The 217,707-nt window shown below is 45.1% G+C and overlaps 8 protein-coding genes across 17 annotated transcripts; 4 read left to right on the top strand and 4 right to left on the bottom strand.

The window, feature by feature from the left end:
• Nucleotides 1-23,970: 23,970 nt before the first annotated feature.
• MIS12 (MIS12 kinetochore complex component) lies at nt 23,971-29,778 on the bottom strand. Of its 3 annotated transcripts, none has more exons than XM_075904398.2 (2): nt 29,624-29,778; nt 23,971-27,235 (listed from the first exon to the last, which is right to left on the bottom strand). In XM_075904398.2, the coding sequence occupies exon 2, from the start codon at nt 27,195-27,197 to the stop codon at nt 26,562-26,564; it is 636 nt and encodes a 211-aa protein (XP_075760513.1). In that variant the 5' UTR covers nt 27,198-27,235; nt 29,624-29,778; the 3' UTR covers nt 23,971-26,561. The 3 variants fall into 3 exon arrangements, with proteins under 3 accessions (XP_075760513.1, XP_006136134.1, XP_025033762.1); XM_006136072.5 differs by lacking the exon at nt 29,624-29,778 and adding an exon at nt 28,879-29,527; XM_025177977.3 differs by lacking the exon at nt 29,624-29,778 and adding an exon at nt 28,077-28,617.
• Nucleotides 29,779-29,903: 125 nt separating this feature from the next.
• Nucleotides 29,904-38,806, top strand: DERL2 (derlin 2). 4 transcript variants are annotated; one of them, XM_075904393.2, is made up of 7 exons: nt 29,905-30,062; nt 31,645-31,710; nt 33,898-33,971; nt 34,563-34,656; nt 35,614-35,809; nt 37,296-37,386; nt 37,670-38,806. In XM_075904393.2, exons 1-7 carry the CDS (start codon nt 29,970-29,972, stop codon nt 37,773-37,775), a joined length of 720 nt encoding a protein of 239 aa, XP_075760508.1. In that variant the 5' UTR covers nt 29,905-29,969; the 3' UTR covers nt 37,776-38,806. The 4 variants fall into 4 exon arrangements, with proteins under 4 accessions (XP_075760509.1, XP_075760508.1, XP_075760510.1 ...); XM_075904395.2 differs by having other exon boundaries at nt 29,955-30,005; XM_075904394.2 differs by lacking the exon at nt 33,898-33,971 and having other exon boundaries at nt 29,904-30,062; nt 34,534-34,656.
• A 5,984-nt stretch (nt 38,807-44,790) lies between these two features.
• Nucleotides 44,791-70,222, top strand: DHX33 (DEAH-box helicase 33). The gene is made up of 12 exons (XM_006136073.5): nt 44,791-45,059; nt 51,637-51,797; nt 54,493-54,720; nt 55,389-55,559; nt 57,084-57,269; nt 58,913-59,024; nt 59,755-59,914; nt 61,412-61,500; nt 62,538-62,665; nt 64,069-64,272; nt 65,765-65,851; nt 66,335-70,222. The coding sequence occupies exons 1-12, from the start codon at nt 44,882-44,884 to the stop codon at nt 66,641-66,643; spliced, it is 2,013 nt and encodes a 670-aa protein (XP_006136135.2). The 5' UTR covers nt 44,791-44,881; the 3' UTR covers nt 66,644-70,222.
• On the bottom strand, nt 69,707-76,904 carry LOC102447468 (uncharacterized). Its single transcript, XM_075904391.2, has 2 exons — nt 76,771-76,904; nt 69,707-76,487 (listed from the first exon to the last, which is right to left on the bottom strand). The coding sequence occupies exons 1-2, from the start codon at nt 76,869-76,871 to the stop codon at nt 74,858-74,860; spliced, it is 1,731 nt and encodes a 576-aa protein (XP_075760506.2). The 5' UTR covers nt 76,872-76,904; the 3' UTR covers nt 69,707-74,857.
• Nucleotides 76,905-76,998: 94 nt separating this feature from the next.
• Nucleotides 76,999-85,102, top strand: C1QBP (complement C1q binding protein). Its single transcript, XM_075904392.2, has 6 exons — nt 76,999-77,221; nt 78,276-78,426; nt 80,127-80,217; nt 81,413-81,508; nt 82,720-82,842; nt 84,662-85,102. The coding sequence occupies exons 1-6, from the start codon at nt 76,999-77,001 to the stop codon at nt 84,809-84,811; spliced, it is 834 nt and encodes a 277-aa protein (XP_075760507.2). The 3' UTR covers nt 84,812-85,102.
• Nucleotides 85,103-85,996: 894 nt separating this feature from the next.
• Nucleotides 85,997-91,502, bottom strand: RPAIN (RPA interacting protein). The gene is made up of 7 exons (XM_006136076.3): nt 91,345-91,502; nt 89,947-90,093; nt 89,217-89,280; nt 88,197-88,311; nt 87,529-87,592; nt 86,933-87,067; nt 85,997-86,221 (listed from the first exon to the last, which is right to left on the bottom strand). Exons 1-7 carry the CDS (start codon nt 91,420-91,422, stop codon nt 86,192-86,194), a joined length of 633 nt encoding a protein of 210 aa, XP_006136138.1. The 5' UTR covers nt 91,423-91,502; the 3' UTR covers nt 85,997-86,191.
• A 16-nt stretch (nt 91,503-91,518) lies between these two features.
• NUP88 (nucleoporin 88) lies at nt 91,519-113,034 on the top strand. Of its 2 annotated transcripts, XM_075904390.2 has the most exons (18): nt 91,519-91,781; nt 95,796-95,879; nt 96,323-96,492; nt 98,680-98,805; nt 98,946-99,032; nt 99,776-99,952; nt 101,351-101,537; nt 102,170-102,320; nt 103,506-103,604; nt 103,690-103,780; nt 105,306-105,407; nt 107,504-107,662; nt 107,918-108,043; nt 109,061-109,126; nt 109,349-109,429; nt 109,817-109,943; nt 110,183-110,301; nt 112,804-113,034. In XM_075904390.2, the coding sequence occupies exons 1-18, from the start codon at nt 91,551-91,553 to the stop codon at nt 112,865-112,867; spliced, it is 2,247 nt and encodes a 748-aa protein (XP_075760505.2). In that variant the 5' UTR covers nt 91,519-91,550; the 3' UTR covers nt 112,868-113,034. The 2 variants fall into 2 exon arrangements, with proteins under 2 accessions (XP_075760505.2, XP_089628166.1); XM_089772040.1 differs by lacking the exon at nt 95,796-95,879.
• Nucleotides 113,035-113,231: 197 nt separating this feature from the next.
• On the bottom strand, nt 113,232-205,199 carry RABEP1 (rabaptin, RAB GTPase binding effector protein 1). Of its 4 annotated transcripts, none has more exons than XM_075904383.2 (19): nt 205,027-205,199; nt 178,012-178,140; nt 168,835-169,038; nt 166,572-166,732; nt 152,001-152,120; nt 151,093-151,164; nt 144,765-144,900; nt 143,142-143,320; nt 141,404-141,529; nt 135,923-136,390; nt 133,748-133,852; nt 132,650-132,766; nt 129,375-129,473; nt 127,070-127,210; nt 126,345-126,534; nt 124,032-124,087; nt 122,811-122,909; nt 121,907-122,023; nt 113,232-116,779 (listed from the first exon to the last, which is right to left on the bottom strand). In XM_075904383.2, exons 1-19 carry the CDS (start codon nt 205,058-205,060, stop codon nt 116,678-116,680), a joined length of 2,655 nt encoding a protein of 884 aa, XP_075760498.1. In that variant the 5' UTR covers nt 205,061-205,199; the 3' UTR covers nt 113,232-116,677. The 4 variants fall into 4 exon arrangements, with proteins under 4 accessions (XP_075760498.1, XP_089628165.1, XP_075760500.1 ...); XM_089772039.1 differs by lacking the exon at nt 205,027-205,199 and adding an exon at nt 204,205-204,422; XM_075904385.2 differs by lacking the exon at nt 178,012-178,140.
• Nucleotides 205,200-217,707: the final 12,508 nt, after the last annotated feature.

Here is a 217,707-nt window from a genome sequence, read left to right as displayed (position 1 = left end):
ACACAGGTAGGTAATATTTAACTGGAAGCTGCAATGAATTGAATGACAATGGAATTATTTGAAGATGGGAACATAGTGTGAAGCAGTTATATAATGGTACTCCTTTTGGGCCTGTGTGATTAGTCCTATTTGGGGTCTTCTTTTTGTTAAGAGGATAAATGATTGATCCAAGTCAGGTATTTTTTCAGTCCAATCCTGTCTGTTTACAAAGAATAGAGACAAAGTCCTATTCTCCTGAAATAAACAGCAGCAGGCAGTTCTTTGAGTGCTTGTTCATGTCAATTCCAATCAGGTGTACATGTGCTATATACATGGTCATAAAGCTTATCCCTTAGCTCTGGGGCCTCCTGGAGTGGCACCATCATGGCACTGGATATTGGACTCTGTCGAACTGACCCCCACTTCAATTCCCTTTCACTGTCCATGACAGCTGTTGGAACAGCCAAAAAACCCACCAAACCTTCACTGATGTGGCCCCTGATTGAGAGGCAGAAAGACGCTCCTCACATTCCCCTTGCACACCAGAGCTTCGTGGAGCCCAGGCTAGTAGATTTTTGTGTGCTCCAGTCCCTCCGTAGGCATGGGCTTCCCAACACTAGGAGGGAAGCCCTGAGCCTTGGGAGCTGAATCAGGCCCCTGGATCTGAGGTTCCCCATCCCTACTATAGACTGATGGATTCCAATGTGTTCTACATGTTTCTTATATGATTCAGAGTTTCAGAGCCAACATACTTACTCACTCATGGCTAGATCATCACTAAACATCTCTAGGTTCAGAAAGGGAGGAGTGTAGATCTTCTTGTCTCCTACGTCACTAAGGCTGTGTCTAGACGTAGTCTTGGCATGATTTTGCGCAAATACTTTTAACAGAAAAACTTTTCTGTTAAAAGTATTTGCGCAAGAGAGCGTCTACATTGGCATGGATGCTTTTGCATAAAAGCATCCGTGCCAGTGTAGACACTCTCTTGCGCAAGAAAGCTCCAATGGCCATTTTAGCCATCGTGCTTTCTTGTGCAAGAAATTAACTTGCCTGTCTACATTGGCCCTCTTGCGCAAGAATACTTGCGCAAGAGGGCTTATCCCTGAGCGGGAGCATCAAAGTATTTGTGCAAGAACCACTGATTTTTGTACAGTACAAAGTCAGTGTTCTTGCGCAAATATTCGCGGCTAGTGTAAACAGGCGGCAAGATTTTGCGCAAAAGCGGCTGCTTTTGTGCAAAATCTTGCCAGTCTAGATGCACCCTATATGAAATCCTGTATCTGAAAATACATCTTAACCAACAGACTGAGCATACAAGATTATATTTAGTGTATTAAGGATGTTACTTTACCTCAGGCAAACCCAGCTTCCTAAAGTCATTTAAGGCTGTAGGTGCCTTGGTCAACAAAGGAACTCTTAACAAACAAAGAAAGCATCCTTCGCTATCTGCTCTTAGGAAGAGGTATGTCTGCTTATCTAGAGTGTTAACACACTCTTCACTATATTATCGGAATGCCTCACAAGACTTTAAATATCAAAATAGCAGTTCCTTTTATTTCCCCCCAGCAGGCCTGGGTAGGGAGGGGCAAAGGAGGTAGTTGCCCCAAGGCCCAGCCATTTGAAAGGGCCCAGGGTTCCTGGTTGCTGCTCCCACCACAGCATGCTCCAGGTGGCTCTCAGGACTGGCTAAGGTGGAGGAAGCAGGGGACAACATGAAGCTCAGCCTGGCTGCCTCTAACCATGCCCCTTCTGCCCAATGCCCCACACCTTCTGGGAGTGCAGAGCTCCTCCACCCCCACCTTGCCCAGAGGCGCAGCAAGTCTGTTAGCTTCACTGCCCCCCCAGGATGGGAGCTAATCCACAGTGCTACCAACGTCCATGATTTTATCACAAGTCTCACATCATTTGGTGTTTTCCTTAAAATCTGAAGACCTAGAATACTGTGATGTCATGAAAATCATGATTTTTGTTAAAAAAAACCCTTACCCTTCCCAGTTGCAGAGAAAAACTTGCAAAGTGCATCTTAATGCTTCGAAAGCAAAAAGGACTCAACATTTTAAATCTCATTATGTTTTAGCCACTCGTAGTAATTTTGGAGAGGGCTGACTCATGGTTTTCGGATGTTTGGCAACACTGCTAGAAGTTGTTTTTATGCATTAGGTCTTTTTTTTGAGGAAAAAATAGTGTGGGGAAATCAAGCCAAAGAAATGAGTATTTGCATCTAGTTCCTGTACTTCCCCAAGTGTAGGGATTGCTAGTCCCAAATCCTCAAAAGTATTTAGGCTATTGGAGATCCTGGGCCAGAGTGACCCAAAGCACTTTGCTTCTCATCTGCCCTTACATGTCATAAATGCTGAAAGCTGCCTCTGTGGAGAATAGTTCATTATCCATAGATAGGGGAAGAATTTAATAACTATCACTTAATTAACAAAACGTTTACAAACAAAGACTCAAATCTTTACTATAATCACAGTAACAATTCACAAAGGTAAAATCTGTGAATTAAAATGAGGAAACCTGAGGTAAAACCCTGAAGGGAATTTTCCAGTCTAGACTGAGAACTTACATCAGCAGAGCTAAACTTCTCAGGGACAAACCATACCACTGAGCGATGCCAACTGAAGCCCTATCAACCTAGCTACCACCTCGAGCGTAGGTGGAATACCTGTGCTGACAGGAGAACCCCTATTGTCAGAGTAAGTAGCATCTATCTACACCAAAGTGCAAAAGCAGCACCGCTGTATCGTTTTCAGTGTATCATACCCTGTGAACCCCCAGAAGGCAGATCAACCTGCCCACCACCCTCACTAGCAGTGCTAGACCTACTCAGTCAGTCTCAGTGGCAATGGCAACCCAGAACCCGACCCTGCGACAGGGCCGTCCTTAGGATTTATGGGACCCTACACGATATTATTAAACTGATGCCTCTGTGCCCAGTTGCAGCCTGGCACAGCAGGGAGGGAGGAGGAGGGAATGGTGTTTTGTAGCGATGCGATTTTATAATCTTCAAATGAGATCGTTTTTAAGCAAATGTGAAAATAAGGTCCTGTAAATTCAGAAACCGATAGTATGTACCTGGGGTTGGCAAATGCCTATTAATTGGCTTCATTGCCACTTGAATGGCTCTTTCCTAGGTTCAGTGTTCCGCTCTTAGGTCTGGCCGGCTTCGTCACTTTTAAGTAACTAGATGCTCTCTGGAGGAAGCAAAGCCACAGAACGAGGGATAGGAAGAGGAGGTGGGTAGACATTAAGACCCAGTATACAGATGCCCTATACAACTGTGTATTCTGCATATGAGTGAGGACAGCACTGTCCCAGGTGCCCAAGAAGGGTTCAGGGTCCTGGGCAACTTCACTCAGTGTCCAGGAATAGTGCCTGGAGCTACTCCTCCCCCTGCTACAGGCCCCGCTTCCACCCTGCCCCCTCTCCACTCCTTCCTCAAACCCTGCCTCTGCTCTGCCCCCTCCCTTGAGCAACGCAGCCCGGGGCATTACAGGGGGCCTGGCGTGGCAACAGCAGTGGTTGCCCCACTGACACGTGAGCGGCGGGAGCCGGAGTGGCCCGGTAGCCTGCTCCACCCTGCCATGCTACCCGCTGCACTCCACTTCTCCATGGCAGTAGGAAGCAGAGCGCCCTGGGAACTAGCTCGCTTCCACGGTGACGCTGAGTGCAGCAGACTGAAAGGACCATGCAGCACTGCAGAGCAGGCTGTCAGGCCGCTCTAGCTCCATGCGGTGAGTGGGGAGGGGGCAGATACCCCCATACTGTCACCTGGTGCCAAGTTCCCATAATCCCCTGGGTCTCTCCCGACCATACGGGATTCTGAAAGTCAGGCAGCTGCAAACAAGTGGCTGGCTTTCCGATATGCCAAGCACCCCTACTTCCTGCTAAAGCACTTGATTTTCCTCTAATTTTTAAATGTAATTGAGGACCACATTGTGTCAGGCAAATCCTGAATGCATTGTGAGCTCTGTGTATAACAAATGGAACACTTCAGCTTTAAGACAGTGATTAGTTATGGAGAAGGAAAAGAGAACTGAGGATGCAATAGTAGTACTAATAGTGATAGAAATGTAGCTGTGTTAGTCTGGTGTAGCTGAAACAAAAAACAGGACTATGTAGCACTTTAAAGACTAACAAGATGGTTTATAAATCTTTAAAGTGCTACATAGTCCTGTTGTTAGTACTAATAAATGTCTGTAACAATGTGGGGAAAGGCCAATAGTAGCCATAGGTCCCAAACAGGGGACTGACTCCAGCTCCTCCATTCCTAGGCTTTAAATACAATGCTGAGTGTCAGAGAAATATCATGACACTAACTAGGAAGACAGAGCACAACTAGTTCTAAAGGAAATCCATAGCATCAGCCTGAGGAATGGCAAGTAACCACTCTTTGAGGGCTTCACACTGCGATTTGCTGAGAAGGAACCTGCTGGGTTCCACTAATGTAGCAGCCAAGTGAAGAAGAAGGTAATTTCATTTGCCCTTTCCTCTGGACCTCTGCACTTTGCTACTAAAGTTCAGTGAGCTCCAATGTTAATCCCACCGGGAGTTGAAAAATGTCTTTGGAGCTCTTGTGCGTGACACCAGAGAAGCCAGACACATCACAGAACCAGCAATTTCACGGGGGGGGGGGGGGGGTGTTTCCAATCTATGCACTGTATAACTAACCTGGCTGGGGGTGGAGAATGAGTATATGATTAGAAACCCACTAAAGTAAGAGCTCTGCAGGGAAGTTTTCTTTGGGATTCCTTTCTAGCTGAGGGATGTTTATTGTGAGAGCAAGATGTAATGGAGAGAGATGCCACCATTACCTGTAATGAGTCCTGGCTAGAGCAGTATGGTAATTTGCACTAAGACACAGTGTCAAAAGGTGTCTTTCAGTAGTTTTAGAAAAACAAATATATAATCCTTTTCTGATTTTCAGTATGCTCTTGGCCTCAGAGATAGCAAGTATCAATGAGTGCCACTGGTTAATTAGTTTCGCTGTGTTAGTCTGTAAGGCTACGTCTACACTGCGCAGCTATTTCAAGATACCCTGCATCTGAACAAGCCACCCATTATTTCAGAATATTTTTCGAAATAACAGGCATGTTATTTCGGCATCCCTGTAATTCTGAGTAGATGCGCCAAATTTCAAAATAAGCTTTTTCTAAACAGAATTGAAATAAGATATGCAATTTACATAGCACAAATTGCGTCTCTTATTTCGAGTTTAGGGTGCTGTGTGAATGCACCCTAACTAAAAAAACCAATGAATAGTCCTGCAGCACCGTAGACACTAACCAAAAATGTAGATGGTATCATGAGCTTTCGTGGGCACAACCCACTTCTTCAGATGAAAGAAGTTATAGAATCATAGAGCTGGAAGAGACTCAGGAGGTCATCAAGTCCAACCCTCTGCCCAAAGTAGTTATGTTAGTTACTGGTTAATTATGCATTATGTAAAACAGTATTTCCCTTTTTCAGTCCTAAATTCTGAACTTTCAATGTAATTGTATCCACTTCTTGTATTATGAGGAGAGGGTAAATAGGAGCATATGATTTACCTTCACTAATCATTATGCTGTATGGCTACGTCTAGACTAGCATGATTTTCCGCAAATGCTTTTAACAGAAAAGTTTTTCTGTTAAAAGCATTTGCAGAAAAGAGCATCTAGATTGGCATGGACGCTTTTCTGCAAAAGCACTTTTTGCGGAAAAGTGTCCGTGCCAATCTAGATGCGGGTTTGCGCAAGAAAGCCCCGATCGCCATTTTCGCCATCAGGGCTTTTTGTGCAAAACAATACCCCGTTGTCTACACTGGCCCTCTTTCGCAAAAGCATTTGCACAAGATGGCTTTGGCCCGAACGGGAGCAGCATAGTATTTCCGCAAGAACACTGACAATCTTACATGAGATCGGCAGTGTTCTTGCGGAAATTCAAGCAGCCAATGTAGACAGCTGGCAAGTTTTTCTGCAAAAGCAGCTGCTTTTGCGGAAAAACTTGCCAGTCTAGGCGCAGTCTATATGTCTCAGTCATATTCCCCCATAGCTATGCTCTACCACCCTTGGCCAGAGATTTTTGGGTGACAGTGCTAGCCTGAAAAACCTGCCCTGTTCTCAGATGATGATCCTGCTGTACAATGACTGAAAGAAATGTAATATAAAGGGTTATAGGTGCAAAAAACGCAGGAGAATTAGGTTCAATTATTAATATGCCCGAGTGGCATCACATCAGGCTGAAACCGAAGCCCGACTCCCACCACCTAGGTTGATGCCTGAGCCCTACCACCCAGGCCTGAAGGCAAAACCCCACAGGGCATCCTGTGGCATATGGTAGGAAATTGCCTTGCTTTCTACTGCTACCCCGTAACACCGGCCCTGCTGAAGCCAATCGGTTTCAGCATATGCAGGAAAATTAACACGTTCTCTGGTCTTGTTGTTTCTTTTTAAAGCAGTGTGTCTAAATAGTGTGAGGTACAATGGCTTTTGGGTTTTGTATGCTTGCTGGTTTATTTTGGCAATGCCCATGAAACCCACTGGGAGGCTGTGGACTCCCAGTCGAGAACCCCAAGGCTGTGTCTAGACTGGCCAGATTTTCCAGAAAATCAGCCGCTTTCTGGAAAAACTTGCCAGCTGTCTACACTGGCCGCTTGAATTTCCGCAAAAGCACTGACTTCCTACTGTAAGAAATCAGTGCTTCTTGCGGAAATACTATGCTGCTCCCGTTCAGGCAAAAGTCCCTTTTGCACAAAGCTTTTGTGCAAAAGGGCTAATGTAGACAGCTCAGATTTGTTTTCCGCAAAAAAGCCCTGCTGGCAAAAATGGCGATTGGGGCTTTTTTGCGGAAAAGCGCGTCTGGATTGGCACGGACGCTTTTCCGCAAAAAGTGCTTTTGCGTAAAAGCGTCCGTGCCAATCTAGATGCTCTGTTCCGAATATGCTTTTAACGGAAAACTTTTCTGTTAAAAGCATTTCTGGAAAATCATGCCAATCTAGACGCAGCCTCTGTGTTCTTGTTGGGGTTTTTTTAAACAGTGTGTCTAAATAGTGTGAGGTACAATGGCTTTTGGGTTTTGTAAGCTTGCTGGTTTATTTTGGCAATGCCCCTGAAACCCGTTGGGAGGCTGCGCACTCCCAGTCGAGAACCCCTAGATTTCAGCCAGGAGAGAGTCGTGAATGTTCTACTGAGGGATTAAAGATACACAGCAGTGATCCCCTGACTGTTGCGAAGCATTCTCCCCTACCCAATAAATAAATAAATGCAGTATCATGGTGTGCTAGGTGGAAAGAGGTAGACACTCCAAGTAAAAGGTCGGACTGAGAAGTGCAAGTGAGATTCAAGTTCAATGCAGCTATAAAAGCTTGGGAAGTGATTGAAAAAGAATATGGCTGTGTTATTGATCACAGCTGCATGCATTACATGAGGAGATGCCTCCAGGCCTTCACCATCTAGTGCTGGTCAGGCTGGTGGCCACTTAAACCAGGGGTCTCAAACTCTTGGCCCATGGGCCATGCCTGGCTGGAGCAGTGCCACAATCCAGGCCTGGGAGTACTTGTGGGGTGGGGAAAGGTGGCTGTTCATTCCAGTCACCCAAGCCCCACCCCTTCCCATGGTGCCACCACAGTCCAATCCCCTCCCCCCATGTCATCCCATTCCTGAAGGATGCGGCTTCAGGGATTACCGGGGGCGGAGGAGACTACTACTGCTGCTCTGTGCCAAGGCCTCTCCAGTAATCCCCGAGGCCTTGTTCCTTGGGGGATGGGGTGCCATGGGGAAGTAGGGAGGGGGTGGTCAGGTAGGGCTTGAGCAACAGGACCAGATAATCCTTCCCCCCAGCCCACAGGTACTTCCAGGCCAGATTGTGCACCTAGTTTGGCTGGGGATGGCCTACAGCTGGGGAGTTTAGTACCCCTGACTTAAACTGTTAGTTTATGCAAATGTATTAAGCTTATACTACTTTGTTGTTCTTTTCCTGTTTGCGTATCCATCTTGTAATCCTAGAACTTGAGCTATCGGTGATATTTGTACAGTGCCTGGAATAATAGGGCTCTCTTCAGGGCCTCTAGGCATATCTGCAATGTGAATAATTAGAAGTTTTACTCAATGCTCATGTCTCAACTAATTAAAGATCACAGGGAAGGCCCTAGACTAAGCCAAATAGTTTTACTTTCTTCAGTTTTGTGAGCCACAGACTTTAATTTGTCAAAATGGGACTGAAACAGCCACCTTTTACTGAAGTCATTAAATAGAATACCACCCGTTATCTACTTTGTTAACCAACAGAGACTCATGCTGTACTGCCATGAGGTTCCCTCCATTCACAGCAGTTTCTGTGCCCCAGATTTAATGAGAATGCAAATAAGATTGTATTAACTTAATTAGTGAGCTATTTTACACTTATTAATCTTTAGCACAGCCCATTGCATAAAGAGATGCTTACACTCGGCTCTTCACACAAAGGAGTTAAAAGCTTCTGCTTCATTTAAAAAACAAAACAAAAAAACAAACCCTCCATCATTTACTCACGTCATGAAAATTGATGCGTTAATTCATTAAACTGTTTGATAAACAAAAATAATTCATGAAATCATTTGTTAGTTTAACCAAATAGACACACCAGAACAGAATGGGTCATGATTGCTAAACTGTATTTCCCAGAATGCTTCAGGCTTAGGACCAGGGTTTATAATTTCTTCCAAGGTATAAAAGAAGTAATTGGTGGGCATATTTCCACTATAAATTGTAAATAGTATGAAGAGGATACCTGAAGCTGGCAACTGTGTTCTAAGCTCACACTGGCCCTCCCATGGCACAAACAATGTGTCTTTGAACATCCTAAAAAGGTAAAACTTGACAATCAACACTGTGTGTGTGTGGGGGGGGGGGGGGTTGTACAGCTTAAAGGGGGCCTCTGAATTAATCCTCTTTTCCAGAGAGAGCTCTTTAACTTCTCTGATATTCATACATCCCTGAGACTGATCTTTTCAATATCTTTTTCCCCAAAATATGCATCCCAGAGCACTTCAAAGCAAAAATTTAAACAATTACTAGCCAGCAAAAAGGAGTGATGGAATTGCACATTTTACATACTCCATATATGCATATCACAAATTTCCTATATTTACTATCCCAGATGTTTTTGCTGCTTCATTTATGCAGCTATTAGACATTATTATTATAGCAAACCTTTAAATTCCAACACTGACTTTAGTGTGTGGAATCTATGCTACTTGGTAAGATAAATGCAGGCTTCAATGCCTCTCAGACTTAATTATTACTTACTGCAAGTGATCACATGTGAAGAATACTACTTTCTTGGACTGAATTTTAATTAAATTAGTGTTGCCAGCTTCAAACAATCAACAATCATGAGTCAGGTCTTCAAACAAAAAGGCAACCACAAAAACCTGTGATTTTTAAAAAAAAATATTTGGAGTTATTTTCATTTGCCTTTTGGATTCTGAATTGTTAGTGTTCGTGCTTTCAAGCTTTTTCTCTGTAATAAAGGCTCAAAATTGATTGATTTTATTTTTTAATGAAAGCTGATTTTCTGTTGTTTTCACAGTGGCTGCTGTACTTGTGGGAATTTAAAAAAAAAAAACACTAAATATTTCAAGAGCTGACAACACTAACAGCTTTTAGTGCTTTCTGCAGGGCTGGATTTATTACCATAGCACTCTTCTATTTCAATCCTGCAGCTGCTATAGTGTTCCTTCAGATAATGAATGGCTCTGTTATTTTCAGCTTGGTTAGATCCTTTTCAGAGATTTCAGCTATGATACATGTTTAGCTGTGATTTTGTTTACATGCTGAAAACTGTTCAAAAGATCTCATTAGACAAACTATTTTAAAAGGCTACCAGAGAGTAACCTGCTCCCTTTTTATTAAACCGCCATGAGTCAGACAACCAACTTCTGTGAATCCCTTCAGTAGCCACCAAAAACAGGATTCTGTATTTTATTTATATATATATATATATATATATATATATATATATATATATAAAATATTACATACAAAAGTCCAAGCAGTTATTTGTTCCTTGCATTTAATGCTACTTGAGTAGCACTGTGTGAAGTTGTTTCATTTATCACTTTTATTTTTTAAAGAATTTCCAGCAGAGCAGTAAACATGACCAATGCCCTTGGCCTGACTGCATTTCTTTGGTCATGTCAATTAATGTCCTGGTACTAATGCTATCTGAATCGACACTTTCTTCTAGTCTACTTCATGCTAAGCAGGTCTCAACTGGAGTATAATGTCTAGTTCTGGGTGCCATATTTCAGGAAAGATTAGGAGAAAGAGGGAAGACATGCAATGTAAGTACATAAAAGGTTGTTGCAAAGAGGAGGGAGAAAAATTGTTTGTTAATATCTGAGGATAGCCCAAGAAGCAGTGGGGTTAAATTGCAGGAAGAGCAGTTTAGGTTGGATGTTAGAAAAAAATTCTTAATAATCAGTATGGTTAAATATTGGAATAAATTGCCTAGGGAGTCTGTGGAATCTTCAATGTTGGAAATTTTTAAGAGCAGATAAGACAAAAATCTGTCAGGGATGGTCTGTTCTAGTCCAGTCCTCTGCACTCAGGTAAGATTAGTTATTATCTAGAAGATCTCTTAAGTTTCCTTCCAATGATAAGCTTCTATGAAAGTGTTTCCTTTTGTTATAATATGGTATATAGTTCAACTCTTGCCATATATATCCTTGGCCTATAGGCACTCAGCAAGTGATGGATTCCATAGAAAATAGGCAGGAGACGAAGGGTTAACCTGATTTAATAAAGCCAAAGTATTGACTACCAATCACCATGGTAACAAGAGCTGTTGGAGTTTAGAAGTGCAGTTTCCCCCACAGCTCATTTACACAGAGGTCTTATTTGACTGAATATATTAGTAGCAGCTGAATGGTGACATAGTGACTCGGTTGCATTTCAGAAGGTATTGCTTTTTTAACTGGTCTCAACAAAGTCCTTCGGCAACTCAAAAGTTGGAGCTGGGAGTCTGAATGGAATGTGGGATTGTGAGTCATTTACTGGCCTACCACTTGTCCCAATAGATAGTGTCTTGATCCACTGTTATTGTGACAACTAGAATAGTGATAGAAATGTAGCCGTGTTAGTCTGGTGTAGCTGAAACAAAAAACAGGATTATGTAGCACTGTGAGGGGGTGCACTCACCACCGTATCCCCCTGCCGTCTGTCTTCCGGAATTGGCTCCCTTGGCAGGTAGGGTGCCTTCTCTGGGGTGGTGTCTCCCCTCTTTACTCCCGGCTGCGGCGTCCTCTTCGCCACACTGCCCTCCGGCTGTGCCCAAGTCTGTCTCTGAGCCCCCCTTCCGGGGGTCAATGTTCCTCCATCGGGCCTTCTTTCAAGCCCTGCAGTCTGAGGATTTCCTGGCCAGAGCTCCCCTAGCCCTGCCTGGCCTCCCCAGCCCTGCCCTAGCTCCAGGGAGCCACCTCCTCCTCCCTCAGCAGCCAGGTTCTCACTGCTTCCTCCCCCAGCAGCAGCCCATTCTCTATTATAGCGCCCAGCTGGGCCCTAATGGGCTAGTACAGCCTCAGCTGGGCTAAACTCCCCAGCCCTGGTTCAGGCCAGGGTCTGCCCTTAAAGGGCCAGTGCAGGGCGAGTGCCCTGTCACAAGCACTTTAAAGACTAACAAGATGGTTTATTAGATGATGAGCTTTCGTGGGCCAGACCCACTTCCTCAGATCAAATAGTGGAAGAAAATAGTCACAACCATATATACCAAAGGATACAATTAAAAAAAAGAACACATATGAAAAGGACAAATCAAATTTCAGAACAGAAGGGTGATGCGGGGGGGGGGGGGGGAGGTAAATGTCTGTGAGCTAATGGTATTAGAGGTGATAATTGGGGAAGCTATCTTTGTAATGGGTAAGATAACTGGAGTCTTTGTTGAGACCCATGTGTAGAGTGTCGAATTTTAGCATGAATGGCAGTTCAGAGGATTCCCTTTCAAGTGCAGATTTAAAAGGCTTCTGAAGCAGGATGCAGGTAATTAAGTCATTGAGACAGTGTCCTTTCTGGTTGAAATGGCAAGAAACTGTTTTTTCTTTGTGATCCTGTCTAATATCTGTTTTGTGAGCATTGATCCTTTGGCGAAGTGTCTGAGACGTTTGTCCAATGTACAAAGCAGACGGACACTTTCGGCACATGATAGCATAAATTATATTTCTGGATGCGCAGGAATATGTATTCTTGATCTTATAACTCACTTGGTTAGGTCCAATAATGGTATCAGCAGAGTGAATATGTGGACAAAGCTGGCAACGGAGTTTGTTGCAAGGGAAGGTACCAGGGTTGGTATTAGTGTGGTATGTCCTGTGGTTGTTGGTAAGAATCATCTTGAGGTTAGGTGGTTGTCTATAGGAGACTATGGGTCTGTCTCCCAGAGCCTCTTGGAGTTTAGCATCCTGTTCCAGTATAGGCTGTAGTTTATTGATAATGTGTTGGACAGGTTTAAGTTGGGGGCTGTAGGTGATAACAAGTGGTGTTAGGTTGTGTAATCTGGGTGGAGAAGACATTTCCTATGATCATCACTAACCTCTAGGACACACAAACTTATGATCGATGGTTTGGTTTCTCACAGCTGAGCTGACAGCAATCCTAAACGATGGTACTTTCCTTTCAAAGTGTATTTAGCCTGTGAATAAGCATCCTATGTACTTGTCAGATTGCACCTTGCAGCAATTCCATACGGAACCCTATTTTCCTCAAGACTATCCCTCGAGTACCTTGAATCAAGAATACTGCTCTGCAGTGGTGTTGGAACCACTGTCACTGGATGTTCTAGGCAGATAAAATATAATATCCTTTTCAAGTTGGTCTTCTGTCTCACTCAGGTTCCAGATAGGGACCAGAGGGCCATCTCTCCACAGATACTATGGCAGTTGTAGAAGCTGCTCCTAGTGAACCCTAGAACAAATCCTACAAATTAGTGATGTTCCTTTAATGTTTATTGCCTCAGTAAAACAAATAAAGGGGGATTCAAATAATCTATAGATGTTCACTTTGATGCTGATGTAACTTCAGGAGTTGACACCACACTCCAGAGCAATATTTGTTTCTGGAAATGTTCTCTGAAGTGTTTTGCTGTCATTGGTTAGACTTTCATTTAAATCTTAACCTCTTGCTCTCAGCTTTTTGCTCTTCTAACTTGCACTCCATCTCCCACACAATTACTTTGAGAAGCTACACTTTTAAAATTAAGGTTAGGTCACCAACGAATTCTCCCTTCCATTCCTTTTTAATACAGTACAGAGTTGAAACTAATCAAGCTCTCACTGAAAGTCTAGAGCAAAACTATCATTCCATTCACTGGAAGTCAGAATTGGACCTCACTTTTTGCAATCTGTTGTGTTAAGAAGAGACATTACATTTGTTCAAAGCATGATGCTTTTGCAGGCAAAAAAGGCAACAGGATCCCTCTCTCCAGCAACCTTGAAGTTTTCATGGTAAAACACTGGTTGGTGGGAATAAGTAAGTAAGAAGACCAAAGAAACAAGCTTAACGTTAACCTGAGGATTTTTTTTCCTTCTATTAGGCTGGTAGAGGGTCACTTGCAAGGCTGATTCTGGAATATGTGGTGCTTTTTGTAACGTAGGAGGAAAGGAAAGAACAGGCTGTTTAATTTCAGGCTAGGAGGCCGAAGATTATGCTGTCATTGCATCTTTTTGATCTCATGGAAAAAAAATGACAAGGCATTTAAAGGCATTCAAACATTCAGTTCTCTTGTTTTACACGCCTATCTTCAGGCCTGTATGCGGGGGAGGAACAAACGCACCCTTACCCATGCTCCCCTAAGTAAACACGATGTTGAGGCTGCAAATTGCCCTAGCCTTCCTCCCCCATACTCTGGCCAGCTGGGGGAAGGCTGGGACTGATTTCCCTCACTTCCCCAGGAGTGAGGCCAGGGGCAGAACAAGTTTGCTGATGACTGAAGGCAGGGCTGGCCCACAACATTTTGGCATCTGAGGGGAGCTCAAATGACACCCCCCTCGCTTGGGCCGAAACTTTGAAAGGTCTCAGTTCTGCCTTCTTCCTCCAGCACAGCACTTCACCATCTCTGTGCATCTAGAGCAGAGGGAATACATATGCACCAGCAACAGACACAATTTTCTACACTCTGGGTCCTAGTGGCATTCCTCTTCTCCCCACCTGAGACGGCCACCTTGGTTTGCCTCATGGTAAGACCAGCCCTGACTGAAGGTATTTTTGGCATTTATTATAGTTTGCTAATCCTGCCTTATTACAGATACCCTGCTTTCTAGAAAAGTCTATTTAATATTTTGTTCCGCAGTAGTTAGAGACAATTAATTGGATTGTACCATTTGAGACATGGATGTACGTATACAGAAAAGAAGGCCTTCATATGGAAGAGTCTTACTGGCATAATTCTTAAGGAACAATAATTCATTATGGAGTTTAGGCTTTTGAAAGAGAGAGTAAGATTCCTATTGCTGCAGTAGCTTTTGGGGGGTCACTGGTACAATCCAGTCTCATACTTTCTGGTTAAGGTGCAGATGTGTGGTTTTTTTTTTTGGTTTTTTTTAAAAGCCTACATCTAGGTTTGGGGTTTTTTTTCAGTATGTAGGTCACCACATTTAACAGACCTCGTATAGACATGCAAGAGCCATGTAAGATACAAAGCACACACTATTTTATTCTCAAAGGTGCCAGAAGGTTTAAAACATTGATGATTAGCTACAGAATATGTTTCTTTGGAAACCTTGTGTTTGGACTGGTGTGTGTAATATGTGGAGTCTTTTTTGGGGGGGGCAGGTCAGTTGCAAAATTGTACTTCAGCTAGGGGTTCTGATAACGCAATCATAAATTATTCCAAAAGGGGGTTAGATGGTCTCAGAACCCTGAGAATTAATTACATTTTAGCAGCCTGTGTTCAATATAATATACCATGTCTAAGCTAGGTAGCACAGAATGGTTTCTTATGGGTGGTTTCAATAATTCAGGAACAGGTATCATTATATTTCCTAGTTGTCATAAGAAGCTTTTCCCAGTGGATTCTTTGTGCAGCTAGGCAAGTGAGAGATGACTTATTTCCATGGGAGCACTGCTCTGTCTTTACTTGAAGATGTACACAAACATCATTTCAGATCTTTCTAACTCTGCCTAAAGATTGGAGTATACAAGTTTTGGAATGCATGTAAGTGTGTGTGTTAGGCTAGGGGGGAGGGTTGTTGGTTTTTTTGTTTTATTAGCTTGTTTTTCTGTAAACTTCTTTAACCTCTCTGGTGACCTGTGATGAATACGGTTGTGCTCTTAAGGCAGAAACGTATTGGGTTCAGGTTGTGTAAGCTGGTAGAGCTCTACTGGACAAGAACTTGGCATAGCTATACAATTCTATTGTTAATTTACACCAGCTGGGGATCTGTCCCATAATGTTTACACTGGCAAATACAAGCAGTATTCCGGTCTCCCACAATATTTTTGCCAGCAAGTTAACAGAATGTGAATTGGATAAATGGACGGTAAGATGGCTAGAAGGCCAGGCCCAGAGGGTAGTGATCAATGGCTTGATGTCCGGACTGTGGTCAGTTTCTACCGGAGTGCCCCAAGGTTCAGTTCTCGGACAGGTTTTGTTCAATATTTTTAATGACCTGGCTGAGGGGATGGATTGCACGCTCAGCAAGTTTGCGGATGACACTAAGCTGGGGGAAAGGTAGATACGCTAGAGGGCAGAGATAGGGTCCAGAGTGACTTAAACAAAGTGGAGGATTGGGCCACAAGAAATCTGATGAGGTTCAACAAAGACAAGTGCAGAGTCCTGCACTTAGGACGGAAGAATCCCAAGCATAGTTACAAGCTGGGGACCAACCAGTTAAGTAGTAGTTCTGCAGAAAAGGACCTGGGTGTTATGAGTCAACAGTGTGCCCTTGTAGCCAAGAAGGCTAATGGCATATTAGGTTACATTAAGAGGAGCATTGCCAGCAGATCCAGAGATGTCATTATTCCCTTTTATTCAACTCTGGTGAGGCCACATCTGGAGTATTGTGTCCAGTTCTGGGCCCCCCACTACAAAAAGGATGTGGATGCATTGGAGAGGGTCCAGTGGAAGGCAACCAAAATGATTAGGGGGCTGGAGCATATGACCTACGGGGAGAGGCTGAGGGATTTGGGTCTGTTTAGTCTGTAGAAGCAAAGAGTGAGGGGGGATTTGAGAGCAGCCTTCAACTTCCTGAAGGGAGGTTCCAAAGTGGATGGAGAGAGGCTGTTCTCAGCAGTGACGGATGGCAGAGCAAGGAGCAATGGTCTCAAGTTGTGGTGGGAGAGGTCCAGGTTGGATATTAGAAAATACTATTTTACTAGGAGGGCAGTTAAGCATTGGAATGGGTTACCTTGGGAAGTAGTGGAGTCTCCCTCCCTAGAGGTGTTTAAGTCTCGGCTTGACAAAGCCCTGGCTGGGTTGATTTAGTTGGGATTGGTCCTGCCTAGAGCAGGGGGCTGGACTTGATGATCTTTTGAGGTCTCTTCCAGCTCTATGGTTCTATGATTCTATAAGAAGCTTGGTCACAAAAGGAAGAAATATTACAAGAAGGTATTCCCATGGACTCCAAAATGTGTTAATGTTAAGAGGTCTGCATCTAGATGGCAGATAAACACAATTAAATCAATCAGCCACATAAGAGGCAGAGGCAAATTTGAGATTAGTTGGTCAAAACCACATCTGAAGCCTCTAAAAGTCCTGACTTAGGCTACAACTATCAGGACACACCTCTGATTTAAGACGGACTTCGTTATTGTGATTATACACCAGCTGGAAGTGGTCCGCAGGCCAAATTTTGAGAAACACTTCTCAAGTGGAAGACTTTCAACCATAGTTTAGAAACAGACTTTAGTTAAACCTAAAATAGCATCTAGCTTAGATGACAGCTGTGTTACTAGCAGGATATCCTGATCTGATAGCTGTACAAGGAAAATTTAAATATAGACTTTATATATTTTTTCCCTATATTCAAATCTCAGATGGTTTGGTAACACCAGAGATTTGCAGGCCAGAACCCAGTTTGAGCTCTGGCAAAGAGAAAGCTTTTTAAAGTTGAAAGTTTCCTTTTAGAGCCTTTTGTAAACAAATTAAACTTCCTGCTGTTAACACTTTGGATTATAAGAGTTTTTAAAGAACAACTTGCTGGTAGCTATTTACATTCTGCTGCCTTCTTGCATTTCTTTGTTCAAATAATGCAACTAATGCATTTCACCTTGATTTTTGTGAAGTTTTTTGGCAGCAAGACAATGTTTGGAGACCAGCCACATCAAAGCAATGTTTTTGTTTTAAAAGACTGGGGGTTTTTTAATTAAAAATAAGTATGTGGAAACATGGCAATTGATCTTTAGAATTTTACAAAAGCTTTGATTTATAAATTAATTGTGCCACATAAGATTTTGCACATACTTTTAGAAGAATTTGCATGCCACCAACCTTAATAAAAGGCACTGGCATGCACACACAAGTCAAGTGGGCATTCCAGGACCTGCTTCTTATTTAGGACAGGCAGTGATAAAAGGGGTCATATTCAATAAGTTCTTGGTACTAAATTGCTATTGGGACAGCTTCACAGTGGCTACGTCTACACTGGCATGATTTTCCGAAAATGCTTTTAACGGAAAAGTTTTCCGTTAAAAGCATTTTTGGAAAAATTGCATCTAGACTGACAGGATGCTTTTCTGCAAAAACACTTTTTGCGGAAAAGCGTCCGTGGCCAATTTAGACGCGGTTTTCCGCAAAAAAGCCCCGATCGCCATTTTCGCGATCGGGGCTTTTTTGCGGAAAACAGTACTATGCTGTCTACACTGACCCTTTTGTGCAAAAGTCTTTCAGAAAAAGACTTTTGCCCAAACGGGAGCGGCATAGTATTTCCGGAAAAGCACTGATGATTTTACATAAGATCGTCAGTGCTTTTCCGGAAATTCAAGCGGCCAGTGTAGACAGCATAGGAATAATGGATCTTCCGGAAAAGGGCTTATTTTCCGGAAAATCGCGTCTACACTGGCGCTTTTCTCCGGCAAAAACCCCGAGCCGGAAAAAAGCGGCAGCCATGTCAATGCAAATGCCGTGGGGGATATTTAAATCCCCCGCGGATTTGCAATTCCGAAGTGTCTCATTAGCATCCCTTTTCCGGAAAGGGATGCCAATGTAGACACAGCCTATGTGTTTGTAGGTCAAGAAATGAGGCTTCACACTACATCTACATAATGATGTAGACTGTACAAATAATAAGTCACTGCCCCAAAGGGCTTACATTTTTCTAAGTCTATAGACTTTTTTAGAATGTATGGTATTTTAGAGATACATTAAAAACAGTGTCCCTGACCCAAAGAATTTAAAAGTTGATCCTTCAAAGGGATCCCCAGAGGTGAACCCTCATGCTCAACACAGATTTCCCCCTTGATTACAAGAGAACTACAAGCAGGCATAAGTGTCTGCTTGTGTATATCCCTTAACAGGATTTGGACTTAGCTTATACTTTGTAGGATAAGGGGTTAATATATATTGTTGATGAATGGAGAATGGAGGGCAAGAACCGAAGCCATAAGATCTGGCAGGAATTTTCTTTGATGTGATGTAGTTGCCATGTGACAAATGTAAAGAATATTTTTCTTCTAATGTTGAACAAAGAACTGTATTAAGATACAGGCAACATTTACCCCCTACAGCTACTATTTCACACTTTACTACAGAGTTTCTGTGCAGTACTTTTCCTCATTTGTTCCTCCTGTCTAGCTCTGTGCTGAACATTTAAAGAAACATTGTACACATCCTCTGAACACTTAGTAGATGCAATATTTGTTTTTATTACACAGAAATACTGTATCTACGTGGAACAGGAAGACTATGGTTTGTAGCTATAAGGAAGAAGAGATGTTCCCAGAAGCCGCACGTGGTAGATCATGCAAAAAGTAGTTAATGTCTAACTTCATGCAAATCTCTGGGTTTTGGTGCATGCACATTTTAGCTGTGGTAATGCTACTTGGAAAAATGAGGAGTCCTGGTGCACCTTAAAAATATATTTGGGCATAAATAAATGTATTTGGGTATAAACATTCGTGGGCTGGAACCTACTTTATCAGGTGCATGATAAAGTGGGTTCCAGCCCATGAAAGTTTATACTCAAATTTAAGTTAAGGTGCAACAGGACTCCTCATTGATTTTGCTGAGACAGATTATACATAGTGCATTTCTTGATCAGTCTACTGAATTCCTGGACATTTTCTCATTACATTCAGTAGAACCTCAGTATTATGAACACCTCAGGAATGGAAGTTCCTACCTCTGAACAAAATGTTATGGTTGTTCTTACAAAAATTTACAAAAACAATTGACTTAATACACCTTTGACACCACCTGTGCAGAAGAAAAATGCTGTTTTTAATTAAACTAATTGTTAGTTTAAATGAAACAAGCACAGAAACAGTTTCCTTACCTTGTCAAATATTTTTAAACAGTCCCTTTATTTTTAATACTTTCTCTTTAATATTGTACTGTACTAGCTTTATTTCTTTTATTTCCGTTTCTCTTGTTGCCTGATCATATAGCTCTGCTTCCAAATGAGTTGCATGATTGACCTGTCAGTTCATAATGTGGGTGTTTGTCACTGTGACCTTCTACTGTATATTTCTGATTAACAAGCCCATTCAGCCAAAGGAAAATATCCTCTCACTGATTACAAAAGAACTGATTTGTCTTGGGAGATATTCAACAATTCTTGGTGTGTATGAAAACAAATTAAATATTCAGTCTGTTGGATGTCAAAATATTCAGCAAAGTCTCTTGATGCCCCCTATTGGCCAAAATGTCTACTTGACTGAACGGGTGTAGTGGTTTGTTGTGCTCTTTGTTCAGCAGGCCAGGCAACTTGGTACAATCCCAGTCTGTCCCACTCTTCAATGACTAGACCCCCATTAGAATGACACATTACCAGCTTAATGAGACAATGGCAACATATGAAATCTACATTCCATTGATCCTCACTGCATATTCGATAAACTGTAGCTTAGAACATGGCTATATAGCAGGAGAAAGTCCAAAAAGGACATGATAGTTTTGAAAGAATGTATAGAACTCTGTTTGAAATGACCATGACAAATCCTACCACCCTATTTTAGGACACAACACTCTGCAAAACCGGAGTAATTAGCAAGGCTGGAGCCTCATTAGTTCCTTCTTTTAGATCAGGGTGGGGAAACTCAGGCATGGCGGCCCGATACGGCTCTTAGCTTGTCTGTATCTGGCCCCCGAGGCTCAGGGATCCCCCTAGTATTGGGGAAGCCCATGCTGGTGCTCCAGTCCCTCTGCCACTCCACCAGCGGGCTGGAGCACACAATCTACTATCCCTACTAGCCTGGGCACCCCTAGGCTCTGAGGGGAATGTGAGGAGTGTCTTTCTTCTCAATTGCCAGTGATCTTCCCCCCCCCCCCACTTGTGTGCAGCCCCTGACTGATTTTTCTGTGGGTCAGCAGTCCCCAACCCCAAAAAGGTTCCCTACCCCTGTTTTAGATTATTTCATTCTGGAGCTATTAACTCACCCCTGGCCATAACAGTTGCATAAAGCAGCTCAAAGGGACATTATTTACCCTATACTAAAATGTCTCCTGAATGCATATTTGTCTGTCGGGTTATAAAACCAATAGCTTTTTAAAGTGCATGTGTTTGAATAATCATTTATGGATGCACATGAAAACCCATTCATTATTCCTGTATTATTTTGCCTCTGGGAATATTACTGAAATATGAAAGCACCCACTGAGAGACTTATCACTTCTTGGAAAGGGATTAGCCTTGGCAAGTGCTGTCAGACAATATTCTACCCCCCACAGATAAAGGCTTCCATCCTTAAAATTGATTTCACGACAAATGTAGACAAGAAGTCAAGTTAAATAATTTAATAGCAGTTGAATCTAAGGAGTTGATAGCTCCAGGGGGTTTATGGCAAAAGTCACTTTTTGTTTCTTAGCTAAGACTACCTCCATATGCCATTCCGTTGTACTACTGATTTGTGATAGAGGCCAGCAAATCTCTAATTACAATTAGAGAGCAAGAAGCCAAAACAAAGGGGGAAAAGTTCTCCGTGTATTGAATCTCTTGGTGGTTGTGAGGACCCCTACCAGTTCAAAATGGTGGTTTATCCTTGTCCAAGCTAGTGAATTATTAATGTATGAAAGAAATACATTTTGTCCATAGAGACTTAATTCTATGTGAGAAACTACATCCATGCAATTTGTCATATAATGGAAATAAAGCTGTAGGCTTTGATGCAGTTGGTGAGCATACGATGGTCCTTGGTACTTAGCATGTTCATGCCACCATGTACAACACTCCTCCTGCATACTGTGCCTATTGTAGTCTGAGAATTCACATTGCCAATCGCTAAGGAGAGGTGACAGTAAAGCACTGTGCCCCATTGCATTTCTCTGGTAAGAAGGAGCTGGACGAAGTGCTCCGTTTCATGGGGAGGAGGCATGGCGCACAGCATGCTCCCACCAGCTCCTAGAGCAATCCTGCAGGCCAGTTCTGGCAGCCCCAGGCTGTGCTAAGCAGCAGGCCGGTTAAAGGGGCTGGCAGGGAGGGGGAGCATGCTATAGGTAGTGTGCACCCTCCCAGCCCGGCCCCTGGTGGTATGTCTGTGCCCCAGCCTGTGTTGCTCCTCTTTTACTTTGCTGCCTGGACATCAGTGCAAGGGACCCATCTGCCAGCCAGGTATCCCAGCTGTGACTGGGACTGCCCTAGACCAGCCCCAAGACCCCCATGAACCCTCCCCCCCCTCCCTACACACCAGGGTTCCCTCTAAGATTTCTCATTCATGAGCGGAGTGTTTTGTCTTGTGCACCGATATTGAGGTCACGTGTGCTTGTTGGGATGGGTGCCACCATGGCACCCACAAGCGCTGCTGCTCCCCGAAAGCCTCTCCCAGCACAGAGACCCCAGTCCGGCCCCTCCCTTGCTGGGATCCTGAGCCTCCTCCCAGGCAGCATCCCCCACTCGTGAGGAGGTGAGACTTGCTCGCCCACCCAAGGGAATGCTGCTTCCAGGGCTGCCTGCGTGCAGGGCAGGGGCTGCTCTAGGCTACTCCGCAGAGGGCTGGCTGAGAGTCCCTGCTTAGGGCAGAGGAAAGCTGCTGCCAGCCCACTGGGTTTGCAGGGAGTAAGGGATTGGGCAGAGACATGAGGAGATAGAGGGTGGGCGGAGCTGGCAGGGGACTGAAGGGGGCTCTAAGAGGGAGATGGCAGTGAGGGGGAAGACGGGTGCCAAGGGCCCTACCCTCCTGAGCAGCTGCACTGCAGCCCTGGTTTCCGCTCCGGCAGCTGCCTGCAACATGGCCTGCCCCAGGAGCAGCTGGGCAGCCACCGTGTATCCGTGGCCACAGCCCCAGCCCTGGGGAGTCAGGGACAGCAGAGCTGCCGGGCTGAGCCCACACTCCTCCACCAAGCCCACAATCACCAGCTAACCTTGCACTGGCACACAACTTTATTTTCCAAAAGATCCACGTCTAGATTGGCGCTTTTTTCTGGCAAAGCTCCGAGCTGGAAAAAAGCGGCAGCCATTTTTATGCAAATGAAGCAGGGGCGATTTAAATCCCCCGCTTCATTTGCAATTGTGATGTGTCTGAATTGCATCTTTTACAGAAAAGGGATGCAGTCTAGACACAGCCTAAGATTATAGCTCAGTTCTCAAACTGTGGGCAGAGACCCCAAAGTGGGTCACGATGAGCCCAGTTTAACAGGGTCACCAAATCGGGTGTTGTACTTGGTGGGGTTCAGAGACCAAGCCTCACCACCTGGGGCTGAAGGCAAAGCCTGAGGTTACATGCTCCCCACTCTGAGCAGAAGCCTGTGGGCTTCCACTCCTACCCCTCCCCCCCCACACACACATCAGACAGGGTGGTGGAACTTGGACTATGGAGCTCAGGCAGTTTGTCTTTGGTCCCTCTCTCCTGGGGTCATGTATTATTTGTTGTCAGAAGAGGGATACAGTGCAATGAAGTTAACTGTGCTTCTACCTTTTTTTAAATACATTGTTCTACTTAAAAGAAGGGTGCATTCCATAACCTTAGAAAACAGAGGGGAAAACTTCTCAGGACTATCTGAGATCACAATCTTATCGTAGTAAGGAGTTTGGATGACCCAATAAACCAACCACCTTTAGCAGGGTGAAACTCAATTTTTTTTGTTTAAATCTATTAGAACTTGTGCTTGTTCAAAATTCAAAACTATTGTCAGCGAGCTTAAAATCATAAAGAAAAATGCAATTTGGGTATGTGTTTTGCTTTTCTTATCCAGCTTGGATAACATGTATTTGGTGAATGGATTTAAACCCCACCATTACAGATTCTACACACATAATCATTTTATCCCCTCAGCACTATTCTTATCCTCAGCACTATTCATCATTATGTAACTCAAAACATCATCCTTGTTTAAGGAGGGAGCCATGCCTTGGGGAAATGCTATCATCACTAGCAATGAATAATAAACACGATCAGTGTCATGGGAGACAGACCTCTGGCCCCACATGGACTTTCTTTTTATTTCTTACCATAACCACCCCCCCCAACTCTTGTGCTTTAGCTCCTATTTATGGACCAGTAACTCTAAGGCTCAGACAGGAGCTTTTAATTGCACCCTGAAGAAATAATACAGGATCTGTATTCTTCATCTCCTGCCTTGTCAAACTGTCTGTATTACTGTACTTAGTACTGACACCCAAATGTTTACTTAATTTTACATTTAAATTAAGAATTTGTTTTTCCTGCTCTAGATTTCCAATTAACATGCACTGTTGTTCAGAATGAAAATGAAACTCCCTTGGGGCTGTCTGACAAAACAATATCTTAAGCAATAGTGTCCAACATGCTAGCCACATGGGGCTATTTGGCGGGTTGAGTGTAGCTAGTTCACTATAGTGGCTACTGCTTCAGAACTGGTTGGATAACACAGATCTAAAGATGTGTTGTAGTTATAACACAGAAAAACACATTAGCAATAAAGATTTTTTTAATGAGATTTTCTAGAGCAGCAATAGAAAAATGCATCACTATCTTATTACAAGTATCAGAGTAGCCACCATGTTAGTCTGAATCTGCAAGAACGAGAAGTCCTGTGGCACACTATCTTATGAGTTATTGGAATATTTACTTTTAAATCACTCTGAGTCGAAGAATATGGTAAAAGGATGCAAGTTTCACAAATTGACATGATTTGTTCAAAGTATAGGCAATAGCCTTTGCAATTTGAGGGGGGAAAAAGTTAGTGTGCTTTATTTATGAAAACCAGGTGAAGCTGCATCTTAAACATTAATCTTCTTATTCAGCATCTGTTCCTAATTTCCTAGCTATAGTTTAAACTGTAGCCATGCAGTAGCAGAGAAGCTTACTATATGTAAGAATGAGTGGTGGGGAAACTGATCCAGATTTTACTGATCAAAAAATGCAGAAAAATAAACATACAAAATGGGTCTTTAAGATACTTAAGTATAATTTCCATTAAAACAGATGTGGGCAATAATTTTCATGGGGGGAGGGGGGGCGTGGCGTGGTGGCCACTCCAAGAATTTTGGTAAGTGGTCACATACAGCTGTTTTCTATTATATTAATAGCAAGGGTGTGGGGTCTGGGACAGAGTTTGGGCATAGGAGGGAGTTCAAAGCAGGGGATTGGAGTGCAGGAGGGAGTATAAGGTATGGGAGGGTGTTTGAGTGCAGGAGGGGGTTCTGACCTGGGACAGAGATGTAGGAGAGGGTGCAGGGTTTGGTATGGAGTATGGATTCAGGAGGCAGTGCTGAACTGGGGCAGGAGGTTGGCGTGTGGAAAAGGGGTGAGAGATGCAGACTAGGCCCTGGCTGAGAGAGGCTTTCTATAGGTGACTCCTAGCTGGCACTGCCTGAACGCCATGGTGATCCCATGCCACTCAAAGCAGCTGGCAAATATGTCCCTATGCACCACTTGGGATGAAGAGGGGAAAGCTCCGTCCCTATCCCTGCAGCTCTTATTAGCTGAATTCCATGATAGACATGCTTGCTAGAAGCAGTCAGCAGCTTCTGGGAGCAGCATAGCCAGGGCTGTGTCAGGCAGCCTGAGCATCCCACTGCACTTGATGGCTTTTAGGGTCATGGTGGGTCAGCTCCAGCCTGCAGGTTGTGTTTTGCCAATCCCGGCATTAGCAAATGCTTAGGCATTATTTGATGTATGTTCACACAGACTAGAGTTCAACATCGAAAGTTGTCACTGGCCAAATTTTTAGATGTAGACACTGACTTTCGTTGCCCAAAGTAAGTTGCAAAATGTAATAATGGGCACACAATCAGTACAGACTTGACATTTTGACCTTCCTTTTCTTTGAACTTACTGAGTTGATCAAGAAATCTTCAGGTATTTGACAAATTTAACAGAACATACAGTTTCAGAATGCACTGAGAAAATATTTGGTCACTTCATGTATAATTTTTATTTAAGTAGCTCAAATTATATAGAAGTTCACATCTTTCAAGCAAGTATCCTTTAAAGTATGAAGTTTTGTGCTTGCAAATTTAAGCTTCTTTTTACTATACTAATATGCACATAAGCTTTGATCCAAAAGCCACTGACCTCAATGGAAAGAATCGCATTTATTTTATATGGGCTTGTTCCACAATCCATCAAAGTAAGCTTAATTCAAGGACTTCAAGACTTCACAAATATTAATCAGTCCTCGCAACATCCAAGTAAAGTAGGTGAACACCCATTGTATTATTGGGCAAACTTAATTTTGCTTAGCAAGAGTTGCACATTGTACAATGTTGTGCTGACACTAGGATATGCAAGAAAACTTCTAAAGCCGTTCAGAGTCTTAGTTATTCTTGCAGTAGCTCATATCTGTCTCTTACAACAAACAGCACTCTACAGTTGTGTACCTCTTGATCAATGCAAAACTATCCATTTGCAGAATGAGTAAAATCACCTACTACCAACAGGTTTGCGAATACTGACTGTGCGTCAAATGCTCCTACTAAAAATAGGAAACATCCCAGTCTGCTAACTTCATCAGAATATCAACCACAATTTTAAAATACTTGAAGTAATAGCTAACTTCTCCATCTTAGAAATCACTCACCAATGTCTAAATTATTTCCAACTCCAACATTATTAAATTTATTTCTCCTCAAGCCCTAAGTTTTACTATGTCACATTCTTATGTTTCTATATGGAATATTCCAATAATGATAACCCTTGACGTCCAAAAAATACCTTAATGTAGAATAGGTTAAAAGCACCTTAACCTCAAAGGTTGCTTAAATGTACTAATACAGAGAATTGAAGTAATGACAATGCACTTATTTTGCATCTGCACTGCTACCATTTGGATAATTAATTTAAACATTCCTAGGGGATATGGTTATTTTAAAGAAGTTTCTATGCGGTATTTATAGAATTCAGGAGGGGAAAATGGTTTCCCAGAATATTTACACACATCAGCTTTGTAAAAAACTGATAAGGCAAGGAAGAGGTGACAAAATCCTCAAAACCTTAAAATGCTTCTGGAGAAATCCTGAGAAATTGTCTTGTTTCTCTGTTACCCTTTCAGTATTTTATTTACACTACATGGAGATTACTTTTTGGCAATCTTTTGTTTTTCTTTTCAACTTCTTTTAGTATATCTTGCAATTTCTTAGAAGTTTGTGTCAAGAATGCAAAGCTCTCCTTTAAATTGCTAGTCCCGTGCTCTCTGCATATGTTCTCTAGCCCATCAAACCACTGGAGAATCTTCTCAAGTTCTGTCTGAACCACTTTCTGTTCTTCTAGCTCTGCTAAAAGTGCCTGTCTAGCAGACACTTCAACTTTGTATTGTTTCTGTAGTTGATCAATTTCACCTTGCAGCATTTGAAACTGTTCCTTACTGTAGGGGTACTGCTCCTGGACCTTGTCTTCAGGAAGTAAAACATTTTTAGGGATGTTTAACACCAACTGCAAAAGCACTTGTTCCATTTTGCCAAAGAGATGATCAAAGCGCTCCTTCATAAAGAGAAGAAATTTCTCTGTGCTCTTACGGATTTGGAATGGACTGATCTTAGAGTTAGGAAAGCCTTCTAGTTTCTTCAGAATGACTCTTTCCACAACCAGCATCATTTCAAACAAGTAGTCTTGAAATGCAATGTAGACCCTAAGCATACACGTCTGAGGGGTAAAACCAAAGAACTGAGCTTCATATGCCATAGGATTCACTGACATCTTGGCTAAAAGGCATCAACCAAAGACAATATGGAAATCTGTAAAGGGAAAAAGGAACATAAGTTTAAATCTGTATTTTGGAAAGGGTGAATTTTATTAGTATAGTATCAAGGGGTAGCTGTCTTAGCCAATCTTTAAGATGTACAGGACTCTTCATTGTTTTTGCAGAGACAAACAGATTTATTTGAGCATCAGCTTTTATGGGCAAAGACCCACTTTGTCTTTGCCCACAAAAGCTTATGCCCAAATCTTAGCCTTTAGGTGTCAAAGGACTCCTCCTTGTATTAGCACTATACTGCATTAACCTCATTTACAAAGAGCAGAGTTCAAATATGAATTTAGGAGAGTTAATTTGTCACTCTGACTCAGAGAAAACTACATCTTTATCTACCACCAGTGCTAACCATGTCATTAGGCTTGAGGAAGGATTCTGTATAATGTAAAAGGAAGCTTCTTTTATAGTTTATGAATGCACAAGTGATGAATTGTGTTAACACCTGCAGCACTCTCCAAACATATTACATCTTGCTATCAATAAGTTTATCTATATATTTTTAGAAATGTGCATCTGTTTGTCTGTGGGTCTGTTTGTTCAACAACTCCTCCTAAACGATAAGAACTAGGAGAACCAAATTTGGCGCACAGCTTCCTCTTCTCCTAACTTAAAACATGGTCAGGGTTTGGTAGTGCTAGGAAAATGGGAAGGGTGGGGAATGGGACTGTTTTCCAGGACACAGAAAGGGATGGGGTGGTGAGAAGGATGCAATATTCATAGTGGCCATGGGGGACAGCAAGTGAAAGGGAGAACTATGCTGCAGTAACCACTGCAGACAGCTGCACTACCAGGAGATTAGCCAGGGCAGCAGGGATGGGGCTCACCATTTTATGTGCCAACAGACTGGGTAATTGAGGCCCCTCTGCCTAGGAGACAGACTGGGGGTGAAGACTCTGAGCTGCAAGTGTCCCAACAGAAGTCTCTTCAGGCATTTGTTAACATGGTAGGACCAAGTCTGTCATGAGTGAGCTCCCCCTTTGAGCAGTTTATCAGCCTATTTCCCACTAACAGTCACAGCCCCTGCTGGCTACAAACCACCTCAAACCAGAAACAAGGTCACTGGTCAGACTTACAGGAGACGAGAGATCATGTTGGTTAAATGAGCTACAGTACTAGGTTTCTGGGGGAATTCACCACAGGCTGAGAGTGGATAATAGCAGGAGTGGGGGAGTCTCGGACAAAGCTTCTCCTTAGGGCTTCTCGCAGTGCTTACAAAGCAGGTCAGGATTAGGGATGTTAGCAAGTAGTCAAGCAGAGAATCAACTACTCATTTTCCCCCACCCTTGCTGCCTCTGTATAAGAACCATAGGAACCAGTGCTGGGGGGAGCCAAATGAAAAGCCAGTTCCCCCCCACCCAGCAAAATGCAGGACAATGTAGCACTTTAAAGACTAACAAGATGGTTTATTAGATGATGAGCTTTCGTGGGCCAGACCCACTTCCTCAGATCTGAGGAAGTGGGTCTGGCCCACGAAAGCTCATCATCTAATAAACCATCTTGTTAGTCTTTAAAGTGCTACATTGTCCTGCATTTTGCTTCAACTACCCCAGACTAACACGGCTACATTTCTATCACTATCCCACCCAGCACTGTCTCCATGGTGCACCTGCCCCTTCCCCCCCTTACCTGTATCAGAGGCAGCAGGGATGGGGGACAGGGGAGGCTGCCAGCAGCAAGCAACCCCTGTACGTGGCGGCCAGGCTTTTATTACATTTAAAATGCAGATCTGAAGCATGGGTGGCTCTGGGAACTATCCCCGATTGACTAACGGTGCAGTCCCTACAAGTTGTATGAACTACACGATTAGCCAGACACCCACCATTTAACATCCTTAGCCAGAATGGGTAAACTGAGGCACGGGGCATGCCCTAGATTAGGGATGTGAGCAACTCGTCGCATCGACTACTCCCGCCCGGCCCGGCCCTAGCTCTCTCTCAGAAGCACCGTCTCCCCAAGGAGGAGATGGGGGAGGGCGGCAGAGGGCCGGGACGGCTGCGTCCCAACTCGAGCCAGGCCTGGGGCCGCAGCTCCGCTCCCTGCGCGCGGCAAGAGGCGGGGGGCTGGGGGCCCGGGGAAAACGCGGCCCCGCCGCGAGCTGGGGCGGCCGAGTCCCGGCCCGGGCGCTACCCCCGCAGCGGCTCTGCCCTGTCAGTGGCGCACGAGCCTCCGAACCCCGGGGAAGGGGGGGGGGGGGGCCGGGCCCGAGCCCCGCCCCTCTCCGCCTGGTCCATACAAATTATAGCGACTGCCCGATGAACCAGCCGCCCCCAAGCCCGCGGGCGGGGCTGTTCGGGCCCGTAGGCCCCTGGGCGGGGTGGGGGTGGGTCCGGGTCCCGCCCCGGCGCAGGGGAGCCGCCCCGCGGCCTCTCACCGGGCGGACGGAGGCGCCGGAGCCCGCCCAGGCGCCGCGATGCCAGCAGCCGCTTCCCGCCTCATTCGAAGCCCTTCGCGTCACCGCTCAGCGCCCGCCTCCCCCAGCCAATCCGCGGAGCGCAGCGGGGGCGAGACCCTCCCCCCGCCGCCCAATCACAAAGCCCCTCTGAGCGCGAGCGCCCGGGAAGAAGCGTTTCTCCTCCCGTCCCACCGCGGTGAGGTAAAAGGAAGCGCGCCCGGGATTGGCCGGCTTCGGCGTCCGGGAGGCAGCGCGGATTGGCTGCGTGGCGTGCGTGGGGGGGGATGAGGCGCCGCGCAGGCGGAAGCGGAAGCGGAGCCGTAAGATGGCGTACCAGACCTTCCGGCAGGAGTACCTGCAGGTGCCGCCCGTTACCCGGGCGTACACCACCGCCTGCGTCCTCACCACCGCCGCTGTGGTGAGCTCGGGGCGCGGGGATAGCGGGGCGGGCGGCAGCCTCGGCCCCAGGCCCGCCCGCCCGGGAGGGAGGGACGAGGGCTAAGCCCTGCTCCGCCCTCCCCGTTCTGAGGCGTGGCCGGGCTCGCCTGCGCCCCGCCTTCCCGCTGGCTCTGAATCCCGGCGGCGGGGTCGGCCCGTGGCGAGGAGGGAGTCCTGCTTGGCCGGCCCCGCATCCTTCGAGGGGTGGGGAGACTTGATTGGGCCCTGGCGGTTGTCGCGCCTTTATTCGCTAGGCCGGGGGTTCCCAACCTTTCCCGTCCCCATATTCTCTGGGCTTTTAGTAAAACGTCCCGTCCCCCTGTTCAATATGAAAGGGCGAAAATTCTAGACGATAGAATCAACAGCTTTTTTCACTAACACTGCAGCTTTTGGAGTATTTAAATTAAGATCATTGTTATTAACCAAATATTCCCTGTACCCCCTTGACAAGCTTCTCGTACCCCCTGGGGATAGGTGTACCCCAGGTTGGGAACTCCTGCTCTAGAACATTTCTCAGCCTTTATAGATTATTCTACACCCTCAGATGTGTCTTGTGCCGTCCCCCCTCCCCCTGCCGTGCAAGTTCCACCCTGTGTAAAAAATGGCTTGTTTAGAAAAACAGAGATTAAAACCACAGCACAATAAATACTGAAGAAAAAAATTCTTATGCTGTGGGTCTGAAAACTTACTCTGCCCTGATTTCTGTAGTGCTTTTAATGTACGTCTGGTGTAAAAACTGGGCAGATACCTAGATTGTTGTGGTGGGTTTGGGGTCACTGACCCAAAGGAAAACATTATTTGGGGGATACACACAGGAGAAACAAAAGAGGAGGGAGGAAGTAATTGAGCTGGTCCACAGTTGAGAAGCAGGAGAGAAAATCCAGACATACCTCACTCATTCAGTTTGGGGTTCTAGGGCTGGATTAACTCTTCTGGAGACCTGGGGCTAGTAAACTTTCTGGGGGCCCTCAAGACTCCAGCATGGGGCCAAAGTGAGGGGTTTGGGAAGGCACTGTAGGGGAATGGAGTAGGGATGTGAATGGATAATCTGTAAGCATCACTATGAGATGCTTACTGATTATGGTTAACTAGCTGGGGAGGGACTGCTGCAGCCCTACAAATGCTCTGGGGAATGGATCATTTGATTACCTGTTCTGTTCTTATATAATCAAGGATAATACAGTCCTAGTAGTGCCCACAGGCTCAATCAAGATTATTCTGTTTCATGGCTCTACAGAGCCCTGCATGTGAAATGGAACTTCTACAGATCTCTGAATCAAAACCTCACTGTCTCTAGCTTTGCAAACATAAAATGGATCATAGCCACTAAACCAAAGAGTCTGAAATCTAAACAGGACTAAGATGTTCTAGGCAGAGAAGGGCAAATGTGACTATACAAGGAACACAAGGTTTTATATATTTGCTGAATTTAGGTTTTGCATATAATTTTTAAAATAGGGATAACATTAGATATTCATTTACTACTGACAAGTTGTGTATCTACAAGTGAATGAAGTGAACTTTAATGGTTTGATCCTGTTACATATTTTCTTTTATTTCAGCAATTAGAACTAATCACACCTTTTCAACTGTATTTTAATCCTGAATTAATATTTAAACACTTTCAAGTAAGTATATTTCTGAATGTTCACATTGTTCAAACAATAGCTAAAAAACTCTGTTTGCTTGCATACACATTTGTGGAGGTATCTTTCTTTTTAAATGTTTTCAGTCTGAGTTGCAAGGTAATTTCCATCCATTTTGCAGTGTGCATGTTTTGGGTAATGGAGTTCTGCTGTTTTATTTTGAGGGCATAATTTTAGATGCAGTACTGTAGGTAGTATTGTTGTATTAGCCACAGTGCTCATACTAAAGGGCTACATCTAGACTGGCCCCTTCTTTGGAAGAGGCATGCTAATTTCTAACTTTGGAATAGGGAAATCCGTGGGGGATTTAAATAAACATGGCCGCCGCTTTTTTCCGGCTTGGGGAAAAGCCGGAAAAGAGCGTCCAGACTGGCGTGATCCTCCAGAATAAAGCCCTTTTCCGGAGGATCTCTTATTCCTACTTGCAAAGTAGGGCTTTATTCCGGAGGATCGTGCCAGTCTGGATGCTCTTTTCTGGCTTTTCCCCAAGCCGGAAAATGCGGCGGCCATGTTTATTTAAATCCCGTGGGGGATATTTAAATCCCCCACGGATTTCCCTATTCCAAAGTTAGAAATTAGCATGCCTCTTCCGAAGAAGGGGCCAGTCTAGATGTAGCCAAGCAGTTAAAAGAAATGTGAGTCTGTGTCTCCATCTGTGAGATCTTTTGTTAAAGAACTCCTCCTAAATAGTAAGAGCTAGTACCATCAAATTTGATATTCAGCTTCCTCTCATCATAACTTAAAGCAAGGTAAGGGCTTAGTTGTGCCAGGACAATGGGATGTGCCTGGAGTTCAACAGCTTTCCATAAAATGGAAAGAGAAGTGTCTGATAAGAGGGAGACAGTTAGACTGTAGAATGATCATGGGGGCAGCAAGGGCCCAGAGATGGGCACCAGGACAGCTATAACCCCTTTGGGTCATCATGGAACAGGGATGGAGAATTTGTATGTCTGTTTGTCAGTGTCTCTGTCCTCCAGCTGAGGGACATGCACTCCTCTCACAGCTGTGCCCGCTGCAGCAGACAGAAACAGGCATTTCTCCCCTGGCTCCAAGCTGCTATGGTGAGAGATGGCTGGGGTTGTCCTCTTTCCCTGGGGCAGCCTACATAATGAACCTCTCATCCCCACCCCAGAACAATGATTTAAATGAAGAAAAACAAAACTTATTTAAGAACCTGAACAATACTAGGTAAATCTTCTAGTAAACTTGATAAAACTCTGGGCCCTCTTCAATGGATTATAAAAATTAGATTTCCAAAAGCTTTGCTGCTCTTTCTGCCTGCCAGCTCTTCTCAAGTGAATAGGCATCTAAAGGAGCAATGTTTCCTATCAAACTAAGGATTTCTTCTGAAAGATTGTTTCAAGGGGCCAAGATGCATCTGTCTGATTCGGATCAACTATTAAAACAATAACACAACCCAAAAAAATGCTTACTGCTTCTGAACTACAGCAGAACTGTCAAACTGTTCTTACTCCTACTCCAAATTGTTCTTACTCCTACTTCATGCATAATTACGTATTTAAATAATCATACTGACTTCCAACAGATTAAACTTTTTTGCATTATGTTTGACTACACATTGTACTTAAGGTAATGAAATATTGCTTAACTTTCTTAATGATTAACTATCTTGCTTCATTCCAAACCTGTAATTTCACTGTGGGGATAAATTTTGATATGCCTCACTTACCTAATCTCCAAACCCCATAATTGCCATAGAGGATTTCAACATTCTCTACAACATTGAAAGGCAGTGGTGTCATGATGTTTTATAAGACTAAGAATTTATCTTTTACAAAATATGCTACTTTATATTTACTAATATACTATTAAGTATTGCATTTAATAAAACCTAGACTGGTGTTAAGATGAACAAAATATTTGTTATAGTAAAGACAAAGTATACTGTGTCTTTGCTATACTTAAATGTTCCAAGTAAACAATGTGCTCCAAGTCTTGAATGGAAAGCGGTAAGGTTTGCTGAATGTTCGTGTTAGACCATTGAAAAAAATCATTAAATTGGCTTATTGCAATACTGAAAAACTCTTTTATAAAGTTTTTAGCTTGTATGGATTAAACAGTTTTTTGTACTCCCTAGGTAGAAAATTTAAATACTAGAGATGAATACCATTTATATTTAAGTTGTCTTCTCTATTCTCTTCTTGACAGGTATGGAGGTTGATAACAAACTACTTATTCTTTGGGCCAGTTGGATTTAATTTTTTATTTAATATGATTTTTTTGTATCCTTTATTACATGTGTTACCTCATCTCTTTGGAATGCAGAACTTACTGTGTGTCAGTGTTGTTTGTAGAAGGGTCTGATTTTGTACAACACTAGGAACTTAATCAAGTTCTATGCCACTGACTTTTGGCATGATGGAACTATTTGAGTGAAGTGTTGGCCTCATTTATAGCGATAAAAATTTTGCCACTGACTTCAGTGAAGCCAAGATTTCACCCTAATTACCTAATTCAGTAATTCTCTTTAGGTGAGTTTTGATTGTTTTAAATCTTGACTTAGAACACACACTGCTAGGAGTGAGAATTTATTCTTCAGTACCAGGTTTTTCTGCTGAGCTAGCCAGTAAGATTGTTAGTGGTTATGGGGTTTTTTGTGTGTGTGGTGTGAATAATTGTCCACTAAGTCAGAACTGGACTGAGGCCATCAAATTTACTTCATGCATTTTCAATACTTGTTTAATAATCTACTATAAAGATGTTTGGGAATTCTGTATGTAATATCTATGTGAAGACATGTAAAAAGCTTCTTTTTTTCTTAATCTTTCTGCTGAATGTGTTTAGCATCAAACTTTCCTGAGCTGCAACTTCAGATATCGTTACTGCCGAATGCTTGAGGAGGGGTCTTTCCGAGGTCGGACAGCAGATTTTGTATTTATGTTCCTTTTTGGTGGATTTTTAATGACTGTATCCTTTTTTTATTGCTGTAATACAGCTACCATGAATACAGAGAATACAAAGCCTGTGCTTCGCAAGTAAATGAATAAAAATAAATACTTTTTTGTATAATGAGGTCTGAATTACACTATACTAAGGAAGCTTCAAAACTTTCTGGATCTTGTGTTAACTATTTAATGTGAACTTGATCTTTTGAACTTAAATATTTGAATTAAGGCTAAAAAGATGAGATCCTAGACTGGAAAATGCCATTTAACTGTAGAAGGATATTATCATGGGGATTGAAGAAAATGTTATTGTCCAAATGATTTTACTCTCCCCAAATACATATTTATTTCATTTATATGATGCTATGTGTAAAATAGCTTCTGTAATAAACTTCTTATGCAAGTTGAACCTCTCTAGTCCAGCATTCTCTGGTTGTGCAACATCTGCATGATTTTAGTTAGTTGGATGTCCACTTATCATGGATGTGATCCAGTTTCCTATGGCCCCTTAAAGTTTGCTTAAAGCCATCAGTCCTGGTTATCAGTGTTCTGTGCTGTTATTTAGCTCTAATTTACCCCTAAATATCTTCTAAGAGCCCAGTAAGAAGTGGAAGTATAAGTGATGCTGATTTACAATATTGACCTTCCATGGTCTGGCAAATTCTCGTTTGGCACCAATCAGGTCCTTACGGTGCTGCACTAGAGAGGTTAAATCTGTAATATATTTGCAGCATGGTGTGTTTAAGGGGGATTAAACCATAGATGTCCATTTTGACTGAGGACATATTTTAATTGTTAGTGAATAACGGAAAACCATAGAATAAAAAAACAGGTGTGTGTATTTTTGTTGATGCCATGATTGGCCTCGAAAATTATTTTTTTTCTGCAACCCATAGATTCTCCTTTTCTCCACAGGCATGTTTTGTTTTTCTACAAGTTGATTATGTACACTGATATTTTCTTTAACTATTTGTGCCAGCTTTTTGGCTTGTTTGTGAACTTGGTTTTCTTGGGTCAGGCTTTTACAATAATGCTTGTGTATGTGTGGAGCCGCAGGAATCCCTATGTCCGTATGAACTTTTTTGGTCTTCTCATCTTCCAGGCCCCATTTTTGCCCTGGGTACTCATGGGCTTTTCATTACTATTGGGGAACTCCATCATTGTAGATCTTTTGGGTAAGAAGCTATTAAAAATGAAATTCTAAGACTTTTTGGCCATTCCATCATAAACGACTGGTTGGTGAATTCTCTGCCTAGTTGGTACCTCTTCCTTCAAAGAGAAAGGGATTATCAAGCCTGATTGGCTCTTTTATGACCTGATCAGTGCTCTGATGCACTACTAGAGAGGTAAGTAGATATCAGTAAGATTCCAAGGACAGGGTTGACTATGGTTTCAGGATTAGCCTGAATGGTTTAGATGATGGCTCTTTTAATTTACCTCTCTGGTGAGTCATGATCAGTTCCCCCTCTGTACTGCTTTCTCTGAGAGTCACTTCTACTCAGAGGTGTGTGCATTGGGAATCTTTAGTTTCCACACAGAGCGGTAATCTGTTGAACTGGATCCAATGGTATTTCAAAGGAAAGTGCTTTGACTGCCAGGACAAGGAATTTTGTCTCAGACCCAGTAGGCAGACTCACTGCACATATCTGAGCAGAAATTGGGTCATTCTTCTAGAGAAGAAGGTGAGTTAGTGCAGGCTTGACAGATGGTCTGGAATTGGCTTATTGCCTGAGCAATCGTAACACAGCCAATATTCTTCCTGGGATCTTACTATATAATTCTGTTCCAAAGACCACCTCTGCTTGTCTTGCTCAGTTTATCTTGATACATATCTGGCAAGTATTTAACTTTTTGACATTTCTGATATTTCAAATTTATTTTTAAGATTTGTTTTCCAGAGTGCTTTGAGCAACTGATACATTCTGTCTCCCTTTTGGGAAAGGAAACAGTCTCCACATGAGAGACTTTTGAAAAAGTTTTTGTTCTGAGGTAGGACCTTAGCTGAATAGAGAGTTTTATATTCTAAGAGATTAAGGTAACAAACCTTTAACCAAAAGAGTCAGCTCATTCAATTGATGTGTTTCTGTTACTCTCTTATGGCGGGGGGAGATATTAAAAGCATCAAGGAGATCTCATTATTTTTGTTCTGATCTAATTTTTTACATGCTCTGATTTACAGGATACTGTGTTCTACCATTTTTATTGATCTTGTACATAGTGGCATATTCTGTGCTGTAATGTCTCCAACTAGTGCCGTGGTTTGTTTCTGCATTACTTGGAAAGAGCCAGTTATAAGTGGCTGACTATGAGGACATGAGACTGACTTGTGTAAGGCAGCTTGTATTCTGACATTTTTGTCAGTACAAATGAAATCATACCATCAAACTGTTTAGACAGTTGATAGATGTTTCTTTGTATTTATGATGACTCACTGTGCTGTAGATCTTTTAGTATGGTGCTTGCTTCTAGTATTTTATATTGTGGTGAGTTTGAATTATGTTCCTTGAGTTCCTCTTAACATCATGCTATTTACAAAGGGTATCAAACACATAGTTTCTCTTTTTATTTTATGAAAAATCTAGTGGAATATTTTAAAGGTGGTATACTGGCAGTATTGAAAATCAGCAATTACACTTCAGATTTCCTCTCTGTTGATTCTAGGGATCGCAGTTGGACACATATATTTTTTCTTGGAGGATATCTTTCCTAATCAGCCTGGTGGTGGAAGGCTTCTGAGAACACCATCTCTTTTGTAAGTATTATCTTCCAGTTTGGCGCGCACAGACAAATGTGTCTGTACACTTTTAAACTCATTCAAAAACAAGTAAATTTGGAAATTTGAGACAGATAGCACTGAGTTCATCTTACTATTTCATGTAATCAGTTGCTGCAGTTATCACATGGATGTTACAGTTGCTAAAGAGGGGATTCAAGAGACTGACACTGTTCTAGACTGTATCTTCTACTGAGAATGTTGCATTGACTGCTTGCCTCAAGTGTGAACTGTGAATTTACATATAACTTCAACTTTTCAGGAAAGCAGTGTTTGATACACCAGAAGAAGATCCCAATTACAATCCGCTTCCTGAAGAGCGACCAGGAGGATTTGCGTGGGGTGAAGGTCAGCGCCTCGGAGGCTAATAAATGGCAGTGCTAATACCCAGACGCAACTAGAAGGAGCTCAACTGAAGTACCATATTGGGAATTCTTTTACTCCTTATTGCAGAAAGGACGTGTTACAGCTTTATGGTTCTGACTACAAGAAGCACTTTATGATATGTCAGTCTAAGTAATCCAAGACATTTCCAGGAGACTGCCAATGTCTCTACACCAGGGTTTTGTTGCATTGGTACTGAAAACATCATCTAGTGGAGTAAAAAAAAAAACAGCCCCCCCCACAAAAAACTGGAAACCATTTCCTGTTAACTTCAGCTAGCAAGACCATGCATACTTGTTTGGAAATGTTTCCAAAGGCATTTTTTTCCAAGTTCTTTGATGCAGGAAACTGTATGGGAAACTTTGAGGGACAAAATAAAACTTTGGTTTTAACTTTTTTTCCACTGGATAAAAAGCAGATGTGTGAGCTCTCTTACAGTGATTCGCTATTTTCGTTGTCCAAAGGCTGGTATGAAGCAAAATACACTAAATTTCCAAGCCCGTTTTCTTTTTGAGTCAGACAGGATTTTAATTTTGGATGGTACAAGTTTTGCCTTCTAATTTTGTGAAAATAGACTTCTGTAGTTACAGTATGAGCCTTATTATGAACCTAGTTTGCAGGCTGAGAATACATCTTGATCCAGATTATTTTGAATTGCACATGTGCAAATGTCCAGGTATGAAATTTCACTGACATGCTTATACATGCAGTAGCAAATGTAGTTCTGAAAAATGTAGCTTTTATTTTTTTTCAAATGGTTGGCAGATTATTCAGAATGCTGTGAAGATTTTCCCATATAATTTAAACTATTAGTTCTTAGACTGCTATAAGCAAAGCTCTGAGATAGTGAGTGAATAAAATGTCTTATGACTGCTGATTACCTTTTTGCATAATCTGTTGATTTGAGGGAAATGGAAGAAGAGATCAGGCTAGAGAAAGTTAATAGATGCATGCTACAAATATCAGAGTTCCCTGATGTGCTTTTTTTGGTGTTAATAAAAGGGACAGCTCTGGAGACATGGCACCAATCCTAGCTTTTCTCACCTGTGACCATGGAGAAGAGGGTTGCTAATGCTGTGTGCTAAATTCACTCCCTAAACTCTGCAGAGACTGCCCAACGGGAGGGTTTTAAGTGATATGGACATCTAGCCAAAAAGAATTGAAGTGACATCTGCTCATTTTACATAAGATATTGAACAGCTGCGACAGAATGGATTGGCTTTGTCACTTCTTACATGGATTGGATTGAATACTCTGTTTTGGTAGGGGCTGATGGTGAGTTGCAGAACTCAAGGGTCTCAACACATGGATCTCTGTGATCTTCCATCAACTAGTAACTGCCAGTAAAACTTTGTCTCAGGATAACATGAAACTGTAACAAATGGTAGGATATTACTATAATTACGAGTTTGAGACAGAAATTTCTGTCTAGAAAATGACTTGGCCTGTTTTAGGGATTTTAAGTGGTTAACCAGTGTGAGGCTACTCCATCTCTGTCAGAGCAGTCCTTGTCTGTGGCAAGCCCGGCCCAGGAGCGCTGCATGGGGTAAGGGGCCTACTCCAGCCCAGCCAGGTTGGAGCAGCTCCTCCCTCTGAACTGATTTAATAGGTTAATTGATTAAACTTAATGCTTAACTGGTTAACCAATTAAATGAGACTTCGCCTCCCTATTCGGGTTTTTTTTAACCCCACTTTTATCCTTTGGGAGGTAAGAAATTATTGTGGTCTAACTTTGGTCGGAGACTTTTTTTTTTTCCCAAGACTGCTTTTAGTAGTATTCTGTGGCAGTATTGAAAGACCAAGTAGCCTTTGGACTGTTTGTTTACTGGTAGAGATTGTTCTTCAATTAGAATTGCATTTCAGTTTTTATAGAGACTCTTGTGGACTGTTAGCAGGCAGGGTTTGTGCTTAAAGGACAGTTCTGTAGCTAGGACCAAAATCTGTCTGTAAAAGAAAGGTCTGTTTCTCATAGCTGTAACAAGAAGCATATGCATATATTCACAAGGATCAAGATCTAAGCTAGTCTACTGAAACTACTTGCTGTTTTCCAGTTTATTTACTGTACATTTGTACTGTAAAATCAAGTTTTGAAGAGCATATTAATAGAAGTGAGGTGCAAGAGGTGCCATTAAAAATAACATGCGGGGATGACACATCTATCTTGAAATATCTCATGATGTAGGTGTCTACATATGCATTCTAGTCTCTGTTTTGTATCTTTCCACATTTTAATACTTTCAGAAATTTGGACGGTTTTTGATTGAAGCCACTTATGTTGCTGGGAAGCAGCACCAGTTCCTTGATCTCCAGACTGTTTTATGCAGCTGGTGGGTGTTTCAGCACATTGAATTCTATCTCCTGCTACCAGGATCCCAGCATTCATTTAACATAAAGAGGCTAAGTACTGGCAAACTGCAGGCCAGATCAGTGGTGGCTGACAGGCCTACTGCTCCATTAAAGAAGATGATGTTGGAGTAAATCTGTTTGGGATATTGAGATGTGCCTGTCATAAAGAAATAGAAAATATAGGAAGAGACTGCTTGCCTGATTTATGCTGATAGACAGTTGCTGGCTTGCTATAATATAAAATGGCTTTCTTATGGCTTGTTGCTTCATAGCTCAGTTTAATTTGTTGCACTCTTTCTTATCATTTCTTTTAAATCTCTTTTAAGCTTATTTTATACCAATGTGAGGGAAGATGTAGATGCCCTTCTCTCCTTGCCATCCAGGATACATTCTGGGAAGGGGATTGTGGGTAAGGAAGCCATGCCATATCCCACTTGCACTGCAAGGCTTTTGGTCCTTGTTTATTCCAGACTATTATTCTGGGGGTTGTTGTTCTGCTGTTTCTTCCAGCATCTGCCTCTGCAATTCCCTAGGCTTTTGACTGCACTGGGACTTGTAGAACTGAGTAGCCTGGCTTCCCAGACTTCCCTCTCTGGGCTTAAATGGTCAATATTCCCTTTTGTAGTTATATAATAACTTACCCGTATACTTTAAATACATAAATCACATGTTGAATTAAAAATGGGAAGAAGACACATTGTGTCTTAGGTACTTATGTGACTTTAAACAACTCCTATTCTTTTAAATTTCACCTAAAATGGAACTACCACTACCACTTCTGAAGGTTATAGCGACTAATGATAGTGTTGAGAAATTGTGAACATCCATTTTTGACAGGACATACAGACACTTGAAGTGGCAGAAACATTTTATGGAGGTGATGTGTGGTTATTCAAGTACATATTTGGCAATGACACAAGTTAATAGACCTACTCTTGTGGGGAAAAATGTCATAGGGTTTTTAATGACTAAGCGAATACTCTTCCTGAAACACCATTTGTGCTACTGGTGAGAGTGGTGTGTGTCAAATTGCCAACCACACTTTGTATAGCATTCTTCTTTCCTTGATGGTCATTCAAGAAGGGTAGGTGGCTACGAGGAATGTTAATGGCTACTCTGTTAATCGGCTAACCAAGATGCGATTGCTTATCCATTACCATTCCTGGTTAACCACAGCAACCCCCCCTACCCGCATGCTCTGCATTTAAAACTCAGACTAGCAGGCTGGCTCAGTTCCAGCCTGCTAGTCCAAGTTTTAAATTAAGAGCGTGCAAGGGAGCAGTCTGCCACTCCACACTGCTGCCTCTGTATCGGAGCCATGGAGTGGCAGGTGGGAGCTGGGCTGTACAGGGAGTTGATTTTTAAACTGGCTCCCATCACAGACAGGCTCCTGCCTGCACTACTACCTCTGATACGGAGGCTGCACTGTGGGATGGCAGTGGTTCCCCAGGAGTGGGACTGGGAACACTTTGGCTGCTGGCCCTACCCCCAGTGGAGCACCCGAGTAACAGCTAAGAATTGTTGCAGTTATGCGATCAGAAATAGTTTAATATCCCTAGTGGCTATAGGTTATGGGTCAGAGACTGTGTATTCATAAAACGTTTGATAGGCCAGCTAAGTGCTTAACAAATGTACGAAGAATTTTGGTCAGAGTATCATAATCTAAAAACAAAACTGCTCATTCTTTGAACCAGTTGTCAAAGTTTAAATGAAGGAAAGCATTGTACTTCATAAATTGCGTACATAAAATATTTAGCAGCAGCAAGAAGCACTAAGAAAACACTTAGCCAAATTAGATTCCCAATAAATGGTAGTGATTTTATTTGTGACTCTAAAATGGTAGTTCTGGGTGAGATTTTCCAAACAAGTAAGCAAGACACAAGAAGTAATACTTCCATTCTGTTCCATGCTGATTAGAACTCTGCTAGTGTAATCTGTCCAATTCTGGAAAGATGTGGACAGATTGACAAAGGCTGGAGAAGAGCAACATAAAGGATTCAAGGGTTAGAAAACTTGACCTGTGAGGGAAGATGAAAAAATGGGGCTTAATCTGGAGAAGAGAAGGACGTGAGGAGGGATGTGACTAAGTAATACAAGGTTATTGCAAAGAAAAGGGAGAAAAACTGTTCTCATTGAACTCTAAGGATAGGCCAAGAAGAAATGGACTCAAATTGCAGGAAGGGTGGCTTTGGTTGGGCATTAAGAAAAGCTTGCTTTCAGGATAGTTAAACACTGGAATAAATTATCTAGGGAGGTTGGAGAATCTGTCATTGTCCAACCTGCTCTTAAAAATCTTCAAACACCTGTCAGGGATGGTTTTAGATAATATTTAGTCATGCCTTGGGCACGGGAACTGAATTGGAAGACCTCTCGAGTTCCCTTTCAATTCTATGGTGACTGCCTAATACTGGTGAAATCATGGGGAGAGAGGATAAGTAATTTGCTCATAAGTCATGTTATATATTTAAGCCTCCAATTGTGGTGTAGGACTTCAGAATTATTATGCTTACATTGCTACTTGTAAGAAAGTAATTCCACTGCACTGCACAAGATGATACTGCATGGAGCTATTTAACAGGGGGCTCTTATTTCCATTAGTCTAGGTGACCCTGTTAAATACACTGTCTTTTGCCCTCTTTCCTGTCTGGAGAAAGAGATGAAGGCGCAACTGAAATGTGAAAATTATCTATCAGAACAGAGAAAAGAAGTGTTAGCTGAAGGAGGTTTTGTCTCCTCCTGAGTACTTCTGATAGAACTGTTCCCAAAGAATGTACTCGGGTTGAAAATGGGCAAGTCAAATTTCAGGACTCTGGGGATGTTGCAGTTGGAACCAGAAATGGATGGAGTCAATTTTCCTTTGCTGACTTGTTTATTTACAAGGAAATGTACAAAGCCTTGCTTCTCCAAATGCAGGAGGGGGAAAAAAGGGTAATCTCTTACCTTACAGCTGTAAGTCTCTTTAACTAACACCAGACCCAAGAGCTCTCTCTAGTAGGGATGTCAAAGGTAAATTGGTAAGCATCACCCTAAACAGGTAATGTTTCCTGGTTCTGGTTAACCAGTAACCTGTGGGGGCCAGAGCAAACTCCCTGCCTGCCAAGGGCAGAGGTTCACCACAGACAGAGGTTGCTCCTGCATCTGGTGAAGCGTCTGTCTGTGGCGAGCCTAGGTATTTAAAAAAGATGTTTAAAGCCTATTTCTGTGCTACATGCTCATATTTTAATCCACTTTTCAGTGTATTGAATGTGGTGACCATGGACTGTCAAATGCCTTCAGTGGAGGGCGACCAGCAGAAACTCTAGATCTAAGAGCCATTTACAACTGCTTGGAGTATTTCTTTCATCTGTATCTCTCTGTGCTGTTCATTCTTTTCTAAGGAGTTTAGAGAAGGGGTGTGGATGGCCAACTGGTTAACTCATAAGCCTCACTCTTAATGAGTGAGGTTTACTGGTTCTGGATAACCCATGAAGACTGGGGCAGCCCCGTGCCTGCCTTGGGCAGGACCACTCTAGCCTGGGTGGAGTAAGCCCTGTTGGCAGTGGGAGTGGGAAAGGGACACTCCAGCCTGGACACATCTCTTTTCCTAGGTTAACTGGTTAAACATTAAGTTCAACCAGTTAACCAATTAAATGGGATTTTACATTCCTATTTCAGATCCTCTTCATTTTAACTCCTATGATTAGATCTTTGTCCTTTCCACCTATCCTATCCTGCCACTTTTTGTTCCTGACAGCTCTGATTTCCGAAGTGCCCCTTTTCCATCATCCTTTATATTGAAGGCTTGAGTATAGACTTCCCAGGGCTCTACCTCTGGGTAGTTATCTTTCTTGCATTCTTTAAAGGATTGAAGACAAGATGCTGAACAGCATGTGAATGTGCCTGTGGCAATAGGCTGAGTGAGTAGATGCCTTGTTATGGTGTGTAAATACATATCTTAGGGTATGTCTGCACTGCAACACTATTTTGAAATAACTAGCGCTATTCTGAAATAATTTAGTCTGTATCTACACAGTAGACAATTTTTTTGACATAGTGACAAAATACGGGCAAGCTGGAGGATGTCTTACTCTGACTCCTGTAACACTCATTGTGCGATGACTAAGGGAAGTTGGAGGAAAAGTGCCCTTTTTCGAAATAAGTGCTGTGTAGATGATCCCAGTTATGAAGTAAGATATGCAATTGACATAACGTAACTCAATGTGCGTGTCTTATTTCGAGTTAAGCCCTGCAGTGTAGATGCCCCCTTAGAGAAGGCTTAAAACCATTCCTCCAGGTAGGGCTTTATCAGTATAAAGCTGAGAGAGCAGTGGGGCAAACACCTTCAATGGTGTGGAGCAGGCACATGATTCCTTTGGGGGGGGGGGGGGGGGGAGTAAAATCACACCTTAACAAGAAGGAAGGGGTAGAATAAGTTGTCCATACATGACAACATTCTGGGGTGATTTTTTTAAAGACTCCCCCCTCCTTGTAACTGCGACACAAGCGTCACAATGGAAGCTCCGCCCTCTACTGCCTTCCATCGTTTTATGGACCGCCCCTACCCAGCGGGGCCTGCGGGGACTACAACTCCCAGCCTCCCCCGCTCCGAGCCCGCGGTGCACGCTGGGAGCTGTAGTCCCGCGGGCCGTCGCGCCGCCGGGCGGCAATCGCTGTGCGCGGCCGGCAGCTGGAGCACGTGGGCGGGGCGGGGCGGGGCGGCCGCGTGTTTCCCCGCCGCCCTGGGAGCTGGTCCCGGCCCGGGGCGATGCCGCAGGACGGCGCGCGGCCCCCGGCCAAGAGACTGAAGCTGGCGGCCCCGCCCGGCAGGGCCATGCTGCGGCCGCCGCCCGCCGGGGAGACCCAGCGCAGGGGCCTGCCCATCTTCCAGGCGCGGGGGCAGCTGCTCAGCCAGCTCCGGAGTCTGGACAGCGCCGTCCTCATCGGTGAGCGACCCTTCCCTCTGCCCCCGCCTTCCCCCGCTGGAGGGCCCCGGAGCAGTGCTCCTGCTGTCTTTTTACATCTGTGTGCGGAATAAATCTTACCTGCACCGGGGCACGGGCGGATGTGCACCACCCGCAGTAACACGTGATGCCCTCTGTGTGTGCTTTGCTAATCAGCTGGGTGGCATTTGAAGCGCTCCTGCCTGGTCACCCAAGCACTTAGCTTTCTTACAAGGAACAACTGTCCTGGACACCCCCCCCCCCCACACACACACACACACTGGAGGGCAGGGGAAGGGGGGAGTTTGCTACACCCCGTCAGCTGGGCTTTCCCACCTTTTTTTGTCTCCCAGGGCACACGCCATAGCCCATTCGCCTGACAGGAGGAGCTTTTCATTCCCCCTCCCCACTTGTGAGGTGCTCGTGGGATGACAGCCCTGTTTCCGCACTTGTAACGCCGACATGCAGAACCAAACCTGGGATTTCTGGAGCTTAGTGCATGAGTCTCGACATAGCTTGAGCTCAAAGCCAACTGGCTGTCGCTAAGCGTGTAGCGCGTACTCATTCTTTCTCTCCAAAAGTGGTCTAAGTGCCACTGCTTGGGACAGTGAACCACGCCCCCCGCCCAGCCCATACCGGGGCCACATGCCAGCTAGTCCTCTTCCTCCCAGGGCAGAGCTGTAGCTTATTCCTCCTCTGCCTGGGGTGGGGGAGGCTCATAGACAGGGCTTGAAAACGGCAGCGAATGCTGCTCGCTGGCCCCGCACTGCGCATGCGCAAGAGCCGCATTGCTTACATTGGTTACATATTGGTACTCTTCATAGTGCTGCTGGGAGCCGCAGAACCCTGGTGTCCCCACAGCAGCCCCAATTTTACGGTTAATAATTTTTTAAAAAAATTACATCCCTAGAGTTTAGTGCCACAGCTGTTGCTGAGACTGGGATAGTGATAGACTCCGGCTTGATCATATTTTAGATGTGTGTAGCAGAGAAGGACAGTGGTGAGGGCCCTAGCCTAGGACTTGAGAGTTCTGAATTCAATTTCCCAGCTCTGCCACAGACTTCCTATGTAACCTTGGGCTAATCACCTGCTTGCCCTGCCTCAGTATCCCCAACTGTAAAAATGGAGTAAATAGCACTGCTCAGCTTCATAGGAGTGTTTCAAGGATAATTACCCTGGAGATTGTGAGGTGCTCAGATACTGTCGTGGTGGAGTCATGTTAGTTAGATATAATCAAGTATTTGTAGTCTTTGTGGATTCCACAAGAAACTGACATGTCTCAATTAGGGATGTGGATGGATAACCGGTTACCCAGTGAGCTTCACCATTAATGGGTGACGCTTACTGGATAATGGTTAACGTTACCTGGGAGCAGCCCCCCACCTGTGGCCGAGTTGGCAGCCTTGCTGGGGTATGTGGAAGCAGCAGTGGGGTGGGAAAGGCTGCTGGCTCCCAACCCATGGAGGCTTATGGCCTGGGAGATGGTAGCCTTGCATGGGGGAAGTAGGGAGATGGGAGAGGGAGGCTGCCAGCTCCCTTCTGCCCTGTGCGAGGCTGCCAACTCCCAGCCTGCTTGGGCAGGGAGGCAGAAGCCCAGCATGGGGTCCGAAGCAGCTGAGCTGGAATAGCCTGATCTGCAGCACAGAGACCACTTTGCCTGGCTGTGGTGGCCGCTCCCCCCATAGAATTATAGAGCTGGAAGAGACCTCAGGAGGTCATCAAGTCCAGCCCCCCTGCCTAAGGCAGGACCAATCCCAACTAAATCAACCAGGGCTTTGTCAAGCTGGGACTTAAAAACCTCTAGGGATGGAGATTCCACCACCTCCCTAGGAAATCCATTCCAGTGCTTCCTCACCCTTCTAGGGAAATAGTTTTTCCTAATCTCCAACCTAGACCTCCCCCACTGTAACTTGAGACCATTGCTCCTTGTTCTACCATCCATCCCTCACTACTGAGAACAGCCTCTCTCCATCCTCTTTGGAACCTCCCTTCAGGAAGTCGAAGGCTGCTATCAAATCCCCCCTCACTCTTCTTCCCCCACCCCGACCTTGTTTAATCAGTTAACTGGTTACACATAACATTTAACTGGTTAACTAATTAAGCAGAATTTTAAATCCCTAGTCCAAATAAAAATTTCCCTAAAGTATTCATAACCCCAAACTTCTGCGCTGGGAAGTGAAGTGGAGTGTGTCATGGGCACGCCTGAGGCTGCAGTAGGTACGATCAGTGTTCCCTGCAAGCAGAGCTCTTTGGGGGTCACTCAAGAGAAATTCATATACCGCCCAGCTGATGAGCAAAGCACTCACAGCTAGGTTTTTTGTTTCTACTGTGGTGCACATTCACATATCCCTCAGTGCACATAAAATTTATTCCACACATGGATGGAAAAGACTAGAGGGCACATTGGGTATGAGGCCCTATTATACTGGACAGAGTAAATGATGGTTCTTGTCCCAGAGAGCTTCCAATCTTAATTCTTTTTTAATTGGAGAACCTTGTGAATGTATGATGTATATTGAAAATCTTTTTCTCAAATTGTTTGAATGTTAATAATTTAAAGTGCTGCTGGTAATTATGTACAGTGCTCTTTAATTAGATACAATTTGTTTATAATACATGGTACCTGACTTAGTTGCAAGGTTCTCAATTAAGACTTGCTGTGACTTAATTTTATGGGGAAAGCCAGGAAGTTTATTGCTGCTTTATATGCCTGCCTTAATCTCTTTCCTACTACTTAGAGTGTGGTTATCAATAAGAACATGAGAACGGCCATACTGGGTCAGACCAAAGGTCCATCCAGCCCAGTATCCTGTCTGCCGACAGTGGCCAATGCCAGGTGCCCCAGAGGGAGTGAATCGAACAGATAATGATGGACCGTTGGTCTGACCCGATATGGCTGTTCTTAGGTTCTTATGTTACCAACCTGGAAGGAATTGCAAGTGCTTTGGACAACAGGGTTAGAATTCAAAATGATGTTGACAAACTCGAGAAATAGTCTAAAATAAATACGATGAAATTTCAATTAGGACAAATGCAAAGTACAGTAAAACCTGTGTTATCCGGCACGCACGGGGATTAGGTTGTGCCGGTTTTCTGAAAAACGCACAGATATCTGGGGTGGGGGGAGCCATGCAGGGCCTACGGGGTGGGGGAGCGGTGCGGGGGCCAGGATGTGGCCTGCTGGGAGGGCCACGAGCCACGGGGTGGGGGGGGTCAGGATGCGGCCTGGTGAGAGGAGGTGGAATCCGGGGGGCAGCCTGTGGGGTGGAGGAAGCTGCGAGGGGGCTGACCTGCAGGGGAGGGCCACGAGCCACAGGAGTGCAGGGCTGCCGGGAGCCACAGGGGGCTGACCTGCCGGGGAGGAGGCCAGGAAGCACGGAGAGGGTGCAGCTGAGTGGCCACGAGCCGCAGGGGTGCCAGGGTGGATGCGGCCTGGCATCAAGCGGCCGTAGCGGCCGTTCTCCCCTCCCCCAGGTACATGCTGCATGCCCAGCTTAAAGCGCCAGTTTCCACCCCCTTTCCTCCCCCCCCCCCCCCCCAACCCTGACTCAGAAATTTTCTGGTTTCTAAAGTTTTCTGGCTAGTTAAGTGCCGGATAGCACAGGTTTTACTATACTACACTTAGGAATAATCAACTGCACAAATACAAAATGGGAAATAACTGCCCAGGAAGGAGCCCTGCAGGAAACTGGGTGTTACAGGGGATCACAAACTAAATATGAGCTAACAATGTAATACTGTTGCACACACAAAATTTTTTTAAAAAAGAGCAAACATCATTCTGGGATGTATTAGCAGAAATGTTGTGAGCAAAGCACAATTAGAGGTTCTTCGGCTCTACTTTGCTCTGATTAGGCCTCACCTGAAATACTGGGTCTAGTTCTGAGTGAGGGAAAGATATGGACAAATTGGAGAAAGTCCAGAGGAGAGCAACCAAAATTATTAAAGGTCTAGAAAACAAGACCTATGAGGAAAGATTGAACAAACCCAATTTTTTTTCAATCTGAAGAACCGTTACTTCTGAACTTCTTATCATTCTTCTTATTCCTCTTCCTTATTACTCTGACCCGGCTAAGTTCTGAGCCCAGTTGCATGTGTCAAAGTATAAACAAGAAAAGGAAAATAGTAGATGTGGTGGTTTAAGGACAGAAGACACATGATGTGAGCCCTACAGTATGTGCATTTCTAGTCACTGCGCGTCGTGAAGAATTATGTTCCATTAGAGTTTTTTCCGATAGAGTGGCACCATCTTCTTTATGGCCAGTAATTACATAGTAAGTGGATATGGGCTTTTCATGTCACTTTTCTGCTACTACACAGTCAGCTGCAATAAAAGTGGCAACCATCTCTTACTATCTAGGCATTTCACAGCTGTATGGACCAGTAACATAGGCCAGCCTTCATTAGAATAGTAACACTGCTGCAGTAGCACAGCTGACCAAAATAGATCTCTTCATGGTGACTTTGAAGTGATGGCATCTTCCTTCGGGAGTTTCTTGGGAATGGGGCAGGAGGTGGAAGTCTGTGTTTTCCAAGAGTCAGAAGAAGACAGTCCCTCCTTCCATGCACTTCTAACATGTTCACAGTCCTTTGTGAGGAGGAATCCTGTTTGTTGGCCATTAGAAAGCTGAAGAGTGACAAAAGGTTTTATTATTCTTCAAGTTGGAATTTAAAAGCATTTTTTTACAATATACAAAGAATAAAAAGATTCCTAAGAACTAGTAAAATTGAAGGGGAATGAAATAGTCATTCATGTCAGTTTCCTGTTCTCCGTTGCTCCCGAGACTTGAAATAATTCCAAATTCATGTTCTCTGAGACATTGTGCCTGAGGCCAACTTGTATCTGTCCCAAGCAATGAAAGGATTGTTTTTGTCAGTGCTGTCATAGGGCTAGCATTAGGGTTCTGCCGAGCCAGTAATTCAGCACTACTGTCTGTTTTTATCACTGGCCTATGGTACTGATCCATAAGACTGTGAAATGCCTATCGTAAGTGATGGTTGCCACTTTAATTGCAGCTGACTGTGTAGTGGCAGAATTGGAGGGGGGTGTTGGGAGAAAGGAATAGGGTTTTTTGGTAGCCCTCTGTGTGGTGCTGAAAGAACAGCTCCTGTCCACATGTCTCAGCTTTTCAGCCCAGTGTTCATGTTTGTTAAAGATGAACTGCAAGCTAGGGATGTGAAAGAATAACCGTGTAAATGGTTAACTGATAAGCCTGGGCTTAACGTTCACAGTTACATGCAGGCTCCCATCCCGTTCCTGGGGAGCCAGCTGCCACCACGTGTTGCTGCCTCTGTATACAAGGCAGCAACCTGGGGGTGGCAGCCAGTTTCCTGGTAGCAGGGCTGCAAGTGCGAGCTGGTGCACACTAGGAACCAGCTTAAAAGCTGGCTGCCAGCACGCCCCAGCTCTCAGGGAGTCGACTGCCACCCCACACTGCAAGTAACTGTGTAACCACTGAGATTTTCATTAGTTACATGTTTATCCAATTACCTGATTTTTAACATCCCTACTGCAAGCAAAATGAAAATCCCAAAAAAGTACCCCAGAAGCACTCCCCTAAAAACTATTAACCAGGATGGGTTGGAATGATGTCTCGAGCCTCTGTTGGTCTGGAAATGGATGACAGGGGAGGGTTCACATGAGGATTATCTCTATTCCCTCTCGGGCATCTGGCATTGGCTACTGTCAGCAGACAGGATACTGGGCTGGATGGAATTTTGGTCTGACCCAGTGTGTCCATTGTTACGTTAAAAATGATTAATTGGGGGCACAAGCCAATGAATATTTGCAACTCCAAACGTAGAGAGGAATCGTTTAGTGTGGCAGGTGGACACACAACTAGACATAGTGGGGTAAAATTAAGACAGGAAATTCCTAGGCTGAATATCGGAGAATATTGACACCGCAAGCTGCGAGTAGTCACCTGTAGCGAATTGTAGAAGCTCTGTTGCCAGAACTTTTTAAGACAAATCTACCTACTGTAGGAGAGACGGACTGAATGGGTCTTTTCAGTCTCTTACTCCCATGATTTTATAGGGAGTCAGGCCACACACTACTGTCATATATACTGAAAAGAAACCATTTCCCTTGAGTGTAATGAACTCTGCGCTCCATCAGGGGCTTCCTAGGAAGGTGCCGTCCATCCAGGTCAGAGTGCAGTGGGCTGCTGTGCAGCTGGGGGAACCCCAAAAGGAAGAATGGTCAGCTTAGTGCTGTGCTGAATGTTCCTGGAAGCACTTCTGTAGTGACCCAGGCTCTGCCTTGATTTACTTGCAGTTTGCCTTTACGAGCCAGTACCAGCAGCCAGCCATGTGGAATGAGAAGAGTGTTCTCGAGGGAAGCGGGGTATCCGGTGGTTAGAACTCTGGTGCTTGGGTTCTGTTCTGGCTCTGCCACTGCAGCGCCCTGAGCCGGCTAAATCATCCTACTTGGTTCTTCCTCAGCTTTCCCATTGGCCAAATGGCACCAACACCTGCCTCACGGAGGGATGAGAGTTAACTACCAGATAAAATGGCTTGGGAGCCTCTCACTGGAGACGCTCCAGCAGTAACAGCTGCCTGTTCGTTTGTTGCTCTCTAGGGGAAACAGGCTCAGGGAAGACCACTCAGATCCCGCAGTACCTCTACGAAGCAGGAATCGGCCGCCAAGGCATCATTGCGGTGACCCAGCCTCGTCGGGTAGCTGCTATCTCCTTAGCCACCAGAGTCTCCAATGAGAAGAAAACCGAGCTGGGGAAACTGGTATGTCACGAGACCTCACGGAAAGCGGTTGAGATGGGTGGTGGTGTTGGGTAGGGGAGGACAGCAGGTGGTCCAAAGAATTGTGTGGAGCCTAGAACCACGAGGCTCTACATTTAATAGTATACAAAATAAAAACGCTGCCTCACATCCAGCCCAATGGCTGAGCGCTCCCCTCACCCCGCTGTGGCTTTTCTCTTACCATATGGCGGCCAACTATGATGCTTTTATTTTTTTTAATTGCTAGCTAATGACTAAAAAATCTGAGAGCCCTATCCCCTTGTTTCAGCACTGATACAGGTGATTGCAACAAGCTAGGGCAGTGGTTCCCAAACTTTTTGGCATCATGCCCCCTTTTTGATTTTTGAGAGACCCTCATGTGCCCCCCCCTCCCTCCCCTGGCCCAAAAAAAATAGCAGCCAAACTCGTTGAGCAAAAAAAAGGAACTGACCGGGGCTGAAAAACAAAAATAGCAGCAAAACTTGTGGGGGGATTAATGAGGAAGGGGGTAAAGGGGAAGGGCTGGGTTGCTTCGCGCCCCCCCCCCCCCCCCCCCGGCATTTCTTCACACCCCCGAGTTTGGGAACCCATGAGTTAGGGCATGCTGGGGTGACAAGCAAAGCTGAGACTCTTGGGAACTTCCTGAAGCTGCTGTGTGTGGAAGAGGGAGAATGGAAAAAATACCTGGAAGAGCTGCCCTTTGACAGAGTGTTTCAGGAATAGACAGTGGCTTCCAGCAGGGGGCGGTGTTGATGTGGTCTGTGTTTACTGATTGTTTAAACGTGAACAGAAGGGTATTCATGGCTGTTTTGTTATTCTGAGGGTCAAACATTTGGGTTTGGGGTGGCTTTTTAGCACTACTCAAATCTTTTTGATTTCTCTCATGCGCTTAGTGTATCACCTCATTCGGCAGTTTAAAAATTAAACTGGTGTGTATCAAATTCCTAATGAAGTTATTGCAATCTGCATCTAAATGGATTATTCCCCTCTCCTCCTTCCTTCTACTCAAGTTTGTTTTAAAGCACTGCTTGACTTTTCTTGCTGCTCTTTCTGCACCATAGTTGTGACCCTTTGCTTTTTGCAAGGTTGACAGAGCACAAACCAGGCAACCTTCACTCTTCCTGGGATTAGGCTCAGCACCTGTATAATGTGCCCTACGGCCTTTGGCTATGAGTGCTCCACACTGCTAAGTCGCCATTAATTGAAGAGAAGCAGTTTATAATAATCCACATATAGCCCACTGGATGATATTCAAGGACAGGAATCCGCTCTGCGAGGGGAGCTAGTTTTTAAACTGGCTTCCGTCGCGGACCAGCTTCTGCCTGGCACCCCGTACTGCTGCCTCTGATATCGAGTGTCAGGGGGCTGCTCAGGAGTGGGGCCAGAGCGCACTGGATGCCGGCTCCGCCCCCGGGGACTATAGAATAGTCGACTAACCGATAAGAGGTTATGTGACTATTCAGCTAACTGATACTTCACATCCCTAGCTCTCACTCTGTCTTAATTTCTAGTGTGTATGAATTAAGGATGTAAAAATGTGTTAAAAAATGTAACCGCTAAAAATCCTAGCGGTTACATGGGTACACGCGCTGCGGGCTTATTTAAGCTTTATACTGCAGAGCCCGCAGCAAAGCCATCTCTCTGGGATCAGGATCAGGGCTGCAACTGGCTCTGCTCCCGGGGAGCCAGTGTGTAACCTGTGGCAAGGGGAGGATTGCCGGGTCCGCCACAGACAGAGGCTGCTCCTGTTAATGGGTAGCAGGTTTAAAACTAATAGAAGAAACAGCGGCGAGGGGTCCTGTGGCACCTTATAGACTAACCGAAGTGTTGGAGCATAAGCTTTCGTGGGCAAAGACCCACTTCGTCAGATGCATGCATGCAGATAGATAGAAGAAAGTTCTTCTTCACACAGCGTGTGGTCAACCTGTGGAACTCCTTGCCAGAGGAGGCTGTGAAGGCTAGGACTAGAACGGAGTTTAAAGAGAAACTAGATAATTTCATGGAGGTTAGGTCCATGGGATAGAAATGGTGTCCCTGGCCTCTGTTTGTCAGAGGCTGGAGAGGGATGGCAGGAGACAAATCGCTTGTTCATTGTCTTCGGTCCACCCTCTCTGGGGCACCTGGTGTTGGCCACTGTCGGCAGACAGGCTACTGGGCTAGATGGACCTTCGGTCTGACCCAGTACGGCCGTTCTTATGTTCTGTGGGTCTGGAGCAGCCCACTGTCCAGGGTGGGGGGAGACTGCTCCAGCCCCTACCGGTTAACCGGAACCGGTAAGCCTCACCTGTTAAGGTTAACCGCGTAACCTTTGACATCCCTCTTAGGAACGCTAACAAATTATGATCTGGTCCACTGGCTTCTGGGAAAGGAGGTGATGCCTTGTGTGTTTATTATGTTACAGGGAATGCTTCAGGTTTCCTTAGGGTTGAAGATCCTCTTGTCAGTGCCAGCAAATAGTGATTATGAGATGTTGGCAGCTCTCTTGGGGGAAGGTTAGAACCGTAGATCTTGTGACCCACAGAAAATAAATCCATGCAGTCTCCTTACATGGCACGCGCCGTTCTAAATGGCTATGGCGAAGGGGTGGCTGTCATGATAGTCTGGATGCTTTGGGCTCCTTTCGTATGAATCACAGCTGCTGCAAATGGAAGTGATTTGGTGTCCAGGCCTTGTCCTGCGTGACTGTCTGTTTCCTCAGGTCGGCTACACCGTGCGCTTTGAAGACCTCAGCTCCGAAGAGACGCGAATCAAATTCCTGACAGACGGGATGCTCCTCCGCGAAGCCATCGGTGACCCCCTGCTGCGCAAATACAGCGTCATCATTCTGGACGAAGCTCACGAGAGGACGATCCACACAGACGTGCTCTTTGGGGTGGTGAAAGCGGCGCTCAGGAAACGGAAGGATTTGGGCAAATTCCCGCTCAAAGTGAGCGCAGATTTCCCCACCCTGCCCCTGGGCAGAATGCAATATGTTGATGGGGGGTGGGGGTTCGTCACACCTCTAAGGTCAGTGAATCTGTTCAACGGGAGATGGCATGCATGGGAAGCTGGCTCCTGCCCCCCCCCACCCCACACACTGTGCTGCGTCCCATAGAGGCAGCAACATGGGGGGGTGAGAGGAGGCAGCTCCATGGGTGCTGGTGCTCTGGGGGAGTTGGCTTTGAAGCTCGCTACCCGTGAGCACCGGCTCCCAATCCCTCCCCTCTCCCACTGCCTCTGATGGTGGGGTCCTTGGCCTGGTTGACTTTTCTAGCTTGAACACATTCCCCTCCTTGAAAGCCATTTCTTATGTTCTAGCCAGGCAAGGTGGCTGTGTTCTGTAAATGCCTGGATACCTTTAAGCGTGCTTCTCCCTCACGCCGTAATGCGTGGGGTGATGGGTGTATCACACCGGCTGGGGTGTCGCATGCAGTGGGAGTGGGGGGCTATAGACCGGAGGGTCTGGAGGAAAGAAACAAACGTGGCTTTCTTCTGCACTGAGTCTCCTCCTCCTCCTTTGCTGGTTTGGACGGTCGTCCTGCCCATCGAAGGGGGCTGCCTTGCGTTGTGTGTAAGAGTCCCATTGCCAGCCCCTGCCTTGCTGCTGTTTTGTAGGTGGTGATCATGTCAGCGACTATGGATGTGGACCAGTTCTCTCAGTACTTCAACAGAGCCCCAGTCCTCTACCTAGAAGGCCGGCAACACCCAATCCAGATCTTTTACACCAAACAGCCTCAGAGCGATTACCTCCAAGCAGCACTGGTGTCCGTCTTCCAAATCCATCAGGTACCGCCGGCGTGTTAGGAGCTAGCGTTGCTTCTGGGGTGCTGCAGTTGGATATCTCCGCTGACGTCCTTCTGCCTCTGTGCATCCAAGTAGCAGCCTCTTTATCATGCTCATGAGCATTGAGAATTCTTTTAGTACCCTGCCCCCGAAGTCTCAATGAGCCGTATTAATGTGAGACTTTTGCTAGATTCACGATCTGTGCAGCTTGTATGGTTAGTAGAACTCTAGGGCTGTTCTGTAAAGTGTTGTAGCCTCATGTCTAGCTTTCCTACTTCAGCGCAGGCCAGCTGGCTCTATAGTCTTTTACAATCTATTTCTCAAGTACATGATGCTGACAGTGCAGCTGAGTGAGATGAGGACTCCCGCTACTGGAAAATATTACACTCTGGAGAGTAACTTATTCGCACCCCCTTACTTACAGAATCGCGTAATCCACGAAGAGCAGCAACATGGGAAAATGCCACTTGTCGATGATGAGCAATTGCCTCCCAACTGTAGTTAAGATACACGATCGAGAAAATGGAAATCTAATGAACTAAAAGCGCGTCAATATTTTATGATTAGCGCTAAGTGTTTCAACAAGACCCTGCCGGATGGTTCGTCTTGAGTTTTGCCTGCAGGGCTCATCTTCGGAAATCTCTCCAACATATCTCCTCCCCCGGAGCCCATGGTGACTCGCTGCTTTTGACGCAGTCTGTCTGTGGTGGCTGTTTCGGGTGTTAGTTTATTTAACACCCCACACCCGCTGCTAGGAAAATCCTCACTGCTTCTGTTCTGGTAGGAATCGAACTCTAGTCTGGGGCGAAAGGAGCCTCTGTTTGTTAGAAGGTGCAGATGGTTACCTTGATGGTGCTTGATCGTTACCTGTTCGGTTCATTCCCTCTGGGGCACCTGGCATTGGCCACTGTCGGCAGACAAGGTACTGGGGTGGATGGACTGTTGGTCTGATCCAGTATGGCCGCTCTTATGTTCTTATGGGCAGGGCTCGACAAACTATAGAATCTACTTGCCTGTGGCGAGAAGATTTCAGCCGTGCGCCCCGTTTACCGCAATGCGGCTCTTGGGCATGCGCAGTGCGGGGCTGGCGAGCGGCTTTCGCTGCCGTTTGTCGAGCCCTGCTTATGAGACTCCTTAGCAGAGTATGCAGCTCGCTTTCCTAACCGTCCTTCAGCTTTTCATGTGGTTACTGACTAGCGGCCCTGCCAAAGGCAGGCTGGCTTGCTGTGCGGCTGCCCTGCCACGCTGCTGAACAAAGCAGAGACATGACTTTCTCTGTCTCTTTTTTTGGTTCCCTCCATCCTGTTGACAAGCCGAGTCCTACAGAGTGTTGACCCCCTCCTGTCCGAGGGAGTCCAGCGGGGACAGTGTTCAGCGCCTTGCTTAGCGGGCCCATGCCCAGCTGTGCTCCCCAGCGGCTCCATCTCGTCCGCTGTTGGTCGGAGAGCTGAGAGCTGCTGTTTTATTTCCGCGTGAGTCGTTTCTCCCACTAGTTTACGCTGGTTTCTGGTTCCCTTCCCCCTCAAGGAGGCACCTTCTTCTCAGGACATCCTGGTGTTTCTGACTGGCCAGGAGGAGATCGAAGCGATGACCAAAACCTGCCGCGACATTGCCAAGCACCTTCCCGACGGCTGCCCCCAGATGGCGGTGATGCCCCTCTATGCTTCGCTGCCCTACTCGCAGCAGCTCCGCGTCTTTCAGCCTGCCCCCAAGGTAAGCCAGGCGGGAGGGAAGAACAGCTCCGGGGGAGCAGATGCAGCCACAGCACGGTTCATTTCCCTGCACGGGACGGGTTGTACATCTTGTAGGTTCGGTGTTAAAAAGGTTAACCGGTTAAAGCTAGAGCGTAACCAGCTAACCATTTTAGCTGGGAGATCCTTCTGCCCAGCCTGCTGGTCCCTCTACCTGGGGCTGCTCCGACCTGGTGTGCCTGGCCACCGCGAGAGTTTGCCAACGAGAACCAGTTAACTGGTTAACCAGCAAGCCTCCCGTTTATCGGTGCTTACTGGTTAACTCATTAATGTCCCTAGATAAAAGCAATCCTGACTTATAACCAGGGCTCGCCAAGCCACGGCAAGCCCTGCTCGCCAGCCGCGCTGTCTAGCGCTCTGTGCGTGTGCAGATCATTCTGCGCATGCGCAGATCGCCCGAACCCGGCTCTTCCGGGTTGTAATCTACTTGCCACGGGCGAGTAGATTACATAGTTTGTTGAGCCCTGCTTATAACCATGGTTGACTACTGCCTGGGGACATGTTTTCAGTGTGATAGATGGGGTGTCATCTCTGAGTCTCATCATCATTCGCATCAACATGGGAATAGTTGCATGGATCTGGAAAAGGTAGCGCATTGGGGGTCCATAGGCTGAGCAGTGAGATGCAGAACCTGTGCGGTGTGTTCAGTAAGGATCCTTGTGGACTAAGAGCCCCATCAGAAGAAGCACCATTGCAGCTGGCTTGCCTCACTGGGCTGCCTTCAGGGGATCCTGAAGGACGTGTCAGACTTGGCAGGGTTGTGTGGATGTGCACGGAGGAGCATTGCTTCAGCCTGTGCTGTTCCTAGCCAGTGGATAAGCAGGAACTCAGGTCTTTAGGGATCCTAATCTCAGGCCTTTCACCAGAAGCAAAACCAAAAAAGTGTAAAGGCTCCACTGCAAACAGCCTTTTGGGGTCTGTGTTTCGTTGGAGTAGTAAATATGAGGGTGTGTTTGATTTGTCTAGTTGTTTTATTGTAAAGTTCTTGTCATCTGGGAATCTGCCCTGTAGCTCGAGTTTTCATTTAGCCACCCAAGCTCGTCATGCTCTGAAGCACTGTAAGTCAAAGCACACCAGTAAGGATTTGTGAATCTTGGGACACCGAGGGTACGTCTGCCCTACACTGCGGGCTACCGTCGAGTTCAGCGACGCAACTTCTGCTAAGTTATTTGCGTAGCTGAAATCAAAATAGCTTAATTTTGGTGCTGTCTACACAACAGGAAGTTGTGCACGTGTAAAATGAGGGTTACAGGAGTCGGAATAAGAAATCCTCCAGCTTGACAGTATTTCAAAATAACATCAGTTATTCCGAAATAACGCTGCTGTGTAGACATTCCCTGAGGTAGGAAAATGGGAACTGGGACTTCTGCAAGTGTGGCCTACTGGTAACAGCCCTGTACTGCCACTTGGGATATTCTGAGTTCTAATCCTGGCTCTGCCACTTGTCTGTTGATGACCTTGGGCAAAGACACGGCTGCCTCAGTTTCACCATCAGTAAAATGGGGATAATGAAACTGGTCTTCTTTGCAAAGCTCTTTGAGAGGTACTGGTGCAAAGTGTTTGATCATGGCCAGCAGATGTTATTTTGCGTGTTCTTCCTTCTAGGGCTATCGCAAAGTGATCCTTTCAACCAACATTGCGGAAACCTCCATCACCATTGCAGGAATAAAATACGTTGTGGACACAGGCATGGTGAAAGCAAAGAAGTACAGCCCCGGTGAGGACTTGAGACGAGTGAGAAGGAAATAATTTTTAATTCTTGTGAAGTTTGTTGAGGCACTAAACTAGCAGCTGATTTAAACCTCTCCTCTGTCCTAGTCTTCAACATGTCCTGTTTCAGGGAAGGGAGGGGGGGTGTCAAAATTGAACATGCTTTCTTCCTCGGTGCCCATCTGATTCTGGGCTAGGGTGTAGACCGGGCCATCCATTTGTGGGGGGAGTCAGTTAAGTGTGGAATTCTACAGGGTCTACTGGGATATGTCTACATTACAGTTTAAAAATTTGCAGCTTGCCCATGCCAGCTGGCTTGGGCTGTGGGGCTGTTTAGTGCAGTGTAGATGTCTGGGCTGGCTGGAGCCCCCTGCAAGGTGGAAGGATCCGAGAACATCTACAGCCCAATTAAACAGCCTCTGAGCCCGAGTCAGTTGACATGGGCCAGCCAGAGATGTCTGGGTGCAGTGTAAACTTACCCCTGGCACTGTGAAATGCCACCAAGTGGACGCAGCACCACATAGTTGTATTCAGGTCTCGTGTGCTAAGCAGGCCAGGCCTGGTTAGCATTGGATGGGAGACCGCTGTATAGTGGTGGTGTTTCGGTAGATGGTGCTCTCTTTCTTCCCCCATTCCTCCGGATCCGTGCTCAGCCACTGTGCGAATTGGCGTGCGCTGTGTTTTCGAAGCCCAGCGTGCACGACTGTTTGCTGACACGGACGCACTTCCTTTCCCAGAGAGTGGCCTGGAGGTGTTAGCTGTGCAGCGGGTGTCGAAGGCCCAGGCCTGGCAGCGTACGGGACGAGCGGGACGAGAGGACAGTGGCGTCTGTTACCGGCTCTACACGGAGGATGAGTTCGAGAAGTTTGATAAAATGACGATACCAGAGATCCAGAGGTGAGGTCATACTCCACTTCCCCGGACACATACAGCCCGGCCTGCCCTCAGCCAGACCCTGTGACGGAGCCAGAAGGGGAGGTTCGGAGGGGAGTGCCGTGACTGGATCTGGAGCCCCTTTAGCAGCCTGGGCCGAGGAAAGGCGGTCAGAGCCTGGAGGCAGAACGGTGTCTCGGCTGGCTTCCTGTTGTGGCTAATTCCGTTTTCACAGCTTCATCATCATCAACAACCCAGCTTAACGCCTGCTGATGTCTGATGCCTCCCTCGCTATTTCCTTCCATCTTGCCCTGTCCGGTGCGGAGTGGCTTCGTTTCTGTAGACTAACTCGGCACCAATCTACTCTATTTCACAACTTTGCTGTGTTTAATGACGGTGGGGCCTGGAGCTGTCAGAGCTCAGGCTTTTGCTCTGTCTCCACCAGCAGCCCCGTAGCCAGGAGCAGGGTGTCAGAAACAGGGCGAGCAGGGTCTGCGTGTTTGGCTTTTTCTCCCCCTCCCACCCGCCTGCCCTTTTCAGCTTGCACCGTCCCATCTCACGTGGCATAACTGGCAGCAGGCTGGGGAGGCGCCGGGGGATAGTGGAAGCGACTTGCTTCCCCTTCTGTTTCCTCGCTCAGCCCTCGGGGCGGGGGCTCCCTTGGGGTCTCAGACTCCCAGCACTTCTGTACCAAGAACCATCTGTGGAGGGAGAAGTTCAGGGCAGTGTCCAGCTTCCAGGGCCACCTTGGTCGTTGCCCTTTGGTCCTTTGCATGAGGCCTCTTTCCCCTATTGTGCCTTTGCCCTGTTGCTGACAAAAGTGAATGTGGAAAGCAGGAGTCTCAGGCCCCGGGCCTGTGGGCCATCCGCCGCCGGAGAGATTGTGCAATGCGACCCGGCCGTGCCTCCTGACTCCCCCCGGAGGAGCGGTGCACTCGCCCGGTGCACTCTGCCTCCCGCAGCTCCTGTCGCCACAGGGAGCGTGGGAGTGTACGACTGCTGCGGCCACACTGCACCAGGGCCCCTCCCCCGGTGATCCCCGAAGCCGCATCCTCAGGAGACGGGGGGCCATGTGGGAGAGTGGGCGGGGCAGTGGTGGGAAGGGGCAGGGCTTGGGAACTGGTAACAGACACGCTCCCAACCCCACCTGCCAGGAGTCCTGGGCCGGATTGCGCAATCGCTCCAGCTGGAGATGGCCCACGGGCCAGGAGTCTGAGACGTCTGGGGGTAAAGCCTCCCTCTTTCCTCTGCTCTGTGGCTGGAGGTGCTGCTGGAAGAAGTAGCTGATCTGCAGGGGTGCTGAGGCCAGGGGGAAGGGTGAAAGATTTGGCTCTGCATCTCTGGCAGTGCCCGGCTTCCCTTTGGAGCTAGGAACGTTTCTTCTTTAATGCCCACAGCCTCCCCAGCTCAGGACGACGGGGCACCGGACCCTTCCTCGGCGTGCAGGGTTTCAGAGGTGCCCGTCGAGCAGGCCTGACCGACTTGCCTCAGTAGGGACTGGTGATTTCTCTCCCTGTGCAGGTGTAACCTGGCCAGCGTGATGCTCCAGCTCCTGGCGCTGAGAATTCCCAACGTTCTCACCTTTGACTTTATGTCCAAGCCATCCCCCGGTAAGCGGCACAGAGGCAGCGTTGGGAGGAATGGGTAACAGGTCTCTGAGGATTTATCGGAAAAAAAATGTGGACTGAACCAATAAGGAAGAGTGGGGGAGCCTGTCCGCTAAGGAGCATAACACTTCTGTATTGCTGCAACCTCCCACTAGGGGTCTTGCCACCTGCAGAGCAGTCCTGTCCATACGACAAATTGGGGGCGCCTACTTCAACCGGGAGGGACTGAGGGTTATGGGGGCCACTAACCACATACGTGGCAGGAACTGGAGTGGCCCAGCAGCCTTCTCCATTTCTCCCTGCCACCCTCTCCCGGCCTGCTGTGCGCGGGGTCTTGGCGTTAGCAGGAAGCAGAGCGCCCTGCCCCAGGCTCTCTGGTTCCCACCACGGCGGAGTAGTGAGGTGCAGTGGACGGGGAGGGCACTGCAAACGGGGTGGAGCTGCCAGGCTACTCCGGCTCCCGCCACCTGTATGTGAATGGTGGGGAGGGAAACCCTACCATTGCTGCGCCAACCCCCCCCCCAGTCCTCTGGGCCATAGGGAGTAAGCCGGTGGGGCTGCCTGGGGCACTGGGTGGGGTGAGATTACCACAGGCTCTGTGCTCCCCGCGGGACAGCCCTGGCCACGTGGGTGGACCAGGTTCCTTTAAGTGCTCACTAATATGAAAGCAGCACCTTGAGGGCAGGGAATTGGACTTCCCCAGTCGAATGAGGGGATAGAAGTCGGCTCGGGGTGCAAGGAAACTGGAGAAATCTTGAGGGGAGGCTTCTAGAGAAGGAGAGCGGCCTACAGAGTCCTGGCAGGGCTGCCGCCCAGGGGTTGGCATGGCACCTTGCTTTGCTTCAGTGTAGAGTGTACTTGGTGAGTGGGGTGTCCGTGGAACGTGCCCTGGAGACTCAAGCAGTGCCAGGCTGCTGCCCTTCCCTTTGACCCAGAGACACTGTCTGGGATGGAGCTGGGGGGCGGAGGGAAAGTCTTTTGCTCCTCTGCTGATATTGCCAGCCCTGGCGCCAACTGGCTGTCCCATTCTGTCTTGATAGATGCCATTCGCGCAGCCATTGAGCAACTGGATCTGCTGGGGGCGGTGGACCGGAAGGAGGCTCAGGTGATGCTGACCCCGCTGGGACGGAAGATGGCAGCGTTTCCTCTGGAACCCAAGTTCTCTAAGGTACAAGCGCTAGGCAGTGAGCTTTCCGCTGTTAGCAAGATCTGGTTTCCATACAGATACTGTTACCGTGATACGTCTGTAACTGCCCACATGTGAAGTAGGGATGTAATAGAGCAGTCAATTAACTGATACGCAAAAGCTTATAGGTTAATGCTATAGACTCCACGCATTTCCCTCCTCCCCCTGCCCCTTTCCAGTACGTTTTCTAGAAGGCTGGCCAGCAGCTCGGCTCAGTGCCAGGTCCGGGACTTACCCCTGCTGCAGCTCTGCGTTTAAAATGTGTTAGGAACCAGGCAGGCAGCCTGGCTCAGTTCCAGCTCACACCGGATCGGAGAGCTCAGACCTCCCTGGACAGGCAGCCGGCCCGCGAGGGGAGCTGCCTTTTAAACTGGCTTCTCTCGCGGATCAGCTCCTGCTTGGCATTCCATACTGCTGCCTCTGATAGAGAGGCAGCAGCATGGAGTGGCAGAGGGCTCCTCAGGAGTGGGGCCGGAGCACACTGGCCCCACCTCCTGGGACTATAGAATAGTCGAGTAACCGATAAGAATTCACATGGTTAATCGACTGTTCAGTTAACCGATATTTAACATCCCTAGTGTGAAGAGAGAGAGCGCGCACCTCTTTTGGGCCTGACTCTGCAGGTTCTGTGAGTTTGGCTGCTGCTGTGCAATAGTTGTGGAACTTGGCCCTGAGGAGATGCAGCCTCCAGGGTGCTGAAAATCCTAGTGGATTATAGGCACCGTTTTTCTTTACAGAAGCTGGATTGTCCCTGTCACATCCTGCTCATGGAGCGTGTGCTTTATAATCCTGTTGATGTCAGTCATTTCCCGTTGGTACTCAAGTGAGGCTCGCGGGATTGTCATTCACCTCTAGTGCTTCTTGTTGTTCTCCTCCATTCCTGTAGCTCACCACTTGATTTTAAGGCGGCAAGTTAGAGTTAAAACCAAAGTTTCCAAAAGAGCTGCTCTCGTCTCCCTTTCAATACTCATATAAATGAGCATGTTATGTTGAAACTCCCTTAAAATAATCAGCCCTCCCCAATAGTGTGTGTATATCGGTGGGCCTAAATAATAGACATGAGTGAGTCAAGGTTTGTGAGTAGTTTAGCTCATTCAAATGAGAACAACTTAAAGAATAACCGTTAATGATGGCTATTACCAGTGCCTCCGTGGTACTGCCCTGGCATGAGGATGGACTAGTTGTATCCCTAGAACATCTCTTCCCGCTGTCTTCTGTCATTTTAAGAATAAGCCTGGAGTTCCCATCTCTTTATGTCTGTTCCTATTGAGCCAGGTGTTACCATTTGTGTGTTAGACTCTTTTAAAGTTTACACTGCCCATCAGGATTACTGTGCTGTCCACGGGTGAAACCTATAAAAGCCACTCTTGCTCTGTGCTTGGCAGACTATCCTCCTGTCCCCCAAGTTCCACTGCACGGAGGAGATCCTGACCATCGTGTCCCTGCTCTCGGTGGACAGCATCCTCTACAACCCCCCGTCCCGGCGGGATGAAGTGCAGTCTGTCCGGAAGAAGTTCATCTCCAGCGAGGGAGATCACCTCACTCTGCTCAACGTGTACCGAGCCTTCAGAAATGTCAGCGGCAATAAGGTGGGTGGGACTGTCTGGAGACCCCTTTGGGGCCGTGATGTCTCTCCATGTTATCTGCACTTTGCTTTGTATCCGAATGCCTTGTAATCAGTCTGTGTATCCTCGCTATGCTTCTGTGGGGGTGGCAAAGGGGTAACCTCATTTTATAGGCAGAATACGTGATTTGATGAAGATCATGTAGGAAATCCACAGCAGAGCTGGGAAGCGAACCCACGTCTTCCCCAGTTCCAATCTAGCACCCTAAGTTCAGGGCTGATCTTTCCTCCCTTGTACTGTTCCAGTGGGGTAGGATTGTACACCAGGAAATGCCTGGCAATGCGCTTTCCCGCCTCCGCACTCGTTACAAAGGGATTGAGCCTTTCTGCAAATGTTGTAAATGGGATTTGGGTTTATTCCACAACTCAAATTCTCCAGTCTGATCCCTAAGGCTGTGTCTACACTGGCGCGATTTTGCCGTGTGTTCTTGCGCAAGTAAACTGATGTTCTACTGTATGAACTCAGGGCTTCTTGCGCAAGAACTATGATGCTCCCGCTCAGGAACAAGCCCTTTTGCGCAACTGTTCTTGCGCAAGAGGCCAGTGCAGACAGGCTACATGAATTTCTTGCGCAAGGAAGCCCGATGGTTAAAATGGCCATCAGAGCTTTCTTGCGCAAGAGAGCGTCTACACTGGCAAGGATGCTCTTGCGCAAAAGCACATGCCAGTGTAGACACTCTCTTGCACAACTACTTTAATGCAAGAACTCTTGCGCTAAAGAGTTTTTGCGCAAGATTATGCCAGTGTAGACGTAGCCTATATGAGTAGTGGAGCAGCCTGGGCTGCCTAGCGTTTCTTTCCTCCTCAGGGCTCCCAGTGCAATTTAGAAACTTGATGCTTCTAGGAATCACTATTGCTACCTCTGGGAAGGGCGCGCAGAAGCTGTTCCATGGCACATGGCGAGCCCACGTTGCAGATTAGGAGAGTGGGTGAGGAAATTTGCATCTAAGTGGAACAGGAGGGAATTTAGGTAGGTTGAGTGTAACTATCTAGACTGGGAATCTGGCTAAAACTTGCACTGCTCTTTTGAATGGGTTTGTGATAGGGATGTAACCTGTTAACTGTGGCTGGGCTGGAGCAGACCTCTGTGGTGCAGTGGGCCTGGCCGGAGCAGGGCCCTGTCCTCAGTGCAGTGTGGCAGGCCAGGCTGGAGCAGCCCTGCACCGCAAACGGGGCAGGGGGTGCTCCTGTCAAGTTGAGCCCATTGCGCTATGCTACAGACGGTGTGTGGGGGGGAAAGTGGGGGGACACTCCAGCCCAACCAGGTTGGAGTGGCCTCTTGCCTGCAGGATCCTGGTTAACCAGTCAAATATAATGTTTAATCAGATAACTGATTAAACAGGATTTTAAATCCCTAGTATGTGATTCAGGGACTCCATTGTACATCCCACCCAAAGACAATATCTTTAACATCCCTGATAAGTCAGTTGTTCTAACTTTCACTTACTCTGCTGCAGGAATGGTGCAGAGAGAACTTTGTGAACAACAGGAACATGATGCTGGTGTCGGAGGTCAGAGCTCAGCTCAGGGATATTTGCCTAAAGGTAACTAGTTGCTGTAAAATTCTCCAGTTGTCTTGTCATCCCCAGAATGGCTTCCTGGTACCAGGCCCTAGCAGAGGGAAACACTCTGCCATCAGTTTCTGGTTTGAATATGGTGGGACTGTAACTAACTCCCCTAAAGAGCAGTGTGGATCTGTCTCTGGGCAGCATCCCACAGACTCGTAGTGCAACTGCCCACTTGAATTGCCATTGAACTGGAATTCCCATTTCTTCTGAGCTTTCAGTTGTGCCATGTTTGCATTTCTACCATGCACACCAGAAGGGATGCCAGGAAGCGATGTGTGATGTGGGCTTCCATGTTGTGCTTGAAGCCACCTGTTTCCACTCTTACTTGCACTGCATGGTGATTGCAAGGCTTTTCCAGGCTTGTGTTAAGAGACTTGATGTTAGTCGGGTGTGTGGTTCTGAGCTGCAGGGCACCACACCCACAAGGTTGCCGTTTCTCTTTCTCTCATTACTAACTAGCTATCATTACCGATTGAGTCCTCCCGATCGGACACAGGGAATATCCGCCGCTGCCTGGCTCACAGCCTCTTCATGAACACTGCAGAGTTGCAGCCCGATGGCACCTATGCCACCGTAGACTCCAACCAGCTCGTGGCAATCCATCCCTCTTCTGTCCTCTTCCACTGCAAGCCAGCCTGCGTCACTTACAACGAGCTGCTTCACACCAACAAGTGCTACATGAGAGACCTGTGTGTGGTGGATGCAGATTGGCTGTATGATGCTGCACCCGACTACTTCCGTAGAAAGCTAAGAGCAGCCAAGAACTGACCTGCTCTGTGTGCCACCGCACGAACCCTGGGAGATTTCTAGGGTTTTTTGTAATGAATGTACAGGAACAATAGTGCTTTGCCTTGCCAATCAGGTAGGGCTGTACAGGAAATGGCTTCTTCACAAGAGCCATACCTCATGCACTGTTGGACTGGCTTAGAACAATCATCCTTTATTACAGTTAATAAATAAAAGGGCAACATCACACATGAACATAGTGTATATATTAACATGTGCAGGTTGGGGTGGTGGTCTTGGAGTCCAATTTTTAAAACTAATGGAAATATATCGGGGTTGTGTATGAACAAATGAGATCCCACGGGGACCCTTTTGAGCAGAGCAGGAATTTTTTGACAATTGCCCTTGTCTCCTTTGCAGGCTTTATCGGCAAAAAGTTTTAAATCTTTGTGTATAGTTGTATTAACAGGACAAAACTACCTTTTTTAAATGTACATTTTTTGGAGGGAGGTGCTAATGAATTTTACCTCGTCCGACATCTTTCTGCCTGATGTTACTTTCACCTATTTGACCCATCTGAAAGCAGGAAAGGTTTATCTGAATTGACAGCTCTTCATCGCCTGTACCTGTTTGTAAGCCCAACCTTGTAGTGCTGATAGCGGTGCAGTGGCATGGCGAGAGATGATCAGTCACCTCTGTCGTTTGCTAGCGGAGGGACTGCAGGCATCTCTTTCAAATGCTTCCTTCGTTTGTAATTGCTGCACCATCAGCCCAGCAGTGTCTCTCTCATCCCGTTGGTTTTCATGTAGTTGTGTAGCAAACCAGCTGCCATGCAGGTAAAATGCTTCTGGGACTGCCCCCGTTCAGCCACACCAAAGTGCCAATATTCCCATGGAATGCTGGCCCTTCACCACAGCTGTGGACGTCGGCATTGGCAGGTTAGTTCTAAGCTGCTAGGCGACCCTTGTACATCTCCACACTGCACTTCTTGCCGATAGACACAGAATCTGAAGCCAGTTGGCCGTCGCAACGCCAAACTAGGGAAAGCAATGGATTGACATTTGGACCGCCTACATCTGTAGCGCTCGGTTGTTTACAGCAGTAATGTGTGGCTTTGGCTTCAAGAGCTAGTGCTGAGAATTGTCTCTCAAGCAAGAGAAGTTGATGTCGGTTTAAGTGGTCTTGCCTGGTGGTTGCAGTTGCCCAATAGTAGTACATAATGTGCACATGCACTGCAGCAGTAAAGGAATGCTGGGCTCGCGGCCAGGATAGAGTTCAATGCAAGAAGATTTTTAATCCACTGTGGAGCTTTTCTAAGTAGTATGTGTTAAAGAACTTAGGTAACATTTCTGCTGTGAGTTGGAGTTTGTTTTTTTTAAATTGGCAACATGCTGGGGTCTAAGTCTTGCTTGGGCAGGTGTGGCTAGTCACATGTTCCAGGCAATTCATAACTAAGTAATCCATAGAAAAGTCATAACTACAGATGATAAACCAGATACTTACAACTGAAATGGTTAAAGTAGCTAGGTATGAAGCTCTCAGGCTCTTTACATGGCAGACTGTCTGCTGAATCAGCAAAAACCAGTGTCCTCTGCACTTGCTTTTCAGCATTCCCACAAAGCACAAATCTTTAATGAAATCTTTGCTTTTTACTTAGGAAACCAGGCACACATTGTTGGGCTTTATCACAGACTGTTTAGTGATGTTGAGTTGGGCAGCGATCTATTATGTATCGCCTCTCTCCAAATGCCACAGTAATTACTTGACTGTATAACCAGCTATCTTCTGAGTACAGTCTTTTCCTGTACATTGTGATTGAGAAACATTGTTATTCCTCACTATATCTGTGAGAGAGGGGATGGGATTCAGACTGCTAACTTTTGTGCTCTGCCAGCTCAAATTGTTGTGCCAATCTTTGCCTGAAGAGGGTTTCTTTACCATAGTAGCCAAACCAGAAGCAAAGACTTTGTTCCAGACTGAATCCAGAAATCTGGCAGGAAAGAAATTGCCATCCAACATACTGTCCTACACACATATGTTTGTGTTTCCTCTTTGGCCAGGTTAGAACTTCCAAGTTCACTACTTGGAGGCAGCAGATCACATGTCTTATCCTTTGCAATAGTTCATCCGTTTCTTTTGCAGCAAACTTTACAGAAAAAAAAGATGATGTAATTGAGAGTCAGACTTCCTCAAAGACTCTTTAATCATCGTATAATTATTTTCTCTCTGTTTTACACCAGTATTTTTCTGCTTTTTTGGGGGTTGTTTTGCCCTTCATTAGACCTTTGTAGGACGGCAACATTGGCTAGGAACATTTCATCTGTCTTTGGCATTTTGGGCTTCCTCCCGCATTATAGCATCTAGTGGTCAGATGCTTCACTGTAGAAAAATGGCAATAAGAACCAATCTTATTTTTAATCCTGTGTTTTATACAGGAACTAAGGCAGGTTCAGCCAGTCTAACTGCTTGATTGTCCAAATATTATTTGCCTCTTAATGTCTTGAATAAGTGGAATGGACTGTTCTATATTGTCCATAAGGTAAGGTACAGAGAAAAATTATAAGTTTTAAAAATTAAATCCTTTTGAGTATTTCTAAAACAACTTCTCTGGGAGAGGTATCTTCTCAGTTCAACAGAAATCTCTTTGCACAATTTGAGTTGTTCAGTTTTATGATGAGTTGAATTAAAGCAGATTTCTAAAAGGGGAAGATGGGAAACTTTTATCAGTTAATGTGATTAGTTAACATGAGCTACTCTGGGATATCCCAGTTTGACTAAAATGGTGTTTAGTCCACTCTTGTATTTTTCAAACATCCATTTTACTTTGTTTTTTAATCTTTTAATGGTGCTGCTCAGGGATAGAATCATATTGGAAAACTCATTCTTCTTCTGAACAGAGAAGGTGCTGACTTCACTGTGCAACCGTCAGGGAGAAGTTATGCTTCCTGTCTTGATTTTCCCCCCCCCCTGGTTAAATGCCTCACAGTTACTCAGTATATTGCAGTATGCCTTCTCTTCAGACCAGTATTATTCTGACTACCCTGGTCCTCACCCAGTGAAAGCTCTGATAAATACCTCTTTTAAATCTGAGTTAACACTCTCCTCTAAATCTGCAAATCACTGACTCCTAGGATCAGCATCACTGTAAGTAGATGGATTTATAGCATAGAATGCCAAGAATATCTTTCCTTCTGTTTCCAGAAATAATGAAGTGTATCATTCTATTTCCGGAGAGAGTGACGCTGAATTTTTACAGGGATCTAGAGAAAATGTATAAATATAGCCATTGGTTGTGCCTCTCTCACTGTACCCATGCTGGTAAGAAACATGATGAGGGGTTAGGGCAAAGTTGCTGCCCTTCTGTGCACGACCAGCTGCCATTCTGCATTTGAACAGTATGTTATTACTTCAGTTGTTATACAAACTGCAGGGAATTATCAAAGCACTGTATGTAATTGTTCCTGTGTTTATACAAAAACTCTGCAGCTGTAGGGGAAAGTGGAATAAAAGCACACTTTGTTTAGAAGCTTGTTTAATATGTTGGGGGGAAGGGAGATCCATTCAGAAGCAACTAATTTGTACATTTGACTTTCCCATAATAAAGAGATGGCTAAACTCCAAGGTTAAGTAGTTGTTGCCTTATTTTCTATACATAGCTTAGGCTTTGAAATGAGCAAGCTAAGTGGCTATTAAAAGTACATGGTATGTTTATGTACAAATTCTAATTTTACATAGTGATTTTCTTTGTACTTTGGGCTCTTGTAACATGATGTTTTATTCTAAGTGGGCAGATCCCCATTGTCGGTCCTTTTATAATTAATATTAGTAAATTAGTACTAAGTTTTTTTTCTGTCTAATTTTAAATTTAGGGAGACTTGCAAAAATGAATGAAAAGTCAAATGCAGCTATCTTACAAAGGGTGGGAGATTGTATTTACAATACTTTTATTATAGCCTGTGAGGTTTCATTGGCCTCTGTACAATTTTTAAACTAGATTTCTGTAAGGCTTAAAACAATCAGTCTCGAGGAAAATTGTAAATACTGATGTCTTGATCATTTGGACTCGCCATCCTACTCCCAGATGCAGTTTTTTTTAGAGATTCTTGGGTTCATAAAAATAATAAGATTTAGCATCTCTGCGGAAAGAAGAATATGGAAACCCGAAGAGTGAGACATCAGCAGCTGCTCCCCTCATGCAGTGTCATAAGTTGCACAGGAAAAATGTTACACAACAAAGGTGGCCTCCAACTGTTCTCTAGCAAAATGCTGGCTTCTGTTGCCAGTTCTGCAACCGAAGTGGCCAAATAACTTCTCTGTACTGTAGGATCTCCCCCTGCAAAATGGGAATAATTATAGTTCTCTTCCTTTAACTTTTTTTTTTTTTAGATCGATGAATGAAAATTGCTACTGAAGGGTTACGTCTTTATTATGGTGTTTCCAAATGTATCTACCTTTTCATTATGGGAAACGTTTTCATTATGGGAAAACAAGCAGTTCAGTGATACCTTAAAGCAGTGGTCTCCAATCTTTTTAAGTGTGAGATCACTTTTTGAATTTAAATGGAATCCAGGATCTACCTCAAACTCAAACACTGTTGCCCTGCCTCCTTCCCACCACTTCTCCAAGGCCCCGCCCCTGCTCACTCCATCCTCTCTCCCTTCCCCATCCTCACTCACTTTTAGCAGACTGAGGCCAGAGGACTAGGATGTGGGGGGGGGAGGGGGAATGTGGACTCTGATCTTGAGCTAAAAGATTTGAAGTGTGGGAGGGGGTTCTGAGCTGAGCCAGGGAGCTAAGGTGCAGGAGAGGGTTCAGGGTGCTGGCTCTGGGAGGGAGTTTGGGTGCAGGGGGACTCAGGGCTAGGGCAGTGGTTTGGGGTGCAGGAGGAGTTCAGGAGGTGGGATAGGATTTGGAATGCAGGCTCCAGGTGAGCACCACATACCACATGTGGCTTCTGGGTGGTGGTGCAGGGGACTAAGGCAGGCTCACTCTTACCCTGGCCCTGCACCACTCCCAAAAGCAGCCAGCAAATGCTCTCCATCTCTGTCCCCACCTCTGCTCTGTGGAGATGGGATACAGGGTGGAAGGAGGTGCATCCTGACATCAGCAACCCCTTCACTTCTTCCTGTGCCCCACACAGCAAGCAAGAGCCTCCTGGGGCTAGGGGGAGGCAGCTCCAAGGCAGAGGGCAGGAGCAACAGGGCAGTGCTTAGAGGGGCAAATGAAGTGCCAGCATTTGACAGCCTCTTGGCCAAACCTGTCAGGATCAGCTGTCAAAGGCTCCAAGATCTACCAGTAGATCCTGATCCACTGCCTTAAAGACTAACCATTGTATTATGGCATAAGCTTTCGTGAGTGTCCACTGATTAAAGGAGTTGAAACTCACGAAAGGCAATGCTATAATAAAAGTCTTCAAGGTGCCACTGGAGTCCTTGTTGTTTTTGCTGAAGCAACTACCTCTGAAACCTATCCTTCTGGAAGTGAGACACTCAATAGGTGAGACACTCAAAAGCCCCTTGAGCAAAATGGCAGCTCATGAAGTATGCAAATGCAGCATAGCAATATTCACCGCTTCGTCTCCTTTTCATATTTTCTTGCGCAAGACAGCGCAGTATAGATGTAGCCTAAGTGAAGCATTCACACTACCAAGCCCGTTATTCCACAATTGCGGGCTGCAGACTTCAAACCCTGTAGTGCTTTTCACGAGGAGTACCACTAGTTCCAACTTTGTACGTCCAAGATAACAGTAGTGCAGACATTCTGGTGTCACTAATTGGCCTCTGGGAGGCCTCCTGCAGCTGATCACGCCAGCCACGCTTGGCGAACCCACTGCTCTCCCCTCCTGCGGCGCTCATCCTGGAATTGATGTCATGTCCCACGTGATCAGCTTTGTGAGCCCTGTGCAAGTGACCAGCACATGGAGACATGAGTGCCCCCACTGTCCTCGCTGACATCGTGATGGTTGCCAGCACTTCTGCTCCCATGGCCCCCACTGCCCAGGGATGCAGAAGAGCTCCAGCCTGAAGTGCTAAGGAGATCCTGAATCTCACTGAGTAGGGCGGGGGGGAGGAGGGGGCGTTCAACCTCCATGAACTCTGCACAATGCAGGCAAATGCCAACATCTATGGTAGGATTGTCTCCAGCTTCTTGGCCAAAGGCCACACCAAGAACCTGCAGCAGTGCAGGTTCAAAATCAAACAGCTGTGCCAGTCCTACCAGAAGGCCAGGGAGCAGAGCAGCTGTTCTGGGGCAGCACCTGCCACTGTTACAACCAGTTGGATGTCATTCTGGGAGGGGAGTCGGTTACCTCCACCGCCGTGGTCCAGTCTGGCCTAGACATGCCTGGCATCAGCCTGCAGGTGGGCAGGGTGATGGAGGAGGATGCCAGCAAGGCAACAATGCCTGAGAGCTAGGAGCTGCTCCTCGCTTTGGAGCCGGTCCGCCCCTTCCAGGATGTTTCCCAGGCTTCTGACAACCCTGGGGAGGGCACTTCTGGTGAGTTTTCTAACTTTAGCTGCAAGTGAGGGTCAGGCAAAGGGCTGCATGCTCCTCTCTGTTACTCACTCTGGCTGTGTCTACACTGGCATGAATTTCCAGAACCGCTTAAAACGGAATACTATTCCGTTTTCAGTTTTTCCGGAAAAGGAGCGTCTACATTGGCAGGCTGCTTTTCTGGAAAAGCCCCTTTTCCGGAAAAGCGTCTGTGGCCAATGTAGATGCGCTTTTCCGGAAAAGACTACTGGGCTGTCTACACTGGCCCTTTTCCGGAACAGTGTTCCGGAATAAGGACTTATGCCCGAGCGGGAGCAGAATAGTTTTTCCGGAATAGCGGCTGATTTTGTACAGTAGAGCATCGTTGCTTTTCCGGAAGTTCAAGGGCCAGTGTAGACAGCTCGCAGCTTATTCCGGAAAAGTGGCTGATTTTCCGGAATTAGTGGCCCAGTGTAGACACAGCCTCCGAGGGTTGCAGAACAGCTTGTTCACATGTCTGTAGATGGCGTGTCAGGCTGGAGCACTCATTGCCACAACGCTGTCACACAGGAACCCTTTGATCCTTCTCACACGGTTCCCATAGAGGCCTGCCTTATTCCAGCCTCCGTGGTAGGACACCTTCCTACACTAAGCCACCAGGAAGCAGTCTGGGGTCATGGAACCACATAGCAGTGTAGCACGCTGCCCTGATTCATGCCCGCACACAGTCAGCATTCGCTCCAAAGCAAGCACAGTGATGCAGGGAAGACTGATGATATGCATAGGAACCTGCTGGAAGGAAGAAGAGGAGGGGAACCCATTAGCACTTTCTGCCACTCATACACACTTCCCCTCTCCTTCCAGCAGGCATTGATAGAAATTCTCACCGCAGGATGCCACGAGTGCCAGACCCAGCATGTGCAGGACACAGTAGGAAGCTGAGCCGCCCCCCGGCATGGTCCTGGCCTGGTGGGCACCTTACCATGCCTACTTATCTCCAGTCTCTGTGTTTGTGATGCTCCCCTGGGATGTCTGTGCACCTGCTGGAAAGTGCCTGCTTTAGAAGCAAATTATGGCCTTGCTCAAAACACAGTGCTGTTGTCTGAACTGAGACCTTCAGTGTTGGCTCAGTGATTAGGGCTAGGCTTCATACAAAGCGTTTCCTGTGAAGACTGCCCTTGTAAATTCACAGCAGGACAGCTGTGAGCTGGGCATGTCCCTAACTTCCTGCTGCATCTATCCACCTGACCAGGATCTGCAGATGAATAAGAACATGGGACATGCTCATGAGGGAGCAGCTGGTCTGCCTGCAGTCCCTCATGCAGGAAGTCAAGGCAGAGTACCTGGAGCAGGTTACTGAGAGGAGCGGCAGGCTGACCAGGAGACAGAGGCCACATGGGAGCAGCTGGTACACCAGCGTAACATATTCTCTACCCTCACAGCAGTGCTGGAGCATGTAGCAGCATGCATGGATTGGGCCACCAGCCACATCCCACCTGCTCGATGGCCACCCCTGCAAGGGTCTCCAGGGATTGCTGGGACCCCAAAACACAAGGCATGGGGCCCTCTAGGCCACCTGGAGGCAAACACCAGTCCCAGCCCTGGCCCCCATTACAGGTTCTTTCTCCATTCCCTTCCCTGTTGTATGTCCACTGAATAAAGACTCCTGTTTGTTAATCAATGATCTCTTTATTGTTTGCTCTGCCAAGGAGGGCAGGAGAACAGAGAGACGGGGGATCTCTCTCTCTCTCTCACACACGCACACAGAATGCAGGGTGGAGAGTCTCACAACTGGTCTTGCATAAAACTGTCTTTCAAGGCGTCTCTGATGAACAATGCCCCTTGCTGTGCTCTCCTTGTGGCACTGGTGTCTGGTTGCTCAAACTCCCGAGCTAGGCGTTCTGCCTCAGCCCCCCATGCTGGAAGAAAAGTCTCCCCCTTGTTTTCACACAGGTTATGGAGCACACAACATGCCGCCACCACGAAGGGCATGTTGAGCTCGCTGATGTCCAGGCGGGTGAGGAGACTCCTGAACCTCCCCTTTAAACGCCCAAATGCACATTTCACCACCATTCTACACCTTCTCAGCCTGTTATTGAACTCCTCCTTGCTGGCATCCAGGCGGCCTGTGTAGGGCTTCATGAGCCAGGGGAGCAAAGGGTAGGCTGCATCTCCCAGGATCATAATGGGCATTTCCAACTCTCCGACCTTGATTGCCCTATGGGGGAAAAAAGTGCCAGCACGCATCTTACTGAAGAGGGATGAGCTCTGCAAGATGCGTGTGTTATGCGCCTTTCCCGACCATCCAACGTTGATGTCAGTGAAGCGTCCCTTGTGATCCACAAGTGCCTGCAGCACCATGGAACAGTACCCTTTTTGGTTGATGTAGTTTGAGGCATGGTCGTCAGAGGCCACAATGGGGATGTGTGTTCCGTCTATGACCCCCCCACAATTGGGGAAGCCCATGTCGGCAAAACCATCCAAGATGTTGTCTATGTTGCCCAGAGTTACAAACCTCTGTAGCAGGATGTGGTTGATGGCCTTGGCTACTTGTAGGAGCACAGCCCTGACTCTGGATTTCCCCACCCCGAATTGATTCCCGACTGAGCGGTAGCTGTCTGATGTAGCTAGCTTCCAGAGGGCAATGGCCACGCGTTTCTGCACGGGGATGGCAGGTCTCACTCGGGTATTCAGGTGCCTGAGGGCAGGGTCAAGCCACTCGCAGAGTTCGAGGAAGGTGGCCTTGCGCATGCGGAAGTTTTGCAGCCACTGCTGATCATCCCATCCCTGCATGACAACGTGATCCCACCAGTCTGTGCTTGACTCCCTCCGCCAGAAGCGATGTTCCATTGTGTCGAGGGGAGTCAGAGGCATGTACAGAAGCAGGAGTGCCAACACTTCGCTAACCATGGCTTCTGGGCCATGCTGGACCTCCTCCTCTTCCTGCTGGAGCAACGTGCGGGCATTGTCGAAGTACTGCTCCATGAGGCGCAGCATTGAAGCCATGAGCGTGGCACTGCTTTGCAGCTGCTCTGGCTCCATGGTCGCAGGGCTGTGGTGCCAGTGTGGGAACCCAGGGCACAACAAGACAGGTGCCCACCGTGTCCCTTCCCTGTCGCACAACAGGGGAGTAATGGGGATGCAAGAATGGAGAGGAGCCTCTGAAAGCCCAAGTCGACACCAGACGGATCCGCTCCCCAGAGTTCCTCCGGGGGCGCCGAGGCCGAGGCCGGCTCTGAACGTGGACACGTCACCTCCGGGAAACTTCGATTCGCGCCTGATGCGGGGACACGGCTCCACAGCAGGTGCCCAGCGCGCGAGGTCAGTGAATTCGAATGGATCCCGCAGGGACCAGCGGCTCCGGCGGTGCGGGGGGGGGGGGGGCACGTTGCAGGGCTGCAATCCCCCGGCGCGGCTGCAAGGCACGAATCGAGGCAGCGGTTAGTTCTCGAGCCGGCAGGCCCCGGGCCAACTGCCGCCCGCCCGCGGCTTCCGAACCGCCCCTCCGATCGGTTTGCGCGCGACGGTTACTGGGCGGGGCCGGGAGGGGCGCGCGACGGTTACTGGGCGGGGCCGAGAGGGGCGCGCGACGGTTACTGGGCGGGGCCTGCTTCGCGCCGAGATCGGCCTGCGGGAAGAGGGTCCCCTGGCCCGGCCTTAGAGCGGGGGCGCCAGCGGCAATGGGGGGGGGGCCTTACCACGCGAGCTCGGTGGAGGCGGGGACGCGACTCCTTGTACGGCTCAAGGGCGGCCCGCGGCTGCCGCTGCCCGAGACCTGAAGAGGCAGAAGCCCCCTCATCGAACCACTTCCGGGCGACCGCGTGCACTTCCGGGCGACAGCTTCCGCTTCCGGGCCAGGGGCCGCCCCGTGTCCTCTGCTCCCGCACGTGCCCCGCGCCTCACTCGGCCTCGCTCTCCCGCCAAGGATGCTGCTGGCCCGGGCCCTCCGCGCCGCCGCCGCCCTCCGCCCGCTGCCCCAGCGCCTCCTGCCCTCCGCGCTGCTGCGGCCCGCCACCGCCCGCCCCTTCACCCGCAGCCTCTGGCTGCTCAGCGCCGACCCCGCCGGGACGCAGCGGCCCGGCCTCCTGCGGCCCCCGCGAGCCTCCCCCGCCGGCCTGTCCTGCGGCTGCGGCGGCCTCCACACCGAGGGTAATGGGGGGTGGAAGGAGGCAGGGCGGGGGCAGGGAGCCCTGGACGCAGAGCGGGTTTCCGAGGCGCGGGGCTGGGGCCGGCGGGTCACCCGCGAGGGGCCCAGACGTGCGCGCTGCGCCTGAGCCGCGCTCGGCTCCTCGGCCTGGATTCGCGGCGGCTTCCCTGGCTGTGACCGGCTCCGCTCAGCGCTTGGTGATTCCCCTCCGGGGGCGGGAGGGGATGCTGCGCTCGGGCAGCTGCGGGGCAGAGCCTGCTGTGTCTCCATCGTCTCCTGGCTCCTGCCATGGGAGGGGTCTGGCTAGCACAGCAGGGGGAGTTGGAGCTGAGGCAGTTTCTGCTCCTAATTTTGCCACTGACAAAATGGGCGGCCTTGGGCAAGTTTCTCAACCTTTCTATTATGTGCATCGCTGCACTCCTCCACCCCTCTTAACGAGGGATGTGTAAGGTTAACTGGTCACCTGATGAACCAGTAAAAGCATCACCTTAAATGCAAATCCTGAAGCCTGAGATCTGGGCTTCTGAAGAAGACTGCAGAGCAGCGTGGATCTGCATAACTTGAGAGGGGTTGATGCCATCCAACTTCTTGTGCTCACTTCATTCATAAGTTAGGTGCTGTTTCCCTCCTATATTGTACCTGTAACAGTACTTGCATATATTGAAAGAAGAGCTTTTTAATAATGTCTTTTAGTAATCACTCCTTACCTAAGCCTTCATCCAGAACTTCAGAACCTTTGGCAAATCAAGGGCTCTTACATGTCCTCTCTCTGTAATCAACATAATTCTTTGCCCTCAACAGTATAGTGCTTTTCAGCTGAACATGAACAAACACTTTATGAACAAGTAGGCCTTCTAATATCAGTATAAAGTCTGTGGTCTTACCTCACCATTTTATACCCAGATAAGCTGAGGTACACACAAGCTATTTGGTCAAGTACGTAGCTCAACTAGAAATAGAATCTTGAGGCTTAACTTTACTTTCTCATCTAACCACTAGGGAACAATGTTTCTAACTCAGGTGTATTAATGTCTTTGTCTTTTTTATTCCTTGAAGGGGACAAAGCATTTGCACAGTTTCTGACAGATGAAATTAAAGAGGAGAAGAAGATCCAGAAACATAAATCCCTGCCCAAGATGTCTGGAGGGTGGGAGCTAGAAGTGCATGGCACCGAGGCTAAACTGGTGCGGAAAATAGCTGGTGAGAGGTAAGTGTGAGATGGGTTTTTTGCTTAATTGATATTTGATCTTTTCAGTGAACATAAAGGACTTGGTAAAAATTGCAGCCAGCATGTTTTGTCCAGGATTGAGGTTAATGAAAAGCTATTAACTTAGTGCTGTTTCTCATTGTCAGCTCTGCTGTCATTCAGGGCCAGTACAGATAACAGAAGCTTTGTAGTCAATTTATTTTTCTATACTGTAGCACTGTGGTCACCAACAGGTCGATCGCAATCTACTGGTCGCTCGCGAGGCCTCAACCAGTCGCTCGCGAGGCGTCCTGTCTGCCCTGCCCCCATTTCCCTCCCACCCCCGAGAAGCCCCACTACTTACCTCAAGTGAAAATGGAGGTAGTGTCGGCTTCCCGGGAATGGACAGAAGTCCTGCAGCTTAGCGCCACTTCCGGCGATTCCAGAAGTGCACTAGCTGCTCTGCCGGGTGTTCTGTGGGAGGGAGCATTGGCTCCCTGCACTGCACAGGAGAGGTGAGTCAGCCCCATGGGAAGCGCGCAGGGGGTTGGCCCCCGGGCAGGTGTGCGCGCAGGGCTTCCCTGGGCGGGGGGGTTGGCGCCGGGGCAAGCGCGCACGGGGTTTCCCTGCGCCGGGGGGTTGTCCCCCTGGGCAAGGTGTGCCCGCGCGGGGCTTCCCTGCGCGGGGGGGGGGGGGGGGAGCGGTCGGCCCCGGGGCAGGCACGCGTGGGGCTTCCCTGCGCGGGGGCGGGGGAATCGGCACCGGGGCAGGCGTGCACGCGGGGCTTTCCTGGGCGGGGGGGGGAGGGGGGGTTGGCGCCGGGGCAGGCACACACTGGTTTCCCTGGGGGTGGGGGGTAGAATCCTGGGAGGAGGGAGATGCAGGGGACTCTCTGTCTCCACTCCCCAGCCACAGAACGCTGTCCCCACTCACCTGGCCCCAGCCACAGAACGCTGTCCCCACTCCCCGAACTCTGTCCCCACTGGCACCCTGTCCCCAGCTGCAGAAACCTGTCTTCTTCCCTCCCAGCACCTTGTTCCCTTTCCCCTGCCCCCAGCCACAGAACTCTGTCCCCACAAAAATGTATAATTATAAATGCTTCATTTTAGATTTAAATAGCATGAATAAAAAACAGACCATTTATTTCATAACTATAAACATGTGATTTTAATTGTATGTATCGCATAATTTAAAAATAAACTGTTTATCAGAGTGTGTAAGTAAGGGCTGGGGATAGCAAGTGATGGACAGGAGGAGAATAGAGAGGGCGGGCTTTCAAGGAAGGGGCGGGGTGGTAGATCTTCGCCTGTTCTGAGATTTTAAAAAGTGATCTTGGGTGTAAAAAGGTTGGAGACCACTGCTGTAGCACAATGGGGTATACTTTGCCATTGTATCTTGCCTTTGTCTTCTAAGGATTCATGGCCATTTTACCTTGGGGGGAAACAGGAAACATGAATTTAACCTAGTAAACTAAGAATACATTCGTTCATAAATACAAGGAATTTATGTGTTTTAAACTTAGTACAGTTTATCTTTGAGAGTAGCACACCATGCAAAGTGCTTGGAAATTCAGTGAAGTGCATACTGTACTTCAGACCCCATTAGTCATATCAGCAATGTCAGCAACTGAAATTTGGTGAGCTGGAATAGAGCTGTGACTTTCGGTTGTTCAACTAGCTGGCCTTTCTCTGGTATTTAATCTCATCCTTGTTGTGTTGAAGGATTACCGTTACATTCAACACTAACAACAGCATTCCACCAACGTTTGATGAAGAACCACAAGAAGGACAAAAACCTGACGAACAGGAGGAGGTAAATTTACAGCCTTTATGTACCCTTTGCGCAGCCCCTGAAAATTGCATCCCTTTAATGCATCTGTAACTGGACATCCAAAATCGCTACTCCCTGAGGGCTTGTCTACACTATGCGATTAATTTGAATTTACTGAATTCAAGTTCTGGGCATCCAGTGGTGAGAGGTCGAGGACCCATGTCCCCACAGCAGAGGAAGAAAGACACTCTTGTCTGGCATAAAATGTGCCATTCAAAAGGATCCTTTGTAGCTAAAAGCAAAGGAAACTAAGATGTTCAAACTTGTGGCTGCCTTTACAACTTACTGGAAGGAAGTATAGTTAAAAAATTGTATTGTTATATTCACATCCCTTGATCTTTTAAAGTGAGCAATGTGACGGTTTGAGGCAAAAGTTTGCTTTGCTATGAACGCTGTTAGACATTCAAGGAGTCTGTAATGTCTAAAAATTAGTGATGCTAAGAAATGGGTAATTTGTTAATCATGTAGTCGATAAAAATTTTGTTGACTACACGATTAGTAGATAAGGGATAGCACTGCTATCACTCAGTCCTAGCTCCTGCGGCAGCAGGGGTTGATGCTGGGTTCCGGCACGAGGCAGGACTGAGCCAGCCTGCCCGTGCGCTGGCTCAAAAATTTAGTTGCGGGGCAGGGGAGGGTTGCGTGTCGTTGATGATGATAATTGATAAGCACCTGCTTATTGGTTAATTGTCCAGTCGAGTACACTATTACATCCCTACTAAAAACATGTTTGAAGTTTGTAGTAGTAGACTTGTGCTGCTTACTTTCCTCTAGGGATATTAAAATTAATCAACTAATCGAATAGTTGATGGAATTCCCATTGATTATTTGATTAGTCAGTAAGGGCGCTTCTGCTTTGAAATGCAGCAAGAGCCTGCCTGGCTGTTGCTACATTTCAAAGGTGGAATGCCACTACTGTACCACTGCCCCCTCCCACGGAGCTGGGGGAAACCGGCTTTTAAGATGGCTCCCCCCACCATTGCCGCCCTCCCCCCTCCACTCATCTGTTGCTGCCTCTTGCAAGGGAGGGATGCAACTAGTTGACTAATGTGTCAACTATCTGATAAGCTTTTGCTTAGTCGTTTACATCCCTGCTTTCCACTATTACTCTTGCACTATGAGATAACTAGCATAGATGGAGCCCAAGGCTAATATGATCTTCTCTTACTTTTCACAGCCTGAACTTACATCAACTCCTAACTTTGTTGTGGAAGTATCAAAAGATGACCCCAAACAGACTCTTGTGCTTGACTGCCACTATCCTGAGGATGAGGTAGATATTATAATTGGAGGAAGTGAACTGCTGAAAATTATGGGTTGAGTGGGACAATGCATTGTGATTTTGTGTCCATTATCCACCTGGCTGTTGCAAGATCTTGTTATTGCTTCGGTTGTACAAAATATACCAGCTTCTATAATCTGTAGGGAGTCCTACTATCTGTTCAGTGCAGCACAGTAAAAGGCTTTGTTTGCAGAGCCAGGAACTTCTCCACTCATCTGATCTTGCTTCCTTATTTATAGCTGCTTGCTTTCCTTTGAGCTAGTTTCAGCTGAAAAGAGTAGGCAGAAGTGAGTGAGCAGGGATTGTTAGCAGTGTACCACAACTTGAAAGATACAGCAATTTAAAACTGAGAAAAGAAAACAGACTTGTGGAATTCATTGTCACTACATGTCATTGAGACCCAGAGTGAAATTCCAAAATAATGTAGACATTCTGTTGAGAACATTGTAGTTGCATTTGACTTTTGAAAGAAAACCCTTAATAAAAATCCTTAGATGGGCTTCCTGGTATGTAAGTCGTACTCTAGTTGAGAACATTTAAGGGGAAACTTTTTCTTGGATTATTCCAGAATTGTCCATTAGAAGATTTTGTACATCTTCTCCTGAAGCAATTGGTACTGGCCCCTATCAGAGACAGGATAATGGGCCATGAAGAATGGTAGATTTATGTGGTTGTGTGCTTACATGTAAGTGTCCTTACCACATGTACACAGGAGGAGGAGAACTGGGACCGCCTCAGTATGAGGCTTAGTGAGCAGAAACTGCAGGGCTACGTTGAGACTGCAGGCTTCTTGTGTAAGAATTATTTTCTGCAAGAGTTCTGGCGGAAGAGTGTTCACACTGCCATGTGCTTTTGTGCAAGAGCGTCCATGGCAATGTGGATGCTCTCTTGTGCAAGAAAGCTCTGATGGCCATTTTAGTCATGGGGGTTTCTTGTGCAAGAAGCCCTCTGTTCCGACACTGTACTGTAAATTTACTTGCGCAAGAACGCGCATGCAGCTTAGACGCTCTGCAAGTTTTTGCGCAAGAACTGCTGTTCTGCAAGAAGCCTGCAGTGCAGACATAGCCCAAGTGTATACAGCTCTACCCTGTGGCAGTCATATGGTGTTTGGGGCACCATAGCTTCTGCCAGATGAACATAATGGTTGCAGATGCTCTCCAGTTAAGGTAGTTCTTCCTCACAACTCTCCTTTCTTGTCTCAGATTGGACATGGGGAAGAAGAGGAGAGTGACATTTTCTCAATTCGGGAGGTCAGCTTTCAACCCACTGGAGAATCAGACTGGAAGGACACCAACTACACTCTCAACACAGACTCCCTTGACTGGGTAGGTTCAGTACGCTAGACTGCATAGAGCTTAGCTCAACTTGTCCTGTGTGATTTTTCTCTGTAGACATTGATGTAATCACCAGGCATTCTGGTCTGGGATCACTTCTTGATGAGGCACTCTCATTGAGAAGTAGGGTCCTGTGGTTAGGGTGTTGTTTAGGACTTGGTATTCCCTACTCTGCCCCAGGCTTCCTGTGCAACTTTAGGCAACTCTCACCTCAGTTTCCCACCTGTAAAATGGGGATAACACTGCTGTCCCTTATGAGGTGCTGTGAAGATGTGAGATGCTCAGATATTACGGTGACGGAGGCCATATACATACCTAACATAAAATAAAGTCCCTGAGAGGTCTGAAAGCTGATCAGTAGGACGGAGCTCTGCACCAGTGTCTGATCAAGTGTCAGTGACATTATCCCAATTGCATGAAAATGTGGCCGATTTAAAGTACAGTTGGCAGATGAATACATTTTTCTGTCTGTGTGTAATGACACACATGTGCATAATAAAATGTATTTACCAAAAACCTCACCAGGCACCTGCTGATACTCTCTAGCTGCCCATGATTTGACTGGAAATTCATGTTGGAAGGGTTAGTACATGCAAATCCTTTCCCACCTGTATCTGAGTGGCTCACTGGTTGGAACAGTACTAATGATCAGGGCTTGCCGAACCGCGGCGAGCCCCCCTCGCCAGCCGCGCTGTCCAGCGATCTGCACATGCGCAGATCGCTGGAACCTGGCTCTTCCGGGTTACAAGCTACTCGCCCATGGCGAGTAGATTGTTTAACTTGTCGAACCCTGCTAATGATAATGCCATAGGCTAAGCTGCTGTTGGTGTGTTTTTTTTTTTTTTTTTTTTTTTAAATAAAGAAACATGCACAATGCATGGGCAAAGGAAGCTCTTCTAGCACTTACTGTTTAGCACAAAATGTATTCTTTGGGGTGGAATTATCACACATCTACTTGAAACTCTAAAAATACGTGAATAGGAGAAAATGCAAAGGAATCTTAATTGAACAGGTCTATACCACTGGTATCAATTGTCTGTCCATACTGCCCAGACAATGTTGAAAAAAGCTTGTCTGAACTTCATTTGAGAGAGACTCTTGAGTGGCATACTAGCTTACAGTGGCATTAGACTCTCTCAGTATTACAGTGGGGTGCAGTTTAAAAAATAGAAGTATGTGGTCCTTAGAGTAGTGTTTCCCAATTTTATTTGGCTATGGAACTCCTAGGGTTGCCTTAAAAAAAAAAAAAAAAAACAGCCCTGCCACAAAAAAGACTTTAAGAGGGAGCAGGGGAGTGCCGGCTTCTCGCGGAACCCTGGGGTTCTGCGGAGCACCAATTGGGAAACACTGCCTTAGGGTACGTCTAGACTACATGCCTCTGTCGCCAGAGGCATGTAGATTAGGCTACCAGACATAGGAAAATGAAGCGGCGATTTAAATAATCGCCGCTTCATTTAAATTTACATGGCTGATGCGCTGAGCTGACAAACAGCTGATCAGCTGTTTGTCAGCTCAGCGCGGCAGCCATGTAAACTTAAATGAAGCGGCGATTATTTAAATCGCCGCTTCATTTTCCTATGTGTGGTAGCCTAATCTACATGCCTCTGGCGACAGAGGCATGTAGTCTAGACGTACCCTTAGAGGAATCCTTCACCATTCGTGGTCTTAGTTCAGGGGTACTGTGAGGAAGGGAGAGGGTTCTTTCCAGTTTGGGAAAAGGCTCATTTCTTCCCAATGGAAAGTGAAATGTAAAAGCATTTAAAAGAAGGCTTATTGATAATAATTCTGTGTTTCAATAATTATCTTGCAGGCTCTGTATGACCACTTAATGGATTTCTTGGCTGACCGAGGAATAGACAACACATTTGCTGATGAGTTAATTGAGCTCAGCACTGCATTGGAGCACCAGGAGTACATTAGATTCCTTGAAGACCTTAAAAGCTTTGTCAAATGTCAGTAGATTAGGAAACTAAGTCAAAGCTTACAGATGTGGATCTCTTGTAGCAGTGCTCTTACCAGCAGCTGTCACCACCAGTAAGTTTAAAACTTCAAGGTGGGGTGAATACATCATGGAAAACAAAATGATTCTGTAACTTGTCAATAATTGCATTTCAGATTTAATTTATGTTGCAGCCTGGATTTATGTTTTATGTAATTCTCATGCCTCCTGCCAATTTGGGTATTTTTGTATAATTAAGAAATACAATACAGTGACACACACAATAAAATCTGCTCAAGTAAAAAAAAAAAACTTTCTGCTTTACTATTGCCGATTAAGTACTGTAAATTGGTCAAATACTTAGACATTACAGATGTTTCTGAAGGTTATGGCGAAATGAGTTTTAAAATGTATAGATTATGTATGGTTGTATAAAGATATAAGACTGTTTAATTAGTTTGCCTTAACACAGAGGGTGATTAGAGGCAGGAAAGGAAGCATATTATTTCTAGATGAACAGTTCAAATCTTATCCAGACAGATTCTGTGTTGAGCTCTATCACCTTATAGGATTTGGTTTCTCAGTCCCCTTCCTACTGATATCTGCACGATGAATCTGGCCGAGTTGTGTACAGTGAAGATGCTGCTCCCTTGCGCTAGTTCTTCACTTTTGGCTATTGAGCATCTATTTGATTGCACCCTTGAAAGGAAAGTCTGATTACATGACCCAGATTAAATTAAATGATACAGTAGAGCCCCAACTCCATTCAAATTACTCCCCTATTTAGTCAAAAGGAAGTGATGTTTAAATAAATCCCTGCATGCTAGTCTCAGCCTGTGTCTGACTCGAGCTTACAATTAAGGATGCTAGTTGGAGTTGATATGTATCAAAGCCTTTTTCCTCTAAATAAGGTTTGGGGTTCAGCTGCCCCAGCAGAGGTGGGGCATTATATCAGTGAAAGGGAAGAATTTAGTGTAATTTTTAAGAAGTGCTAGTTTGTTCTTGGTGAATGCTGACATGTTACAGCTAAAGTTTGCCACTATCAATCGCCTACTTTATGTGCAGCTACAGAAGCTGAGACGGGCAGAACCCCGCTGTATTCTTTCTGTAAAACAGGAAAAGGGAAAAGCCAAAAAGGCAGTAGTAAGTTATTAGAAAGCTTGTGGCTGAATTCAAGATTCTGGAGAGGCTTGCCTTACAAACAGCTGCTTATCTGAAATATTTATTTAGCTATCAAAGTGCAGTTTAAGTCAATATTGCTTGATACCCAGTATTAAAGTACAAAACCATTACAATTAAATATAAAAAGCATGTACAGGATGCCATCTGAGTTGCTTAGAGGCTGAAGGAAGAATCCTACTAGTGCATTCTTTCCATACAGAAATCCCAGCAGCGCTGTAGTTATAGGAGGACTGTCCAAGAGTCACAGACCTTTAGAAAAGAAAGTGTCCAGTCACTTACAGGTATACACAATACAACAACACTGGAACAAGGTCAATCTTCATGGGTACTAATGCTAAGAGACACCTACCACTAAGCTTTTAGGTTGGGCCATGCAAAGGGAGAAAAAAGGACTATACTACATCTAAGGGTTATGTTGATTTCAGCTCAGTACTTAGGACTTGTATAAACAAGCTTTCAGTGCACTTAAATCAAAACAGCTTCACTGCTTGTTACTGAAAAGGATCTGGAGGATTTAAGGTTTCTCTTTCAGTGTCTGCAACCCACAATGCACTGTGCTAGTGCAGGAGACCCAGAAAGTAAAAATACAGATGAGCCTCACCTGGGGAAGAGAAGGCAACTAGAAAAGAGTAAAGAAAAAGTAACTTTGGCTTTGATTTTATTAATGGCAATTTTATTCTATATAGATAATTGCTTAGCCCAATAGCTCTGTTTGTGTTACACAAAATAGGAACACATACTGTATCTCAGTGTAAAGACAAGTAGCCAAATTAAAAAATCGAATCTTACTGTCATGTTCCTCTCAGAAATGCTGTGTTTTTGCTTCCCAAAAGGTGTACATTTGTGGGGATAGAGGAGAAAGCAGTACAACCTTTTAAGTTGAGTAATTTATGTGGTTTTACCCACTACATGGAGAAGCACACATGAATGCGGATGTTTCCCTTGACAGTTTAGACTCACCGGACAGCTCATGAAAAGATTGGCTTCTCCATCCATTCCACTAGTGATGGAGAACTCAGGATTGTGAAGACACTGATGACCATGTTCTGTTACACTGTCTTCTAGAAGTGACCGGAGCTTCTGTTCTGTCATACCCTGAGACAGAAATAGATGAAGAAACTCATCTTGTGTTTTTAAAGAGGATTTTCTGAGCAGTAGTTTTGCAGCAAGTTTACCTAACTCTCAGAACTAGCATTTCTGACTACACAGCTCATATGGTAGATTATTTACTTCAGATGCAAGCTTTCCCTACATGGGGTTTTCTCAGGTGTGTTTTTTTTTAACATGATGCTTAGATGAGTGAGATTACATAGGGCCATATCTGCTCCCACTCCCCTGCTGCTTAGTTTTACAACCATTCCATTCAGCATGCTTCTAGGATGGGCTCTACAAACCACAGTTTGAAAACAGCTCTGTTGAGCCACCTTTCCATTAAGCACGTGCAAGAGGACCAAGACGGGGGGCATGAAAACATGAATGACAGACATCAGCAACATTTGAAAGAAGGGCAACTTTGCCCAGAACTAAGGAACTACAACACTTCAGGTAGAGTTTACCTGTGTGCTGATGTATAATCCACACTGGCATAAAACCAAGTGACTTGTCACAGTCAGATGATTCCTAGAAACAGAACAAAGCATGAGTTAGACACCCCTAAAGGAGAAGAGAACATTGAATTCTATCAGGCCTGAAATTAGATGTTAGAAGCATCTCCCACAGGATTTGTGCCTCTTGAACAGTTGTTACAATCAAACCCTTACTAGAGAAAGAGGTCTGATTTTTTTCCTCAAGGAAGAGGCCAAACTGTCTCCAGACAGAGGATGGCTATCATCTCAATGCAGAATCCCCTGTACTACTTATGGATATTTTTATCTTCAGAATCTCTTATAGCAAGCTTTAAGAGAGGCATAAAGCTGCAGTGTACAAATCACACTTTGCACAAAACATAAGGGAGCTGCTCGTCTTACAGAATATTGCTGTTAAAAAGCGTATTGAGTTCCACAGCGGGCTGCATACCAGTGTTAAGTGAAGAGATCCATAAACCTCTTATTACAGCAAGAATGAATGAAGCCAGATTTCATCAGCCAATCAACAGTTGCTAGAAATGAATGCATTAAAATGTTTAGGCTTTGAGAACATCATTACATACTTGGCTGAATTCAGAAGGTCTACTGGAGGGTAAGGTAGTTAACATACAGCATGTAGTGATAGGAACCCGTCTCACCTTTTACACACTGGACAGGTAATCTTGCTGCCTGTGTCCAAGCCGTCAAGGATTGCATTGAAGCACTCCTGGTCAAACTGTAGACTCCGTTCATACTCTTGTATGGTCAACTGCTCTGTTCAAGCCCAGAAAACAAAAACCAGCTGTCACTGGCTACTGGCTTAAGACACTTGTCAAGATAAAATTGTTATGGCTATTCAGAGAGCTGGATTTGAGAAATACTGGGTTTGTCAGTATTTCTAACTTGTTTTTCTTTAGGGAATTCTGACTTAATTTTTTACTCATGATGCCCACTGAAAAGAGGATGCTAACCTAATTCTGCCCATTATATCTTCCATTTAAAGATCTCAAAGTAGTTTACAAGCATTAATCAACCGCACCTTATATCTCCCTATCTTATAGATGGGGAAACATGGATTGTGATTTGGCCAAGGTCAAAGAGTGTCTAAGCCTGAAGCTTCTGGATCCCAGTCCTATGATCAGATTATTTCAGAGGATACAAGAGAGGATGTGTGTGCAATCAGGATTGTCATGTGGTCAAGGATTCCTCATGGGAAAGTCAAATTAGGGTGAGACAGCCATAAATCAAATACTTTATATATTATCAGGGTTCAGGAACTCTTATTTCATATCAGAGATAACCTTCACATTTTCTATTCTTAATGGAAATACTGGAGCATTTTTGAAAATTTGCTTATCCAGCAATTGGCCTTCCAACCCTTCAGAAGGAAGCTAAAACTCATGTCCTTTGTTGGCACTTTCCACATCCCATGATTTAATTCCCAATTATTTGGTAGCATTGCTTTGTTACATCTCCAATCACAACCAGCCACCTGCCAGGATCCCAAAGCATCTGAGATCATAGACTTTTAAAAAGAATCTTTTGGAAGCATGAGATTTCTGAGCCAAGAAGAAAGTCCGGCTTCAAATAAATGGATGACAAGGATTTCAGGAAGGTTAAAAATGACTCAGGGTAGGTCTATTAACAGGTCAAGATGTAATTTTTTTTTGAAAATTTACCTTGCAAAATTAACTCTTGCTGGATTTCCTCCAGTACTGCTTGTTCATCAGGGTCCTCCCACACCTGAAATGTACATCAATCAGTATTCCTCTCTTTAGGCAAGTGGGGGACGGGGGGCATTATTTCATAGCACCAACAGGACAGTATTGTTTTGAAATACACAAACAATCCAGTGTAATCAAACACATGACTGTGCTGACTTTGCAATGACAGTTTCCTGAATTTGCATCATTTGTTTGCAGTTAGCAAGCAGAGGTTTCCAGACTCCTTTGACCAGTTTCCTCTCCTCTGTGAAACAGCTGTTTGTGCATGGACAAGGTAGCAAATTCTGCCCCCTCTCCCTGTTAAGGTCAAACCTCAGCATTTTATCCCCATGCCAAGAAACTACTAGACAAATAACACTAATCTTTCAAAATCAGGCACAAAAACCATCACCCAAAAGTCACAAGAATCTCATGGTTGAGGATAAAAACAGCAAGCAGTTAACTCCGGTCATCTGAAGAAGTGGACTGTGCCCACGAAAGCTCATAATACCATCTATGTGTTTTGTTAGTCTATAAAGTCCTACCAGACCATTTGCTTGCTGTTTTTTTCTGTAACAGACTCTCTCAGCTACCCCCTGAAGCTCCTGAATGGTTGAGGATGGAGATGCAGTTTGTAACATTGGTAGGCAGGGAAGCTGTGTAGAGGGCAGATCTGAGATGATGTGCAAGAATCCAGCACACTGACCTGAGACAGCGCCTGCAAGGCCTGCCACTCCTCCTCCATCACTTCCTGCACCAGAGCACCCCTGGCATTGCAATGCACATTCTCCCCAGCCTGGCGATATCGATCCAGCAGCTTGGCACGACTGTTTTTAAGTCTCTCCACACAGCGCTTTGAGAAAAGAGAAAATAAATGATGCAGGATACATTAGCATCATGTCTTTTCTTTCGGCTGGACTACAGGGCAGCCAGATGCTGCGATTTTATAGCTCACGGACATAACTGAAGAAAACGGAACAATTATAGGATTGTAATACCAACATGGTTTGGGGAAGCCCCACCAGCCAGCTGGACGGAACCAGAGACCTAGTCAGGCTCCTAGACCATTAGCAGACAGGACTACAGGAGACCAAGAGCAATTCAATTTGGCTGGGCAGATGGGATCCCAGTTCTCCAGGCAGAAGGTAAGATGGGGGAAAAGGTCTGTATTTTCTACCCAGTCTCTAACATATAGGGACCAAATTTGTATGGTATTTTACTATATTCACCCTCACATGTGTTCAGATACATACTTGGCTGGCAATTCTTTGGCTTCTTCTGGCTAGACATTATTTGTTTTGCCATCAGCCAGCTGTATATATTCTCCCCCCCCCCCCCCCGCCCGCCCGCCCCTTTAATAATCTGCAGTTGGTGGTAAGGGTGTAGGAGAACTGAGATTAAATCAGAGCCTCACAATATTTATTTCTCAAAGTTGTCCTACCGGCTAGAAAAACCTAGGAAACTTATTTTGGAACCCTACAGAGCTTCAGGAGATTTGAGCAGCCAGCTGACCAGAATAGCTCCCTTCCCACCCCACTGCCACTAAGACACACAGGTTAACATGCAACTCTTCCTTCTGTATAATTTTCAGGGTGCCATTGAAATTAAGCATTGACCAACTCATATCTGTTTGAAAATGGTGTTAGGGAGACATAATGTGTAAGCTTTGGCCTGGGTAGCTAGACCACTTGGATTCGATTCCTACACTTGATAGAAGCCCTGTTTCTCTGTCTGAAGGATGGTGCAACGCGTACTTAACAGGAATGCCATTAATAGCTTAACAGGTCTCCCCACCCACTTCCCAGCCGGTGAGCACAGCAATCCTGCCACCGGGCTCGCTCCTGCCAGCAGTAGCTGGCAAAACAGGGGGCCATGCCAAGTGGACCCCCCCTTGTACTGCCCCCAGCCCCCGGCAGACAGGGGGACCCGGTGTTAGCGGGGCACCCCTGATGTTTGAGGCTTGAGCGCAGGCAGGTGCCTCCTGCCCCATTTTGCCCGCTCGCTGCTACCCAGGGGGCTGGAGGGTCCAGCGGCGGGGAAATCGTTACAATGTATCCAGGGCCCGAACGCCGGGCTCCCCCGCGTTCTACGGGGCGGCGCTCACCCGGCGGTAGGTCTCCTTCCAGGGCGGGGCTGCGGGCCCCTTGTAGAGAGCGCGGCGCTGCTGCCCCGGCGCCTCCATGCCGCCAGCCTGGCCGCGGGGCGCGCTGGGACTTGTAGTCCCGCGCGGGGCGCGCTGGGAGCGGTAGTTCCGAGGCGCCCGGCGCGCTGATTGGCTGGCGGCGGCCGGCGCTGTTCCGGGGTGGCGCGATGGCGGCGGAGGACCCGGCGGGCGAGTGGCGGGCGGCGCTGCCCCACCACGCCGTGCTGTGCCGGCTGCGCGAGCGGGGCGCCCCCGGGCCCGACCCCGGGCCCGCCCGCAGCCTGCTCTTCGGGCTGGGCGCGGACCTGTTCCTGTGGGAGGCGGAGCGCGGCGCCTTCTTCACCCTCAGCCTGCGGGGCCTGAGCGGCGGGGGGGCCGCGGGGCTGGGCCGGTACCAGGTACCGGGGGGGTCTGAGGGGCGGGGGGCCGCGGGGCTGGGCCGGTACCAGGTACCGGGGGGGTCTGAGGGGCGGGGGGCCGCGGGGCTGGGCCGGTACCAGGTACCGGGGGGGTCTGAGGGGCGGGGGGCCGCGGGGCTGGGCCGGTACCAGGTACCGGGGGGGTCTGAGGGGCGGGGGGGCCGCGGGGCTGGGCCGGTACCAGGTACCGGGGGGGTCTGAGGGGCGGGGGGCCGCGGGGCTGGGCCGGTACCAGGTACCGGGGGGGTCTGAGGGGCGGGGGGGCCGCGGGGCTGGGCCGGTACCAGGTACCGGGGGGGTGTGAGGGGCGGGGGGGGCCGCGGGGCTGGGCCGGTACCAGGTACCGGGGGGGTCTGAGGGGCGGGGGGGCCGCGGGGCTGGGCCGGTACCAGGTACCGGGGGGGTCTGAGGGGCGGGGGGCCGCGGGGCTGGGCCGGTACCAGGTACCGGGGGGGTCTGAGGGGCGGGGGGCCGCGGGGCTGGGCCGGTACCAGGTACCGGGGGGGTCTGAGGGGCGGGGGGGCCGCGGGGCTGGGCCGGTACCAGGTACCGGGGGGGTGTGAGGGGCGGGGGGGCCGCGGGGCTGGGCCGGTACCAGGTACCGGGGGGGTGAGGGGCGGGGGGGCCGCGGGGCTGGGCCGGTACCAGGTACCGGGGGGGGGTCTGAGGGGCGGGGGGGCCGCGGGGCTGGGCCGGTACCAGGTACCGGGGGGGTCTGAGCGGGGGGGGGCCGCGGGGCTGGGCCGGTACCAGGTACCGGGGGGGCCTGAGCGGCGGGGGGGCCGCGGGGCTGGGCCGGTACCAGGTACCGGGGGGGTCTGAGGGGCGGGGGGGCCGCGGGGCTGGGCCGGTACCAGGTACCGGGGGGGTCTGAGGGGCGGGGGGGGCCGCGGGGCTGGGCCGGTACCAGGTACCGGGGGGGTCTGAGGGGCGGGGGGCCGCGGGGCTGGGCCGGTACCAGGTACCGGGGGGGTCTGAGGGGCGGGGGGGGCCGCGGGGCTGGGCCGGTACCAGGTACCGGGGGGGTCTGAGGGGCGGGGGGGCCGCGGGGCTGGGCCGGTACCAGGTACCGGGGGGGGCCTGAGGGCGGGGAGGCCGCGGGGCTGGGCCGGTACCAGGTACCGGGGGGGGTCTGAGGGGCGGGGGGGCCGCGGGGCTCGGCCGGTACCAGGTACCGGGGGGGTCTGAGGGGCGGGGGGCCGCGGGGCTGGGCCGGTACCAGGTACCGGGGGGGGTCTGAGGGCGGGGGGCCGCGGGGCTGGGCCGGTACCAGGTACCGGGGGGGTCTGAGGGGCGGGGGGGCCGCGGGGCTGGGCCGGTACCAGGTACCGGGGGGGGTCTGAGGGGCGGGGGGGCCGCGGGGCTGGGCCGGTACCAGGTACCGGGGGGGGTCTGAGGGGCGGGGGGGCCGCGGGGCTGGGCCGGTACCAGGTACCGGGGGGGGCCTGAGCGGCGGGGGCCGCGGGGCTGGGCCGGTACCAGGTACCGGGGGGGGTCTGAGGGGCGGGGGGGCCGCGGGGCTCGGCCGGTACCAGGTACCGGGGGGGTCTGAGGGGCGGGGGGCCGCGGGGCTGGGCCGGTACCAGGTACCGGGGGGGGTCTGAGTGGCGGGGGCCCGCGGGGCTGGGCCGGTACCAGGTACCGGGGGGGTCTGAGGGGCGGGGGGGCCGCGGGGCTGGGCCGGTACCAGGTACCGGGGGGGGTCTGAGGGGCGGGGGGGCCGCGGGGCTGGGCCGGTACCAGGTACCGGGGGGGGTCTGAGGGGCGGGGGGGCCGCGGGGCTGGGCCGGTACCAGGTACCGGGGGGGTCTGAGGGGCGGGGGGGCCGCGGGGCTGGGCCGGTACCAGGTACCGGGGGGGGTCTGAGGGGCGGGGGGGCCGCGGGGCTGGGCCGGTACCAGGTACCGGGGGGGGGGTCGGGGAGGTGTCTGAGGTTGTATGGAGCCCATGGGGCTGGGCCGGTACCAGGTACCGGGGGGGGTCTGAGGGGCGGGGGGGCCGCGGGGCTGGGCCGGTACCAGGTACCGGGGGGGTCGGGGAGGTGTCTGAGGTTGTATGGAGCCCATGGGGCTGGGCCGGTACCGGGTACCGGGGGGGTCTGAGGGGCGGGGGGCCGCGGGGCTGGGCTGGTACCAGGTACCGGGGGGGTCTGAGGGGCGGGGAGCCCGCGGGGCTGGGCCGGTACCAGATACCGGGGGTGTCTGAGGGGCGGGGGGCCCGCGGGGCTGGGCCGGTACCAGATACCGGGGGTGTCTGAGGGGCGGGGGGCCCGCGGGGCTGGGCCGGTACCAGATACCGGGGGTGTCTGAGGGGCGGGGGGCCCGCGGGGCTGGGCCGGTACCAGATACCGGGGGTGTCTGAGGGGCGGGGGGCCCGCGGGGCTGGGCCGGTACCAGATACCGGGGGTGTCTGAGGGGCGGGGGGCCCGCGGGGCTGGGCCGGTACCAGATACCGGGGGTGTCTGAGGGGCGGGGGGCTGCGGGGCTGGGCCCGTACCTGGTACCGGGGGGGGGGGGTCGGGGAGGAGTCTGAGGTTGTATGGAGCCCATGGGGCTGGGCTGGTATCAGGTACTGGGCAGTGGGGGATGTGTCTGTGTGGGGAGAAGCCCAGGGGGCCGGGTTGGTACCAGTTGCGGGGGAGGGCATGAGACTGGTGCAGAGTCCATTGGGCTGGTACCAATTTCTGGGCAGGGGAGTGTGATACCCGGCGGGAGGGCTCGGCTGGATCGGGTGGGACCTGAGGAGGGCAATGCAGCGGGGGGGGCTAGGCCATTACTAGGCAGGGTGTCAGTCTGATGTGCCACACGATCTGACCTGTAACATTGGGGGCATCACATGCTTCACTGTCTTTGCTCCCACCTGGGCTGCTCACAGACAGCCCGACAGCGTGCAGGACCTCTGCATTTCAAATGTGGTCAGAGCCAGGTGGGCAGGCTGCCCAGTTCCTACTGTATTTTAAATTACAGAGCTGCAGCAGGGCTTGGTCCCAGACCCGGCATCAGCTGAGCTGAGACCCTACATAGACGGGCTGCTGCCGGAGCTTCCCCACAGCTATCTCCCTGGTGCCGCCTGCCTCACCCCGGGCTGCTGCCTCTGTTATTAGAGGCAGCTGTGGGGGGAGGAGCACCGCACCATGGAGATAGTGCTGGGGGGAAACCGACTTTTTCTCCCCCCCCCCCCACCCTTTGCTGTCTCCAGTACAGAGGCAGCAAAGAGCGGGGAAAGAAATGTGCGTAGTGGACTTGACTATCCAATAAGTCTAGCCTTATCAGGTAGTCGACTACTTGACTACTTACTTATATCCCTAACTCTGACACCAGCACCCTACTAGCAACACCCCAGTCCACTCCAGTTCTGACTTCCAGTACTCTCTGTAACTGCTTGCAAGTCTCAAATTTTCCCCAAAACATAATCAGGGCACGTTGATCTCTTCCTGTGCTCCATTTGTTGGCATGGAATGGTCACTTGACAGGTGATTGTCAATCAACTTTGATGCATGGCTAGAGGGTTCATCCTGTCCTTTTTTTTCGAGAAGTAGGTTTACCCCCTCACTAGACTTGACATTTTAGTCATAATTTCAGTTTATGTTCGTAATTCTTAATATTCAGCACAGAGCCCGGGGGAGGGGCTGAGAGGTGCAAAGCCTGAAGGACTGGGACAGTATTGGGGTGAGAGTGGCAGGGTGGTTTCTCCTCCATCCCCTGTAGTTGGAGGGGTTTCCATAGTGGGGGTTATTGTGAGATTCCAGCCCGTTCTCCAGAATTACTTCCTTTTGGGGGTACCTGTCCTGAGTGTTCCCCATCCATCTCCACAAGGACATGGTAGCCCCTGCGCAAGGAGCTTTGGCATTGGTATGGATGAGGGGGTGAATAAGGTCTTTCCAATCTCTGGGTGGGTATGCACCTGGCTAGTCCATAGTAGGTGCTTCCTGGTGTCTGTACTGTCCTTCAGCATGGAAGATAGCTTGGAACCTAAAAGGGTTAATTCTTCCAGGAAGGGAGAGGAGGCCAGTCCTGGGACTGTTTGGTATTACAGACAGATATAGATCAACAAAATCACAAGGCCCTTAATCATGAGGTTGGTTTAAAAATAACTTTAAAACAACAAATATCGGGAGGGGGGGAGGGGTTACTTTTTGAGGTTGGAACATTAAAAGTTCATGTTTTCAAGCTTTTCTCTGCAGCCATGAGGCCTAGTAGCTCACTTTTATAATGAAAACTGACATTTTCAGATGATAATGTGATTGTAGGAGCTGGGGCTCAAACAAAAGTACCAAGCCTCATGAGTCTTGCAATGAAATCGCAGGAGTTGGCAACACTCTGGATAAAATGTATAGTCTTGCGTGCAAGCACCATAGTGTGTACACAGCTTTAACTGTGAAGCAGTGACTGGCACCTTCGTTTACAAGTCAGTGAATGTTTCCAGAATAGTTAATGCAATGTTAACTTAAGGCTATGTAGTACTTTTTAAATGACTTATTTATTAATACTAGTATTTCACTGTAATGCTTTAATTTTCAGACGTTGGTGTGCATAAATCCACCCCTTTTTGAAGTCTATGAAACCTTGTTAAGTCCTACACAGCATCATGTGGCACTCATAGGCATTAAAGGGCTGATGGTACTAGAACTGCCTAAACGCTGGGGAAAGAACTCAGAATTTGAAGGTGGAAAACCAACAGTTAATTGTAGGTAAGTTTTATGTATATCTCAGGTGTTTAATCACATTTTGTCTTAACATTCTTCATGTATGAGCCTCTAACCTTTCCCAATCAAATACAATGGTGCAAAAAAAGATATAACATATATGCTGAGTGTGCGATACAGAGCAGAAAATATGAACGAAGAGTTTCATAAATAAGGAGTAGAACATATTGAAGATTTCCAGTTGAACGTGGCCTGAGAGTGGTACAGTACATGCACTGAGTTGAGTCATAGGCTTGATGGGTTCATGAGACTAAGAGCCTCCACAAATCCAATTAGCACTGTCATAGAAGACCTTCTAAGACATAATTTCAAATGATCAGTTTACCTCACAGGCATATTGGGATACCAGCAACGTGGTATGATAGAGATAGGTTCACGTCCTCATTCCTAATGGACAAAATATCTCATGAGAATATAGGAATTATCAGGATCAGGCCAGTGGCCCAGTTAGTCTAGTGCTCTATCTCTGACAGTGGCCAATAACAGATCCTTTAGGGAGCGGCACAAGAAACCCTGTAGGGAGGTAGATATAGGCTAACCTGCCCTAGGGAAAAGTTTCCAGTGACTTAAGATTTATATCACAGTCATTCTACCCTCATCACTTTTGTTGGCAGTTTTGGGAGAGAGTCTAAAGACTGAATAGACCAGGAGACTTGAACTTCTTAATGCTGCTTCCTTTGGCTCAGGATTGTTAGTGGTTACCATGTTGATTGTTTTTTGTGTAAATGGACTTCAGCCTGAATAAGTGGAATAGAATGGCACCTTTTATTTGTACCAAATTAGCAACAGGAAAACTGGGGAGGATCATAAGACTTTCCTGTATTTGTATTTAATGTGTAAAAAGCAGTGTCACTTAGGGAGTGTATATACTACAGGGGTTTTTTGGAAAAAAGTGGCCTTTTTTCAAAAAAACTTCACCTGCGTCTAGACTACTGCTGAGTTCTTTTGAAATTAAATCGAAAGAACGCGGCAGTTTTTTCGACCACGGAAAACCTCATTTTATAAGGAATAATGCCTTTTTTTGAAAGTGCTCTTTCAAAAAAAGGCGCTATTGAACGCAAACAGCGCTTTTTCAAAAGAGAGCATCCAGACTGCCTGGGTGCTCTCCTTCAAAAAAGCAGCTTGCTTTTTCGAAAGAAGTGGTTGCAGTCTAGACGCTCTTTCAAAAGAGGCTTGTAGTCTAGACGTACCCTTGGGTGTGAGCATAGGGCTGTTGTGACACATGGCTGCACAGGCTGAATCTCTGGGACCCACTGCCACCATTGCTGCTCTTATAGCTGACACATGTTGCTACAAGCTGCTGATTCTTCTCCTCTCTGTTGTGGTCAAAGATGTCATTTTTTTCTGCCTGCATTCTCCAGCCGTGGTAACATGGCCTCAGTAATTTAGGATTTTTAAGCTGCTGCATATCCTTTCAAACACTTGTGGAAGGGATCATACAATGAAGCTATTCTGTTTCTGATTTATAAACTAGATCTGATAGCTTTATGGATTCAGTCCTCTATTAAAAAAAGCTGTATTCAGACAAGCATATCTAATGATGTCAAGGGTTAGCACACACATCTTTCATCCTCTTGGTGACTCAAGTGGATTGGGAAGATATCCATTCTTCATGTTACTTTAGTCAAGATTCAGAAATCTATATATGATGATGGTTATAAGTACTTGTATGGATTTACCTCTAATCACAGATACATATAAAGTGACTTCAGATTCTGTTAGAACTGTCTGATTAAAGGGACATTGCCATCTTGAAATCTAGTCAGTTTAAAATATTTAGTTTAAAGGACTTTTATATCCTACACTTGGTCACTGAGCATCTGCCAATTTTTGTTTCTTGTCATTTCCTATGTCTTGTAAATTTCTCCGTCGGGCTCTCATATAAGGGAGGAGGAATAAAGCAGGCGAAATTTACTGTAGTGACCCAGTCTAGTCAGATGGTGCTATCACACATACAAAATAAACTGGAAAAATATTCTGATCTTTGTTATTGTAATCTTAGGTTTTGTAACAGTAGTAGATAAAACACATTTTCTGACCAAAGGGACATGCAAATTTAATATCACCAAAAGCCATTTTGAGCCTTAAAATTAGGCTCTTTCCCCTGAAGATAAAAGTAATCTGTTTTGATGGTATGTCTTTGATAACAGTATTATAAATTTGTTATTGTAGCACCATTCCTATCGCTGAAAGATTCTTCACTAGTTCGACATCCTTGACCTTAAAACATGTGGCTTGGTATCCAAGTGAGACATTAGAACCTCATATAGTGCTGTTGACTTCAGATAACACTATAAGGTAAGTCTATTTCTGCTTGCTTTTCTGAACAACATTTAGTTGTTTGCTGTGTTATGTGTAGGCAGGCTTATTAGTGGAATTACAACATAAAAATAGCAGAGACAGAAGTTCAGGATAGTAACTGTTGTTTTTTCTTCTAGGATTTACAATCTGAAGGTGCCACAGATACCTGTGAAGGTGATTGCTCTTTCAGATGCTGAGGAGGAGAGTTTAATGCTCAATAAAGGGTTTGTGCAGTTTTAGATTTTGAAATGCTCTCAACAGGATAAAGTTGCTGATGGAACAAATGTGTTTTTTGTAGAAATGGAAAAGTGACTGGACAGAAGATGGTGTAAAGTGCTGTGATAAATTTGCCAGTGGGGAACCTTATTTCCTACTTTTCCATAGTTTGTTTTTATCTGCTCTTCCCAGAACATTAGCTGGACTTTCTCTGTCCTACCATTTTAGAGAGAATAGGGGATTAACTATCTGCAACAAAAGCAAAATATTATGAAGTTAATACAGTGTCTTAAACAGAAGTTAAAAGGGGGCTTTTTGGAAGAAACTACAACAAATGGAGGTCACCTTCCTTTGTCTCTGACCTAGCTGAAATGGAGAAACCTGTTGCTCTCCAACAGCCAAGCTATGGTTTAACATATTGTACTGAAAATACTATTATATCCTCACCTCTCTGAATGCCACACAGTTGAGCTAGCTGGCAGTTTATTTTCAGAAATGGAGTAAGAAATCAATAGGCATAATGGAGGTGGGAGGAAAGGTATTACAGTGCTTTGCATATGCATTTAATTGCAGAGAGGGGCAATACCCACCTTGAGGTTTCTGTGGCAGAAAATACTATTGGCTAAAGCACTGATCATTGTGAAATCTTAATCATATTTATCTAATGTAATAGTAAATGCTACTTGAAATGGGGGCAATAATTGTGTGCAGTCATCACCGACTATAATGTTTGCTGTCTCTCCTTCCCCAGGAGAGCGTACACAGCATCACTAGGAGAAACTGCAGTGGCATTTGATTTTGGGCCTCTGGTCTCTGTTCCAAAGAATATAGCTGGGCAGCGAGGGAAGGAGGAAGTATTGGCCTATCCTCTATACATATTATATGAAAATGGGGAAACCTTTCTCACATATATTAGCCTCCTACAAAGGTAAGGACGTAAGCAAATTGGTTGTTGTATTTGACATGTGATTCATATAGCACTTGTGTGTGTGTGTTTCATCTGTGTGCAGATTGTTCTATATTTTATATCAAGAATTGTGCTACTGCAGATGTTGTATTACATTCCATCACTTTATATTGTAAATCCAGGCTTACTCAGTGCGCCCCTTGGATGGGTGAGCCGCACAGAGTTCTGAGTTTCTAGCCTTTGATCTAATAGTTCTGGACCTGGAACTCAGGCAGTAGAGGCTCATTGTTTTATATCTAGACATCCTAAGTACAGTCCCCACTGCTGATAACCCACTTGTGTGTCACAGTACTTAAAAGGGACACTGTCAGATCAAATTTAAATAGAAATCTAGGGATTTGTTAAAAATCAGCTGTTCTAAAGGTACCATATTGACTTGGGGTTTCGACAACTGGCGTGTGCCAAGCTGCAGCTCCCATAGCTCGGTGAGGCTGTGCATCAAAGAACCAAACCTCTTTGGTGACTTTAGGGACTTCCAGCCAGGGTATCATTAGGAAAATGTTAGCATAGGAATCCAGTCCAAAGACAGGTTGAGACACAAAGAATTAGGTTATGTGAGAGGGTATGTAGCCTTAAGGGATGTAAAATCCCATTTAATTGGTTAATCAGTTAACCGATTAAAGGGGGTGGGGTCAGGCTGGGGCGCCTCTGCCCGCGATGAGCCCCACAGAGCTGGAGCAGCCCCCTATCGACAGCAGTCGGGGGACTGCTCCAGCCCCTACCGGATAACTGGTTAACCATTAACATCCCTACCTTAAGACAAATGAAAAGGACACTTATAATTGCTAAGTAGATGTAATTAGATATGCAAAATAAAATATTAGAAATTCTCTGTATTTAGGGTGCTAACACAGCAGCATGCATTCTCCGAGTGAGCGAGAAATAAAAGTTGAAGTTGATTAGAAAATGCCTATGCACAGAAGTGAAGCTGCCTAGTTCTTTTCATAGGCCAACATAAGAGTAATACAATAAATAACCAAGATGCTGGAAAATAAATTCTTAGGTATTGACATTTGTTCATGTAAGATTAACTTGCGTGTCTCTTTAAGCACTTTGTGTACAGCCCTTCGTAAAGGGATGTGGCACTGCTTATTGACTCCATTGTCTGGCAATTTTGTTAGTCTTAGACAATAGCAGATTATAATAAGATTCATGTCTTTGTGGGAGAGCACCATACAGTGCACATAGCCCAGGTTAATTCATTAGATTTCAGGTTGCCAAACGTGATCAAGAAAAACTAGTAAATGTGTTATGTTCCTGTAGCTATTGCCCTGGGCTTTAATTCTTTCCCAGGTGATTGGTGGAGACAGTTTTGGGTCTTAGCCTTCCAGTAAGCACTTCCTCATTTCTTCATTGCAGCACTGGAAAACTTGGCAAGCTGTTGGGCCCATTGCCCATGCACCCCTCAGCTGAAGATAACTATGGCTATGATGCTTGTGCTGTTCTGTGCCTGCCCTGTGTTCCCAACATCTTGGTGATTGCCACCGAGTCAGGAATGCTTTATCACTGTGTGGTGCTGGAGGGAGAAGAGGACGATGAGCAAATGGTAGGGTGGTGTTTCCTAGGAACTCTATCATGTCACTTGTTCTTGTGGTGGTCTCTTTCTGTCCCACATCCCATTTTCTGAATGAAAACTTTCAAACAAAATGTTCATGTTGGCCCCTTGCTAATCAGACCAGCAGTTAAAATAGAACCCTTTGGTTTTAGCCTAAATGTTGGTCTGATTAGCAAGGGGCCAACATGGATGTTTGTTCTGAATATTAAGTTTGACCGAGACCAAACTATAGCTTGATGCTTCTCAGAAACGTGGTTTCTTTTCAAAATATCTCCATTAAAATTAAAATGTGTTGACTCTGACGAGAAACTGGTATCACCAGCTGGAGAGTGATAAGCTTTTTAGGCTTATAGTACCACAGATGACACTGAAGATAGAGGAGCATAATAAATTCATGGGGACTGGGCAAGGATCGCTTACTGCTTGATTTCTGAAAAAAGCAGCGGCTCGGGAAAGCTTCTTCAGCACCTTCCTGCAGGCTTTAATTAGTGACTGCTAGGAACTTTTATTCAGGAAACAAGGATGTGTTTTCTTTAAAGGCTGGGAGGGCCCATCCTGGGCTAAGTAATGTTTTCTTGTTGCTAGAAAGATGCTTTACTGACTCATTCAAATACTTCTTACAGTCAGAAAAGTCTTGGGACCCAAGATCTGACCTCATCCCTTCTCTGTATGTGTTTGAATGTGTTGAATTGGAACTTGCACTGAAATTGGCATCAGGAGAAGAGGAAGAGCCATTAGAATCTGATTTCTCTTGCCCAATTAAACTGCACAGAGGTAAGAGTGTAGTTCAACAGTACTATTGCTGTTTTAATTCACTTAATTTCAAAATGAACTATATTAAGCAATGCAGACCGTATCACTGTACTCGGAGCAGTGTTTTTGAAAACAGTTCCTTGGAGTCTGTGTTGCAGCTACCTGTCTGTTAAAAGGATTCAGAAAACATTTGAATTTTTTTCTTCTTTATTCGTAATTTTAAAAAGGAAATCTCACAAGAACACAATGATGATGCTGAAATAGTTTTTTAAATGACTCCAGGCTTTCAGGACCTGCTATCTCTACACAAGATCAGAAGTAGAATTTGCAGCCTTTTAGACTTATAAAGAACTTAGTGGGTCAGACCAATGAGTCATCTAGTTCAGTGTCCTGTTGGTAGCTAGTGCAGGATGCTTCAGAGGGAATGAACAGGGCAAGTTTGAGTGATCCATTTGCAACAGTCCAGTCCTTTGCAGTTCGAGTTTTAGAAGTGTGGGGTTGCATCCCTGATCCTCTTGGCTAAGAGCCATTCGTGGACCAAAGATATCTTTGCACTTGTTATCGTTCTGACTGCTCCCATTAAAAAGGATGGGGAAAAGTTATCTAGTATTTCCTTCCTCTGCAATAGGGATGTTAAATGTGATTAGTCAATTAGTCGATAAAGGTGCAGCCGGGTTCCTCACTGTGCCTCTGCCGCCTCTACCCCCTCCCGCCATGGAGATGGTGCTGGGGGGAATCAGCTTTTAAGTCAGCTCCCTCCAGCACCAACTCCTGCACCCCCTTCTTGCTGCCTCTCAAATAGAAGCAGTGGGGCGGGAGCAAAATGTGAGTAGTCAATGTGACTACCCGACTACTCTTACATCCCTACTCTGCAGTGCAGAATTAAGAAATTGTTGTAAAGTCCAGTAGATCAGTAGTTGGCTTAAAATAACTTCTAACCTCTACTAAGCATATCTGTTACATGCTTATATCTCCTATTATTTTACTAACCCTTTATGATCTGTTTATAAATGAAACTGTAAATATGAAAAAAAGCACTGATTCAGCTGGTTGGGCTGAGTGCAGGAAAAGGGATAGGATAGCCCTTTCAGTGTAAGCATTAGTGCAAAGTTGATGAAAAGCTCATCTGAGTAGAGTGCTGAACCTTAGCTGAGTATGTACAGGATGCGTTTTCTGTCCCGTTAATATATAGCACTTAATTTTCAGATCCTAAATGTCCTTCTAGATATCACTGTATACATGAAGCTGGTGTGCACAGTGTTGGACTAACATGGATCCACAAACTTCACAAATTCCTTGGGTCAGGTGAGTAGTGAAAGTGTCTTCCACATGAGAGGAAATATGAAGAGCTTGAACATAATGAACTTGAACCAGTCTCCTGTGTTCATAGATGAGGAAGATAAGGACAGTTTACAAGAACTTGGAGTGGAACAGAAGTGCTTTGTGGAACACATTCTTTGTACAAAGCCATTGCCATGCAGGTAAGAAGGGACCATCTTCCATTTGCCTTGAGTGAATAAATGTTCTGTTATGTGTATTAACTCTCAACATCCCTTCTGAACAAATTACTTGATTGGCTGAGAGAATCCAAATCATCACTACTTATTAAACTCGGAGCACCAAGATTTGGTACCTTAGTGTTAGTGTTTATCCCAAATGCATTTTCATATCGAATTAAGCCTGCAATTCCCACTTTGATAGTATCGGAACTAAGGATATAAAAATGTGTTTTAAAAATTTCCCTAAAAATCCTAGTGGTTACACACTATGGGTTCTGCAGTATAAAGCTTAAATAAGCGTTATAGTGCAGTGCCCACCGCAAAGCTTCTCCAGGAGCGGAGCTGCCAGCTCCTACCAGCAAGGAGTGGATCTGGCAAGAGCTGCTGGCCCTGCTCCCAGGGAGGCTGCCCTGTAGCCGGCTCTCTGGGGAGTCAGTGTAACCTGTGCGGGTGGTGGGTAGCCAAGCTGTGCCTGCCACAGACAATGGCTGCAGTGGGATCTATGGGGCAGGAGCAGCCCCCTGGCCGGGGCAGTTGGGATCTGCTCCAGTCTCTAGCGATTAACTGGAATTAGTGAGAATTACCCATGTAGGGTGATGCTACCAGTTAACTTTCCACATCCCTAATCTGAACCTCAGCCATCAACATTAGGGCTATGTCTACACTTGCGGCTTCTTGTGTGAGTAATATGCAAATGAGGCAAAGCGTGGAATATCGCCAAGCCTCATTTGCATACCTAATGAGCCACCATTTTTTTCGAAAGAGGCTCTTGCACAAGAAGGAGCGTCTACTCTGCCCCTTCTTGCGCAAGAAAAACCCTCTTGCGCAATGCCGTTACACCTATTACTTTTCAGGAAGAACGGCATTGCGCAAGAGGGTTTTTCTTGCGCAAGAAGGGGCAGAGTAGGTTTTTCTTGTGCAAGAGCCTCTTTTGAAAAAAATGATGGCTCATTAGGTATGCAAATGAGGCTCGGCGATATTCCACGCTTAGCCTCATTTGCATATTACTCACGCAAGAAGCCACGAGTGTAGACATAGCCTAGCTGTCCTAGTCCAAGACTTAGGGCTTTAATGGGGCTTTCTAAATACCTCAGCATCAAAACACATACTGCCTTGAGACTCTCCAGCATAGTGTACTTCTGGAATGTTAAAGCTCAGACACCGCCAATACAAATAATTTCAGACCATCAAAACCTCCCTAATCTGTGGCAAACTGGGTAAAGAACCAGTTATGTTATATGATGTCATGTATCTGGAGTTTCCACAAGCTGGTTTTATTTCATAGTCAGAGCAAAATGGTGATTACTTACAAGAGGCTTATTTGAAATAGTGCGAGTGAACTTTAGCTATAAAAGCATTTTGTGCACCTGTCTGTCTTAAAGATGTCTTAATTCAGTGACGCATTTGGCTTCCAAGTTGATTGTTGTAGATGAATGCAGCTTTCTGCATATGGTCTTATTGCATTGACAAAAGATGTTTTCAATTATAATCTGTTTGATTTCCCCAGGCAGCCTGCTCCAATTAGAGGATTTTGGATAGTCTCTGACATCTTAGGGCCCACAATGATCTGCATCACCAGCACCTATGAATGTATCACAAGGCCTCTTCTGTATGTAGTTTTGGTACTTAATTTGATTGTGCTTTTCCCTTGTCTTAACCTGTATGCTGGAATCTTTCTTACAAAGTGCTTATCAGTTAAGTGCTTCAGTCTCTCAAGATTTCTTTATCTGTTCCTTTTGTCAGTTAAATTCTTCATTTCTGCTCTTCTTTTTCGTATTTATAATGACTATTTTTTTCAAATGCAACAAATATACCAAACTACAAGTGTTACTGTAATATACAAAGTGAATAGAGGGTTAAGATAGCTGTGTTGCTTTCCTTTATTTTCAGTGTCTGAATTAATCTTAGACTTCACAAAAAATCAGCCCAAATTGCTTTTAATTTTCCAGGCATTTCCCCTCCATGGAATGCCAGTTGTTTTGTTAGCTGTGAGGTCAGCCATATCACTGAACTGGCATCAGTGTTGGGTGAGGGAACCACTTTTCTGGTTTTTGCACAATTTTGTAATGATCAAAACTGAACATTGGAACCATGCCACCGTGTTGCCAGGTAACCTCTGGATGATGGCACTTCATGTAAAATAGATTTGAGCTTGACAGCTTATTTCTTTTAAAATAAATCTTATGCTTAGTAAATGGCAACTCATCCAGGACACGGTCCAATTGATGAAGGTACATTTTGAGGAATAACGTCATAACCCTACTACATCTTCAATGCTTAGCATAACCGAATCACTCTTTGTGTAGGGCCAAAGATTCTTGAAATACTGCTATAATACTTTTTATGGTATTTTTTCACCCGGTGATTTGAAAATGCTTTACATAGTCACGCAACATCCTGGAGCTAAACAGATTTGAAGCAGTGCACAAAATTGTCAGACTGTGTGTGTGTGTGGGTGGGTGGGGGGGGGTTAATCTCTCCACTGGGTTTGTGAAGTCTACAGGGGATGTGTGTGAATGGAGGAGAAAAATAGAAGTCCTTAGAAAATCATCACATGTGGGAAATTTGGTAAATAATTCTTAGATTTTTTTTTTTTGGTCTTGATAACTTATAACCTGGAGCTTGTTTAAATACCAACCTTATAATCTGCTTTGAAAGCAAGGACTGTTTCCATGACGACTTTCTTTTGGTTTTTCTAAAGTATCCTGACTGTGATTTAATCTGGCAGCGGCTGTCTCTGGCCTCTGTAGATACAAGTAGAGTTTCACTTGGCCATGTTTGATTTCAGTTCAAATGGCCATAGTGTTAAACACTTCCATGAATATTCCTATCAGACCCTATAATACTCCTATAGATCCAAGATCTATACTCTGATAATGAGTGTTGCACAGGACATGGTTCATAGCAGTTCTGTTGTTACTGCAGTAGCTGGAAGGCTTTCCCTAATGCGTGTCAGACTGGTGTAATTTAAGAATTTTTAAATTCCCTTGGTATCATCGAATCCTAGGACTGGAAGAGACTTCAGGAGGTTGAGTCCAGCCCCCTGCCCAAGGCAGGACCAATCCCAAGTAAATCATCCCAGCCAGGGCTTTGTCAAGCCAAGACATAAAAACCTGTAGGGATGGAGATTCCACCTCCTCCCTAGGGAACTCATCCCAGTGCTTCCACCTTCCTAGTGAAATAGTTTTTCCTAATATCCAACCTAGACTTCCCCCCCCTGTAACTTGATACCATGTCTCCTTGTTCTGCCATCTGTCACTACTGCAAACAGCCTCTCCCCCATCTTCTTTGGAACCTCTCTTCAGGAAGTTGAAATCTGCTATCAGAGCCCCCCCTCTCTCTTCTCTTCTGTAGACTAAATAAATCCAAATTCCTCAGTCTCTCCTCATAGGTTATGTGCTCCAGCCCCCTAATCATTGTAGTTGCCCTCCGCTGGACCCTCTCAAATGTGTCCACATCCTTCCTGTAGTGGGGGGCCCAGAATTGGATGTAGTACTCCAGATATGGCCTCACCAGTGCCAAATAAAGGAGAAAAATCACTTCTCTAGATCAGCTGGAAGTGCTCCTCCTAATGGACCCTAATATGCCATTAGCCTTCTTGCCTACAAGAAGAATATTTTACAGGATTGATATTTTAAAGACAGAGTGTATTGAAAGCAGAGTTCTGTGTTTGGTAACATTTAGATGCATGTTTTGTTTTGACAGAACGACAGTCCATCCAGCATCCCCTCCACTCCTGTGTACCAGGGAGGACACTGAAATTGCTGTGTCACCTCTCCGCATCCTAGCTGAATCACATCACTCATTTGAGAAACATATCCGAGGAATCCTGCAGCGCAGTTCTGCTAACCCATTGCTTTTGAAGTACGAGACTCTTTTCTGGGACTCATAAGAAGGAGACTACATTATAGAAGGAACATGCACCCTAGAATCTTTTGTCCATGTGTGTTGGGACACTGAAATGGGGGGAGGGCTGCCAGAGATGTCAGTTGCTATGCCTAGTGTCTTCTACCCCATACAGACTTCTGAGACTTCTCTGGTTAGCAGAGAATTTACCCTTTAAAAACACTTGTTAGTGGGACTGCATATACAGAAAGAACTTGTTCTTTGTGTTTTAAGGTCTGCTGACAAAGATGCATCTCCTCCCCCCGAGGAATGTCTTCAGCTCCTTAGCAGAGCCACACAGGTGTTCAGGGAAGAATATATTCTGAAACAGGATCTGGCAAAAGAAGAGATCCAGCAAAGGTAACGTGGTTTTATAAACAGGTGACACATTTAAGCTTGACCTTTGTTTTTAATGACATCAGGATATGCCCAGGTAAGAGATGCCACCATGTATAAATATTAAAAGATTGCAGTTAATGCTAGACCCCATAAAATATAGTACAGGGTGAACCTCTCTAGTCCAGAATGCTCTGGTCCAGAAATAGCTGTCATCTAGAATGATTTTGGTTAGCCAGATGTCCACTTTTCGTGGGTGTGGCCAAGTTTCCTGCAGCCCCAAAATTTTGTTTACAGCCACCAGTCCTACCTCTCTGTGTTCTGTGCTGTTAGTTAGCTCTAATTTACTCCTAAATGTCCTCCAACAGCCCAATAAGCAGTAGAAGTTTTGGTAATATTGACCTCCCATAGTCTGAAAAATTCTCTCATTCAGAACTGGTCAGGTTCCAAGGTTGCCACACTAGAGAGGTTCAATCTGTATGAAGGACCAAATGGGGATGGTCAGACAGCTCAGTACCTGGAAGAGCACCTGCAAATAATCATAATGTAGAGAAAGAAATCTATTTTTGATCCTCAGTTGTGTTGATCTGAGACTAGTTATATTCCAAAAGTGGTATATGCAAGTTTCAGATCAGTATTACCCCACATATGTCAGCATAATGCCTTCTACAGATGATCAGCGTGAGGAAATACTGAAAGGATGTATCAGGCTGGGAGCTTGGTTCCAACTACTTAAAACCTACTAGTAAAACATTTCCTTTTGGATATAATTGTATGTAATCAAGCTGCCTCCATCGCTGGTGCTCTATCAAGACCTGTACCATGGTAACTGTTTTGCCACAAGTGCTAAAAATGAGAAATTAGAATGAAGAATTTTCTCTGCTGCCTTTGAACCCTCTTCATCTTGAGAGATGTTCCTTCTCTCTTGACCTACTTTTAACTCGCCAGAGTGTCTGAGTTTTGTTGGCTTTTCTCTGGAGAGTAGTAATCATTACATTCCCTCGTGCATGGACTGGTCTCTGACTCAATTCTCATTTTTAGAGTGAAATTGCTGGGGGCACAGAAAAACAAACAACTGGAAGATCTTAAGTACTGCCAAGAGGAAAGGTGAGTTCACCCTGTTTAATTGGCTCTGCCAGTTTTTAGCTAAATCATGGAATGTTAATTGCCTTAACTAACAGGCTGATTAGACTTTTAGTGAGACTCCCTCCTCCCACCCCGTGTGTCACAGTTACCATCCAGCCCAGCTCTTCAGAGCTTCGCTAGCCCCTTTAAACCAGACCATCGAATGTGCTATTTTTTGTAACTGTGACTCTCACTTGTATAAAGGAACAGTCTGCGAGAAATGGCTGAGCGCTTGGCTGACAAGTATGAGGAAGCTAAAGAAAAACAAGATGATATCATGAATAGGTGAGCACTTAGATTGACACTTGTTTTCTCATCAATGCTGGATGCTACTGAGATTCAGAACACTTTGGTTGTAGGGGGAGGGAGGAGGAGAAATCAGTTGATTTTTCACAATACTGCAAAGTCCACATAAGCAGAACATGCCAAATGTTTTTGGGTGTATATTTCCCCTCCCGTACCCCGGATAGAAGCAGCTGTGTGGGGGGGCAGGTGGCTCCCCAGGAGCCTGCATGTAACCATGAAGGTTAACCACTGAGCCCAGGCTCATCGATTAATTCACATCCCTAGAAAGGAGTGCCAGTGGTTACAAATTAGTACACAGTCCAGTACAAAAAAGGTGGTGTACAGAAGTTTCAAAGTTACCTTTGACTTTTTTTTTTGCGCATGAAGGATGAAGAAAGTGCTTCGCAGTTTTCACACTCAACTTCCAGTTCTGTCAGACAGTGAGCGAGACATGAAGAAAGAATTACAGACAATACATGATCAACTGCAGCACTTAGGAAATGCTATCAAACAGGTGAGCATCAGGTGGCACTGGAACTAGAAAATATGAAGTGGAAAACATGGCAGAAAAGCATGCAGGGACAGACTGAGGCATTTTCTGAACTTAGGAGATAATTCTTAATGTACCTGCCTATGTGGTACATTTGATCTGTGCTTCTGCTCATTCCTATTTTCTGTCACATGTAATGAAACAGTTACCAGAAACTTTATGAAACATTCAAGAGTTAAGTCCATTATTCTTGTCACTTCTAGGTGAAAATGAAAAAGGATTATCAGCAGAGAAAGATGGAAAAAGGAATCAGTCCACGAAAGCCTACCATAACCCTGAGTGCCTGCCAGAGCAAGTGCATCCAGACAGTTCTGAAAGAAGAGTAAGTGAATTTTTCCAAGCTTGGCTCCGTGTGCTTTGGGTTGTTTTGAGAGTGTATTCAATGCCCAGCCTTTTAATGGCACTGTTTAGACTGTCAGAGTTGATATATGGATACTTAAAGGCTGTGTCTACACTGGCAAGGTTTTTCCAGAAAATCATCTGATTTTCTGGGAAAACTTGCCAGCTGTCTACACTGGCCGCCTGAATTTCCGGAAAAGCACTGATGATCTAATGTAAAATCATCAGTGCTTTTCCGGAAAAACTGGTTTGATCTGAGGAAGTGGGTCTGGCCCACAAAAGCTCATCATCTAATAAACCATCTTGTTAGTCTTTAAAGTGCTACATTGTCCTGCATTTTGCTTCAGCTACCCCAGACTAACACGGCTACATTTCTATCACGATTCTCTATGCTGCTCCCGTTCGGGCAAAAGTCTTTTTCCGAAAGACTTTTGCCCGAAAGGGCCAGTGTAGACAGCATGATAGTGTTTTCCGCAAAAAAAGCCCCCATCGCGAAAATGGTGATCGGGGCTTTTTTTTGCGGAAAAGTGTGTCTAAATTGGCCACGGATGCTTTTCTGGAAAAACGTCCTGCCAATCTAGACGCGCTTTTCCGGAAATGCTTTTAACGGAAAAATTTTCTGTTAAAAGCATTTTCGGAAAAATCATGCCAGTGTAGATGTAGCCAAAAGGTTTATCTTCACAGAAGGGAGATAATACATTACAAATAGCTGGTAACTTACATTCTTATTCGGTAGCTAAGCTTTGGACATGACAGAAGTGATGGGTCTGATCTTTCTTTAGAGAGCGCACTGCTTATGTAAAGACTGAAGCATGTGGGAACTCTTGTGGCAAATGTCCAAGAACTGTGCATGTCAGCCTGAGAGGTCCATTGGTCTGCTCCTTCCCTCAACAGTCCATCTGGCTGGGAAACCCTTAGTTTTTCATCACTTTACATAAGCTGCAATCACATCTGACAGACATATGTGAAAAATGAAATTGAGAGCCTGGGCTGTACAAGCCTTCCTGGACCCTGGGTACTTACTCAGGCTATGTCTAGACTATGGGCTTCTTTCACAAGAAAGCATCCACACTGCAAAAGTGCATTGAAAAAGCAATCTGCTTTTTCGAAAGAGCGTCCACATTGAATGGATGCTCTCTTGCATAAGGGACAAGGAGTCTTGTGGCACCTTATAGACTAACGGATTTATTGGAACACAAGCTTTTGCGGGCAAAGACCTACTTCATCAGCCCTATCTTGCATGTAAGCTGTGATTGCTATGGACAAAATGGCCACCAGGGCACCTCTTTCCTCTTCTTCTGAAAACTCGCTCTTCCTCATCCACACATGCCTTTTTGCAAAAGAGCTCTTTTGGAAAAAGGCTTCTTCCTCATAGAAGGAGGATTACCAATTCTGGAAAAACCCTTCTGTTCTTTCAAATTTCTTGCAGAAGGATGCAATTGCAGTGTGGCTGTTCCTAAAGTTCTGTTGGAAAAAGGCTGTTTTTCTGACAACTGTAGTGTGAACATACCCTCAAGTAGCTAGCCTGCACCAAAGCTGCTGTAATTGTGCCTTCACTGTGCTGCTGTCTGAGCTCACTTGAATCTAGCCTGCTCAGGTTTCTCTAGAGGAGGTGCAGGCACAGCCAACAAGTGAGGTGTAGAGAGAGAAAGACCGTAAGGTAACCAGCTACCTACGGGCAAGTCTAAAGGACTGAAACGTCGATAGGTGCAGCTTAAAAAGCTGAGCAGGTAATGGACAAATTCATGAATGTCAAGTCAAATTTGAGTGGTCATACATAAGTCTTCACAGAATAAGCCATATGAAAATAAACCCCTAAAAGTGGAAAAAGCAGCACAGGCTGGCTGACAGTGAAACCAACCTCACTGTAGGGAGCCATTCAGAGAAGCACAATGCAATAGGAATTGAGAGAGGACGGTTGAAGCCAAATACATACTGAAACTATAGTGCTAGTCTTGTGTTCTTAATGAAGCCAAGGGAGTGAGGGGTCTTTCCATCAAGCTGCATTGTTTTTTGGAGCACTGCTGCTGTGGGTCCTAACTTACTGTGGCAATTGTAAAGAGTTTGATAAAGCATGGTTTCTGCAAAACTTGTATTCCCTGATTTTGCAGGAGTTTGACCACTTGCAGTAGTGGTTCCTAGGCAACATCTGTACCTACTTCCTGTTAACTACCAGGAGCCCATCCACCTAAGATTTAGTAAGCTGGATTCTTTTGTGTTTTGCACAGCAGCAGCAACCCTACTGGAAAATTTTGGGGTTGTCACCAAGGGCATACAATGGAGCCTCACTGTTAAGAGACAGGTTTTATAAGATGCCAACCAATCAAATAGTTCAGGAAGAATTACCTTTAGCTTAATACTATGTCCTGCCTTTTAGCTGCAGGGGCAATGTTTATGATTAGCTCCAAACAAGGCAAACCAATCACATCCCTTCCCCACTCAGAACTACAGCACGGTACAATTCAATTTGTCTACTTTCTTGCAGGGGAGAACATATAAGGGAAATGGTAAAACAGATCAATGACATCAGAAGCCATGTGAACTTCTAAGCCCCCACAATAGAAGGGCCGAAATGCTTTTGAGACCAGCAACAAGAAATATGTTAAGGGGAGAACATACAATCCACATCTATTTATCAGCAACAATTTTGTGCTGCATATGCTTTTTATTTTGTAAAGACTCAGTATCAAATAAAACTCTTTTGATAAGAAAAAAATCTTTTTACAAGCTCAATTTGTTGCCTTAGAGCTTACAGTCTTACATATTGATTGGATAGTTGTAAGTATTAAAGCAATATAGAAAAGAGCAAGATTTAGAAGTGATGTTTACTTAACAAGGGAGGGGCTATGGCTCATCTGCTGAAGCTCCCTCTGGCAGAGAGCAGCTTGGAAAAACCAGAAAAGCACGCACACATGCACTTCAGCAGCTTTTGTTTAATTTGGAACATTTTCTTAAGGACACACCTTCAATACAGATAACAAATGGTTACATTTGAATTCTGTAGACAGCAGAATTCTACATCCACAATTGCACAGGACACCAAGGGCTGGATTCACTGAAATGCAGTATTCACTTCCAAACACTCAGTTTGCCTGTATCCAGGGAGAGGACTTAGAATTTAGAGGCCAGTTGTAGGTCTACTTTAGGAAGACTTCAAGGGATTGAATATTATGCTTGACTTCTTCCCTGCTGCCCCAAAAGAAGAGGCATAGTCAAGCTAAGCTTAACAAAGGAGTACTGCACTGCTTGACGATGGCGCACACAAGTGCCAAAATAGCTTTTAAGGAAAGGTGGATTACTAGACATGCTGCAGAAAGAACATTTTAGTTGCACAGATTAAGACTACACAAGTATTGGGAATACTTTGAAATTCACTGAATTTTCATTTTACAGCCTATACTGAACCATCCCAGTCTTCTAAGTTTTATTTGCAGTGTAGTAGGTAACATACATATTTTAGCTAGTGCATGTTAAAGAGATACAACTAATCACCCTCACATCAAACTGAGCTCAGGAGCTTCTATGAGAGGGATAATTTTCCTCCTATAGTCAGTTATGGATACAATGGTACTCAGTCTTGCTATAAAATGGATTATTTGCACTTTAAATCCTGCTTTGTTTGTACTCTTGCATACAATTTTCCAGTAGGCACCCGAGTTTTCTTTCCTCACACCTTTGGGTTCTTCTGGCTAAACCATCACCATCCCTACAGTAGCTCAGCTATAGGGCCTTGTTTGTTTGACAGTCTAGGTCTTGGAACCGCAGTCAACCACTTCATCTCTGCCAATCTGCTCAGGGCTGTGTTTTCACCAAGAGCTCGAATTGTGGTTTTGGACTCACTCCAGCCTACACATGTAGTGAGACAGGGAGGTCAGCCTGGGCCATAGGAATAGAGATTAACAGCTGACAAGCTCATTCCCATACTACAGTTTACCTTTAAACACTGGTACCCAATACTTAAAAGCTAAACAGAAGAAGATCAAGCTAGGAAAAGAGGGAAGAACATGGAGAGACTACTACACTATTAATAGCTGTCTGAATAATAAAGGTTTAGAAACAAAACAAAAATTAAGTTAAGGTTGCTGCACCAATATGCTCTGTAAAAAAAAAGCTGTAACCATTTAGTTCCCCTTCTCAACTAATCTCTCCCAGAGCCTGTGAAGCCCCTACTCACATCCTAATTATACATGTAGCCACCTTTCCAGGCTAAATGTTTAGTACACCAACATGTACATACATGCAAGTTTCCATTCTGTAATTGCTATATTAGTTACTAGCAAGTATATGAATTCTCATTAATAGCTCATCCACTCATTTTTCCTGAAGACTGCAGCAACACAGCCATCATCCACAACTGACTACCATGTACCATAGCCACATGAAATGCAGTACATGAAAGCCACATCAATGAAAACATAACCAATAACATGAGGAGAGTTGCAGCTGAGAAGAGGAAGTGACTTAGTGTAGAAAAGATCTTGAATGATTATTTCTGTACTCTCTTTGAGTTTGGGATATACAACCTTAACTCAAAGTTAAATACTTTTGTGCCAGATTATGGATTTCCTCAAATAGGTGCTACAAAAAAATTAATGTTAAATGTATTCCAGGTCTCATACAAGAGCTGTCTTCCTTAAAGCACTGCTACCAAGTTCAAGTACCAGTAGAATATTAGCCCCATAAGGTAAAGGAGGTAATATCCTTTATCAGAAACAAACTCACCAACAAGCAGAAGTTGGTTAAATAAAAGATACGATCTTCCCCACCTTGACTCTAATATTGTGGGATTGACACAACACTGCATTGTAGACTTAGCTAATTTCAAGCTAAAAACAATTTTGTCCTGTGACTTTGCTGCCAAATACAGGCCCACATTTTCAAGTGTGTACATAGAATATAGAGCATGTGCCTCTTAAGAACTGTAGATGCTCGATGTTAATATGCAGAAAGGATATTCCTACTAACCTTTTCATTAGTAAAGGCTGAAATACTGATCAAATGATAACTTCCTTTCCTCTCATAGGCCAGAGCTAGTTCAGTTGTAACAGGGGCAGTCCAAATATTCAATTTGCAACACTTAGTGTACAGTGACAAATAAGCCACCATCATCAGATATCCTGTATGGAATTCCAATATCTCAAAAAGGCATGTTATAATACTGCTTTGTATGACAAGAAACCCAAACCTAGGACCTATAGAGTATCACTCAGTCATCTTTTTGCTGCTGTTGCACAGAGTAACCTTAAGTTAAGAATCAGAGTAGAATTTGGGCTACTTCCTCTGTTTTAAGCAATATCAGGATATGTTTGAGATGCACTGCACTGGAATGAAACCTGCAGAATAATGCAGTTTGATGCTTTTGTGCTACATGATGCATGTTCTATTAACCCAACCTATATGTGGCATGGGTGTGAGACTTTGAATTTCTCCTTAATTCAGAGTCCTCTTCCTTTTTCAACTACAAATTACACAGGGTAAAAGCTAGTTCACAGAGCGACTTCCACCCCTGCAGAGAGGATGTGCAAATGCTCTATGTGTTACTCAAAATGGTGCACAGAGTTTTGTTAAGTCTTAACACAAATACAGGACTAGCAACACCTCAGTTCTAAAATTGAGAAAGTATCAGTTAAGGTTCAATTTTTTTAAATAATTCAGTGGGTGAAGGAGAAGTTATAAATAGTGCTTTTTTTTTTACTACAGAATTTTAATTTACAGTCCATTCTTGAATGATCAATTCATTTTTTGGATTAACTTGTTTCAGCTCCTGAGACACACTCATATCAGCCACATTCCACAGCATTCAGATTGTTCAACAAAAACAGTTTAAAAAGCACTGAATTAGGAAATAAGATCAATATCCAGTGTCCTGCTAATAAATTTGTATTTTAATATAAAATATTCATACAGCACACTACACCTCAGGCTGCCTTCTAGCTGAATACTGTTACTGTCTATTCAAAACAGGAAAATTCAATCACTTTGTGTTTTGAGGGTCAATATGATTTCCAGCAGCTACTCTGATCACAGTATTTAGGGGGAAATGTTCCAGGTATCTATATTAGGTTAAGAAGTTAGCCAAAGGGAAAAATATTTCAGAACGTGAAGGACTGTTTCCACTTACCGTGGAAAATGCTGCACCCATTAGTGTTCCCATTAGAAAATTCTCTTCTACACTGCAAGGCTCCCTGGTGCTCTCTTCCTGCCCTGTGCAAAACCTTCTCTCCTCTAGAAACAAGCTCAGTCATTGTTCCCCTCTGTCATCATCTGCTCTTTCAGTTAGAGTTAAATAATAATTAATGTTGCTATAAAGATGAGTTAAAAACCCCAAAGGCAGCCTTGGAGCCTTGCCCATCAGGGTGTCATGTTTCAGGAAGCTGATTAATGTCTGTCAGTTTTGTGTCATTCAGGATTGCACGAATTCTCTCCAAGGAATCTGCCTGCCGGATCCGTTCCAACTGCACCTACAAAAAGCAACAAATACAGTGCGCTGGTAAAATGTGCGTAATAAGTCTCGGACCAGAAGACATGCTGTTAGAGTGGATGTTGTCTGCTTTGATATGCTACCTCAGCATATCCAGTAACCACTTCTGCACGTAAAACAATGGCACTGTACTCCCAACTAAGAAACAGTAGGCTGGCTCTGTGTTCTGTAAAGAGCCTAATTCAGTTAACAATAACTGACTTGTTTGCTACATCTGAAAAGTCCACGCAACATCATTTGTAAGCCTCTAGTCAGTGATGGCATTAGTTAATGCCAACTCCTGCAGAGAACCCAAAATTGACTCCTCTCCAAGGTAAGCAATGGATTTCGAGTTCCTCCCCTAGGATGGATTTTCAGTAAGTAGTGCTTTCTTCCACCACAGGTGCCTAAAAAGAGGCTTCAAGTTTGTTCATTCAAGATCAAGAAAAAAAGGGCAAAAGCGTCCCCAGTTACTATGCCATTCAACTCTTTCCTATATAAAACAATTTATTTACTGAGTTGATTCACAGAGCTTCACACCCCTCTCTCTCTTCCTCCCCCCAATTAAATGTTAAACCTTAACACTGCAAGTGCAGTACTTGGCATGATAGCTAAGTACTCATCTATACTGAGCTTATGAAATTACTCCAAACATTAGCATATGATATATTTGATACACATCGTGATGCAATCGTTCACAGAATGACTGATAAAGTGGCTAAACAAGGTAAATATTTTTGGAAAAAATTGAGTAGCAGTAGCGATCTAATCTTGTTTAAATCCCATCAACCCATGAGAAAATAAAACACAGATAGCCTAGTTAGGTGTAGGAAATCAAGGAAGAGGACTCTGCTCAGAGCCAGGCATGTGGAAAAGTCAAATTAAACTGCAAGGAGGGTGTATTGGGGTACGTATGTTGCATAAATCTAAGAACAGGAGGTATCGTGGGTTGAAAAAGCCACTAATTAGATGATTCATTGCTGAGACATCAATTACAGTCATTTGGTGGTATCAACATACCAGTGCATGACATACCAGCAAGGAGGACTAGAGAAGGGTCAGATTCAAAAGGCGATGTAAAAGATGGTGTGAATCTTCCATGAGTGAGTGTAGCAAGTGTTGGAATCTGTGCAACTTCACACAGACGTCTGATGGGGTAAGTTAAAATGCTGTGGGGAGCTACTTTAAAACTATTTGTGTTTGCGCACACTGTAGACGTTAGGGATGTAATCATTTAAACAGCTAATCGATAAGTATGAGCTTATCAGTTTCCATTATGGCTACACGATGGCTCCCACTCCTGGGAAGCCGGCTGTTACCCCACGCTGTGAGCTCTAAAGTATAAAAAACTGCAGAGACTCTGCCCTCCCCGTGAAGCCAGTTCCCCAGAAGCAGGGCCAGCAGCGGATGTGCGCTGGGAGCCGACTTATAAGCCAGCTCCTGGCGCATACCTGCTTCTGGCTGCCAGCCCCTCTCCTGGGGAGCTGGCTGTCACCCTGCACTGCGGGCTCTGCAGTATAAAGCTTATATAGGATTTTTAACGGTTACGTGGTTACATTTTAACCGATTTTTTACATCCCTACTGGATGGTTGCTTTTCCTGATGCACCTTTGCCTTCTAGCCCTATGGTGTGTATTAAGAGAAGTAGCCAGCAGAACTGTGTTCAAAGATGTATGTTTTTAAAGTAGCACCTCCCCTGAATGTTATCATACACCTCTAAGTATCGGGGGATGTAAGCTAAGCCAACTCAGACCTGGTATATACTTAAAACGTAGATTGGCATAGTTACAGTGTTCAAGGTAAAAACATGCACCCTTGAGAGCCATCGCTATGCCAGCCTAACCCTAGTCTAGCTGCAGCTACATCCATGGAAGAATGTGTCCATGGCTCTAGCTACTGTTGCTCGGGGAATTCCTACAGTGATGGAAAAAGCTGTATGCGCTGATGCTATACTGCGTTAGCTATGGCACCAGTGCCCATTGTGTAGATGTGGCCTCAGATCCCTCAGCTCCAGCTCATTAACATGCATCTTAAAGCTGAGTTTGGCTGTTTTCCAAAAGAGTGAAAAAAAATTGGGAAATTACTTTATGGCAGCATCTTCAGGCCTTCAAATTGAGTGTAAGGTAAGTAAATGGAGAGACAATTATCTAATTATTAAATCAATAAGGGGCTCCTTTGTTGATCAGGTTTCCTCTTGTCTTTGGGCTAGACCTTGTGATCCCAAGCTACAGGTTGCACCTCCAAAAACTGGCACACACTGATCTGGCAACATCCACGTTCTGGCAGGACCACAGATGCTCCTGGACCAGATAGCCTGGGAGCCTAATGGTAGGAAGGGGCTGGAGACCCAGGACAGTCCCCAGCAGCCTGGGGCCAGGCCAGCACTCAGGGCCAGAGCTGAAGCCCTGCAGCAGGGGCCTGAGCAGCCCAGTGGTGGGAAGAGGGGGAGGCAGAGGCAGGATGGCTTCTGTGTCTATAGCCTGTAGGCGGCAGGCTAAGGAGCTGGTGGCAGGGGAGCTCCCCGGTCCAGAAAATTCTCTCGTTCGGGACTGGTCAGATGACAGGTCCTGAGGGTGCCAGACGATGGAGATCCAGCCTCTAATGTAATGAATGAGCTATTAAATAATTGTTATACATCAGTAATAAAGATGTAAAAGGTTAACTGATTACCCCGTAAGCATTCGTCTTACCAGTAAGCTTATCCAGTAACTGGTTAACCTGAGGGCCAGGCCCGGGGGGAAGGAGGGAACAGCTCTACACTGTGGTGAGGTGGGATCCCAACTGGCTGGAGCAGGCCCCGGCTTGCAGCACGGTGGGTCAGGGACCCAGGCCGGCTACAGCAGCCCTGCCCATAGAGGGCCAGCCATGGGCTGGCTGGAAACCCTTGCCTCAAGTAGCCCCCACCACCTTCCACAGTTAACTGATTAAACCATTAAAATTATAACATTTAACTGGTTATATTTTTTTAATGGGTATTTACATCCCTAATAGGTAAATACTTACGGAGATTGATTAGACCCCTGCCTTGACCATTTTTATAAGTATTTTATATGGGTATCTTTTCTGCATATCAAGTTACTCCCTGGAATCTGGATTCAGGGCTCCCTGACATCGAAAGGTCTTAGGACTGGGGTTCATGGTTCTTAGCATCTGGAATACCAGATTAGTGGCTAGTTGATTTAAATATACAATAATCAGCCACAGACAAAGCCTGGCTTCACCACTGCATCCAGACTCCCCCGAGGCAGCTATCAAGGAGAAACTAAAATCCTCATACATTATACAGCAGGGCTTGTATTACACACAGTGGAGCTAGCACAGAAACCACTGACTAGCCCTTCTACCAAACATTCAGTATGTCGGAGAGTGGACATGCTCATTCCTACAGATGAGACCAACAGCTGTGGGACGGGAGTGACGTCATGAAGACTGTCTATCCAGAGGAAACAAAGATCAGGCAGAAGCAGTGATCCCTCTACTGTTTTACATCCATGTACAGAATGATTTTTGTTGTGCGCACTAATATGGAAGTTATGTGTGACAGATGTCCACAGTGGTGCGCATAACAAAATTCATTCTGTGCACAGATGAGATGGGGCAAAGGGATTGGAGTATAGGAAGGGGCCTAGGGCTGGGGCAGAGTGTTGGGATGTGGGGGCTCTAGCTTGGAGTGCAGGTGCTGGGATGTGACTGGGGCTGAGCAGTTTGGGGGAGGGGGAGAAGGCCACCCAAGGAAGAGAAGACTCTGCCCAGCCCTCTCTCATCACAGCAACTTGGGGCTAGGCGAGAGGTTTTTCCATAGCAGCAGCAGCTCTGGTAGGGCTGGGCGAGGGGCACCACTCCATGGCCACAACAGGTCCAAGCTAGGGTGGATAGAAGCTGGGCGCTTCTCTCCTCAGGCTGCCACAGGTGCCTGCTGGGAGAGATGCATCTCTCCCCACTGCAGTTGTGAGCCCCTGCATGGCCACGCAACTGAGGGCAGAAGCCTGTGACAAACACATCTGGAATCAAGAAACCAGTGGCAAGTGACACTAGCTGCGTTTTATCGTGGCTCTCTAGAGTCACATGAATATTTGAAACAAGATCTGTGTGCAGTTTCTCAAAGGAGACCGAGCCAATTCATTTTCAAAGCAGTATGTGGATTTGTAAGAGCATGACAGCAAGTAAAAAGCAGTTTTACAGAGAATGGTACATAACTGTACTGCAGAAACATGTAAGAGAAAGAGTTAACAACTCACTCTGCCTATCCACGAGGACTACCTCCAGCAAGCCACACACTGAGTTCACTTATGGGGGGGCCCTCAAAAAAACTTGATTTTGTTTACTAGCTAAAATAAAGAAATCTGAACTGCAATTTGTAAGTTTTATTTCTAAACGACTCTATTGAACAGTTGGTGTAAGAAGTTAAAGGGTACAGGACTGAACCTTAGCATATGCTTGCTGAGAGAGCTGGCTGGCTGGCTGGCTAAGAAATTGCAATGCAAACAACCACACTATGAAAGATTAACCAAAAATCTGTAAGCATCACGTGACTCAGTGATAGGGATAAAAATACAATGTACTGTAGCTATAGCTTAAAAAGCAGCAAATACACACCCCAGAGGGGTGATCATGTTAAGTGAGAAATAGTGCAAATTCCTGATATTGCATGTCAATATTTACATCAAAAGGAATCACTATGATTACACTATTATATAGAGGTAACATCATGAGGTGGACTCTGCAATGTTACAGAATCATGAGGCTATTATTTGTGTAGGTCTATACAACTCCATTTAATGCAGTAATTCCCTTCTGGGTGCTGGGAGACTGCTGGGGGACAAGCAGTCAGATCCAGGCCAAATAAAACCTGAGCTCTAAAACAGGTTGGATTCCTTACTTAGACTAGCGACGAGGAGTCCTGTGGCACCTTATTAGTCTATAAGGTGCCACAGGACTCCTTGTCACTTTTGCAGATTCAGACTAACACAGCTACCCCTCTGTTACTTAGACTAATAATTCTTCACTGTTCACCATGTTATCAATTGCTTGATGGGCCCAGTTTTTAGGTCACACAGCATCTCCACTACAGAATACATACTGGCAGGAACAAATGTAATACCTGACAGACTGAATACACATCCCTTACCTGAAGGGTCTGAGAAAGCTTTACGAAGTCTCTCTGTACTTGCTCGCTAACGTCTAATTCAGTCTGCAGTCGCTGAGCTTTGTTCTTTTCTTCAAACATCAACTGTTCAAAGTTGGTCTGGAAAGAGACAAGCTCTTAACATTGTGCTTAAACTATGCGCAAAAGGGGCTTGGATGGAGTCCTGGCTAAGCATGACTTAGGGGATCTAGGTGTATTTCACAGTCTTCCTGACTGAAGTTGGGCCAGTTTCCCTATCTGGAAAAGAGATGCTAATACCCAGTTTGCAAGATGATGGGGATGGCAATGCCAATTTCATTAATGTGGGGGGGGGGGGGGGGGAAGCCTTTTGTAGCATCTTATTTCCCCAGCCCTCCAAGTAAAACTGCAAGTTTCCGACAACGCAATCACAGTAACTAGAGAATAAGGATTTTTTCCACAGGTAGATTACTGTATATTTGGTCTGGGTTTTGGTCAAGATGGACATAGAAATCAGATCACAATTAATACATTCCTCTGCCAATACAGGACTGGTCCCTCCGGTAAATGCTAAAATGTCAAAACTTCAGGAGACTGGGGTGTGGTTAACCAGGTAGTGAAGTCTAACTTTGAGGATTTATCCAACATTAGAGCAGCAGCTATTGAAAAGTCTGGTTCAGCAGGAGTGCCTTCTGAAATCCTGTTTTAAAATGACTAGGAATGGGACTTGCAACAACTTCCCTCAGGAGCCTTGTACACTCAAGATAGAAAGGGAAGAGTGGATCTTGGGAGCTGTTTTATCCTTTACTGCTACCAATACCCACGTTGACCATTCCTGTGAGCTTTCAGAATACTACACTTGACAAACACAAGTGTTTGTACAAATTGAAAAGTTACTGTCATAAGTAGCCACCAACATAACAATTACCTTGGCAGTGGTCTCCTTTTTCAGCTGTTCTTCAAGAGTGTTTTTCATTTCCTGAAGACTCTCCAGCTGCTGTTGTTTCTCCTGCAAGGTGCACTCCAACTGTAACATCAAAAGGAAAGCAATTAGTTAACCCCCCTCCCAAAAAATTGCCTTTTTCCCCACAAATGCATGTCATTCTAAACATTACAGAGAAAAATCAGTGTAATTGTCTTGTACGGGAACTCCATGGTAAACCACGCCATCACCCTTTTCTTTGGATACTGTTAAGGTTGCAAAAACTTACACTGCTCATCTACTTCAGGGATGGGCAATGAGGAATAGGGAGGGCCCGCATGAGTGGCCTTCCTTCACCTCAGTGGGTTGTAGCAGCCTGCAGCCCACTGGGGTTGCATCTGCAGCCCCATGGCCCGTCTATCTGTTCCCCTCCTTTATGCATCTCTCGTGCACTGGGGCACTAGAGTGCCACACTTACCTGCTCCTCACCTCTCCCCAGCACTTTCGGAGCCCACAAATCGCCTGATTCTCACTCTGTTCCTGCTCCTCCTCCCTCCCTCCCAGAGCTAGAAGCCAGGAACAGCTGATTCGCAGTGTTCTAGCTCTAGGAGTGAGGAAGAGGAGCAGGATGGGGAGAAGCAGGAAGTGTGGGGCTCCTGTGCCCAGCATGCAAGAGGCACGTGGGGGAGAGGGGCAACCAGGGTGTCTGCAGGCCACAGATGGAGCCCCAGTAGGTTGCAGGTTGCCCACCACTAGTTTATTTATTTATTTATTAATGACAGTGCTGCTCCTCAAAATCCAGAAGCATTCACATTTTCAACTTGCATTAATCTGGCAATGTACACCGTGGTCAGAAAACTTTCCTACACAGAATATGCATTCCTTCCTTTTTATGGAAGGTTCATATCAAAAGTAGTAAATCTTGTACTATTTACACAGATATAGTCACATGAAGGCCACAATATGGTATAATTCCAAACTGCTTGCATCTCCTAGACATCAGTGACTTGTCAGAAGCATCTTCATTCACAATCACTTTACAAAATGCTTACAAGTGAAAGTTAGCTTGTTTTCTATGACATGAGAGGGGCTAATATTGACACAGGGGTTTGGGAGCAACACGAATGAATCGCCTTGTTGGGATCTTCTGTCCTGCCCACTTCAGCAGGTTGTTTTCTACATTTAAGTTTGTAAAATTCCTAAATAATCTAGAAGCTGAACTCTTACCTGTTCCTTTTCCACTTTTATTCTTTCTAATTCAGCTTTTAGGCTAGAAATGGAAGCTGTGAAACAAGAAAAAACAAACTTTTCACTTCATCAAGGCACTAGCTTCTGCAGATTTGATACCTCACTTTCATTAACCCATTAGAAAAGAGATCTAAACATTATAGCAAGGTAAATGTATCTGACAATCTTTTAACTATAGGGAATGGTTTTACCCTCAGCCACAGGTCTCTGTAAAGCTAATACGAAATCCAGATGATCCTAGTAAGGATAAGTTCTGAAGATTTCTCCTCATTCATTTTGGAAGTTACCATTTCCCTCTTATAACGCTCATCTCAATAGCTTATGACCATGGCAATTTTCCTCTGGTAGGCAAATGATTTCCTTTCAGGTGGAAGCCAACATACCTCTAGGGTCACTGGGTGATAAAATAACAGAGGTAGGAGCAATCGCCTTCTCAGTTCAACCTATTTTATCCATGTTCTTGTGCCACACCCATTGCAGTTGTGTCTAGAACATATAGATGTGTTCGGGGAGTGATGATCCCCTCCTCCCCTGCCCAGTTAAACTTCGGTCTCCCAGAGCATGTAGTAATATTATGATGTGTGCTTTTTCTGAAGACTTAAGAGCTTTGTTTGTAACACCGCTCTGCTGTGCACTCACTCACACACACACTTTATTTAAATATCCTGACTAGAGCTTTGAAATAAGTAAATATATTAATAATGCGCCGTCGTGAATAGACCAGTAGGTGTGAATTACAATAAATGTGACAATGGGTCAAGACAAGAGAGAGATTTAAGTCTGTATATCTAGTTCTATCTGGTATAACCAAGTCAGTGCAAGCTACACACACATCTCTAACATTCATCAAGCAAAATTCATTATTTTTACCAGGTTAGCATCAGGGAATGGATTGCGAAGATTAAGAACAAATGCTAAGTTTTCGCTGACAGAAGAAATGAATCTTGACCCCACCTCCCAGGAGCTATGGATTAAGGAGAAAAACTGAATTGCAACGTTAAAAAAAAAAATCATGTCCCCAGAAGGACAGTTTACAAAAGGCAACCCACCCTAAAAAAGGGGTGAGGTGTCTCCTCTTTCTCCCAGCTTCTACCAACCCAAAGGAGCTGAAGTTACTTCCTGCTTTTATGGAGTGCCACATACCACTTCCCATTTGGTTTCCCAGCTGCCAACAGTGTTAGCTGAATTTTAGTATGGTTCAGAACTATCTTTTAAGCCTCTTTACTGTGTTACTTTTTAAACATGTGAGGGGAATAAAACCATTTCGTTTTTGTGCACTACGCTTTAGGGAAGCTTTAAATCCCTTCTCCTTGTTTGTAAATAAAACTATAAGCAGAGAAAGCAAATCCGGCAAAACTAATCTCGATGTAAATAAAAATACTGTGTTGCATCCCTTTCCCTGTGCCTACATTTTGACTTCCACCAAAAAGTCGCCAGCAAGGGGATCTATATGAACACACCTTGGCTGCTACATAAATATAAACAATTACTTCTCTTTTTGTGTTTTGGATTTATTTCTATAAATTGCCTGTACTGTAATCATGTTTTAATATGCACTTGTCAATTAAAAAAACAGCTTTATTCTTTTCATCTCATTTCTACTCATCTAGATTCTGCTTCCCCGATAGCAGGGGCTGATAACCCTCAAGAAACTGTAAGTAAAAGAGGTTAGTAAAAGAGATTCAGCAATAATGACATAGAACAGCATCTGCCACTAAAAACAACCCTGCTAACAGAATTTCCGATTTAAAAAAAAACAACTATTCTAAGAACTGTCCCATGTTTTCTTTAGTCATATTTACAGATATCACAATGGTTCCTTCTGACATTATAGTCTGACCTCCTTCATAAACACAGGAATTATTACTGATATCTGTGTCAAAGTCAACATAGCAAAGATATCAACCTAAATCACAGAAAACAAATTAGACAGCTAACAGTAATCTCGCGCTTAAAACTTGGTAATTATTCCATTTTACCTCTTTTTTTTATTTACACTTCCCCTTTTAATTTGCTACATCAGAAGGTATTTTGACCATATTTATAAGGGAATCATGGAAACTGTCTAGGTTTAGGATTATATTCAGAAGCACAATTTGTCAAATGCAGTCTGTCACAACTGTTATAAATAAAAGCTATTTTTGTGGTTTTTCTATAAACATATCAGATGGGACACCATAATGAATTCTTCTGATAATATGGATACATTTGACTTAAGCTACCCCAGAACAAGTCCCCAGGAATCTCCTTTCAAACACACATTTCTTTTTAGATTATTTTGTCCCTTCTCACCTATTTCTTCTTTGCAATTCTCTATTTCCAGCTGTAGAGTTTCTTCTAAATTTTCCTTTAGACACTGTTCAGCTTGAATCTGTTCTTTTAAGAATAAGATTTCTGCCTTCAGTTTTTCTTCAAGATGATCTGCTGCAGTTCGTACACTAATAATGTCCTCACGATATTTTAATACCAGCTCACGGAGTTCCTTGATTGAAGATTAGCAAGAATTCAGTTACAACATCTTCACATACTCAGAAAGCAATGTACATTGGCACCAGTCAAACAGAAAAACTTGAATTATCAGTGTTTTTTGCTCTGTCTCAGCATCTCAAGGTCCATTCACAAAAAGGTTTTAAAGAGGTTCAAGGTAACAGGACAAGGTAAATGAAGATCTTTTCAAAAAAACGCTCTCGCTATACACACATTAATTCTCATCATGCCCCAATCCACTATTTAGCGTAAGGGAGTGGACATGTTAGAGTTGTTGAGATTTACTATTGCTCAGTACTAAGGATTATGCCAGTTCTTAACCTTCATTGCTCCTAGGCAAAGTCTCCTCTCACACTTGGGATGAAACACAACTAATCTGTACTGCCTGTTGCCACCCCACACAATGCACTGCAGAGTCAAGGCCTTAACTAGAATCCTGTAATTTCTGCAGTTTAACCAGACCATTACATAGTTCTACTCTTACACTCTCTTAACTTTACTATTCTAATCAATCATCTAAAATATTTTACCTCCATGGATTCTGGCAGACTGAAATCTTCAGCTTGCTGTAAAGACACATGCAAGCTATGCTTTCCTTGAAGGCTTTCATTATCTTTTTGTAGTCTCACCAACTCTTCTGACACCTGCTCTCTTGACTGCATCAGGACAGCCTCCAATGCAAGGAGAACAAATACAACATTATTGTCTTAAAATCATGCTCAGGTCTATTCACGGCCAATATGTCATAATACTTCCAAAGCTGGTGGAATCCAGGGCAATGTATAGTCTCTGTGAAGGAGGACGGCAGTACAGATCAACCACCTCTAGTTAGCCTGGGTTATTTCAATACTAATAAAAAGTAAAACCAAAGCACCCTAAACAATTTAACACTTACCAACTGCCTATGTAAAAGATACATTTAATGTAATGGCTTAACTGCAGTCAGTCATAAGTAAAAGAGCAGGCCACAAGTACAGCCCCGTTATATATTTTCCAATTTTCTTGTTGCCAGAGGATAACATGGCACATATGGCACAGGTGTCTTGTCTTTGTGTTTTTTTTCCTCTCTGTCTACCTAATTAATTATAAAAATAAAGAGACCAAGTTCTTCTCTGAATCGTTATAGGTCGGCCTTCATAGCACCTACCACTCAAAGTCTGTGGCAGATCCAAAAGTGCCAATTTGGATTATTAACCAGGTTGTGTAGTTATGATAGAAACTGTCAATTCGTTTGCTTTTTTAAAAAATAAGAAGTTGTGTAGGAAACCACCACAGTTGCAAAGTCAAGCATTCAAAAGCTAGGAAATGCCAGAATTAAGGCTGCCTGTGAAACCTCAATGCATATGCAAAAGTTATGTGACTATTTTTTCCACAGTGCTCTAAAGATAAATCAGGATTATTGGCAAAAGAGACATCTGTAAGACTCCTCCTTCATTTGCAGAGGAAGTTAGAAGAGTGAATGAGGCAGGGGACTGTATGAAGAAAAAGGATTGTCTCATGGTTAAAGGAGGGAAACTGGATTCTATCCCTGCTCTGTCACAGAGTTCTTATGTGATGTCAGGCACGTTTCTTATGCCAAATGTTGGGGGAGGGGGAGAGCGGCACTGTGTACATATTTTTCAATTTTTGAGACACTAGAGTTTGACTTGAGATCTCAGAGTCTGATTTGCACAAGTGTTGAGCACTAACACATGCAATTGTAATGTCATGGCAGCTTGATTTGAACATTTAAAGTGTCATATAATGCTATGCTCTGAAGGAAAAAAATACCTTAGGCATCTCAAATTGGGTACCCAAAGTTAGTGGAGTTTTTGGACCTTAATCTCTTTGTCATAGCTCCCCATGTGCAATACTGGTGTAATACCCCTTCATCAGAAGTGGTATGAAAATAATTCATTAACGTTTGTGAAGTCCTATAGTGATTAGTGTCATAGAAAAGCCCATGATGAAATTATTAATTCTACCTCGAGAACACAGTGTGAATAGTGTGCAGTAAATAAAACCTGGGGCCACACACAGAATCAGAAAGAGCACACACAGTATTAAACAGTTTCTTATTAAATGAGCATTATCTTTTCTGTGCACTGAAGTCCTGTGGGAAAAAGAGTATGAGACCATGTAATTAGGCTACTGTAATGCATACAGACAAGGAGGGTGAATTAAGATGCACATGCAACCTGAATTCTGGCTTTTTCTTAAAGCATCTTGAGTGTTTGACTTTGCACTTTCATGTTCCCTTAACATATATGAATACACAAAGAGCTATGAGTGACACAGATAAGGTAGCTATATTTTAAGACCAAACTTGATCTGTTTCTGGAAAACAAGCTTTGCCTTAGTTCTGCAAGGTTGTGGATCTTTCCTTCTTTCGAGTGCTGAGAGCAATATGGAGCAAGATCCATTCAAGCAGCCAAATGGCAAGTGTCAAGGCTGCTTGCTCCACTCCATCAAAAACCTAAAATCATGGCCTTCCGGTGCAGAGGAGAATGAGACACCAGAGACTACCTAGTCAGAAGTTCTCTTGAAGGAGCTACAACCATAGCAGCTTCTTGCAGTGTTGGGGAAAACAAGTGCCAGTGGGTTTGGGGGATGATCTATGCAAGTATGGGAAGAGTCCCTGGTGAGAAAAGTGTGCAAACCATAACATTACCAACTGCTTCAGATTCAGCACTACCGGGGTCATAAATATCCATATATTAAATGCGCGGCTATCTTCTCCCCAATGACATGATTAGACAGCAAAATAAATGGGCAAATTCTTTAATTCTCATTTACATGTTTAAAATATATATCATCAGCAAGTTTGAGTACACAGTATTATTGAACTTTCTTTACCATTTGTTCCTGAACACTTCTCTTTGCCTGGGAAAATGCCTGTTGTAATTCACCAAGTAAGGTCTCAGACTCTTGAGATCTAAAAATAAGTGAAGATATCTTCCAAAAAAACAAACAAACAAACAAAAACAAAGACATAGTTAAGTATCTGAAACAGATGAAACAGGTGTTGAATGTGTACTGAACACCCATCATATATTACAACTTCATGTTAATTCAGACCAGGTTTTGTTTTATTGACTCATGGATCACATGCTCACCATTTGAAAGAGATACTCTGATTTATACACTAACAATGAAATAGTAATTAATTCTTATCAGACCCAAATGTAGACACTTCAGAGCCAATCAAGGCAGAAAAAGTATAGATCTATTTTTCCAAGTTAGAGAAGTAATGTTTTCTTTAAAAAAAAAAAAACATTTTTAGTGGAAATATAGTACTTTTAAAAATATAAAACAAGATATTCAGAATTCTGACTATCAAATCTCATTCCCATTATTAAGATATCAAAATCTAAAACAAAGAAAGGGTGAAGTGAACTGAAAGTCAATTATCTAAATTTAATTTCATTCTCAGAAGACTTTGCCTAGTAGTTATTTTATTAGTTGAATAAAACACTAGAAAAATCTGATTAGTTCCAGGGAAATAGCACCCAAAATTATGCACACTTTGTTTCCCCATGATTTCTGTGATCCTGAATTTACAGCACAGAAGAAAGTTTAAAAAGCCTAAAAATACCAGGCTTAGTATTATTGCTATTTATTATTTGTGTTGTGGTTGCAACTAGGAGTCCATCAAACACCAGTTATGCTAGGGGCTCTATAAATAGAGCAAAAATAAATATATGGGGAGTGTCAGTCTGGAAACATCCCAATTCAGGTTCTCATGTTAAGAATCAGCTGAGGCTAGTACATACTCTGACCAATTATAGTCATTTCCTGCTTAAACAAAATAAGTGTGTGTCTCAATTGCATTAGCTACATGTCAAGTGCTGACAAAGTTAAACACGACGGGCTAGATGGACACAATGACTTAGGCTCCAGCCCCACTGGGATTCACAAAACTCTTGCTCATCTGCTCCTGAACCATGTAGGTGCCAAAGATCACTCGGCATTTACATGTCTGCAGTAAAACTTCCTAAGTGCCTATATTTCTGCCTGTGAGCTGTCTGAGTGCTTAAAACCCAGTGCAATGTACAAATTAGAGGACAACTCACCTGCAGGGCCTAATACAGTAAGCAAGCTTAGAGTGGGGGAGGGAGGAATTGCCTTCACATCTTTTATCCCAATGGTTAGGGAACTCATGTAAGTACTCCCCTGTGCAAAAATGGGGTAGGCACCTAATACCAAAAGAATGTTTGCAGCTGAGAATCTCAAACAGGAGGCACCTCCCTCCATGTCAAACTTAGGTGCTTATGTCTGAGAAGAGTGGGGCTTAGAAGGCTTGGTATCTCATTAACTAGTTGACGTGAGGAACCATCTGGCATGCAGGCTTTTGGGAATCCCATTCTGAGGCCAGGACAACACTTGATCTGGAAGGTCAGGTTAAGGTACACAACTTCAGCTATGTAAAACACGTAGCTGGAGCCAGCTTACCTTAAGCCAAGCTTGGAGCTGTCTTCATAGGAGGAAGGCAATGGGAGAAAATGCTCCTGTCGGCTTCCCTTACTCCTTGCAACTGCAAGGAATACTGGCGCAGACTGGAGCCGCCCGCAGCATTTGATTTAGTGGGTTTTAACTAGACCCACTAAATCTAATGCCAGAGGATTGATCTCCGGCATGACAAGTAGATGGACACCTCAGGCCATGTCTCTTTCCCCGTTCATTATGTAGGGTCCTCAGTAGGGTCCCACTGATTTTCCAGGCTCCTATAAGTTGGTATAGTGACACTGAGTGTTGCCACACCCCCAAATTTCTGTGTGAAGCCAGCTGGAAGAGTATATCCACAGAACAGATTTAGAAAAGATGCACAGAACCTATATTCCTTTTTTTTTTTAATATTATACAAAGATTTCCTACATTGGTCAAGGATCATGTCTAAAATACTTTTTTGCAAATGACTGACGCTAGGTCAGCTGCTCCCTTGGGAAGTGCTCCAGAGTCTAGAAAGTACTATTTATTAAAGGTACAAAGGGAATTTTAGGAACCTGCAAAAACAGATCTAAATATATATGCACAGCTTACGTCAAAAGAAGCAGCCACATCCCTAATGGAATGGCTCTCAAGCCCTCTCTTGAAGAGAATATTTGTTAAGCTTGCAACAGATGCATCTTATTGATATATTAGAAAGTCTTTTGCTGAAAGAACAAAGAAATCAGATCTTGGACCATAACATACAGATCAACAAACCAAGTCCATTTTTCAAGTTGATTTAAAGTGACAGCTTATTTTTCAGCATCCTGTTTGTGGAACTTAACCGGAAGGATGAATTAACATGATTTTAGAAGGTCTAACAAAATGCTTTAAGAACAAGGGGGTGACGAAAATAAGTCATCAGTAATTAAGTGGACCTAAAGAAGCAACATTAAATGTGAAGTGGGCAACACATGAGATACAGATATATGTCAAATGCTTATATAAAATTATCCTGACAACTTATCAGTACTCTGGAGTAGGGATGCAAGTGATTGGTCGACTACCTGATAAGCCTAGGCTTATCAGGTCGAGTCAACTAGTCGCTTTCACCCACTTTGCTGCCTCTGTATCAGAGGCAGCAAGGGGGGAAGAGGGGAAAAAGCAGGAGCAAGTGGTGGGGGGAACCAGCTTAAAAGCCAGTTCTCCCCAGCACCATTTCTGTGGAGCAGGGGGGTAGCAGCCCGGGATTCCCCACTGCGCCACCTCTGCCTTTGAAATATAGCAAGAGTCCCGTGGGGCTCTTGTTACATTTCAAAAGGCAGAGGCGGCGCAGCAGGATGCTCGCCCTGGGTTCCCCACTGCATCTCTGCCTCTTTAAATGTAGTAAGAGCTGCCCACGGCTCTTACTGCATTTAAAAGGCAGAGCTGTCGCCTGGCTAGTGAGTGTCCTGCCCCACCCCTTATCGACTAATTGAGTAGTTGATGGAAATTCCATTGACTACTCGATTAGCTCAATAGAAATTTAACATCCCTACCCTGGAGTACAAGCAATCTTGGAAGTTTTCCTTTCAGTAGCTCCTAGAATGGGGACTATGCACACATCCTAACAATTAAGATGACTATTTGGAAATAAAGAATTGGAATAGAAACACATTCCTTTTAAAGAATCTACTTCTTTGCTACAGTGAAGATTCTTGTACCTGAGTGGCGGAGTCTTCAGTGCTTTGCTTCATGTAATCTTCCAGCTCCTGTTTATCTTTCATTGTTTTTTCTAGCTGGTCATTAGCTTGCCTCAGCATTACCTGCAGCTTTTTCACCTATATTGTTAGACCAAAAGAATGGAATCAACATTTCTTTGAAGGACAAATCTGTTTCACAAAGTGTTGAAAATATTCCGAATTTAGAACTGAGAGTCACAAGAATTCCTGTGCTGGTTTCTCAGAAGTGGCATGCTTTATTGATTAGCTCCATACTGAAATATAGAAACCTACAGTGGAGCTCTACTGCTCAGAATAAGAAAAAGATAGTCTTCAGAATCATGAAAGGGTGAGTCTTTCAGACCCAGACTGAAGTTGGTAGAGTTCAAGACTTAAAAACTCTTCATCCTTGCACAGGCCTGGGGCAGGGGGGTCACCCATTATAGATACTTTAGAATTATTTTGTGCCATTGGCACAAAAATTACATGTCATCTACATTTACCTTTGCTGCAGCAATTCTCACGGCATCAATAAATACAAATAGTGAAAAGTATTTTAATCATTATTCAATTCAGTCCAAAAAATCATTATTACAGGAGAATAATTCATTCAGGATGATAGCATAAAGCATTTTACTTTTTGATAGAACATAGAGTCTTTGATTGCATCATAGCATATTACTTGACAAATATCTAAGAAGTATGCATATGTGAGCATGCTTGATTTCATACACAAATTGGATTATAGCACTAAATTGGCATGTGATTCCCAGGTTTAAAAGTATAGCCAGTCCCCGAGTTGCGAACGGTCGATTTATGACCGTTCGCAGTTACGACCAAAAATGTCGTAAATGGTGGACCCCGAGTTACGAACGCAATCCGCGCTTACAAACAGCATGATCGCGTGTAACTCAATGGTTACGAACAAACTGATTTATGACCAATTGCTTGGTCCGTGACCGGTTCGTAAGTCGGAGACAGGCTGTAAATTAACTTAAATCCCTGAAAATAACATTAGTAAGATTAATAGATAGCGAGTAACTACATTCTTGGCTGTTTCTACAGTTGCAGTATTTCTGTACATCCCGAGAAAAACTTCACCTGATCTCTTGTCTCAGCCTCCTGAATCTGGATTCCCTGTAATTGCTTCTCATAATTCGAACACATGTCACAGCGTCTACCCAGCTTGTTTCCTGCATTCTGCACCTAAAGGACACAAAGTTCTTCTTTGCCATAAATATTTTAAAAGGAATTCTTAAGTGATATATAGACTCACAAATGCTGTGCAATCACAGAATATTGCACCAGGTATGAGCTCTGGGTGTGAACCATTTCTGGAAGAGACAAGGACAGAAGTCATGTAGCAACAGGATTACATTACTCTATGCCTAAAGAGCAATACAAATCCTAGACATTATATATGTTAGGATCTTCCGCCACAAACCTCACTGCTAGAATAATAGTGATAAGTTGTGATGGGCAAGATCTTGTAAAGTCAGCCAACGTGTTCCTTGAATGACTTTTGAAATATAGCACCTAATTAGCAGTATTGTAGTAGTAAACATATAACATTTCAGGCCATGTCTACGCTGCCAATTTATTGCGCCGCAACTTTCTGCCTCAGGGGTGCGCATGCGCGCACGCACACCTCTGAGTGCAACAAGTTACAAAGCTGTGAAGTGCCAGAGCAAATGGGTTCACAGCGCTGGAAGCTATGCTCCTTGTTAGGTAGTTTACACAGAGAACTGGTAGTTTACACAGTCTCCTCCTACCCTGCCAGGAGTGTGTGGCACTTTTAAGTGCTGTGCAGGGCGGAGACAGAGCAGAGGAAACTTCATATGCTCCCCCGCCCCACGGCCTTGATTGGCCTGGGGGTGGTGGAGCATGGGAAGTCTCCTCCCAGACAGGGTCATGGGCACCTAAAGAGAAGGGGAAGACGAAAACTTATGCTCCAATAAATCCGTTAGTCTATAAGGTGCCACAGGACTCCTCGTTGCTTTTGCAGATTCAGACTAACATGGTTACTCCTCTGATACATCTGTCCTGTTTCTCTTTCTTCCTGTCCCCTTTTCAGCATCTCTTCACTTCCTGCAATCCTTCCTCCTATGTCCGCTTCTGTCTTGCCCTTTATTCTCCCCTTTCTGCATTTTTATCCATCCTTTCTTCCACTTTGATCTCTCCCATTTCCTCCTTTTTAATGTTTCTTTAGTCCCACTTCCCCCACCTTCCTTTTTGTTTTAGCCTCTGTGGAGATGTTGGACATCTGAGCTCCTGAGCATGCCTAAGCTCCTCAACTGGAGAATAAGTCTGGGGTTTTTAATTTGGCACCATATATAGTTAGGAAAGGAACTGACAGACAGAACTCCCCAAAAGTGACACTTGTCTTGGTCAGCTCACAGTGAAATTAACTAGAACAGCAATGTGTCAATTTCAATCTGCTGCATGGGGTGCAGGGAAGTCTGTTCCTTACAGTGGGAAGTCCCTGAAAAATGTCTGCAACTGATTATATTGTGGCCTAACTGGCTACAAACATTTTGGTCACTAATCTGTAAACCAGTGGATCCCAAACTTTTTGGCATCATGCCCCCTTTTTGATTTCTGAAAAACCCTCACGCCCACCCCAAATAGCAGCAAAATTTGTTGAGCAAAAGAAAAAAAAAAGGAACTGACTGGGGCAGCAAAACTTGAGGTGGGAGGGGGGAGGAGCGGGGTTGCTTTGCGTCCCCTCTGGAATTTCGGCATGCCCCCCAGTTTGCGAACCCATGCTCTTCTTTGTGTCCTGCGTAACTCTCGGTAGATAGGTGGATCAGTGTTAGGCCCATCACTGTTTTTTGTTAGACGTCCTCAACCTTTCCTGCACCACATCTGATTCCTCCCTCTCCCACATCTTTAATACTTTTTCCTCTCATCTTTTCTCTGTATCTTTTCCCTTTCCTTTGCAGGGTCAAAAGCAGCTTCCAAGCATCATTCTGTTCCTAAATCTGACAGCCCTTCCAAACGTAATACGTTTCCGTGTTTCATGAAAAAGAAAGCTGGGTTTGACTTATTCTGCTCAGGGGAGTCTCTTTCTATATCAAGCATGCTTGAGGCACGGAACTATCTTCAAAGGAAAACTAACCAACATCACATGAAGCTAGTCAATTTCCTTCTCCAGTTCCTCCCACAATGTGAAAACATTACTAGCTTTTGGACTATGCATTACCCATCAAGAGCAATTCAAAAGAACTGAACACAAAAGCTATAATGGGGAGGGAAAACAAAAGACAAGCTACTTACTTCTTTCTGAAGCAGATTCCATTCTGACTCACTAACTAAGCGGTAACCACTAGGAGACACGTAAGCACTTTCTACACTCTGTGTAACACTGGAGAGAAGGGAAGCTGTCTCTTCTTGCTCTGGTGTCATTGCTTTGATTGCTTTTTCCTGATCTTTGGTTAACATGAATCCACTTGGCATTTGCAGAGACCCAAGGGAAGCAGTATCAAAGTTCTCAGACACTGAATCTGCTCCAACTAGTGGTCCAAAATCAGATTCATCCAGATTTCCAGCAGATTTTGCTTTGTTGTTATAGCCTAAAGTTTTGGACTGTAAAGATCCTGATGTTCCCAGGCTGTCTGTAGACTGTGCTCTTCGAAGTCCATCTTTAAACATATCATTCTCTGATTTATTGAAAGATTCACCAGAAGGTAATAGCAAGTCTGTGTCCAATGAATGGACTGATCCATGGGCACTATTTAAACGTACCTGAAATTGAAAAAGAAGGAGGTAAGCCCAATTCCTGTCTATGAACTAGAATCACAGCAAAACAAACTGAATACTGGGTGTCAAACATCAGACTTGAATTGTAACTACTAATTTAAACTAGCTTTGGTGAAAGCATTTGTGACATCTGAAATTCAGAGTGAAGAGCAAAGATTTGGAATCAAAATGATATATGTGGCTACAGAGTATCCCCAACATCGTGCTGCTAACAGAGCTCTTCTTCCCTTGGAGCTAAATCTCTGTGCCAGCTCACTTAGCAATGAAAAACAAGCTACATAATGTAGTGCCATATTGGTTATTTAAAAATTCTATGCATTAGTGAAAGCAAAATTCCACTGCCAGTTAGCACAAACACCTCATTTTCTGGAGCAAAACTTGGCTTGAAACCACCATCACTAGCGTTTACAACAATTATTGCAGAATTGATTATAAACTAACATCAACTGTATAATGACAGGTATTTTTTCCTTTGCTTGTTAAAAAGTGGCCTTATACAAAGTATCTCTTTGTTCTCCTTGTTCACTATTTTTGTGAGATTTTAATTAAAATCTTTTTTAATTATTGTAACATATAAATATGCATGCACACAGTAAACTGGAAAATTGAATAAGAGTGGAATTAAATGTATGTGCACTGAGAATTCTAATACTCCTACAAGCCACGTTAGCTCTATTAGTCTGCATATGTATTCTCATAACCACAAAACCTAGAAGAAATACAATGCTGTTTTCAAAAATGTTTTCCAACGTTTTGATGATTTCAACTTTTAATATAGCAATGTAAAGCAAATAGCACAGAAAACCAGTGTCTCACTAGTTTTCTTATCTTCAATTTAAATTCTTTTAGTGTTCTTGGTGTCTGTTCCAGAAACAGTTCTTTCTAGGATTGCCAGATGGTCCTTCTAAATGGAGGAACTTGTTCCTTCTAACAGACTGTAAAAGTCTGACTTTTGATAGCATTTCGGGGTTCAGTATAAAAGCATACCTTTCTAATCAGGTTTTTATTTAGCAACCCTTAAGACAAAAGTACATGTGTGCAGATACAGAGCAGTAATTTTTCAAAATCAATCATGGAATCAAACTGAAGAGAATTTGCAACAGGTAAGCTTTAGCTCTAATGCAAACTTGAAATGAAATTATTGATGGAAACTAAATAACTTCTTAAATAAAACTGACATGATATAGGCACTACAACCATGGAGTAATATGTACCACAGCATGAATTACATTGTAGATACTCAAGTCCATATGTCAGAGATGAAATATTCTGCTCATGCTATCAATATAAAGCTAGGCAAGAAAGGACAGGATGTAAATTAAAGTAATGTTGTTATAAATAAAGGAAAATATTTCCTCACACCATATTTAAGTACAAAAGTTAATCAATCATATTCTTAAAGTTGTAATGCAACAAGGGTATGCATTTTTAAAACAATAAAGAATCTCTAAAAAAACAACAGAAATTGAGGCTCAAATTTTGATCAACTTGTGCTCCATCTGGTTTTTCCAAGTCATTTTCTTCAATTCTTCAATTGCTGTACAAACTCAAGAGAAAAATCTGTTTGACAATAACCTTCATGCTCATATGCATATTCTACTGATCATTCTTTAAGAATATTATTCTCTTTTTAAAATGTATTTAAAAATTCCATTTTGAATAATCATCCAAGAGAGTAAAAGCTAAAACACTTTAATATGACTAATAAAGTTACAGTTAACCCTCAGAATAGAGAAAGCCTTCAATACAATTTACATTTCATACATTTAAAAAAAATCTATAATGCTGGCTTTTTTGTATGTATTGATTCACTATTAAAAAATTGTCTAAAACTTCCTGAAAAATAGCAGCTGACTTTTTAACAAGTTGCATTTTCCTACAAAATGTAACACTGGCTTAAAATGGATGGAGGATGACATGCCTAAAAAGCATGCCTAAAGAGATTATCCTATAACCAAGGCAGAATTCTTTGTAGGTTACATGTCATTTTAAAAAGATACAGAGAAGGTAATTAGGTGATGCTACAGTTTGGCACACAAGCAAATGACCCATGACTTGAAAAGCCTATTATACAAGATATACTTCAGCTTAAGCTATCAGACTGTGTAAAGACATAACTGATTTTTAGGGAATCATTACCTGCTGTATAGCTCATCATATAAAAGATCATAAATAACAAAGATAAGAAAAGACAACAATGCTGAAATATATCCAAGCAAGCCATGCTTTCTTCTCAAAATATAAAATATTTAAGATATTCCCGTCAGCACAATTGCTAATGCTAACTGAATGCAACAGTTTAAGAATAAGAAAAAAAAACCAGTAGTAAATAATGTGCCCCACGGAATGAAACTAAAAGAAGGAGTGTTCTTACACCAAATATTTTTTCCATTCGTGCACACATTTCTTATTTGGGCACACAAATGCTGGTGACCTTCAGTACAAGACCGTGAAAGCTAGCACTCTTATTGCAAAATGCAGGATAAAGCTCTAAGTCTCAATGATTAGATTATAGCGGATTTCTCAACCCATTTCCAAGGCATCATTACATCATTTTAAAAAACTGAAAAAAAAAAATCACAGACTTTTCCCCCCTCACTAAACAGTCCCTTTTAAAAATCATGCCTTCTAGGATCCAATAATGAGAGAAATGCATTCAAACTAATACACAAGGGGAAAAAGTATATTAAAGAGCCTGCATTCAGAAAGACCAAGAGAATGAAATACAAATTTAAAAGGTCAACCACATTTTTATCTTTAACTCATGACATCAAACCTAGGCCTTGCAGTAATTCCAGAATAGTACATGATCTCAGACAATGGGTGCACTGCAGTGCTAATTCATAACAACTTGGTTTAAGGCAAAATGAATTTGATAATTCTGTAATTTTATATATGTTTATTTTTAATTATTTTTAAAACAAGTTTATGAAAAAGAGCTACTGATTTGCTGGAGCAGAGACATATTTCTATGATGAAAAAAATATCAAATACTACTGATCACACTGAGAATTTTAAAAAGATAATTTTGTGACTTCATTATGACAGTCATGGGCATTCTGTATGGTAGAAAGGTATGGAATATCTGTATTTTAAACTAGTTTGGAATGTGTATTTTACATTTTGTGCATGCTTACACACTCTCAAAACAGGTGTATGGCCATGCAAAGCCCTAAATCCATTTTTCAGAGTTTATATATAAGCTTTTATAGCAAGGAATAATATTTTATACATAAATTTGTCCCTACTGAGCTATGCATCCAAGAAATTAATTGTCAGGGAACCACTAGAGAGACTAAAGAAACACAAAGAAAAAAATGCACTTCAACTAGCCAAGTGTCATATTTTTTCTCATCTTCCAACTGTGTATTCAATTGTACTTGTTTTTCACAAATGAAAAGTTGAGGCAATTTGAAATATTATAATTTCAGTTTACATAAGATACACAGTAATAATATAGCTTACATAACATACACGATAAAGGCTAATTGTTGTCATTGGTCTCTCTCTTTGGTTATTCTAACCAAGCTCAAGAAGACACAATAAAACTTTAATGCAGAGTCCTAGCTTCTGGATTGGACCGAGCAGCTTCTCTATGGCTGCTTCAATACATGGCAACAGATCCTCAACTGTGCAAAACTGTGGTAGCTCAAATGCACTGCCACCCATGTCTTATACCCTCCCTCTATGTCTATGGAGTGAATGGTTGCTGAAACAATTTAAGTTGCCAGCAGCAATCCCAATGGACGGCTTCTCCCAAAAAACCCCTATCAGCAGTAACTTATGCTGGTTTCCCTCTGGGTTTTGGGATGGGAAGTTTTTAGTACAGGCAAGCCTGATTCCCAGCTTTCCCTGTTCCCCATACATTCATAACTGGAACCCTGCTGAACTACCCAGCAGAGCCCTGGAGCCATGACACTTTACACCAGCTGACATTCTGTGCTAGTGATTAGTTTGTAGCCAAAGACTACTTTGAGATAAAACCAGCATGAAATTCATCAGGTACCAGTTAGTACGGCAGGGATAGCAAATCTTGTGGAGAGTCATGATTTTGATGATTTTTAATGCAAGAGACCTTAGAGCAGTGATTCTCAACTTGTTTCAGTCCACGGACCACCAGGCCAATCAAATAATTTTCATGGACCACCTCCTTTTTGAGAATGCACTTGTTGAGTCGAGGGGCTGCTGTTTCAGACCGGATAACCACCACTCAGAATAATCTTCATCCTTTTGCAACAATTTGGGGTGACACTTTTCGAGATGGAGTTTCAGCTTAGCCGGCTTCATTGAGTCATTCCCCAAGACTCTGAAACAAATAACACGTTGTGGCAAATCCACCCCTTCTTTTTCTTGACAAGTGAAGCCGAATTTGATGTAGTCCTCTGAATACTTGCGCTTGACATTTCTTCCTGTTGTTGCCATTATAAACAAACTACACCACACCTGTAAAACAGCACATGTAGTACAGGACGAACGACACAGCAACCACTCAGCACAATGGTGGCAGCTACACTGACGCTCAGAGCCTCAGATGGAAGTTACTGGCAACACAACGCGGTTGCGTCCTAAGTGACACTATGGATCACGCGCCGCATGCTTGTGAACATGGTGTAGAACAGCCTAACAGCAGTGCCTGCTCACACCGTGTGACTTTGGACAATGTTCCCGTGGACCACTGAGAAAGTCACTATGGACCTTCAGTGGTCCATGGACAACCACTTGAGAACCACAGCTTTACAGAGTGGTCATAAGAACAAGTTCTAATGCACGTGCATACTTTCTAATTTCAATATTGTAATACACTGAAAATACAAATTAGAATTCTAAACAGCTTACCCATTGAAGAGCTGTAGTCTAGTATTTATTCAAACAAATGCTATTTAAAAATAGCCAGCATAGGATAAACCTATGACAATACATACTTGTCAAGAGAGCTTACTGAACACCAGGGGAAATGCATACTGTACAAAGTTGTTTTGAACTATTCATTTGTTTTACCTCTTCATTAGGGAACTGTGTAAGCGATTCTTCATGGGTTAGAGAGCATACCACTTTTGCTTCATCCTCTGTATCTTTTTGTTTCTGTTCCTTCCTTTTGCTAAGTCGCTGCTGTTCATCTTCTTCCTAAGCCAGTTACAAACAAAAAAAGCATTTAAAGAGGATTCATTTCTGGCTTATTCCACAGGAATTTGGCCATCACAGGAACTCCCTTAATAAATCAAACTACAGAGAAGATAACTGGAAGGGATACTGATGGGAGAAAAACAAGTATCCCTACACAAGATTACAAATATCAAGGGGAAAAAGTCTTTTTAAAAGTATGATCTTGAAGATCACACAATCCTCAGCAGAAAAAAAATTAAATTTTCTTTCTAGTAGCACTTACAACAAAGTCCTTTTCATTTATTCATGGGCCACTCACTATACAGAAAAAATACAAGGCAGTCTAAGCTTGCCATTCTAACTTCTTTGACACTGACACTGAAGGTGACAATTAGGGATGTTAGATGCCATGTAATTGAATAACTGTGTAACCGTATGAAATTTTAGCAAAAAAACCCTTTAAAAACAACTAATAGTCCTGCAGCAAATTTTAGCTGTTACATGACTATTTGATAGTCCCCAGGGGCAGGACTGGCAGCCAGTACATGCTCCTGGCCCCTCTCCCGGGGAGCCTCCTGCCATCCCACACTACTGCCTCTGCATCAGAGGCAACAGATCGGGGTGGCAGGCAAGTGCCAATCTGCGAGAGGAGCCAGTTTAAAAACCAATTCCCTGCACAGACCAGCTTCTACTTACTGCCCCATGCTGTTACCTCTGATACAGAGGCAGCAGCGAGGGGCAGCAGCAACCCCTGTCTGCAGGGGGCCCAAGCTCCCCATGGACAGAGGCTATACCAGCATCCACAGAGCAATCTCTGTCCATGGTGAGCCTGGGCCCAGTGCGGACAGAGGCTGCTCAGTGGCAGCTTCCCCATCCCCTCCGCACCCTGCGCTGCAATGGGGGCAGGCGAAGCCGGTGCTTGGGTGGAGCCAGCTCCTCCCGAAGACCGGCTCCTACCTGTCCTTTCCCCCACACCGACTGCCTTTGTGGGAGGTAGGTGGGGTGGGTGGAGACAGGTGGCTCCATGGAGTAGGCATGCGCGGAGAGCCAGCTTCAAAGCCGACTCTCCACACGTATCAGCATCAGATCCTGCCTGTTCCCCCTCACCCTCTGTGCTTCTGCCTCTCTTTCACAGACAGCAGAGCTGGAGGAAGTGGGGGGCTGGGAAGCAAGTGGCTCCATGGGAACTGGTACTTATGGGGAGTTTGCTTAAAAGCTGGTTCCTCACGGGCACCAGCTCCCAACTCCTCCTTCCTTGCTGCCTCTGTATAAGAGGGAGCAAAGGGCAGAGGGGAGTGCATGTAGTTGACAGTATTAACCAATAAACCCAGGTTTATCAGTTAATAGTGTAGTCAACTACATGCTGACATCCCTAGTAACAAACACTAGCCACTCTCAAATTTCCATGCAACAAACCTGGCAGCATTGACATACTGCTATAATTGTATGTTGGTATGCCAGTATTTATTGATCAGGTTTTTTTTAAACTGAACCTTTTAATAATTTCTTAGGAGATCTAATACATTTTATAAAATAATGATGCATTCTCCTGCTCACCGATTGTATATTTAATAACTATTATACCATATTTCCTCAACAATATCACACTATAAATCAAGTGAAGACAAGACACCTGATCCTTCTTTTTTAGTTCTTCGACTTGTCGGAGCTGTTCAGAGGTCAGAACGATTTCCATACGTTGCATGTCCCTCATCAGCAAACGCTGAGATTCTAAGAACTGATCATTGGCCTTCTGCCAGGTATGTTTCAACTGGTTATGCTGCTGACGCTCTTGATCTAACAGATGACAAACTATTCAGGAAGCAAAAAGAATTATTCTTAACTGGATTTTAATAGTTAACTATTGTATTTTGGCTCCAATCTCATAAATTAAAGTAGGACTCTATTTAGAAAAAAAATTCATTTGTTTCATAACTGAAACATAGGGGCTACGTCTACACTGGCCCCTTTTCCGGAAGGGGCATGTAAATTTCAGCAGTCGTCGTAGGGAAATCCGCGGGGGATTTAAATATCCCCCGCGGCATTTAAATAAAAATGTCCGCCGCTTTTTTCCGGCTTTTAAAAAAGCCGGAAAAGAGCGTCTAGACTGGCCCCGATCCTCCGGAAAAAGTGCCCTTTTCCGGAGGCTCTTTTTCCGGAGGATCGGGGCCAGTCTAGACGCTCTTTTCCGGCTTTTTTAAAAGCCGGAAAAAAGCGGCGGACATTTTTATTTAAATGCCGCGGGGGATATTTAAATCCCCCGCGGATTTCCCTACGACGACTGCTGAAATTTACATGCCCCTTCCGGAAAAGGGGCCAGTGTAGACGTAGCCAGGGGGTTTTCTAAATCCGAAGAATAGGTAAGGTTAGAGCCATGAGTTACTGATAAGAATATTCCTTATTGGGAAACATGATCTCAATGCCCAGAAGATGAAGAATGATAAATTTGTATTGTAAATAAAATTACTAATGCAATCTGTTGTCTGATAGAATGATAGGGTTGGAAGAGACCTCAGGAGGTCTGCTCTCCAGCAATCTGGCTCTGAAGACAGTGCTGAAGAAATGGTGCAAATGCCACAACACCCTAAAATAACCTTGTGATCTCCCAGCAACTACCTTTTGGGTCAAGATGACTAATTTGAGAAATGCTGGTCTCCCCTCTGAAATCTGTATAGTATAAGATAAAAGCATTCACGGTCTGCAACGTGTTTTTCACAGCCATTAATTTGGTAGGACCTTACTCATGAGTTAATTTATTTCAAAGGGAAATTTGTGTGTCAGTCCTTTTTAGTAGAATTACATGCATTTGCAGTTGCCTGTGAATGCATATGTGCATGTAGGCATGCATCCTCCTTTTCTATTACTCATAAAACTCTGACATAAGAATGAATGCTGGTTAGGTTTCGGATCACATTTTGTGTTTCAACAATGCTTGGCATACTGTGTTATTAGAAACAAATATTACTGTTCCTAACAATTCTATCCATGGATACCAGAAAAAAAAAATCAGGACAACAATGAGAGCTAAGTCTGTGAAACCGTCAGACTATCATGCAAGTTCAATACCTTTGGTGAAAATAAATGCAAATATATGTAACATTACTAGAATCATTTGTTGGGTGGAAACTTCAAGTGCTTTTCAGTTAAAATATTTGGTCAGTAAGTTAAGATAAGAAACGAAGAGAAAAAGCTGTGTGTGCATTGTCTTCCAAATCTTTAGCATAGGCAAAAATCAGACCAATTGTTATGCAGTTACCTTCATGCAGCTCTTTCCGTAATTTCTCTGCATCTTCTTGCAAGACTGATTTCTGAGTATTCAGAACAGCCACATACATCTCTAAATCTGTCCTACATGACTTCTCAGCTTCTAGATAATGATTCAATTCTTTAACCTGAGAAAGGTAAGTGAAAGAAAGGACCCACCAAAAGTTAGGGTTACAATTATACAGTTTTTGTTTTATATTACTGTACTAACTGCTGTGATTATACATAACTCATGAGCTTAAGTTTATAGGAATAACAAATAACTGAACATCTATTGCGCAAGGACAATACATATTTAGATCATTATGTAAAGTATTTCCTTATTTAATTTCTACAAGTCAGAGTACATAAGTATATAGTTAAGAGAACTGGCAGGGAGCACTGGACCATGATAGCAAACACAAGTGTTACATGCTCACTATAGTGAATCATGTATTGGGACCATGCACTTTTGACATCTCCAGATAGTTAGTTTATCTTTAAATACCAAAAGCAAGCATATAATTAACAGTTTATATCCTTGCCAACAACACTGTTTTGGCAGCCAGGAGGAGGAACATATTAAACTGATCTGGAGCATCATATGCTACATTTACATTCATAATGCTAGAGGCATACTGGCAGCTTGCCAAGAGCTAGAAGACTACATGTGCATGTAAGTATATAAAAATGCTGTAATTAGAAATATACGTGGCCATATTATAAAGTTTGTACTTTACTACATATATAGACAATAGAATTGGACTATAATGGCAAAATCCTGCAGTTACACAGAAAGGGCAGATGGGGGCCACCTTTCAGGACCTTGCAGTTTGCATTTGGTCCCAAGGTCACACACTGTGCTTCGCTGCAATAGTAGCGGCAGTGTGACTATCTGGCAATAATTCTTTCAGAACAGTTGAAATTCAAAAAGGGATAAATTATCTGAACATATTTTGAAATACAAATAATAATGGCCAAAAGGTTCCCCACTGTGGCATATAACAAGGGTGTCCTGGTCAGGAAACTTGAGTTTAATTCCTTTGTTCTCCACAGACTTCCTGCATGATCTCGGGAAGAGTCATTTAGTCAGATCCTCCATACCCATCCCACAATCTATAAAATAGGGAAAAACTTGTACTTCCCTAACTCTCAGGATGTACTGAATTAATACGGATGGAGTATATGGGCAAAAGGTATTAACACAACTTAGTCACTGTTTAACAGTAAATAGTGTTAAGCAAGGTTCAGCATCTGGTATACAGCATGTTTAGTACCATAACACATACGCCATTAAAATGGTAAATTATTACAACTGGAGTTTAAATTTATTAGGATTTGTGATGTACGCAGATACCAATACAAAGGGTGGGACTAAATGTAAAAAGTACTCAAGAATGGCAGATAATGAGCCCTCTTTATCACCTCTGTGCCTCTGCCCTTTAAGTGTATTAAGACCACCCGCAGCTCATACTACATTTAAAAGGTAGATGTGCAGGAGTCGGGACCCAGCATGAGCAGGGACTTCTTCAGCCCCCACTCGCATCATTTCTCCAGTTGTGCCTCTGCCTCCACTGCGGAGATGGTGCTAAGGGGGAAACCGGATTTTAAGCCAGCTTCCCCCAGCACCAGCTCCTGCTCCCCCACTTGCTGCCTCTGATACAAAGTCAGCGGGTGGGAGGGGGAGGGGTCGAGGGAGGAAGCAACTAATCAAGTAATGACTCAACTACCGGATAAGCCTAGGCTTATCAGGTAGTCAACTAGTCACAGAGGGTATGTCTACACTACCCTCCTAGTTCGAACTAGGAGGGTAATGTAGGCATACCGCACTTGCAAATTTGAATTTCCCGGGCTTCATTTGCATAAGCGGGGCTCCGCCATTTTTAAATCCCCACTCGTTCGAACCCTGTGCCGCGCGGCTACACGCGGCACGAACTAGGTAGTTCGAACTAGGCTTCCTAGTTCGAACTACCGTTACTCCTCATTCCACGAGGAGGATAGATCATTCCACGAGGAGTAACGGTAGTTCGAACTAGGAAGCCTAGTTCGAACTACCTAGTTCGTGCCGCGTGTAGCCGCGCGGCACAGGGTTCGAACGAGCGGGGATTTAAAAATGGCGGAGCCCCGCTTATGCAAATGAAGCCCGGGAAATTCAAATCCCGGGCTTCATTTGCAAGTGCAGTATGCCTACATTACCCCGCTAGTTCGAACTAGCGGGGCAGTGTAGACATACCCTTACATTGCTAATTAGAAATAACAATGTGACATGATACGGAGTTCACGGCAGATGACCAGGAAAAAAAATGGTTCTGTATCTTCTTGTAACTACTTTTCTTCGAGATGTGTTGTTCATGTTCATTCTAACTTGGGTGTTCGTGAGCACACGTACACATTAGCCAGAAGATTTTTCCCCTACCAGCAAGCTGAGGAGTTGATCTGGACACCTCCATGGCATGCAACATCACGCCCTACCAACTTCCCCTTGGTTCCTTCTTTCCAGTTGCTTTGTCAGAGGAGTAGAAGGGAAGGTATTCGAATGGACGTGAACAACACATCTCAAAGAACAACACTTACAAGAAAGTACATATCCTTTTCTCTTCTTCGAGTGATTGTTTGTGTGCATTCCAAATTAGATGATTCTGAAGCCAAGATTCAGAAGGCAGGGTCGGAGCTCGGTAGGGACTATAACACTGCTCTTCCAAAGGCTGCATTATCCCTTGATTGCTAGGTGATGGCATAGTGTGCTGCAAAAATGTGAATAGAGGACCATGTTGCAGCTCTGCAGATTTCTTGAGTGGGGATATGAGCTATAGAAACAGGAGGCATGTTCCTTGGTACAATGTGCTGAAAGTCATGGCAGAGTTATGCCCACTAGGTTGTAACGCTCTTTGATGCAGGTTGCTATCCATGATGAAATGCACCTACTGACCCTTCATTCTCTCAGGCTATGTCTACACTACAAGGTTTATCCAGGAAAAACTCTGCCACGTCCAGGGAACGGGTCTGCTCTTCCGCTTTTTTTTTTTTTTTTGGCAGAAGAGCAGATGTGCTCTTTAGGAAGCCCTGTCTTCCTCTTCCCACAAGGAAGATGGGCTCTTCCAAAAAGAGAAGGGTTTTCTGAAATTTGGCCCAGTGTAGATGGGCCAAATTTCAGAAAAGCCTCTTTCAAAAACAAAAAAAACAAATAAACAAAAAAACCACTATTGGAAAAAGGTATGCAAATTGCGGGGCGCAACTTGCATACCTTTTTCCGATAGATCATTGTAGTGAAGACACAGCCTCAGCCACTGCTATGAACAATTGAGAGGACTGCCTAAAAGGTGTAGTTTTGTCGATATAAAAAGCTAGCACTCTGTGCACATCCAGGGTGTGTAGACTCTGTTCCTAGGGATTAGAGTGAGGTTTAGGGTAAAACACCTGGAGAAAAATATCCTGATTCATGTGGTATGGGGAGACCACCTTCAGTAGGAATGACAGATGGGATCGAAGCTGTACTCGGTCTTTATAAAAAACAGCATGAGGAGGCTCCGAGTTAAGTGCTCAGATTCCTTTCTGGCAGAAGTCACTGCTACAAGGAATGCTACTGTGAGTGAAATAAAAAGTGGCAAGAGGAAAAAGTGAGGAAATGGCAAGAGATTCAAATCAGGGACCCATAAGTTTAGACAGGACTAAGTTGAGGTCCTGGGGGGGAACCTGTTTACAGACTTGAGGGTAACGTCTGTCTAGACCTTTTAAGAAACAGGTTAACAGTAGGTTTGTGAACACTGAAGAACCTTGAGATCCTGGATGAAACACCGAAATAGCAGCTAAATGCACTCTGATAGAAGAAATTGAGAGCTCCGGTGGTTTAAGACGGCAGGAGTATGTGTGGTGGTAGGCCCGGTAATGGCATCAACATTGAGGCCAGTATACGCAATGAATGGGTTGAGGGCTCCTTTCTGTACTCCGTCACCGAAGTGGATGGTGCCCATGGCGAGAGAAAGATGGCCAATGCCGCTCATGATGCTCTGAAGTGACAGCTTTGGTTTCAATCCTGGCTTTCATGGAAAACCCAAGGTGTGCAAAGGGCCAGTAGGTAGGCGGTTACCACTAAGCTGCCCACCGTGCCGCATAAAGGTGCTGTTCCCAGGTGGAAATTGACCGTCTGCTGGTGCATCAGCAGGATCTGAGGTGTCTGTACAAGATGACCAAGGAGGAGCTGAATTTCCTGACACTGAGCCATGGCACGAGGATTTACTTTTTGGATCCTGTTGCAGCCTCAGATCAGTTTCATGGTGAGGATGAGAGCCAAGCCATCAGCATCGATTTGCATCTCAACGGCACCCTCAGCGGAGCTTGTGCTGGAGAGAAGGGAGAGCTGTTCTGCACTAGGTCCTGGGCTGCTTGAAAGGCCTCAGGCGTGGAAGGCACAATGATTTCCCTGGGAGGCACTCGATATCTCTCTGGAGGCAGGGCATTCGATCCCTGGGCTCTTTCCCTTATGTCCAGAGCTGGTGCCATCGCCTGTTGGCCTGGCATGGGTCCCATTGGTGGAGCATCCTTAGGCTTGGATATGGAAGTAGATCTCCCTCTGCCTGGTCTCTTTTTCTCTTGTGGCACCGGAGAGTGCGAGCGGTGCCATTGATGTGTGTTTTGAGATGAGCCCGTCAGGTACCGAGGGTCTTTAGATGGTGCCTTAGGCTGAGATGACTGCACAGAGGAAGACGTGCTCGGTGCTGAGTCTGCAGGCGCATGGTCTGGTAGGGGCCATAGTGCTGCTTCCATGAAAAGAACCGTAACTTGCTGATATCAATCTTTGAGTGTTCATAGTCTGAAGGTTTTAAAAATTGCACAGCAGTTCTTCTGATGACCCTCTCCCAAAACACTTCAGGCAGGAAGAGTGTGTGTGTGTGGGGTGGGGAGGGCGTCCATTCTGGGCATATGTTTGCCACAAGAGTCACAGGCGTTGAAGCCTGGTGACCCAGGCATGCCCTGGTATTAAAGCATAGGGAAGGGAAAAAACAACCTCCCCAATAAAAACTAACTATTCAACTTACTACAACTTAACAACTATTTAACTATTAACTAAGTAAACAAGAACGAAAGAGAAGCCACTGCTCGTATGAATAAAAGCACAGGGAATTCCAGCTAGACATCACTGGCGGAAAGGAGGAACTGAGGAGGGGAAGGGGTTGGCAAGGTACTATACTATGCACTAAGGAGGTACGACTCCAGGGAGCACCCAGACTGACTCTACGGCTAGCTGCTAGGGGGGAAATCTTCCAGTTAACAGGCACAAACACACAACTAATTCTGAACAACAGCACTAAAGATCTAAGTCAGCATTAATGCTGTTATCTATCACCTATCATCTCTTTTGGTGGGAAATACTTTACAAAATGAAGCCCATCATACCAAAAAAAAAAAGTTAGGGGACGTATACAAGTTTTACAAAATTCAAACTTGTGCACTTGTTTTATGGGTAATGTTGATGAAGCTGTTACCAGAGTTGCTCATCCTGAATAATGTAGATGACCAATTGTGTCATCTACTAGACAGAAAATAGTGAACAGCTGTAAGAGAACAGAATGTAAAGAATAACTCCAAAAGCAATCATCATAATTCTTACAAAGTCCTGATTACTTTTATAACAGGGAGAGACATGGATTCGTATTTCCTCTGACTTCAAACCAAGACTGGATTAACTCTTCTGGGGGCCTGGGGCCAGTAGATTTTGTGGGGCCCCTCTAGACTCTGGGGTGGGATGGAAGGGAGCTGCTGGGGAGCAGGCTGGGCATGGGTCTGGGAGGGAAGTGCAGCACAAGATTGGATTGGGAGTAGAGGTGCATGGTCTGGGAAGGAACAAGGTTATGGGAGGAAGCATGATATTGGGGCACTTACCTGGCATAGCTCCTGTTTGGTGGGGGTGGTAAGGTGGCTTTGTGCCACCCTGTGCATGCAGGCATGGTTCCCCTTACCCTGCCTCCCACTGACCATGCTCCTGGCCAAATAGAGCATCAGGAGAGAAGCCCACAGGCCAACACAGAGACAGCTGCCTTCTTCCCAGAGTTGGCGAGGAATGCAGCAGGCTAGGGCTTTAGAGTCTGCAACCCAGGGCCCCAGGCCAAGGGGGTCCCCCTAAGGGCTCTGGGCTGGAGGCCCTACAGCCCCTTTAACAATCTTGCCCTGCTTCAGACTAGCAACGCAAATCAAGAGTGAGGCACTAAGGGAAAAAGTAACAATCTTATTCTCACACAATGTCTGGGCAATTCAAAAAACAAAATTCAGTTTCTGAATAAGAAGCCTGTGAGAATCAGCTACTGGAAAGAATCCTGAAAAACTTGAAGAGAATCACAACTCACTGAGGAGTATGGTCTGCCAGTCAGACTGGTGCGATTTTTCCCCCTCTTCAAGGCAAAAAGAGGTGTATTTTTCTGTAATAAGGGACAGAACACTAAGTTTGCAAGGCAGACTAATATTTCACTTACCTTTCACGTAACTCCTGAATGCTCTGGATCTTTTGGAAATATCAATAAATTTGATTTATAAGATGTAAAAAGGCTTCAACTGCCACCTTCCCCTCCCTATAAACAGCAGACAAAATGCAGCTAATCTGTGGCAATATAATGCTTGTTTCTTTATAATCTCTGGCTGATTTTTATGAAAAAGATGGGTTAAATATGTCTTCTAGATAATGGATGGAGCAAAAATTCTGGATAAGTAATTTATAGGAAAAAATGCTAAAAGTTACTGCAAAGAGGTCAATAGAAGATGTAAAAAAAATTGCAGATAATGTTGCAGTTTTATGCCTAAAGTGATAAAGCAAACCTAGAAACCTCATGGAGGGTAAGTGCCAGTTCTCAAAGATGAAAAATACTGCCAATTATAAAACTTCCTTTGTGGCTTTAAATGGCCAAAATGTAGTAACATCAAACTGCTTGAGAAGAGAGAATTTACCCATCTGTATGGAGCTTTCTTAGTGATATTTCTGATAATCTAAACTATGTGAGCTCAGGTTTAAATATGTAAAAAATTATCCATGTTACCAGAGCCTCAAATAGAAACACAACTTAAATGCACAGTCTACAATATTTTATTTGCAAGACAAGGGAAAATATTTAAATAGTGCATTTTGCACTTTTCATTACATCTTTATTTATGTATCTACTGCAAAGTTTACAATTGCTTGTCAGTATCAATAAAACTGCCATAATGCAAAATGCATATTCTTTTGCAGATATAGATTTAAATAGTTAAAATTTTACCTCACCTTTGAAGCTTCTAGTTCTTTTATATGGTCTTCCGCTTCTGTTAGTTTCTCCTTTAAAATGGCAATCTCTTTCTCCATAGGCATCACAACTGAACGAAGCTTCTCAGCATCCTCTTGGGCCTGAAATCAATTTGTAATGTGTTAATGCATCATATTACTTTGGAATAAAAACAAATCTTTTTCCACAAGAGAAATTAACAAAATTGATATGCCAAAAATGAAACCACACTTTTGCTTATAATACTTGTTATGTTACTACATATTTAGCTAGTCCCAAGTGCTCTCTGACAAAATAAAATTTGTCCCATTCTTTGAAAGCAATGGAATTGTATGTCCATGGATGAATTTGCTTTTACGGGAAATAGCTAGTACAGTAAACTTCCAATAATACGGCACCTTTCGGACCCAGGGGGTGCCGGAATATCTGATATGCCGGACTATCAGAAGGGGAGGCAGCACTGTGGGACCAACCTAGCAGCACCTCAGCTGCTCTGCCCCAGACTTTCCCCAAGTCAGTCGCTGCTGAAACTGACCAGCGGCTGACAAGCCCGGGGCAGAGCACCCCAGCTGGGGTGCTCTGCCCCGGGCTTCCCAGAGTCAGCCGCTGGTCAGTTTCAGCAGCGATTGACTTGGGGAAGCCCGGGGCAGAGCAGCTGAGGTGCTGCTAGGTTGGTCCCGTAAAAGCAGACACATGGCAAATTCATCCATGGACATATAATTCCATTGTCCCATTCTTTGAAAGCAATGGAATTATATGTCCATGGATGAATTTGCCATGCGTCTGCTTTTACGGGAAATAGCTAGTACAGTAAACTTCCAATAATACGGCACCTTTCAGACCCAGGGGGTGCCGGAATATCTGATATGCCGGACTATCAGAAGGGGGGGCAGCACTGTGGGACTAACCTAGCAGCACCCCAGCTGCTCTGCCCCGTGCGTCCCCAAGTCAGCAGCTGCTGAAATTGACCAGCGGCTGACTCGGGGAAGCCCGGGGCAGAGCAGCTCCAATGGTCCAGCTGCCTGGAGGACTTCCGGGTTCCAGGTGGTGCCAGACTATCAGGAGTGCTGGACCACTGGATGCCGGAAAACTGGAGTTTTACTGTACATCTTGCCCCTTGCTAATGGGACAATCATAAGTTTTAAAGTGTGTACATACAATTATTCTGTATTTAAAAAGTGTGGCCTTTTCACCAAGATGATGCTGTGTAGAAGAGAGAGAGAGAAATGGACAGAAATCATGCAATTGCAAAGTTAGTTACTGACTCCAGAAATTCAAAAGGAGAAGGCAACATGTAGTAATACCATGTAGCTCTTTTATGGGGGTTGGAAGGCTATTTTTAGATTTTAAGAATTATTGATAAATAAAACAAACAATTTTCAGTTTTATTGTACTATGTATTCAAAACCGTGCCATCAAAGCTGTCAAAATATGGTTTTTTTCCCCCCAAGGTTAGTGCTGAAAAACTAAAAAGATGGAGAAGACAATGGAAAGACTCATATGAGGAAGCAGGAGTAAGAGGAAAAAAAAACCAGCCGGGTTAAAAAGAAGAATTAAAATGGGGCAATGCAGTAAGTACTCAAATTCAGAAACGTGTAGATTGGAAGCCTGCTTTGATATCCCAACATCTCATGTGCCCCGAAAGTACCAGTCACTTAGGGTGCATCTACACAGCAGGGTTAAAGTCAAATTAAGCTACGCAACTTGAGCTACGTCAATTGCGTAACTTAAGTCAAAATAGTTTAATTCAACTTTTGGTGCTGTCTACACAGCAGGAAGTCTGAGAAAGAGCACTCTTCCTCGGACTACCCTTATTCCTCGTAAAATGAGGGTTACAGGGTTACAGGAGTCAAAGTAAGAAGTCTGAAATAATGACTTGCTGTGTAGACACACTCTTTGTTATTTTGGAATAATGTCAGTTATTCCGAAATAACACTGCTGTATAGACATAGCCTAAGTGACTCAGACTAAGGTCAGAAGGGACCATTATGATCATCTAGTCTGACCCCCTGCACAATTCAGGCCACAGAATCTCACCCACTCACTCCTGGAATAATCCTCTCACCTATATCTCATATATTGAAGTCCTCATATGGTTTAAGGACCCCCAAGATGCAGAGAATCCTCCAGCAAGTGATCGGTGACCCATACTACAGAGGAAGGCGAAAAACCTCCAGGGTCTCTGCTAATCTACCCTGGAGGAAAATTCCTTCCCGATCCCAAATATGGCAATCAGATGAACCCTGAGTATGTGGGTAAGCCTCACCAGCCAGACACCCAGGAAAAATTCTCTATAGTAACTCCTATCATTCCTCCATTGGCCTATTTGACCACTGATAGTAAAAGGTCAATTAGTTACCAAGATCATGTTATCTCATCAAACCATCCCCTTCATAAACCCATCTAGCTTAATCTTGAAGCCAGATAGGTCTTTTGCCCCCACTACTTCCCTTGGAAGGCTATCCAGAACTTCATTCCTCTAATGATTAGAAACCTTCATCTAATTTCAAGTCTAAACTTCCTAATAGCCAGCTTATATCCATTTGTTCTTGTGTCCACATCGGTATTAAGCTTAAATAATTCCTCTCCTTCCCTGGTATTTATCCCTCTAGTATATTTAAAGAGAGCAATCATGTCACCCCTCAGCCTTCTTTTGGTTAAGGTAAACAAGCCAAGCTCCTTGAGTCTCCTTTCATAAGACAGGTTTTCCATTCCTCGGATCATCCTAGTGGCCCTTCTTTGTACCTGTTTCAGTTTCAATTAATCCTTCTTAAATGTGGGAGACCAGAACTACACACAGTATTCCAAATGAGATCTCACCAATGCGTTGTATAACGGCACTAACACCTCCTTATCCCTACTGGAAATACCTCGCCTAATGCATCCCAAGACCATATTAGCCTTTTTCACGGCCATGTCCCAATGGCAGCTCATAGTCATCCTATGATCAACCAGGACTTCGAGGTCCTTCTCCTCTTCCGTTACTTCCAACTGATGTGTCTCCAGCTTAATAACAAGAATTTTAGTTATAATCCCTCAGGCTATGTCTTGACTGCAAGCCTCTTTCGAAAGAGGCTTTTTCGAAAGATACTTTTGAAAAAGCCTCTTTTGAAAAAGAGCGTCTAGACTGCAAGCAGAACTTTCGAAAAAGAAAGCCACTTTTTCGAAAGGAAAGCAGCTAGTGAGTCTGGATGCTCTCTTTCTAAAAAGCCCTGTTGGCATTCAAGAACGCCTTTTTTCAAAAGAGCACTTTCGAAAAAAGGCGTTCTTCCTCGTGAAATGAGGTTTACCGCCGTCGAAAGACAAGCCCCGTTCTTTTGATTTAATTTCGAAAGAACGCGGCTGTAGTCTAGACGCAGGTGAAGTTTTTTTCGAAAAAGGCTACTTTTTTCGGGAAAAAACCCTGAGTCTGGACACAGCCTAAATGCATAACCTTACACTTCCTCACTATTAAATTTCATCCTATTGCTATCACTCCAATTTACAAGATCATTCAGATCTTCCTGTATGATATCCTGATGCTTTTCTGAATTGGCAATACCTCCCAATTTTGTGTCATCCGCAAACTTTATTAGGACACTCCTACTTTTGGTGCCAAGGTCAGTAATAAAAAGATTAAATAAGATTGATCCCAAAACTGATCCCTGAGGAACTCCGCTAGTAACCTTCCTCCAACCTGACAGTTCACCTGTTAGTATGACCCACTGTAGTCTCCCCTTTAACCAGTTGCTTATCCAACTCTCAATTTTCATATTGATCCCCATCTTTTCCAATTTAACCAATAATTCCCCATATGGTACTGTATCAAATGCCTTACTAAAATCAAGGTAGATTAGATCCACTGCATTTCCTTTACCTAAAAAATCTGTTACTTTCTCAAAAAAGAAGATCAGGTTGGTTTGGCACCATCTACCTTTTGTAAAACCATGTTGTAATTTGTCCCAATTGCCATTAACCTCAATGTTCCTAACTACTTTCTCCTTCAAAAATTTTTCCAAGACCATGCTACAAATGTCAAACTAACAGGCCTATAGTTATCAGGGTAACTTTTTTCCCCCCTTTCTTAAAAATAGGAACTATATAAGCAATTCTCCAGTCAAATGGTACAACCCCGGAGTTTAGAGATTTATTAAAAAAATTTTGCTAATGGACTTGCAATTTCATATGCCAGTTCCTTTAATATTCTTGGATGAAGATTATCTATCTGGGCCCCTCGATTTACTCCCATTAAGCTGTTCGAGTTTGGCTTTTATCTTGGATATAGTAATATCTTCCTCCATATCCTTATTCCCATTTGGTATGTTACCATTATCCCTAAGCTCTTCATTAACCTCATTAAAGACTGAAGCAAAGTATTTGTTTAGATATTGGGCCATGCCTAGATTATCCTTAACTTCCACTCCATCCTTAGTGATTAGCGGTCCCACTTTTTTTTTTCTTCTTTTTTTATATGGTTATAAAACCTTCTACTATTGGTTTTAATTCCCTTTGCAAGGTCCAACTCCAGCAGAAGAAGCAGCAATTTAATGGAATTCTTCAGATTAAACAATTCGTAAGTAAATATAAGGAGTTATTGTTTAAACCACAAAAAAGGAAAACATCTTGTTGCACTGTTTATTTTTTATTTCTATTTATGGATTGGTAGGTTGGAACATCACTTTCCCTCCAGCTTCTATTGTAGGAGATTGACAAGGATAAATGAGAACTGCAATTTAAAAGAAAACTTCAAAGAGAACATTTCATGTAGCAGTAGATTACCAGCCAAGGCAGCAGCTGTACTAAATGAGTCACTTGCACATGCGCGCGCACACACACACACACACACACACACCCCCCCCGTCTCTCTCTCTCTTTCACAGCATCATGTATTGGAATCTGAGATCAGATATTGCCCACCCACTAGCACTCACTAGACTACTGTTTTCTGGACAATTTGCTGGCAAACACTTGTTTTGAACACAACTGCCAGCACCATGCCACTGCCATTTCTTCCTGTCTAAACAGACTAAAACAAACAAACAAAAAATCTATAGGAATGGGAAACTGCCTCCACAAAGCACAGTAAATTCACTACCTACTTGGAGGAACTGTTAGCTATGCCTCAGCAGCAACAAGTCAGGTTAAGTTCTTCAAACACCAGCAGCAGAAATTTACTCCCCAAAGCAGCTTTGCTTATTATCTTATCTGCACTATTTCGTGGTTGTGAAACACCCATAGCAGGCTCACTGCAACCTACACTGAGACACAAACTAATTATTTTCAGGACTTTAATAAAACTTCTCTAAAAATTTCTTTTCTAGCTACTACTAGCATCCCCAACAGTCTTTCGTTGCAAGTTTTAATTTCTCATGGCTGAGTACTGAACACAAGGAAGAAGGTTGAGTGAAGTCAAAACTGGACTGTTTAGCAGCAATCAAGTGGAAAATTGGAAAGAGATATATACATTTCAATGGAACTGATTTAGTTACACTTTTTCCCTTTTCCATGGTTAGAAGTAAGCATGTAGGCTCAGAAGTAAAGTGTGCGTAAGATACATACAATGGTCAGAACAACACTCAATTTTGCATTCCAGGATTGTCTAGCTTGTTTTATCATTGGTCTCCTTTTCAATCTCACCTGTGCAACTACTGTAAACTGAAGCAAAGCCTAATTCTGAGTGTTCTAGAGAGTTCAAGGACCTCCTCAATTCTTATTAAAAATACTGTACCTAACAAGTGGGAGAAGGGTTTTCGGGGTTCACATTCTCTTCTTCTGTATTTAATGAACACCACAAGAAAAAAATGCTCTGTGTAAACTTCATAAAGTTTAAGTCCAGATGGGACCACTCAATCTCTGTATTGAGCCTAACTTGTGCTTGGCTAGAGCATATCTTCCAGAAAGGTATTCAGTTTTCTCTTGGTAGTTTGTTAAAAATTTGCGCCTAATTTCTAACATGAATTTGTCTGGCTTTGGCTTGCAACCATTGGTTTTTATTATGCTTTTCTCTGCGAGACTGAAGAACGCATTAGTACCTGGTATTATTGCCCCCCTAAAGGACTTTTACACTGTAATAAAGCCACCATTCAATCTGCATTTTGATAAGATAAACAGATTGAACTCTTTAAATCTCCATTACCAGGCCTTTTTTCCAGCCCTTGAATTATTTTTGTGGTTCTTTTCTGCACTGTTTCAAATTTTTCAACATCTTTATAAAAATGTTGATATTGATGTGAGAATTGGATACAGTATTCCATTACTGGTCTCATATACAGAGGTAGATGCACAGCACTGCACTGGGATCTTGTGTTCAGTTGCTATGATACCTAATTTCTTTCCACAGTGACTGCTTTCCAGGCTATATATAGTCAACCATTCTCTCCAGGTAAGGCCTACATTCCTTGCTCCTGATGAATAACTTTGCATGTGGTTGTATAAACACATTTTATTTGAATGGGTCCAGTTTACCAAGTGATGCATGTTCTGTATGGCTGTTCTACCCTATCCATTAGCATGCCACCAATCTTCATCAGTCTTTATTTATTTTATTAGTAGGGATTTTACACTGACTTCCAGATCACTGATGAAACCTTGGATCTAGTTCAGAGTTTACATTTAATGTAAAAGAACAACAAAGCTGATACAGGATTCAATTAATAAAAAAAATAAGGATGGAATATAATTAATACCAGTGAACTTGGTCGCAATGGTCCTTTGTTTGGCCACACTGAATATAACCAGGTCATGATAAATGGTCCCTAGGCAACCACAAAATTACAGTCCAGTGGTAGATTTATCTTTAACTGTCATAATGATGTCCAAACTAAAGTCACCTCATCTTGGTACAATCTATTTGTGTTAGTTTCTGAAAAGCATACATTTTCTATGTTTTACTACTAATGCTGGGGGGGGGGGGGGGAGGAGGGTCTCATGAAATATCTCCAAAACTCAAGCCCCCTCCATATTACCATAAATATCTTTCCAATATCACAGACAAATTCTGAAGGAATGACATAGCCTGTCCTCCAGTTTGATTCAGTGGTCTGTAACAGATCCCCTGCAGTATTCCCTACTGGGTTTTATTAATCAGCACACTGATCCCTATGCATTCCAAGTCCTATGGGTCTCAGTTATTAATGACACTAAAACAAGTAACGGTGTCGTTAATGTAGAGTACCAACCCCCAATAATCTCCAATTACCAATTCTATCCTTCCTACCATCATTATAATAAGTGATCTTGACCAATTACTGCTACTGAAAATCTCCAATCTGCTGCACAAAGATGCACCGACACCTGAATTGGAGCACCCCCAGGGACACATCATCTCAAATAACCCTCATTATTGTATAAGGTGAGTAACTTCCTTTTAAATTCCAATCATGCAATCTGACCCAGCAATTTTCAATAATGTCAATTACATCAAATTTCTTACAGAGAAAAGCAACTGAAAATTTTCTTTTCTTCACATGCTTTGTCACATCAGTTCAATTTATTCATAACACCCTGAGTTTGAATCATACCAACTATACTTCAAATGCTGAATAATACGCAACATAAGATGATAATCTTAGGGAAAAGATCCTGTGGTGGAATCTCCCACTCACTTAAAATGATTTCAAGATTTCACCCTTTTTTTAAAAAAAAATACAAATCTTTTTAAGGAAAAGAAAAAAGGATGAACCAACCCAAATTTCTGACAGTCTGAATTATTTCTAATACTCCCTTCACCCCCCCCCCCCAAAAAAAGTTTTTCATCCAATAACTGCATCCTTTAAAAAAAAAGGAGGGGGGGGAGGAAGAGAGAGGTTGAAAGATCTCTCACAAACAAAAAGGAATAGGAAAATGTACTTACCTGAAAATTTCTTTTGGAGTAACAATGTCCACAGATCCAGTACAAATAATACTAAAAAATATTGCAGTTTGCAGCAGAATGAGACCTGTCAGTTACTAGCAGCAGGGGAATTCCCCACTTTCTGAAATCCTCTCTAGCTGAGAACTTCCACAGCCAAATATTACTCATCTCAACGTTCCTAAATTACAGATTGTGTTAACTATACTTTGAAGGAGCGGGGAAGAAAACAGTTTCCTCTGCTGCAAAGAATGGTAAATGCTAGTCCTTGTATGTGAATTTTCCTCTCTATTCGGGATGTCTGTTTAATCTCCAAAGTGAACTGGATCTGTGGATCTTGTAACATACAGTATGAAAAATTTTCAGGTAAGCACAGACTTTTCCCACTCTTCTTTGTGCTAATGTCCTCACATCCATTACCAAGGGATTTTCATAGCAGTGTGCCCCCAGCACAAGAAGCAGGATTATCTTTTAAATATGGACATCCAAAATATCCTTCTTCATCCTTCCCTAAGCACAAAGGCATTGAGATTTCTGCCAAAAGAAAGGAAGTGACATTGGCTAAATTTAAAGGATCAATAAGCAGAATTTGGTTAACTAATGGCCATCTAAGGCTATCTCCATAAGGGAGACATGGACTGCTCTCTCATGAGATTTTCAGAGTTCCTAAGGACTGGTCTTTAATATTTAACCAGAGAATTTATTGACTTTACATAGGAAATGAATGCCCACCTCTCTTAATTTGAAGTAAAATGTTGGGTCTTGTTAGAGACAGCTCATAACTTCAGATTAAAACAAAACAAAAAGCTTAACTGATTGGAGATAACCGACACTAGAGGCCTGTTCTAGTGCACAGGAAGCATAACACTTTGTGCAAAAATACAATTTGGCTAGCTCTGGAAGGAGCAGAATGAGATTCCCTTTCTATACAGGCTCAGTAGTAACCTTCCCATCTGACACACTACTATCCTCTGGCTTCACGCCTATCATGGAGATGGGAGAGATCTAGAACTTTCCAATTATGCCTGGCTCCTCTCCTGCTCAAAAAGGGGGCCAAGGCAACCCCACCCCAATTGGGCTGTGAAGAAAACTGTACTCTGCTCACAGAGCCAATGAGACAGGAAGAAGTGCAGGACACAGACCTTTGGTCTTGCCTCTGGCTGTTTTCAGACTAACTCTCTCCCTGAATCCTGTAGAGCACCAGCTGCTGCAAACACCTCAAAAATCAAATGCAACCCGGGGACACATTCACAATATTGAGCCAAGTTATTCACCTACATTTTAAAATAAAATTTTGAAACTTCCTGCAGAAAGCTCAGCAGCAGGGAGCTTTGGTGGGGCCACCTGTTGCAGAGGAGGCAGAAAAAACTGGAAGGAAATAACTTCAGGCAGCAAGGTTGGCAGTGAATGACAGATGTGCAAGTAGGCCAATGCATACACTGTAACACATCTGTGATCCTCAGCAAGAAGAAACTGCTTCTCTAGAGGAATCCTTAAAATTAATTACACACAAAGCCTAACCCACAAAACATACAAAACTTTAAAAATATTCACTAAGCTTCCTGTTATAGTAATTTTTAGGTGTTACCCACCTAAAATGAACATTAAAAGACAGCACCAACAAAAGATTAGAGAAAATTTATTTCAGAATCTATGAAGAGATTAGGTTATAAAACAAACATGTTGCCTGTTTAGGAAAACAGGATTGTAAAACAAAACAAAAAAATAACAGGGGGACTCAGGCAAATATGGTATCTGAATTTTTATTTTTTAAACACAGATTTTATTTCGAGAGTGTCTGTTACGGATGTTAAATATCGGTTAATTGAATTGTCTATTAACTTTGTGAATTCTTATCGGTTACTTGACTATTCTATAGTCCCTGGGGGTGGGATGGCAGCCAGTATGCTCAGGCCCTACTTCTAAAGAGCCCCTACCACTTTGCACTGCTGCCTCTGAATCAGAGGCAGCAATGCGGGGTCCCAGGTGGAGCTGGTCCATGAGAGGAGCAGTTTAAAAACCAGCTCCCCTCATGGACCAGCTGCCTGTTGCCCAGCACTGCTGTTCAGAGTGGGGGCTGAGCTCCCAGATCCCGCGTGAGCAGAAACTGAGAGGGACTGCCTGCCCGCCTGGCTCCTAATACACTTTAAATGCAGAGCCACAGGAGGGGTAGGTCTCAGATCTGGTGCAAACCAGGACTGAGCTGGGCTGCTGGCCAGGCTGCTAAAAATGTACTGGTGGGGAAGGAGAGGAAATGCATGTACTCTATAGCATTAACTTATAAGCTTTTGCTTATTGGTTAATCACGTACACTATTACATCCCTAGACCCTGTAAAGGTGCATCCATTTAAATCTTTTCCCCAATCCTTTATCACTGGGGATGGAAAAAGGCTATGGTGAATACCAGACTGAAAAGCTAACAACGGCACATGAATCAAAGTAACAGCATCCCCGTTATTTTAATTACTAAATGTGTTTTGTCTGTTTTGCAAACAAGCTTTGACAATGCCTGTCGCCATGCAATTTGGGCCAGGAAAACACCACAAACTTCTGCCAGCATAGCTATGTCAATCCGGGTGATCCGGATCAACCTAGCTATCCCAGCAAAGGCACCCAGCGCGGTGATACGTCAAAATCATGGATTTTCTGGAATAGTTTTTTTGCTTGGGGCGGGTCATGCACTGGAATAAGCTATAGAACTGTAATGGTAAAGTACTCCTAGAGAAGGTCTGACCTTAATGGATGCTGCACTGTTTACGTTATTACAGTTATATTTACACTAGAAGACTTACCTGGCATTGCCAGTGGATGGGGCCAGGCAGGGGTTGCGTGGCCTGGTGGGCAGCTGCTCCCCCCGAAGGCAGCCTAGGACAGCAGGGGCTAGGCTGTGGCCAGTGGCTGCCCACCATGGTCATTTGTGAGTGTAACTGTCATCTGTGCTTGCTGTCCCCCCATGTCATGTGTGAGTATAACTGTCCCCATTATCACATTACTACCTTTCTGTGTGATGTAAAAAAATTGCATACCACACACATCCCATTATCCTGGCCCAATCAAACCCTGACCTTGCTTTAAATTAAGGTAAGAGGAAGCTGCAAATTTGATGGTCCTAGCTCTCACCGTTTAGGAGGAATTGTTGAACAAATGGACTCTCAGATGGACAGACCAACACACAGAGACAGATGCACAAACTCTCTAAAATGTAGAGTGGATTTTTAAAATAAACAATAAAGTTGGCTGACAAATGAAAGTTGAGCAAATGTCTTTGACTGCCTTTTAAAAAGTTATTTACCATTCTTGAGTTTGGAGACATGCACGAATATTTCAACAAAGGTTTCATGAATATTACTGCTATGTGATAACAGTATAAAATCCATGTTTTTATACTTAGTCAGTCTGCATCTAAGAATTTACACAAATGATTATAACAGTTGTTTCTAAACAATTACAAGCCAATCAGTCTAACAGACAAAAAAATCCTCTTCAGAGTTCCACAAGAGACATTTAATGGCTAATGACTGTGCCAGAAAAGGTGTCCAAGTCTATCAAATCATTTTCAACATTTTTCACATGCTATCAAAACATGTATCCATCCAATGCCTGTCTGCTCTAAAATGAGGCTAACTATGCATGCTAGAAGATTGATTGTGCAAATAAATTGGTATTTGGATATATCCTTTTGATATGTGCACTGTTTTTATCATCTGCCCTCTTGCCTTTGGAGGGAAAAAAAATTACTCTATGGCCACCAAGAATAGTTCACACACATGCTTACAGTTCATTTGACGGATTCACTTGTTTTAAATTACTGTTGTTCCCAAATTAAGCAGTAAGATTCAACTGTGATATGTCCCAAATGAGATCTAAACATTTAAGTTCTGGCTGAAAATGTGCTTTTACCCCTTTCACCATCCATTTCCCCAGTCATAGTGCAAGCTGGACAATCTTATACTTAAATTTCAAACTTCCTGTTTTTGTTCTACCTATTCCTATTCCATATCTTACACTAGAGGTGGGCCTACCTACAATCCTGGCAGGATTATTGTTTTTTGTTGGTTGCAAGACATAAAGAACTTGTTTTGAAAGGATGAGGGGAGGGCTACTTTTCAGGAAAGTCTGAACAATTTATTCATTTCATAATGCTGAGAAGTTTAGGATTTTCATTTATATGAGAGTCTGCCCCGAGCCTGGAATTTACGAACTCACGGATGAACACATCCTACTCCCACTCCTCTGTAAAACGGAAGATAAAATGCAAGGGGAGCCACATATGTAAAGCATCAACTATCCAGGCCAAAGCAAGAGGATATTAAGGGTGCCACCTTTGGGGATTATAGGCCTTGTGCTGGAGTTGCATGAATGTTTAGTTCTTTCATTCACATGTGTCTCGCACATTCTCTATTTGCTGGTCAGCCATTTTCTCATTTGTTTCTAAAAAGGAATCCATTTCACCTTATTTTTGTTTTAAGCATTTATTAGTCCTCTCGAGTAAAAAATCTGAAGCTTCCATGATGAGCAACAAAGGGTTTTTTGTCCAGGAAAAGATTATGCCCTAAAAGTGGAGCTAAAAGACCATGTTTTAACCACCATTGGGCCCATTTACAAGCTTTTCCTTTTTTTAAAAAAAATGAAAGTTTTCCCTCCTTTTAATTCATCTGAGCTTGGAGATCTTTTTAAAAAGTTCCCCAAGATATTCAGTTTCCATTTTAGGATAATTGTTCATATTTTTTTTTCTTTTTTACAAAGAAAAGTTAATAGATGCTGTAATATTTACCTACTAACCTAGGAGCTTTGGATAGAAACTGGCTGGTAGTGAGGCCACTTCCCAATTTAGGTTAGCTGCTGTGCAACAACCTGAAAAGCCTGCAAGCTCAAACTCTGTTAATACAAAGCCAGCTGAATGTAACGGATACCATTAAGAGATAAGAACCAGCTTATCGGTTAAACAATTAGTCAAAAGAAAAAAAAAAATCAAGCAAAACTAGTGAAATTCCAACAACTTGCATGGGCAATTTTTAGGCTTCAGAAAGTTTCAAGAGCTCAAAATCCACTGTACTATTTACAGTACTAATCTCTCACTGTAACATAGCAGCAATCAGGCAAAGATAACCTTTTTCCTCATCTTTGCTGGGTTTAAACCAGAGGTGGGGAACATCAGCCCCAGGGGCCACATGCAGCCCCCAGCTTTCCTGGATCCAGCCACTGAGGCTCAGCATTGGGGAGCCCACACTGGCACTCCAGCCCCCCTGCTGCCCCACAAAATGTACTAGGCTGCCCCCCCTCCAGGCTCTAGTGTGAGAGGGGAATGTGGGGAGTGTCTTTCTCCTTCTCAGTTAGGGGCCACACCAGTGAGGATTTGTTTTTTGGGGTTTTTTTTTGCTTCTCACTTTATGTGCAGCCCCAAACCAAAAAAGGCTCTCCACCATTGGTTTTAACATAAAACTGCTGCCAACAGAGGAAAAACATTACAATCTGACTCTCTCAGGAATTTAAAGTAAGAATAAAATGGCATATTTCCTGTTAGGCTGATCTTATCTTTTATTTATCTAAGCTAGAAAAGAGTCACTCATATACTAGGCAATGATATTTTAAGAAAGATTAATCTAATCTTTAAAACGTTTCTTAAAGGCTGGCAACAGTTAGGTCATCACCAGCAGATATTTTAAGATTCCAAATACAGTAAAATTCCAATTGTCACCTAATAAACCATCTTGTTAGTTTTTAAAGTGCTACATAGCCCTGTTTTTTGTTTCAGCTACACCAGACTAACATACAACTGCAGGACCATGTTTTAGTGACTTCAATTGAACAAATAAGTAATGGTTTATAGGACTACAGGCAGTCCCCGAGTTACGCAGATCCGACTTATGTCGGATCCGCACTTACGAACGGGGCTCTCTCGCCCTGGAGCTCGCAGGCAGCGGGACCGCCCAGAGCGCAGCGGTCCCGCCACCTCGACCTCCGGGGCGAGAAAAGCTGCTCCGGGTGCCCCTGGTCTGCTGGGGACCGTCTCCAGCAGACCAGGGACACCTGGAGCAAAGCCGGGGAGGCGGAGGGGTCCCGCGCCTCTGAGCTTTGCTCTGGCAAAGCCTCAGAGGCGCGGCACCCCGCCGCCGCTTTGCTCCCGGTGCCTCTGGTCTGCTGGTGACCGTCTCCAGCAGACCAGGGACACCTGGAGCAAAGCCGGGGAAGCGGAGGGGTCCCGCGCCTCTGAGGCTTTGCTCTGGCAAAGCCTCAGAGGCGCGGCACCCCGCCGCCGCTGCAGCTTTGCTCCCCGTGTCCCTGGTCTGCTAGGGGGTGGAGGGGGCACAGCTAGTGCGCCCCCCCCCTCCCCTCCCCAGCAGACCAGGCTTTTGTTGTGGACCCTGGGGTAGAGCAGCTGGGGTGCTGCCAGGTTGGTCCTGCAGGAACCTACCTGGCAGCCCAGCTGTTCTGTCCCAGGCTCGAGATTCAGCCGCTGTTGAAACTGATCAGTGGCTGATTCCAGGAAGCTGGGGGCAGAGCAATTCTGCCTCCAGCTTCCTGTAGTCAGTCCCTGGTCAGTTTCAGCAGCAGCGGCTGAATCTGGAGCCAGTTCCGACTTACATACAAATTCAACTTAAGAACAAACCTATAGTCCCTATCTTGTACGTAACCCGGGGACTGCCTGTAGGTCTTACTGCTCTTTCTAAAGTACATCTTAAGTCATCTGAAAGAGTAGAAACACTTTAACTACCACCTCACTTTACTTTGATTTCAGCATACCTTTTTCATTTCATTTTCCAGATTTTCCTCTTCTTGACCTTCAGACAGTCGCCTTCTCAAGTCTGCTATTTCCCTTTCAACATTTTCCCGATATTGGCCCCACTGAGCTCGTTCTTGTTCCAGCCTGTGATGAAACTGGAGCTCATATTCATGAACAGTTTCTATAAAACAATGTCACAGAAACTTTCATTATCAGTGTAAATTAGAGTGTAAAACTACAACTTATGCAGTTCCAAAGAATCACATTCAGAGTTTAGAATGTTCGTGCACAGCTTGCTGTTTGTTTTGTAGAATCCTTTCACATCTATGCGACCTTCAAGGCTAAATCTTTTTCATTTTCTAACTTCTCCCTGTCCCCCAGAGATCTGCATTATAGACACAACCCTTCCTGCTGAATACAATTTGAAACTCCACTTACAGAACTAGTCAACTGTTCTTCCAAATTGGCCAAGAGCATCACTATTGAGTGAGTCAAATCATTCTCTTCCCCTCCAGGGGCTGAGTACACGGTCTTTGCAGTAATGCAATCTCATAAAGAGCAGGGAGATTCAGAAATAAGCTTTGTCTTGTACATGTATGCTGAGATATGTCACAGTATAGACCTGACCTTGTCCCCCCTGGTGTGTATTAGATTCCATTACCAGAAATCATTACAAGGACATGAAAATATGATTCAACACAATTTCTGAATCTTTACAGACCATTCAGGATTCTGTTAGTGAGAAATAAATAAAATTACAGACTTTTTACCACTAATTAAACAGATGCACAGGCAATTTTCTATCTCCCTAAAATTTAATATAGAATTTAGGATTTTGATTTTTTTTAAATGAAACAAGTAAAATGTCCATATTTTTAAACGATCATTATTCAGAGGGAAAAAAAAGTCAAACAATGATCTTCTAAAAATCATCACAAAGATATTTTTAAGAGATGTATCTATTTTAAGATAACTATTTAAGGGCCTCTAAATTGGCCATAGGCAGTCCAAGGCAGCAACTGTAACATTTATTGTGCCCTATGATACACTAAATATTTCTATAGATTTGTCATATCTTTAGTTGATCACACTGAACAAAGAGCTAACAATGAATGGAACAAACTGTAATTTGCCCAGAAAACTATCAAGTGATTAACAGATCCAGAGTACTAAAATTTAGTCTAGATTACCAAAATTAGTTTAAATAGCCTTCTTTATTATAGCCAAGAGTCATTTTGCTCAAATATCCTATTTATATTTTGATTTACAAATTCTGCTCATAGCAATCTAAACACTATGCAAATCAAAATCCCCTATCTTAAAAAAGGAGTAACAACAAAAATTACAACCACATCCCCTAAAACACAAAAAAGACTAAATTTTGTAAGGTCACTCTGCTTGTCTATTTAGATTATAAATGCTTCAAGGCATGTCTGTGTATCAGCTAACACAATGGGGCCTTGATCTTGGTTGGGGACTCTATTTTTCTATAATAGTCTAATTCTGTTATTTGTGTATTAACAACAAGCCAAATTATATTTGCATGCCAACTATGAGAAAGTGTAGGAGGACCTCTCTGCTCCCTAGTGCGAGGCATTAGAGCTTGACACTGTTAAAGGAAAATTCACTCAGACCGTGTTACCAGCAGGATAGTACTCCACCGGCCTACAAAAGCCTGAAGGAAATACTCATCAAGTACTCATCAATCAAGAGCCAGCAGTGCAGTTAAAAAGGCTTGCCTACTTGTCATCAGTGGCAGAACTGGGGGAGACGGGAAGAAAGGAAGGGCTTCTTAGTGCAGACCCAGAAGGTCAGGGCCTTGCCTTCAAGTGCTACAACCAGTGCTTGCATTTGAGACTTTGTTTCTTTATTTAAAGGACAGACAGACACATTTTCAATTTCTTATTTTACTGTTAAAAGACTTACTGTGCCAAGCTTACTGCATGGATATCCTGCTGCAGGCAGTCAGCCAAAACTCTCAGATGAAAACGGTGAATGCCTACTGTGTCAGACTGATCCCACAGGGAGAAATTGCAGAGCAACCTTGCCTACCACCCCAAATTACGTGAAAAGCTATATTCTCTGGAGTAAATACGTATAAAGTAGGTTTCTACAATACCTACAGCCAACAGCAAAGACTCAGGCTATGATAATCGCTTTGTGTACTCCTCGCAAAAATAGTTATCATAATAGCTGTTACATTTTAAATTACTATCAGAATGTACCCCCTTATAGGTATTTTACCTTGTTTCAGCAGCAGTAGCTAGCTTCCTCTGGCCTTACCTTTCATTATAGCTTGCAGTGAAGCTACTTCTTCTTGCCACTGCCTCTTCACCTCATCAATAGCTTCCTGCTTTGTATTTTCAGACACTGTGGCTACAGCTTTGATATTCTCCATTTCTGCCTGGGCTTCCAATAGTTGTGTCCGTAGCTGTCCAAGATCATCTTGAGCTGCTTGCAGTACTGCATTTTGCCTTTTTAGGTCCTCTGAAATTAAGTATTATTTCCATTTAATTTTAACAAATTCAATTTGAATTAACTGCTTCAGAAATGGATGTTTTAGTAAAGGAAAATAAGAGTCTGAAATTTAAAACTTTATCCATGATAGCTAACAGATCTTTAAGTAACACTTCAATTTCTCTGCTCCTCAAGTTCCTTCTTTATTTGTTTCAAATTCATGCACCGTAGAGATTGAAGATACTACTTACTACAGGTTGAACCTCTCTAGATCAGCAACATCCTTGGTCTGGCATGATTTTATTAAGCTGAAACATCACTTATCATGGGTGTCACCAAGTTTCCCGTGGCCCCATAAAGTTTGTTTACAGCCATCTTAGTGTTCTGTGCTATTATTTAGCTCTAATTTACCCTTAAATGTCTTCTAAGAGCCCTGTAGGCAGTGGAAGTGTTAGCAATGCTGCTAGACAATACTGAACTCCCATGATTCAGCAAATTTTCTGGTTCGGCATTGGTTAGGCCCCGAGGGTGCCAGACTAGAGAAGTTCAACCCGTAGAAAGCAAACAGTGTAAATATCACCTATCAAACAATATGCCAAGTAAATTAATTGTACTTTTAACAATTTCACTTTCATGTAACTCACATACTGGGAAGGAGAATGATCTGAAAGTCAGAGGATAGAACTGAAATTAGGAAGATCGCTTGGTTTTGCTACCAATTTGCTTTGTGGCCTTGGGTCTACACTGGCATTCGAGTGACAAAATCACCCCCCAAAAGACAAGTTTTGCTGCGTTAAGTGTCAGTGTAAACAATGCATTGTTGGCAGGCACGCTTTCCTGTTGACAACGAAAACACCACTTCTTGGGGGTGGAAATTACAACAAACAGTGGCTACACTGCCCAACTTCTAACAACATGTAATGTTCAAATATAATAGAGCACAAACAAATTCTGTATATCTTCCTGTGTCTGCAGACAACCTGAAACAATACCTCTCCAAGAAGTAGGCTATACCATTCATTTCAATGGAGGATTAAGTCCGAATCCTAAAGATGATAATTTAATACAGAATCATGAAGCTAAAGCAGTACTATCCAAGAAATTAAGAAACCACCTGATAAGTATTTTATACAAGAAACAGAAAACCATCAAGAATGACATTTCTAACTTAGATCATCTCATCTCAAGACAAACATCCACACCGACTGACACCTTGCAAGACTTTTGTTCCACCAGACAAGAAATCTACTATACACACTTCTATTCCCTACAACAAAGAAAAGACAATAAATTTTCTAACCTGCTCCATACCACTGGCTACAACAGCAACTGCCTCAACCCACCGGATAATATTGTTAACCTCTCCAGCTACAAACTCAATCCAGCAGAAGAGTCTGTCTTGTCCCAGGGTCTCTCTTTCTGCCCCACATCCCCCACAAACTGGATACAATTTTGTGGTGACCTTGAGGCTTTTTTTCGCCGCCTCCGTCTCCGAGAATATTTCCAAACCACCACTGAACATCAATCTGACCTACCAGATCCCCCCTATCAACACCAAAGGAAAAATACTTCATGAAGCTAATGTACTGATACCACAAGACCAAACTGCTTCCCATGTTTCTCCAATGCAAAAAGGCTCAACCTACCCAACGGCTAGAACTGATATTTCCCCTTCCCATTCCTGATATGCTGCAGCTGAGGTGTTGTCAGTATAACCATCTCTGACACATTGAAAACTGCAGATGTGAAAAAAAAAAAAAAAAAAAAAAAAAAAAAAAAAGGATAAAATGAACTGAACAGCCAAACAGAAACAAAGTCGCACAGGCTGTACCTCCCTGGTCTGTCAAACTCGGGACCTGACTGGGCCCGAACCAGGAATCAGCCAGGCCAGGGGACGTTAACGCCAGCCCCTCTCCTACTGCTAACTGTGGGGCTTCGCTACAGCGGCAGCACAGGGACTTAAGAATATAAAAACATAACGTAAGAACGGCCATAAAGGATCAGATCAAAGGTCCATCTAGCTCAGTCTTCCAACAGCAGCCAATGCCAGATGCGCGAGAGGGAGTGAACAGAAATAGGAAATATTCAAGTGATCCCTCTCCTGTCATCCATTTCCAGCCCCTGAAAAACAGAGGCTAATAAATATTGATGGACCTAACCTCCACGAATTTATTTAGTTCTTTCTTGAACCTTGTTAAAGTCCTGGTCTTCACAACCTCCTCTGGCAAGGAGTTCCACAGGTTGACTGTGTGCTGAGTGAATAAAAACTTCCTTTTGTTTGTTTTAAACCTGCTACCTACTAATTTCATCTGGTGACCCCTAGTTCTTATGTTATGGGAACAAGTAAATAACTGTTCCTTATTCACTTTCTCCATATCTGTCATGATTTTATAGACTTCTGTCACATCTCCTCTTTTCTAAGCTGAAAAATCCTAGGTATTTCTCATCTCTCTTTATATGGCACCTGTTCCAAACACCTAATCATTTCTGTTGCCCTTTTCTGAACCTTTTCCAATGCCAATATATCTTTTTTGGGATAAGGTGATCACATCTGTACACAGTATTCAAGATGTGGGCATACCATGGATTTATGGCAATAAAATATTCTCTATCCCTTTTTTAATGGTTCCTAACATTCTGTTTGCTTTTGACTGCCGCTGCACATTGAGTGGATGTTTTCAGAGAACTAGCCACAATGACTCCAAGCTCTCTCTCAAGGAGTTATAGCTAAATTAGTCCCCACCATTTTGTACGTATAGTTAGGATTATTTTTTCCAATGTGCATTACTTTGCATTTATTAAAATTAAAATTAATTTGCCATTTTGTTGCCCAATCACCTAGTTTTGTGAGATCCTTTTAAAGATCTTCACAGTCTGCTTTGTTCTTAACTATCTTGAGCAGTTTAGTATTACCTGCAAATTTTGCCACCTCGCTGTTTACCCCTTTCTCCAGATCTTTTATAAAAAGTTGAATAAGATTGGTCCCAGAACCAACCCTTGCGGGACACCATGAATTACCCCTCTCTGATCTAAAAACTCACCATTTATTCCTACCCCTTGTTTCCTGTCTTTTAACAAGTTATCAACCCATGAGAGGACCTTCCCTCTTAACCCATGATAACTAACTTTACTTAAGAGCCTTTGGAGAGGGACCCTATCAAAGGCTTTCTGGAAATTTAAGTACACTATATTCGCTGGATCCGCCTTGTCCACATGCTTGTTGACCCCCTCAAGAACTCTAGTAGAGATAGTAAGGCATGATTTTCCTTTACAGAAACCATGCTGACTTTTCCCCAACAAATTATGTTGCATTGACTCAGCAGTAATTGGAGGGAGGGTGTTCAAGGGAAGAGGCAGGGTGGAGGTGGAGCCCCAGGAGTGCAGCTCCCACAGCAGCTGGGCTATGCTCCCAGCTCCTGCCACTGGCAGCAGAGCTCCACAGCCATCTTGCCTGTTCTCCCAGAGCATGTTCCATCTCCATTCCTCCCTCTCCTTCCCTGAGCTAGAGCACTGCAAAAAGCTTATTTGCATCACACTGGAAGCTCTGGGAGGGTGGGGGAGGTGTTGCTGAGCAGAGGACAGAGCTTTACTCCATGAGTGCTCCAGCCCAGGACCACCCACAAGGATGCTGGACCACTGAAGTCCACACCAAAGAGGTTGAACCTGTACCGGCTTATATTTATTTTCATACTGAATTCATAAAACCTTCCATTTTTATTTAAAAGAAGCTACTGCAGAATTTTCAGCCTGTTATACCAAAGTGCCATAGAACACAAGGACTGTGCACAAGTCCATGTCTTGTGTTCTGCAAGTACAAGGCACCTTAACTATTACTATTATGACTTTCTTTCCTGAATAACATTTGTGTAGTTTTTACAGCTTTTATAGTAATATTTATCAGCCTTAAGTATTTATAGTTCTACTGCTTTCAATCACTTTCTTTTCCCTTTCAGATCTCATAATAAATTCTCAACTCCTGCTCTATTTAAACAGAAACTCCATAAATTACTAAATTCCTGACCTTGCAAGGTTTATGGAAATGTCTTAAAAATTAGGTATAAAATGAGTCACATGAACATATTTTTTTTTGGCCTTTTTTTAAGTGCATGTTTTGTATTGTAAATAGAATGCATACATATAGTTTTCTGCAGAAATATTTTCCTCAAGAGACAGTACAGTGATGATCTATCTATCTACCTTAGACTGCATCTGTGTCTGTCTGCAAGTCCATTTGTTCAGAACTCCTCCTAAACGGTAAGAGCTAAGGCCACCAAATTTGATATGCAGTTTCCTCTTCTGCTAACTTAAATCAAGGTCAGAGTTTGGCTGTGCCAGGAGAACCAGAAATCCTAGGAAAGGGACCATTTTCTATAACATGCAAAGGGAGGGGCTGCTTTCGGACAGACATAATATGAGAGTAGTCACTGGGGGACAGCATGCCCACAAGGGAGAGCTACATGCAGAGTGGCCACTGGAGGCAGGCATACCACCAAGGGAGTGGCCAGCAGGGCTGGGGCTCCACCATCTTGCCTGCCAGCACACTGGTAAGTAGCACCCCAAATCCTTTCCCCACCTCCCATCCCTTGGCTGCAGCGCCAAGGGGGGAGAAGGGGAGAGAACAGGCTCCGGGAGGGCTAGGGGGTAGACTTTGGGGGGAGGTGAGAACATGCTCCTGCATCCCACCACCACATTCCCAAGGCCCTGCCCTGAAGGACCTGGGCAATACTGGGTAAGTCTTAGTAGAAAACTAATCAAACAAGGTTACATATCAGTTCACACTTCGGCCTGGTCTTCATTGAACATGACAATATGGCCTTAAGGAGTCAAGTTAACTAATGTGATGTTAAACGCTACTTTGCAGTCAGCAAAGAGAGAGGGACATCAAGACACAGTCAGAGTATGGTCTTGTGTGACCCTATGAGATCATCTTGTCTGATCTCCTGGATATCATAGGCTGCCGCCGCCACCACCATTATACACAAAACAAATGAAAATACACCAAAATACTAAAGTCCACAGGAGAGTCCTACAGTTCCAGAAGACTTTTCCCCACAACCAGCTAACTTTTCCCCACAACCAGTTAAATAAGATGTTCCCCCCCACACATATACACTGACTTATGTTGTTTAACATTGTGTTAGTTAAAATGACTCGTCAAATTTGTAACAGACTAATGAAGAAAAAAAAATCTGTGGTAATTTCTGCTGCTATGCTTTAATATCTGTTAGCCACCACCACCATCCACAATACCGCCACAAAGGCCTATTTACCAAAATGGACACCATCAAGAAGCCAGTTACCTGGCAGGAAGTATAATCTTGAGGTTACAACAGAGGACTGGGAGCCACTCAATGTGTATTCTGACTTTACTACATACTGCCGGGGTGACCTCAAATAATCATTTCATCTTTCTGCCACAATTTCCCTGCCCATAAAATGGTGATGAGAGTACTTGTCCACTTCAAAGGGATGATACTGACATTCATCAGTTAAGACTTATAAAAAGCTTTAATATTTTTATTCTTTATCATTTGTATTACAGTAATCTTCCCAAAGGGCCAAATTAAGGGTAGACCTATTTATACAAGGCAGTGTACAAACACAACGGAAGGGATATTCTACCCAAGACTCTGGGGTGCTGAAAGAGCAAAGAACTTATGCTAGGGTTTTCAGTGGCACCTCCTTCACTTTGGTGTCTCTGCACCTAAGTGAAGAAAATGCCAAGAGGCAAAGTGAGTTCTAACAATTTTATTTTGGGGAGGGAGGTTGCTGTTGCTGACCATAGTCCAGCAGTGTCATCTCTTTACATTTTCATTTCCTTTCTCCTGATAGCTAGAAAAACTCATTATTGCGATGGCCTCCAATATGCCAGCAATACTGAGTATGAGAGTAGGGCTATTAGCATATAGTTGTTCACACGATTAACCGATAAGCCTGACCTTATTAGTTAACCAAAAGACTACACACACTCCCCTGACCCTTGCTGCCTCTGATACAGAGGCAATGGGGGAAGAAGGGGGAGGAGGGAGCTGGTGTCCATGGGGAGTCATCGTAAAAGCTGTCTCCCTGCACGTGACCCCTCCCACAGAGTCGCCTGTCATCCTCCTCCTTGCCTCCCATAGAGGCAACAGTAGGGAAGGGGGCAGGGAGGAGTCAGTAGACGAGGGGAGCCATTTTTTAAGCTGGCTCTGCATGTGTACTGGCTCCTGTGGAGCTTTCTGCTGCCCCACCCACTGCGCTGCTGCTATGATAGAGAGGCAGCAGAGCAGAGGGTAAGGAGGGAGCCAGGTACATGCAGAAAGCCAGCTCCCCACACAAATTGGCTCCTGCTGAGCCACTTGCCTGCTCCTTGCTGCCTCCCACAGAGGCAGGGGTGAGGCACAGGCAGAAGCCAGTGAAAAGCTGGCTCCCCATGAACACCAGTTTCATGGAGCTTCAGCAGCACAGGGGAGGGGAGAGCAGGCAGGATGCCTGAGCAGCCCCTATCTGCAGTGAGCTTGTTTCTCCCACAGATAGAAGCTCCTGCTGCGCTGTGATGCTACCTCTGTATCCGAGGCAATAGCATGGGGCAGTAGGCGGGAGACAGTCTGCGCAGGGAGCTGATTTTTAAATCGGCTCCTGCCTGCCACCCCGCAATGCTGCTTCTGATACAATGCTGCATCAGAGGCAACAGTGCAGGTAGCAGTGAGTTCCCAGGGAGTGGGGCCAGAAACACACTAGCTGCCAACCACACCCTGGGGACTATTGAATAATCATGTAACTTCTAAGATTTAGTGAGGTTACACAATTATTCAATTAAACGATACCTAACATCCCTTTATGAGAGCAGAAAAATAAAGAAGTTGAAGTTTTAATGCAATTTTTCTGGGTTTCACTGTTTTATATTTTTTTAGATAAGAAAGCTGTTAGGATTAAAGAAGTCAGCAAATCAAGCCAGCATTTAAATAGAAGATACCTGCTGTAGAAGATGGGACAAAAGCAGCTACATGAGCTGGTAGGTTATCCTTTTTTCTCAAAGAATGTTATTAAAAATAACTACTTTTATTTGTCAATTTTTAGCTATGTAAGTTTGGTTGCTTAGGTTACAGTTAATCAGGCTCATCAATTATTCAAAACACAAAAACATTCTGTGGAATGAGCTGAATGCAACTGACAGAGCCCATGGAATGTGTTTCTCTTCAAGTGTTCCTGTTAAAAGTTACTGGTCAAAAAGGATGACACCACTTTTACTCCAGCAGGTTTGTATTAACAGTGGTTTTCCAACTGTGGTCTGTGAAGCATTTAATGGTGATCAGTAAAAAGCTGGCACGTCACATGGTGGTAGGCAACTCCTCCTTGCTTCCAGCTGCTGCTTCTGCTGTAGTCAAAAGCCTAAATGACCACAAAAATAGCTGGAAACAAGAAGGAACCAACCAGTCTCCACTAGTGGTCATGGCTGTAAAAGCAGAACAGTAACAACAACTAGAGCCATCAGCAGAAGTTTAAAATTAACCAACCCGTTTCCTAAAATAACTTTTCCATATAAGCAACTACTGTAATTGCTCCCAGGGTATTACACAATTGTGGACTGGAAGGTGGTGTCCAGCAGATGCTATCATGACATGGTCTATGCTATGAGAGTTTGAGAACCCTGTATTACTTTATTTTAAAAAGCAAGATACTGTGCAATTTAATGTGCATTTCCAAGATGATTTGCTGACTCCTATCAGTAGGGCCGTACCAAATTCACAGCCATGAAAAATGCATCGAAGACTCTGATATCTGGTTTCCCACTGTGAAATCTGGCCTTGTGCGTGCTTTAACCTATATTATACTAGGGATATAAGCATATAGTCATGTAAACGATTAACCGATAAGCAAGAGGCAGCAAAGGGGCAGGGAGGTGGAAGCTGGTGCCCATGGGAGCCAGCTTTTAAGATGGCTTCCCACAAGGAGCTGGCTTCATGGAGTGGCCTTCCTCCCCCGCACTGCTACCTCTGTATGAGAGGCAGCAGTGGGGTAGCAGCAGGACTGGGGAGGGGGAGTTAGCAGCCCCTGTCTGCGGGGAGCTTGAGCCCTCCACAGACAGGGGCTGCTGCAAGCGGTAGCAGGGGGCTCCCCAGGAGTGGGGCTGGGAGCCCCTGGGGGCTACTGAATAATCATGTAGTCAATAAGATTTGGTGTGGTTACACAATTATTCAGGTAAACAATATCTAACATCCCTACATTATACAGATTTCACAAGGGAGACCAGTTCTCTCAAATTAGGTGTCCTCACCCAAAAGGGAGTTGCAGGGGGTTGCAAGGTTAGGTTTTTTTGGGGGGTGGGTGGGGGTAGCAGTATTCTTCTACATTGCCTTCAGAGCTGGGATCTCCCACCAGCAGATGCGGCTCTCTGGTTACAGAAGTAAGGGTAGCATTACTGCAACCCCCTTACACCAACCTTGCAATACTCCCACACAACTCCTTTTTGTGTCAGAATCCTTACAATTCTATGAAATTCAGATTTAAGTAGCTGAAATAATGGAATTTACGATTTTTTAAATCCCGTAACTGACACTGACCAAAATTGACTGTGAATTTGGCAGTACCATACCTATCAGTGTGGGTATATACTTAAAAGTCAAATAATCTTTTTCTTTTTCACCTTATGTTCACTCTCAATTTCAAGATTTTTACATAAAAGGAGAGTAGTTGTGTGATCATTAAAGAAAAACGTTCATAAATTACAAAGTAATGTGGCTGATATATTTTGATGCTCTAATTATGTAAACAGGTATTTGTTAAGATTTTCCTTTTTGCCTCTTTATATTGCCTTTAAAAGTCTGGTATGAACTCTCCCATTTTCTGGAGGGTAATACCAACCTACTGCCAAAGGCTTTAAACTCTCTGCTTTAACCCCTACTTCTCTCCAACTGCCAAAAGACAAACAAACAAACCACACCTTAGCATTCCTAAAGTTGTTTTCTAACCAGGGATTATTCAAGAGTAGCATAAAAATAATTCAAAGAACCTAGAACTTACCTTCCTTAGCCAAGTATAACTCTTTAAATTTTGCCCTCTTTTGATTAAATTCTTGCTCAAGCTGCTGCTTTGTACGCAGAAATTCTGCATTCACTTTTTCCAATTCTGCTACACGTTGCAGAAGAGCAGCTAGAACAAAAACAAAAAAGTAAGGTACATCACTAGTGGTTAAGGAATGCCAAACAACAACATGTTGCAACTTTAAGATTTAGGGGTTATCTTTTAAAATATATTTTTCACTCATTATTAGCTTAGATGTTTTCCAAAGACAAGCCAAGATTACTGGTCAGGTTTTTGTTATTGTTGTTTTAAAACCAACAGGAGTCAGCAGACCTACTCATTACACAGCTTCATAGGGGGGAGCCAAGTCAGTCTGCACAGAAAAAAACAACAACAAATGGTCTGATAGCACTTTATAGACTAACAAAACATATAGATGGCTATCAGACCATTTGTTGTTTTTTTCTACTCATTACAGGGAGTTTTGACATATGCCAACTGCAGCTAGGAATAACTGTTATTGGAAAGAAATTGAGTCATACCGAATCTTTCTTGAAAAGGGAATTTACCACATACAAGAATGATGGTAAGTAATTGTATTACCATAAGATATTTTATTCTGAAGATATAAGGAATCTGGTCACATTCTTACTTTCTCCCTATAGAAGCATACGTTTAACTCCTCCATTATGTAATACGTGTTTTGACTTCATACAGGAGTTACAATTAAAACAACAGATTACTGGCTATGGATTTAGTAACTAGTAAAGGAAAACTGTAGCCTGTATACAACAGTTACCTACATCAGATACTACATGAAAAGCAAAAACCCATCCCTCAACCAAGTCATACTCTTCTGTCTCCACTGCCTCCTTCCTGCTAGAGCAGTTAGTCAAACTCTAGTCTATGGACTACTGGTGATATTCAGAGCATGTTTGAACTGGTACGGAGAGAAATTACCACTCTCGTGCCAATTCCTCCTTAATTCAAGCTGCTCAACTGTCTTAAGACAGCTAAATATACATTAAGTACCTTCTGAATTATCTTCAATGCAAGCAACTACTATAGTTGCCACAAGGATGTTATTACTTGAAATAGCAGGGGAATGGTTCACAATATACCAAAAGACTACAAAAATACAATCCATAAAGAAAAAGAAAGAACTTCTATGATAGAGAATTCACAATCTCAACAAAAAAAGTACCATATAGTGCTATAAAACAAGACTTTTTGCTATAATTGCCTCCCTGGTACTAGTCCTCAGGCAAGATATTAATTTTGTTAGTCTCCTAGGTAGTAGCAGAATATCTTAAGCAACAGAAAGTTACATATCACATACTTTAGATTAATCTTCAAAATTTCAAATAGAAAACAGCGAAAAAGTTTTTTTTTTTTAAATCTACAGACATATTAAACACTTCTCATGCTATAATTCCACCAAGCAAATGAACTTACGTTAGTTATTTCTCTTTCAGTTCTACAACAGCATTTTATGAAGACATTTTGGCTCCACCATGTAAGCAATCTGAGTCACTGCTTTGTAGTAATACTCTCTTCATTGCAGAAGCTAGATAAATCTTTACTGAACCTAATATATTACAATTGCTTATGTTACACAGACAGTAACATTACTCTCCACCACAAAGAAGTGTGTTAAAAATATCACATTTTACAAGATGCAACTTCAAATACCAAGAGATATAATGAGGAAGCTCCTAGCTGGTGTTGAAATCATCTACAGAATGGACGGAAAGCTGTTTAGGTTTAGCAGGCCAAGAGCTAAGAGTAAGATTTCCACTACATCTATCATCGAACTTCAGTATGCTGATGACAATGTGGTTTTTGCCACTCTGAGAAAGATCTTCAGGCTATCCTGAATGTGTTTGCTGATGCTTATGCAGGTCTTGGTCTCACCCTAAGCTTCAAAGAAAACCAAAGTGCTCTAACAACCCTTTCCAAATGAGGTACCCTGTGCCCCATCTATTAAAATCAACGGAAAGGCACTGGAGAATGTTGATCGTTTTCTTTACCTTGGAAGTTATCTTTCATCCAAGGCAGATATTGATGTAGAATTCCAACATCATCTGCGCTATGCCAGTGCAGCCTACGCTCATTTATAGCACAGGGTTTTGAAGATCATGACATTTGAAGAGACACCAAATGCCTTGTCTGTCAAGCCATCTTTCTCCCAACACTATTGTATGGGTCTGAAACTTGGACAACATACAGGCATCACTTGAAAGTCCTTGACAGATATCACCAACACTGCCTCCGCAAGATCTTGAAGATCAAACAGGAAGACAGGTGCACTAACATTAGCATTCTTGAAGAGGCAAAGACCACCAGTAATGAGGCAATGATCATCTGTCAGCAGCTTCGCTGGACTGATCACATTGTTCAGATGCCAGACCATCACCTCCCAAAACAGGTCCTGTTTTCTCAGATGAAAGAAGGATACCATAACGTAGAAGGAAAACAGAAGCGTTATTAGGACTTGCTAAAGGATAACTTAATGAAGTGCAACTTTGACGTTGATATTTGGGAGACACTCGGCCAGGATCACTCAAAATGGAAACAAGTCCTATGCATTGGCTCTCTGCATTTTGAATTTGCCCACCGACATGCTGATGAGGAGAAAAGGTGCAGGAGGAAGGGGAGGCTAGTTTCTAGTCATGGTCAACAGCCTCCTGCTGTACCTGGAAATATCTGTCCTCACTGTAATAGAACTTTCCCTTTATTCCCCTCACTGTAATAGAACTTCCCCTTTATGTGGTGAGGCCACATCTGGAATATTGTGTCCAGTTCTGGGCCCCCCCACTATAGAAAGGATGTGGATGCATTGGAGAGGGTCCAGCGGAGGGCAACCAAAATGACTAGGGGGCTGCAGCGCATGACCTATGAGGAGAGACTGAGGGATTTGGGTTTGTTTGGTCTGCAGAAGCGAAGAGAGAGGGGGGATTTGATAGTAGCCTTCAACTTCCTGAAGGGAGGTTCCAAAGAGGATGGAGAAAGACTGTTCACAGTAGTGACGGATGGCAGAACAAGGAGCAATGGTCTCAAGTTACAGCGGGGGAGGTCTATGTTGGATATTAGGAAAAACCATTTCCCTAGGAGGGTGGTGAAGCACTGGAATGGGTTAACTAGGGAGGTGGTGGAATCTCCATCCCTAGAAGTTTTTAAGTCTTGGCTTGACAAGGCCCTGGCTGGGTTGATTTAGATGGGATTGGTCCTACCTTGTGCAGGGGGTTGGACTGGATGACCTCCTGAGGCCTCTTCCTGCTCTATGATTCTATGATTGGCATTATCAGCCACCTGAGGGTCCATAACTCCCATAGAAGATGATCATACTCAGCAATGAACGATCATCAGTAGTACAGGTTGAAACTCTGTAATCTGGGACTCGCTGGTCCAGCAACATCCATCATCCCGCAGGACCCTAGATGTTCCAGGACCAGAGAATCCCAGTGAAAGGCTGGTGGCAAGGCACACTGCATATGGGCAGCTCAGCATACCACAGCAGGGCTGCCCGGCAACTCCAGGAGCAGGGCGCGCTGCAGTGGGGCTGGGCTGGAGCTGGGTTGCCCAGCATAGCATGGAAGGAGATGGAGGGACTGGCAGGGCAGTGAGGCTGGCAGCCAGGGGGAGGATCCAGGGCTGCGGGGGGCACCAGTGACAGAGGAGCCCGATATGATCTCCCCTGGTTCAGCAAAAACCCTGATTCAGGACTAGTTAGTTCCCGAGGGTACCAGACCAGGAAGGTCCAACCTGTAGTATAAAGCCAGTGAGGAAAACAATGATCAATTTGTCATTGAAATTTTGTGAAAGTTTATTTCTGACCTATGAAAAACATGAATAAAAAGGTTATTTAGAAGTGAGACTGTATGTTGTAGACTTCTGGCTACAAAATAAAACTAAAGTATTTAACTGAAAAAAAATAAGTTCCTTGACTATGCCTCTAATCCAAGACAGGTACCAGAGAGGGATTAAGTTATACAAGTATTATACATTTTTTATCTATTTCCCTAACTACTAAATCTCTGAGGCACCAGAACCTGTATTGCTCTGAATACATATCACCATGGGGAAATCTAATATACACAAAAAAGCCATTCCTAGGCTAAGAAAAAGTCTTTAAAATTTCAACCCAAAAGGTAATTGTTTGTAAAAATATAGATAACTGAGATGGAATTTATTTTACCACAACTATAGAATTTCTATTACTCCTCTCTGCGAGGAGTAAGTTTTCAGAAGAGTGGTGTTCCATCTGTGGATGCTATCTGCATCCATAATTAAACTCTGAGCCCAAATTTGGGTATCTGTACATCTGAGTGAGTGACTGACTGACTACAGGTACAATTATTCTAACTGGCTCAGATTCAAAATCCCATTAAGTTAATAGAAAGAAGCCAACAGATATCAATGGGCTTTGGATCCTGCTCCTTGGCACTCAACTTGAATCCATAATTCAACAGTTGCAGGTGTAAAAATCACTTTTAAATCTAAACAGACAAAATACCAATCTAAAAATCTTTATATTACTCATGCTTCTATTTCTCTCACAATTTGTCAAATGGAAAATATATCTTACGTCATTCCTGTTAAGCTCTTATTTCCATACACAGAAATGCAATCTTCAATGTTTAATGACACTGATGAAGTAAATAGTAAACAAAGCCTGACAGATTGGTAACACAGGCAGAACTCTACTTGACTGAAACAGGATCTCCTAATACAAACAGGGAGATCAGAACAAGGCACATAACATTTAAACAATTTTAAAAGCCCTTTGGTATGAAATTCCTCTATAGCAGCAGAACCCACACTGCTGTGAGCACAGATTAGAAAGGGGAAGTCTAATTTAGCAAAAACAAAGTTAGCCCTTAAAATACAGTGGTGTATTTTTAAATTAACTTGACATGCCAATCTGAAAGAGGAAATAAAAGACTATGACCACTTTGGTTAAAAATTTCTGATCTAGACACAAAACATATTCCAGAATATTCATTGCAAACAAATATGATATGGAAAAGATAGCTAGAGTCTCCTTATTCAGTGCACAAATAGAAATAAAACTGATCATTTTATAACAGTGAATTTGGACTGTATATTTTTCTCATGTCGTGAATAGGAGGTAGAAGACTCTTCCTTATACTATACTACACTATACTATACTATACTCCTAAAGAAAATTATTATGTTCTGAATATCAGAATTAGAAAAAACTCAACAACTTAGAGGAAATACAGAGATTGGGCAGTAAAAACACAAAAAACAAAAAACAAAAACCTTTAGTCTTAGGAGATTCATTTATGAAAGAAAGCTAAAAACTAAACGAAGGGCTCCTTAGTGCATGAAGAAAACACTTGTTGGAAGCTACAATTTTTTTAATCTAACAAGAATAAAATGTGTAATATACAAGTGTAAACACTTCTGAAATGGGCCAAATAATACCCATGTCAAAATATGCAAATACAGTTATGCAAATATAACTAAGACAGAAAGCTGATTATCAATAAGATTATTTTTGAGCAGACTGGATCTACTTACAATTTAATACCACAAAACTTTCCACTCAATATTTTAAGTACAGAGCAGGCATCAAGATTTCAGACTCTCACTACCACAACTGAACCATGAAAACGACACCAAAACCATGAAAACTGAGAAATAAAATATTTTAGAGAATATAATTTGTGTCATTATCTGAGGGTCTTCATGCTGATGTCCCTACAGCAAAATCAGAGGAAGAAAATGAAAATAATGCCCAGCTCCTTGTTCCCCAAATAAAGACACTCAACTGCTGTGACCTCTCATTTGTCTGTCAGTATCATAAGTGTGTGATATTTTGGGTGAAAGCACGCAATGAACAGTAAGAGCAGAAATTCTTTATGGGAAAAGATTGTTCTTTTTAGTGTCTGCAGATGTTTTTAAAGTTTGGAATAGTCATTTCTTTGCATGCAGATATTTTGACAAACAGGTTCCTGGAACTTCATTTAAATCTACACATTTTTTTAAACTTACACTCTCCACATCCTACCACACAAACACCATTCCATTTGTGTATCTCTAGAAATGAGTTACAAGAAATCAACTACTATTCTTGCTGACAAGCGAGTAAGATACAAGCAATTCCTATTTGGAGTTGAAATTACTCCTGTCACAGAAAACAAAATTTAATACTGAATCTTTGAGAGCAAGTTTAACAGCCAAAAAAGCTAGAAGGAAAAAAAGAGAACCTTGACTAAAGTGTCTGAATTCTTTCAGATACATATGAAATCATAAACATTAGGTATTTTAATTAGTGGATCTGGACAGATAACTAGAGTATGTTCATTAAACTAGTTCAAGGATGGACAACCACAAATAGTGAAGGAGGCTACATAAGTAGCCTCCTTCACCTCCGTGGGCCAACACCTGCAGCACCATGGCCTGTCTGCTCCTCCACATGCCTCTCTCACACCAGGGCACTGGAGCCCTGCATTTTCTACACCTCCAAATCAGCTTGCAGTGTTCCAGCTTTGGGAAGGAAGAGGAAGAGTGGAGACAGAGTGTGAATCATGTGATTTGCGCTCTTCCAAAAGTGCTAGGAGGGAGGGAGGAATGTAGGAAGTGCAGCCACAGTGGGCAACTCCCAAGTTCTGGTTAACTGGTATTTTGTAAGCATCACCTAGTAAGGGTGATACTTACTGAGTAATGAGTTAACCAGTTACCCATTCACATCTCTAATTTAAATAGTTAGATTTTTAGAAATCTTGTACCATGTTTCTTAGCAATCTTCAGGAAGTACCCCAGGAAGTACCCCACAGGTGTAGGTTATTCACAGAAGTTATCCAGCTGTCCCTCACCTGGATATTCGCACACAGAGACGAACAATTATGACCAATACTTCTCTATGAATAATGCTACACAAAAATAAGTTATTTGCTATTGATAAATGTACCTATTGTTTAGCTTTTAGAATTGTGGGTGTTTCTATTATGTCTGCAAGCAATCTTGTTACAGTGCTAACATTAAAACAAAGCACTGCATGTTAAAAAGATGTCAAAATGGAACATGCTGTATTATTTTAAACACAATATAACTTTTTTTTTTTTTATAAAACTGAAGCAGTGAAATACATTTCCTCCTAGAAGATGCAATCTTTGAACACCTGTTTCTTTGTATCTTTCCCCATTCACAGAATCAAAGGACTGGAAGGGACCTCTAGAGACGGTCTAGTCCAGTCCCTAGCGCTAAATGCAGAACTAAATTATCTAAACTAGATAATTCCAGATGGGCATTTGTCTAACCTGCTCTTAAATATCTCCAATAATAAAAATTCCATAATCTCTCTAAGCAATTTATTTCAGTGCTTACCTACCCAGACAGTATTAGGAAGTTTTTCCGAATGCTCAACATAAACTGCCCTTGCTGTAATTTAAGCTGCTTGCTTCTTGCCTTAGCCCACATAGGTTAAATGAGACTGACTGTTCTCCTTTCTCCTTGTACTTGAAAACTGTTATGTCTCCCCTGAATCTTCTCTTATCTGGACTAAACAAACCCACATTTTCCAATGTGTCCTCGTGGATCATGTTTTCTGGACCTTTTATTCTTTTTGCTGCTCTTTTCTGGAGTTTCTCCAGTTGGTCCATAGTTCTGGTACCCAGAATTGGACACAATACTGCAACAGAGGTCTTACCAGTACAGAATAGAACAAAAGAATGATGTCTTATGTCTTTCTTATAACACTCTTGCTAATACATTGCACATTTTTTTTCCAACCATGTTACAATTCTTAATTTCCCTTTTCTATTTTTGCATGGATTTATGCAGCAGTAGAGGACTTTGAGTAAAATAAAAGTGAGAAGGGGTGGGAGAATAACTGAAATGAAAGAGGAAAGATAGTTAAATAGATGAGAAGAATATTGGGGAGGGAAAGAGATGAAGCAGAAAAAATTCAGCAGTAAAAGGAAGAAGTATGGGAGAAAGTGAGGATCAGCTAGGGTTAAACAAATACACACTAAAATTAATCCTGAATGATTGTATACAAATAATATGTAACAATATTTGTAAAGTAACAATATAGAAGGCTACATAAATGCTTTTACTAATGCTTTCATAATCAAACATTTTAAACAGTATTTTATACTGTATACTGGCACATTACAGGTGCATTTAATAAAACACTTGTATCTACTTTGTGCAGCTGATGTTATTCAACACAGAAAACTTACAAGATTTCAGTACTACTATTTTTATTTGGCAATGTGGCTTTTAATACCACCCATAAGTGTGCAAGAGACACAAATGGAGAGTTCTTCGATTCTAGTCATGGGCAATGGCACTGACCGTTAGTTGAAATGTCCTTTAGCATTACTTTAATAGACAACATGTTCTGAATCTTGAAACTGTAAATTTTATTTTCTTATACCTTTAGGCTGTGTCTACACTGGGCTACTTATTCTGGAAAATCAGCCGCTTTTCCGGAATAAGCTGCGAGCTGTCTACACTGGCCCTTGAATTTCCGGAAAAGCAACGATGCTCTACTGTACAAAATCAGCCGCTATTCCGGAAAAACTATTCTGCTCCCGCTCGGGCATAAGTCCTTATTCCGGAACACTGTTCCGGAAAAGGGCCAGTGTAGACAGCCCAGTAGTCTTTTCCGGAAAAAAGCCCCAATCGCAAAAATGGCGATCGGGGCTCTTTTCTGGAAAAGCGTGTCTACATTGGCCACAGACGCTTTTCCGGAAAAAGGGCTTTTCCGGAAAAGCAGCCTGCCCATGTAGATGCTCCTTTTCTGGAAAAACTGAAAATGGAATAGTATTCCGTTTTAAGCATTTCCGGAAATTCATGCCAGTGTACACACAGCCTTAGTGTCCAACTGACTAGATTTTAAATGACTAGTAAAATAATTTTATAGCATATTGTATAAGTTAAGTGTTTTATGCCTATTTTGAAAAGAATAATCATCTTAACTGTTTCTGCTTTCACCATTCCTTTCCCCATTTTATTTCCCTTTCTTTTTGGGTGTTCTGGCCATTTCATTTCTTGCTTATTCCCTCCTGTTCCATTTTAGCAGTCTCTTTTTTCTGTTTTGGACCACAAATCTCATCCTCAACTGTTCCAATGAAATCCCACATACAGATCTTACTTGTTGATTTCCTCCCAGTTCTAACAATCCAGTTCAACACAAAACCAAACTTAAGACCTAAAATACCTCCACAACTTCTCTCTACTTACAGGGGTCTGCATTTCACTTTTCAGATAAAAGCATCTATGTCTATCTTATACCACCATCCTTTTAGCCATTCTAAATTCTAGCTAAAATTTAAAATGTAATTGGAGTCTACATAAACACTGATGTTTAACTTAATGCAAGTGAGTAATGTTCCATTTAGTTCAGTGGGTCACATTTATAAAGTTAACCACATGTACAGGCATTTACAGAATTGAGCCTTAATTATTTTCTAGTTCTCCATCATTTATTTTTCTTGCTAAAAGCATCTTTGTTTTTACAGACAGTTCAGCAATGTATACATGGATTTCACCTCCTTGAATTATTAATTAACCTATTTTATCTTTGGTATTTCCTGTTCAAATATATATATATTTTATTGCTTCCCTCTTTAAGATGCAGGGAAATCAATGCATATACACATGGGCACACATCAACCATCTGTTATCCATGGACATATTAAACTTAATTTAATATATTTCTTTAATTCACCTTTAGTTAATTTCCTCCATAGGTACTTTAAAAAGAAAAACACCACACAAATCCTTATTAGGGATTTGAATGGGTAACCAGTTAACATTGCCTTTAACAGGTGATGCTTACCAGATAATGGTTAACTGGTACCCGGGAGCAATCCCCTGCCTGCAGCCAACCTTCACTTTAATCAGTTAACTGGTTAAATGCTACATTTAACTAGTTAACCAATTAAGTGGGATTTTACATCCTTAATCCTTATGAAATCAAACTGGAAAATTCTTAATCCTAACATTTTTCCCCCCAAGAACTGCCAACCATTATTGTTCCAACCTTCATCCATATAGGATTCTAATACTGCTTCTGTTAAACCATGTTCACCAAAGTCCTGTCTACATGAGCACTTATTTAGAAAGTCACCCACTCCTTCTGATCCACCATTGAAGTGCTAGTGCAGACAGGGCAACAGTGGATTTTTGACAACAGTGTAGTGCAAACCAGCTCAGAACAAGCAAAAGTGAACAGTAATTAAAAAAAAAAAAAGTGGCCTGCATGAATTAGCATTCAAGTTGTTGCTACAACGTGTACAAGATTTCCCCAAAAATGTAGCATAAAAAGGCCTGGATTTTTTATGCCTATCAAAATAAACATTTTAAGTTTCTATATTTCAATACCTATTTTCAGGAAGTTAATCAGTCTGTAGAGACTGGAAACATTCATTCCTTCATTTCCTGTCTGATTAAAGAATCACCATTATTTCCCCACACTTTCATCGCTTTCAAGTAACCCTCCTTCTTTAGACACCAACACTGCTTCTGATTTGACAGCTGCCCTAGACAAGAAGTTCAAATTAATGTTTTCTTTCTAAGTCTATGAAAAACAAAACTGATTGTATTCTTTCTATATTACTAAGATTGAAAAGATTTCCTTAGCCAAACTTTTCAGTATTCATTTAATGGGAAATAAGAGTCCTAAAGAGTGTGTTCACCATTCCCTTTATTCTGTCAGACTGGTCTACCTCACTAATAGAGAAAGTTTCTATTCCCATTGAGCCATTTACAGCTGCCCCTTCCCATGGGAGGCAGCAGGGTGGAGGGGTGATGACAAGCAGCTCCAAAGGAGGCGACATACACAAGGAGCTGGCTTAAAAGCTGCCTCTACACAGGCACTGGCTCCTGCCTCCGCTGATACAGAGGCAGGAAGGAGGTCTGTGTAGCCCTTAGGATTAAGCCAATGACCCCAGGTTTATCAGTTAATCATGTAAACAGGTACCTCTAACATCCCTAATAGATGTCAATCTAAACTGCTCTAAAATATCTCCAATGATGGTGAATCCACAATCTCCCTAGGCAATTTATTCCAGTGTTTAACCACCCTGACAGGAAGTTTTTTCTAATGTCCAACTTTAACCTCCCTTGCTGCAGTTTAAGTCCATTGTTTCTTGTCCTATCGTTAGAGGCCAAGGAGAACAATTTCCCCTCCGCCTTCTCGATACCTGAAAACCACTTTCGTGTCCCGTCAGTCTTCTCCTTTCCAAATTAAACAAGCCCAATTCCTTCAGCCTTCCCTCAGAGGCAGGGCCGGCTTTTGGAAGTGCAGGACCCAATTCGAACCATGGCGGGGCCCCCCACCCAGAATTTTTTGTTGAGCGCAACAAAAAAAAAAAACAAAAACAAAAACCACATACATCCACACAACAAACCACAACCACACACAAATATCACATCAGAAGTAGATCTGATCAAAATGTATATCAACATAGTTGAACATTTTCAAAAAATGCCATCCTTTATTATGCAAAATTTTACACAAAATTAAATCAGTTGCCTTAAGTGTAGTTCAAATATTTTCAATTGCAAACTATCCAATTTTTTCAGTAAAGTTTAAAGTTTGATGTTTAAAAAGTTACCAGAGAGTGTTGCAGTTTTCTGTTGCTATTTAAAAAGTAAATCAATGTAAGAATGGCGTCTTTATTAAGAAAGTGTCAGTTCCGTGGTCAATTTCCAGTCCTTAGTGATTTCTGCACCAATGATTTCACTAGGTAATATGGTACCTCACCACCATTGCCTCCTTTGCGCTACCCTTCAAACACATTGCCTGCATGTTGAGTCCAAGGTCAGTCTACAAAAGATTTTATCAATGATTTTTGCTCAAGCGATCACTGAGACAAGACAAGGACTCTCAATTGATTCTAGTCAGCTTTAAACACTGGATGTAAAGTATCAGATATAATTGAGGCAAAATACAGGACTATGTAGCACTTTAAGGACTAACAAGATGGTTTATTAGATGATGAGCTTTCGTGGGCCAGACCGACTTCCTCAGATCAAATAGTGGAAGAAAATAGTCACAACCATATACAGGCAGTCCCCGAGTTACACGGATCCGACTTATGTCGGATCCGCAGTTACGAACGGGGATTTTCTCGCCCCGGAGGACTGGAGCGGCGGGACGCCTGGTCCCGCCACCCGCCTCCTCCTGGGCGAGAAAAGCTGCTCCCCGTCTCCCTGGTCTGCTGGGGGAGCCAGCAGACCAGGGAGACGGGGAGCAAAGCGGCGGAGGACCCGGGGCCGGACCCGCAGCGCTGATCTGGAAGCACCGCGGGTCCGGCCCCGGGTCCTCCGCCGCTTTGCTCAGCGTCTCCCTGGTCTGCTGGGGGGGGACACAGCTAGTGCCCCCCCCAGCAGACCAGGGAGATGTGGAGCAAAGCCCGGGGCCTGTGGTACAGCAGGTGGGGCGCTGCCAGTTGGTCCCGCAGCACCGCTCCTTGGCGGTACTGGACCAACCCGGCAGCACCCCAGCTGCTCTGCCCCAGGCGCCCCCAAGTCAGCCGCTGCTGAAACTGACCAGCGGCTGACTACAGGAAGCCCGAGGCAGAGTTGCTCTGCCCCAGGCTTCCTGGAATCAGCTGCTGATCAGTTTCAGCAGCAGCTGACTTGGGGACGCCTGGGTTTCTTAAGTTGAATCTATATGTAAGTTGGAACTCGTGTCCAGATTCAGCCGCTGTTGAAACTGATCAGTTTCAGCAGCGGCTGAATCTGGATGCCAGTTCCGACTTACATACAGATTCAACTTAAGAACAAACCTACAGTCCCTATCTTGTAGGTAACCCGGGGACTGCCTGTATACCAAAGGATACAATTTAAAAAAATGAACACATATGAAAAGGACAAAGATAGCTTCCCCAATTATCACCTCTAATACCATTAGCTCACAGACATTAACCCCCCCCTCCCCCGCATTCCCCTTCTGTTCTGATATTTGATTTGTCCTTTTCATGTGTGTTCATTTTTTTTAATTGTATCCTTTGGTGTATATGGTTGTGACTATTTTCTTCCACTATTTGATCTGAGGAAGTGGGTCTGGCCCACGAAAGCTCTTCATCTAATAAACCATCTTGTTAGTCTTTAAAGTGCTACATAGTCCTGTATTTTGCTTCAGCTACACCAGACTAACACAGCTACATTTCTATCAAGATATAATTGAGGACTCTCAAATAGACTCTACACCACCAGAAATAAAACCTGTTTCCATCTTCTGTGACTTTCAGTTAGATGTGACTCACTATGACTCTGCAGTTAGTGTCTGTGGCGCCTGCTTCTGGGTGGTGTCTCAATGCTGCCACATTCACCTCCAAAGAGGGGGCTTCCCAAAGCAGGCCCTTGCTGCAGACCCTCAAGGCATCCACAGGTCCAGTCTCCTTTCAATGGGCCCACTTCCCAGGGCTCATTGATCTTGGATCTGGCTTCCATCCCCTCTCCAACCTTTGCAACTAATCAGAGGTGCTCACCTTCTGCTTCATCCATTCCCACCTCATTCACCCCACAGGGACAGTCTCTGCCTCACTTGTCCTAGGGACTATTCTACCAAGATGTAATACAAAGTTTCCATGTAAAACGACTCATTACAAAGCTAAAAACTTCAATGAGAGATGTGTCTACATCTGCTGCAGGGAGATACCTCTGCCTGCCTCCACCCCTCTCCCCCAGAGTCTACAGCCCCATTGCAAAGCAGGGGAGTGGAAGGAAAGAGACTGAGGCCCATCAACGGGACTGAAGCAGTCATCAGCAAGCCATGCCCGGGAGCCATTCTTCTGTCCATTGTTGGTGCAGTCTTGTTTCAGGCATGTTGAAATGCAGTCATCTCTAGGGGGGGCTGGACAGCTGTTTAACACCTGCACGAGGTTTCAGAAAGGGGGCAGTGCGGGCTGCTTTCCTGCAGAGCCCCCATCAGAACTACTGTGCCCTCCTGGCTTAGGAAAAGAATAAACAGGAGGCTTGGAAATTAACCCGCCCAGTCTCACGTCCCCTAGGCAGGGAATGAGCCATCTACATTAGGCCTCAGTTGGAGTATCATGTACAGTTCTGGGCGCCACATTTCAGGAAACGTGGAGAAACTGGAGAAAGTCCAGAGAAGATCAACACAAATGATGAAAGGTCTAGAGAACATGAGCTATGAGGGCAAGGCTGAAGAAATTGGCCTTCTTTACCTTGGAAAAGAGAAGACTGAAAAGGGACATGAGAGCAGCTTTCAAGTATCTAAAAGAGTATCATAAGGAGGAAGAAGAAAAATTGTTCTGCTTGGCCTCTGAGGATGAGAAGCAATGGGTTTAAATTGCAGCAAGGGAGGCTTAGGTTGGACATTAGGAAAAACTTCCTGCCTGTCAGGGTGGTTAAACACTGGAATAAATTGCCTAGTGAGATTGCAGAATCTCCATCACTGGAGATATTTAAGACCAGGTTAGATAGACACCTGCCAGGGATGAGCTAGGTCAACTCAACTTTGGAAGCCTCAGGGCCACACTGATACTTACAAAATATGCTGAGGGCCTCAACTTAGTTGTGGTTGCATATGCAAGCAAATATATACAAATAGCTTCTCTCACACTGACAGGCATGAATACAAAGAATAAGGCAAGACTACACAACACACAAGCCCCATTTAAGTTAGTTCTGCTGATATTAATAAAATGCAATATTTACCTGATTTCTACCCATGTGACAGCACTTTTCATGAGCAATGACAGTCCAAGAATTTAACTACTAAAACACATATCAACAGAAAATCATTACTCTGACTACTTTTTTGTTTCAGCTCCCACTCGCTGGCCACATGTTGATCCCCACATAAACCCAAACTACACCGCAGGGCAAACAAACAAACTGGCCATGGGCAGCATACCAAGTTATTAATAAATATTTTATAAACCTTTACCTTTTCTCTCTGCTGCCATGTCTCCTCTCCTTGCTCCATCATCTCCCCTGGTGCCTGCTGCCCCCCCCCCCCAACTCCTCACCCTCCTCTGCTGTCCTGACTCCTGCCCTTCTCGCTGCCCTCAGCCCTCCTGCAACCTGCCCCCCCTCCACCAGCCCTTCTCTCCCCCGTGCCCACTCCCCCTGTAGCCCCAGTCTGATCATGTAAGCTACCCCTCTTCTAACACCTCCCTCTACACACCTGCCCTGCCTCTCTCCTCTGGTGCTGGTCCCTCCCCTGAAGGTGTCTGCCCTTCTACTTCGCCCCAGAATCCCCTGGCACCTGCACCTTCCCTTAGACCGGCACCCTCCTGGTGCCTCCCCCTTCGCCCTCTTTTTCCCTGATACCCACCCCCTCACCACTCTCTGCCCCATTCCCTTCTGCCCCTCTGTGCCCTCACACATAACTTGCTCCATCCCCACCTTTCTCATGCCCACCCCTCCTTTAAAGCCTTCTCCCAGAACCTCGCCCTCTAGCCCCCAATGCCCTTCCCCTCTCCTCTCCTCTCCCAGCATCACCCTGTCCCCGCTCCCACTGACACCTCCCCTCCTGCCCTTTCCCTCATTGCCTGCACTTCGCCCCCTGGGATTTCTCTCTCCTGCACCCCTGTCTCTTGGTGCCTTCCCCTCCCCCCGCCCAAGCCTCTTCTCCTTCCACCCCTCCCTCCCCACCACCACTGCCGCCGCCGCCTCCTCCTCTCCCCGCCCCAGCCCCTTCCCTTCACCCACCCCCGCTGCCGCCTCCTCTCCCCCCGCCACTGCAGCCGCACAAGCCTGTTTCCTACCTTCTGCCTTCCACATTGCGGGGCTGAAGGTCGCGCTCAGGCCCCGGAGGCAGCCACGCAATGTGCCTCCGAAGAGTTTTAAAATCCCGGGCCATGATGTCACGTCACGCACAGGCGTCCTCCCCGCCCACGTGCAACGCCGCACATGGGCAGCGGCAGGCGGCGAGGAGCCGCTGCACACGGCGGGGACGGTCTGGGGCCACAGGGGACACTCTGGGGGAAGGGTGGGAGGACGCGCAGGGGATTCGGCGGGGGGGTCCGGGGCCCGCTCCAGGTAGAGCCAGGGAAGAGACCCAGCTCCACATATTAGTGGAGCAGGGCCCCCGGCTCTGTAATTTGCTGGCCCTTCCGGGTTCAGGGGCACGGGGCCCCCTTAGATGCAGGGCCCTATTCAGCCAAATTGGCCTAAGGCCGGCCCTTCTCATAGGTTATGTTTTCTAGACCTTTAAATCATTTTTGTTGCTCTTCTCTGGACCTTCTCCAATTTTTCCACATCTTTCTTACAATGTGTTGCCCAGAAATGGAAACAATACTCCAATTGAAGCCTAATCAGTTCAGAGTAGACCAGAAGAATGACTTCTCATGCCTTACTCAGAACACTCCTGTTAATGCATCTCAGAATCATGTTTATTTTTTTTTTTAAAACAGTGTCACACTGTGGACCCATATTTAGCCTGTGGTCCACTATGACCCTAGATCCCTTTCTGCAGTGCTCCTTCCTAGACAGTCACTTCCCATTCTATATGGCTTTGTCTACATTGGCACCCTCTTCCATAAAAGGGATGCTAATGAGACACTTCGGAATTGCAAATTCCACGGGGGATTTAAATATCCCCCGCGGCATTTGCATGAACATGGCTGATGCTTTTTTCCGGCTCGGGGTTTTGCCGGAGAAAAGCGCCAGTGTAGACGGGATCTTGCGGAAAATAAGCCCTTTTCCGGAAGATCCCTTATTCCTACTTGAAAGTAGGAACCTTTTAAAACCCTTTTACTTGAAAGTAGGAATAAGGGATCTTCCGGAAAAGGGCTTATTTTCCGCAAGATCCCGTCTAGACTGGCGCTTTTCTCCAGCAAAACCCCGAGCCGGAAAAAAGCGTCAGCCATGTTCATGCAAATGCCGCGGGGGATATTTAAATCCCCCGTGGAATTTGCAATTCCGAAGTGTCTCATTAGCATCCCTTTTACGGAAGAGGGTGCCAGTGTAGACACAGCCTATGTGTAAAACAGATTTTTCCTTCCTGAGTACTTTGCTCATGATTTTCTTTTCCCCTTTCTCGCATAAACCGTCTTCTACTGAATACTGTTCATTAAAATAGCTCCATGGTCTTTTAACAATTTATTTTGTTTCTCACTTTGCCTTATATATACACACACTTATGTACCATTCCTCCATTAAAGTGAGTGATATGCTACCTACACATATCCAATACTGTACGTTTACTGACAACAATTTGTATAACATTTCTCATGCCTCAATTCAGAACTGCTATGCCAGTATTTCTTAGCATTTATGTAGTTCCTTACATTTTCAAATCATGCTACATATACTAGATAAATAATTTTCACAAAGTCTCTATGAGGAAAGCATTAATTTGCAGATTAAAAAAAACTAAGGTAGGGATATCAGTGAGTTGCTCAAAGCCAACCATGAATTCAGAATTGAGATTAGGAGTTCCAGTCTTCCAGACGGTGTGTGCAGACTACCATTCTTCCCCCATTCCAACAGATGGTTTTCTATGTGAAATGTTTACTAGAACACACTAGAATCAACTGATTGAACAAGGACACCAAACAACTATCGAGTGCTTGTGTCTTTTGGTCATTCCCAAGGATTGACATTTAAATCCTAGCCGTGAACGACTTCATATATTTCCTGAGCTACCCAATTTTGACCCTCTCCCAACTTTGCTGTTTTATTACACCTTAAATAACTTTGTCCCAAAGAAATCCTGAAAAGTTATTACAAAGAAATCATTCAACATTAACATCAACCTTACGATATAAATGTGATTGGACTGCAGTGAAATATCTATGAAATACTGCAAGCTGTAATGATTAAAGCAACCAGCTCTTGAAAATCTTTGCAGCAAAAGAACTGGAAAGCCAGCAAATGACCTTACTCTCAGTGAGAGAGGAGAAGGATGAGAAGAAATTAATGGGAGATGATGGTAGACCCTGTTAATGAAAAAAATTAACAGTTTGTGAGAACTTACATGAAGAGGCAGGAGGCATCCAAACAAAGCAAATAAGCAATTGAGAACTAATGAAGCTAGAGAAGGAGGGCTGAGTGGCAATATAAGAAAAGAAAAAGAAAAAGAAGCGCGCAAATATGTAGCAGAGGAAGTTTGTGTGGTCATGGGAACAGGAATGGAAGAAGCAGAAGCTGAGGGCATGCCAATATTAGAAAGACAAGCCTTGCTATTATGAGAATGGCACAAAGCAAAAAGGGTGGAGAGACCAAAGGGGAAGAATTCTACAAGAGTCAATGGAAGAGAGAGCAGGAGGCAGAGCAGCTATGGACTTCAATATACTGTAGGTTGTATGAGAGCTGGGAAACAGTGGTTGCTTTTTGGAGAAGGAAGCAGGTCTTAACTATGCTAGTAAAACTACTATGCAAACTAGCAGCACCATACAAAAGTAGATAATTCATGTGGCATTTTGTACATACATTTTCTCTGCATATTGATCAACAGTGGACTTCAGTTTCCAGGGCTGACAAATTAAATATGTTTTAAAAGGTGATAAAATACATACAGTTGTTTTTTTTACTGAGAAGACGCAAGTAAAAACTGAATGTACATAATTTGTTTGTTCTTCTTTTGACATCGGACTCAATTCTGCTTCCAGTCCTAATTCATCATCATGCTTTACTAACTATACCAAGACTAAGGTTATGAGACACTATTTATGCAAAGAGAAACTGGCAGAGACTAGCACTAATAGCTCGATAGCTATTATTTTAGGTACTCAAGGCATTTCTCTACTTGTATTTCATAACTCTTTGTTCACAGAAGTACTAGTCCTATGGATTCCAAGATACGCTTCTGAAATATATATTTCAGTATTTATAGTGTCTGTTCTTTCAACTTATTATCTTACATTGATTAGAAGACTGCATACTATAGTACTCAAGTTCTGCTTATCAATGCTATCAGCCTTATTCTTGAGGATTTCAATAACTAAAATAAAATACAATTTTGTAATATATTAATATATTAATTTTCTTGATTCATATTATTCTATTAAAGAAACTGATGTAGTATAACCATTACTGTAACTAAAGAATCACTTAACATTTTTAAAAAGAAAACAAACAGGAAACCATCACTCGGGCAATCAGAAGACAGAGTAATTCTGCATGTTTGTTTGTTTGTAAATTCTCCACTATTTACAGTAGCCTCTTAGAAGCTTAAATATAAGATTTTCCGTAGCAAATGAAGTTTTTATACAGCAAACCCCAAATTCCACACTAATAGGGGAACATAACAAAACTTGCGCTCTTGCTACCCATACTGTATCTATGGTATGACCACAAAGGCCCTCCCCCCCAAAAAAATCAAACAAAACAAACCAAACAACACAATGCTGCAGTGAATTTCAAAGCCCAGATCAACTGAGTTGGGCTTCTGCTAGGGTAATAAAAATAGCAGTGTAGTTGTCAGGGCTCAGGCTACAGTCCGGGCTCTGAGACCCACTTCTTCCTCACTATGTTTCAGACCCCAACTTCAGCTCAGGCGCTACATAGGAATTTTTAAACCCTATAGTGCAAGCTTCATGAGTCCAAGCCAGTTGACCCAGACTCTGAGATTTGTTGCCACGTTTTGGTTTTTCTGTACAGACATACCCTACAAGATTAAAAATGCATATAAAACCTATCAATTCCATAAGTACTCTAGGTTTTTAAATTGGCAATGAAGTATTAGGTTTAAAAATCATATCTTGTCTGAGGACTCTCTCATTCAGCTTAGGAGACCCAGGTTTAGATGCTCAAAAGGTTCACCATGTTCTCTTAAATTAGGTAAGTTAATACTTTGTGGGGGGAAATAAAGTGGCTTCACACAAGGTACAAAAACTGGTATACAAACAAAATTATCCCATGTGCTCATTATTATACATAATTTATTCCTACAAGATGAAGACTAGCAGCCACATCATCCCTTTCGCAAGTGGATAGGATTAATCTGGAAGATCCTCAAGGTGCCAAGAAAGAGGCCAGTAATGGAACTTTTGCAACGTCTTTCACGTTCTTCTGATGCCACAGAAGCCGATTTGGCTGGTCTTCCATAGGAATCTGGTTCTGTAGGTAGAAGGCAGTGGATTCTGGCTGCTCTCCATAGTGCTGTACCTTCCTCCAATTCCATTATCAATCAGCTAGAGAGTGCTGAATCTGTCAATATTACTTACCCACTTTCTTCTTTTGTGCTTAGAACCCACCCAACCTAATCAGAATGGGACCAGCATCTTGGGGCACCAGCTAGCAGGGACATAGAATACCTACTAAAGGTGTGCTGATATCAGAGGCAGTCAGAGAAGGAGTAGCTAGGAAACAGTATAGAACAAAAGAGCATCTGCATTTAGAAGTTATCTAAGGGCAAGAGAGAGTCATTCTATGTGGTGTGTCAATGCATATTGTGTTTTGCCTTCAGGACACCAGACAAGCTAATTACCAAGAACTTAAAAGAACAGGGTCACAGTCTAAGTTTCCTATAAGCTGCGTGGCTGCACAGCTGCCTATTTAGCATCATGCAGACACTCAAGGAACCCACTCAGGGACCTGAAGCAGCTGGAGGAGAGCAGCCCCATCCCTAGGCCAATCTCCCATCTGATACGTCAGTGCTCCCCAAACTCCAACCCAGCCTCAGCTCAAACCTGCGGAGAGGGGGAAAGGGCACCTACCCAGCCACCCTGGTCCTAGACCTGCCAAGGTGGAGACAAGTGCTTTTCCCTTCCAGTTCAGGTGCTGTTGCAAAGCGAGAGAACTGGAGTGAGTCCTCTCCTCTTGTAGTAGCCCTGAGCACACTACTTAACCCCAAAGCCCTCAACACAGCCTCACCCCAGAGCTCCAAGCCCAACACAGTCTTCACACCTTGCATCCCAACCCCCTGCCACAGGTCTAAGTGCTAGGGATGTTAATTATTAGTTAACTGAATAGTCGAGTAACCTTGTGAATTCTTATTGGTTAGTCGACTATTCTATAGTCCCTGGGGGTGGGGCCGGCATCCAGTGCGCTTCGGTCCCACTCCTGAGCAGCCCTCTGCCACTCCACACTGCTGCCTCTGTATCAGAGGCAGCAGCATGGGGTGCCAGGTGGGAGAGAGTCTGCAAAAGAAGCCAGTTTAAAAACCAGCTCCCCTCACAGAGCGGCTGCCTGTCACACTGTGTTGTTGCCTCTGATAAAGGGGCAGCAACACAGGGTGGCAGCAGCCCTTGCCTGGTTGTGGGGGGGGGGGGGGATCTGAGGTCCCAGACTTAGCGCAAGCCGAAACTGAGTCAGGCTGCCTGCCCACCTTCTAATACACTTTAAATGCAGAGCCACAGAAAAGACAGGTGCTGGACCCATCGCAAGCCAGGACTGACCCAGGCTGCTGCCCAGCCTGCCAAAAAATTTACTGGCAAGGTTGGGGGGGGGGGTGGGAAATGCATGTAGTCTATAACATTAACCTATAAGCTTTCACTTATTGGTTAATCGACTACACTATTACATCCCTACTAAGTGCCCTCCCACACTCAGAAACCTTTAGCCCTATTCTTACTACATTAATTTTGATATGTGCACCAATATGAAGGCAATGTGTCACACATCACCTCCATATTGGTGCACATAATAAGATTCATTCCGCTAAGGGGTGGGAAAAATTAGAGGGAACACTGGTCATGTTGCCTTACAAAATAAAGATAGATTTGCCTAAGAATTCTAGAAGTGATAACAATATACATGTTCAGGGGGTTTACTTCCCTTTGAAGAACCAATGATGAAAGAAATATACTATTAAAAGACAAATGCACTTTTGAGAAAGTACGAGGTGCACTTTAAAACTTATTATACTATTAAGCAAAAAAATATTTGATCACTTCCAGTCTATTACTCTTTATCATGAAAAATGGAAAGGTTTTTCCCCTGGAACATTTGGAAATTACTATCCAAACAAAAAGTTTTAAACCTGTCGAGTTTGTTCCTGTTACCCCTATAACTCAGAATTATTCTTTAGATACCAAACTCCCAGGTTCCTGTCCTCTAACTCATTTGAATAGAACAGAAGCATCAGTGCTTATCTCAACTTTCATTTTTAGAAGGTTGGTTTCTAGCTCTTTTTCTTGAAGTAACAGCCTTGAAAATATAACTAATTATTAAGGTTTTAAGCATGGCACTGATTTTTCCATGGGTTATTCAGAGATCTTCTCTTATAGTGACTTATTCCAGGCCTTTGTGATCTGTGGAAACTACAGTCACAAGTTTCTCAATTTCTTGTGAGGGCCCCAAATTGATTTGTCAGTCTAGGAGACAGCACTGCAACTGATGGCACTAAAGTCACTACAGCAAGCTCTCTCACAACCCTCTTTCTGGAATTGAGCAGATTTCTCTACAGTCAATGTAATCTCTGGCCACGAGGAAAGAGTGTATCTACCAGATTAAGCACAATAATAAGAGCAAGTGATTCCTGAATCCTAATCCTGGCAGCTGAACTTTCCACTCAATATAACTAACTGAAACTGTAAGTTGTCCCTTATCAGGGAATAACATCAACAGAACCACTCTGCCTAAGAAACACCAATTTCATTTGCTAATATACTTTTTCTAAAAAAAAGTTCAAAGGCATTTATATAAATAATTAAAACACTAACATTAAGCAGTCTTGAAAGTGACTCCTAAATATCAATATTCTATACAATAATTACTTATTCAATGCACTTTACACACATAAATATGGAACCTTTGTTAGAGCCTAAATATTCAAATAGAAAAAAAAGCTGTCTGGAAATTTTGTTCAGTAACAGGTAGCTTGCTTTTTAGAGAAGATCAGCACCCATCACTGAATTAAGTCAGAATGAGAGCTAGATGCTCAGCATCGCTGAAATAAATAAACCAACAAAGGTATTGATTTATTACCATTCCCATCACAAACTCCAACAATCTATCAATTAAAACCTCAAAATATCCCTTGGCCAAGAAAAAACAAGAGAGGACAAATCTACCTGTAGAGCAGGTTCAAATAATTAACTAAAGACTCAGTTGACAGCACACTGCACAAAGCAACATTGGCAATTTAGCCTTTTTTGTGATTGCTATCACATGGAAACTATATTCGCCTGCACAAAAGAATTAAAAAGGTAATTCAACTTCTCTGCCAAGCCAAATTACAAAGTGGCAGAGACCCCACATCCATTCTTTTCTTATTTATTATTCTAGCAAATCAGACTTTTCTTCTTGGACCTGTTTCTCTGAGTTTACAACAGGGCTGGGGAACCACTTTTGGGCCAGGGCCACTGACTTACAGAAAAAATCAGCCAGCAGCTGCACACAAGTGAGAAGTGAAAAGAAAAGCTAAACCTTCACTCATGTGGCCCCCAACTGAGAAGGAGAAAGACACTCCTCACATTCCCTTCACACACCAGAACCTAGGGAAGCCCAGGCTAGCATAGTGTGTGCTCCAGTCTCACGGTGAGATGGTGGAAGGGCTGGAACACCAGTGTGGGCTCTCCAATGCTAGGGGAGGGAAGCCCTGAGCCTCAGGGGCCAGATCCAGGCAAGCCTGAGGCCGCATTTAGCTCCCAGGCCTTAGGTTCCCCACCACTGGTTTGGAGGATAAAACTACCCATATGTTGCCCCAAAAATTGTTTCCAAGAGCACCTTTAGATTTTTCTGAACACCAGAATACAAATGACTTTCTTTTGTATGTACAAAAGATATAAAAAAGGCGCTTGCAAAGAATAATAATTATCAAAAGCTGAGAATTTTTCTTGAAAAAATGCACTTCTCCTATTTTGTCACATAAACTAATAACATTTTAAGTGCTTTTAGACCAATGAAGTTTATGACAGCCCTTCCAAGCAGCACATTCAATGGAAGTAACTGAATAAAATACTAAATAATTCCTTCTCCAACATTCTCCTCGTGTTCAAAAATAAGAGAACTTGTATATGACTCACCTTTCAGTAGACAATTTAAAAATAAAACAGGCAAGTTGTTGAGAACAACAGCTTAATAATAATCAGGGTGAAGAAAATATAGGAAAAGATCCTTCTGCTACTGAAGAATGAAGAAAGCTAGCCTGTCTTCAACTACAGGCAGTCCCCGGTTTACGTACAAGATAGGGACTGTAGGTTTGTTCTTAAGTTGAATTTGTATGTAAGTCGGAACTGGTACATATTGTAGGGGAAACTCTAGCCAAACATTTCTCCAGAGCTCAGTTTTATTCTCCCACACCTCACTTCCCTCAGTCCTTTATTCTCAAGCTGAGGTGTCTGCTGAGAAAAGCCGCTCCGCGTCTCCCTGATCTGCTGGGGGGGGGGACGCTAGCTTCGCGTCTCCCTGGTCTGCTGGGGGGAAGCAGCTAGTGCGGGGTTGCCTCACCCCGTTTGTAAGTAGGGATTCGATGTAAGTCGGATCCATGTAACCCGGGGACTGCCTGTACTACAGCATGAAAACAAAGAAACCATTTCTGAGATCTAGCCATAGCTTTTTCTTCCAAGTACTTAATTATCTATCCCCATTTTTCAGAAGTTGGAGAAAAATAGAGGAGATAAGTTTACACCTCATAAGAGTGAGCACTGATTAAATTATCAAATCACCAAAGCTTCATACACCTTTATTGTCATCACAGATGAATATTGCTCAGAAGCAACAAAACAACACCAGATACCGTGACTGACATAACACTACCTTTTCCTGTACAGAAGCAACAAGCATTTGCAAGTGCATGGGTCTGTTGCACATCCCCAACAGACTACTCTGAAAAAGCAAAAACAACAGTCATAGCAACGAGTTGGTAGATATTATAACAAAAGAACAGACTTAAGAGAAATATTGCTGCTGTTGATTCCCAGAGAATACACAGCAAAACTTGTACTAACAACTGCCTTTAACTGGAATATCCCTAGTCTTCAACCACTTTAAAATACCCCCATTAATTGTATGTATCATTTTACACACAGTACTAGAAAGTTACTTATATTATGTAACAAATTTTTTAAAAGCCCATAAAAGGGCCCAATGTAAGGTTTCAATGTAAATTATTTTTCTTGATTATTTACATCATAACATTCCCAGATTCCTCATATCTGCCCATTTTTATCAGCACTTCAACAACTCAGCTAAGGAAAATGTAGCCTGCTCCACACAACTCAAGAACAGATAAAATAATCTTACCACACAACTCCATCCAAACAGGTAAACACTCCCATCCATCCCTCAGAAGGGCAAAAAACCTGAAGTATGCCATTCACCATGAAGGGGAAAAAATGCAAATACCTTCATCCTTATACACATATCTTCCTCCAGAGTCTGTCACTTTACTTAAACTTTGACCAGGTAAACTGAACCTAAAACCGCCTCTCCCCATAGGATAAGAAACTTCTTGCATAAGCAGACATCCACTCCCACTAGAAGATAATCTCCTCATTACACATCCCCATGAATTGGTAGTAACCCTCTTCGAAAATCCTTGCCAAGATAAGTGGCTCTGTATGATGTTTATGCATCCATGTATGTCCCATAAAGACCACCAAATATCCACCCTTCAGAACAATGTCTACCGTCTTACTTTTTCCCCCATAACACTCCTGTCCAGTTAAACTGATAATCAACCTCAAAATAGCCTTCTCCATACAGGGTCCCTTCCATTCCACTCCATGCTTTAGCTGCACAGAAAGGCAAGAGCATACTGGGCGTCCCTGCTATAAGACACCCCAGTATACATCCGTTCTGCACTAAAGTCATCGACACTTGTAGGAACTCATGTGTTATAAGTCCTCCCATTAACTGCCTAAGTCATGCAAAAAAAAAAGTGCACAAATGGAAGTCAGCTGCAAGAAAAAAATTCCCCACTTTAAGTAGTTTCGCGATAAGTCCAATTTTTTTGGAACGTACTTTGGACTTATAGCAAGGACGGCCTGTAACAGGGCTCAAAAAGAATTTGATCAATTCATAGAAGATAGGTCTATCAACAGTTATTAGTCATGATGGTCAGGGCTGCAGACTCATGCTCAGGGTGCTCTTAAACTTTCAACATCCACAAGCTGGGACTGGATAACAGAGGGTGGATCACTAATTGCCATCCTGTTCATTCCTACTGAAGCACCTAGCATAGGCCGCCACCAGAGACAACATACAGGGCTAGATTGACTATTGGTCTGACCCCGTATGGCCATTCTTTTGTTCTTACAGAGCTGATCTCCCAAACATACACCACCCTCTGCCTCAGTAAATAGCCCCCACAGAATAATCATCATCCTATGGAGTTGTGATTACCTTGGCATGGGTTCTTGATTGGTAAACAATCCTTTGCCACACAAACATCATCCTATGGAGTGCTGTCATTCCCCCTAGACACTTTTGCTCTGGTAAATGTCTTCCCATTCACAAGTAAGCGCCTCCCTGCAAAGCCTGGCACTTCCTACCCACCATGCCCTGGTACAGGATCTATTGCCTTGATAAGCATCGCCCTGTAGGATCTATTACCCTGACCTCATGAATAAGTACCCAAGTGAGAGTTGCTCACCTCTTCATCAGAATAATCATCATCCATACATAGCCCCGCCCAGGTAACTTTATAAATAAATCTCTCCATGCACATCTTCTCACTCTCTTCTCCCCTAGGTAAATGATCCTCTCTTTGAGACACCTCTCCTCCAGGGCCTGTCACCCCAGATACGTGCTCCTCCCCTTCACCGCATCTCCCCCAGGGCCTGTCACCCCTGACATCCCAGGGAAATGTTCCCCACTAGTATCTCCCCCAGGGCCTGTCACCACCCCGCATCCCAGGGAAATGCCTCCCCTCCCCCACTAACACCCCCCCAGGGCCTGTCACCCCCATCCCACGGCAATGCCTCCCCTCCCCCCAGGGCCTGTCACCCCCATCCCACGGCAATGCCTCCCCTCCCCCACTAACACCCCCCCAGGGCCTGTCACCCCCATCCCACGGCAACGCCTCCCCTCCCCCCAGGGCCTGTCACTCGCACGCGCACTGCGCTCTCGCCCCGCCCCCACGCCCCTCGGGCCCCAGGCGAGCCAGGGCCCCACAGGCCGCGCCCGCCCCGCCTCGCCAGCGCGGGGCCCGGGCGGCTCCTTTACCGTCCGCGTGCGGCGCCGCCCCGGGCTGGGCCATGGCGGCCCCGCTCCCCTCAGGCAGTGGGGCTGGAACCGCTACGCCGGGAGCAGCGGCGCGAGACGGGACCTGCCGGGCGGGGCCTCCGCCTCCTCCGCCTCATCCTGACAGCGGCCGGGGGGCGGAGCAGCGCGCAGGCGCCGGGGCCGGGCCGAGGCGGGGGGCGGGGCCAGAGAAGAGGCGGGAAAGGGGAGGGGGCTGGGCACCCGCTGGGGGGAGCTGAGGCGAGCGAGACCCAGGGCAACACGCCCCTCCCCCGCCCTCACAGCCTGGGGCCTGGCTTGGGTCCTTGCACAGTCAGGTCCCGCACCCCTGGCCCTGGCAGCGCTGCATGGACCCGGGGAAGGAAAGGGACCGGTGTGTCTGGCATCTCTGGATGGGCTGCGGGGAAGGAAGGAAAGGGACCGGTGTTTGTGGCATCTCTTGATGGGCTGCGGGGAAGGAAGGAAAGGGACCGGTGTTTGTGGCATCTCTTGATGGGCTGCGGGGAAGGAAGGAAAGGGACCGGTGTTTGTGGCATCTCTTGATGGGCTGCGGGGAAGGAAGGAAAGGGACCGGTGTTTGTGGCATCTCTTGATGGGCTGCGGGGAAGGAAGGAAAGGGACCGGTGTTTGTGGCATCTCTTGATGGGCTGCGGGGAAGGAAGGAAAGGGACCGGTGTTTGTGGCATCTCTTGATGGGGCTGCGGGGAAGGAAGGAAAGGGACCGGTGTTTGTGGCATCTCTTGATGGGCTGCGGGGAAGGAAGGAAAGGGACCGGTGTTTGTGGCATCTCTGGATGGGCTGCGGGGAAGGAAGGAAAGGGACCGGTGTTTGTGGCATCTCTTGATGGGCTGCAGGGAAGGAAGGAAAGGGACCGGTGTTCGTGGCATCTCTTGATGGGCTGTGGGGAAGGAAGGAAAGGGACCGGTGTTCGTGGCATCTCTTGATGGGCTGCAGGGAAGGAAGGAAAGGGACCGGTGTTTGTGGCATCTCTTGATGGGCTGTAGGAAAGGAAGGAAAGGGACCGGTGTTCGTGGCATCTCTTGATGGGCTGCAGGGAAGGAAGGAAAGGGACCGGTGTTCGTGGCATCTCTTGATGGGCTGTGGGGAAGGAAGGAAAGGGACCGGTGTTCGTGGCATCTCTTGATGGGCTGCAGGGAAGGAAGGAAAGGGACCGGTGTTTGTGGCATCTCTGGATGGGCTGCAGGGAAGGAAGGAAAGGGACCGGTGTTCGTGGCATCTCTTGATGGGCTGCAGGGAAGGAAGGAAAGGGACCGGTGTTTGTGGCATCTCTTGATGGGCTGTAGGAAAGGAAGGAAAGGGACCGGTGTTCGTGGCATCTCTTGATGGGCTGCAGGGAAGGAAGGAAAGGGACCGGTGTTTGTGGCATCTCTGGATGGGCTGCAGGGAAGGAAGGAAAGGGACCGGTGTTTGTGGCATCTCTGGATGGGCTGTAGGGAAGGAAGGAAAGGGACCGGTGTGTGTGGCATCTCTTGATGGGCTGCGGGGAAGGAAGGAAAGGGACCGGTGTTTGTGGCATCTCTTGATGGGGCTGTAGGGAAGGAAGGAAAGGGACCGGTGTTTGTGGCATCTCTAGATGGGCTGTAGGAAAGGAAGGAAAGGGACCGGTGTTTGTGGCATCTCTGGATGGGCTGCGGGGAAGGAAGGAAAGGGACCGGTGTTTGTGGCATCTCTAGATGGGGCTGCAGGGAAGGAAGGAAAGGGACCGGTGTTTGTGGCATCTCTTGATGGGGCTGTAGGGAAGGAAGGAAAGGGACCGGTGTTTGTGGCATCTCTAGATGGGCTGTAGGAAAGGAAGGAAAGGGACCGGTGTTTGTGGCATCTCTGGATGGGCTGCGGGGAAGGAAGGAAAGGGACCGGTGTTTGTGGCATCTCTGGATGGGCTGCGGGGAAGGAAGGAAAGGGACCGGTGTTTGTGGCATCTCTCGATGGGCTGCAGGGAAGGAAGGAAAGGGACCGGTGTTTGTGGCATCTCTGGATGGGCTGCGGGGAAGGAAGGAAAGGGACCGGTGTTTGTGGCATCTCTTGATGGGGCTGCAGGGAAGGAAGGAAAGGGACCGGTGTGTGTGGCATCTCTTGATGGGGCTGTAGGGAAGGAAGGAAAGGGACCGGTGTTTGTGGCATCTCTAGATGGGCTGTAGGAAAGGAAGGAAAGGGACCGGTGTTTGTGGCATCTCTTGATGGGGCTGTAGGGAAGGAAGGAAAGGGACCGGTGTTTGTGGCATCTCTAGATGGGCTGTAGGAAAGGAAGGAAAGGGACCGGTGTTTGTGGCATCTCTTGATGGGCTGCAGGGAAGGAAGGAAAGGGACCGGTGTTTGTGGCATCTCTGGATGGGCTGCAGGGAAGGAAGGAAAGGGACCGGTGTTTGTGGCATCTCTCGATGGGCTGCAGGGAAGGAAGGAAAGGGACCGGTGTTTGTGGCATCTCTCGATGGGCTGCAGGGAAGGAAGGAAAGGGACCGGTGTTTGTGGCATCTCTGGATGGGCTGTAGGGAAGGAAGGAAAGGGACCGGTGTGTGTGGCATCTCTTGATGGGCTGCAGGGAAGGAAGGAAAGGGACCGGTGTTTGTGGCATCTCTGGATGGGCTGCAGGGAAGGAAGGAAAGGGACCGGTGTTTGTGGCATCTCTGGATGGGCTGCGGGGAAGGAAGGAAAGGGACCGGTGTTTGTGGCATCTCTTGATGGGGCTGCAGGGAAGGAAGGAAAGGGACCGGTGTTTGTGGCATCTCTTGATGGGGCTGTAGGGAAGGAAGGAAAGGGACCGGTGTTTGTGGCATCTCTAGATGGGCTGTAGGAAAGGAAGGAAAGGGACCGGTGTTTGTGGCATCTCTTGATGGGCTGCAGGGAAGGAAGGAAAGGGACCGGTGTTTGTGGCATCTCTGGATGGGCTGCAGGGAAGGAAGGAAAGGGACCGGTGTTTGTGGCATCTCTCGATGGGCTGCAGGGAAGGAAGGAAAGGGACCGGTGTTTGTGGCATCTCTCGATGGGCTGCAGGGAAGGAAGGAAAGGGACCGGTGTTTGTGGCATCTCTGGATGGGCTGTAGGGAAGGAAGGAAAGGGACCGGTGTGTGTGGCATCTCTTGATGGGCTGCAGGGAAGGAAGGAAAGGGACCGGTGTTTGTGGCATCTCTGGATGGGCTGCAGGGAAGGAAGGAAAGGGACCGGTGTTTGTGGCATCTCTCGATGGGCTGCAGGGAAGGAAGGAAAGGGACCGGTGTTTGTGGCATCTCTGGATGGGCTGCGGGGAAGGAAGGAAAGGGACCGGTGTTTGTGGCATCTCTGGATGGGCTGCAGGGAAGGAAGGAAAGGGACCGGTGTGTGTGGCATCTCTTGATGGGCTGCAGGGAAGGAAGGAAAGGGACCGGTGTTTGTGGCATCTCTGGATGGGCTGCAGGGAAGGAAGGAAAGGGACCGGTGTTTGTGGCATCTCTGGATGGGCTGTAGGGAAGGAAGGAAAGGGACCGGTGTTTGTGGCATCTCTTGATGGGCTGCAGGGAAGGAAGGAAAGGGACCGGTGTTTGTGGCATCTCTGGATGGGCTGTAGGGAAGGAAGGAAAGGGACCGGTGTTTGTGGCATCTCTGGATGGGCTGCAGGGAAGGAAGGAAAGGGACCGGTGTTCGTGGCATCTCTGGATGGGCTGTAGGGAAGGAAGGAAAGGGACCGGTGTTTGTGGCATCTCTGGATGGGCTGCAGGGAAGGAAGGAAAGGGACCGGTGTTTGTGGCATCTCTGGATGGGCTGTAGGGAAGGAAGGAAAGGGACCGGTGTTTGTGGCATCTCTTGATGGGCTGCAGGGAAGGAAGGAAAGGGACCGGTGTTTGTGGCATCTCTGGATGGGGCCGCGGGGAAGGAAGGAAAGGGACCGGTGTTTGTGGCATCTCTGGATGGGCTGCGGGGAAGGAAGGAAAGGGACCGGTGTTTGTGGCATCTCTTGATGGGGCCGCGGGGAAGGAAGGAAAGGGACCGGTGTTTGTGGCATCTCTGGATGGGCTGCGGGGAAGGAAGGAAAGGGACCGGTGTTTGTGGCATCTCTGGATGGGCTGCAGGGAAGGAAGGAAAGGGACCGGTGTTTGTGGCATCTCTGGATGGGCTGCGGGGAAGGAAGGAAAGGGACCGGTGTTTGTGGCATCTCTTGATGGGCTGTAGGGAAGGAAGGAAAGGGACCGGTGTTTGTGGCATCTCTTGATGGGCTGCAGGGAAGGAAGGAAAGGGACCGGTGTTTGTGGCATCTCTGGATGGGCTGCGGGGAAGGAAGGAAAGGGACCGGTGTTTGTGGCATCTCTTGATGGGCTGTAGGGAAGGAAGGAAAGGGACCGGTGTTTGTGGCATCTCTTGATGGGGCTGCAGGGAAGGAAGGAAAGGGACCGGTGTTTGTGGCATCTCTGGATGGGCTGCAGGGAAGGAAGGAAAGGGACCGGTGTTTGTGGCATCTCTGGATGGGCTGTAGGGAAGGAAGGAAAGGGACCGGTGTTCGTGGCATCTCTGGATGGGCTGCAGGGAAGGAAGGAAAGGGACCGGTGTTTGTGGCATCTCTTGATGGGCTGTAGGGAAGGAAGGAAAGGGACCGGTGTTTGTGGCATCTCTGGATGGGCTGTAGGGAAGGAAGGAAAGGGACCGGTGTTCGTGGCATCTCTGGATGGGCTGCAGGGAAGGAAGGAAAGGGACCGGTGTTTGTGGCATCTCTTGATGGGCTGTAGGGAAGGAAGGAAAGGGACCGGTGTTTGTGGCATCTCTGGATGGGCTGCGGGGAAGGAAGGAAAGGGACCGGTGTTTGTGGCATCTCTTGATGGGCTGTAGGGAAGGAAGGAAAGGGACCGGTGTTTGTGGCATCTCTAGATGGGCTGCAGGGAAGGAAGGAAAGGGACCGGTGTTTGTGGCATCTCTTGATGGGCTGCAGGGAAGGAAGGAAAGGGACCGGTGTTTGTGGCATCTCTAGATGGGCTGCAGGGAAGGAAGGAAAGGGACCGGTGTTTGTGGCATCTCTTGATGGGCTGTAGGGAAGGAAGGAAAGGGACCGGTGTGTGTGGCATCTCTGGATGGGGCCGTAGGGAAGGAAGGAAAGGGACCGGTGTTTGTGGCATCTCTTGATGGGCTGTAGGGAAGGAAGGAAAGGGACCGGTGTTTGTGGCATCTCTAGATGGGCTGCAGGGAAGGAAGGAAAGGGACCGGTGTTTGTGGCATCTCTTGATGGGGCTGCGGGGAAGGAAGGAAAGGGACCGGTGTTTGTGGCATCTCTTGATGGGCTGCAGGGAAGGAAGGAAAGGGACCGGTGTTTGTGGCATCTCTGGATGGGCTGCAGGGAAGGAAGGAAAGGGACCGGTGTTTGTGGCATCTCTAGATGGGCTGTAGGAAAGGAAGGAAAGGGACCGGTGTTTGTGGCATCTCTCGATGGGCTGCAGGGAAGGAAGGAAAGGGACCGGTGTTTGTGGCATCTCTGGATGGGCTGCGGGGAAGGAAGGAAAGGGACCGGTGTTTGTGGCATCTCTAGATGGGCTGCAGGGAAGGAAGGAAAGGGACCGGTGTTTGTGGCATCTCTGGATGGGCTGCAGGGAAGGAAGGAAAGGGACCGGTGTTTGTGGCATCTCTGGATGGGCTGTAGGGAAGGAAGGAAAGGGACCGGTGTTTGTGGCATCTCTTGATGGGGCTGTAGGGAAGGAAGGAAAGGGACCGGTGTTTGTGGCATCTCTAGATGGGCTGTAGGAAAGGAAGGAAAGGGACCGGTGTTTGTGGCATCTCTGGATGGGCTGCGGGGAAGGAAGGAAAGGGACCGGTGTTTGTGGCATCTCTAGATGGGGCTGCAGGGAAGGAAGGAAAGGGACCGGTGTTTGTGGCATCTCTTGATGGGGCTGTAGGGAAGGAAGGAAAGGGACCGGTGTTTGTGGCATCTCTAGATGGGCTGTAGGAAAGGAAGGAAAGGGACCGGTGTTTGTGGCATCTCTGGATGGGCTGCGGGGAAGGAAGGAAAGGGACCGGTGTTTGTGGCATCTCTGGATGGGCTGCGGGGAAGGAAGGAAAGGGACCGGTGTTTGTGGCATCTCTCGATGGGCTGCAGGGAAGGAAGGAAAGGGACCGGTGTTTGTGGCATCTCTGGATGGGCTGCGGGGAAGGAAGGAAAGGGACCGGTGTTTGTGGCATCTCTTGATGGGGCTGCAGGGAAGGAAGGAAAGGGACCGGTGTGTGTGGCATCTCTTGATGGGGCTGTAGGGAAGGAAGGAAAGGGACCGGTGTTTGTGGCATCTCTAGATGGGCTGCGGGGAAGGAAGGAAAGGGACCGGTGTTTGTGGCATCTCTCGATGGGCTGCAGGGAAGGAAGGAAAGGGACCGGTGTTTGTGGCATCTCTAGATGGGCTGTAGGAAAGGAAGGAAAGGGACCGGTGTTTGTGGCATCTCTTGATGGGGCTGTAGGGAAGGAAGGAAAGGGACCGGTGTTTGTGGCATCTCTAGATGGGCTGTAGGAAAGGAAGGAAAGGGACCGGTGTTTGTGGCATCTCTTGATGGGCTGCAGGGAAGGAAGGAAAGGGACCGGTGTTTGTGGCATCTCTGGATGGGCTGCAGGGAAGGAAGGAAAGGGACCGGTGTTTGTGGCATCTCTCGATGGGCTGCAGGGAAGGAAGGAAAGGGACCGGTGTTTGTGGCATCTCTCGATGGGCTGCAGGGAAGGAAGGAAAGGGACCGGTGTTTGTGGCATCTCTGGATGGGCTGTAGGGAAGGAAGGAAAGGGACCGGTGTGTGTGGCATCTCTTGATGGGCTGCAGGGAAGGAAGGAAAGGGACCGGTGTTTGTGGCATCTCTGGATGGGCTGCAGGGAAGGAAGGAAAGGGACCGGTGTTTGTGGCATCTCTGGATGGGCTGCGGGGAAGGAAGGAAAGGGACCGGTGTTTGTGGCATCTCTTGATGGGGCTGCAGGGAAGGAAGGAAAGGGACCGGTGTTTGTGGCATCTCTTGATGGGGCTGTAGGGAAGGAAGGAAAGGGACCGGTGTTTGTGGCATCTCTAGATGGGCTGTAGGAAAGGAAGGAAAGGGACCGGTGTTTGTGGCATCTCTTGATGGGGCTGTAGGGAAGGAAGGAAAGGGACCGGTGTTTGTGGCATCTCTTGATGGGGCTGTAGGGAAGGAAGGAAAGGGACCGGTGTTTGTGGCATCTCTAGATGGGCTGTAGGGAAGGAAGGAAAGGGACCGGTGTTCGTGGCATCTCTTGATGGGCTGCAGGGAAGGAAGGAAAGGGACCGGTGTTCGTGGCATCTCTTGATGGGCTGCAGGGAAGGAAGGAAAGGGACCGGTGTTTGTGGCATCTCTGGATGGGCTGCAGGGAAGGAAGGAAAGGGACCGGTGTTCGTGGCATCTCTTGATGGGCTGCAGGGAAGGAAGGAAAGGGACCGGTGTTTGTGGCATCTCTTGATGGGCTGTAGGAAAGGAAGGAAAGGGACCGGTGTTCGTGGCATCTCTTGATGGGCTGCAGGGAAGGAAGGAAAGGGACCGGTGTTTGTGGCATCTCTGGATGGGCTGCAGGGAAGGAAGGAAAGGGACCGGTGTTTGTGGCATCTCTGGATGGGCTGTAGGGAAGGAAGGAAAGGGACCGGTGTGTGTGGCATCTCTTGATGGGCTGCGGGGAAGGAAGGAAAGGGACCGGTGTTTGTGGCATCTCTTGATGGGGCTGTAGGGAAGGAAGGAAAGGGACCGGTGTTTGTGGCATCTCTAGATGGGCTGTAGGAAAGGAAGGAAAGGGACCGGTGTTTGTGGCATCTCTGGATGGGCTGCGGGGAAGGAAGGAAAGGGACCGGTGTTTGTGGCATCTCTGGATGGGCTGCGGGGAAGGAAGGAAAGGGACCGGTGTTTGTGGCATCTCTCGATGGGCTGCAGGGAAGGAAGGAAAGGGACCGGTGTTTGTGGCATCTCTGGATGGGCTGCGGGGAAGGAAGGAAAGGGACCGGTGTTTGTGGCATCTCTTGATGGGGCTGCAGGGAAGGAAGGAAAGGGACCGGTGTGTGTGGCATCTCTTGATGGGGCTGTAGGGAAGGAAGGAAAGGGACCGGTGTTTGTGGCATCTCTAGATGGGCTGTAGGAAAGGAAGGAAAGGGACCGGTGTTTGTGGCATCTCTTGATGGGGCTGTAGGGAAGGAAGGAAAGGGACCGGTGTTTGTGGCATCTCTAGATGGGCTGTAGGAAAGGAAGGAAAGGGACCGGTGTTTGTGGCATCTCTTGATGGGCTGCAGGGAAGGAAGGAAAGGGACCGGTGTTTGTGGCATCTCTGGATGGGCTGCAGGGAAGGAAGGAAAGGGACCGGTGTTTGTGGCATCTCTCGATGGGCTGCAGGGAAGGAAGGAAAGGGACCGGTGTTTGTGGCATCTCTCGATGGGCTGCAGGGAAGGAAGGAAAGGGACCGGTGTTTGTGGCATCTCTGGATGGGCTGTAGGGAAGGAAGGAAAGGGACCGGTGTGTGTGGCATCTCTTGATGGGCTGCAGGGAAGGAAGGAAAGGGACCGGTGTTTGTGGCATCTCTGGATGGGCTGCAGGGAAGGAAGGAAAGGGACCGGTGTTTGTGGCATCTCTGGATGGGCTGCGGGGAAGGAAGGAAAGGGACCGGTGTTTGTGGCATCTCTTGATGGGGCTGCAGGGAAGGAAGGAAAGGGACCGGTGTTTGTGGCATCTCTTGATGGGGCTGTAGGGAAGGAAGGAAAGGGACCGGTGTTTGTGGCATCTCTAGATGGGCTGTAGGAAAGGAAGGAAAGGGACCGGTGTTTGTGGCATCTCTTGATGGGCTGCAGGGAAGGAAGGAAAGGGACCGGTGTTTGTGGCATCTCTGGATGGGCTGCAGGGAAGGAAGGAAAGGGACCGGTGTTTGTGGCATCTCTCGATGGGCTGCAGGGAAGGAAGGAAAGGGACCGGTGTTTGTGGCATCTCTCGATGGGCTGCAGGGAAGGAAGGAAAGGGACCGGTGTTTGTGGCATCTCTGGATGGGCTGTAGGGAAGGAAGGAAAGGGACCGGTGTGTGTGGCATCTCTTGATGGGCTGCAGGGAAGGAAGGAAAGGGACCGGTGTTTGTGGCATCTCTGGATGGGCTGCAGGGAAGGAAGGAAAGGGACCGGTGTTTGTGGCATCTCTCGATGGGCTGCAGGGAAGGAAGGAAAGGGACCGGTGTTTGTGGCATCTCTGGATGGGCTGCGGGGAAGGAAGGAAAGGGACCGGTGTTTGTGGCATCTCTGGATGGGCTGCAGGGAAGGAAGGAAAGGGACCGGTGTGTGTGGCATCTCTTGATGGGCTGCAGGGAAGGAAGGAAAGGGACCGGTGTTTGTGGCATCTCTGGATGGGCTGCAGGGAAGGAAGGAAAGGGACCGGTGTTTGTGGCATCTCTGGATGGGCTGTAGGGAAGGAAGGAAAGGGACCGGTGTTTGTGGCATCTCTTGATGGGCTGCAGGGAAGGAAGGAAAGGGACCGGTGTTTGTGGCATCTCTGGATGGGCTGTAGGGAAGGAAGGAAAGGGACCGGTGTTTGTGGCATCTCTGGATGGGCTGCAGGGAAGGAAGGAAAGGGACCGGTGTTTGTGGCATCTCTGGATGGGCTGCAGGGAAGGAAGGAAAGGGACCGGTGTTTGTGGCATCTCTTGATGGGCTGCAGGGAAGGAAGGAAAGGGACCGGTGTTTGTGGCATCTCTGGATGGGGCCGCGGGGAAGGAAGGAAAGGGACCGGTGTTTGTGGCATCTCTGGATGGGCTGTAGGGAAGGAAGGAAAGGGACCGGTGTTTGTGGCATCTCTTGATGGGCTGCAGGGAAGGAAGGAAAGGGACCGGTGTTTGTGGCATCTCTGGATGGGGCCGCGGGGAAGGAAGGAAAGGGACCGGTGTTTGTGGCATCTCTGGATGGGCTGCGGGGAAGGAAGGAAAGGGACCGGTGTTTGTGGCATCTCTTGATGGGGCCGCGGGGAAGGAAGGAAAGGGACCGGTGTTTGTGGCATCTCTGGATGGGCTGCGGGGAAGGAAGGAAAGGGACCGGTGTTTGTGGCATCTCTGGATGGGCTGCAGGGAAGGAAGGAAAGGGACCGGTGTTTGTGGCATCTCTGGATGGGCTGCGGGGAAGGAAGGAAAGGGACCGGTGTTTGTGGCATCTCTTGATGGGCTGTAGGGAAGGAAGGAAAGGGACCGGTGTTTGTGGCATCTCTTGATGGGCTGCAGGGAAGGAAGGAAAGGGACCGGTGTTTGTGGCATCTCTGGATGGGCTGCGGGGAAGGAAGGAAAGGGACCGGTGTTTGTGGCATCTCTTGATGGGCTGTAGGGAAGGAAGGAAAGGGACCGGTGTTTGTGGCATCTCTTGATGGGGCTGCAGGGAAGGAAGGAAAGGGACCGGTGTTTGTGGCATCTCTGGATGGGCTGCAGGGAAGGAAGGAAAGGGACCGGTGTTTGTGGCATCTCTGGATGGGCTGTAGGGAAGGAAGGAAAGGGACCGGTGTTCGTGGCATCTCTGGATGGGCTGCAGGGAAGGAAGGAAAGGGACCGGTGTTTGTGGCATCTCTTGATGGGCTGTAGGGAAGGAAGGAAAGGGACCGGTGTTTGTGGCATCTCTGGATGGGCTGTAGGGAAGGAAGGAAAGGGACCGGTGTTCGTGGCATCTCTGGATGGGCTGCAGGGAAGGAAGGAAAGGGACCGGTGTTTGTGGCATCTCTTGATGGGCTGTAGGGAAGGAAGGAAAGGGACCGGTGTTTGTGGCATCTCTGGATGGGCTGCAGGGAAGGAAGGAAAGGGACCGGTGTTTGTGGCATCTCTGGATGGGCTGTAGGGAAGGAAGGAAAGGGACCGGTGTTTGTGGCATCTCTTGATGGGGCTGCAGGGAAGGAAGGAAAGGGACCGGTGTTTGTGGCATCTCTGGATGGGCTGCAGGGAAGGAAGGAAAGGGACCTGTGTTTGTGGCATCTCTTGATGGGCTGTAGGGAAGGAAGGAAAGGGACCGGTGTTTGTGGCATCTCTGGATGGGCTGCGGGGAAGGAAGGAAAGGGACCGGTGTTTGTGGCATCTCTTGATGGGCTGTAGGGAAGGAAGGAAAGGGACCGGTGTTTGTGGCATCTCTAGATGGGCTGCAGGGAAGGAAGGAAAGGGACCGGTGCTTGTGGCATCTCTTGATGGGCTGCAGGGAAGGAAGGAAAGGGACCGGTGTTTGTGGCATCTCTAGATGGGCTGCAGGGAAGGAAGGAAAGGGACCGGTGTTTGTGGCATCTCTTGATGGGCTGTAGGGAAGGAAGGAAAGGGACCGGTGTGTGTGGCATCTCTGGATGGGGCCGTAGGGAAGGAAGGAAAGGGACCGGTGTTTGTGGCATCTCTTGATGGGCTGTAGGGAAGGAAGGAAAGGGACCGGTGTTTGTGGCATCTCTAGATGGGCTGCAGGGAAGGAAGGAAAGGGACCGGTGTTTGTGGCATCTCTTGATGGGGCTGCGGGGAAGGAAGGAAAGGGACCGGTGTTTGTGGCATCTCTTGATGGGCTGCAGGGAAGGAAGGAAAGGGACCGGTGTTTGTGGCATCTCTGGATGGGCTGCAGGGAAGGAAGGAAAGGGACCGGTGTTTGTGGCATCTCTAGATGGGCTGTAGGAAAGGAAGGAAAGGGACCGGTGTTTGTGGCATCTCTCGATGGGCTGCAGGGAAGGAAGGAAAGGGACCGGTGTTTGTGGCATCTCTGGATGGGCTGCGGGGAAGGAAGGAAAGGGACCGGTGTTTGTGGCATCTCTAGATGGGCTGCAGGGAAGGAAGGAAAGGGACCGGTGTTTGTGGCATCTCTGGATGGGCTGCAGGGAAGGAAGGAAAGGGACCGGTGTTTGTGGCATCTCTGGATGGGCTGTAGGGAAGGAAGGAAAGGGACCGGTGTTTGTGGCATCTCTTGATGGGGCTGTAGGGAAGGAAGGAAAGGGACCGGTGTTTGTGGCATCTCTAGATGGGCTGTAGGAAAGGAAGGAAAGGGACCGGTGTTTGTGGCATCTCTGGATGGGCTGCGGGGAAGGAAGGAAAGGGACCGGTGTTTGTGGCATCTCTAGATGGGGCTGCAGGGAAGGAAGGAAAGGGACCGGTGTTTGTGGCATCTCTTGATGGGGCTGTAGGGAAGGAAGGAAAGGGACCGGTGTTTGTGGCATCTCTAGATGGGCTGTAGGAAAGGAAGGAAAGGGACCGGTGTTTGTGGCATCTCTGGATGGGCTGCGGGGAAGGAAGGAAAGGGACCGGTGTTTGTGGCATCTCTGGATGGGCTGCGGGGAAGGAAGGAAAGGGACCGGTGTTTGTGGCATCTCTCGATGGGCTGCAGGGAAGGAAGGAAAGGGACCGGTGTTTGTGGCATCTCTGGATGGGCTGCGGGGAAGGAAGGAAAGGGACCGGTGTTTGTGGCATCTCTTGATGGGGCTGCAGGGAAGGAAGGAAAGGGACCGGTGTGTGTGGCATCTCTTGATGGGGCTGTAGGGAAGGAAGGAAAGGGACCGGTGTTTGTGGCATCTCTAGATGGGCTGCGGGGAAGGAAGGAAAGGGACCGGTGTTTGTGGCATCTCTCGATGGGCTGCAGGGAAGGAAGGAAAGGGACCGGTGTTTGTGGCATCTCTAGATGGGCTGTAGGAAAGGAAGGAAAGGGACCGGTGTTTGTGGCATCTCTTGATGGGGCTGTAGGGAAGGAAGGAAAGGGA

Source organism: Pelodiscus sinensis, chromosome 21, assembly GCF_052426305.1.
Source record: "Pelodiscus sinensis isolate ZL-2025 chromosome 21, ASM5242630v1, whole genome shotgun sequence".
Taxonomy (NCBI): Eukaryota; Metazoa; Chordata; order Testudines; family Trionychidae; genus Pelodiscus; species Pelodiscus sinensis.
This window is presented reverse-complemented; position numbering and strand designations above follow the sequence as displayed.

Coding starts and splice junctions, on each gene's coding strand:
- DERL2 (XM_075904393.2), top strand. CDS start 29,970: ATGGCGTACCAGACCTTCCGGCAGGAGTACCTGCAGGTGCCGCCCGTT. Junction 33,972..34,562: donor TTATTTAATATGATTTTTTT/GTATCCTTTATT, acceptor CTGCAACTTCAG/ATATCGTTACTGCCGAATGC. Junction 37,387..37,669: donor CTGAGAACACCATCTCTTTT/GTAAGTATTATC, acceptor TCAACTTTTCAG/GAAAGCAGTGTTTGATACAC.
- LOC102447468 (XM_075904391.2), bottom strand. CDS start 76,871: ATGAGGGGGCTTCTGCCTCTTCAGGTCTCGGGCAGCGGCAGCCGCGGG. Junction 76,488..76,770: donor GCCTCCACCGAGCTCGCGTG/GTAAGGCCCCCC, acceptor CGTGCCTTGCAG/CCGCGCCGGGGGATTGCAGC.
- RABEP1 (XM_075904383.2), bottom strand. CDS start 205,060: ATGGCCCAGCCCGGGGCGGCGCCGCACGCGGACG. Junction 143,321..144,764: donor ACGGAAAGAGCTGCATGAAG/GTAACTGCATAA, acceptor CTTCCTGAATAG/TTTGTCATCTGTTAGATCAA. Junction 133,853..135,922: donor GGAATCTGCTTCAGAAAGAA/GTAAGTAGCTTG, acceptor TGTGTCCTTTAG/GTGCAGAATGCAGGAAACAA.
- C1QBP (XM_075904392.2), top strand. CDS start 76,999: ATGCTGCTGGCCCGGGCCCTCCGCGCCGCCGCCGCCCTCCGCCCGCTG. Junction 78,427..80,126: donor CGGAAAATAGCTGGTGAGAG/GTAAGTGTGAGA, acceptor GTTGTGTTGAAG/GATTACCGTTACATTCAACA. Junction 82,843..84,661: donor ACACAGACTCCCTTGACTGG/GTAGGTTCAGTA, acceptor ATTATCTTGCAG/GCTCTGTATGACCACTTAAT.
- NUP88 (XM_075904390.2), top strand. CDS start 91,551: ATGGCGGCGGAGGACCCGGCGGGCGAGTGGCGGGCGGCGCTGCCCCAC. Junction 91,782..95,795: donor CGGGGCTGGGCCGGTACCAG/GTACCGGGGGGG, acceptor TAATTCTTCCAG/GAAGGGAGAGGAGGCCAGTC. Junction 101,538..102,169: donor AAGAGGACGATGAGCAAATG/GTAGGGTGGTGT, acceptor TACTTCTTACAG/TCAGAAAAGTCTTGGGACCC.
- DHX33 (XM_006136073.5), top strand. CDS start 44,882: ATGCCGCAGGACGGCGCGCGGCCCCCGGCCAAGAGACTGAAGCTGGCG. Junction 45,060..51,636: donor GGACAGCGCCGTCCTCATCG/GTGAGCGACCCT, acceptor GTTGCTCTCTAG/GGGAAACAGGCTCAGGGAAG. Junction 61,501..62,537: donor TATGTCCAAGCCATCCCCCG/GTAAGCGGCACA, acceptor CTGTCTTGATAG/ATGCCATTCGCGCAGCCATT.
- RPAIN (XM_006136076.3), bottom strand. CDS start 91,422: ATGGAGGCGCCGGGGCAGCAGCGCCGCGCTCTCTACAAGGGGCCCGCA. Junction 87,068..87,528: donor GATTATACATCAGCACACAG/GTAAACTCTACC, acceptor TTTCTGTCTCAG/GGTATGACAGAACAGAAGCT. Junction 86,222..86,932: donor ATCTTTTCATGAGCTGTCCG/GTGAGTCTAAAC, acceptor TCTTTTCTAAAG/GTCTGTGACTCTTGGACAGT.
- MIS12 (XM_075904398.2), bottom strand. CDS start 27,197: ATGTCAGTGAATCCTATGGCATATGAAGCTCAGTTCTTTGGTTTTACC.